This window comes from Euleptes europaea, chromosome 4 (assembly GCF_029931775.1).
Source record: "Euleptes europaea isolate rEulEur1 chromosome 4, rEulEur1.hap1, whole genome shotgun sequence".
NCBI classification, from domain to species: Eukaryota; Metazoa; Chordata; class Lepidosauria; order Squamata; family Sphaerodactylidae; genus Euleptes; species Euleptes europaea.
Genome location: NC_079315.1, coordinates 23099377 through 23387734, shown reverse-complemented (window position 1 = coordinate 23387734; position 288358 = coordinate 23099377). Strand labels below are relative to the sequence as shown.

Sequence of the window (288358 nt, the reverse complement as noted above, 5' to 3'; positions counted from 1 at the left end):
AGGATAAAAATGGAGAAAGGGAGAATGATATTAGCTGTTCAGGTGCATAGTGGAGAGAAGTACCAATATCAAAATAAACAAAGATGGGCATTTTAGTGTCCATGAGTGGTCACAAATCACAAGTACTGTTATTGGGGGGGGATAGTCCCAAAGTGGGCTAGATCAGAGTTCTAGGCAAGCTGATGCATCCATGGGCTCCATCCTGGCAAAAGCAGGTCTTGAAAACCTGTATATGCCAATAAAGGTCGATTGATTGATTGATTGATTGAAGTGACCACCTGAATTTTGCTAGGCAAGGTCAGAGCATGTGGATCATGACCCACATGGCTGAGAACTCAGATCAGCAAATAATGTTTCCTTGTGCCAATAGACCCATGTGTTATGTTTCATGATTATTCTTCTTCTGGTCTGCCAGTCTTCTGGTCACTAGGGGTGCGGAGGGAGGAGGCAGTTGTGAATTTCCTGAATTGTGCAGGGGGTTGGACTTGATGGCCCTGGTGGTCCCTTCCAACTCTATGATCAGAGTAAGGAGACTACCAGCCCATTCCTGAAGGGGGGGGCAAAGCTCCTTTGGAGCCTGCGTGTCCCTGCGCAGGCGTAGGTGACACCTTATCACAGAATAAGGTGGCACCTACGCCATCATGGGGGGGGGGCTTTCCTGGGGTTGGAGCTGCCTTTGGGTAGCTTCCATAGCCCTTTCGTTTTGGGAACACCCCCTTGAGTGGCGGCGGGGCTGCGCCACCTTTTTTGATGGTGCTGCCTTACAGTTTTCAAAGGGGCATTGCCCCCCTTTTTTCGTTATTTTATTTTTAAATACTGTTTAAGGCTCCGCAGCAGCCATCCAGGTCAGGAGAAAAGGATGTTAGAACACAGAAAGGGTGTACATGTTCCTGCTGCTCCTGTTTTCCTATCTTAATTCCTAGTGTGACAATTAGCTGTGAATTTAGGCTAAGGTTGTGAAGCATTCCATGCTACCCTCCAATAAATAGATTTGTCAGCAAACTTTCACCCTGTTGTCCATCGTACCGTACCTTATTGACCGCCACACGCACTGGCCTATGAAATCCTTCTATCGCATGTGTCTTCAGGACAGCATTCATTCTCCAGTCCACTCCGATAATGTTGACTTTCCCTCCACTGTTCCAGTCTGACACCGCAATGTTGTCGCACTTCATCACCGCTATCCCGTACGAATGAGGCCAGTTTATTTTGGGAGACTTCAGTTCATGGATCAGCTCGCCTTCTTTCGAAAAGAGCTGGATGATTTTTGTCCCATTGGTCACGAGCAACACCCCGTTTTTCATGCAAGTGATGTCTCCCAAACCTTTTATTGGTTCAAATCCGTAGGGAAAACATTGCTTTGGCCGGCCGTCAGGGTTGAAGACCTGGATTTGTCCGGTTCCGCTGTCTTTCACCACCAAGTCACCGTCAGGGGTTGTCGTCAAACTCGTAGGCCAAATCAGCTTACCAGGCAATGATCCATAGCCTCCCACTTCTTTTTCTAGAGTGTTGTAATAGATCTTCTGGATGCCGGAAAGTCGCCATTTCTTATTAAATTCATGCGACTGTGGCTAAGAAACAAAAATAAAGTGGAGGAAAGCTGGTTAAGCTGCTGACTTATGGAGACCTCATAGGGTTTTCAAGGCAAGGGATGGAAGAAGAAGAAGGAGAAGAAGAAGAAAAAGGAGGAGGAGGAGGAGATGCAAACCAGCTTACAATCCCCTTCCCCTCAGCACAACAGACACCCTGTGAGGTAGGTGTGGCTGAGTGAGCTCTAACAGAGCCATGACTAGCCCAGGTCACCCAGCTGGCTTCATGTGTAGGAATGGGGAAACAAATCCAGTTCACCAGATTAACCTTCGCCGCTCATGTGGAGGAGTGGGGAATCAAACCCGTTTCTCCAGATCAGAGTCCACCGCTCCAAACCACTACATCATGCTGGCTCTCCAGAGGCGGTTTGACATCACCTGCCTCTGTACAGCAACCCTGGACTTCCTTGGTGGTCTCCCATCCAAATACTAACCAGGACCAACGCTGCTTAGTAGCCAATATCTGACGAGATGGGGCTAGTCTGGGCCCATCCAGGTCAGGGCAGCACATTAAATACGAATATTTTATTGTGACATAAACTTTCTTTGACTGGAAAGAGACCGCTTTGTTAGATGTATGATGGCCCCCTAAATTAAGTTAACCATATATGTGTATATTACTTTTTAAAGACCCTTCAATGATTCTTTGGTATGGTTTAAATTGTATGCACTCAGGGGCTCTTCACAATTTTGCTATAACTACTGTTAGTCTGATCCTGAGTGTTATTTCATTTATTGAACAAAATCTCAACTCTTAGTCTAACAAGGACTCTCTATGTGGCTTCTGATAGCTAAAACTACATTAAAACAAACAACAATTAATAACTAACAGCCAAAACAGTAAGTAATAAAAACAATAACGTAAAACTTAAAAACACAATGAAACTAAGTCAAGTAAGGAAACAAAATCCAGGAGTTGGATGGAGAAGACCAGGCTAAGGGCCAAACTACACGACTCACATTCCCCACAGGCATGCTGCTAGCTGCACATACTGGGAGCATGCTCAACCCACAATTCTGCCAGTATGCATGGTTGCCCACACATCTGAATAGGGCACCACATGCATGCTTCACAAATACCTGCAGTGCCCTCTTCAAATGAAATGAAGATTGTGTGCACATGCCCCCAGTACACACAGTTGGAAACCATTAAACGTAATGACTGAAAAGGGCTATGGATTTCCTGTAATGTGAGAGCCATTCTGAAAGTACTTGAAGGGCTGTCATGTGGAGGAGGGTGCCGAGTTGTTTGCTGTTGCCCCAGAAGGTCGGACCAGAACCAACGGGTTGAAATTAAATCAAAAGAGTTTCCGTCTAGACATTAGGAAGAACTTTCTGACAGTTAGAGCGGTTCCTCAGTGGGACAGACTTCCTCGGGAGGTGGTAAGCTCTCCTTCCCTGGAGGTTTTTAAGCAGAGGCTAGATGGCCATCTGTCAGCAATGCTGATTCTATGACCTTGGTCAATTCATGGGAGGGAGGGCATCTTGGCCATCTTCTGGGCATGGAGTAGGGGTCACTGGGTGTGTGTGGGGAAGGTAGTTGTGAGTTTCCTGCATTGTGCAAGGGGTTGGACTAGATGACCCTAGTGGTCTCTTCCAACTCTATGATTCTATGATTCTATGATTGTGAAGCCCAGCTAAGCAGGACCAACTCAGGTAATGCATTCAAAATTAGCAGGTTCATGCTGCTGAAGTGTGACGTTTAAGCACACACACACATAATCCTGAGGAACTGAAATTGTTCCCCACCAGTTCCTGAATGTTATCATTTTTATTGGAATGCATTTTCCCCTCTGTGCAGCAATTGTTGGGTTCGGGTACACAGAGGGAGAGCATTGTTGGCAAGTGACGGCATCATCTTTGAAATTCCAAGTTGAGATTCTGCCCAGTAATCTTCAGTGTTTCTTGTAGGTTATCCGGGCTGTGTAACCGTGGTCTTGGTATTTTCTTTCCTGACGTTTCGCCAGCAGCTGTGGCAGGCATCTTCAGAGGAGTAACAGTCCTCTGAAGATGCCTGCCACAGCTGCTGGCAAAATGTCAGGAAAGAAAATACCAAGACCACGGTTACACAGCCCGGATAACCTACAAGAACCAATGAACTCTGACCGTGAAAGCCTTCGACAATATTTAGTCTTCAGTGTATTTAGAAACCTGTTTTGTTTTTTTTAAATCAGCCAGTGCCATCTAATCCAATTACAGCCCAATCCTAATGGTGGTGGTGGTGGTGGTGGTTAAGGAGTGCCTAGGCAGCCATGCCGCCTAAAGAGCAGCTTGCTGCTGAGCGCAGCAAGCCAAACAAGCAATTTTGAAGAAACTAGGCGCCTGCAAAAAGGGGTGTCCCCAGGCCGAAAGGGCTTAGGGAGCTGGCTAAAGTCAGCCCCACCCCGGGAACCCTCCCTTTGATGCTGGTGCAAGCCCCTGTGCTGGAGAAATGCTGCCGGTGAGGCTGTGCCTATATACAAAAAAGAAGCAATCCAGGCTCCTAGATATATCAATATGAAGAATTATATTCACACTAAAGAATCCAAAAATTTCATTTGTACATCAATGCCAAGACTTATGACCACATGAACAATATATCAACATAATATACAAACATATTGTAGTTGGAAATCCAATTGCAATGCAAATAAGTTCATAAAGTAAAGTGAGGCTGTGCCAGCACCTGTGGGTTGTGCTGCCACGTGGCTCCCCAGAGCCGCCATGATTGCCCCTGTGCCAGTGTTAGTGCCATTTTAGCGGGCACAAATGGTACTAACGCCCACACTGAGGTCACGCCAGCTCCTACCCCCTTTCCCCCCCACATTCGGATTGCGCAGTTAATCTTGCAACAAATTCTATATTCCATTTTAAGACTCTACAAATTGTAGACTGGGGGCTGTTGCATCATGACCTAAAAACCCCTTTTCTCTGCCTCTCCTTATTTTCATTCTGAATATCTATTCTAATGAAAAGTTCTCGGGAACTCAAAAGGTTGCCCATTATTTTGTGATATTTCAGTTGGTTCTAATTCAAAGGCATTATGCTACTGCTGTTTTTTAGAAGTTCTCTTTGAATGGTCGCAGCTACCTGTTCTGGAGGACGTGCAGCTTTTGATAGTTTTGCAGAAAGGGAGCTGAGGCTTGACTATCCACTCTTGCTGGACAAAGCTCAGAAATATTGGATCCAAAGAAAACCTTACTGAATCAAACCAAAGGTCTATTTAGAATAGCTGCCAAGACCCTTCACAGCCCCACCCGGACAAAGATTCCCTTTGCTACTCCTCACACCACCAAGACCCAACCCTCAAACCCATGAAAGTAGCATGACTTGCTGCCCTTCATGGGGCTGCCAAGGGGACCTAGGCCCCTGGAGATTTGTCCCCCTAACCTCCTCTACAATCCTGTTTCCACCCGTGTCTGGATAGATGTTCACATGAAAGGAACAGCTGGAAGTTCACAAAATTCTGGGACTTCTCAAAAGTCACTGGTTTTCCTTAGGGCATTTTGAATCAGGGCCAAGAGTTATGGGAGCTGGGTGGTGCTACGGGATTGAAGACTGTCTGGTTACATGCCAATAGGGTCACATTACCTCTCTGTACATAGTAATTGTAGATCAAGGTGGCCACCCTTGGGCTTCCAGGAATCTTGATTCATCAATAGGCTGTCTGAGTGTCTATTGCCCCAGCACCATCCCTTCCTCTCCCGTGAGCTCTCCATCACTACCCCATCCTGCTTCCCTGGCTCTCTGTCTCCTCCTGAATCCCTGCCTCAATCCCTATTGTTACATCAGTGCTACCCAATGCTATGAGCTATGGGTAGGTAGATGGGGCCAGGGTAAAGTCAGCAGCAAGAAAGATACCTTACCTTCTCATCTTCCAGCTCCTTCAAAAAATAAGAGCCTAACATTGCTCCTTGGATGGGGTTTCACCTTAAAATGTAAAGGGATGAAACAGCATGTTAATTTCAAGGCTATACAGAATTCTTTTTTAAAAATAAAGCAAGAAATATAGCACAGAAAGCGAAACAGTGAATCTAGCAAATCCCATGGTTTAGTCAAGACTTAATATTTCTTTCTTTCTACTTACACATTTTTAAAATCTTCCCCTTTCTCCAAGAAGGACAAGCTAACAGATATATCCATGGTCCAGATAAAATACTAAACCATAATTTGACGCTAAAAGAATGAGCTTGGAAGGAACATCAGGGTGATGCGCGTGAACCTCCACTTGAGCACCACAAGCACATTAGTGACTTCCACTTTGGTGGCAAACCCTAATCTGCCATTTCCAGAGCAGGCAAAGATGCCTTGCTTTACAAACCAGAATTGTTAAGCACGGTTTTCCCCTAGTTCGCAATCTTGGTTTATGGGGTAAGCCAAAAACCATAGTTGGTTTGGATGTAATGGCAACTTATGGCAACCAAATAGTAACTCATTCTCAGTATGGAAGGGAAAGAGAGACTGTGTGGTGTAGTGGTTAAGAGTGGTGGTTTGGAGCAGTGGAGTCTGATCTGGAGAACCGGGTTTGATTCCCCACTCCTCCACATGAGCGGCGGAGGCTAATCTGGTGAACTGGATTTGTTTCCCCACTCCTACACATGAAGCCAGCTGGGGGACCTTGGGCTAGTCACGGTTCTCTCTGAACTCTCTCAGCCCCACCTACCTCCCAGGGTGTCTGTTATGGGGAGGGGAAGGGAAGGGGATTGTAAGCCGGTTGGATTCTTCCTTAAGTGATAAAGTCGGCATATAAAAACCAACTCTTCTTCTTCTCCTCTCCCCATATGCCCCCCACTTCCCGTGCAACAATTATGTTCCTCTAGCTGCTGTCTTCTGGCTCACCCACCCACCCCCGGCATCTACTCGGTCCTGTTTCGTTTCAGTAGTGGCTGCTCACCTTCTGGAACGGGCTCCCTCAGAGGTGACAAGGGCACCATCCTTACAAGTTTAGGCGGCTCTGTATGGCTGGTCGATATCTTTGCTTGGGCTTTTAATTGGGTTTGAGCTGCAGACGTCTTGGGGTAGGTTGTTAATGGGTTGTAACGGTCTTAGGCAAATATTGGATAAAAATATATATAAAATGCTTGCAAGTTATGGCAATTAACAATATTAAAGTTATACTCCCAGCTGAACCTGGCATGTATAAGCCGTGAACTGAATGTAAAGCAGATACCTTGAACTCTAAGCAGAACCAGGCAGCCAGCCAAAGCCAGCCAACTCTTAGCAAAACAAAGAGATAAAGACAGGAACGCTTCTTGTCTGTGAGGGTAATAGAAATGCATGCAAGCATCTTTCTCACATCCTTGATGTGAACTAAAAAGTATTTCTCACCATATTATATTTAACCATTTATCGCTATCTAACTCGACATTGAGAATCTGAATATGGTCCTTTATCAGCTAACTATATAACCTTGCAGATATAAACTTGCAAATATAACCTTCCAATATAATGAATGGGAAATTTTGTCTGACATCTGAGACTGTTTTAAATCCTTGAGATTTAGTATGAAGATTGTAATAGACAAACACAGATTAGGGTTCCCATGGTGAAAGAGTATATAAAAGGCTAGAAATTGTTCAGTAGTTGGGAGTGCTTTAGCAGACTATGCTGCAATGCGGTCTGTCTGTCTAAAGAATTTCCCCCCGGCATGGCCCATCCAGAGGTATGTGAACTTTGTATTTTCTACAGTAATTTTTACTGAACAGATCTGCTTAGACATTGTAATATTCTGATTATATTCTGAATGTATTCTGTAATATTTTGTTGAATGTTTCATACAATGTAACTTTTATATATTCTGGAATGGGCAATAAAAAGAATCTGATTCAATTAGATTGCCTCATTGCTTTGGGTAACTAATTCTAACAAGGAAACATACCTTTTAAAAAGGTAAAGGTCCCCTGTGCAAGCACCGGTTCATTCCTGACCCATGGGGTGATGTCACATCCCGACGTTTTCTAGGCAGACTTTGTTTTATGGGGTGGTTTGCCAGTGCCTTCCCCAGTCATCTTCCCTTTACCCCCAGCAAGCTGGGTACTCATTTTACCAACCTCGGAAGGATGGAAGGCTGAGTCAACCTTGAGCCGGCTACCTGAAACCGACTTCCGTCGGGATCGAACTCAGGTCGTGAGCAGAGCTTGGACTGCAGTACTGCAGCTTACCACTCTGTGCCACGGGGCTGAGGTATAAATCCTATAGATTTAGTCACTGATAACACTAATTGAGCATCTTCAAGGTTTTTATTTTATTATGGATGGCTTCATTTTAGAACTTTAAGCAGCCCTGAGCTACCAGGGAAAAGCAGGATATGACTGTTAAAACAATGAATAAATAATCTGAGCAAGCCCAAAACTTCTTCCAGGCTGATTAGCACAGCACCAAACTGTGGTTTGGCATTAGGTCTGAATCAAGCCAAGGTCTCTCCCTGTCTTTCATTCTCACTACAACCCTGTTAGGTGGTTCAGTAGTGACTTGCCTAAGGTCATCCGATGAGCAGGCAGCAGAACTCACCAGGGATCTGAACCCAAGTCTTGGGGTAGAGCTACACAGTATGGTAGTTCTGAAATTATTATTCTTGATTTTTAAAAAATAAAACAAACAATGCACCCACAAAGGCTCTGACTTAAATCGGGAGACTGGTGTGTTCAGAAGAAGAATCGAGAATTAAGTCTTAGTTTTCCCCACCTAAACTCGCATCCCTCCCTCCAGATGGTTTTATTGATGCTGTGGGGAAGGGAATATGGTGCCTGTAAATTTTCCCCAGTCCCGTAAAGACAGCTTTTTGGCAGGACAATGGTATCAAGTGTCCAGTTTCTCCTTTGAAATTGCAGCCCCCCCCCCAAGTGGTATTATGTTCAAGAAAAATCATTGCTGAAAAATAATGATGGAACTGAACAGATTGGCTTGGATCCCACCTAACATTTCCATGGACAGAAGGGATTTCCATCTGTGGAGGGCTTCTTTCCAAATCCCTGAATCCTCCATGCTGAAGACTGCTCTCGGATCCCTCTCTTTCTTGCCCAACCAGATTGCAAGGAAATCTTAACCTATTCACGGCGCCTCGCCTCCGTTCCACAGCTAGCCCCATGCCCTGGCACTGTGTTTGGAGAAGGCAATAGTAGCAGAACCTCATAAAAAAAGAAGGGAATGGTCATAAAAAAGAAGATAATGGTCATAAACTTACTCAGCATCTGAATGCGATGTAGATGCTGAGCTCCAGCAGCAGTTACCGTTCCCATAGCATTATACCCGAGAGAGAACGATCTCCGGTGTCATGGAGCAACAGGATACTTCGACAGCTCAGACAGCCCTTTGTCCTGGTTTTCTGAAGTTCAGCTTCTGTCCTCTAGAAGGAAACTGCATCCTGCTACTTAGCAAAAGGGTGGAGTAAATCATTCCACGATGGCTGATGGTTAAGCAGAGTATTTAAAAAATAACTGGCTCATAATACAGATTCTCCTAGCTCTCAATACTCATATTTTTTTTACAAGTCGATGCACCCTTCCCAGAAATTTGCCCTCCGCTTGCAATTAAAAAGGAGATCTATTTTGAGCTTGCGCGCAGACTAGCAGTGCAATTCTGAACAGAGCTACGCCTTTCTAAGTCAATTGATTTCAGTGGGCTTGTCGTGGTGGTGGAAAGTGTTGTCAAGTCACAGCTGACTGATGGTGACCCCCATAGGGTTTTCATGGCAACAGCTGTTTGGAGGTGGTTTGCCATCGCCTGCCTCTGCATGGGCTGAGAGAGTTCGGAGAGAACTGTGACTGGCCAGAGGTCACCCAGCAGGCTTCGTGTGGTGGAGTGGGGAGTCCAACCCGGTTCTCCAGATTAGAGTCCGCTACTCTTAACCACTACACCACGCTGGCTTTCTCAATGGGCTTAGAAGGGTGCAATTCTGCTTAGGGTACCACTATAAGTAGATGAAGCCATTAGCCGTTCTTGGCGCATAATCAGAAGATGATCACTTTACAGTGCAATCATATGCAGGGTTACTTGGGTTTAGACATGGGCTGACCTGGACAGCCAAGGCTAGCCCGATCTTGTCAGGTCTTGGAAGTAAAGCAGGGTTGGCCCTGGTAAGTACTCAGATGGGAGACCACCAAGGATGTCCAGGGTTGCTGCGCACAGGCAGGCAATGGCAAACCACCTCTGTTTGCGTTTCTTGCCTTGAAAACCCTCCTGGGTCACCATAAGTCAGTTGTGACTTCATAGCACTTTATATACACACAACTCTGCATAGAGGGCCACTGTTAACCCCTTCAAAGCCACTGTAGTGTCATTCATATTCATATTGTCCTCTATTGGCATAAAATCACTGTACATATGGTAGCGTGTAGAAATATAAATATTTGAGATATAACCTTACAAAATGGTTAAAAGACACTTGCATAAGATAGTGTTGTGAGCTAACACATCCGTCTATTTAAATAATTTGCGGCGTTCTATAGCAATCTTTAAAAATTGGGCTACCTTCTCCAGAACATAGGGCGAACAATTATTCAATAGAAAGGAAGAATTACTGGAATCGGAGGCATTCCGTCTACATGTCTGCAAAGGGCTTAGTAGTTAATTATGAATTTCTGAATAGAATCTACAATAAAATAAAACTTGGACAACTGTTTCAACACATTTTCTGCCACAGGGACAAAGTCTGTCTGACTGAGGGATTTTGCTAAATCTTCCACCAAGTAACGCAGATGGCAAAACATTAAACCCAGCTAAACAGTGTATCTGTTAGAATGTTAGGCTGGGATCTGGGAGACTGGAGACTGTTTTCACACATGCCAAATAGTGCACTTTCAATCCACTTTCAATGTGTCAGGATCAGGCATCTGTCCCTAGCATCCCATAAGCAAACTCATCCAGGCAGGCAGTCCTGAAGCAGTAATACTTTATTAGGAGCAAAAAGGCAGATTAAAGAACTGACTGTCATCAAACAGAAGAAGGCTGCTAATGGCGATACAGAGGCAGGTTACATGTTTAAAAGCACTCTAGCCTGTGAAAGTAAAACAAAGCTAAGCAAACTTGAGATAAGGGATTCCCAGGAAGTGTAGACTAAATATCGTCACAGCTACGGAAAACAGGATGGACGAAACTGTACACCGAGTTTACAGGCATGAGAACCAAGGCCTTGACACGAAGCCAGAGACTGGCCTACACATGGCAAGAGCCTTTACTACAGCAACCAGCAAAGGCCTGACACAATGCACTTTGCAGCTGGATTTTATTATGTGAAATGGGAAAATCCACTTGCAAACAATCGTTAAAGTGCATGGATTGAAAGTGCATTATTCGGGCTGTGTGAAAGCGCCGTCAGGTTCAAAACCCCACTTTGCCACGGAAGCTCGCTGGGTGACGTTGGGCCAGTCACACTCTCAGCCTAACCTACCTCACAGGGCTGTTGTGAGGATTAAATGGAATGTGAGGGGAATGATGTAAGCTTTGGGTCCTCCTTGGGGGTAAATATGAAGTAAATAAGTAAACAAAATTCCTTGGTCTTGATGAAACGGCTAGCTGGAATGGGCCATCTGTTTCTAGATGCCACTGCTGTTGTTTCCCCCTTCTCTGCAAAAGGGTTCACACTGGCTTGGGGAAGCCAGTCATGAGCATGGCATCATGATACAAAACGGCACGTGGAGCATGGCACAGTTGCCTAGGCAATGTGGCGCCTCCCCCTGCATCTGCACTGCAATTCCCAGCAGGCATGCACCAAAGCATACAAGCCAAGCAATTTAGACGTCTCCGTCTATTTTTGAGCATTCGCAGATGCTGTTTGTAATTGGTGACCCAATTATGATTTAAGCCACAGGGAGACCGGTGAGCATTAGTTAAGGCTGCAATCCTCAGACACACTTTCCTGAGTAGTCCCCACTGAATAAAATGGGGGTGGGACTTACTTTTGAGCAGACCTGCTTAGGATTGCTCCTGAAGGGTGTGAACAGGGATGTCTCTGTTTCAATAATTATTTCAAAAATGGGATACCTTGATGGCCACAGGCAAGCCACTAATTCTCAGCCTCTGCTTCAATTCTACAATATGGAGATAAGTAACATACTCCCTGGCCTACCTTTAAGGGATGTTGTAATGATTAATAACATAATATGAATGTGAGCCCTTAGGAAATGTATTACATGTAAACCCTGATTTCCTTTGCCTTTGTCTGCCTTTTTACGGTTTTGTACATAGTCAGCTTTTCAAACAGACGGCTGCAGAGGATATTGTTCACTGGCATGACAGATTACTCTGGGTGTGCTGGATCATTGCTACATGGGCAGCTCCCTCTGCTGTTCATTGCCTGAAAATGGCTTAGCCTTTGGTACCACAGGGAGAAGTATAGGTATATGAAATCACGCTTATGGGCTTTTGCACCATTAACCTTATAACTGAGGAATTGTACAGTCAGGCTGACCCTGTAAAGGGCACACCAGATCTCTGTGGGACTTGCGGACAGAGCTTCGAACAGGGCTTCTGTCAGGGGAGTTGAGCTTGGGATTGGTGCGAGAGGTGAAGAGGGGTAAGCATATGTCTGTTTGCTCGAGGCAGTGGGGTTTCTGAGCTGTTTGGAGTCTGTCTGTGTGAAAATCTCCTAGATTTTAGTGAGCGCACTAGAAGCACATGGTTCTGCTGGGAGAGGCTTTGGCTTGAGTGAGGTGAGTCAGCTACCTCCTATTGTCTGACTCGAGGGGGGAGAGAGAGCCACAACTCTCAGCTGTAAAGCAGAGCTCAGTAGAAGGCTGACCCTTTAAAACAGGGGTGGGGAACCTTTTCTCTACCAAGGGATATTTGCATATTTATAACATTGTTCTGGGGCCATACCGGGAGTAGATCTCCTGGTGGGGTGGCGGGGGGGGGGAGAGAAGCTAGGGTTGCCAGGTCCTCTTCACCACTGGTGGGAGGTTTTGGGGGTGGAGCCTGAGGAGGGCGGGGTTTGGGGAGGAAGACTGCATAGCCATAGAGCCCAATGGCTCCAGGGGAACTGATTTCTATTGGCTGGAGATCAGTTGTAATAGCAGGAGATCTCCAGTCACCACCTGGAGGTTGGCAACCCTAGGGGAGGCAAAGCAGAGAAGGCTTGGAGGGTGGGACTTTTTTTTGTTTAGAAAAGAGACAACTGAGGGGGGGGGACATGACAGAGGTCTATAAAATGATGCACACGGTGGAGAGAGTGGATAAAGAGAACTTTTTCTTCCTCTCCCAAAATACTGGAACTCGAGAGTATCCAAAGAAGCTAACGGGCAATAGATTCAGGCTGGACAAAAGGAAATGCTTCTTTACACAGTGAGTGATTAAAATGTGGAGTTTGCTGCCAGATGATGTAGTGATGGCCATGGGCATAGACAGCTGTAAAAAGGGGATTATATAGATTCATTGAGGAGAGGTCTATCAGTGGCTACTAGCCATGGTGACTAAAGGGAACCTCCATGTTCAGAGGCAGTCAACCTCTGAATCCCAGTGCCAGGAGGCAACATCAGGGAAGGCCTTGGCCTGTATGCCCTGTTGTTGGCCTACCAGAGGAACTGGTTGGCCACTGTGTGAGCCAGGATGCTGGACTAGATAGGCCACTGGTCTGATCCAGCAGGGCTCTTCTTTTGTTCTTACACTCTTACAGCCCATTCCTGAGCCTAAAGGACGAAAGTCCTTAGGAAGCCAGGAAGGGGCTGCGTCGGCGTTTGGGCCCCCTGCGCTGGCACCCGTGCCACTTACGCCACCCAGGGTGGCCCGGCATGCCGGCGGGGGTGGACACCATCCTCCTGGTGCTGCCATGGCAGCGCTGCCCAGGAGCACCGGCACAGCCTCATTCTGGTGCCTGGACAGCGCACTTCTGTGCACCGTCCTCCCGAGGGCATTCCCAGTGCATTCACTCGCTGGGCCAGGGGAGGAGCCGCCTTTAGGCGGCCTCCTAAGCCCTTTTGGCCTGGGAACGCCCCCTTTCCCTTACCTGGAGATATGCCACCTTTTCCAGGTTTTCCAGGTAAGGGCAAGGTTTTGGCCTCAGTGGGGGGTGGGGGACCTCCTTTGGAGGCAGGACAGCTGTGCTGCCTCCAGTCACCGGTGCAGCCTTCCCCTCAGGAATGGGCTGCCCCAGTCCCATCTGGCTCTTTCATTCTCTTTTTGTGAAGTGATTAGTAATAATGACTGCAAATTTTAGTTATGCCCAATGACCAGAAAAAACCCTCCACTTGAGACAAGTGAAAAATCCAGTGTTGGACATTTGGAGGTATTGCCGGTCCCTTTTACTTGAAATACACCAATATATTTGGTATATTTACTAAATATTTACTAAGTATTCACTACATTTAGAAGCTGGGTGGACCCAGGGGCTCTGATGTGCATGTGAAACCCTGCCTCACTGTTTTTTTCCTCAGCGGGAGAATGCCACAGGCGTGCCCCTGGGAATCCTCAAGTACCCACAGAGTGAAAATAACAGGAAGTCCCTACAGGTGTAGAGCTTGACGCCTTTAAAATACAATGGTATATGCCTGCTTTTAAAGGTATTTCCTTACTATGATCCTTAGGCAAGCTAGAAATTTAAATTGAAAACCACCTGACCTATAATAAGCAAGCAAATGGTTCTCTGTGCCATCATGTAACGTTGATCTCCCTGTTCACAGAGCAAGTCTTTTCACCAGCTCCTTCTTTGCTGCTTGGGGGATTCTGGATCACCTTGGTGTACTTTCCAGGCTCATAGAAACAGTGGACCTTCAAACAGGGATGCCCGGCCTCCAGGTTGGGACCCTAGTATCCCTCCAGAATTACAACTCATCTCCGGACTACAGAGATCAGTTCTCCTGGAGAAAATGGATGCTTTGGAGCAGGGGTCCTCAAACTTTTTAAACAGGGGGCCAGTTCACTGTCCCTCAAACACTGTTGGGGGCCGGACTGTTTCGGGGGAGGAGGCGGCGGCGCGAGGGGGCTCTCCGGAAAAGCATCCTCCTTACAAGCCCGGTCATTCCCCCTGTAGTGGTTAAGAGTGGTGGTTGGGAGCGGGGACTCTAGAGAACCGGGTTTGATTCCCCACTCCTCCACGTGAGAAGCGGAGGCTAATCTGGTGAACCTGGATGGTTTCCCCACCCCTACTCACGAAGCCAGCTGGCTGACCTTGGGCAAGTTACAGCTCTGTTAGCGCTCTCTCAGCCCCACCTGCCTCACAGGGAGTCTGTTGTGGGAGGGTATGGGAAGGGGATTGTAAGGCAATTTGAGTCTCCCTTTAGTGGTAGAGAAAGTTGGCATGTAAAAACCAAGGCCATTTATTCATGGAAGGGTTTGCCTTGGATTTGCCGCTCTCCAGATGCACATTTTCCCCATCCGAATTCTCCAAACTCTCCCCTGGGGTGGGGGGGGGGAATTTACTTTTGAGTTCTGAGAATTCGGATGGGGAAAATGTGCATCTGGAGAGCGGCAAATCCAAGGCGAAACCTCCTGTGCATAAATGGCCACAAGTCTTTTTCTTCTCCCTGGAGATATGCCCAGCCCCCCCCCCCAAGGGGCCCCTACAATTACCTCTAGGCCACAAGGATACCCCCAGGAGGAGAGAGAGCCCCGAGCCGTGAGAACGCTGCCAACTGTGGCCAAAACAGGAACGCCAGGACAGGAAGGGGGCGACTGGGCGGTGTGCGAAGCAGCAAGACGCCTAGCGCACCCAGGAAAGGAGGTTTTGGGCCTGGGAGGGAGAGGGGGAAGGGGGCGACCGGGCGGCACGCGAAGCAGCAAGATGCCTTGTGTGCCCAGGAAAGGGGTTTTGGGCTGGAGAGGGAGCAGGGAAGGGGGCGACTGGGGCGGGAGGGAGGCTTCCAGTTGTGCGTACACAGCCAGGAAGCCCAGAAAAGCTATGGGGAGGGGGGCAAGGGGGGACTGGCTTCCTTGGTCCCCGGGCCGGACAAAAGCCCTCCGGGGGCCGGATCCGGCCCTCGGGCCTTAGTTTGAGGACCCCTGCTTTGGAGGGTGGATTCTCTGGCATAGTACCGCACGGAGGTCCCTATCCTCCCCAGGCTCCATCCCCAAATCACCAGGAGTGTCCCAGCTGGTATTAGCAACCCTACCCCTCCCATCCCCTGCCGGTGGTCGTCAACCCTACCTTCAAACCAGATGTTTTTGCTGGCCTTCCTTACATAGATGGGCCTGCCACATGACCAGGTGGGGCTTCATAGAAATGAAGCAGAAACCAGAGATTTCCTATACCATGCTCTTGCCAAGACCACATGTCTTCGTGTGGTTTACAATGCAATCCTAAAGAGTTACACCCCTCTAGGTCCACTGACCTGGATGGCCCAGGCTAGCCTGATCTCATCAGATCTCAGAGGCTAAGCAGGGTCAGCCCTGGTTAGTATTTGGATGGGAGACCACCGAGGAAGTCCAGGGTTGCTGTGCAGAGGAAGGCACTGGCAAACTACCTCTGTTAGTCTCTTGCCATGAAAACCCCAAAAAGGGGTCGCCATAAGTCGGCTGTGACTTGACGGCACTTTACACACACACACAGGTCCACTGAAGTCGATGGGCTTAGAAGGATGTAACTCTGCTCAGGACGGCACTGGTAATATCTGTCAGGTCATTCAAATTACAAAGATTGTTTTTCAGGGGACATTCTTATGTGTGCTGTATCAGTAATCCAGGTGGGTTAAGGATCCTACTGGACTTTTACTCTCCATACCAGCTCTCAGTTAGCAGTACCTTTTGCAGTAAAGTATTTATTTAATAATTTATTAAAATGTTTATATCCCATCTTTCCTTGTGGCTCAGGGTGGATCGCATATCACAGTTAAATCATTACAACGTAAAACCAGTAGAATGAATCCTTGCTTATGTAGGGTTCCCATTTGCCCACTTATGGCAGGAAACCTCCAGGTCACTGTGACTCTTGCCCGCCGATGCTCACCTGGTTGGTGGGTGGAAACTGGGGCCAAAGGGTGTGTGTGATTAGGGCGGCCAGGCTTCTCTTCACTACTGGTAGGAGGTTTTTGGGGTGGAGCCTGAGGAGGGCGGGCTTTGGGGAGGGGAGGGACTTCAATGTCATAGAGTCCAATTGCCAAAGAGGCCATTTTCTCCAGGTGAACTGATCTCTGTTGGATGGAGATCAATTGTAATAGCAGGACATCTCCAGCTAGTACCTGGAGGTTAGCAGCCCTAGGCGAAATCATCCTAGAGAGCAAAATTTAAAAAGAAAAATAAGGCCTCATTGACTTACAGGAAGCTCTGACTACAGAGTTCCTGGAGATGTCCAGAACTACCTGAGAGTGATAAGGCCTGCTTTTTCTTTTTAATTTTACTCCTGGGATGCTGCCTCCCACCCTGATGCCTGGCACTGCATGACATCCCTACAGGTATGCCCATTCCTGCAAAAGAGGCCTACAGTCCATACCTCATTAAAAGCTCTGGTGAATAAAATGGCTTTGCAGAGCTCTCTGAAATTTTGTTATGATTTCACTCCCCTCACCTCCACAGGCAGCCCGTTCCACAAAATGTGAGCTGGAACGGAAAAGTCTCCAGCTCTGGTTGATCCCAGGTGGACCAACTTAAGTGATGGAACAGTAGGGTTGGGAGACCTCCTGCTCTTAGGGTTGCCAACCTCCAGTTACGAGCTTTGGCAATCAGACTCTATGGCATTGAAGTCCCTCCCCTCCAAACCCTGACCTCATCAGGCTTCACCCCAAAAACCTCTCACCGGTGGCGAAGAGGGACCTGGCAACCCTACTGTTGGAGTAAATTACTGCTCTTTGGAAGAGTAGATCCAAATGCATGTATGCTTTATCTCCTTACAGGGACTTTTGGTGACCTACTCATCCTGGATTGATATTAGCATGGCTCCGGGTAGCCCTTTGTGCGATTCAATGTCACTGTGAGGTGTGGACTGCTGGAAAGTTCATGGTGGGCCTTTGGCTTGAAGGGCAGCTGGCAGCCAGGAGCAAGCCGAGTGACCCCCACCCCCCACCCTGAGCACCGCCAGGGCTGCTCAGCTTGGTTTGCGGCTGGACTGTTTTAACGTCCCAAACCTCCCCTGGTCTGAGCATGCCCAGATGTTCCTTCTCTCCTCAGTGGGGCCTCTTTTGCCTCGGCCTCAGAATCATGAAATACTGACCATTACACAGCGCATCAACTCCTGGAGTGTTATGTTGCTAGAAACATGTACCATGGGGCTCACAATAAAACCCTAGCAGTCAGATTCCTGAAGGATGCGCTAACATTAAGCTTAAGTGATTACAATGGTCGGAAAGTTCCATAGGCTCCATGTGGGGGAACATTGCTCTCTTTGCAATTTTAAAATGTTTTGTTCCCCCCAAACAGCAGTAGAAAGTTGCCAGGATATCTTCTTTTTAAAGTAACCACTTCTGTTTGGTGTATTTCCTACTCACAGGGAGTTGTGTATGTAAGGGAGCATTCAATGTACAAGATAGGAAGAGGATGGTGGGAACCAGTTGGTGGTGGTTTTAGAGCTGTTTGTGCAGGCCAGTGCATCCACAGAAGTGTTATGAAGAGTTGGGTTGCCAACCTCCAGGCGGTGGCTGGAGATCTCCTGCTATTACAAGTGATCTCCAGCCGATAGAAATCAATTCCCCTAGAGAAAATGGCCGCTTTGGCAATTGGACTCTATGGTATTGTAGTCCCTTCCCTCCCCAAACCCCGCCCTCCTCAGGCTCTGCCCCCTAAATCTCCAGGTATTTCCCAACCCGGACCTGGCAACCCTAAAGATGAGGGATGCTGTGAACTTTGCAGAGGACATTTTGGGCAGGCAAACATACCATGTTCAACAGCTGCGATTAATGGTGAGTTGAGCCTCAGATGTCCTCTCCTGTTCACTGTCCGAGTCAAACAGCTGCCCAATAGCTTAGCATTGGGGGCTGTTTTGTTTCCTTGCGGTGGCGTTTCATTTCCTAATGCCTTGTGGACACTGTTGCATCTGAGCAGTAAGTGAAATCCATTCTACACCAGGGTCACCATTGGTTGGGGTAATCAAATGACATGGAGGGGGAAGGGATCTATGACTCCGATAAAATTGTCTGAAAATGCATATGCGTGAAATGACCTCAAGATCGTTGTCTTAAAGGGACATCAAATGGTAAGACGGTTAAAAAAACAACAGCCCTGTATATTTATAGCCATTGAGTGATTGGCTGATTTGCTCACTCTTTATTTTCACAATTGGCTGCTGATTGATACCTGGCAAGGGCCAGTCTGCGGGAGAGGGAAGGAAACAGGACTCCCATTGGACTTTGTGAGAATATCTGTGTGTGAAATAATGCTGACTGCAGTGTATTAGGGTTGCCAGCTCCGGGTTGGGAAATGCCTGGAGATTTTGAGGGCGGAGTCTGAGGAGGGCGGGGTTTGGAGAGGGGAGAGGGACTTCAGTGCCATAGAGTCCAATTACCAAAGTGGCCATTTTCTCCAGGAGAACTGATCTCTATCGGCTGGAGATCAGTTGTAATAGCAGGAGATCTCCAGCCACCCTCTGGAGGTTGGAGCAACCCAAGACAGCACTATAAACGAATTTCTTATGCAAAAAGTGAATTTTATAGTGAAAAAGTGCAAAATATATACAATTATATACAAATAAAGATACAACAAGATACAAATGTACAATAAGCAATCCAAAAAAGACTATAGCAAGGATATCACAGATCCTAATTGAACAGGTAAGTCACAATATACGACCCCCTGGAGGTTGGCAATCCTATGTATTGTACTGTTTCAATAAGCAAAAAGTAACTGGATGAACAGGACTGAGCTGCGTGTGAAGAGACAAACGCCTCTCCAAAAAAATATCTTTCTCTCACAATGGGTGAATGGAACATGAGCCAAACTGGTGGGTGTTTGAGCATCCCTAGTGAAGACACACATGGGTTCAAAGCTGGATAATATTTGCGAGTACTGTTCATGTGAAATTGTATCTCCAGTTGGGTGGTGTAAACATAGGGTTGCCAGCCTCCAGGTACTAGCTGGAGACCTCCTGCTATTACAACTGGTCTATCGGACAGAGATTAGTTCACCTGGAGAAAACGGCCGCTTTGGCCATTGGACTCTATGGCATTGAAGTCCCTCCCCAAACCCCGCCTTCCTCAGGCTCCATCCTGAAAACCTCCCGCCGGTAGTGAAGAGGGACCAGGCAACCCTATGTGAACAAGACTGCCACAGCTAGGGTGGCCAATGGTTTATCAGGACTGACGGCCAGGAAAGAAGTCAGGGAACAAATAAGCAGCCAATTCAGCCTGAGCACGACTGAGGAACCAACCCAGAGTCCCAGCTCGGGACAGCGTATACAAGTCTCGCTTCTTTGTTTTATCCTTAGGACAACCCTGCGAGGCAGGAGAGAGAGTGACTGGCCCAAAGTCACCCAGTGAGCCGTGCTTTATGGATTTGAACCCAGGTCTCTCCTGCCTACCCACTCCCTCTGGGTCTCAATAATTCTATCCGCTCACAAGCTATGTAACATCTGCTCTCTGGTGCCAAAGTCCTTGATTTGACATTCCCCAGAACAACATTTTGATATTTAGGAGGGGCCAGGTAGAGCCTTCTGGGTCCAGGAGCAGAGCTCAGCGGGTCCGGGCAAGTCCAGCAAAGTGCCCCACATAAAAGCTACCGGTATCTATTTACTGAAGGCGTGAAGCTTTAAAAAAACAAAACAAAAACCCAACCAGCTTTCTTGGCAACTGAAAGCAAATAAAGCCAGGTATTTCCTATATGGCAGCAGAACTTTTGTTGTTGTTGCTGCATTGTAAAGTTTATTTATTTCCTTCATTTACCTTTCTCCCCAACGCGGACCCAAATTTGGCTTATGGCATTCTCCTCTCCACCGTTTTATCCTCACGACAGCCCCGGGAGGTAGGTTAGGCTGAAAGGGTGGCTGGCTGGCCCACGGTCACCTAGCAAACTTCCATGGGAGAGCAGGGAACTGAACCTGAGTTTCCCATATCCTGGTCTGACACTCTGATGAACCGCTACACAACACCAGTTCAAAGGATAAAGTTACATCTTTATTGTTCACATAAACAAAGCATTGTTCACATAAACAAGAGAGACGGCATAGTGGTTAAGAGCGGCGGACTCTAATCTGGAGAACCAGGTTTGATTCCCCACTCCTACACATGAAGCCTGCTGGGTGACCTTGAGCTAGTCAAAGTTCTCTCAGAACTCTCTCAGCCCCACCTACCTCACAAGGTGACTGTTGTGGGGAGGGGAAGAGAAGGCGATTGTAAGCTGCTTTGAGACTCCTTTCGGTAGAGAAAAAGCAGGGTGTAAAAACCAATTTTTCTTCTTCTAAATGACATCACTAGATGAGTGTAACTAGAATGTAAGACTGAGGGTGCTTCCATATTCTTCAAGGCCTGTGCAAATCACCATCATGTGTGAACCAACCCTACCTGGAGAGGCAAGCCCACCTGCAACCTCTGACTATATAGTAAACCCAAGACTCCCATAAACTTGGAATATTGTGGAATTTATCTACTTTTTTCCAGGGCACAGATACACCGCCTTTTCAGAGACCTGCTCTAGCCCACAGAACCATAAAAGCAGCAAGATAAATTATTGATATTAAAAACAAGCCAAGGAATTAAAAGCCCTGACCTGGATGGCCCAGGCTAGCATCAGATCTCAGAAGCTAAGCAGGGTCAGCCCTGTTTAGTATTTGGATGGGAGACCACCAAGGAATACCAGGGTTGCTGTGCAGAGGAAGGCACTGGCAAACCACCTCTGTTAGTCTCTTGCCATGAAAACCACAAAAGGGGTCGCCATAAGTCGGCTGCGACTTAAAGGCACTTTACACACACAAGGCATTAAAAACAGCCTAAAACAACATTGATGGATCTTACTAAAATGCATATAACAGTCCTCTGGCTAAAAGCAGACTGTAAAACAAAACAAAACAAAAAATAGAGAACCCCTGTCTATAAAGAAATATTTTGGCCTGCTACCTAAAGGATGCTAAGGTGGATGTCAGGTGAACCTCAAGGGGAAGGGGCACTCCAAAGGTGAGATGCCACTGCTGAAAAAGCCCCATTTCTGGTCACCACCTGCCTCACCTCTGCAGGCAGGGCACAGAGAGCTGGGCTTGGAAACGAGCTCTTACCTAGCGGGGCTGATAGATCACAGTGGGTAGCTGTGTTAGTCTGTCACTAGCAGTAGAAAAGAGCAAGAGTCCAGTAGCGCCTTAAAAGACTAACAACATTTCTGGCAGGGTATGGCTCATGAAAGCTCATAAAGGTAAAGGTCCCCTGTGCAAGCACAGGGTCATTCCTGACCCATGGGGTGACGTCACATCTTGACGTTTCCTAGGAAGACTGTGTTTATGGGGTGGTTTGCCATTGCCTTCCCCAGTCGTCTACACTTTACTCCCAGCAAGCTGGGTACTCATTTTACCGACCTTGGAAGGATGCAAGGCTGAGTCAACCTTCCGTCGGGATCAAACTCGAGTTGTGAACAGAACTTGGACTGCAGTACTGCAGCTTGCCACTCTGCACCACGGGGCTCCTTCACGAAAGCTCATACCCTGCCAGAAATTTTGTTAGTCTTTAAGGTACTACTGGACTCTTGCTGTTTTCTACTGCTGGGGGTGGGGGGTGGGCTGAACGGGTGGTCCTTTAAATAGGCATATTAACCCTAAAGATAGGAGTCTAACTATTGGGTCTTATGCATCCTGCGGTAGGAGCTCTTTTGAGCTGGAAAGGTCCCCCCCCCCCAGGGGTCGTGTTCTTTCTCCCTCCAGGCTCCTGCATTGATCCTGGGGAAGTTCATGTTTTGCTTGTCACCAGCAACATTTATTTCAGATCAGTCTTTTTATTTCCAATGGAAGAAACATGAAATTGCCTACCGCTTCCTCACTATGCAGTCGCATTTAACTGGATACAGGAAGAAGGTGGCAAATCAAGAGGATAAGGGGAGGAGTGGTGGGATCTGGGTTAGAACGCCAAGGAAGAGAACCAAAATTTTCCCTTTAAAAGGTTCTGGTGCCTTAAGAACTGCACAGAACGGATACTTTTCCATAATCAAGGGATAATTTTCCATAAAGCATTTCCATAATCAATGCAACACTGTACCCTTTACTGTAGGCCTGTTCACACTTTACAGTGAATGCATGTACAATCCACTTACAGTGAATGCTTTAATGTTCTTTATATGCTCATTGAGTACTTCTCATGTTACAGTCAACACATGTACAGCTGAATATGTGATACAAATCTCTCATTTATCCAGGTGCTGGTCCCTGGTTTCATTTGTAAAGTGAACATGCATTGGTTCTTTCTTGGATTCCCTTTAATATATATGAGCCTATGCCATATTTGCTCCATCTTTATGACCCTCAGCAACACAGAGCTTTTTCCCTGGCCAGATTTAATGTCATGCCATCTGCGATTTTGGAAGGAAGATTTCGGAAAATCCCCCTTTCAGAGAGGCTTTGCCCCTGTGGTAATAATTGTATTGAATCAATTGAACATTTCTTATTCCACTGTAGATTTTATGCAGAAATTCGCAGCAAATTTCTAGGCCCTATTTTGACAAAAAAAGTTAAATTCCCCTGATTTTCTTAATGTTCGTTTTTTACTGAATAATCACTCTCCTGTTATACTGGAGAAAGTGGCACAATTTCTGAGACTTGCTGTGAATGTTTGCCAGCAAGTTAATTTTACTAATTCTAGCATCTTTTTCATCTATTTATGTTCTAACCTTGTCAGAAATGCTCGCCTGCAACAGTTCTATGTTACTATGTAGACACCCCATGTTTCGATTTTATGCCAATAAAGGAGATTGTATTGTATTGTTTTTGGTTTTCTTACCACCAGATGTGCAGGCAGGATGTATGTGCATTCATTATAACATGTGAACAGGGCTTATCATACTCAGCAATGCTAAACAGGCAGTGACTCTCCCTTGGCTCGCACGAAGCTGCCTTATACTGAGTCAGTCTATTGGTCTTTCAGGGTCAGCACTGTGTCTACTCTGATCGGCAGTGGCTCTCCAGGGAGCCAGCGTGGTGTAGTGGTTAAGAGCGGCGGGACTCTAATCTAGAGAACCAGGTTCGATTCCCCACTCCTCTGCATGAAGCCTGCTGGGTGACCTTGGGCCAGTCTCAGTTCTCTCCGAACTCTCTCAGCCCACGCAGAGGCAGGCCCTGGCAAACCATCTCCCAGTGTCTCTTGCCTTGAAAACCCTACGGGGTCATCATAAGTTGGTTGTGTCTTGACGGCACAGGTGTGCACGTTCTCTCCAGGGTCTTAGGTGGAGGTCTTTCACGACACCTACTGCCTGGTCCTTCTAAATCGGAGAGGCCGGGGAACTGACCCGCCACCTTCTGTGTGCAAAACGGATGCTGTGCCGCTGAGCTGCAGGCCCCTCCCATCTGCTTTCCTCATCTTTCAGTGCCGCTCATTCATCTGCGAAGCTAGCTGTTCAAGGGGTGTCACGTGACAACATATTCTACAACCTCCCTGCCATTAGCCCGATTAAAACCATATGCCTTGGCACAGAGCAAGGTTTCCAGAGCGCCTTGTCACGCTGCTGTGCGCAGCTGGCGAACTCATGGCTGGAGGCGAAGCACGAGGTCTGGAAATGAGACTCCAGCTTGGCTTGAAAGCTGTGCCCCGGAGGCACAGGGCCTGGCTGGGATGTGTCTCGTCTGCATTGGTGTATCTCCTTGTACTCCACCCAGAGAGATCTGACTACTGCAAAAGACGCAAGATACAAGAAAATCCGCCAGCTCTGTAGACTGAGGGCACCAGGTTCCCTGAGCTGATTTTAGGGTGCTCCTAGTGATTGCAACCCTACTGTTGGCAGAGTTTGAGAAATAATCCCATCCCACGCTTTGGAGTTTGCTTTCACTAACTTTACTTCACTGCAAGAGGATTTGCAAAAAGACAATAACTGATTGAAGGCTACTAATACAACAAGAAAGCACTCAACAAACCCTGAACACTAGAGAACACACCACAGCTCTCACTAGGGCAAAAGTGGACTAAAAAACTCTTTCAGCTGTATTTCCATTTCTATTTATTTATATCCACAAGACTTAGCAGGCTGTCCCTTCTCCAACAGGGCCCACATCCGGGGTTCCCAGTCTCCAACTGATCTCCAGACGACAGAGATTGGTTCACCTGCTCTGGAAGGTGGACTCAGTGGCATTATACCCCAATGAAGTCCCTCCCCAGACCCCACCCTCTTTAGGCTCCACCCTCAAATCTCCAGGTATTTCCCAGTCCAGAGCAGGCAAGCCTACCCACATCCCTGCAACACGGTTGCTCAATGCTCATCTGAGCAAAGCTTCCTGAAGGTGCCACCCTACAAACAGATAAGATTGGTAGTTGGCTGTGAACATGCATTCTCTGTTGCAGCCGTCACCTTGGGAACAGCCAGCCTGAGGAGGTCAAGAAGTTTCCCACTAGAGTTGCCAGCTCTGGATTGGGAAATACCTGGAGATTTTTGGGACGGAGCCTGGTGAGGGTGGGGTTTGGGAAGGGGAGGGACTTCAATGCCATAGAGTCCAATTGCCAAAGCAGCCATTTTCTCCAGGTGAACTGTTCTCTATCGGCTGGAGATCAGTTGTAGTAGCAGGGGATCTCCAGCTACTACCTGGAGGTTGACAGTCCTATTTTCCACACTTCTATCATTGTGCAGAATGTGCAAAATAGAAATATTCAAGAGGGAATTCTTATAAAGGGATTAGAACTTGAGTATAGTGCAACTGATCAAGAGATTGCTTTTATAAGGGAATAGGATTGGAGTCTGTTGCAATGTTTGCTGTATGTATCCTCTTGTTTTTACTACATTGACTTCAGCTTTTGAAATCCACCTTCTGCATTGTTTATTGTATGCCATGTGTTTGCATTTTTTCCAGATTCTGTCATCCTAGTTGTAATGCATTGTTTATGAGATATGTTAATTGCACACGCGCACACACACACATTCTCAGTGAGAAATGCATGCTATAAGTAAGTAAATAAACAAATAATACTGAAATCATCAGTAAATGATGCTTTCTTAGATTGCCTTGCTTGGTGTTCAACAAGACCCAATATGATAATGACTCCAAATAGCTTTTAAGGGTGGCCTTTGGGGATTTAGGAAGCCTGGAGAGCTTACGTCACTTCTGAAGAAGTGAGCTGTGGCTCGCGAAAGCTCATATCCTACCAGAAAATATTTTTGTTAGTCTTTAAGGTGCTACTGGACTCTTGCCCTTTTCTACTACTGCAGACAGACTAGCACGGCTACCCACTGTGGAGAGCTTACAATGGCATTCCCTCTGCCTCCATGTTGTCCTCACAACAACAACCTGGTGAGGTGGGTTAGGCTGAGAGCAACTGAGTGGCCCAAGATCATCCAGTGATAGGGTTGCCAGGTCCCTCTTCGTCACCGGCAAGAGGTTTTTGGGGCTGAGCCTGATGAGGGCAGGGTTTAGGGAGGGGATGGACTTCAATGCCTAGAGTCCAATTGCCAGAGCGGCCATTTTCTCCAGGTGAACTGATCTCTATTGGCTAGAGATCAGTTGTAATAGCAGGAGATCTCCAGCTACTACCTGGAGGTTGGCAGCCCTATCCAGTGAGCATTAATGGGAGAGTGGGGATTCGAAACTGGGTCTACCTGATCGTAGTCCAACTGTCTAACCACTATCACCACGTTTGCGCTCAGAACTACGGCCTACTTGGCTAGCTTAATTTTTCAGTCCCCATTCCTCACTTCTCCTCTGCAAAGCAGTGTGGGGCCAGGACAATTTGCACATGAGAATCAGTTATTGAGAGAAAACAGGCATGAAAAACAATCTATATGTATGGATTTAAAACATCAAGTATAATTACTACAGTACTGACGGATCAGCTTTTAAGTTTTAAAACCAGTGAAAAGCTTTGCCATCTAAAAAATCTATAGACCAAAGGGCTTGCTAAGAAATGTGTTAGAACATGTTGCATTATATATGCAAGTCTCTGCTCAGGTTTAGGTGATAAAATCAGACATGCAGATACACATGTTTTCCTCCAGGGTTTCTACATTTTAACTGATCCAATGCATCTGTTAGTCTTTAAGGTGCCACAACCCCTTTTCATTTGCACTTTTAAAATTACAAACTGTTGAGGCTCCTTCTATTGGAATCCATTTGTTTTGAAATCCAGACGAACCCAGGAAGAATCTTCTTGCCAAAGGAGCACCCATTCAGAAATAGCAACTTCCATCGTAAAAGGAGGCTTGGCTTAAGGCTATACTGATGTTCTGTAGTTGATCTCATGGCAGCCGTTGTGTGGTGGCTCACAGCATACCTTCTGCACATGCACCTGGCCATAGGGTTGCCAACCTCTAGGTGGGGCCTGGAGATCTTCCAAAATTACAATTTATCCCTCAACGACAGAAGCGAGCTCCCCTAGAGAAAATGGCTGCTTTGGAGGATGAAACCTTGGTTTGGATTCCTGGTTTGGAGGAAAGATTGCAAACTGAAGATATAGCAAAAAACTGCGATTGGTTGTAGGTCCAGAAATGTTTTGTTATTAAGCCAACAAGAGGAGGAAGGGGTGAAGGAACAGGTTGCCATCTCTGGCTTGGAAATTCTTGGTGATTTGGGGATAGTACCTGGGGAGTATGGGGTTAATGCAGAGACAAGAGATGTGATATCACTCTAGGGCAGGGGTGGGGAACCTTCTTCCTGCCAAGGGCCATTTGCACATTTATGACATAATTCAGGGGCCATACCAGGTGTAGATCTCCCAATGGGGGGGAGAGGCTAGGGTTGCCAGGTCTCCAGCCACCACCTGGAGGTTGGAATTCAAAATATAGCACTTAGACAAGAAATATCCAAGTCAGGAAAATTACAATGCAAAACTTGCAGTTAGAATAATGTATTAGAACATTGGAAACAAAGCCACTTCTAACGCAACAATTATACCATTAGAACAAAATTCCAAAACAAATACAAATTGTAAAGACTATGCCGGCAGTGCTCAGCTAGATTCAGTTCGTAGTCTGTGGTGTGCTTCACAGTTACATCATAAAGCAACAGGAACCAAGAGTAGAGTAGCAATGGAAATCCGGTAAAGTTCAATTTCGTATAGACTTTCTCAAGCCTTCTGATTGTTCCGTGCAATATTCATTCAAAGTTTGAAGGAGTGTGCCTTTCCTTTTTCCGAGGTAACCTCGGTCGTCCAAAGAAAAAGGAAAGGCACACTCCTTCAAACTTTGAATGAATATTGCACAGAACAATCAGAAGGCTTGAGAAAGTCTATACGAAATGGAACTTTACCGGATTTCCATTGCTACTCTACTCTTGTTTCCTGTTGCTTTATGATGTAACTGTGAAGCACACCACAGACTACGAACTGAATCTAGCTGAGCACTGCCGTCATAGTCTTACAATCTGTATTTGTTTTGGAATTTTGTTCTAATGGTATAATTGTTGCGTTAGAAGTGGCTTTGTTTCCAATGTTCTAATACATTATTCTAACTGCAAGTTTTGCATTGTAATTTTCCTGACTTGGATATTTCTTGTCTAAGTGCTATATTTTGAATTCCACACTCCTGCAAGCACTTATTAGCTGTTATTTTGAATACTACCACCTGGAGGTTGGCAACCCCAGGGGAGGCCACACAGCGAAGACCTGCAGGGCCCCCCCTCCCCCCTCCTAGGCGGGAGGGCAGCCAGCGGTGGGCCCGAGCAAACGAGGCGCCAGGGGGGCGCAGACCACAGTCGATTGGCAAGGGAGGAAGGAAAACAGAAAAAAAGGAAAAGGGAGGGAGGGAGAAAGAGAGAGAAAGGGAGAAAGAAATGGAGGGAGGGGGAGAAAGAAAGAAAATGATGGAGGGAAAGAAAGGGACGGAGGGAGACAAAGAAAGGGACAGAAAAAGGAGAGAGAAAGGAGAAAGAGTGACAGAAAAAGAGGAAGAAAAGAGAGAAAAGCCTTCCCCCCCACACACACACGCCGGCCCCGCGTGACCAGGCCCCAGCCTCCCCGCCCCCCCCCCCCACACATGGCGGCGACCCAGTCTCCATACTTTCTCCCCCCAGAGTCTACAAAAGCCCCCCCGCCCCGAAGCCTGATCGGCTCCCGCATGCATGCTCTGCCACCGGGAGCCGCCGGCCTCTTCCCCCCCTCGCAGCTCAACAGCCGACAGGCAGCGAGAGGGGCTTACAATGTGCCGCGGCATTCCTGCATGCCGCGGCTGTAGAGGGCAGTCTTGGGGGAAGCATCCTTCCCCCTCCCCTCTCCTCTTGCCAACCAACAGCCGACAGTCGGCGAGAAGAGGTCCAAAGGGCGCCACAGTGCCCCTGTAAGCCGCAGCCCCAGGAACACCCTCGGGGAGGGCTGCCCTGCGCCCCGCCTCCGCGGCAGGGCCCCGGAGCAAAAAAATGGCCTTGGGGGCCGCATATGGCCCCCGGGTCTGAGGTTCCCCATCCCTGCTCTAGGGCCATTTATGCTTGGTAATTAGCAGCTGTTCCAGGCTGAAGTGCCCTGCTTATTTTTTAAAATTTCTTCACCTGGTTCGCATTTCTTAAGAACCCCTTTAACACAACCTTTTGTATTTGCTCCACCCGCACCAAGTATTCACTGAAGGAAGCATACATAATCCCAGCCTCTGCGTAGATATGCAAATGACTATGCAAATGAAGGAACAAAGGAGCAGGCGAGTGTGGGGGGCGTGGAATTTGTTTGACTTTCTCCTCTTGCATCGGGACCGTGAACAGTCATTTTAAAGGTCGGATTTTTAAAAATCAGCATTGAGCGAGGAGCAGAATTGACCCTGCATAAATGGCCTAGGACTTCCATTTCTCCTAAACTCTGTGGCGTGCTATACAGTCTGCTCTCCAAAGTTGTCATTTCTTCAAGGGGGATTCACCTCTTTAGTATGGAAACCATTTGTAATTCAGGGAGAACTCCAGGCCCCACATGGTTACCCTAGGTGGGAAGGAGCATGCAAGCCCACGACTCATTCCATAACGGTCAACCCATGGTCATGTCTGAATTATGTCATAGTCCTATGCTGAATGGAGGCATGGGTGTACAAAGAGTGCAAGTGCAGGAAGGGGAACTGGGGCATAAAATTCATCATGGAAAATATAACAAATGGCTAAGCCCTAAACTGGCATAATTCAGTACCATGAAAGGGCAAGCCTAGTGTAACCCTGGCACCACCATGGAAGTGGGTAGCACCAGGGGCCGGTTGGAGAAGGAACGAGCCTTAGTCGGTATGCTGAGCCTCTCCATCCTGTTCCACACTCCTTGGCACTGGTGTAATATTGTGCCAGCAACCCCCCAGGTGCAAAGGGAAAAGTTCCCATAGCTTTAGTGTCCAACATGTGGCCCACATGCCAAGTGCGTCCCACCTGACCCCAGGGGGCTGCCCTCCTGAGATTTTTTGGCAAAAACAAAACAAAACAAGAACTGTTCAAGATGAATTCCTCCATGCAACTGGGGCATTATGAAGAATTACAGATGAAAGGAAATTTGTAATTGAAATTGTAAAAAGGTAAAGGTCCCCTGTGCAAGCACCGGGTCATTCCTGACCCATGGGGTGACGTCACATCCCGACGTTTGTTTACGGTGGTTTGCTAGTCGTCTTCCCTTTACCCCCTGCAAGCTGGGTACTCATTTGACCGACCTCGGAAGGATGGAAGGCTGAGTCAACCTTGAGCCGGCAACATGAAACCGACTTCTGTTGGGATCGAACTCAGGTAGTGAGCAGAGCTTGGACCGCAGTGCTGCAGCTTACCACTCTGCGCCACGGGGGCTCATAATTGAAATTGCCCTTAAATAATGTAACATAATGCTATACATTATTGTTATCAATAAAACATTCAGGAGGCCAACACACATATGGATTTTTGATCATGTGGCCCACTATTGAAAAACTTGGACATGATTATGGTTGGAAATATATTTATCTTCCCAGCATCTTGCCACACCCTCACGCCATGGTGCATTTTTCTTGTTGCCATCAAATTGCAGCTGAATTATGGCAACCAGTAGGGTTTTCAAGACAAGAGACCAACAGAAGAGGTTTGCCATTGCCTGCCTTTGGGTAGCAACCTTATATTTCTTTGGTGGTCTCCCATTTAAGTACTAACCAGGGCTGACCCTGCTTAGCTTTTGTGATCTGATGAGATTAGGCTAGCCTGGGCCATCCAGGTCAGGGCATGGTGCATGTGAGGCTATGACTAAGCCTGCAGTTGATCCCAGCTCTCTAATAAACCCCAGCCAGGACAACCATAGTTCAGATCCATAGCATGAAACTATGTCTCCCGGGCATCGTGCCAGATGCACTTTGAATGTACGCATGGGTGGGGGGACTTTGGCAACACTCAATAAAGAGCACTTGGCATAAAAAGGGAGCACTTTGCGCAACCCTCCAAGAAAAGAGGACAAAGCTTGTTGCTGCACATTTCTAACAGTGCTGTGCTCAGAACATGTACAGGTTCTCCACCCCTGGACACCAAATACCAAACGGGAGCTTCCACTCCACCAGCTGGGAATGCAAGGGGCATATGCCTTACTCAGGTAAGCAAGGGAGGGGATCCCCTGCCCCTAGTGTGGACTGATGTAAATGGTTCTCCATCACCCCCATGCTCTATGTATTGTCGCAACAACCTTCGCTCCCTCAACAGCTGCTGGCACTCAGGATGCAGAAATGGTCCCTCTCCCTTGCAGATCTAACACCGGGGTGATATCAAGCTGGTATCACCCCTTCCCCCTCACCACAAGTAGGAATGAAATCAGTGGAATGGTACAACAGCCACTCCACTCTAAGGTTTGCTTCTGCTGGCCAATCTAGGCTTGCCAACTCCAACTTGAGAAATTCCTGGAGATTTGAGGGTGGTGCTGAGGAGGGTGGTGTTTGGGGAGGAGAGGGAGCTCAGTAAGCATATTATGGCATAGAAGAAGAAGAAGAGTTGGTTTTTATACCCCTCTTTTCTCTACCTTAAGGAATCTCCAAGCAGCTTACAATTAATTGCCTTGCCTTCCTCTCCCCACAACAGACACCTTGTGAGGTAGGTGGGGCTGAGAGAGTTCAGAGAGAACTGTGACTGGCCCAAGGTTACCCAGCAGGCTGCATGTGGAGGAGTGGGGAGTCGAACCCTGTTCTCCAGATTAGAGTCCGCCGCTCTTATCCACCATGCTGGCTTTCTAGAGTCTACCAAGCTGCCATTTCTTCCAGGAGAGCTGGTCTCTGTAGTTTGGAGATCAGTTGTAATTACAATTGCCAGCTCCAGGTTGGGAAATTCCTGGAGACTTGAGGATGGAGCCTGGGAAGAGCGGGGTTTGGGGAGGGACCTCAGCAGGGTAGTGCCATGCAGTCCGTGCTCCAAAGCAGCCATTTTCTCTGGTTTCTCATCAGATCATATAAATCTTTCGCCTTTTACAAAGCAGCCATTTTCTCAATGGGAAATGATCTTGGTAGTCTGGAGATCAGTTGTAATTCTGGAAGATATAGTTAAATTGTGGCACTCCCTGCCCCAGGATGTGGTGATGGCTGCCAACTTGGAAGGCTTTAAGAGGGGAGTGGACATGTTCATGGAGGACAGGGCTATCCATGGCTCATAATCAAAATGGATACTAGTCATGATGCATACCTATTCTCTCCAGGATCAGAGAAGCATGCCTATTATATTAGTGCTGTGGTACACATGCAGGATAATGCTGTTGCGGTCGTCTTGCTTGTGGGCTTCCTAGAGGCACCTGGTTGGCCACTGTGTGAACAGACTGCTGGACTTGATGGGCCTTGGTCTGATCCACCATGGCCTTTCTTATGTTCTTAAGATCTCAAGGCCCTACCTGGAGGCTAGTAACTGTAGGGTGCCTTGTGGCATCAAAGCCCCAGAATGTGCAGACACCACTCCAATGCTACACCTTACAAGGGATAATCTCCCCCACCCCCCAATGTGGGAACCATCAAGGGAAAAAGACGGAACCGTGGGGACAGAAAGAGCACCAAGCACATAGTTTGGGAACCCATTTGCTCTTTGCTGCTATTGGAGATCATTACTCCTTCCTCTCCATACGGCTTTTTTGGTTGAAGGTGCAAAGCCTATGTTTATTTATTTAGCATTTTATTTATTTATTTCCTTCACTTAATACTCCAGCTTTCTCCCCCATGGGGACCCAGAATGGCTTACACCATTTCCCTCTCCTCTGTTTTATCCTCACAACGACCCTGTGAGATAGGTTAGGCTGAGAGGGTGTGACTGGCCCAAGGTCACCCAGCAAGCTTCCCTGGCAGAGTGGGGGTTCGAATCTAGGCCTTCCTAGTCCAACCACTATCCCACATGTTAATATTATTGTGTTCTGTGTGTGGGTGGAGGTGGGTTGAGACCAGGGAAGTTGCTGATGTAGGTGTGCGCAGGTTGGCCGCTTCCACCTCAGGCACGAAAGCATCATTGGGCTGCCACTCCATGATTGGTGGGTTGCGATGGGATTGCTACGGACTCCAGCGCAATTGCTATGGTCCTCACATCTTGGAAGTGGGCCTTTTTTGTTCTTATTTTTCCTTTTGCTGAGCAAACACAGGATGCCAACTAGCGGCACCAGCTGTGCATTAGTGTTTGCCAGCACTCAGGCCTTGGGACTGGGCTGTCCACAAGGTTGCTAACTCCACCTTGGAGAATTCCTTTTTAAAAACAATATTTTATTGGTTTTTAGGGTACAAAATTGAAAAAGGAGAAGGGAAGGGGCAAGGGAAAACAAAAAGGAGTAATCTTACAATATATGTGTACCTTGTAACCCATCTCTGTAATCTTACTAAATAAAACTTAGAATTTAAACATTTTCTTTCTTATAGACCATTTCTTTCTTCTGAGACTCATTTAACTATTACTACATTATATCCGTTGTTATTTTTCTACACTTAACTGTAATTTAACTTCAATACTAATCATGGTAATTTTATAAATAAAAGATTTACACATTATCATCCATACTTGTCATAAAACAATTGCCATTTCTGTTGATGCTCTTCATTCTGATTTCCCTGCAATTGGTTAGTAAGTCTTGCCATGGCGGCAAATTCCACCATTTTTGTAATCCATTGCGTTAGTCCAAGTATCTCTTTATTTTTCCAGTTTCTTGCATATAGAACCCTCGCTGTTGGGACCGCATATTGAAAAAAGTTCTTGGGGAATTCCTGAAGATCTGGGGAGTGGTGCCTAAAGCAGGGATTTGATGCCATGCAGTCTACCCTCTGAAGCTCTCATTTCCTCCTGGGGAACCAACCTCTGTAGTCTGGTGATCAGTTGTAATTCCAGGAGAACACTAGGTTCCACATGAAAGTTGGTAATCCTATGTGTCAGCAGCCTGGTTTTGCTTGCTAAGCGCCTCCCCCCCACCCCACTTTGCCTCAGCTCTTTGGAGTAGCTCATAATGAGTTCATTGATTTCATTTGGAAACTGTCTTCCATCCTGGAGAAGAGGAGGTTGACAGGGAACATGATTATTCTCTTTAAGTATTTGAAGGGCTGTCATTTAGAGGAGGTCAGGGAGCTGTTCCTGTTGGCAGCAGAGGATAGGACTTGCAATAATGGGTTTAAATTGCAGGCGGAGAGGTACTGGCCGGTTATTATGAATTTTTTTTTTTTACAGTAAGAGTTGGTCAACAGTGGAATCAGCTACCTAGGGAGCTGATGAGCTCAACCTTACTGGCAGTCTTTAAGCAGAGGCTGGACAAACACTTGTCAGGGATGCTCTAGCCGTGTTGGCGAACCTACGGCACGCGTGCCAAGTCCGGCACATGCAGCTCTCTCTGCGGGCACGTGCCCGCCACCCAGCTGGGCGGTGGGGGCTTTGAACCGTGCCACGCTGCTTGCAGGCGGCGCGGCGCGGTTCAAAGCCTGCCCCTTCCCTGGACTGCCCGCCGCCCAGCTGGGCAGTCCAGGGAAGGGGCGGGCTTTGAACCGTGTGGCGCTGCTTGCAGGCGGCGCGGTTCAAACCCCAAGGGACTGCCCAGCTGGGCGGCGGGGCTTTGAACCGTGCGGCACTGCCTGCCCCCTGCCCCCCAGAGCGATCCTGGACCCAGAGAGGGCCAGGCTCGCTTTCTCCGCCACTGCCCCTCTCCTGTGCGATCCTGGCCCCGGAGAGGGCCAGGTTCGCTTTCCCCGCCGCTGCCCTCTCCCGTGGGATCCTGGCCCAGGAGAGGGCCAGGTTCGCATTCCCCACCGCCCCCCTCTCCCGGGCACAGTCAGGCTGCCACTTTCTTCTCCACCGCCCCCCACCCCCCATGCAGGCCAGGTCTACTCATTGGTTTCTATGCGCATAGAAACCAATGGGTAGACCTGGTCTCCTGGGGGGGGAGGTCTCAGTCAGGAGGCCAGGTCTACTACCATGCAAACCAATGGGTAGACCTGGCCTCCGTGCGGGGGAAAACCCATCTCCATCCAGAGACCATGTCTACCCATTGGTTTGCATGACAGTAGACCTGGCCTCCTGACTGAGACCCATGGAGGCCAAGTCTACCCATTGGTTTCTATAGAAACCAATGGGTAAACCTGGCCTCCGTGACAGGGAAAGCTTCCCAATGGGGACTCCCCCCACCCCCACGGAGGCCACCCATCTTCAAAGCCCCCCCCCTTCCCTGGACTGCCCGCTGCCCAGCTGTTGGCACTTTGCGATAAATAAGTGGGTTTTGGGTTGCAGTTTGGGCACTCGGTCTCTAAAAGGTTCGCCATCACTGCTCTAGGCTGATCCTGCATTGAGCAGGGGGTTGGACTAGATGGCCTGTATGGCCCCTTCCAACTCTATGGCTGTTTATGCTTGGTAATTAGCAGGGTACTCCAGGCTGAAGTGCCCCGCATATTTTTTTTATTTCTTCATGCTGAACCTCATTCCAGACTTCTGTGAAGTGGGGCATACCTCCTTCGCATTTCTTAAGAGCCCCTTTAATGCAACTTTTTGTATTTGCTCTGCCCTGCCTGGAAGCATTCAGTGAAGGAAGCATGAATAATCACAGCCTCTGCTTAGCTATGCAAACGAGGATTGCTAATGGCTATGCAAACGAAGGAGAAGAAGAGTGGGGGTGGAATTTGTTTGACTTTCTCCTCTTGCATTGGGACCATGAATAGTCATTTTAAAGGTTGGATTAAAAAAAGCAGCTTTGAGCAAGCATCAAAATCGACCCTGCATAAATAGCCTATGATTCTATTATTCTATGGTTCTATACACAGTGTAACCGAAGGAAAAGAACCATCTGTCTACAGAGGGCACCCCCCCCCATAATGCTCTGCGCAACTTGCACGCATGTGGCATCAATTAATTTCTGGCTCTTTGTGAGAGTGACTCACTGCTGTGTCAACAAATTTATGAGACTCTGTATGTGGCGTACAGCAAGACCCTGACATCCACACCCAAGCGAGTGCTGTAAATCTGTTCTTTAAAAACCCCCACAAAAAACCAGAAGGCCCAAAACATGATTAGAAGGGGGGAAGGGAGGAGGGAAGGCCTAACCCCCAAGTAATAGGCGGCCATTCCTCCTAACAAAGCCCCGGACGTTTAGATGCCCTAGGTGGAGAGTCCAGATGGTGCTTCCCTTGAGGGTGGCAAATAATAACGGACCATTTGCTGCTCTTTAATGGGACTCCTCTGAATAGGAAGCCGGTCCACTTCATCTTGCCGAATGGTATGGCTGGCCCTGCACATTTATGGGGCTAAAACTCCACTGAGTCCCACGAGACCACCACAGATTTAGGATAATGTTTTGGTGTGGGAGAAACCACTTTCAAGCAACCTTTTGGATATAAGGTGGGATCGGAGCAGGCGGCATACACCGAGTGTGGGTGTTAATTTGAGAACAGGTATTACTACCTGCAAGTGTACACCCGAGCACGTTCTCACTGAGATTGGCTGGTTTGGACAAAGCTCAGCTCCCAGGGGAGAAATGCCCCCCTTCAGATTTAAAACCCACTTACGTACAGTGGGTGGTGCAGGTGTGGACTGGGAAAACCGCAAAAGTGAGCGCAGCCTCCCCCATCTCCCCAGCAGAGCCACTCTTTCTCCAGTGCAAAGCAGCTGCCGCCGCACCATTTAGCCTCCAGGAGGAAATACCCCCATTCAGACGTTACGGAAGTACAGCTGGTGGTGCAGAAGATGGGGCCAGTACTCTGTGCGGGCGGGAAACTAAAGGAGTGTTTAGCGCACCATAAACGGTGCTGAGTATCATCTGAACACTGCTCTGCTCTCCATCGTGCAAAGAGAGCGAGTGCAAAGGCTCAGCCCTATATCTTCACATGAACGCTTACAAATCGGGGGTCGGCGCTTGCCATGGGAAACTTGGGTTCCCGCTACACACGTGTTAAAAGCGCGAAAAAGAGGACGAAGATTACTCCCTAGTAATTTATAGAATCATAGAGTTGGAAGGGACCTCCAGGGTCATCTAGTCCAATCCCCTGCACAATGCAGGCAACTCACAACTACCTCCCCACCCCCTACCCCCTAGTGACCCCTACTCCATGCCCAGAAGATGGTCAAGATGCCCTCCCTTCTCATGATCTGCCTAAGGTCACAGAATCAGCATTGCTGACAGATGGCCGCTTAAAAATTTAAGATTGCTGCTTAAAAACCTCCAGGGAAGGAGAGCTTACCGCCTCTTTAGGAAGCCTATTAAACTGAGGAACCGCTGTTAGAAAATTCTTCCTAATGTCAAGATAATTCACAGTGGGTAGCCGTGTTAGTCTGTCTGCAGTAGCAGAAAAGGGCAAGAGTCCAGTAGCACCTTAAAGACTAACAAAAATATTTTCTGGTAGGGTGTGAGCTTTCTTCGAAGTGAGCTGTGGCTCACGAAAGCTCATACCCTACCAGAAAATATTTTTGTTAGTCTTTCAGGTGCTACTGGACTCTTGCCCTCTTCTACTTCCTAATGTCAAGATGGACATAATTTGTATGTGAAAGCGACACATTTTCCAGAGTCCCAGAAAGAGTTTACTTTGGGCCAGCCTGCTCCCCCCCCCCCGTTTGTATTAGTCATAACAAGGCTAGATTTTGAAGAGGCGTGTGGGCCGCGCCATCGCCAGCTTGATTATGAGTATTTTCTGGCGCAGTTGCTGCGCCTTCAACAGCGGGAATGAATGAACAGCCAGGAATTCTGAATGGGTGACCGTGTGAGTCTGCAGCAGCGCGAGAAAACGGGACTCCGGCGGCACCTTCAAGGCGGCCACTATTTATTATTCCGGCATAAACTCCCCGGAGTAAGAGCGCCCTTCATCACGTACAGGCCATTTATGCACGGGAAGTTTTGCCTTGGATTTGCCGCGCTCTCGATGCACTTTTTTTTTTCTGATCCGAGTTCTCAAAACTCTGCCTGGGGAGAATTCGGAAGGGGAAAATGTGCACCGAGAGAGCGGCAAATCCAAGGCAAAACCTCCCGTGCATAAATGGCCATAATATATATATATATTTTTAATAAACTTTATTGATTTTTTAAAATATAGACTCAACAACATTTTTACAACAATTAAAAGGTAATGTCATAGTTACAATGATATCAATTGTTGTCTTAATGATAAGTAAACATAATAAAAAAATAATAAAAAAAATAATTTGACTTCCCCTTCACCTCCGTCTACCTCATAATAAAGTGGTATAATCTTACGTTAATAAGTTCTGATCCTCATATTAACCTTATTCTAAATTTTCATTTTATATAAAGATCTCACATCATGGATCAGAGTAAAGAATAACCTTCCATCTTTCCAAAATGTAATTCTTGCTCACAATAGTTCCTCCGAGCCTCCCATTCTCCCATAAATGGTTCATTATTTCTTTGATTTAATGTAGCCGTTAATTTCGCCATCTCCGCCTATAAATGGCCACAATATTGAAGCCGAGCATTCATTAAGCAGACGCACCTGGACGTCACAAACGAGAGAAAGACCGGAGATATTATTGATATGGCAAACGGGGGTTCGTGGGGGGAGAGAGAGACCGGAGATCGTTTTTCCAAGAAAACAGTTTATTTGCAGCTGCTGACTCAGAGGCCCTAATGGGCAGAAATCTCTGAGCCCCGATCATACTGAGGAAGGGATATTTATCCAAATTCAAGATATGACAACCCATCGACATTCAGGGTAGCGCTGATAACACTCCAGACGTCCAGGCGGCAGTAGAGTAACAGTTTCACCCAGTTCTTGTTATGGTTTACTGTAACCCTCCATGACTCTTGCCCCAATTCCTTAGCACACAGGCATGCACACACAGAGATATCCTGCCCAGCAACAAGCTATCCCCTTGCTGCCCTAATACATTTCAATACATTTCCAGAAAGGAAAAGAGATTATTACCAATTGTTAAATCAGTGGATCTTCCATAGTCAGGGGAAGTCTACCTTGCTGTCACATTATCAAGAAAACAGACCCTCGGAACTTTCTCCTGGCACGTGTTGGAGAAAGTTTGCGCGGTCCAGCCAACATGCCACCTCCGCCTCTCAGAAGGCGAGGGAAAGAAACACGGGCCGGAGACCTAAAAGACACCTTTTCCCACGTGCGAGCCTCCCCCGCCCCCCCCCGTCTGCGCAGCGCCTTCTCCAGCAGAGGGACGGGCAAGCGCGAGCCTCCCTCCGCGGCGTCAGGCCCCCGCACTGCGCACGCGCGGACCCTTCCAGGGAAAGCCGCCGGACTCGAAGGGTCCGCGCACGCGCAGGAGGCGCCGCGTTACCTTTCGCAGGCGGCTCCGAGCCCCGTCGGCAGCAGCGCGAACTTCGCCGCCCGCCGCCGCCGCCCCTTTTCCCCGGGGGCTCCGCCGCCATGCCGCCTCCGCGCCGCCCCGCGTGAGCCCCGCCGGCGGAGGAGGAGGAGGAGGAGGAGGAGGGGAGGGCCCCATGCCGGCGCTTGCCAGCTCGCACCCCACCCTCGGCTCGGGCTGCTGCCCCCAACAAAGGGATCCTCCTCGGCGGCGGCCAGGTGGGAGGAGGAGAGGCGGGAGGGGCCGGCGGGACTCCTCGGGCTTCCCTTGCAGCTGACGGCGGGGCAGGAGGAGGAGGAGGAGGAGGAGGAAGAAGAGGGCCGGGAGATGGAAGATGGACGGAGGCGACGGTGGGGTAAGCCCAAGCGCCCCGGCCGCCTTCGCGCCTTGCCCGGGAACGCGAGACGCCTCGGCCGGCTCGCCTCGACGCCGGCGGGGCTGGGGACCCGGCTCCCTGCAGGCGCTCCGGGGGGCTCTTTCGCCCCCGACGAGGGGCAGGATCGCCGCGGGGCGCGTGCTTTCCCGATGGGGAGCGGGGCTGCTAGTCTGGCCATTTATTCATGGAAGGGTTTGCATTGGGTTGGCCGCTCTTTCGATGCACTTTTTCCCCCATCCATAGTCTCAAAACTCAACAATAAGCCGCCGTGCAGAACTTGATGGGGAAAATGGGCATCTATAGAGTGGCAAATCCAAGGCAAAACCTTCCATGAATAAATGGGCACTAGTGTGAAGTGCCGTCAAGCCGCTTCCGACTCATGGCTGCTAGTCTGGAGCAGTGGGTAAAGCCGGACTCCGGCGGCACCTGGAAGGCCAGCGGTTGCCAGGTCGCTTGGGGAGGGGCTGGGACCCTGGAGAGCCGCTGCCGGTCTGGGCAGAAGGGTACTGACTTTGATGGACCTTGATGGTCGGATTCAGTAGAAGGCAGCTTCATGTGTTTTGAACCTTTGCGGAGGGACTGTGGTGCAGTCGTAGAGTCTCTGCTTGGCATGCAGAAGGTCGCAGGTTCAATCTCCAGCATCTCCAGTTAAAGGGACTAGGCAAGGAGGTGATGTGAAAGACCCCTGCCTGAGACCCTAGAGAGTGGCTGTGGCTCAGTGGTAGAGCATCTGCTTGGCATGCGGAATGTCCCAGGTTCAATCCCCAGCATCTCCAGTTAAAGGGACTAGGCAAGAGCCACTGCTGGTCTGAGTAGACCATACTGACTTTGATGGACCAAGGTCTGGTTCAGTATAAGGCAGCTTCATGTGTTTTTAACCTTTGGGGAGGGACTGTGGCTCAGTGGTAGAGCCTCTGCTTGGCATGCAGACGGTCCCAGGTTCAATCCCCGGCATCTTGCCTTAAGCAGATGATGAGAGGGAGGGCATCTTGGCCATCTTCTGGGCATGGAGTAGGGGTTACTGGGGAGGTGGGGCGGGTAGTTGTGAATTTCTTGCATTGTGCAGGGGATTGGAGTAGATGACCCTGGTGGTCCCTTCCAACTATGATTCTATCTCCAGTTAAAGGGACTAGGCCAGCAGACCCCTGCCTGAGAAGACCCTGGAGAGCCACTGCCAGTCTGAGTAGACAATACTGACTTTGATGGACTAAGGGTCCGATTCAGTACAAAGCAGCTTCATGTGTTCACTTAATCAGCTGCAACAAAGTGCTCAACCATTAGGCAGATGCAGGCAGCAGAAGGGTTGTGTGTGTGTTTAGGGGGGAGGGAATGGTACAAAGAGAGGCTGGTGTGAAAGCCCAACCAAAGAGGAACTGATCCATTAAAAGGATGTGAGCAAATGATCCAGAGACACCATTATGCCCTGGCTTTATAATAAATATGGTAGCTGCAATGTATTGGTTGTTAAGTTCTACCATGTTACAATGCACAGAGTTTGCCGTGAAGTGTGAAGTTCCGGGTTGGATGGATTAGAGTTCAAGTCCTTGGGAAGTCTCAGGTTCAAAATCCCCTCTTGCCAGGTAATTTAGCAGGTGTTCTTGGCTCAGTCACTTTCCCTCCACCTAACCTAACCTACCTCACAGAGTTGTAGGGGGGATGAAATGGAGGAGTGAACACAAGTTCCTCAGAGGAAGGAAGAAAATGCACTAAATGAAATAATCCCCCTCATTTGCAGCACGGAGTAATACTGCCCTACCCTACTGGGTGGCTGTACAGAATATGTAGTAATGTAGGTAATCACTGTTAGCATGCATGTATTTAGTCGATTCTGTTGGGTGTGTTTAACAGCCTCTGTTGTGTTAAAGCTGTGATTCCCTGCTCTGTGGCAGTACCTTCTAAAATTTCCCAGCTAGTGAAGTAAAAAGTGCATATGTTTCTAAACTTCAGCGCAAATATTCCAGCAGCCATAGGGAAGTTGCTCTTCAGCATACTTTGCATCTTGTTTGCTTTGGTTGCAGTTCTGGCTTTCTCTTCTTTGAGTCCTCCCCCCCGTCCTTTTCGAACTTCTGTCCAGTTCAACAAAATTGCGGTGCCCGAGAGCCGGCCTGTTCAACTCCCTAGGCACTCCACCACCATCTAGAATGGATTGCAACTTTTCTCATTAAAATTGTAAACCAGTTTGGACTGGCCTTGCCTTTATATGTGTTGTAGAGTGCTTTTTTTTAAAAAAGTACAACAACAAATAATTAATGAACATAGTTAATGGAAGCATAAACTGGCATCCCTAAAGTTTGTGTGTGCTTGGACAACCAATTACTTAGTAAATGCCCATATTTGCTTGGAGGTCACTGTCCATACGGTCTCTCCCCCCCCCCCCCCGCCATCAGTTGAGAGGATCCATCTGTCCCAGTCCTGCCCTGTTATATGCAAAAGGCGGCAGGGTATATGAGAGCTCTCCTGTTCCATCTGATTGCCTGGATCCTATTTTTAGTCCCCAAAATCAGACTCGATTTACCACATCACTGTGATGAACTTGGTGAGTTCTTGGAACAGCTTTTGAAAGGTTCGGAATTACGGACAATGTATTTCTGTAATGGCTACTGAACAAAAGGCCTTTCTTGGGGGAATCGTTGAATGGAGATAATGTGTGGTAAAATCGATGCACAGTTTCCTTGGATAGTGTTTGGGAGGCTGAAAGGCATATTAAGGTGTTGGGAGAGCGGGTTTTAGACAGGATTTTTGGCTGTTGCATTAGTCGATGGGAGGCATAGATCCCTGTGAGCAATGCAGGGCTGTGACCAAAGCAGTGATCTTTAACTGGGATCATACCCCTGCCCCCTGGTGGGGTGATCTACAGATTTAGAAGGCATTTAGAATGTTGTTTTGGAGTGAAATTCAGGATTTTAAGCAGCTGCTACTCCCACTTGCAAAGTTGTCTTATACTGCTTATTCCACCCTTAGGGTAAAATCCTAGATTTCTAACCCGTCTTAAAGTGGCAAATAGGAAGCAAACCTATTAACAAGTTGGTTGATAGCCATCAGGCACAAGAATCTCATTAACTGTATGCCTGAGATCTGTTCACTGAATACGTATATCATAAGTATACCCGTATAAAGAAAGTGGCCTCATCTCAAGTGCTGCTTTTTAATGTCCTAATTCAGGGGTGGGGAACGTCAGGCCCTGGGGCCGTATAAGGCCCGCGAAATCATTTGATCTGGCCCTTCATGGGTCCTGGCAGATCTCTAGCTCAGAAGGATGCTGCCCTGCCTGAATCTCTTGGGCCCAGCTAGGGACAGCAGAGCTCAAAAGTGAGTCGCTCTGTGTGGCAGACACTTGGAGCCATCTCTGGCCGTGCCTCTTGGCTAAATGTTTGACCAAATATAGTAGGCTAATTTTTAAGCTGATAATTTTGTATGGCCCGCGAATGATGTTATAAATGTCCAAATGGCCCTTGGCAGAAAAATGGTTCCCCACCCCTGTCCTAATTGGAGGGGGAGGCATCAATAAGTAGTGGATTAAAGGCCAGTTACCACTATTGTAGAAGCTTTGGCCTACCCACAAAGTTATTCTGGTCCCTTTTCCTCCATTAACGAAGAGAACAAAAACAAAACTGAAAATTGACATTATTAATCCTTTTTCCTTACAGGGATAAAAGGGGAAAGCTGCAGGCAGCACCCCCCCCCCCCGGATTTCTCAGTAATTTTGATAGAGGCAGATTTAAAATACACATGTTTACAAGGCTCAATGTGGCTTACATATTTAAAATAATAAAGAAAAAAAATCTAAAAGCACAACACAGCAATACATAACATGTCAACCCCTCCACAGTTACCAGCTGCAGCTTTGACTCTGGAAAGCTTATACTCTGAAAATCTTGTTGGCTTCTAAAAGGTGCTACTGGACGCGAATCTAGGTGTTCTACTGCAGACCAACATGGCTGCCCTCTGAAACTAGCTTTACGGGAGGCTCTACAATTACCAGTATATCTCCCAAAACAGTGATTCTTCAGAGCAAAGAGGCAGTCCTGGCTTTCTCCCATCTCCCTGAAGCAGGAGGCGAAGAACCCAGGAGATAATCACCTTTGTGCCTGCAGGCAGCACCCTAACTTTGGAGAGCTTCTTTTCTAGGATCTGTTTAATGAACTCTTCCAGGCCCATGGCTTAAAGCAAAGAGTCCTGCTGTGTTTCCAGTTCTCTGGTGGTCTTCTTGGGTGGCATCTTGGAACGGCTGTGACTGCACGGGTGTTATGCAGTTATTTCTTGCGGCAATACTTTGGTGGGCTCTTGCAGGGATTTTGTGGCTCAGAGCTTCTTGTTATACGTCCTGGAAGGGCTGCCTTTTAATGTGTGGCGGGGAATTCCGACCTGGGTAGCCATAACAAACAGAAATGGTTGTTTGTAGGCACTTAAATTCCTCCCTCTCCACCTTGTGGCCAATGAAATGTTTGGTCCCGCTGAAGGCAGGTGTCCATTAGATGTGCTTACAGCAAAATGAAACTCTTAAGAAGGTTTTGGGGAGGGGCTGTGGCTCAGTGTTAGAGCATCTGCTTGGCATGCAGAAGGTCTCAGGTTCAACCACCAGCATCTCCAGTTAAAGGGACTAGGCAAGTAGGTGATGTGAAAGACCCCTGCCTGAGTAGACAATACTAACTTTGATGGACCAAGGGTCTGATTCAGTAGAAGGCAGCTTCATGTGTTCATGTGTCTAATGCATTTATATCTCACTTCAGATGGGCACTTAAATTAATCCTGGTAAATGTTGTAACAGCACTCTTTGACAGCCAGCTTGGTGTAGCTGTCAGAGTGTCAGGCATGGACCTGGGAGAGCCAGGCTCAGATCCCCGCTGTGTTAGGAAGCCTGCTGGGTGACCTCGGCCAGTTGCCTTCTCTCAGCACAGTCCACCTCACAGGGTTGTTGTGATGGTAAAAATGGAAGTGGGGAGATTGCTGTGTGCTGCCTTGACCTCTTTAGAGCAAGAGCGAGATAAAAATGTACTAAATTGTTAGGTCCATATTAGGACTTTCATATTGCTGATGGGGCCTGACCCAACCTAGGGGTTAGTGAACGGCTTAGGAAGTTGATGGCAGCCAGAGTTTTAACTGGTCATTTCCTGGTTCACAGCTCAGGCACTTAATCACTTAGGATGGTATACTCTGTGCAGGAAACCACCAAGTAAAACAGGACCGCAGTAGACTGAAGCATGTTTAACAACTGAGGGCAGAATTGTAGCCTGGCCACCCAGCTCTGGTGGGGGGAAAAGGTCTAGGAAGCTGTTCCCATGTAAAAAAAATAAAGGAATGATTTATTGTGTCTATAGATAACCATCTTATCCAACACTTCCTGAGAGATGATTTGCGCTGGGTTGCAGTGTGGATGGGGCATAGGTCGGTGTACACTTGGGATTCAGATTAGGGTGTGTGACTTGCCCCAGAGGTTTACAGCAGATCAGTGGCAAAACCAAAATTAGTAGCCATGCCCCCTGCCATCTTTTCGATACTTCTTGAGACCCTCACACCCTTTGGACCAGAAAGATAAGCACAGGATGTAATAAAGCCAGCACACCAGGACACATTTGCATTCGGTTTTGCAATGACTGCAGAGATCCACCAAGTTTTTAAGGGATTGGGGGAGAGATGGATTCTGATAATGTCCAGCTGATTTGTTGCATTAGTTAAATGCCGTTGCTGAACAGCTGTTGTGCTTCTCACAGTTGTACACCGTCAGACTGGGGGAGGCTCTTCTAAAACTGTGGCATAGTAGTAAAACAGTGGCACCTTAAAGACTCGTAACATTTAGTCTAGCAGGAGCTTTCATGAACCGTAACTCACTTCTTCAGATGCAATGGGAAGAAAGAAAATAATTTGCCTCATATTTGTTCAGACAGTTGCAGCAAGGAGGTGGGGAAAGGGGAGCAGTTGAGCAAAGAGGCTTGATGTCATAAATCAGGTGTGATTTTCTGTCAGGGACTTGAATGGTTGGGTTGTTATGCATAATGGAAGACAACATAGGTCAGAGGTTCTAGCCTCTCTCTCCCAATGTGTTTGCCCAAAAGTGCAATAAATATTGCACAAAAATGCAATAAAGTAGGGTAAATAACAGACTAAGGAAAAAGCAGTCTGAAGCATGAGAAATTGTCTGTCTGTCTGTCTTTTTTTTTTTTTTTGCCGTCAAGTTGCAGCCGACTTATGGTGACCTCGTAGGGCAGGGATGTCGAACTCATTTGTTAGGAGGGCCGGATACGACATAAATGTCACTTGGTTGGCCCGGTCCATGCCTTGCCAGCCCAGATTGGGACCGGGGGTAGCTGCCTTGGCTGGCTGGCGGGCCGGATAAGAGCTCTCAAGGGGCCGGATCCGGCCCCTGGGCCATATACTTGACACCCATGTTGTAGGGTTTTCAAGGCAGGAGCCATTCTGAGGTGATCTGGCACTGTCTGCCTCTGCGTTGCAATCCTGGGAGCCCTTGGTGGTTTCCCATCCAAATACTGACCAGGACCAACTCTGCTTAATAAAGGGTTATGATACGATACAACATGCTATGAATGGCTTGTTAAAGCTTCTAAAAAACGGGTGAGTGAGGAAACCAGGAGATCAGAAAGGGTTTAATTTCTTGATGAGTTCTGATTGAGCACTTTCATGTTTAGTATCGTCTTTGAAGTTTTTTTGTAGAACGGTGCCTTTTAGATGTGCAGTCAGGAAGTTGAAAATGTTCGCCCACTGAGTAGTGTGATTTCTTATGTCAGATTGTGTCCAAGGTTCTGTCACAAAGGGACCGACATGCAGTATTAGAATACAAGGATTTCTGAGTAGCAACGTGTAAACTGTCGTTGGCTTGATTGGAATTGGCAAAGCATTGACAAGCTCTATTAGTTAGGAGAACAGTTTGTCTTTTTCGGAGGGAAAAATAAAACAGACAGCCAGTGGCACTTGAAAGACCAACAAAAGTTATTCCAGCAGAAGCTTTTGTGAGTCAGAGCTCACTTTGTCAAATGCGCAGGAATGCATATCCATTAGGACGATGTTCTGATGCACTGTCCAGTTCATCTGATGAAGTGAACTGAGAGCCATGAAGCTTTTGCTGGAATAAATGTGGTTAACTTTTATGGTGCCAGCAGACTCTTGTTTTATTTTGGTGCTGCAGACTAAGATGGCCAGCCATCTGGAATTTTTTGGGACAGTGTTTTTATTAATTTTTAATTTTATTAACAAGAAAAAGATGGGAAAATACAACCAAAATACAATACAAAAAGTAACACTCGTTGCAAAGTTTCAAAAAATACAAAAGGAAAAAGGCCATTGTTAACATTATTGATCCATGATGTTACAAAGCCCATCTTTCTTATCTTTATTTATACTTTGATTTGTCACTTTTAGACATGAGATTGATTTTCCATATTCTCATAATCCATCATTAATATTAGGGGCTGCGGACAAAATGTGACACATTGTCTTGCACCAGTTACCAAGCTCATTATAAGCGCTCTATTGAACATACTAAAGAAGTTGCAGGATCAAATGGTAAATCACGGGCCTTCAATTGGTAAATCATAGCCCATAAGATTGTCACATGACCTGATGGTGCTGGACACGTCCATCTTAGTATATGTTCCCTATGGTGTGGAAATCCATCCTCTTTCCTACTCATACCATCTTGCAAAAAAAGAAAGAAAGAAAAAAAGAACAACATCAAAACACACACACACACCTAGAGACTTGTAAGGAATTTAGATTGGATTGAGGGAATGGATGGACAGACAGTAACCCAATAGTATGTTTGGAAAAGTGCCTTCTTTATTTGGATCAAATGTTCTGGTTGCAGTTCATAACAATTGTCAAGACTTTTCATGAAGAGAGTATGGGGTTAATAGTGGAGCTGCTACGCATGTGAGTGAACGCTGACTACGCATGCGCAGAATCTTGTTTTACATTCTGAGCTGGAGAACTTCTGGAGGGAATGAGGCTTGATTTGTAATACATCTGAGCATTGTGAACAGGATAATTAACGAACTTTGGCGACATCTCTGTTCCCAGATGGGTTCGGCTTTAGTACCTTTTCTTCTAATGCCCTGAAAGCAATGGATTCAGACCATGTTGTGTTTTCATGGGACTGCCCTTACAGAACTTCACAATCCCCAACCCCATTTTCTCTACAGCCAATTGCAAACTGAGTAAATGATGCTTGCTGTACTGGTTTGTCTAATGTGTTTCTGGAAAACCACTTCCAATGCAACACTCATTGAAGGTGCAAGCAATCTGAGTTCTTGACAGGGTATGGGGAAGGTGTCAATTATCTGGAGGATGTATAATATTTACTTAAATGTGGAGCATTCAGGTGGATGATCATCCCCAATAATTGCTCCTCAAAAACCTAAGCCTTTAAAAATATTTATTATGTATGTAGCCTAATGGAAAAGCTTGTTACCGTGTGGGTAAACATTTATATCCTAGGTAAAAGCCTGAATTGCCTTGGTTATGCTGAGCTTGGCAAACAAATGGATGGGCTACTGGGATGGCGAGACAGAGCTTTGATATGACAAAGTGCTTCCGCATACCACTGTACCAAACTGGCTCTCACCTGTGTAACGTATACACAAACCAGAAATCACCACTGATAAGGCGAGTTTCTTCCAAGCCACAACAAAGTGTGTGTTTGTGGGGAAAGGTGCCTTGAGGAAGTACCTGGGGGCTGTGGCCAAAATGCTGGTTGTACTCTGCTGCACCTGTCTTGGCCCTGCCAGAACAACCTATTACAGTCCACTTTGTATTCTTTAAAAAAAAATCTTTGTCTCGGTGGTAGATGAGGGGCATATAAAAAGTTGCACATAATGCGATAAATACTTATGGCACTGAACTTTTGTGTCTTTGCCCATAACTGTGAAAGTTCGCCACTGCTGGTTGATCAACTGAAGCATTAGCTGATGGCTCTACATTTTCAAACAAAAACTGCACCAGTATTTGAGACATTAATTACAGATCCTATGGATCCATGTTTTCTAACTCTGATGAATTTTATTCATAGCAGTAGGCTCTAAACATTTAGACACTTGAAAATTATGTAGTCCTTCACTGGAGAAAGTGTGGTATTGTATTTATTGACTTTTTCTCCAGTGGGAACCCAGAGCGGCTTTCAGCATTCTCTGCTTCTCAGTTTTTATCCTCACAACCACTGCCCTGTGAGGTAGGTTCAACTGAGAGTATGTGACTGGTGCCCAAGGTCACCCAGCAACCTTCCATAGCAGAGTGGGGATTCGAACCTGGCTCTCTGAGATCCTAGTTTGATACCTTAACCCAGGGGTCCTCAAACTACGGCCCGCGGGCCGGATCCGGCCCGTCAGGGTCCTGAACCCGGCCCCTTTAAAAGAGTGCAGCCGCAAGGTACTTCCTCCCAGCTCCCTACACACGGGAGGGAAGAGGGAAGAGAGACAAGCTGCGAGGATGCAGGTCCAGCCGCCCCCCTGCTCTGTGCCGCCCCGGGGCTGCTGGGCCGCCACTCCCGGTGGGCGGGATGCAGGCGGGCGCTTGCCAGGTGCTGCGGCGCCAGGTTGGGGCATGCCGGCAGCGGCGGCTGCTGCTGGGTGTGGGCGAGCACGGCGGCAGAGGGCCGGGCGGGCTGGGGTGCGCTGCACAAGAGCTTCAGCTTCCACCTGCGGCAGGGCCAGGAGCTGCCACGCTTGGGCTCGGGGCTCCTGCGCATGGCCGCACCTGCAGCGAGGGAGCCGCTGCTGCCGCCGCCTGCCTGCACGCCTTCCCCAGCAAGCGCGACCTGCTCTGCCCGATGGCCCGGACGCCGGGCCCCAGCGGCAGGGTGGCCTCTAGTGACTGCTGGCCGGCCGGCTCCGGCGCCAGGAGCGCACCTCGCCCAAGGCCTTCGTCCTTGCCGAACCCCGCGAAGCCCGTCGAGCGCCCCCCCCAGGGGGGAAAACACTTTTCAGGTCAGGAAAGGCCTCGCCCTGCGGAGCTTTCCCCCTCTCGGCCTGTTGGGGGGGGGGAAACACTTTTCAGACTCCCGTTTCCAGCCCTCAACGTGCCTGGGGAGCGGTTTTGCGAGGGGGTGGGGTGGGCTGGAGCATTCAGATCTTTGAGGAGAGGGAGGGAGAGTTGTGTTCGTGCGCATGCATGCGGACTGTGTTTTGACGATGCTTCCTGGAGTGCCTTCACAACTGCCTTGCAGGGTTGGTTATATGGTTTCTGAAAAGGGAGCTGAAGTTGCAGGGGGAGACCGACTTGACCAGAATCCTGAGGTGGAATTCACCCCCTCCCCTTGGTCTGAGTTCACACCCATCTTCAGATGCGAACCTCAGAGGGCAGCCTGTGTGCCCGCTTCCTGCTTGTCCCATGCCATGCCATGCCATGGGAGGCATCTGAAGGAACTCCTTTCTGTGCCAGTCCTGCCCCAGGCCCCTTGTGCCAGAAAGAGCGACCTCGCCCCCTCCTCCTACTCCAGGATCGGTGCCAGGGCAAAGGGGCCGCCATGAGCAGCTTGTTGTTAACTGACTTCTCGAGGTCCTCAGGAACTCCCTGCCTTCTTTCTGGGAAAGCAGGATGGGGGGGGGCAGCTGGTGTCTTGGACTGACCCCTTGGATAACCGCTCTGACCGCCATGCTGGGCCTGGGGGTTGCCCTCCTGGGGCAGGGGTAGAGCAAGCCGGAGGGTCGCGTTACGCCGCCTTCTCTGGGATGGTCCGTCAGAGTCAGCCTCGTCCACTCAGACTGGCAGCTTCTCTCTGGGGTCTCAGGCCTCAGAGGTCTTTCTTGTCACCTCCTCCCTGCCCTTTTAGCCAAAGATGCTGCCAGGGGTTAGCCCTAAGACCCTCAGCACGCCCAGCCGAAACTCCTCCGCTAAGCCTCTGCGGAGATTTCAGAGATTGGTATCTGAAGAAGGGAGCTGTGACTCACGAAAGCTCATTCCCTGCCAGAAATTCTGTTTGTCTCTCAGGTACTGCTGGATTTTTGCTCTTTTATAGGGCTACAGAGATTTCAGGGTGGCGCCCCTGGTCCCCCTCAGTACTGCCTACTCAGGCTGGCGGTGGCTCTCCAGGGTCTTGGGCAGAGGTCTTCCACATCAAAGATTCAAAACACATTCAAAGATTCCACATTCAAAGATTCAAAACAGATAAAAGGAAGTATTTTTTCGCACAACACATAGTTAAATGGTGGAACTCCCTGCCCCAGGATGTGATGATGGCTGCCAGCTTGGAGGGCTTTAAGAGGGGAGTGGACATATGGAGGAGAGGGGTATTCAAGGCTATTAGTTAGAATGGACTTGTATCACTTGCTATGACTAGCAGTGACAAATATGGAACCGGATATTGACCATCTCATTATCCAAAAGCAGGCCCATACTTCCCATTGAAATATTATAAGTTTATGTTGATTAAAATGGTTCTTCATTTTAAATATTACATTGTTTCTCTTATTTTTTGTGCACTACAAATAAAATATGTGCAGTGTGAATAGGAATTTGTTCATATTTTTTTCAAACTATAGTCCGGCCCCCAACAGTGTTTGAGGGACAGTGAACTGGCCCCCTGCTTAAAAAGTTTGAGGACCCCTGCCTTAACCTGTATACCATGCTAGCTGTCTAGTATTCATGATCCCCCCCCCCCATTTTATCCCCACATGCCTGTGAAGTAGCCTAGCATGAGAGAGAATGACTGGCCCAAGGCCACCTAGTGAGTTGCATGACAAAGGGGATTGCAGCCAGCTCTGCTGCCACTATAATACACTGGCTCTCTGACGTTACGTTGAGTCATACTCCATGCTGCACATATCTCTTCAGCATCTTCATAAGAGGTGCATTTGTACCTAACCTCTTACAGAGAGATGTTTCTCTTATTGCAGAGTCTTCTAAATATCCCCAGCTCTTGAGTAGGCTGTCATGGAGATACCCATCTCCAAATGAAATGAAAGTATGTGTAATCGCTACCTAGCGAAGTTCATAATTACTTGGTTTAGTGTATGAATTTTCTGTCTTCTGATAGTCAGCTGTATTATGGATCAAGTGCTGTCCTCCTCTCCCTCCATTCTTTTCTGGCTCAAAATGTTAAATGAGTTTCTTTGCATTCATGGTCAACATTCATCAGACCAAGCACCTAAAGCTGCCTGCTTTGACGCATTTGCAGGGAACCCTTTAATATTAATCCATTACTGTTGATGAAATGTTTGTTGATTGCTATGAAACGACATGAACTGCAAAGCCTGCTGGTTTGTAGGCGCATGCAGAAAAGTCCTTTAATGTGATGTAGTGTTTAGAGTAGGATCTGGAAGACCCAGGTTTGAATCTTCAGTCAGCTATGGGAGCTTGCTGGGTGACCTTGGGCTACCCCTAACTTGCCTCACAGGGTTGTTGCGAGGATAAAACGGAGGAGCGGAGGGCCATGTAAGCCGCCTTGAGTCCCCACTGAGGAGAAAGGCAGGGTATCAATGAACTAAATGAATAAATGATTGATTGCTGTGAACTTCACAACTGCTTGACCAAGCGGCCTTGTGTTTGAGGCAAATTGCATGATTAATTCCCATGGGTAAAAAAATCCAACGAGTGGCGCCACCCGGGCTTTTTCTGCAAACCTGGAGAAACCCTTAGGTTTACAGGAAAATATTGAAAACTTTAAAGTTCAAAACTACTGAGATCTCACGAAACTAACTTATGAGATCTCCGCAGCCATTTTGCATCCCTTGGGCAACCACAGGCAGCATCGCTGAATCCTCCTCCCCAATAGCATTTTTGTTTTTCAAAAGAAAGAGAGTGTACAGAATTCTCCTCATGGGTCTCTTGGATCATGTGTAGATTGGCCCTTTACTCCACAGGACAGGAAACACAAGCCAAACCCCAGGAAGTGTGCCATTCTGAGGAAAAAGCCCAGGGTCGGAGTAGGGTTGCCAGCTCTGGGTTGGGAAAGACCTGGAGATTTTGGGGGCGGAGCCTGAGGAGGGTGGGGTTTGGGGAGGGACTTCAGTGCCATAGAGTCCTATTGCCAGAGCGGCCATTCTCTCCAGGGGAACGGATCTCTATTGGCTGGAGATCAGTTGTAATAGCAGGAGATCTCCAGCTACTACCTGGAGGCTGAGGAACCAAAACAGCGCAAACAATATAAGAAATGCTAGATTTTATAAGTGAATAAAGTGCAAAAAGTGATAATAAATATATACAATATAATACAACAAGATACAAGTAAGTAATACATATCTCAGTCCAGCATATCAGGGACCTGGAAACTCCTCAAGTCCACTTATAGGTAAGTCCATTAATTCCAGTAGTTACATAGGAATAATATTTTCTTTATAGGAATCAATCGTATGTTTCTTCAGACTACACAGATACATGTAGCTGACGAAGCCATATGCGAAACGTGAATGATTATGATCTCGACAAAACGTCCTGTCATCTGTCATCCCTTATTGTGGCTTGTACTTATTGTTTGATTTCCAGCGTGTTGAAATATAGTCTGAAGAAACATACGATTGATTCCTATAAAGAAAATATTATTCCTATATAACTACTGGAATTAATGGACTTACCTATAAGTGGACTTGAGGAGTTTCCAGGTCCCTGATATGCTGGACTGAGATATATATTACTTACTTGTATCTTGTTGTATTATATTGTATATATTTATTATCACTTTTTGCACTTTATTCACTTATAAAATCTAGCATTTCTTATATTGTTTGTGCTGTTTTGGTTCCTCAATACTTCTTACAGCACTGAGCCTTTTTGTTCCACGACTACCTGGAGGTTGGCAACCCTAGGTTGGAGCCATGGAGAAATCCTCTGAGAGGCCTTGCCTCACCTGCCCTCCTCAGCATGTGTCCAGAAAGAGGCAGGAGCTGTGGCATCACCCTCTACATGTACATGTTGGCATAGCTGGCCCTTTTAAAAAGCAGCACCAAAAAAAAAATTAAAATGGTGGCTGTGTTGTGGCTTTCTCGACCTCTGTGCCCTTTGGGTCATATGGATGCTATAATAATGTCAGCCTCCTTTACAAAGATGTAATACTGAGAAGAAAGGCCCTAGCCTTGAGGGGCTGAGCGTATGCTGTTCATCCAGGAGGCCGAGTTCAATCCCCTGGCTCCCTATTAAAAAATGGATTTCTGGTACCAAGGCTGGGGAAAATCTCTTGGAATGCCCATTGGAGACCTAGGGTAGGTAATTCAGTGGTCTAGTTAGGTAGAAGGCAGCTTCATCCTTTTGATAAAGTCTGTGCAATGCTTTGAACTGTTGAAACGCACTGTGTGAGTGCTAATTATTAATTTTATTATTTGACCCTAGGCTGTAACAACAGATTTTCAGTGCTTCTGCTGTGTTCTAACAGAACTAATTACGTTTCCCAACAAAACACAGATGATTAAAATCGGCAGAAACCTTTGAAACGATCAGTCATGTGCTCTCGCCATGAGGATTATTAGAAGGCCTCTGAACCAGATTGCATAAGCTAATTTTGGGAAGCCATCTTTGGTAACCATACAAGCACGGCTGGAAGGACTTTACAACGAGGGTGGCTTTGTAGTGCAAAACCTGTGGATTACTTCGGGTTGCACAAATCTTTAAATCTCTAATAGCAACTGTTTTATAGGCCTCCCACCCACAAAGTCTGTTGTCCTGGTTAGGCTTAGCAGCTTTTGTCTGGATAGTCTGTTGCTGATGCATGAGCTTGTCTTTGGTTGTTTATAACGTTTTTATAAAGCGAACTAAAGTGACGGGACGGATGGATGCGTTTTTGTTGTTCTCCATTCTAATGAGCAGCCCTATCCTTTTGGACTAGATTGCTGCACTTTAGAAGGTCAGGATCGTCCCTTTTCCTGTGTTGCAGACAGGGTGTGAGGTTTCTAGATGTGGCTTGTGGTGACACACGGTGCAGTCCTAAGCAGAATTGGTCCCTTCTGAGCCCACTGACTTCAGTGGATTTAGAATGAAGTAACTTTGCGTTGACCGTATATGCCTTGCAGGTAAGTTGGTACACTATGGAATTGTGTACAGAAGGATGGGAGGGGCTGTGGCTCAGTGGTAGAGCATCTGTTTGGCATGCAGAAGGTCCCAGGTTCAATCCCTGGCATCTCCCGTTTAAAGGGACTAGGCAGGTAGATGATATGAAAGACCCCTGCCTGAGACCCTGGAGAAGCCGCTGCCGGTTTGAGTAGATAATACTGACTTTGATGGACCAAGGGTCTGATTTAGTATAAGGCAGCTTCATGTGTTCATGTGATGGTCCAGAGTGCAAGGATTTGCAGGTTCATCTGATATGTGCTTACTCAGAAGTCTTGCTAAGCTCCTTGGGAACCTGTTCCCTGGAAAGTATGCACAGGAGTGCTCTTGGAGTCATCTAACCAATAATTGCAGTGATTCAGTTTGCTGAGCAAGCTTTTTGCTGCTGGGACAAACATTCTTTCCTCCCCATTCTGTGTGTTTGTGTGTGTGCCTGAAGACCAAGTAACTTTCCCTTTGCTCAGTGTTCAGGGCCAGCATGCCTTGAAAAAAATCCCACTGCTGCTGCTTTGAAACAAGAATTGTCAGTGGAATGTGTCCTTGAACTATGTGGTTTCTGTCTCTTTTGTTTGCAGGGAGAAGCATTTGTTTGGGTTAACGGTGAGTCGGCTCATTCCCAGAGTGTCGCCAAGGCCAAATACGAGTTTTTATTTGGTGGACCAGAAAATGACAAAACTTCAGAATCTGGTAAGGACTGGTCTCCACACATCCTTTCCAGTACATTTTTTTTGTAATGGTGGCGAAGGTTGCACCCCTCCAAACTGTGTGCACTGGCCGGCTCTCTCATAACACTTTTTATTACACGTGGCAGGACACGTAATAAGCATGGCAGGATGTGGGAAGAGATGGTCTGCTGGGAGTCTGCAGATTGTTTCACCTGTGGCCAGCTAGTGTTCTCCCAGAAAACGTTCATAGATATGTTGCATAGTAGTATGGTGAGCCGCAGTCTGGGTGTGAGAGACTCTAGTTATATCTCCAGTTCTGGCCTATTAACCCACATCCTCTTTTGGAGCAAAAGTTGTTGCATTGCATCTGTGCAAGGTTAAGAAATCTGCAATTCTGACATGAATTAGCAATGTACGAGTGGAGAGAAACTCTGTATTACGACTTCCACGAGTGTTTATTGCCATAAAGTAAAATATGAAAGGGAGATGCACATGGGCAAATTATTTCATCGAAAAGGATTAAAACACACAAGTTGAGGGAAAGGGTCTCTCCAAACCCCTTTGATCAACTTTATCTCTTTGCTGTGTTTACTGTAATGAACATGTAGACTGAACTGTGATAAGAGCTCTAGCTCAGTGGCTACAGCAGATTCCTTTTTTCTTTCTTTCCCCCCTGTTCTTAGACCGAGGTCTTGAACAATAAAACCATAAAACTTAAATAAGACCCATCTCTAAAAACACCTCCCTTTGTCTCTTCTCTGCAGCCTCCAAAAAATGAGCGACAAAATTAGTACACTGAGGGTCAGAGTCCTCTAAGAGGAACTGAACCTTTTGCTCCAAAGTTGCTGGAGAAGATGTGGATCATTTGTTAAAACATGGTATAATCCATTTTAGCCTAAGTTGGTATACGTAAGGACAATACAAAAGGATATGTACCAAGGAGTCCACTGACTGAAGAGGTCAGGGACACAGCCAGTCTGAAAAATGATCTTTAGCATAAGGCCCAGCAAAACCATTGAAAAAAGGGATCCCTTTTTTCTAAAATTCTTCCTGTTTAAATTGACTGAAAGAGAGCATAAGTAAAGAACTACAAAAAGGCAAAAAGGATTGGATCCAGGCCATGATCCAAGTAGGTCAGGAAGGGAGTAGTTTGGGGATCTGGTAACTGGGGTCTTTTCTAACTGCAGAAGCTAAAAGTGGAACTTTTGACCTCTTCAGATCAACAGGGTCTGAGCTACAAGTTTCTGTGATTATGATTGCCTTGAAGAATATTGGGAAACATCTATGATACTAGTTCCAGAGGGTGGCCGTGTTGGTCTGCAGTAGAATAGCTACGTTTGAGTCCAGTAGTGCCTTAGAGCCCAACAAGATTATGGAGGCATAAGCTTTTGAGAGTCAAAGCTCTGATGAAGACAGCTTTGCCTCTCGAAAGCTTATGCTCCCCAAATCTTGTTGATCTCTAAGGCTGGACTCGAATCCAGATGCATGATACTGTCTTTCTGTATTCATTGTGTGTATATGGAGATTGTTGGTGTGGAAGTAGTGACCCTTCAGTGGAAGGCACTGGCTGTCACCAATTTTTCCACCTTTCCTCTACCCCAGCAGCCATTTTTGATCCTGAGGAAGTATTCCTGGGGTTGTATTACCCATGTGGAGTAATAGTGAAGTGGATGTGGAGGTGCCTTGCTGCCTTTCTTCCATCAGTGCAATTGCTCTGATGAAAGAACGGAGAGGCTGATTTTGCCCCCTCTCCATTGCAGCCTCCTGATCTGCGTGGCTATTGAACCATGTGACCCAAGGATTTAACCTTCCCGGGGTCAGAAAGGATGGCTGGAGGGAAAGTAACATGAGAAAGGTGTGTGACAGCCAGCTGCTTACACTGATGGGTAGTGTGATCCAACCCATTCTCTATCAAAATACCTCACACAGCAGACACAATTACTGCAGGTACACCAGAGGTTGTCTACAGCAAATGTGGACAGTGCATACAATGCAAAACTCATGCGTGCATTTATTTGGGGAGCCCTGGCTCAGTAAGAGTTAAACTAAGTGCATCTACTTGGTTTTAAAGATGCTGCTGTGTCATCTGCACATCATGCTTGTGCCATGAATGCCATATGTGATAAATAACCCATAGAAGGGATGTGTTCTGCATGATGTGTAGCATCATTCCGAGCTTCTCTTTTCAAGCTCTTTGTTGAACTAATGGGGGAGGTGGGGAGGCGGCATTAAGAGTCTTGGAGAAATAGACCTGATGTAATTCAGTGTTCTGTCTGTTTTTCCTGATATCTAGGGATCAAACCAGAACTGCATTTCTTTCTTTTTCTTTCTTTCATTCTCTGCTCTTATGACAACAGTCTTGCGCACAAACAGTTCCAACACAAGAACAACAAAAAATTGTAACAATAATAATAACAACAGTAAATATGCCTGTGACAACTAGGGCATCAGGTTGCTTAGATCTAACTAACTGCTAGATTTGATTAAATAGGTAAAAAACTTGACAACTGCCAAAGTAGTATTATGATCGCTTCCAGCCAGAAGGGTCTGGCGCTTACAATGAACTGGAAAGCTAACCAGATTCTCTAAAATGGGAGAGAGAAACTTGGTTCTATACCTATGAATTTTTTGACAATCCATTAGACAATGAGCAAAGTGTCAAGGTTCCCTATGTCACAACTACAAAGTCTATCTATCTGCCTCTAGGAACTGCTCGCCTAGTTCAGCTCTCAATACAGTTCCTGCCACACAATGTGGAGCTCCTGTGATTCTTCGAAAAAAACTAACAGAAAAGGTATTGAGCTGATTGTGGCAACCAGATATCTAGATCGAGGCACTGTATAACAGTTAGGCTCCATCCTTAGAATTAAACACTGAGAGTGCCTCAGGTATATACTAACCTCCTTTAGAGAAGAAATAACAAGTTAGTGCACTGGTTGATCGAGCAGTTAACTGTTGGGCCTCCTTTATATGTTGTTTCCATGACAAGTTTAAACGAAAAGGTATTCCCAGATATCAAAACTGTTTAACTTGCTCTAACTTTTGCCCATTGATTTCCCAGTTATAAATTGGAGGTCTAGAATCTCAGATTCTAGGGGCGGTAAGATCCAGCTTTGGCATTCCTCGTTTCTGTGGGTTGAGAATGCTCCAATATTTGAAGCAGGGTAGAAAAAACTTCAGCATGAATATTCGAGTTGTCTCTACTGAGCTTCTATTTTAATATCTCCAAATTTTCCTGCAAATAGCGGAACCTTTTAATCATTTTATCCTGCTCAGAAGGAGTGAGAGAACTAAAGGAGGAAAAAAGGTTGGTTTCAGTCGCATTCAATGCCACTTCACCTGAACCCTCATGGGCCTCCAGCTTGGGATCAGAGGCACCAGGGTTGGTTAAATGCCCTCTGTCCAATGACCCTGCGATATGTTCCTGGGTTCTCTGTTCAATTGTCTAGTTTGGCCCTAGTTGAATAAATGAGATGTGATGTTGTACTGCTATGTGTTACCCTCCACCTCTTGTGATAAATTTTCAGTGGTATGGCAGAAACAATGGATAGGATGTGGACATCATCCACTGTGTTCAGGTATACCTTCCCAGGAAGTGTTGGGAAGGCATGGATTGATGGAAGCCCAGTCCCCTTGTAATTTAATTAGGCCATAAAACTGAGCCAACAGTAGAAATGGCAGTGTGCTAGGAATGTGGATTCTTAGGATGTACTCACTTTTTTTTTGTCATCAGCCCTGATCAAAAACGTTTTGTATACAGTTTTTAAAGAGAGAAGCTGAAATCTATATCTAATCCAATGAACAAATGAGCAAAAGAGGGTGAGAGACAATTTTAAAAATATATAATACAGTTTAAAATAAAACAACTGGCTTGAAACTGACACACTAAATAAGTACAGTTTATTGTTTGTACAAAAATAAAACCAAAAATAAAGCCAGTTGCCACATGCATATTAAAAAGGAGACATGACATGTTTTGCTTAGTGGTTAAGTGAAAATTAGTACTGTCAAAATTAAAACTTCCATGTAATCTATTTGTACACCAGATATAGTGATCTTTAAAAATGCTTCAGCATAGATTAACATCCATGGGGTAATTCAGAGATTAGAATGAGTCATCTATGGTTAGCAAAGCATGCAGCCTTCCTCTGCCCTAAGCATCCTTTCTCCTACTTAAGCAGCTCTTCCGCCGGTGGAAGAGCCACTTAAAATGCAAGTGACATAGTCTGTATAGTTTACAAAGTGCTGACTCTGGTTGGTATATCAAAATAATTTTAAAATATTGTTATTAACCATTGTACACAAATTTATTTTAGATGTTGTTCTCACTTTAAGGGTTGTCAAAGCCAGCTTGGACATTCTCATATTCTAAGCCTGTACATTGGTTGGTGTTATTGTCCTGACCCTGTTGTCTCACAATAAAAGTTGTGGATTTCTGCTTTATCCATGTATTATTTACAGGGATTTTGAATGGGCAACATCCTTTTGGAGTGGTTGTGTCCGTGTTATCCACTGAGAGGGCAGAACTGCCCAATTCCTACTTTTCCTCGGTCTTTTCTTGCGAGGGAAATGATTCTCAACGTGGCATAAACAGAATTCATGATGAGGGAAGGGAGTTGCAGCCTAGGATTGGCATTGGGGTAGTGCACAAATTCCTAGTTTCTTTAAATGAAACAAAGTCCTCAGGGCCAGATGAATTGCATCCAAGGGTACTTAAAGAGCTTGCAGGTGTAATTTCTGAGCCTCTGTCCATTATTTTTGAGAATTCTTGGAGAACAGGTGAGGTGCCAGAAGACTGGAGGCGGGCAAATGTTGTCCCCATCTTCAAGGGGAAAAATGAGGATCTGGGTAACTACCGACCCATCAGCGTGATGTCTATATCGGGAAAAGCTTTCGAACAAATCATCAGTCCTTGAGCATTTAGAAAGGATGGATCTGATTACTAAGAGCCAGCACGGGTTTCTCAAGAGCAAGTTACGTATGTCAGACTAATCTTATCTCCTTTTTTGAGAAAGTCACTACCTTGCTGGATCAGGGGAATGCTGTAGACATAGTTTACCTTGATTTCAGTAAGGCTTTTGGGGAGACTTGTCTTAGTGTGTGCTGACCCCGGCTTAGTTTCTAAGATTTGACAAGATCAGGCTAGTCTGGGCAATCCAGGCGAGGACAGTAACGCTTGGGAGTATCTAATTTTATTAAATTTGATTCATTTTTTAGGTGTACTATACATGTTATTTTTGGTTTTATTTCTGCACATACATTGCATTCATTTTGTTAAGATTGTTTATGGTGCATCATTTTCAAGCCACTTGTGTTTATTTTGTACCTTGTATATCTTATGTATTTAAGATATTTATATTCCTCTTTTCTCCCTACTGGGGACCCCAAGCAGTTTACAGCACCATTCTCCCCTCTTCCATTTTATTCTTATAATGACAGCTCTGTGAGGAATGTTAGGTTGAGATCACCTAGTGATCTTCCATTGCAGAATGGAGATTTGAACCTGGGTCTCTCAGCTTCCAGTTTCTGTGCTAGCTCATTTTTAAAGGTTTTTCCTCAAATAATTTTTTGTGTGTGGGCTCTTTGGCTTTTGAAGTGTTACAAAAACCTGTAGACGGAGAGGAGGAAGAACATCATGGGCAACAATAACATTGAGGGAGCTGAAAGTGGTATTATCCATTTCCAGTCTTAAAATGGATCATGTAAGCAAAGAGGCGATTGGTGTGCATTTCACTTGTGTGAAAAGAGGGGTCTTGGATCACAAATACTGCCTAGGTTGATATTGCCTTGCTCCATCAACAGCCCTCACCTCTCCTGCCTACTGCGCTGTTATTTCTGGCCAAGTTGTGGAAAAAGTCCCTGCTGTGTCCAAGCTGTGGAAATAGTCCCCTCTCCCCCGCCGCATCCCTCCTTTTCTTGGACATGGAAGAAAGAAGTCTAGGCGAATAAAACCAAGGGCACATTTATTCAGAGGAAAGGGAGAAGAAAGAGGCTATTGATTCATTAGTGCAAATTTTATAACTTTGGCATTCAGACTGAGGAAAACTCTGAAGTGCCTCATAAGAAATATTTATGGACTCGCACAGCTTGGCTCGTGCTGTGCGGGGTTTCCAAAATTATACTTGTTTGTGGAACTTTTTTTAAAACAAATATTATTCAGCCTCTGCACATAGTAGAACATAACCCTCGTGGTCCTTGGAACACACGTAGAAAGACAGTGACTAGACTGCTTAATGGGAGAGCTGTCAATCAGTTCAAGTATTTTTCATCTTCTAGATAGCTGCTATTTGAACTTGTTGATTAGGTTAAATAAATAAGCACATAACCCTTGTGGCCTTTCAGCACTATTGGTTAGTGTGAGACACATTAGTAAACCAAAGATACTTCATTGTGAAAAGGAAAGACCTCCCCCTCCCCTTCTTTTTCCATGCTGTATTAGGGCAACACACCACTTTCAAAACAATAATAAATATAAATTGGTTTTTCCTTCACTTTTGGCTCCAGTGGGTAGAACTGTCCCCCAATCAATCAATGAAAGCTTTAGCAGAGGAAGGCAATGGCAAACCACCTCTGTTCATCTCGTCTTGAAAACCCAACTGAGTTGCCGTAAGTCAACCGTGAGTTGATGGCACTTTACACACACATTAGATCAAAATAAACTGGAATTTGGTGACCTCTGGAAGGTCTACCAGGCCTTTGTACGGACAGAGGAACGAGCCCATCTGCCTAACATGGAAACTCATCCCTGTTTTTTTTTTTAGGAATGGGGGGGCAGAAGATGAAATTGGCTTCCCTCTCTTTTGATGGGTAGAATCTGGCTTAGTGACACCAAGGAGCAGTATAACCCTGATATCATCATTGTAGTTAATTCCAATATAAAACTGAACTACTTTGCACCCAGTTTTCCAAGGCAAATGATTTCATCTTGGCAATAGGGAAATATTCTCCAGCAGTACACAATGATAGTAGGGTTGCCGGGCCTTCTATTGTGGTGGGAGGGCTCCCTCTGGCAACCCGTGTTGCCCACCACTGCTCTGAGCATTGGCAGAAAAATGTAACAAAAGTTGGCATTGTATGCATGGGAAAAAACAGAAATGACAGTTAGCTCTAGGAATTGCCGCATAGAATTCCTGACGATTCTTAGTTACCTGACATTGCCTGACATTGAAGTCATGGCGCATGCAAGTGGCAATCCCTCATGTCCTCCCCCTAAACTCCCACTGGGTTGCCAAACTATAGTTAATAGCCACTGGTGTTTTAAAACTAAATACTCCAATCAGGCTGTGTGTGATGTTGGTCTTTTTACATTTCTATGAGCAGCAGTGAATGTTATCTCCAGGTCCTTCCCAACCCCTGTTCAAGTCAGCCCCTGGCAAGCTAGAAGTTTTTACCCAATAAAGTTGTTTCAAGTGCAAAATCTCTTTCAACCCAGTGGGGAGATTGTAGAACTTGGATCAGGGGGCCTTTTGAGCTGGGGCCCTACAGAATCAGCTAGCCTCTTGAGTCCATATTTTATAGGCCATGTAGAGACACTAATTTTTTTTAAAAAAAAAACACTTTGCTTTAAAAGCAAGCTGATGTGGCTCTTGCTGTATTGGTCTGAAGACATTCTAGGATGGCTGTCAGAGCTGGCTACATTATTATTGGAAATTCTAACATGCCTTTTGAAATTTCCTTTTTCTGAATTCCTTTTTTGATATCTTCAGGGTTGGTACAAACATTTTACAAGTGTGCTGCATAAATATTGATATTTGCTGCAGTAAGAACGGTGAAGGGCGATGGGGCGATGCATCTTTTCAGATGGGCAGTTATATTGCAAGGAAATTTTGTTTAGCCAAGTTGCTCTCAGGATTTTTAAAAGGTAACTTTAAATATCTGTTGTAAAATTTCAATGAAGGTTCCATTTTGAGGCTTCTGAAGAAAAAAAGGCCATGTCTCCGAAAGGCAAGTTATTAGGTTAACAAAGACTATCACTCAGTGCAAAAGGAAGGATCATCTTTAATATTTTTCTGCTTCATTCGAACTGGGTAAAATATCCTGTTATAGCAGTACAACAAAAGACTTAGAAGTAAAACAAGTTCAGTATTTTTTGAAAAATCTTAACGTTGACTGAATTAAGTTGAGAATGTAACATGCCAGTTCTGATACCAAGGGTATACTGCCTTCCCTCCTGCTCCCTACTCTAATCTAGTGCTGTACGCCACATTCATTAACCCCATTGGGGCCATCTTTCACTGATTTTGAAATATGTTTCAGTCTTTGAAATGGTGATCCATGTACTCCATAGTATCCCTGGGCATACATTTATCTGGATAGAAGTTAAATATAACATTCATCAGTTTCTCAGTCAGAGACAACGTCTGTAGGCCCTGAAGCTTAGGGTTGCCAACTCTGAGTTGGGAAATTCCTGGAGATTTGGAGGTGGTGCCTGGAAGGATGGAGTCTGGGGACAGGGCTCAGTGGGGATGTGATAGAGTCCACAGGGTCCACCCTCCGAAGCTGCCATGTTCTCCAGGAGTACTGATCTCTATGGTTTGGAGATCAGTTGTAATTCTGAGAGAACTTACTTTGAGAAGAAGTTAAACTTTAAAGACTGACAGGTATAGCAACATTTGAATAAGTCATCCCTCAAAAGTAGAGAGAGGGATAACATAATGATAGGCACTTGCTAGGGACAGGTGCTCCAAAATAGGGACACTTGGCAAATATGTGTCAGATACCAGCAGTTGGCAAGAAAGCTATAATAGTTTGCCCTGCAGTACCTTTGATTAACACCAACCAAGTAACAAAACACAATCCAATTTTCAAGTTCTCCAGAACTCTTTGTCAGACTGGCTCAGAACCCTCCCCAAATATTTTTTTTTTTTGGGGGGGAGGAGAGAGATCTTTCAGACCATTATCTTAACACTTCTGTCATTCATCTTCAAGTTCATGGCCAGTTCAAGTTCTCCTCTCCCTGCTTTGGGCTTTTGTTTTTAACGGCCAGACTGATGAACAGTTCTGGAGGACTCGAAAGCTCGCAGGTTGTGTTGTTTTAGGGTTGCCAGCCTCCAGTTGGAGGCTGCATATATCCCAGAATTACAACTGATCTCCAGACAAAAGAGATCAGTTGCCCTAGAGAAAATGGCTGCTTTGGAGGATGGACTCTATGGCATTTATACCCCACAGAGGTCTCTCCCCAGGTTCCATCCCCAAATCACCAGAAATTTCCCAACCCATAGTTGGCGGCCTTATGTTGTTTTGATTGGGTCTTTATTAACAGGTAACACATGACTTTTATTTTTGGATGTTGCTATCAAAGCTGCATGTGCTATTTGTATGAGCCCAGGTGAGGTACAAAGCCATTTTAAAGTTTCATTTGAAATTAATGCTGCATCTGCGAGGCCTGCATGCCGGTAGATCTTGAGAGAGCGCTAAGGCCCAGAATCTTTTGTTTGTTGTGTGCCTGAATGATTGATTCTGGGATGGATTTTAATCTGCAATTAAATCTTTAAGGTGATTAGTCACTGATTACTTGATTAAAGCTTGGAGCCCTACTTACTAAGGTTTAGCAACCAAAAGATTTGCTCATATACTGCCAAGGAGGTTAAATGTGATTAAGGGCATGGCGCACTAAATATGGATTTTTGGGGGTGTTTTTTTCCAAGGATCATACATTGAGCTAGCTTCACAAAAATATAAGCTTATTGACAGGGGGAAGCCTACCAGAGTAGAGGTGTTTCCTTTTTGTTGTTGTTTATAAAACACTGGTTTGAAAGGCCTTTCAGTATCCTATATATTTTGGATTATTGATAATCTTTAAATAGTGTATTTGTCAACCAAAGAGAGGATCAGTTTAATAGCTTTAGAGAGTCTATTTTTAATTTGTGGGGCAGAATATTAAGGGCATGCCTGGTTTTTATTTTGTTTTATGAGGCTATTTTAGTTCTTGCATGTGATTGCAATAAGGAATGAGACAAAAAGGTTAACTACAAATTTTCTGTCTAAAAACGAATGGCAATTTATGCGGTCTCTCTCTTCAGTATCTCAACAAAAAAGCACCTACTTTGAGGTTTTGGTACTATTTATTCACACTTGCAGCCCTGACCTGGATGGCCCAGGCTAGTCTGATCTCGTCAGATCTCAGAAGCTAAGCAGGGTCAGCCCTGGTTAGTATTTAGATGGGAGACCACCAAGGAATAGCAGGGTTGTTGTGCAGAGGAAGGCACTGGCAAACCACCTCTGTTACTCTCTTGCCATGAAAACCCCCAAAAGGGGTCACCATAAGTCGGCTGCGACTCGACGGCACTTTACACACACACATTCATACTTGCAGCTGCTGCTTCATTAGTCTGGGCATCTTCAGCTGCAAAGTCTTGGATAGGAAGTGTTAGTCTTTTCCCTGCCTGAAACGTTGGAGAACCACTGCCAGTCAGAGCAGCAGCCTGACTAGCCCATACCAGGCTCATCAGAGCTTGGGAGCTAAGCAGGATCAGCAATGGTCAGTACTTGGATAGGAAGGAAGTTGGGGGTTGCTGGGCAGAGGAAGGCACTGGCAAACCACCGCTGCTCATCTGTTGCCTGGAGTGCCCCATAGATGGGGTTGCCATGAGTCAGCTACAACACGGTGGCATCTTCTTGAAGGACTGAAGATCTGTTTGCTCCTTGAAAGCCCTAATTGGGTACAAAGATGGCTGAGTGTATTTTTCCCTTTGTGTTCTCACCATGATCAAGAAGTATACCATGAGAAAGCTCCTCTAAGGCATTATCTAGTTGTAGCGACAGCAGCAAAACAGATTGGACAACATCTAGGTGAACCCTCCAACGTGTCTGCACTTTCTTAAATAATGCATAACCATGAAGTAATAAAGCTAGTGTTCTCCCTTTTACTGGTGTGAAGTTTGAAATGTGAGAAAAGAAACTCCATTATTACACTGCATGGATGGGGTCTGGCATCTGCCTCACCTCCCCTGCTGCTGATGTTGGCACTGAACACAGAAATGATTGTAGGGGCACCTAGAGCAGTTGCTTTCAGTGTGACAGGAAAAGGAGGAGCCAGAATTATGACCTCAGCAATGAGAAGGAAGTTCCCTGCTGGACCAACAGCCAGGCTACAAAGAGCTTTTCCACTTAACCAAATAGAGAGAGTGGGCCAGGCTGTGCTGGGGAGGGGGATGTGGAAGAAAGGAGAACTTTCATGAGGGGTGTGTGCATACAAGCAAAGGAAGGGGGCATGGCATCCTTGCTGTCTGTGTATGCATGCTAGCAGCAAGTTCTTCCAAAAACTGGGAACAATGTGAGACTGTAGAGGCTCTGAGTCTTGAAGTTGGTATCATGACCTACCCCTATCCAAGCTCGTCGTTAATTCCCCCCCTCCAAATCCCTCAAACTGAACCAGGATGTCCTACTTCACCCCCCTTCCATTATAATTTCCAGAGTTGTGGCAAAGTTACATTCATTGGACAAACTAATCCACACAGAGACAGATATTTTATTTGTCAGGACAGCTTTCCCTATGTTTGTGTGATCCCTTGGCAGGTTATAATATTGGAGGTAACAGACGCTGGAATCAGAAAAAACACACAAAGTACAAGTCTATTTAACTGGGGGTAGTGGAAAGTACCGTTAGCTGACTCATGGCGACCCTGTTGGGTTTTCAAGACAAGTGATGTTAAGAGGTGGTTTGCCATTGTCGGTCTCCGTGTCATGATCCTGGTATTCTTTCATAGAATCAGAGTTGGAAGGGACCACCAGGGTCATCGAGTCCAACCCCCTGCACAATGCAGGAAACTTACAACTACCTCCCCCACACACCCCCAGTGCCCAAAAAATGGCCAAGATGCCCCCCCTCCCATGAACTGCCCATAGAATCAGCATTGCTGACAGATGGCCATCTAGCCTCTGCTTAGAAACCTCCAGGGAAGGAGGTCTCCCATCCAAATTCTATCCAGGTCTGACCCTGCTCAGCTTCTGAGATCCGATTGAGGTCGGGCTAGCCTGGCTATGTCAGACCTGGCTAGTATTAGGATGGGAGACCTCCAAGAAATACCAGGGTCATGATGCAGAGACAGGTAATGGCAAACCACCTCTTAACATCTCTTGCCTTGAAAGAGTCAGCTGTGACTTGATGGCACTTTCCACCACCACCATTTAACAGATAAGAGTAACTGGTTTCCCCCCACCCTCATCAGCGCTTAATGTAAAAAAGTAACTGAGAGGTGAGTCTTGGGAGAGGACACATTTACAGTTCCATATCTTTGAGTGGTACAAACTTGAATACTGAATGAACAGCCTTTTTTGGGGGGTGTGTGTGTCTTTTAACTGTTTTTGGAAAGAACAGCACCCAACCCCTGACTATCAAACACCTGAAGTCCCTACTGGACTATGCTGAACCAGGATACCTCCTTACACCTCTCTGACCCAAACTCCCTTTTGTCTCCCCCGCCCCAGTTGAACAGCTGCTAAACGGTTTCCCCCTTCCTCTTCTAACATTCCTGTCTTCCCCGCTCCCCTTTTAAAGGTGACTGGCTGCAGCTGGGGAAGGCAAAGTCTCCTTCAACCACCACAGTCCATATGAGCATGTCTATTCATGGATCAAAGACCACTGTCCTAGAATTCTCTACAGATGGGTGCAGCCCCAACCTCATTGCTTCCTTCCCCCCAGCTATCTAGATAAGCAGCTATTTGTCTACAAATATTTTCTCTATTTCCCAGTATGTTCCTGAGAACATACTCTTTGTGTGTCTGTGCTTCTGCTTAGAACAGAAGAGCAGTTGTGCAGGAACAGTCTAAATGGTCGATTTGCTTTAGAATTCTGTTTCATACAGTGGCCATATGACCGGGCACAGAGGCCAAGACCCCCACTAATTGTTCCCCCCCACAAAGTGCTGGTGTGTGGACAACTGCTGCTTCTAGAGGTTTCATTTAGACATCCCTGATTTAGTGCTTTTTAAACTGATTTGACCAATTTGGGTTCAAATTCTACTGTTATGAAGCCAACGTGGTGTAGTGGTTAAGAGCGGTGGTTTGGAGTGGTGGACTCTAATCTGGGGAACAGGGCTTGATTCCCCACTCGTCCACATGAGCGGCGGACTCTAATGGGGTGAACTGAGCTGGTTTCCCCAATCCTATGTATGAAGCCAGCTGGGTGACCTTGGGCTAGTCTCACTCTCTCAGCCTCACCTACCTCACAGGGTGTCTGTTGTGGGGAGGGGAAGGGAAGGTGATTGTAAGCCGGTTTGATTCTTAAGTGGTAGAGAAAGCTGGCAACTCTTCTTACACATTTTTTAAACTCTGGGTATCATTTGATTGGGGGGAGAATGCAGCTGAAATCACTGTTGTCCTAATAAACCAGCAGCTGTAAGTCTATATTGACTTAGTATAATAGGAATCATATTGTAGACTGCATTAAGTCGATAGTCCACCAGTGAACTTCCACCAAAACCGTTTTCCATTTACAATGGCATCTCTGTCCCAATGGACCTTTGTTATTTCTAGGACAACTGCCTTTGGGGCTCAACCCCCTCCTTTCTATCATCATGATAGTTTGGGAAAAAAATCTTTTATGTATTATTTTATCCATACACTCAGATATTAATAGATTTTCTCTGACTGGAAGCATCAGTTCACAATTCTATACTTGGGGCTAATATTGTAAAAGAACACTCTCTCTCTTACAAATGAAGCAGCCCCCAAATCATCCACTATTGGGGATTTTGAGATTATCTGTCTGCCTGTGCAGGCTTCAAAATTTTGTTGATAGTGCACCCTGACTTAGGCATTGACTCTGAAAAGGGTTTCCAGCATCCATTTTTTTCTGGTATAGTTTGATTATCCCCAAAACTACAATTAACTTCCAATGAATGGGCTGCTTTCCTCCTTAATGTCAACTGCAGAATCTCTGGTTCTTTGCATCCATAGACATTATTGCCAGAAATGGAGTTACAGCTTCTTTGTAACTAACAAATGGCTTGGAACAAATCCTGAGAGCGTTTTACAAGCTGCAGAATTATTGTAGCCAGTCGGCATAGAGATTTAGTTATATGCAGCATGGCAGTAGTAAAATAGTTGCACAGTGATAATGCAAATCCTTTGGTTCTGACTGGTCCTAAATGGCCAATAGCTTTAATTAGCTGCAGTATGTATTGCCTATGTAGTGTATGGCAACACTTGGGTTAAGCTTTGAGAATCCAATTATAGACATGGCAGTAAAGGCGGTGGAAACTGGAGAAACTGCTTCAGGAAGCAGGGTCCTCTCCAAATCGGTGGGAGTTGTGGCTCAGAGGAAGAGCCTCTGTTTTCCATGCTGAAGGTCCATAGGTTAAGTCCATGGCATCACCAGTTAAAAGGACCAGGCAGTAGGTGAAATGAGACCTCTGCCTGAGACACTGGGGAGCTGCTGTCAGTCTGGGTAGATAATACTGACATTGACAGACCAATGGTCTGACTTGGCTAAAGGCAGCTTCATTGAGCTTGCTTGGTGAATTTGGGCCAGCCACACTGTAAGGACATAAAAAGAGCCTTGCTGGATCAGACCAATGGTCCATCTAGTCCAGCATCCTGTTTCACAGTGTCCAACTGGTTGCCTTGGAGGGCCAATAGACAGGTAACAGAGGCCAAGGCCTTTCCCTGATATTGTCTCCTAGCATTGGTATTCAGAGGTTTACTACCACTGGATGTGGAGGTTCCCTTTAGTCATCATGGTAGGTAGTCACTGATAGACCTGTCCTCCATGGATCTGTCTAATCTCCTTTCAGCCTAGCCTATCTCACAGGAGTGTTGTAAAGATATAATGGATAGGAGAAGAAATATGCACACTGCCCTGAGCTCCTTGGAGGAAGGGAGGTATAAAGTATATAGAAAGCATTCCTCTCCACCCTACCTGTTCTGATACATCTGACCGTTGAGATTCTTTTGCTCTGCTTAAATGATCTGCCTCATACATTCTGTTGCAGAAAACTAGTTGCATGCAATTTTTTGCTGTTCAGTAAACTCTTGTTTTTATCCTATATTCTCCTTTTAATAACAGTACTATTTTCAAGACTGTGTGTTCTGCATTAAACGAGTCTAAAATGCTTTGCCAAGTAAATTTTGCATCCTGTACAAATAATGCAAATCAGGCAGACTTGCATAATATCTCTTACTTTGCATAATTTATCTGTAAGTTCTACTGCTCTGCATTATTTAGACTGGTCTGACTAGTTGTGTGAAGGGGCAAGAAGCCTTTTGTGACACTGATGCCCCCCTCCAGCTGTTAGTCATAATCTAGCCACCTCTTTGGCTCCTAAGATTTCAGCAAGTATGGCTCGCACTTTCAAAAATATTTTTGCAGCCATGAGGACTAGAATCTTTAAATTGCTTTGAAAAATGAAAACTGGCCTTCTGTGACTAGTACTCCCCCCATATTTCCATCCGTCTACCTTGAATCCTTTTGCACATGTATGCCTGAAATCCCAAAAATATAATTTTTATAGTTGTTTTTTTTTAAAAGATGCATCTTAGAAAAAAGCAGAGAAGTAGTGCTAATTAAGAGGCAAGGAACCTGTTTTCATTTGCAAGTTTATGAAAAAAAAGTTCCCTTATGGTAAAATTCCATCCTGCGTGCTTCGGTTGCCATGCCTCTGGCATCCAAAACGCACACGGAACTGCTGCTGTTTTGCTTTTATTCCGTTCCTCTGACTATGATGTTCACACGGAATACAATTAAATCCCAGCCATCAGAACCGTCTGAAATTAAAAAAAAAAAATCTGAAATAAAAAAAAAACACACAAACAGCTTACTGTAGCTATTCCACTGGAAGCCGTGGAGGTGGGTTCCTTCTATCCAGTCGCTGCCCGGGATGAGACTGCAGTTCTTCACTCCCGTTTGAGAATGCCTCCATTCGCATCGCTTTGTGCGGTGCAGAGGGGGCTCCCGGCCGCCCGGAGGTTCGATTCCGAGCCCCCGTCGACCGGGACGCGCAGCAAATCGAATCGAGCCCGCATCCCTGCGATGCGGCTGAGCGGTTCCCTTCCAAAATGGGGAACTGCTGGAGCACCTGTTCTCTCTGTGAGTAAGCCAGCCTCTGCTGGAGGAAGATGGGTACCTATGGCTCTGTTTGCTGGGGAGGGTGTCGCCGGCACACGGGGGCACGCGCGCGTCGAGGAGCCCTAAGGGCTTAGTAACGTGTTTTGTGGCCTTAGGCCGTTTATGCACGGGGAGGTGTTGCCTTGGATTTGCCGCCCTCTGGACCCGCATCCCCCCCATCCGATTTCTCCAAACTCTGCAAGGGGGCTTATTGCAGAGTTTGGAGAATTCGGATGGGGGAAATGTGCATCTAGAGAGCGGCAAATCCAAGGCGACACCTCCCCGTGCATAAACGGCCTTAGGCTCGCCTGGACGGGTTTATTTTGCAGGGCCCCGGCTGCCTGCCGCGAGTTCCTGGGAAACGTTGTCACCGGTTCGGCTGCTGACCTGGAAGGTGGATTAGATTTCTTCCCGGTTTAAGCGGGGGAGCCTCGGAAGCGCCAACCCCCCCCTCCCGTTGCCTCTGGGCGATATTTTGCTCGGTTGGCTCAGCTCCTTTCCAGACATCAGAAGCCTCGTCCAACAGGAACCAAACTTAGGCGCGGGGGGGGGGGTTACCTGAAGGGGAGGGGGGCGTGCCCGGCTCCTTCCCAGCTTGTTTGATCCCCCGCCCCCCTCCCCAAATCTTCGCGCCCCCTTCCCCGGAGCGGCGTGGGTCGGGGCGGGTGGGAGGCGGCTGGCGCGATCCCGCCGTCGCTGCAACGAGCCATGGTGCCGGCTGGCCCGATGGGGAGCGGAGGCGGGGTTTCCCCGGCGGTCCTAAAGCTCGGCCCGTCGTTGGCTGGAGCCGGGTTCGAGGAAAGAGGGAGCCTCTCTCCCTTGAGCGGTCGGCCATGGTGGCCCTATGGTTGCCATGCCTTGGAAGCAAAGCAGGGGCTGTGGCTCAGCGGTGGAGCATCTGCTTGGCATGCAGAAGGTCCCAGGTTCAATCCCTGGCATCTCCAGTTAAAGCACTGGTTCCCAACCAGGGGTCCGTGGACCCCCAGGGGTCCGCGAGAACTAAATTAAGGTCAGCGAAACAAAGTTATAAACCCATAATAAATTAATATTTTCAATTAAAAGTTCTCCATTATAAAAATATATATTCAAATATTATTCTAAGTTTAATGTTTAACAGTTATGATTAAAATGTTGTCGAAGGCTTTCACGGTCAGAGTTCATTGGTTCTTGTAGGTTATCCGGGCTGTGTAACCGTGGTCTTGGAATTTTCTTTCCTATGATTAAAGTTATGATTAAAGTTTATTTTCAAATTCTCAGAATTTTTATTTTGAACCTTGGGGTCCCTGCACCGAACAAAAAAGTCCTAGTGGTCCCTGGTCAAAAAAAGGTTGGGAACCATTGAAAAGGGACTAGGCAAGTAGGTGATGGGAAAGACCTCAGCCTGAGACCCTGGAGAGCCGCTGCCGGTCTGAGTAGACAATACTGACTTTGATGGCCCAAGGGTCTGATTCGGTATAAGGAAGAAGAGTGCGAGAGCGGAGGGTCTCTGCTAAATAAATGCATATCGGAGGGAGTGCGCGCGTGCGCAGGACTGCGCTTGCTCTTCGTTGTCTTGTTGACGTTGCATTGTTTGTAACTTAAGTGAAGCCCTTAGATAATCACTGGAATGTTTGATGGGTTTTGCTTACATGCTCAAAGGGCGTCGTGCTGGGCTTTGTACAACAGCCCTGTTAGGTAGGTTAGCTCCTTGTTGCAGATGGTGTGTGTGTGTGTGTTTGGGAGCTAAAGGCTGGGTGGGGGGGCGGCTTGCTTAGGGACAGCGTGCTTAAATTTCATGGGACTCCTTGGATGCATAGATTTAAATCTGCATTAACCTTTAATAGGCATAGTTCAAAAGACATCTCGTACAGATTCTCACCATCAAAATCAAATCGCACCAACCCAAGATGAACAAACCAGGGCCCCTATCAGGCTCAGAAATATACAGAATATATAAAAAACAAATAAATATTAAATATATAAAATATGCCACATTATTGAAATTAGGCAAAAGGTTAAAATAATCTGCCCATCCAGCCGGACTGTGTTATAATATAATAAACAATAATAGTCATAATCATTGACCATTCATTAGATAAACCACAATCTCTCTCTCTCTTTACGCACATACACATACACACATGTATGTGTGATTAGGAAACTACCTACCTTAGATTAGATTTTATATGTATACACACACACACATATATGGAGAGCTTAGCTCGTGTGTATGTTTCTTTCACTGAGACAGGCTGCAGGGTTAAACAATCAAGGAATTAACTTTTGTATGTGGTTTTTACACAGGGCTGCCAACCTCCAGGTGAGGCCTGGAGATCACTCAGAATTACAGCTGACTTCCAGACAACTTCAGTCAGTTCCCCCGAAGGGACATGGCAGCTTCAGACAGCAGACTCTATGGCATTATACCCCACTGAACTCCTTCCCCAATCCATGCCTTCTCCAGCCTCCACCCCCAAATTTCCCAACCAGAAGTTGGCAACCCTGTTTGTACATAACACTGAAGAAAGGTAGCAGTTACAACGTTTATTTTAAATGGAAGTTTTGAATTGTTTCCCTGTTCCATTATTTTGGATCCTTGGTTAAAACTGGACCATTTCTCGTCTGCTGTAAACTGCTGCCTTCCACAGCTGCACCCAGCCATACTCGTTCCCAATTCCCTTAACTGCCATTTCCAACTGTCCCTCTCACTAACATTCTGTCAGCTGCCATTAGTCGCTCTTAGGGAAAGACAGGACCTAATCTGTCCATCACGGCAAGTATTCCACATAACCTCTATTAGCTTTCTTCCATATTTCAGTAAAAGCATACTCCGGTTCCAGAAATATCTCTTATTAGAAGGCCTTTAACTAGTCTTGAAAACAAGGCTCTTCTTCAGGGAGATCACTGTTTTGAAGAAGCAACCTGGATTGGTGTAAGAGGTGGTGGTAAAAGAGAACACTCTTACTAGAATCTACAATCTGGAGAAAAATGCTTCCTAGTACACTTTTAGTGTGTGTGTGTGTGTGTGAGTGAGAGAGAGAGAGAGAGATCTAAGCTCCTTCGTTTGTGAGTAGTGGTAAAAGAGAACACTCTTACTAGAATCTACAATCTGGAGAAAAATGCTTCCTAGTATGCTTTTAGAGCAGTGGTTCCCAACCTTTTTTTGACCAGGGACCACTAGGACTTTTTTGTTCGGTGCAGGGACCCCAAGGTCCAAAATAAAAATTCCGAGAATTTGAAAAAAAACTTTAATCATAACTGTTTGTTAAACATTAAACTTAGAATAATATTTGAATATATATTTTTATAATGGAGAACTTTTAATTGAAAATATTAATTTATTATGGGTTTATAACTTTGTTTCGCGGACCTTAATTTAGTTCTCGCGGTCCCCTGGGGGTCCACGGACCCCTGGTTGGGAACCAGTGTTTTAGAGTGTGTGTGTGTGTGTGTGTGTGAGAGAGAGAGATCTATGCTCCTTCGTTTGTGAGTAGTGGTAAAAGAGAACACTCTTACTAGAATCTACAATCTGGAGAAAAATGCTTCCTAGTACACTTTTAGAGTGTGTGTGTGTGTGTGTGTGTGAGAGAGAGATCTATGCTCCTTCGTTTGTGAGTAGTGGTAAAAGAGAACACTCTTACTAGAATCCACAATCTGGAGAAAAAATGCTTCCTGGTGTACTTTTAGAGCTTGAGTGTGTGAAAGAGAGATCTATGCTGCTTCATTTGTGAGTTTGCTCATTCTCGCTCTGAGGGAGGAGGGCGTCTTCAGCTCGGGTTATTTCCTTTCTCTTAGTCAGGGAAGGCAGGAACAAAACTCTATGGTTTTCCTGTCGCCCGGGGGAAATGACCCCCCTCCTTCCTCACAGCTCCAGTTTTGTTTCCTGCCTTGTTAGGGAAGCAGTGTTTTAGGCAGCTTCTGCTGCCCTTAACTATTAAGATTAGGAAACTACCTACCTTAGATTAGATTTTAGTTAGTGTTTTTGTAAGAATCTTGTCTTCCCTTGTTTTTCCCCCCTTGTCTGTTTCAATTGCTCCCAAGCCTCCGGCTTTTGCCTGGCAGAGAGAGAGAGAGAATATATTTTTCCCGCCTAAAAAAGATGGCGGCCTCTGACAAGGACGAGTACCTCTCGTCATTAGATATGGACCCAGGGCTCCTTAAGGCTGCGGATCAGAGTCGGCAAGACTCTTTACCCGGCCATTTAACAAATAATCCTGGTCCTTCCAGCAAGGATTTGAAGTGCAGGAGAGCGCCTTCAAACAAAGACAAGGGGGTGAAAAAGGTAAAGATGGGGAAGGGATCCTCCACCGGAGAACGAAAGACCAGTGCGGCTCCTAGCCGGCCACCAACCTCCAGCATCGCCACATCCGTGGCAGAGAGAGTTAAAGTGGTCGCGGCTGCTAGCCGGATGCCAGGAGGACAAGCCATGGCACACTCCAGCGATTCTGCCCATGCTGCTGGGAGCGGAGAAGCTGCGGCTCCTTCAAAGATTTTGCCAGCAACATCCGACGGCAGGCAAACCGGTGCAGCTCCTAGCCGGTCACCAGGGCACAGCGGTGCGGCTCCTAGCCTTCTTATTTCGGCGCCCTCAGACGATGCCTCCCGTGTGGGAGGGAACGAAGCCCAACAGCCAATGCAGCAACAGATCGCGGCCACAGTTACGGAGTTCCCGGTCGGTAACGTGCAGCCGTGCACGTCGCCAGCTGCCGAAGGGGGGCTTGCAGCCTTAAAACTGGAGCTCACTGAGCTCGTTAGAAGTGTTTTTATCAAAGGTTTACAAGCGGCTCAGCCTTCACCCTCCCCTTCCATGCGAGGTTCAGTGCAGGACTTAGCCCTGGGGCAGGATCCCCTAGAAGGCTCCAGCCACGACCATGGGGATTCCCATACGGGGGGGGGGGGGGAGGGAAGCACAGGCATCCCAGTGTATCTAAAAGGACCCCTCCAAGACTATCCGGGGCCAGCTCTTCCCCAGAGACCACTGATGACGAAGCAAGGGAGGAGGGTGAGTTTTCCTCTGAGGAGGATTCCCCACCTGCAGAAGAAAAACAACTACGATTGTTTTCACAGTAGGATTTCTCCCCCCTTCTCACCAAGGCCCTGGCAGCCCTGGATCTCAATGACAAGGAGACTCAGATCCCAGATAATTTAAAGGGATCTAAGGAATTTTTCCATAGGCATCATATTCCCTCAAGAGCTATCCCAGTTCCTGAATATTTTACATCTATTATTTTGTCTGAATGGGAGAAACACCTAGCGGTTAAACAAATGCCAGCGGTCACCTCCCTCATTCTCCCATAGGAGAAGAACAGAATACAGATCATATCACCCACGCTACGCCTGGCTCTGCAGTGGTGGACCAATCCTCACAACTTATCCAAAGGCCTCACCTTTTTACACGAACCACCCAGTCAGCTATACACCGATGCCAGTCTATCGAGAGCCACCCTCCACAATCAGCCGGCTCAAGGGACGCAGTAGAAAGGAAGAAAAGCATCAACTTCCTGGAAATAACGGCCATTCTAAGGGCCCTACTACACTTCAGCCCTCAGTTGATCGGGAAACATCTACTCGTTCGGACGGACAACGTGGCGGCGAAAGCCCACGTCAACAAACAGGGCGGATCCCGATCCTCAAGCCTCCACAAACAGTCTTCACTGATCCTCACTTGGGCGGAGAAACATCTGGCATCATTGATAGCCGAGCACATCCAGGGCGTCTTGAATATTCAGGCGGACTGGTTAAGTCGCCAGCATCTCGACGAGGGAGAGTGGTCTCTCAGTCCAGAGATCTTCAACCAGATCTGCATCAAGTTCAGCTCTCCCCTGATCGACCTCTTCGCGTCCTCGTCCAATGCCCAACTCCCCAGGTTCTTCTCGAGGTACCGGCAGCCAGCGGCAGAGGACACAGATGCCCTCATAGCACCATGGCCCCCGGGACTCCTATACGCATTCCCTCCAGTGCCTCTAATCCCACGAGTCCTCAGACGCATTCGCATGCTCAGGGCCACAGTTCTTCTCCTGGCCCCAGACTGGCCGAGGCAGCTGTGGTATCCAGCGCTCAGTTAAAAATAACGCTTTCATCCGGAGCCACTTTCATTCGATCTTCGTAAGAGGCTCCAGCGCTCAGAGAGATGTCCATCAACCCTCCATGGAACATCCCACACAGACACGACCTCCTCCTCCAGGGTCCAATTTGTCACCCGGTAACATCAGCAAGAAGAGTCTCAGAACTCGGCGCACTATCCATCAGACTGGAATTGTGCATATTCCGAAAAGACAGAGTAGTACTACGCACGGATCCCACCTTCATCTCGAAGGTTAATACCCGCTTCCATCGCGAACAGGAACTAGTCCTACCCACTTAAATCCTTAATCCATCTACCCAGAAGGAAAAGGACTGGCACTCCCTGGACGTCAAAAGAGCGTTAAGAATCTACAACAGACGTATGCAACATCTTCGATCATCAGACTACCTTTTCATCACTTTGACAGTCCCTAACAAGGGGAAGCTGATGTCCAGGGCGGCCATCAGCGGAACCATAAAAAGATGCATCTCGCAGGTATATAAAGCCACAGGCCTTCAGCCTCCTCAGAACGTCACAGCACATTCTATCCGGAGCGCTGCTACCTCAGCGGCATTCAACCACAGAGCATCAGTGGAGCAGATTTGCAACACGGCAACTTGGTCATTGGCCTCTACCTTTGCTAGACATTACAGGGTCGACCTAATGGCTGAGGGAGCCACCAACTTCGGAAGAAGAGTGTTGCAAGTGGTCCAGGATACCTAATTGCTCCCACCCGGTATTAGAGTAGCTCTGGTACGTCCCGAGCTGAAGACGCCCTCCTCCCTCAGAGCGAGAAAGAGCCTTAAATTACTTACTGTGAAGGCTCCTTGCTCTGAGGTATGGAGGGCGTCTTCCCCTCCCGATGGTACCTGCACACACACACACACACACACACACACAAAACCCAACCTCACGTAGAACAGTTTTTGACCATAGTTACCTTTTATAGGGGAGCTCGTGTCTACCGTATTTTTCGCTCCATAAGACGCACTTTTTTCCTGTGAGGGGAAATGTCTGTGCGTCTTATGGAGCAAATGTGTGCGAATCCGGTCCTGGGGAGAAGGGCAAAGCTGCCTAGGCAGAGCAGAGCAGTTTAACCTCCCCCCTCCCCCTGTGCTTCCCGGTCCCGAGGCTCAGCTGTTGGGCAGGGACCCACCCAACAGCTGAGCCTTGGGACCGGGAAGCGTGGGGTGTGTGTGCGGAGGGTCTTTAAACTGCTCTGTGGTGGGTCTTTAAACTGCAGGCAGCGCAGAGCAGTTTAACCTCCCCCCGCGCTTCCCGGTCCCGAGGCGACCCACCCAACAGCTGAGCCTTGGGACCGGGAAGCGTGGGGTGTGTGTGCGGAGGGTCTTTAAACTGCTCTGTGGTGGGTCTTTAAACTGCAGGCAGCGCAGAGCAGTTTAACCTCCCCCCGCGCTTCCCGGTCCCGAGGCGACCCACCGAACAGCTGAGCCTCGGACCGGGAAGCGCGGGGGGAGGGGGGAGGTTAAACTGCTCTGCGCTGCCTAGGCAGGCAGCGCAGAGCAGTTTAAATACCCCCCCACCCGGCTTCCAGGGAGTCCCTGGAAGCCGGGCGGGGGGGTATTTAAACTGCTCTGTGCTGCCTGGGATGGCAGCGCGGAAGATTTTAAAGAACCCCCCGCCAGGCTTCCAGGGAGTCCCTAGAAGTCGGGCGGGGGGGGGTCTTGAAAGTGCTCTGTGCTGCCTGGGATGACAGCGCGGAGGAGTTTAAAGACCCCCCCGCCAGGCTTCCAGGGAGTCCCTAGAAGCCGGGCGGGGGAGGTCTTGAAAGTTCTCTGCGCTGCCTGGAATGGTAGCGTGGAGAACTTTTAAGACCCCCCGCCCGGCTTCCAAGGACTCTGCTTTAAAGCCTCCTCTAAAAACTTGTTTTCCTCCTCTAAAAACTAGGTGCGTCTTATGGTCAGGTGCGTCTTATGGAGCGAAAAATACGGTACCCTCTGTTGTCTGTTACACTCGATTTAAGTTATACATTAGATAGGCTCTATTCCTACGAGTGAGTTGGTTAATGTTGCCACTTTTACATGTTTTCTACACCGGTGGCATTCCTGTCTACCTTCTCTATTAGCTCTGAAATCAACTGGAGCTGTGAGGAAGGAGGGGGGTCATTTCCCCCGGGCGACAGGAAAACCATAGAGTTTTTGTTCCTGCCTTCCCTAAGAGAAAGGAAATAACCCGAGCTGAAGATGCCCTCCGTACCTCAGAGCAGAAGGAGCCTTCACGGTAAGTAATTCAAGGCTCTTTCCCATGAGGTAGGGTCATCTACCCAGTCATCATGAGAGATAGAACACCCGTTAACAAAAATACACTCAACCTGTCAAAGAAGGTTAGACCGGTAGGTATGTCAAGGTCAATCAGTCATGCCGAGGCCTTTATATTGTAAGAGGAATGGTCCAGGGACTGGCCACCTCTCCTCTCCCTTTGCTTGGCTGCTACCTCTTAGCCTGCTGTTGGGGGTAGAAGGGCTTGTCCTGCCGCTGTTGAGGGTAGTTGTATGGCTGGTAACTATAGTTTGGCTTATTCTGATAGCTCTGTTGTCTATAGGGGTATCTCTGTTTGTAGGAAGTGGATGGTGTGGCCTGGGAAATGCCAATGGCCTTGGCAGTGATCCGGTCCTTACAGATATTATCAGGGCACTCATCTGTCTTCTACAGATGCTTTGGTATCCCCAGAAAGGATGGAAGAGCACAACCATGAGTGTCTGCGCAACACAACACTGGCAGCTACTGTTCTGCTAGCTGCATCTGCAAAATTGCGGGCTGTGGAAGTCTGGTACTTGCCCAGTTTTGACCCTTCTGCCATGAGGACCTTCCCCACAGGGATCTTATCTTATAAGGAGGAACTCAAAAAGGTGGGCAACCCTATCCCACAAAAACATTTCATAGAGGCCCATTAAGTGCCACAGAATTGGCCACTGTCAGCCCCAGGGTCTCAGCAGAGTATATTTTTCTGCCCATGATATCCAGTTTCCTGTCCTCCTTATTGAAGGGGGCTGAATGATTTGTCTCCTGAGCTTTGGAAGTGAGGACCCTGGTTCCGATAGAGTTTGGGGCGGGATAATATATTGGGCCTCCTTCTGTTTTATTTTATAAAGGTTTTCAATCTTTTTGACCAATGGTACATTGGAGGCAGGCTTGGACTGTATTGGCAATTTGATGGATGCCTTTGACCCAAAGAAACTGCACTGGGCCTGAGTTGGTGGAGAAGAGGACACCCATGACGGGGGTGTCTGGTAATGGGTCCGAGGGGGTAACCTCGAGCCCAAGAGCCTTAGCTAGGCAATTAAGCATTTCAGAGTATAGTTTAGTGTCCTCAGTGGGGGATATTGGAGATGGATCCCTCCCGATGTCGTCTGGGGATGGGATGGAAGTGAATCCAGATTTGGAATACCTCTCCTCCGACTCTGACTGTGAGTCGAGGGTCGCTCCAGGCGCTTCGGCTCCATAGTTTAAGGTAAGTCCTTCTGCCATTGTTGCAGTGGACAGTTGTGAGGGTAGAAGCAACATGGGTCCTCTTGACCACAGTGGTGGTGATCCACTTGGCAGCAGCCCCATGGAGGATGTGGTCCCCATTGGGGATTGCCGTGATCAGCATTGTAATCACACGGGTCTGGGGACAGCTCCTGTCACAAGTCCTTGCATCGAGCCTCGTCGGCGTCTTCGCTGTTGAAACGGACCAGAGGGACTTCCACGACATCCTCCTCCGATGAGAACATTCTCGATGATGAGGGAGTCTTAGGTTTGTCCATGATTGGCATCTCTCAGCCTTAGTGCCAAGGTCAAGACGACGAGGAAGTGTTCCTGGGCTCGAACCTCCAGGTGAGGTGATTGAAGTCGTGACCTGGATTTATGTTCTCCCTGCATAGACGTCGATGGGAGGTTGTAGGTAGGAGACCCTGCTGTCGACATCAGAGGTCGTTCAGTTTGCACGGCCAGAATGGATCCGATGCTAGGAGCTGACTGATAGTTAGGGCTCAGGCAAGTATCCAACCTGCTAGGCGTTGTATGTATACCATCGCCCTGGGTCGCAGGCTCCACTCCTTCAGAAGAAGAACACTTCCAACCCTGAGGGGTTGAAGTCAAAGAGGCCTTCAGAGGCGAGGGTGCCTTTGTCAATGGGGCCAACAACCCACTTTTTGCAGGTTTAGAGCCTGATTTTTCTGAGTGCTTTGAAGAGGAGGAAACCTTCTTGAAAGATTCCACAGGTGGTTCAGAACCTGCTCTCTTTGAACCCGCAGGAACTATCTTCACCTTGTGAGATTGTGGTGGTGGCATCGACATGGTGCACAGGGATTTTATTTTTTTGGGTCCTGATTATACTGGAAACTTCATAGCCTGTTCCCATAACGCAGCTTTCAGCTTCAGATCACGTTCTTAGCAGGCTTTGGGGGTAAACAGGGCACATGCTCAGCAAGTCGAAGGGACAAAAGACAGAGAAGACAATCCTCATGGTTATCAATCTTAGCCATATTAGTCCTGCAACTCTTACATTTTTTGGAGAGTGCCATCCTTTGAAAGTCAAAGAAACACAGCAAAGCTAACCAACATGTCCTCTAACCGTGGCGGCAGACAGAGAACTGAGAGAAGGATGCTCCCCTGCCCCTCCGTTATGTGTCCAAAAGAGTGGGAAGGACTGTTGGCAGAGGGCAGGGGGGAGCAATCCTTGTTGCTGGGCTAATTTTTCAAGAAACTTTCCAATCAGAAGTCCACAACTGGCCTGCGCATGCGCAGTTCCCATGCCACAGAGGCCACAAAAATGAACACTCTTACTAGAATCTACAGTCTAGAGAAAAATGCTTTCTAGTGTACTTTTAGAGAGTGTGTGTATATGTGTGTGTGTGTGTGTGTGTGTGTGAGAGAGAGAGAAAAATCTATGCTCCTTCATTTGTGAGTGGTGGTAAAAGATATTCTTACTAGAATCTACAATCTGGAGAAAAAATGCTTCCTAGTGTACTTTTAGAACTAGTGGTATGAATGAGAGATCTATGGTGCTTCATTTGTGAGTTTCCTCATTTCCATGAGATAGAGTTCAAATGACAGTGTGTGATGCAAAATCCTAGGGATAAACGGCTTCCTCTGGAGAAGGTTGTCTCATATACCCTTCAGAAGCCGGATCTGCTGAAAGGGTTCCCAAAGCAACAGTTGTTCCTTTGTCCAGTAGCAGCTATTTAGCAAGTGGCTCTTGGATACACTGAAGCAACTGACATGTTGACAGGCTGCTAATTAACAAAGTACCACATAGCTTAGTGAAGGGGCTAAAAGATTGAAACACAAATCAGGAAGCCCCCACTACTCAATTTAAATCTTGCTTTGTGGTGACCTCACAAGATCCTCGGGTGACTGTACCACTTCAGACTGGCCACTTTTTCCTGATAGTTTATCTAGGGCTTCTCTGTGCATATAGTGAGCAAATAATTTAAAAAATGCCATTTGAATCTGTTGCTTTAAACTTGGGATAGTTTTGAGGGTGGGATTTTTCTGAGACAGAGCTCTGAAAAATGAGGGCTGACACTGTTGAAATGGTGTGCGAGTGTCGTAATCAAACTTCTCAGCTACACAAAGAAAAATCCTGTGTATAGATTCAGTGTGAGGTTCTAATCCCGCCACTGTGATATCTAGCTTCTGATAGACTTGCGTTCAGATCCTGACTCTGCCATGGAAGCTCCCTGGTTGACATTAGGCTGAGAGAGAGTGACTGGCCCAACATACTTCACAGAGTTGGTGTGAGTCCAAAAGGAGGAGGGAAAACAATGTTGTGAGCTGCTTTGGGTCCCCATTGGGGAGAAAAGTGGTGTATAAATATATCTAGTTTTCCTTCTGTCTGGCTTTTATTAGTTTTGTTGGTAAATAACCTCATACACAGTCTGAAATGGTACAATCTAGATCCAGTTTTACCATCTGAACGAGTAAGAAGCGTTATTGTCAAGCTAAATTATATACCACAGCCATGCTCAGGGTCACAGCCTGGGATTGAGGGACCCAAAAGTATGGAAGGAGACCTGGTCACTTTGTTCTATTCCACTGAACTAATGTGTTTTAATCCACTTTTTATTTTTAAATTCTTTATTCACTTAATTCACCCCATCTTTCTCCCCAGTGGGAACCCAAAGCAGCTTACATCATTCTCCTGTCCTCCATTTTATCTTCACAACAGCCACCCTGTGAGGTAGCTTAGGCTGAGAAAGAATGACTGACCCAAGCTCACCCAGTGAGCTTCCATGGCAAAGTGGGGATTCAAACCTGCATCTCTCAAATCCTAGTCCAGTATTTTAGTCGCTGTCCCACACTAGCTGCCTGAACTTTTGCTGGGTGTCAGAAGTGGTCACCTCAGCTAAGCACGGAGCTAGGGTGTTGAAGTCATGCTGGGCCCCAGAGGTGTGTGGAGTACCTTAAATCGCAGTGTGATTTCACAGACAACATCTTGTCTCACATTTGTAGAAGGATCATAGTTGATAGTAAGGACAAGATTCTGGCTGTATACCGAGGACAACCAAAATTTTGTGGCCCTTTGCTTGTGGAGTGGTGGCTACAGATAGTTGAGGTCTTGTCTTTTACATAACTCTTAAGGGATTAGATAGCATTTTAGGGTCCTGCCGAGAGAGCATCTCTCCATCTTGGCATTCACATAAATTGCTCTGTGGCTTTCATTTACAAACAATTGACACCAGTGTTGTATGAGAACAATGGGTGCTACTGGGCGCTGGTCTCCTTTTCGGGTAAGCTATCCTGTCGGCTTCCTAAACAGCTCATTTTTCAACAAAGCACATTGTAGAATATAGCTCCTGTCCCAAGTAGAACTGGGTGCACTTTTGTCCTTCAACATTTGTGAAATGGTATTTTTAAAAAAGTTCTGTTATAGAATTTGTATTCAGCTTTAGTGCGATAGGAGTTAATGGCATATTATTTGTGTCTGTGGAAGGAATGAGTATACGTATATAACCTGTAGCTGTTGTGCATTATCCTCAGTAGTGCTCAAAGGAAATAGAAGGGTAACTGTGGCCAGGTCTGCCTGCAGATTTTTGGTAAGATCTTTGGGCAGACGGTGTTTGAGGGGTTCCTATTGTGGGTTCTTTCTCCCCTGCCCTCCACTTTCAGAGGGAGTGGAATCTGACACTCCCGTATCCCTTTAAGCTCTACTGGTGCCTGTGGGTCTAAAAGGAGTGGGAAAGAATCGGGGTAGAACCTTTTTTATTGCATCTCCTACTGGGAAAGGAGGAATTGCTTCTGAGGCCCTCACAGTGTCATGGAGTAGGGCATTACATTGGCCTGAGGTTTGTTTATTCATTTATCCCCCATCTTTCTCCTCAATGGGAACCCTAAAGTAGCTTACATTATTTCTTCATTTTATGCTCACAACAACCCTGTGAGGTAGGGTCCTGCCGAGAGAGCATCTCTCCATCTTGGCATTCACATAAGTTGCTCTGTGGCTTCCATTTACAAACAATTGACACCAGTGTTGTATGAGAACGATGGGTGCTACTGGATGCTGGCCAGTATGTAATGGCCTGAGGTCACCCAGCAAAGGATTCAAACCTGGCTCTGCCAGTTCCTAGTCAGACACTCTAACCTCTATATTATGAGGTGGGAGATGATGGGGGAAAGTTTGATTTCGGCACTGTTTGGATGCTGCAAAATATAGGACATCTTCAGGTATTTGGTCCATGATCTGTCAAGCATATTTTTTCCTGCAACATGATGACAAGACCTTAGTACAACACAGCGCTGGACTCCCCTTCCTTCTCACATGCCTCATATTCTTCCGTTTTTTCTATCAAACGAGAGAAACAAATGAATATTTGAAAATGGGCCACTAATACTCAAAACACAAGCCAGTGTGAAAATTGAGCGCCCTTATAGCATGGGCAGAGAACTTGGAGGTAGGAAGGGAAGCGTGCCCTCGTGCTGGAGTTTTGCAGAAGACCCAGAAGTGACTTTCAGCTGCCACTGCTTGCTGCCGAAGCCCAGCTGTAAGGGAAAGTGTGGTTTCCCCTACTACTGGCTTCTTCGCTGCTGTTGGCATCTCCATCAAGAGCCTACTGGAAAGAGAGAAACTACACACCCCTTGGCTATAGATGTCATAAAAATTGAACATTGAAAATGCATTTCAGTCTGGTGTAGATATGCTTGTAGGCTGTTTTGGCAGCCACCTCTTCCCAAAACACACCACTGTCCCAAAACTCAGAGCAGCAGTTAAAACAAGCCTGATTTAAAAAAAGACTTAAGAAATGACCTCATGTGAGGAGAGACCAAAATGGAAAACTGTTTCCATGCAGCATGAATGCAGTCAAAATACTGGTAATGGAGTGAAGGGCTCACGTTTTTTGTTTGTTTTTACAGGTGGCCATGGAGGCAGTGTGCTCTCACACATTACCAACGAATTCCCTGAATACGGGACCATGGAAGCAGGTGCCAAAGCTTTGGAAAAGTCATCTGTGATTCATGGAGAGGTTCTAGTGTGTACTCAAGGTGGCCAGCCAAGTGATCAGCTGTCGCAGGGGCCTCTTGAGAATGGTAAATCTGGAGGAGATACGGCATCGTTTTTTCAGGGTTTACATACTCTCCCAGTTGAAGAAGAAACTGTGCAGTTGGTTGACAGACTAGGAGGTGTTCTGACATTTTCTCAGGACTCAGAATATGAAGAGCCACGGGGCAGAGAGAATAATGCATCTGGTTCAGAGATGCAGATGGAAAAAGAGAGGCGTGTTGGCGGAGCAGTTGAGGAGGCGGCCGGAGAGAACATTCTTGCAGGCCAAGAAAAACCCTCAGAAATGCCTGTTCTGTCTCAGGTGACAGTTGAGAGAAAATTGTCCTGCGTCACAGAAGAGGTTTCGACCATGGCCTTAACAGTGGAAATACAGCCTGAGGCCTCCCAAGCCACTGAGGGGGCCTGCACTGCGGAGGCCCACAAAGGGTGTGAAACACATGGCCTTAGACCACCAGAAGACCCAGAGGACAGATTTACGCATACTGCTGGTGTTGTTGGTGGTACCTGGACAGACTTTGAGCGGGAATTCTCTATGCATGACAAAATGGACAAGACCCCTGAGAGGAGGCTATCGAAAGAGACAGCTGTTAACAAACACGTGGAATTCCAAGGGGTGGAAGTCCTTTGGATAGAAAAAGCCGAGGAAGAGAGGAACGCAGGAGACTGTGAGGTCAATATCCTAGAAAGGAGACGTTTCTCCAGTACATCAAGCGATGGCACTTCATCCACAGCCTCATCCTCATTCGTTCATTGGCACAAGAGCTCTTGCAGTGTGCTAGGCAAGGACAGGTAAAAAGATTCTGGTGTGGGAGGGAACCCATAGCCGGCTTCAGCTTTTGGAAGATTTGGGGGCAGTTTGGCTTATTTGACTTGCCACTGCAGTGGGAAGGCAGAGAAGACAGCTATTTATTTTTAGAACTAACTTGTTTCCCTCACAAGATATTCAGAACCTGGCATTAAAAAATGGTAAAAATCACAAAGCAGAATATCACCCAATAGAAGACAAAATTCATGTAATAAAACTCCCTCCTCCCATACCAAGTACACACCAGCAACACATTTAAATGTGAACCATGCAGAAAATGTAAGCTGCTTTGAAGACTATGGGTCAAAAGTTTGACAGTATAAATATGTTCTGTCAAGCTCCCTAAAGGAGAATGGATACAGCTTGTCAAACCCTTCTGGCCTTTGATGCCACAGCTGAAAAGGCTGAGTTTCCGGTATGTTCCAAACACACTTTCAATGGGCAACAACCTTCAACCTTTCCATGTTATGCAGTCCTTGAGTCATGCCTGGGTTGTCCATGAGGAATGTAGATTGGATGTTGTTGTAAAAGTTCCCCGCTGGGAACTGAACTCTGAGGTGGACTTTGGCTCACAGGGAGGTCATTTTATGCTTATGGGCTTACACATGCAGCTTCCAATGGGGCAAATAGTGCCCTCCGGGGCAGTTTAGGAATAGGAAAGCAAAATTGAAGGGGAAGGCTTAAACAGGGGGTCTCCATGTACTGTGGTCCCGATCTGTACTGGGGCCCAAGTATCTTGGACTTATGTTACCAGTTGGGTTCTCTCAAAACAGTGTCTGGCTGAGAATATGTGTGGCTAACCTGGAGATGACTGGTCTATCAAGGTTAATATTGTCTACTCAGACTGGCAGTGGCTCTCCGAGGTCTCAAGTGGAGGTCTTTCGTATCACCTACTACATGATCCTTTCTAACTGGAGATCCCAGGGATTGAACTTGGGATCTTCTGCATGCCAAGCAGATGCCATGGCCCCTCCCCTAAAGAACTGTTTATTTCCTCACACATTGTATTATCCAAAGCCCTGGTATTTAAGCATGGTGTGTTAAAAAAAAAAAAGGCAGAGATTGTACTAGAAGGGCTTGTGCCTTAAAAAAGCAAAAACAACTTACCGGCCTCCACAGAGGTGTTTTGAAATTCAGTGGGGTTAAAACTGCCTCTTACTCCCCTCCCCCCATTTCTCTGTCAAGCAGTAGCAAAGCTCTACCACCACACAATGCATTCTAGTGCAAGGCCAGTCAAAGGCTACTTTTTGAAATGCTAAATGCATCCAGGCATTGCTGCTTTGATTAATCAGGTTATTCCAAAGCTGGGCAGAATGTTCAGCTGGGCTTCCTGACTGCAGGCAAAAATGCAAATGGAAACAAGAATCTTTAAAACCTCTTCCTCCCCCTTGGTTAGGCAGCTAGCAGATGGGTGGGGTGGGGAAACTGCCAACATGGGGGGGTTAGAGAGCAATCCTAAGCAGGTTTATTCAGGGTCCTACTCAGGTCTATTCAGTGGGGCTTATTCCTACAAAAGGATTGCAGTATTAGAGAATCAGAATGGTGTGTCTTGCATTGCTAGACAACGACCAGGTAAAAGACTTGTGGAGAAATGAGTTGGGCACAGTTCAGTATCTGTGTGCCGAGAGATTTCTGAGTTTGGTAGAGAAATTGTGATTCTCATTTAGGATTTCATGTGGTTTGGTGGACTTGGTTTTGTCTGGATTCTGGGCGTGCCCATCCAGTGTGGCGTGGGCCATTGGATGACCTAAATTCCAAGCTTTCATTTTTTAAAAAGAGAGTAATTCTCTTGTCCCTTTGGATCCAGAGATATGAGGCAAAAATGCACAGGCAGTATTTCTGTCCAACTGTTGAGTGAGAAATAAGCCTACTCCCAGCTTCCATTTTTCTGGCCAATGAGGGAAATCGCAGCTTCTGACATGCTTGCTATATCTCTCTGTGACTGATGTTGCCCTGTATCATGATTCCTCTTTGTGGGTACTGAGAGAGATTGATTGCCAGAATGTTTGATTGGAGTTTTTAAATTTTCTTCTTCTTAGTCCCCTTTACTTATTTTACCTAAGAAATGATACACCAGAGGCTTATTTCAAGTTAACAAACAAGAAACAGAGATTTATTAAACCCTGTACAAGGGATGGTTTTGGAGGGAAAACGGTAGTCAGGAAGAGCATAGAACCAGAGCTACTTTTATAAGTTTCACTCCAGAGAAGATCTTAGATGGTTCAGAATTACAGTTCTTACATTCAGTTCACGAATTCCTTTCAGTTCCCCAAACTTCTTATAGATGTTTCTATTCAGACTCTGCTGCCTCGCTAACAGGGAAGGTAGAGACCATACAATCTCTTTTCCCCAGAGAAACACAGAAGTATGGAGATTTCTCCTCAGATCACTCTTCCAGTTCTCACTAAAGATATACCCCTCTTTTGTGGCAGTAATCCCTTAACATCACCCTGTATTTGGAATATCTCCTTCCCAGAGCCTGTTCCCTCTTACAGACCTGAGAAAGGGTTCCTTTCCTCCCAATCCCTGCCTGTCACTCCACAGGATTTGTTTTACACCAGCTTAGGCAAAACGGAGCCCTCAGATTCCCAGAGTCAAACACAGCTACTGAACACACAGGTTACCAGAATCAGAACACAATTCCTTTCTTCAGAACAGAGAGAGTTCATTAGCTCTGCCCACTCCCTTTCTCTTTCCCCCAAGGATTAATTCATGTCCTGTGAAGAGTCAGATTTAAAAAACTGAGATGCTTGAGCCCAAAGAGCCTACCCCACTCTGTCATGGGAGCATGCTGGGTGACCTTGGGCCAGCCACTCTCTTGCTCTCTCAACCTAACCTGTAGTTTGCAAGGTTGTTTTTTTTCCAGCCAGCTCTGAAAAATCATGCTGTTTTCTGCTGTGCTCTTGAGCCCCGTGAAGCAGAGGGGTAAGCTCCAGCACTGCAGTCAAAGCTCTGCTCACAACCTCAATTCGATCTCGACAGAAATCGAATTCAGGTAGCTGGCTTGCTGGGGGTAAAGTGTAGACGACTGGGGGAGGCAATGGTCAACATAGTCTGCCTACTGGGACATCACCCCATGGGTTAGTAATGACCCGGTGCTTGCACAGGGGACTACCTTTGCTTTTTTACTTTCTTTCTTAGCAGACTGCCCCCCCACAAACTGAATACTGTAGTTCACCCTTCCTCACAGCTCTTTGCTCATCTGCTGCTCCTTCACCACTGCCCCATGGTGATTGCTACAGGCTGCAGTTTGTGGCCTACTAGGCCAAGACTCAGTAAGGCAGCCAAACAGGCTCAGTAGGGCTTGTTTTTTGCTGTCCGCTTGAGAAGGCAAAAACAGAGTTCTCTGCCATCTGAGAAGTATAGGGTTGTCAATTCCAGGCTGGGAAATTCCTGGAGATTTGAGGGTAATTCTTAGGGAGGGCAAAGTTTGGGGAGGTGTATACCTCAGTGGGGTATACCGTAGAGTTCGCTTCCAAAGCAGCTATTCCCCCCCCCCCCCGGGAACTGATTTTGTGGTCTGGAGATCAGCTGTAATTCCAGATCTGCAGGCCCCATCTGGATGTTGGCATGCCTAGCCAAATTACTGTATAGGGGCTGCTCTGTGCTGTTTAGCTTTGTGGATGATATTTTTTTAAATATAAAGACTGATGTTTTCCGGAGTTCCAAGTGGTTTGGCAATGTTTTCAAAATAAGTTAAATTGCAATAAAGCACCCAAACAGCTACATAGCTGGCATATTCATTTACCAACTATCTGGCAAACTTAAAAGAAGAAATCTTACAAGCCTTTTCGGAAGTCAGAAGTGTCTTTCCTAAACCTGTTGTTATGGGGGAGGATTGCAGGCCTGTGCTAGCTAAACTACCCGCTTGTGCATGGAAGTCCCACAGATTGGGTTGCTGCAGAGCTCCTTGTCTCCCTCAGCCCTGGTGTGTGTCTGGGTTTAGTGATGTGGAAGAAATCTCTGTCGCGCTCTTGTCAGGGTTTCAGGGTAGGTTTGCGTAGTTAGGTCTTAGGTACTTGTTCCCAAGTAAAAAAGAGCTCTTTCCTAATTTTCTGAGGCTTTTCCGCCAGCATTCACATGGGGAGGGGGATCTCCTCTTCCCAGCACTTCAGGGTAGCAGCTCCCTTCATGGACTTGACTTTAAGACTGGCTGTAGTCAGGCTGCTGGGGTTTAGCTATCTCCACAGGTATTCTGCCCTCCCTGGTCTACAGCTTTCTCAGCCCTTTGGCTCCTTCCACCTCCTGAGGGATTTCTCTGCCACAGGTATCAAGCTTCCAGCTCTGTCCGTCTTTGGAAGTATTCCAGAATTCTTCCTCTGTGTCTACTGAGTCTTTATTCTGGGTCTTTAGCTGGCTGAGCCAGTTCTATTTATACATTGAAGTGGGGTGGGGTATTGAAAAGTATAACTTTTGATTGGCTCTTATTGCAGTTTCCTAAAAGGGCCAATAGGATTGCTACGTTGTCCCTGCTATCTGATTGGTTCTTCTGTAACCAGGCTGAGGGACCAGTGCAACAGCTCTATTTTCCCTCCTTCTTCTCTAATAGGTTAACTTTACAAACCTTTAATTTGCACGATTATTCAAGCTTTCTAACACTCATACAGACCTTAAATTCATTCTAATACACATACGTTTCTATGTACAATTATAAATATACATATATTTACATGAGTTTTTTTATTTCCTCACACACTCTTAGTGTACATGCACGCTAAGCGGTTCTCCTCTGTCTAATTCCCTTTTTAAACAGCCCAAATGAGTGACTCTTGGTTCAGAGTTGAAATGATTTTGTGGTTCTGGTCGGCACACCTCTTAGTTTCCTCTTAGTGTGACATGCATAACAAGCCAGCCTTTCCTTTAATTGCAGTTTTTCATTAAGTTTCTTTGTATGTGGCATGTGAGCACTTAATGACTTGGGCATTCTGCAGGCATGAGTAATATGCTTTACAATCTATTATAAACACAACAGTCAGAATATCGACTATAATGAGCCATATCTTAACTGCTTTAATAACTTACCTCCCAGATGCTGTGACAACTCCTTTATCATTGAATATGAAGTTGAAAAAGACCAATCAGGGCCAGCTTGCTAGATTATATAGAATTATCGTAAAATGAATGTCTTTTGATTTTGGTGAATTTATTTGTGGAAGGGCAGTATCTGGTGTTCAAAAAGAGATCACATGGCTCAATAATGACCTGGTGCAGACCGAATGCTCCAACTCTGTTTAAGAGTTTGGGGGGAAAGATCATGATCTCCCTTGGCTATATTACCTCCTAAAAGTCTCCTCACCTACGGGGAAAGGGCATTGGCAAAGGGCCTGATTGTTAATGATACTACCAAAACTTGCATTCCTTGGACTTGGAAGCCAGAGCTTCAGCAGTGAACGATGATGCTCGCTTTCAACTTTGGGATGAACGTTGGGTTGCCAAGCTCCAGGTAGTAGCTGGCGACCTCCTGCTATTATAACTGATCTCCAGCTGATAGAGATCAGTTCACCTGGAGAAAATGGCCGCTTTGGCAATTGGACTCTATGTTATTGTAGTCCCTCCCCAAACCCTGCCCTCCTCAGGGCCCGCCCCAAAAATCTCCAGGTATTTCCCCACCTGGAGCTGGCAACCGTAGATGAACGTTAAAGCTTTGAGCTCTTCTTCCTTCTCTTCCTGCTTTTTCCCTGTTCATCTTTAGTCAGTGTGGTGCTGGGGTCTGCTGTCTGATGACCAGCCAGCCAATAAATGGGAGGTGGGTGGTCTTTCTGTCTTTCCCAGCTTTCTTCTCCTTTCTCAATGTTTAGGCAGCTTCCAAGGCATATTCAGAGCATTTGGGGAAATGTAGCCCTTGGGAGGCATTCGATGAGGACTATCTTCACAGGGTGCCTCAAGTGCTGCTTGAAACAACTTTTGGGGAGGGAGAGACAGACTTTATGTTTCCACAGCAGCCGGCTGCCCCATTATATGGTAACTGGGAAGAGAGGAGAGAAAACAAAGGTCAGTGGAAGTCATTTTGCACTTGGTATTAGACAGGGGAAATAGCCACTCTATTGGCCTCTTTCCCAAGCCCCATTTCAACTAAAGCCCCCCTGGGGGGGGGAGTCTCAATTGTAATGTTGACAATGGCCCATAATGGCCAAAATGGCCCATAATGCAAGGAAGAAAACATATTCATACCATCAAACCCATTTGGTTAACCAATGAATTGTTTATGGTTTTCATTGAACAGCCTATTGTTCATCTCTGCAGATGTTACTGGAGCAGCACGGGGAGCGGACCAGAGGGGAGCTGCTGCCTTGCCACTCTAATAACTTATCAAGTATATCCAAGCCCTTAGAACATCTAAAATTTAACTGTGAATGAGGGGAGAACAGGAAGAATGCAGTTGTCGAGTTTCTTCTGGGTGCGTTTACCCATTTCATTTTGATCAAGGTATGGGTGAACATCCTAAGAATAGATGTAGAGCCCTGCTGAATTCAACCAGTGGTCCATTTAGTCCAGTATCCAGTCTCGTGTGGTGGCCAAGCAGTTACTCTGGAGGGCCAACAGCAGGACATAGAGGCTGAGGCCTTCCCCTGATGTTGCCTCTTGGCACTGGGATTCAGAGCTTTACTTCCTGGGGTGGGCACACTCATCCTGTTATTACCAATGTTCACAGGTTGTTTTTTGGTTTTGTTTTGGTGTGCTTTTAAAACCTTGCAAAACCTCTTGATGCTATGGGTAGAGGAAAAGAGTGTGGGAAAAGGAACCTTTATCGTATCGCCTTCAACTCCCTGAAAAAACTATTTCTCTCATTCCCTAATCTCTCCCTGCATTTCGTACATTGGCTGTGATGTTGGGAGAGAGGACCCAGAAGCTTCTGAAATCTCTGAAGGCTAATCTAGGACAGAAAGGCACACAGTGTGTCTTTTCACTGAACACAATGAGCTGATGTTGTTTCTTCATACACATCATAACATCCATACCACTTTTGTTTCTGCTCTGTTCTGGGGGGCGCGGAGGGGAGGACAAGGGTGTCTCTTCTCCGTCGCAACAAACAAAATTGCAGCCCAGCCGTGTAAACACTGCTAGACCTGGTGGATCGAAAGGGAAGCCCGTTCTTGTGCATGCATGTGAACCACTCTGCAAACCCACATGCAAGCCTTAAAACAAAAACTGAAGCGGCTTTCTCTGGTTTTTATTCCTAGGGTAATGGAGGAGGAGGAAGGCGTCTGTGGAAAAATGGAAGATGTCCTTGGGCAACAGCACGACGAAGCCTCAACAGATGTGTACAGCTCGCAGTTTGAAAGCGTTGTAGACAATGCCTCTTTATATTATAGCTTCGAGTCGCTGGAGACTGTGTATTTGGAGCCTGATAACTCCTTCGGCTTCGAAACACCAATTAGTCCGACGATCCTGCAATGCCTAAAGTCGGATGCTCCGCTTTTAGAATGGTATCCAGACGAGGAAGGCGAGGGGGACCACTGTGATGGGATCTCCAACGGCCCAGGAGATATGAAGGAGTCAGACATCAAGGAGGCCTGTCCCTTAAAAAGGTACGTGTTTTTCCCCCTGCCCCATGAGTTCATATATTTGTGCTGATGGAACTTTTAAATATCCTCACTTAACCAGTGTGCTTGGCTTTCCAGTAAAACAACTGAGTTGGGGGAATGTGGCAAAACACCGCAAGTGATTTTTCCTAGGTCCTCGCAATGATTATGGGCTGGTGGGGGGTTAGGATGGTCTCTAGGAACTGCAAGTGACACTATGCTGTGCTCCCCTAAATACCACGTGTGCCCCATGTGTTAGAGCAAAGGTGTCAAACGTATGGCCTGTGGGCTGAGTCTGGCCCACCAAGGACACTTGTGCGGTATGTGAGGCAGCCCCTGTCAAGTAGGTGGCAAGCTAAAGTCAGCAGCAGCCAGGGACTGGCAAAGCGAGGCACACTTGCCTGGGATGAAAGAGAGCTCTCCGGTTGTTGCATCTTAAACAAGCATGCCAGTCCCGCATTAGAGGCTGGGCCAGGCAGTGACAGAGGCAAGTTTTGCTAACTCTATGAGGTTTTCTCCAAGCACTTGTTTCCCCCCATAGCGCTGAATGGCAGCAAAATCGATGTCTGGTCCAGGTGACCTCCCTTTGTTTCCTCCAACTTAACACAAGGAGCCACTGAAAATTTATGCTCTAACTCAGACTTATGATCCTCTACCGTAGCCTGAAAAACATAGTTTCAGGAACTATGGTCTGTTCAAAGCTGTGCTGAGGTCCTCAGTGTCTGAACCTGGGAACTGAGTTGTGCATATTCAGTTACTGCTTGCCTGCTGCTTTCTCAGACACACTCGGGAGACAGTCTGGTTCCTGCAGAGGTCATAGTTGCACTGTCAGCATGGATATCGATGTTTTCCTAGTGGAACTCTTTGCAGAGGTAGAAGAAATTGCTAGCTCTGCAGTAGCATGACATCTATAGAAGATGGTCCTTGGTGTGAAATAGCATTGCATTGCATTATTTTTGTGACAGTGTGACAATTCCCAGCAAGCCTGGACCTATAGGTGGAGCAGGCTGAAAGCCATGTCTCAGGCAATGGATTAGGTTGGAACTTTAAATTGGGAAGTTTGTGGATGCTTTATCCAGAATATACCACCTCTGGGATGCAAACTCTCAGAACCAAGTGGTAGCTGGGAAAGAGCCTCCAAAATGTTACCCAGCTGCCTGGGAAGGGATTTTGCAGGTTTACCACCCAGCCTGGTGCTGCATAACCAACCGTTGCCATGGACAGGGTGTTTATCTTACTCATTTTGTGACTAACCCCTAGACTCATCGAAATACATCCCAATATCTGCTTTGAACTGCCAGGGCTGGAATTGCCAGTAAATGAGGAACGGGCTTTAAAAAGAATCTGAATTCTGTTTATTCTAACCCGTGTCTTATACCACTGCTTATATCAGCCAAGACTTTTGAATTAATTTTCTCACTCTTTCTCTTTCATTTTTTAAGCATACGGCAGAGGGAAATAGTTTACTAATAAGTAGGCCATTACTGTGCTATGATGTACAGCTTCAAGGCACGGAAGCACTCTGACAAATGCTTCATTTAGGAGATGGGACTTGGACGGGCTGAAAAAGCAATGCTTTTTAGCTTCAGTACTTTGAGTGCTGGCTGTGCAGCTTCCCAATACTGCTTGTAATAATGAAATGAGTCTTCTCCCCGGGGATGTTTGGGAACCAGATTGGGTTGGAAATTGGAATGTCAGCTAAATATACATCTCATTTCCATGTTTGTCTTTAAGTTGAGCTGATTTCCCCCCCTTTTGAAATTGACAAATCCGTTACTAATGTCTGCCCTGCTGTGAAAGTTTTGCATTCTCTAGAATTGTACAAACGGTGTCACTTTTCAGTATGCATCATTTCCATGTACTGAGTGTGCTATAAATAAATGCTAGTTTGAGGCCTGCCATTATGACAAATAGGATGTATGTGGAAGGATGTACTGTAGGACCATGCAATGCATTGACTCTTTGCACTCCCTCCAGGATCCTTGTTAGTAAGGATGAGGCCATTTGGTGACGGGCTTGTGGGCTGGCTTTGCCCTGCTGCAGTGGTGCCACCAAGCAGTGGGGCTTTCATTTCCCTGTAGGAGTGAATGGAAGCAGATAGGCCCATGTATTGTAACTGCTGTAGACAAGTGGCTTTCTATACGAGCAAGCCAGCGGAAGGTCCATGGTGTGTTTTCAGGAGGCCCTTGAGACCAAGACAGAAAAAATTAAGAAAATACGGCAGACTCTTTGAACACACAGAACTGCCTTATACTGAGTCAGACCACAGGTCTCTCAAGGTCAGTATTGCCTACTGTGACTGGTAGCGGCTGTTCAGGGTCTCAGGCAGGTGTCTTTTACATCGTCTACTTCTTGGTCTTTTTAACTGGAGATGCTGGGGATTGAACCTGGGACCTTCTGCCTGCAAATCAGATGACCTACCACTGAGCCATAGCCTCACCCCTGCAGACCAACAGTGACTGCTGAATTAAAATCACTTATGAATGTCAGCATTTTGACTGATCGAACATTTCAATGACTGTGCCATGTGCACAAACCTAGCAGAGTTCCTCCATGTCCGTGTGCATATAGTACAGCTGCATTGGAGTTCTAAATTCAGGTGCCTTTCATATAGTGGCTGTAAAAATAAAATAAAATTTTATGTGTGTGTGTGTGTGTGTGTGTGTGTGTGTGTAAAAATCTATGCAGGGTCCAATATAAGTAAGTAACACAGTGGAAGTTGACCAGTGCTGGTGTGTGTGTGTGTGTGTGTGTGTAAAGTGCTGTCAAGTCACAGCTGACTTTCGGCGACCCCATAAGGTTTTCAAGGCAAGAGACTTACAGAGGTGGTTTGTCACTGCCTTCCTCTGCATAGCAACCTTGGCTAATAGGTCAAGCTGTGAAATGAAATACCAGAAATAAGCTCTAGCAATGTACCTAGTGGCCACTAGGTGTCCTCTGTCAGCTGTGCAGCGTTCAGCATGGAATTCACTGCGGAGTGTGTGAATTCTGAGTGAAAGACACTGCATGTCTTCTTGCAGGGGACAGTCTCTGGAGTGCGGGGATGTGTGATGTGGGGATGTCCAAATATTGTTTTGGGGTGCAGCTGGGCCCCAGTGTCTGTATGTGCATTTGTCCTTGGGGCACCCCACTTTGAAGCAGCTGGCACAAGAACTGGACTTTGGACCAGGAAACAGCATGCGTCCCCTTGTAGGGCAGAGTGCCCTGAATCTGAGAGTGTAGGATGTTTGGGGTACAAGCCTTACTTTGGGCTGCAGAGCTTTTTAATTGCTTCAGTATCACTCAGGAACTAGGAAATGCGAATAAGGAACTGGGAACCAACTTCAGTGTCCTGAAGTCTGCATGGGTGCAAGATGGCTTGGGACCATGGTGTGTGTGGGGGGAGGGGCTCCTGCCTTCTCCCCTTTACCATTTTCCCAAGCCAAAATGACCATAGAGAGGGGAGTTATTTGTCTCATGCACATGCAGCTCCAAAATGGGTGAAATAACTCCCTCCCCCTGGGCTGTTTTGGTTCAGGAAAATGGCATGGGGTGGGGGGAGAGGCAGTACTGGCAATGCTAAGGCATTGTGTATAATGACCAAAAATCAGACTGAGTGCTTGTAATATAGCTCTATCTGCAAATAAGGTACAAACACATGCAAATTGGTAAAACCCTTGTCTTTACAATGAGCTGAGTTGTGGTGAGGGAGGGGTTCATGTCACAAGGACTTTTGGCAGTCATATCAGGTCCCTTTGTTTCTACATAGAGGTGCTAGCTCAGTTCAGACAGAATGCAAACCAATTAAAGGTCCCGATTGCTTAGTAGGATCATCTGAATGCAGGCCATTTTACAAATTATGGTTAGTTAAGGTATGTTCAACCAGGTTTGGAAACCATGGCTTAAAAGTGACTTATTATTATGGTGGCTGATTAGTATCTTAACTGTGGTATGAACGCAGACATCCTAGCTTAATCCAGCATGGTATAGTGGTTAGAGTGTCGGAGTAGAACCTGGGAGACTCAGGTTGGAATCCCCACTCTGCCCCGGAAGCTTGCTGGGTGATCTTGGGTCAGTCACACGCTCTCAGCCTAATCTACTTCACAGGATAGTTGTTGCGAGTCCAAAATGGAAAAGGTGCAAATGGTTTTGCAAGCTACTTTGTGTTCCTATTGGGGAGAAAAGTGTGATGTAAATATCTAAATAAATACATTTGTTCCCCGGTGCTGCCCTTGCATACCTCCTTGCATACAGAGCAAAGGTGATAGATTCAGCATTTGCAGCAGCAAACCAGGATGTGGTTGGTTGAGCTGAATCTTAGTTTCACAAAAGTACCATAGTTACAAAAGAGCATGGTTTTGTGTTATGTCTAAACCGAACCATACTGTCGCTTTCCACCCTTCTAGTGTTCTTGTCAGCAGGGATATGGCCACACAGCACTGAAGAAGCAAGGCAGTTTTTATCTTCTCTGTGGTAGGTTCCTCAAATAGAGTCTTACTTTTCCCACAGGAGTGAGCCATGCCCTTTACATGGCAAAAAGTAAAGGGATGTGCTTGGGGAGTGGGGCTAAATTTATGCCCTAATCACCCTAGCCACTGATTATCAACCCTCTTCTGATCTGCAGGGTCCCTCCTCTTCCTCCGCAAAGCCCCCCACCTTAGAGTATCTTTCTTGGACTTGCTAGAGTGTGAAAGAACTGAGGGAATTGTATGATGCCGATGCATATTACTCATTTCTGGCAATCTGTGGAGGCAGGCAGCTAGCTCCAACCTGGGAGTCCACACCCTCTACAGGTTATAACAGTACTTTTAAAAGTTCCCCATAACTTTCCTACCACTCTTGTCCATTGTTCCCCTCCAGCCTTTTACAGATAATTCCCTGGATGACTTCTTTTTTTAAACATGTGTGGTGTGGGTTCCAAAATGGGGTTTGGGAGTAGAATTTGGTGCCTGCCCTGGATGTGTAGACATTAATGCTGTAACCTCCAGACTTGCCTAGAGTGTCCCCTTTTTAGATTCCAAAGTTTAAGGGTTCTGTTGTTAGAAAATGGTGTCTTACTGAGCCTGGACTTTTTTGTATTAGGAAAAGTTGGGCAGTTTGGTGGCAAGGGAAACATTCTGTGCTGACATACAAAGGCCCAGATTGTGGGAGCCAGCTGGTCCTCCCAAATCCAAAGCATGGCAGGGGAGCGTTTACCAGTTCCCAGTCTCAACGCAGAACAATCTTATCGGCAACGAGAGACCAGTTGCTTTGCATCCTTTTTGCCACGGGGGTAGACCGTAACTGAGGAACGAAACAAAGCAGGTAGATCGTGGTTCAGAGGCCAAGCGTCAGCTTTTCACGAGAGGACCTTCTCCGAAGCCCCAGCTGCTTTGGTGCACAGGAGAGCCAAGCTGTAAATGTTGACTGCGGATCAGCTGATCGACAAAGGACTGGTGCGCGACAGCAGTGTTATCCAATCCTTTTAATGAAGGCGCGGAAGGGGGGGACCAACCTTTCTCCATGCGGTACAGCTGTCGGGCTGAGTTTCGGGGAGGGGGCTCGGGCCGAGCTGCTCTGTTTTCTGAAAGTGAGACAGTCACATGGCCTCGAAATTAAAAAGCATTTTTAGTAGCTTGTGGGCCAGGAAGAGTTCCCATGGGCTCCTTTGTCTCCTGGTGTTTCTTTTCAGCCGGTCTATCAGCTGCTGACCTTTGCTGCATTCAGTAAGTCCAAACCCCAACTATGCATGGCTTTTGTGTACTTGCTGTGACATTGGAATTTAATGCTTTTCTAATGGGGGTGGAGCCCAAGCTAAGAGAGGCCCTGCCTGCTTGGAAATCAGCCAGCATGCAGGTTTTTGTGCGTTTTGTACTTGGTGTTAATTTCCCCCTAAAAGGACAGGGTTGATTTTAAAAATTTTATGTTTGGCTGTTGATAAAGGGAACGGTCCCAAGTGTAATACTTTTGTTGTGTGATCTAACTTCCAAATAAGGGGTAGCATCCATCAAAAGAGTTGTGGGAGGGGAGAGAGAGGGGCTGTTATTTCTGGCAATAGCCTTCTGCTCTTGTTTTACCATAAAGTTTACTGGCTAGTACCTTGAGACAGAAGTGCCTTAGCATGCAGGTGCCTTAGCCATCGGCAGCCATGGCTGATGGTTACAGCAACTTAAAACAACTCTCACAAACGAATGCGGATGCAGCCCACCAAGCATTTCTGATTGGAGTGTTCTGAAGTTAGTGCTGCAAATTTGTATGTTGTATGCACCTTGCTGCAATGAGCGTGCTGGAGTAAGCTTATCCCATGTACTTCCAAATCCCGGCTCAGCTTCAAAGCAATAACAATGACCCATTGGGTTGCCAACCTCCAGGTGGTGGCTGGAGATCTCCTACTATTACAACTGATCTCCAGGCAACAGAGATCAGTTCCCCTGGGCAAAATGGCTGCTTTGGCAATTGGACTCTATGGCATTAAAGTCCCTCCCCTCTCCAAACCTGCCCCCCTCAGACTCTGCCCCCAAAATCTCCAGATATTTCCCAACTTGGAGCTGGCAACCCTGATGGTCCACCCAACAGAGACACAGTCTGCAACACCCTTGATCTCTGTATACACTCAGGCAATATTGTTACAGGACTTAATGACAGCAGCTATGTCATCTCTGGCTCTTCCACTTGCTCATCCTCCAGTGTAATATATGCCATCCTGCATCAACAGTACCTTTCTGCTCTCTGAATGTGGCAAATGGTACAGTCCTTCTGCAAAAGAACAAATGGACACAAACCTGACATTAAAAAGCATATTATTTAAAAACAAGTAGAGGATTGTTTTAATCTTCCAGGACATAGTGCTGCTGATCTAAAGGTTATTGTCCTGAATTAGAATTTATCATGAGGTTTACTACTGTCTCTCCCCCCCACCTCGGTCTGAATAAGGATTTGGATTTCCTCAGTCACCTTGGGTGCTAATAGTTTGGCATAACCACTCCTCCTTTTAATTCTGCTTACCACGTTCTGACTGCAACTTCCTTGGTTTGCTCTGATTTTATGTTTACCCTACTCTGCCCATCTATGAATGGATTGCATTCTCTTTCACTGGTTATTGTTTCTAACTGGACTCTCTTTGGAACATCTCCCGTTGCTTATAACTTAAAAGTATAAATATATTTCTTATGGATGTGCGTCTGATGAAGAGAGCTTATGCTTCAATAAATGTTGTTGGTCTTTTAAGGTGCCGCTGGATTTATCTTTGACATAAGTAAATAAGCCCTCTCCAGCTCTAAAAAAGAAGTATCCAAAAATGTCAATGGGGTGCCTGCTGAAGCGGAGCTGCTTTACATCTCCTTCTGAGGACTGGCAGAGATGGCGCTCTCTCAGCCTCTGTGGACAGGCCATCCGTGTCCCATGCACGATCTGAAGAAGCCCATGCATGATCTGAAGAGAATCAAACGTCCATAAGGGGGCAAAACAGTGAACAGAAGCTGATAAGAGTAGGACAATTGGCACATGGGGGCTCAGTGACCAAATAGTAAAAATACATGGAAACACATTTTAAAATTTTTGCCATGGAGTCATCCTGCGTTCTGTTGGCAATAGATAAAACAACATATGCCGATATGCAAAGGCAACTGTGTTTCTCCTGGGAGAAGTGGCTCACTTGGTCCAGGCTGAGGATGGCCTGTGTTGTGTGGGGTGGAAAGCCAGCTATCAGAATCTATCTTGCATGGAGACAGAAGTTCTGTCCATTTAATTTGTTCTGCCTGGCAACCTTTTCTGCATCACGGAAAAGGTGGTGTGTGTTCCAGGGCAAGATAGGTGTGTTTGGTACTCTGAGCAATCTCCAGCATGCTTGTAACTACCTAGAAATCTGGTGGGCCTCTGCCTCAAGGTGCTTACATTCATAACATTTCATGGAGAAGGATTAGAGGGAAGATGAGAGAGGCAAGACCAACAAAGAAGGAATGTGAAGCCCTTGTTGAATTTTGCTTCATTTTTTGGAGATATATATTGTGCGGGATGGGGGTGGGGAGGAAGGTCTTCATAGAAGAACTGGGTTTTGAAAGACAGAAAGAGGTGATCTGGGCAGAAGTTTTGGCCTTAGGGTGGCAAACAGGAAGAGAGTCACTTAAGCCGGTATAATTTACTGGGTAGAGTATTGTGTAGGACCAGGGAGACCCTGGTGTGAATCCATGCTCAGCTGTGAAGCTTGACTATATAACCATGGGCCATGCGTGCACTAGGGATGCCAAGCTCCAGGTAAGGCCTGGAGATTTCCCAGAATTACAATAGAACCCCATAATACAGAGATCAGTTCCCTTGGAGTATATGGCTCCTTTGAAGGGTGGATTCTATGGCATTATACCCCACTGAGGCCCAACTCTTCCCCAAGCTCCACCCTCAAATCTCCAGGAATTTCCCATCTTGGAGCTGGCCACCCTATAAAGTGCAAGCTTAGACTCAACTACCTGACAGGAAGGTTATAAAAGTAAAATAGAGGAGAGGAGATCCAGGTGTGCTTCCCTGAGTAGGAGAAGGGGAAAATAATTCCAAAGTACCAATAGCCAAAACAGAGAGAAGAATATTACAAACAATAACCAGTTGTGTATTACAAAAAACTCTGCTAGGAAAACTGGCACGTCTTTGTGAAATCCAACACCTTTTAGGTTGTGTGGCATTAGTATTCCCCCCCCCCTCCATCTGCTTTTGTATAAGGCACTAGTTAGGCTGATGCATTCTGGCAGAGAACATAACAGCCTGGAGTCTCTTATCCATTAGTCATGTCTGTCTGCAAAAACCCCGCCCCCCCAGTTAACTCTGCTTTTCTCAGCTTTCTGTCTCGAGAAAGGCAGGAGCAAACAATTGCAGTGATATGCAGGTTTATTTTAATCCTCCCCCTTCCAATCGGTGCACTCTAGCAATCTGCAACAATGCAAAAGCCATTGAAGCTGTTCAGTAACACAGCTGATAAAAGAACCTTGTTTGTAAAATGTAGATATTAATTTGCTTTTGCTGGTGGATTCCCCACCCCCTAAAAAACAAGTTGTGAAATCTACAAAAAAAGGAGACATATGGTAGAAATGCTATGGAAAAGAATCCTAAACACTGTGCTTGGGAGCAGCTGTTTTTACACCCCCCCCCCCCGCCCATGGCCAAATTAATCCAGAAGCAGCTGCAGAAATAGCTGGCGCTACCCTCGGAGCCAGTCTTCAAATAGTTAAAGGGAATGTTATCGGAGGGGGTCAGGGGTGACTTCATTGTATATTGCGCCTGTTTGAAGCAGGTCTGTTGGAGGGATGTCATGGTAGGGAACTAGGCAGATCAAGAAGAAGTCCTTAATCCCGCCCCCCCCAGTTTAGATTCCTAACCCCAAGGGGATGCATAAAAGCAGAAACCCATTCATGCTTCTGGTGCCCTCCATTGCTTCAGGAAGAAATGCTGATGAGATAGAATGCCCTGATAGCGTGATATAGTTATGGGCTGGCTATTTTCCAAACCAGGTAATTAGATATTTACCTTTCTTTCTCCTTATTTTACTATTATTGTGTTCTAATGGACATGTGAAGTCTATTTGCAGTCTGCAGGAAGTTTTATGCTAGAATGAATGTTTGCTAGCCTGTCAGGTCCTCCCACCCAGCAATAGACTAGTGCAGCTGCTACCCCCTTTGAACGAAAATGATTACGTTATTCCTTCAAATCAGATTTGTGACTTTTAAGGCAAGGGCTTCTTTTCCGGCCTGTCTGTACATTAGCAGGGCGTTGTAAGCGAAGTAGGTTTGACTGAGTCGTGCACGTGCTTGTGTCCATTCAGGCTCTTTGAGGGAACATACTTTTTGGTTGGTGCCGTTAAAAAGATCGATAATGTAGCTATCTGCAAGGCCCACAAATCTTTTCTGCTGGAAATGTGACCTGGGCTTATTATGAAGTGAATTTTAGTCCTATTTCACTGCAACGCCTATAATCTGGTCACAATGGTGTCACTTTGACCCCACGATATAGTACGAGTGTGCTTTACCCTATCATGCGAACCAGTTTCTTCTTAGAATTGCTTGGTGTTCACTCTTTACTGTGAAAAGGTAGCTGTACCTGTTGACCATAGCTGCAAGTGTTGCAGTTGTTGTGTTTTTTGTGTATACAGGTGTGACTCTTCCTTGGGAACGTTTATAAAGAGGACTTTGATGTAATGAAATACAGCTAGATCCCCACATGTTCACCAAGCCTTTTTTCCCCCAGTTGGGCTGTAGGCTTCAACAAACTGAAGTATTGGTAAAGCGTCAGGCGTACTCCCTGTCCCGTTGGTCTAATCCTGCTTTTGTGCAGAGGATAGCTTTGATGGTAATAAAATCAATCCTATAAAGATTGGTTTTCTACCCTTTCTAATCTTCGCTAAGAATGGGGATTTGCTTGCTGTTAAATACTTCTTAGAACAACAGCCTTTCCTTTAAAAAAATTAATTGGAGAGGGGCATTGTTGATGGTATCGGGATTGCATAATACTTTTGGCTTACAGTAAAGTAATCGTCTTTAGACTGTTTGCCAGGGCACATTAGTGTGACTTTCCACGATTGTGTTGTGAGAAATAAATACATTAAATAATTAAAGGCTTCCATGAGCAGTTTGGGTGTCTCTCCTTTTAGGCAGCAGTTGCCAAGAGTTTGTCCTTCTTCTGTGTTTCAGATCTGATGAAACCCAATGCAGATGTTCTCCAGAATCATGTACAATTACTGTTTTAAATATGTGGCCAATTAAAATTGACTGCATACATACACCCTGAAAGCACATTCTTTTGTATACAAGTGCAGGGCATGTCCACTTTTAACTATGAAAAATATCTAGCATCAGAAGTGCTTAGAGATTAGGAACGTTTTCAAGCACTCAAAAGAGAGCTTCTCTCCCCTATCCCCTTACTAATTTTTGTATTGCTTTTCCTCTAGTGCAGGGGTCGGCAAACTCATTAGTCAAAAGAGCCAAATATCAACAGTACAACGATTGAGATTTCTTTTGAGAGCCAAATTTCTTAAACTTAAACTATATAGGTAGGTACACTGTTTATTCACTTAATAAACTTTAATTAAAGTTTTAAATCTTAATTAAACTATAGGTACACTGAATAAAACGATATCATACTTAATAATGATCTTATTTATTGATAAAAATTAAATTGTAAGTCCCTGCCATTTCCCCCTCCCCATCCGGAGTCCTCGTCTGGAGGCCTGGTCTACCGCCATAAAAGCCTATTGGTAGACCTGGCCTCCGGCTGAGTCCCATTGGGAGGCCAGGTCTACCCATTGGCTTTCTTGGCAATAGACCTGGCCTCCGGAGGCCCATAGAAGCCAATTGGTGGACCTGGCCTCTGAAGGGGGACTTTTTCCCCTCCTCGGAGTGCAGGTTTACTGCTAAGAAAGCCAGTGGTTAGACATGGCCTCTGAGGAGGGAAAAAAGTAAGTAAGGTATCCATAAAATTAAATCATGACAATGACTGACAAACACTTAATGTGAACAATGTGTGCAAACTTCTAGATTCACAGACGCAGTAAACACATGAGAACATAAGAAAGGCCATGCTGGATCAAGGCCCTTCAAGTCCAGCAGTCTGTTCCCACAGTGGCCAACCAGATGCCTCCAGGAAGCCCACCAGCAAGACCAGTGCAGCATCATTGTCCTGCCTACGTTCCATAGCACCTGATATAATAGGCCTGCTCCTCTGATCCTGGAGAGAATAGGCATGCATCATGACTAGTATCCATTTTGATTAGTAGCCATGGATAGCCCTCTCCTCCATGAACAGGTCCACTCCCCTCTTAAAGTCCTCCATGTTGGCAGCCATCACCACCTCCTGGGGCAGGGAGTCCCACCATTTAACCACTCGTTGTGTGAAGAAATACTTCCTTTTATCATTTTTGAATCTCCCACCCTCCAGCTTCAGCAGACGACCCCAAGTTGTAGCATTACGTGTGTCCCGGGTCGGGGGGCCCACCCAGTGCCCCGGGGCTTTCCCGCCACCCCCCACTTACCAAACAAGCCCCTGGGCTGGCTCCAAAGTGTGCCTCTTCCCGGCTTACAGCGACCCGCAGGCCCAGAAGACGACGGGGGAACTGAGTCTGCGCCGCAGAAGACGGGGCGCCGCGGCCCAGCGCCGCTGCTGGGGACGCGCCGCCAAAGGAAGCCCGCCCCGCCCAACAGCTGATAGGCGGGCGGGCCGGGGCCAGGAACCGCCCAGCCGCCCGCCCAGCAATTGTGCGGCTAGAGGGGAGGGGAGGCTTTAGCCTCCCAACCATTGAGGGCAAGGGCAAGGGGGACCAGGTCATTCTTCACGGCGGGGGGGGGGGGGGAGATAGCGCGCCCACTCACCTGCTCTCTCGCGCTCTCTCTCTCTCTCTCTGAGGTGCGCCGGCTCTGCAGCCTGGCTGCCGGCGCGAACGAGCGCAAGAGCAGGGGCTCTGAACCAAGTTCGGAGAGCCGCACGCAAGGGGCCAAAGAGCCGCACGCAAGGGGCCACAGTTTGGTGACTCCTGCTCTAGTGAGTGTGTATAGGGACCACTTAATCCTTACAAACAGCCCTGTAGGCAGGTTAATTAGCTTGAGGGGACAGTGACTTTGTTCAGACAATAGGCAGGAATGTGGTTTAATTAAACCCTCACTGGTTAGGCTTGTGGTCTGTCTGATCACAGGCCGCTGTGTTAACTTTTGTTATTTAGGGCCCATCAGATCAGCATCTGTTTATTAAGTACAGTTAGTCTTAAGTATGATTTTTGTGTGATGTGCAGGGTAGAAGGCCTGGTTTAATCCTGGCTTGCTCCCTGGCGCTACCTTCCCTGGCTGCCGAGTGAAGGCAATGAAACCAGCATTTGTGGAGGTAAACCAGGGGTTGACCTGTGGATTGAATCCTGGGTTCACAAACTAACCACAGTTAAAGCAAACTTTGGTTCCCTGTGGATTGAACATACCGGAAGTCAGCTGATTTGACTCCCAGCTACCTCAAGGATAGCTCTCTGAATCTCGGCTCAAAGCCCGTCCAGTGCTCTGCAATGGTTTTGGAAGCCGCGGTGAATAAGAATATTTTGCCAGCTGGGAGAAATCTAAGATGCTTGAATTGAAACCCACTATTTTGTTCTTTTGCTGACTAATGAGTCGGGGTGGAGCATTCCCCCTCCCTCATGGCTGCTTCACAGGTTTCCTCTGAGTTAGTTATTGGGAGGCAGAGAAGTCCTGCTCCTACCACTCAGGGACTCGAAAAGCGTTTGTAGAACAGCAGTCTGGCGTTGTGTAGGAGCCACTGGGCCATTCACATCACAGATGAGTGAGCTTCTTCAAAGGCAGGCTTTGTAGGCCTGTCTTGTGTAGGACTTCAAAGTGCAATAAATATTATAAGCGAGGGTAATGCCATCCATCAAATACCGGTGGAGATTTTTTCCACCTGATTTTTTTGTAAGGAGCAAGAAAGACCATAAAAGTTAATTAATAAGATAAATCATTGATTTTGAAATGAATGATGTACAAGTCTGTGCTGTGCAGCGATTAACATGAATTCAGTAGGTCCATCATCGTATGCTATCCTCTTGTGTGTGTAATAAAGATAGTAATAAAGAGCCAGTGTGGTGTCATGGTTCGGGGTGGTGGTCTAGATCTGGGAGACCTGGTTTCAAATCCTCACTCTGCTGTGGAAGCTTGCTGGGTGATCTTGGGCCAGTCACACACTCCCAACCTAACCTAGGGACACCAGAGATACGAAGGGGCCAAACAGTTGTTGTTAGTTAACACCTATTTAGTTGGGCTGCAATCAGTCATACCACATGTACATTTTAACCCCATCTTTCATCCTAGCAGTTTGGGGTGGTGCACATTGTTCTCTGGTCCTTCGTTATCAAGTAATCCCAGTACCCCTATGAAGTAGGGTAGGCTGAGACCCACTGACGCAAGATCCAGCATGGTGCAGTGGCTAGAGCGCTGAACTAGGATTTGGGCACACAAGTTCGGATCTCCACTTTTCCATGGAAGCTTGCTAGTTGACCTTGGTCCAGTCCCTTTCTCTCAGTCTGACCTACCTGACAAGATTGTTGCTGGATAAAATCGAAACGGGGAATAATGTCATGAGTTTCTTTGGATCCCTGTTGGAGAGAGAGGGTATGTATGAATAAATAAATTGGCACTCTAGGGATTTGAACCTGGGTCTCCCAGGACCTAATCTGATTCTATAAATGCTACTCTATGATAGCTGTAATTCAGCATATCTAGGTGGCACACTTGTTTACTCCCTGGCAGTTTGTGCCACAAGATGGCTAGAGATTTAATGCTGGCCCCTAGGAATGTGGGGTTTGTTTGGTCTAGTCTTGTGCATGGCTTGCCCCTTGGAATTTGAAATTTTTTTTTAGCTCTGGATTATAGAAATGAAAACAGAGGTCCCTGGTACTTAACTAGACTCCCCAGCATTCACATGCTCTGCCTTAATGCCCTATGAGCTTTCCTGAGAGAGCTGTCTAGCTGCTGTTTGGAAACAGGATGTTGTACTAGATGGACCTTGGTTTGATTCAGCAAGGCGATTCTTACCTTCAGAAATACACACCAGTGGAAACCACTCTGGTTTCTTTTCCATGGGATTTTTTTTTACCCCAGAATTATCTCATGTATATACTGTACTTTGTCTGACATCTGCAAAGTATACCTGGGGGTACCCTCTTTTTTTACCATTACCACAACTTGGAGGAGAAGGTGTAGTCAGAGAATGGGTTGGCCCAGTGTGGGAGAAACTTGAACCCAGATTTTTATGGTCAACTACTATATTGGAGCACAGTTCACAGGTAACAACAAACCATGGGTCCGCATTACAGGAGTGAGCTTTGGAAATCCTTGGGCTTCCACGCTTCTTTTATAATATATACAGCAGGGGTGGGGAACCTTTTTCCTGCCAAGGGCCATTTGCACATTTATGACATCATTCAGGGGCCATACCAGGTGTAGAGCTCCCAGTGGGGGGGGGAGGCTAGGGTTGCCAGGTCTCCAGCCACCACCTGGAGGTTGGCAACCCCAGGGGAGGCCACACAGAGAAGACCTGCAGGGGGCCCCGCTCCCCCCTCCCAGGCGGGAGGGCAGCCAGCGGTGGGCCCGAGTAAACCAGGTGCCAGGGAGGTGCAGACCACAGTCGATCAGCAAGGGAGGAAGGAAAACAGAGAAAGAGGAAAAGGGAGGGAGGGAGAAAGAGAGAGAAAGGGAGAAAGAAATGGAGAGGGGGAGAAAGAAAGAAAATGACGGAGGGAAAGAAAGAAAAGGACTGAGGGAGACAAAGAAAGAGACAGCAAAAGAGGGAGAGAAAGGAGAAAGAGTGACAGAAAAAGAGGAAGAAAAGAGAGAGAAGCCTTCCCCCCACACACACACACCGGCCCCCCTGACCAGGCCCCAGCCTCCCCACCCCCACACGCGGCGGTGCACAGAGCCCTGCGCAACCGGGCCCCAGTCGCCATACCCTCTCCCCCCAGAGTCCACAAAAGCCCCCCCCCCCGAAGCCCGATCGGCTCCCACATGCATGCTCTGCTGCCGGGAGCCGCCGGGCTCTCCCTCTCCCTGCTGCTCAACAGCCGACAGGCAGCGAGAGGGGCTTACAATGTGCCGCAGCGTTCCTGCATGCCGCGGCTGTAGGGGGCAGCCTTGGGGGAAGCATCCCTCCCTCTCCTCTCGCCGACCAACAGCCGACAGTCAGTGAGAAGAGGTCCAAAGGGCGCCACAGCTCCCCTGTAAGCCACAGCCCCAGGAACACCCTTGGGGAGGGCCGCCCTTCGCTCCACCTCCGCGGCAGGGTCCCGGAGCTCCCGAGGGCCACAAAAAATGTCCTCGGGGGCCGCATACGGCCCCCGGGCCTGAGGTTCCCCATCCCTGATATACAGGCTTAGAAAATCCTACTTTAATGTTTCCCAATCACATTAATTGTTAATATCCTCTCCCATCATCTTTTAATATTGTTTCCTTCAAGCAGGGTCTCTCAGTATTTAAAAAACAGCAATTGATATTTTGATGGTAAACCTTTTTGCTCTCAAGAAGTTAAAATACAAAGTCCTCAGATTTTGATAATGGTCTTCTTTAAAAGTTGTCGGCTAATATTTATGCTTATATAGTCTCAAAGTGGAAAGTATTGTATTTTTTAGTTCTTCTAAAAGTTATACAACATCCATTTTCAGAGCATCTAGGAATCTTGTTGATTTGTATTTTGTTTGCAATTTTTAACTTTCAAGTTACTAACGGGCAGTGTCAAAGGGGAAAGAGAGAGATTGTGTTGTTTCTTTAATTTCAGACTTGGAGTGTGGAGTCAACAAATAGATAAGAATATTTCCTGATTACTTGTTTCTGTATAACTTTATTCGTAACATGCTATATGGCTAAGCAAGATAGTAGAACATACCCTGTTCAAATACATACCATGGTTAGTGTGTAGACATCTGTGTAGATCCAACCGGAGGGCATCTTTGGTCTCATTGCTTGAGAAGCATGACTAAGGTTGCAATCCTAAAAACACATTCCTAGAAGTAAACTCTCTTGAATAAAATGGGACTAACGTGGTGTAGTGGTCAAGGTGTCAGTTCAAATCCCCACTCGCACCATGGAAGCTTGCTGGGTGACCTTGGGTCAGTCCCACACTCTCAGCCTTGTCTCTGGCTAGTATTTGGATGGGAGACCTCCAAGGAATTCCAGGGTCGTGAAGGCGGAGACAGGAAATGGAAAACCACCTCTCTTGCCTTGAAACCCCTATGAGGTCACCATAAGTCAGCTATGACTTGACAGCAAAAAACACAGCAAAACAAAAACTTCTGGGTAGGCTTAGGATTTCTCCCTGAATTAGTGGCATACCATCCCTTTTGGGGTCCTTGTAGAATTGATCAAGCTTCTGTGGGTTTCACAATTCTCCATATGAAGTAACACATCAGGGTTGGTGTTTTATTTTGCCAGCTTTTAAGGATTTGTAACACAAAAATTATGACAACATTTTCTAGTACAGATGAGATTTTTAGTAGTCCCACCCAGCAATTCTGCTGAACCAAGAGTTTTCTTTTTAGACTTAACTGTTTCTGTCAGTCTTTCTTAATGTTAGCCTACAAGATAATTGTATTCCAATAGATTTTCTGCCTCTGAAGTTATAAAAATTACAAGATAACAAAGATTGGTTTTTCTATCCGTGACAAACTATAAAGCATCTTTATCTCCTATTTAAATCAGAATTGAAATTAATGTTTAGGAGTTCAGTTCTAGTTCTATTTAATTTATTCTCCGAGATGCTACTGTATAAATCAAAACATCTTAAAATACAATTTAATGAAATTGTGGGATCTCTTGGAGAGAGTATCTCATCATCTGTGTAAAGATTAATTTTAATTCATCTTCCTTCTCTCAAATACACTTAATTTCCTGCCTAGCTCTTACTAAGGCATCTAATGGTTCAGTACTTGTGGCAAATATTAAGGCTAGTTAGAGGCAACTATGATGGGTTTTCCTATGTAGGGAATTTTTTTTGATGAGTTATTATCATTAAGTTGTATGTTGCAACACTTGGGGATGCTATTCCGGGGACCCCTGATTTTTGGGGCTAGGGAAGAGCATACCCATAGGATTCCCCCTCCTTAAATCTCTGGTATTTGCAGTTTCTATAGTTAATGGGAGGGGGGTTGGGCAACCCCCCCCCCCCGGTGAGAACTTCTCTTGGGTTGCTCATTGGTACTCCTGTAGATTTGGTTTTGATTAGGGGGTGGACACCAAAATTCAGTCACAAAATCTACCCAAATGGGATTTTGTGATCATTTTTATTTTAAGGTTTTAGCATATTATTTATTTTAATTTACTTGTTGGAACTCTCATCGATCTCGTGCAGTTAATTTGGCCAAACATTCAGCTGTTCAGATATCACAGGTTTTCTTTGCTAAAGGTAATCAATATGTTCTGGCGGCAATTAAAATTTTTAATGCCAAGGTGCTGCCGCAACTCTTATACGGTTGTCCCTTTTGGATCACAGCTCTCAATCAAACCATTGAGAGCATTCAAGCCTCTTTTCTAAGACGAATTCTAGGAGCCCCTAAATGCATTTCCTACCTAGCTACTTGTGCAGAGTTAGGCCAAATCTGTATTAATACCAAGGCTTGGATTGCCACTTTTAAATATTGGATTAAAATCCATTTTAGATCTGTACCTGAAAAGTGATCCTTATAGCTCACAATGGTCCCAAGCTATTCTTCAGAAGTTGGCTTGTATTGGAATTGATTTTGACTCTTTATTACTTTCTGATGAAAGATCCGCTTTTCGAGTAATCAAGGAAAGGCTTCTGGATCATGAGCTGCAAACCCTTTTCCCTACTAAGGCGTATATTTGTTCACCTGCTTTTTTTGGCATTTCTAACCAGCTAAACTCAATGGCTCATTATTTTCATAATTGAGTTGATCCAGACCAAAGAAGAGCTTTTTTCTTAGCTCGTATGAATGCCTTTCCATCGAAGGTCCTATTAGGTAGATTTAGTCACATTTCGTATCAGGAGAGACTCTGCCCCTACGGTTCAGGATCTCCAGATTCGCTTATGCATATTATATTGGAATGTCGCCTGGGTGAGGACCTTCGTAATGACTGTCTATTACTGTAGATCTGCTTGATATCGCAATAGTCAGTAATAAAAGTCGAATGTTATTTGCTCTATTGTCTGATGCTAAGCCTGAAACAATTGCTTCGGTTGCAAATATTTTGGCAACGTTATTGAGATGGGGATCCATTAAACCCGTCTAATATTTTAAGTTGCTGTTGTGATTGCGGTTTATCTAGTGAATGGTCAGTGATTATGACTATTATTTTTTATTGTACCTTATCACAGTCCGGCTGGATGGGCAGATTATTTTAACCTTTTGCTTAATTTCAATAGTATATTTTATATTTATTTGTATTTTATATATTCTGTATATTTCTGAGCCTGATAGGGGCCCTGGTTTGTTCATCTTGGGTTGGCGTGATTTGATTTTGATCCTGAGAATCTGTACGAGATGTCTTTGCCTATTAAAAGTTAATGATATGATATATTTTAATTTATTTGTCTATTGCCCCCCTTCCTCACCAAGATGGGGTGGATTAGATGGTTTGGATCCAACAGACTGTTTCAGTGACTTTCTTGTAACTCCAAATACCCCTGAAAATGTGCAGCATCTTTGGTGGGTGGGTGTTGGGCTGCTGTGAGACGGGGAGGCGAAAGTCATGCATACCTGAGTGCAGAAATACTCCGATGGATCTAAGCCAATGTATTTATGTTGTTTGCTTTACTCATGGATACTAATCTTTTGTCAAGATTGCTTTAGAAGATGATTGTAGCTACTTGGAGAATTTTTGGGATAAATGCCAGGATAAAATAAATAAGAAATGTTTATCAGTGCATGAATCTTTAACCTTCCTTAGCTCTCCAGACCCCACAACCTCCATTCTTGTAATATAACATTCTTGTAATTTATATATAAATATATAAATAAATATATAATGTGTGTGTGTGTGTTTGTGCGTGCACACTGTAGATAGGTTTGCCAACTTCTCCCACTACAATCTGATCTCCAGAGGTCAGTTTCCCATGAAGAAAATGGCATCTTCAAGAGGTCAAACTCTATGGTATACTTAAGATTTTAGGTGAAGTTCCTCCCCATATTCTCTTTTCTACAGGCACTAGGAATTTCCCAGGCTGGAGTTGGCAACCCTAGCCATGGATAGTTAATTCCTAAAAACACTTTTTTTGTCGTCAAGTCACAGGTAATTTATGGCAACCCTGTAGGGTTTTCAAGGCAAGAGACGTTCAGAGGTGGTTTGCCATTGCCTGCCTCTACCTCATGTCCCTGGTATTCCTTGGAGGTCTCTCACCCAAATACTAGCCAGGGCTGATCCTGCTTAGCTTCCGAGATCTGATGAAATCAGGCTAGCTTGGACTATCCAGATCAGGGCTAAAGATATATGGAAAAAATTTTTTGAGAGAACCTTTTGCCACTGTTGTGTCTATCCTAAGCAGAGGATGGTTTTGAGAGCACACCTGATCTTTCCCTATTGGTAGATCTAATCTATAACACAAGGCAACAAATAGCTCTTGGCTTGAGCTCTAGATCTCATTTACACAGGTGAGTCCAAAGAGGCCACACCTCTAAGGAACAGAATTCGCTTGTGATCACCTCTAAGGAACAGAATTCCCTTGTGATGCAATTTCTGCATCATGCCATAGAAGAATCTAGATTGTCTGGCAGGTAGTTCTTTGGGTTGTATGGGGGTGTGAATGATAGGCCATCTTTGTGTGGTGAAGACGGAGGAGGGCTTTTCCGCTCCTTAGAGACCCCGGGTGTACAAAAAGACAGGGAACACCAGCTTGGGGTTTCCTGGAAACTTAAACACCAGGGGTGTTGCCAGCTTAGCCACCTTGCCAGTTTGAAAGGAAAACCGGAAAAGGACAGACATATTAGTCTTTGTCGGTTGTTTGAGGGGGATGCAAAAGCATGGACGAGTTGGGTTGAACTGCTGGCACGTAGGTTCAAACAGGTATGTATCCTCATCCTTGACAATTCATGAGAATAGTGATGGATGGATGTAACTCATCCTCCGCTGTCAGGTGCGAAACAAATATGGCCTTTGAGAGACTTACCTGTTTACATTGATGGCAAATATACCAGGTGTTTAGAGGGCAAGGGGAGCTGACCGGAAGAAACTGCAACTCATGCTGTGTGGGAGATGGTATATGACAGTGATCTCCCAAACTTGCTGAGCCTGTGAGCAATTTTGGAATTTTGCGAGCAGGTAGTGGGCACCACCACTAAATGGCTATCATGGGAGGCTGGGGCCAAATCAGAAAGCTGGAAGTTTTCACAAAAGTGTTGGGAGGACTCCAAGCCAAGCAGTTTGGAGCAGTTGACTCTGATCTGGAGAACAGGGTTTGATTCCCCACTCCTCCACAGGAGCGGTGGAGGCTAATCTGGTGAACTGGATTTGTTTCCCCACTCCTACACACAAAGCCAGCTGGGTGACCTTGGGCTAGTCACAGCTCTGTTAGCGCTCTCTAAGCCTCACCTACCTCACAGGGTGTCCATTGTGGAGGGGGGAAGGGAAGGTGATTGTAAGCTGGTTTGAGTCTCCCTTAAGAGGTAGAGAAAGTCGGCATATAAAAACCAACTCTTCTTCGTCTATGGTGAAAACAGCTGTTTCCAACAGGGTGCTTCCTGCCATTGCAGAGGTGCCGCCTCTTGGCCTCTTCTGAAATGCCCCCACCTCACTCCAGTGCAATGGAGAAAAGCCAGTATTGGCTCTTTCCTTGAGGGTAGAGGTGCTTTGTGGAAGAAGTTAGTGAACCTTGTCACTTTTGGCATATGAAGCTATGAATTTGCCTTTTGATCACGGGTACATCTAATCTGTCCTGACCTGGATGGCCCAGGCTAGCCTGATCTCGTCAGAACTCAGAAGCTAAGAAGGGTCAGCCCTGGTTAGTATTTGGATGGGAGACCACCAAGGAAGTCTAGGGTTGCTATACAGAGGAAGGCACTGGCAAACCACCTCTGTTACTCTCTTGCCATGAAACCCCCCCAAAAGGGGTCGCCATAAGTCGGCTGTGACTTGACGGCACTTTACACACACACATCTAACCTAGTTTCATCTATGTCGTTTCCCATGTGGGCACTGATCAACACTGGCTTTACTTCAGCTATACTGGGTGGTGCATCAGGTGCTCCATATCCATTCATTGTTGCAATAAATGTTAAGTAAATAAATCAGAAGGGAGCATTTAAAAAATGATCCCTTCTTTGTAGTTCAAAATAGTGAAGTCCATTCTACATTGTTCTCATGCATGTATGTACCAGGCTTGTAACACTTCAGACGCAGGCAGAAAATACCATTTTTTAATGCCACCACATGTAAAAACGTCTGTGCAGATAATAACAGCAACAAAAACTGGGAAGACAGTTTAGGCCACCCTACTCTTTGCAGAGCTAATGTTCTACAAGCAGGGAGCATGTACATTTAGATGAGCATTAAAAAGTATGACTCTGCCCCATCCGAATTGGGACTCCGTTCCACATTTCAAAACTTGGTTGCCTCATTTGGCTGCATATGTGTACCAGGACTTTAAAAGAACTGATTAACTGATCGGCAGAAGGCTGCAAAGGAGAGGTGCCAGAGCTATTTGTGAATAGCAGGAGGTGGCTGAGGACAGAGTGAAGCACATAATAAAAATATAAACTGTATATTTATAACAACTGTAATCTCTCAGGAATGTCACTGATGGCTTGCTCTTCATAAACAAGGAGCCTGGAGACTACTTCACACTTATGTTTCAATAAATCTGTTGGTCTTTAAGATGCCACAAGATCCCTATATTCTTTTTGCCGCAACAGTCTTAGCAGGGCTCCCCTATCTGAATATGCAACATGGGCAGCGCTTATAGGAAGTATTACGACTGCTACTTACAAGGATGCTCACCACTGTCATGTCCCAGTGGCGAGTTTCCATAACCACCTGGCTGATCTCTGTTGAAGACAGACTCCTGGAATGCATTTATTACTGTGTCCTGGATTGCCAAGTGGCCACCTGATCAGTTGCCAAAGCAGGAAGATCTACAGCCAGAAAATATCCCTCCCCTTACAGCTGCATTTTTCTTTGCAGCTGAAGGTCTGTTAATTAAATGTGATTTCCCCAGTTTCTAACCACTTCAGGTCAGTGATATGGGTTTTCTGGGGAAATTTCAAATTTAAATTTAAATACATTGTTATCAAAATTTAAATAATGTTAGCAAAAGAAGGCAAATACACTATTGCAGTCATGTCCACAGTCCGGCCTGGGGGCCAATTGCGGCCCCTGGGCTGGTTTAATAAGGCCCCCCAGCCTCTTTTGCAGAGAGAGAAAAGGGGGTGCATGGGGGCTGCGCCTGTGCTTTGCATCCCCAACCGAGGGGGCGATGCTTGGGCGGGGGTTCGCCTCGATGGGCTGTCTCAGCCCCACCCCCCGGAATGAAGGCCAGTGAGTCTGAAACCCTAAAGAGGCCACTTCCTTCTTACCCAGAGCCCGTGCGTGGGACGCAGCCTTTGTCATTCTGACGCATGGAAAAGCAGCAGCAGCTCCTCCCGAGTGGGTCAAGGGGGATCCTGAGGATGGGTTGGGGGGGGGGGACTCGAGGGTGGGAAAGGTGGCGGGGGGGAAGGGAAATGCAAGGGAGGTCAGAGGCTGCCCCCAATCCGGGAGCGGAAAGACCCCCCCCACACACACACACAAACACCAAATAGCCTGGGAGTGGGGGGGGCAGCTCCGTCTGGTTCTCCTTTTTCCTCCTTCCTCTCTACAGAAGGCTGGGGTGGGGGGGGGGAGATGCAACCCCTTCCCTGCATTGCGGAGGCCTCGCCGCAAGGGATCCAGATTTGCAGGGTGGGAGGGAGGGAGGAGAGAAAAGACTGGATGGGTCTTGAGTGGGGGGATTGTGAGTCAAGGAAAGGCAGGGGGGAGAGGGGGCTGGATTTGGGGGCGGGAAGTGTTTGGAGTCAGACCCCCCCAGCAGGTTCTCTCCAAGGCAAGTGGCTGCTTCGAAAGAAGGGATAGGGTGGGGGAATAAATGACTCCTGGCATGTATCGTGTTTGGAAACGAGGCGCGTTCAGATGGGGCCGAGTCTGCAGAGGACACCCGTGTTCATTCTGGAGGACAAAGCCCCGAGCAGAGAGCAAAGAGGTCAGAAGGAAAGAAGAAGAGAAGGGTTGGTTTTTATATGCCCACTTTCTCTACCACTTAAGGGTGGCTTACAGTCGCCCTCCCCTTCCCCTCCCCACAACAGATACCCTGTGAGGTAGGTAAGGCTAAGAGAGCTGTGACTAGCCCAAGGTCACCCAGCTGGCTTCGTGTGTAGGAGCGGGAGAAACAAATCCAGCTCACCAGATTAGCCTCCGCCGCTCATGTGGAGGAGTGGGGGAATCAGACCCGGTTCTCCAGATCAGACTCCACCGCTCTTAACCACTACACCACGCTGGCTCTCATGGATAGAAAAACTCCACATTCCTCCCTGCATGGGAGATGTCAGAGTGTTTGAATCTTGGACTCCATGAGAATGAAAACCAGTTTATTTCCTGGCTCAGATGAGGGGAGGACAGAATACCCCCTGCATGGTTGAAGGGAGAGAGTCGACAGTCCCAGAGAGGCACATGAGCGGGGGGCGGGGGGAGGAAGAGTTCCTGCTCCCTCCCTATAGAAGGCAGGTTGGAGATTTAGAAGCTGGGGGGCGTTCGGTGAGCTTAAAGAGGTTTTGGGGAAAGGAAGGAATGTAGCCATGGTTTTTGTGGTGCAGTCTGTGGTTATGGGCATAATAAGTATGCCGTTTGCAATAAACTTTGCATAAAATAGTTAATTTGCATTTAATTAATTTAATTAAGAATGTCAGGCAAAATGGTCGGCCCTCATGTATGTTCACTTCATCAAATCTGGCTCTCTTTGAAAAAAGTTTGGACACCCCTGCACTATGCCATGCTGTGACTCTTGTATGCTGGAGTCCAGGGCAAGTGCGCTCTCCATCATCCCTTTCTTCAGTGGGCCCGAGGGGTGGCACTCAGTTTAGGGAGAGTAGGGGGTTCAGCCTCACCCTGAGCAATCTTCCTCTGGCTTTATGGCTAGGGTTGCCATAAAGCTTTATGGCTAGGACCTGACAACCCTACTTATGGCAGTCCTTTGGCCTGGCCATTCCTCCCTGGCCCTCTCTAAATTGGCCTAAACTGGTGGTGGGCCAATCCTGGGCCCTGCAATGTCCTTTCTCCTGGGGTGGGCCCAAGGAAAGCAAGGGGAATCTGGGCAAATAGCCTCCCTGGCTGGCCCCACCCTTGCCTGTCCGACCTTCCCTGAAGGTTTTAAAAAGCCCTTCTGGTGGCCCATGCAGTCCCCAGGAGGCTCGAGCTGCTGCCCAAGTGTGGCCCACTGTCTGAGCTGTGCCTCCCTTCTGTCGCTGTATCCTGTATTGCCATAAAGGAAAACATACATAAAGCTGCCAGAGCATTAGCTCCTCTTGCTCGGTATGGTCTCTTCTAACCGGCAGTGATTTTCTGGGGTCCCAGGCAAGGTCTTTCCCGATGCTTTCTGCCTGAGATTCTTTCACAGGAGATGGCAAGGCTGAACCTGGGGACTTACAAATGCAAAGCATGTCTTTTACCCTTGTGCCATGCCCTCCCCATGAACTGATCCCTTTTTTTAAAATTCTGAAATATACTGTTTTGTTATTAGCCAAACTAAGGTTGTTGAGCCAAAATCTTGAGTAGATTAAAAAAAAAAATCTACCCATGGGTTTCCTTTTTTCTTTTCTCTTGCCATGCCCAAGCGATCTTCCAAAGCATTTCCAAGCTGAAAAGGGAGGTCTGACGTGCAATCTAACCTGGATAACACGTTTTTTTAAACGTAGTATATACTGAGTGCGTTAGGCCCCCTGGAAGAAGAAATGGAGATTGGAGCACATAGTGGAGAACTGCAGGAGTGGGGTGGGGTTCACATGCTTTGAAATAACCAGCAAGATTTTTGGCCTCTGGAGTATGATGTGATATTCTTTTAGTTACTATTCTCATTCTGGGTGGGGATAAGAGGATGTTCGTATAGAAACTAGTCATTTTTCTTCATGCTTAAGGTTATCATGCATACAGAAAGTGGGATCTGAGCAGGCTGTCACCACAAACATCAAAGATACAATTGGATGTCTTTGGATAGGTACATTTTTTATGCGATATCTCATGAGCGGGTTATGTGGTTGCTGGCTAGATTCGTTTCTATCACGGTAGCTTCTGCAAAGAGCTTCCTTTCATTTCTTGCAGGTTTAGGTTTAAAATTGGTGGGTCTTTAACTTCTCAATTCAAGAAGGAGTAATTTTTTGGGAGACTGTTTTGGTCTTTCACTTCAGAATCCGTTAAGCATGTTGCATGCGCCTTTCAAAATTATTGATTTATTTTGTATGTTTGTATCTCACCCTTCTTCTAAGGCAGGGGTCGGCAAACTCATTAGTTAAAAAGAGCCAAATATCAACAGTACAACGATTGAGATTTCTTTTGAAAGCCAAATTTCTTAAACTTAAACTATATAGGTAGGTACACTGTTTATTAACTTAATAAACTTTAATTAAAGTTTTAATTCTTAATTAAACTATAGGTACACTGAATAAAACTTGATATCATACTTAATAATGATCTTATTTATTGATAAAAATTAAATTGTAAGTCCCTGCCATTTCGCTCTCCCCGTCCGGAGTCCTCGTCTGGAGGCCTGGTCTACCGCCATAAAAGCCTATTGGCCTCCGGCTGAGTCCCATTGGGAGGCCAGGTCTACCCATTGGCTTTCTTGGCAGTAGACCTGGCCTCCAGAGGCCCATAGAAGCCAATTGGTGGACCTGGCCTCTGAAGGGGGACTTTTTCCCCTCCTCGGAGTCCAGGTCTACTACTAAGAAAGCCAGTGGGTAGACATGGCCTCTGAGAAGGGAAAAAAGTAAGTAAGGTATCCATAAAATTAAATCATGACAATGACTGACAAGCACTTAATGTGAACAATGTGAGCAAATTTTTCTCTAGATTCACAGACGCAGTAAACACATGAGAACATAAGAAAGGCCGTGCTGGATCAGACCAAGGCCCTTCAAGTCCAGCAGTCTGTTCCCACAGTGGCCAACCAGATGCCTCCAGGAAGCCCACCAGCAAGACCAGTGCAGCATCATTGTCCTGCCTGCATTCCATAGCACCTGATATAATAGGCCTGCTCCTCTGATCCTGGAGAGAATAGGCATGCATCATGACTAGTATCCATTTTGATTAGTAGCCATGGATAGCCCTCTCCTCCATGAACAGGTCCACTCCCCTCTTAAAGTCCTCCATGTTGGCAGCCATCACCACCTCCTGGGGCAGGGAGTCCCACCATTTAACCACTTGTTGTGTGAAGAAATACTTCCTTTTATCATTTTTGAATCTCCCACCCTCCAGCTTCAGCAGACGACCCCGAGTTGTAGCATTACGTGTGTCCCGGGTCGGGGGCCCCACCCCACGCCCCGGAGCTTTCCCACCACCCTCCACTTACCAAACAAGCCCCTGCGTTGGCTCCAAAGTGTGCCTCTTCCCGGCTTACAGGGACCCGCAGGCCCAGAAGACGACTGGGGAACAGAGTCGGCGCCGCAGAAGACGGGGCGCCGCTGCTGGGGATGCGCCACCAAAGGAAGCCTGCCCCACCCAACAGCTGATAGGCGGGTGGGCCGGGGCCAGGAACCGCCCAGCCGCCCGCCCAGCAATTGCGCGGCTACAGGGGAGGGGAGGCTTTAGCCTCCCAACCATTGAGGGCAAGGGGGACCCGGTCATTCTCCACGGCGGGGGGTGGGGGGGAAGACAGCGTGCCTGCTCGCCTGCTCTCGCGCGCTCGCTCCCTCTCTCTCTCTCTCAGGAGTGCCAGCTCTGCAGCCTGGCTGCCGGCACGAGCGAGCGCGAGAGCAGGGGCTCCGAACCAAGTTTGGAGAGCCGCACTCAAGGGGCCAAAGAGCCGCAGTTTGCTGACCCCTGTTCTAAGGGGCTTAGGGCAGCATACATGGTTCTCCCTCTTCCTCCTTTTTGTCCTCAGAATATCCTGTAAGGTAGACCAGGATGAGTGATTGGCCCACCCAGTGAGCTTCATGGTGAGTGGGGATTTTTGAACCTGGGTCTCCCATATCCTTGTCCATCACTCTGACCAAGTGTGTCATGCTGGCTCTCAGTAGGATTGCTTCCCTGAATTCTGACTTTATGAACCTTAAGAGGTGTACAAAAAGGGGATCTTTATTCTCCCGTTCCCTCAACCCCTCATCCTCAACATAATCAAGGATTGACTCATTGGGGGTTTTTTTGTTCTGCAAGCCGCTCCAGATGGCAATCTTGCACTGAAATGACATCTTGTTATACATTCTTTGTAGGGTGGGTTTCTTGCCAAAATGGTATTATTTTTAAGGTGTTGTTTAGGTGCCAGTCTGCAGAAATATTGTCTCCGAAAGAGGAGTATATGGGCGTACTGATGCTCTCCTAAGCATTCCCATTGAAATGATGAAGGTGTTCATTCACTTCACTGAAGCTTCAGGAGAAATTTCCCTATGATACAGTCTTCATAACCAACTTCTTTCTTTGCTGTTAGAAACTGAGTCTTCTCAGATAAAGGTTAATCCTTTTTTCTTCCCCCCATCCCTGCTTCCCTTACTGTTTCGTAGCAAAACAAGACTGGATGGCCCAGCACCATTAGAAGCCACAGGGGACATGAGTAGCAATGATCTATTGGAAAAAGAGGGACACGAACACTTGAGTCACAATCTCAACAACGGCACCAGCAGCAGCAATGTGGAAGCAGCCCAGAGGCTGGCGAGACGCCTCTACAAGCTGGACAAATTCAAGCGGTCTGACGTAGCAAAGCACTTGGGCAAAAAGTAGGTTCTGGCATGGGTTTTTTTTGCCTAAATGATGTGTCTGCAAAATGATGAGATTAAATGAAGGTTCATTTTTAATAACATGGTTCATTGATCTTCCCCCCACCCCTCTCTCTCTGTAGTAATGAATTCAGCAGACTCGTAGCTGAGGAATACCTTAAGTTCTTTAATTTCACGGGCATGTCTTTGGATCTCTCCCTCAGGTATGCAATCATCTTGCAAAACATGTGTCTTTTTTTTGGGGGGGGGGTCATGCGAACAAAAAATGACCCCGAGAAGTCATCTGCCGAGAACGCCATTCATACCTATCCTAGAGCTGTCTCACACTACCCAGTAGGTTAGGCCAGCAGGAGGGAAATGGTGGTGGGGCTGTGGCAATCATCAACCTTAAAAGTCCCACCTCTCCTCCAGGACTCTGAACCAATCCTTCATACAAGTCCAAGTGATTATCAGTCAATCAGAGCCCATGGAACTCCACTGGAAGGGATGGGGTGGGCCAGCCTCAGCTTAAGAAGGGTGAATAAAACTTTCCCCCCTTTGGATAGGAATTTAATGGCTCTGGAAAGGAACGTCAGCTTAGTCTGGCTTTTATTCATTTTGGCGGGTTGGCTTAGGGAAGAAAGCTCATTTTAGTGTAACAAATAAGCATCTTGCTAAGGGCCGGTCATTCATAACTAGCGTGTGTAGCTTCTGTGGGAAGGTGCTTTGTGAGGGAAGAATAGCCTTGAACCTGCCGAGGTAACCGGACTGGGGAAAGGGGAATCAAATCTCCCTTCAGGGTTTATTTACTTTACTTGAGAGAAATAGCCTGCCTTAAGATGGCCGTGAATTACATTGGCCATGACTTGCTTTTCGAGGTGTGATTTCTCCTTGTCATGGATGGAGGGGAAAAACGAAGTTCCTTTCCCTTGTCTCACCAGAGGTTGTTTTTTTAATGAATTGTAAAATGCTGGCTGTGTAAGTTGTCTGATCTGGAGATTGAAAAGCCAAAGAAATGAAAGCCCTGCTCTGAAAAATATATAAGGAAAATGAGAGGGGAGTGCTGAGAGCTGAAAGAATGAGCGAACCTGACAGCTGCATCTTTAAAAAAACCTACAAAACGCACAGCTGTTTTGATTAACTGGATTTAGAAATGTGAGTTTTCAGGTTGGGCTCCGTGTGCTAGAAGGCAGGTTTAAAGCAAGTTTGGCATCTGGCAAAGCATGTATCAGAACAGGAATGACATGGCCATATTTAGCAAAAGTAGCAATTGCTGCTGGTCCCATCCCTCCCAAGTGCTTAAAATTAGAACAGGAGGATAGGCAACATTTGTCTTGCAATGTTATTTCTGGGACTATCTATAGACTATCTATAGAATTAGCAACCAAAATGATCAGGGGGCTAGAGCAACTGCCCTATGAGGAGCGGTTAAAACTCTTAGGGCTGTTTAGCTTGGAAAGAAGGCGGCTGAAGGAAGACAAGATATGCATGGTTTGGAGAGAGTGGACAGGGAGAAAACCTCTCCCATAATACTAGAACGCGGGGTCATCTGCTGAAGCTGGAGGGTGAGAGATTCCAAATAGATAAAAGGAAGTATTTTTTCAAACAACGCATAGTTAAATTGTGGAACTCCCTGCCCCAAAATGTGGTGATGGCTGCCAACTTGGAAGGCTTTAAGAGGGGAGTGGACATGTTCATGGAGGAAAGGGGTATTCATGGCTACTAGTCAAAATGAATACTAGTCATGATGCATACCTATTCTCTCCAGGATCAGAGGAGCATGGCTGTTATCTTAGGTGCTTTGGAACATAGGCAGGATGGTGCTGCTGCAGTCGTCCTGTTTGGGGGCTTCCTAGAGGTACCTGGTTGGCCACTGTGTGAACAGACTGCTGGACTTGATGGGCCTTGGTCTGATCCAGCAGGGCTTTTCTTATGTTCTTAATCTTGGGCTGGAGACGGACAGTATAATCTACTGAGGCAGTCGAAAACAGTTTGAGAAATGTATCATTTTGGTGGGCCTTTGGTCCCATTTCAGCTTTTGGCTGTAATAGGTTGTGCAGGCTTTGGAAACCACACAGAAACTTGCAGAAGCTGTTTAACCAAAGGTGAATACGGGAAGACAATATACCTTGTTGGTAGTGAGTCTTCTTACAAATGGCCCTCAAACATCTGGGGGGAAAATATTTCCAGCCGTAGTACAAATACCTTCAAAGATTTAACAACTTTTCTTTGACTATCTTTCTAGGAAATTCTTCAAAGCCTTTTCCCTTCTTGGAGAAACTCAGGAAAGAGAGAGAGTTCTAGTTCATTTCTCGAATAGATACTACCATTGCAACCCGAATGCCATTTCCACACAAGGTAATTTTACTCCACAGTTAATTAAAGCTTGGCATTATCTATTCATCTTCAGTCCTCCACATGAAGCCTCTGGGTGACCTTGGGCCAGTCACAGTTCTCTCCGAACTGTCTCAGCCCCACCTACCTCACAAGGTGTCTGTTGTGTGTGTGTGGGGGAGGTGATTGTTTGAGACTCCTTTCAGTAGAGAAAGGTGGGGTATAAAAACCATCTCTTCTTCTTCTGGTCTGCGTGGGATTCAATTTAAAGAGCCAAAAAGGTGTGTGGAGTGTTGAATATACCTCCAAACTGACATACTTTTCTTCCAGTTGGGCTCATTTCTTCCTGGAAGGAAGAAAGAAAGGGAATGTGGGGGTAAGAGCAGTGGGTGAAGGATGAGTTTAGCATTGCTTGCCAATATGACCCATTGGCCTATGAAATTATACCCCACCCATGTTTTACGTGTGAAGGTGGCAGGGCTGTTTTTAAAGCCCCCTCCCCACCCTAGTTGTAGCTTGAGCCTAGGAGACTGAGCAGAGAACCAGGAAATTCCTGGTTTAAATCTTGCCTCCCTTATGACCTTGCAGCTACTCTGCCTCAGCCCCCCCCCCTCCATAATATGGGAATAATATAGTCCCACCCCACATGAATGACTGAGATGAAAATGAACAATTCAAAGCATTGTATAAACTCCCAGGGCTTAGTTAGAAGACGTGCATTTAATAAAGAACAGCCAATACATTTCCCACCCCAATAGCTTTCTTGGGTGAGGGAGGGAGGGGGCTGTAATCCACCTTGAGTGTTAGAAAGGCGGGCTATAAATGAAATTAATAAAAAAAAATCATTTTTGTTTGGGAAATGGCGTTGAAGAAAGGATTAACTTTCCCACTGATGTTACCATAAAAGGTGCTCCCAGACCATTTGCTGGTAAATCATTGCAATTCTCTCTGAGAGGAATGAGGAGAAGATCATGAATAATCTGAATATATACGAATAAAGGCAAGTCTAGAAGAAGAGTTGGTTTTTATATGCCAACTTTCTCTACCACTTAAGGAAGAATCAAACTAGCTTACACTCGCCTTCCCTTCCCCTCCCCACAACAGACACCCTGTGAGGTAGGTGGGGCTGAGAGAGTTCTAAGAGAACTGTGACCGCTCTTAACCACTATACCACGCTGGCTCTCTAGCGATACCTTAACGACTAACAAGATTTTATTCCAGCGCAAGCTTTTATGGACTAGAAGAACCTACTTTGTCAGATGTAATGTGATGAGTTCTCACTAGGCAGACATTTGTATTGGGTGGGGGGGATAAACAGCAGGGTCAAGGGTTGTGAAATTATTCCTGAGTTGGTTTGAATTGTACATCATTAACTTGTCATCCTGCATGTTTCTGTTTCATGGCCCTTTTGAGCCTGCTGTTTACTCCCCCCATCTCCTATATAACTGGCTGCCCACTGAGGACCCCTCTACACTGCATCTGAAGAATGGGCTCTATTCCATGAAAACTTGTGTTGGAATAAAACTTTGTTAGTATTTAAGGTGCCGTTGGATTCTTTTCCTGCAACAGTCTAAAGGGACTACCGGTCTGGTATTATTACTAGTCTAAATGTGGAACTTCCATGTTGAGGGGCAGTATATCTCAAATTAGCAGATGCTGTGGACAAATGGCGGGAGTTGGCTTTTACCATCATGCAGTGCTTCTGAACTTCCTAAAACATTTATGATTTAAAATATGGATAATTTTTGTAAATCTTTCTTTGGTCACTGTCAGAGACCATGTGTTAAACTGATCCAATATGGCCATTATTAAAGGGGCAGAATTTATATTCTTCCTCTCCAGAGACCTGTTCAAGGTGGCTTATAAGCAAAAATGACAACATAAATAATCAATAATAAAATTAGCAACAAGCCATGGGTATAAAAACAGTGAAAAACGACCACTGATCATCCTAGAAAAAAAAAATCCACCAAACAGTTCTTAGGCTAGAAGCAGACCATGAAACAGTTTTAAAACAAAACAATCATTAAGTAAAAAGACATGTTTTAGATTGATGCCTAAAGGACAGGTCTCAGGTGAACCTCAAGAAGGACATTCCAAAGGTGAGGTGCCACCACCAAAAAGGCCCCATCTCAAGTCACTGCTGGCCTCCCCACTGCAGGTGAGGGTACAGAGAGCAGGGCTTGGGAGGCAGATCTTAACTGGTGGGCTGGTCAGTTTTCAATGGCCACTGCCACAATAATGTAAATAATACCAACCCCTTAGTGTGTATGGTGAGCAAAAGACAGTCTCTGCCCCGAGCATCTTATGTTGAATGTTATGCAAGTATGTGAACCCGTGTGATTAGTACATACTTAAATGTAGTTTCAATTAGGGGAAGTTAGAATTCAGGGGCTAACAAAGGGGCTTGAGGGACCAAGCCAGCATTGAACAAGGATTTGAAGGAAAAAACAGACAGGGCACTGTGCCGGTGTTTTGTGAAGGTGTTACTGGCCTAGGTGGGAGAGGTGGAATTCCAGTAATTCTCGTCTTACAGACAAGTGAGACTGAAATTGCTTACATCATTGGCTTAACTGGGCTGCGGAGCAGGCTGTGAAAAGGAGGGTCTGCTTCTGCAACTGAGGTGATGCGAGCCCTTGACCTCTGAGAAGTGGCTCTTCAGAGCATGATTTAGGAGTGTATTTCCTGTTCGAGGGGCAAAATCAGTTACCTCCCTTTCATATGCCTTGATTCCATGAGTCTTCTTTCTCAGTTAATGTCATGCGTTTCTTAAGAAGCAAATTGCTTTTGAAAGGAAAGTGTGTTAATTAGGCTGCGGGGGGTCCTGACTCAGCTTGAATCATGCTTTTCATGAGCAGATGTGAGTAGTGGGAAGTGTGATTTGTTGTGGTTCCCCCCCTCCCGTGTCACTTTTTGTATTTCATGCTTGGGGTGTTTTTTCTCTCCTCTTCACCGCAGATGGAGTCCACTGCCTCACGTGTGCAATTATGCTGCTCAACACGGACCTCCATGGCCACGTGAGTATTCTACAAAATGGGGGGATCGTGAATCTTGTTTTGTTAGAAATTTCACGAGGCACGCTCAGTGGTGTGTGTGTTGCTGCTAGGTGCTCGCTGCCAGCATTCTTACAGGAAGGCCATAAGGCCTTCCAGGTGATCTGAGCAGAGTTGGAAAGCAAGGGGAAAGTTTGTGAGACAGCCACGGGTCCAGAGCCTGTGTGAACCAACGCTAGGCAAGACAAATCTGAACTGGACAAACTCAGTATCAGGTATAACAACTGAGAGCCAGCATGGTGTAGTGTTTAGAGCAGAGGTGTCGAACTCAATTGTTACGAGGGCTGGAGATGACATAAATGTCACTTGGTCGGGCTGGGCCATGCCAGATTAGAGCGAAGTGGGGTGGCTGCCTTTGCTGGCTTGCGGGCCGGATAAGAGCTCTCAAGGGGCCGTATCCGGCCTGCAGGCCTTATGTTTGACGCCCCTGGGTTAGAGTGTTGGACTAGGATCTGGGAGACCTAGCTTTGAATCCCCACTCTGGTCCACTCTGGTATGGAAGCTTGCTGGTTGACCCGGGACTAGCCGGTCTCTCTCAGCTTAACCCATATTGCAAGTGGTGATCTGAGGATAAAATTGAGAGACCAGTATTGTAAGCCACTTTGAGTCTCCGTTGTGTGGGTGTGTGGGGGAAAGCAGGGTATAAATAATAGATGGAAGAGTAGCCTTGAATGCGCAGAACATTAGCCTAAGGATTTCCTGTAGCAGTAAGCTGCCCAGACTCAGGAAATGCAGTGGAAAGGGGACTGGGACTGAGCACCCTGGCTTCTTTGCTCAGGATGGTGTTGACCCAGTAGTGTTTGCCTAATATGGCTGCACTTCTGCCTTCCAACTGGTAGCACCATGGAGTTTGGGATTTGGGCCACAGGGCTCCAGGTGCAAGCAGAACGCTTATTTCTATTCAGGATATATATATCCTGTCTTCCAGTCAGCTGGTCTTCCAGGTGGCTTAGAATATATGATAACAATTGAAGCCGTTTGACTTCCAATCATAGAATCATAGAGTTGGAAGGGACCACCAGGGTCATCTAGTCCAAACCCCTGCGCAATGCAGGAAATTCACAACTATCTCCTCCCCCACACCCCCAGTGATCCCTACTCCATGTTTAGAAGATGCCCAAGATGCCCTCCCTTCTCATGATCTGCCTGAGGTCATAGAATCAGCATTGCTGACAGATGGCCATCTAGCCTCTGCTTAAAAACCTCCAGGGAAGGAGAGTTCACTACCTCCCGAGGAAGCCTGATCCACTGAGGAACCGCTGTAACTGTTAGAAAGTTTTTCCTAATGTTTAGACTGAAACTCTTTTGACCTAATTTCAACCCGTTGGTTCTGGAATGTAGCTCTTCTAAAGAAGATGCACAGGCATGGGATCTTAGAGCTCCTCCCCAGCTCTCTGGTGTCCCTTACCAGTGCGGCTGTGGTTCTTACAGGGGCCCCAATGAGCCCAGGGGAAACCACCCTCCAAGCAGCCTCAGTAGTAATAGTCTCAAGTGGGCTCATGGTCCAGCACTCTTTGGAACTAGGGTACTTGGCAACTTGGAGCACAAAGCGAAGTTGTGTACAGAGGATGACTTCTCAAAGACTTAGTAGTGACTGTGCTGGAAAGTCATTCATGTCTGACGCTCAAATGGTTATCTTTAGTCCCTGACTTGTTAAATTTCTGTTAAATTTTTGTAGTCCTTCCAGCTGTGCTCTGGAAAACCTTCAGTGCGCTTCCAGAAGTGTGACCAGCAGTAGTGCAATAGAGTGTCCTGGTGGCTGTTGTTGGTACGGACAGTGCCTGTGATTACTAAGGCACTTCCCCTCTCCATGAATAGAGTAATTTTGAAAGAACGACATCCAATTTTTTGCTTTCAAAATAATATAAAGAAAGAATGAGTTATCCACATATTGCACATATTGCACATTCAAAGGAGCCAAAAAAAAACAGAAGACTACCTTTCCCTTTCAGAAATGTCTGTCCTATCATGGGGTGGAATTGAAATTGATTGAACCAGAAATAGAATATGTTTTGATGTGCCTTGCTTAAAGACTAGTCTTTGCCTGTTGGGTTTGTACAGTTATTGATCTGACAGCGCTGGATAAGGACTTGGGCCACAGTGATCAGGGGACAGACGCTCTTCTTTTTCCTTCACAGAAATAACTGTATACAGCCTGAATATCTACCATTAATATTACCAGTTGCTGCTTTGCAGGATTGTCAGACTGATTGATGAACGCTAGGTGGCAGGGTATGCATAGCTTTCCCTTAGATGCTCTTGGTCCATCAGAACAGGTTGCCCAGCTCTATCTGGCTCTTGCATCCGAAGTTCGAAGGTCACGCAGGGTGGTGTGTTTTAATCTGTTGTGGGACAGTGTGGTCGGTGAGGACTTGAGGGACCAGTTTCAAAGGCCCATTTAGGCAGTACACTTCTTTGCAAGTTTTTGGCAAGTGGCTGCCTCTTAATCTAGCCTAGTGGTTCCCAAAGGGCGTGCTGCTGTAGGCCTTGAAGGATTGTCGTGGTTGGATGGAGCCAGTACAAGAAATTCATCAGAGAGTGGATTCCCTATACAATTCTGATTTTTGCCTCCCTTTGCACTGACAGGGTCCTAAGGGGTAAAAGTGAAGGTGCACCAAGATTCCTTGTCCTAGCCTGTGCTACAGCTGACAGCTCTGGAGGAATCCCAGAGGCATCACCATTATTTAGAAACTGCAGTGCCAGCCTGGAGATCTGAGTTACTTGGGAAAGGAGGATAGTGGGAGGCATATGATGTGGGCTTTCCCTTCAAGTCACAGCTGAATACAAATGATTGCCTAAAAAATAGAGGTAGGGAACCTCCCTATGGGTTAATTGGAAGGGGCCTGGCAGGTTACAAACAGAAGTCGAGGCTCTGGGGGGGGAAATTCACACACACCCTTAGAGTTCTAAACTCGCTCACAATTCTCGAGTGCTTTCCGTGAGCCTAGCCCCACTTGTCTGCTGTCTGTTTTGCTGTGGCAGGCAGAGAGTCTCTGTCTCTCCTTGCTCTTATTCTCCTTCTCCTGGAGAGGCAGCATGGTGTAGTGGTTAAGAGTAGTGGTTAGGAGCGGTGGACTCTAATCTGGAGAACCGGCTTTGATCCTCCACTCCTCCACATGAGCGACGGACTCTAATCTGGTGAACTGGGTTGGTTTCCCCACTCCTACACATGCAGCCAGCTGGCTGACCTTGGGCTAGTCACAGTTCTCTCTGAACTCTCTCAGCCTCACCTACCTCACAGGGTGTCTGTTGTGGGGAGGGGAAGGGAAAGTGATTACCGGTTTGATTCTTCCTAAAGTTGTAGAGAAAGTTGGCATATAAAAACCAGCACTTCTTCCTCTTCTCCCTTTCACCTCCTGTGGTGCCTTGGAAGCTGTTTCAGCAGCATCTAAGGTGTGCTGTCAAGGTGCATCCTGGGAAATATAGATTCCACAGATTGCGAACCCTCATTCAGTGAAAAACCTAGGGTGAAAATTCTCATCTTCATATTGGGGATGAGCCACTCAAGCTCATATTGTGAGCACAGAGATGACAAGTTGTGGCAGCCCCTCTGAGCATCTCCCATTCTCAATGAGTTTCTGTACTCTTTTGCAAATGCCTTCACCTTATTTCATTGCAGCTCTTCTTTCCACTCACTGTCTGTGACCTCATTTGCTCACACTTCCATTGGATTCTGTTGACTTTGGAGAGATGTGCCCCAGTAGCTTCCCGAGGTTACATCTCATTTGGAGATATGGCAGGTGCTGGTAAACAAAATTGTCTGGGGTTGCCAGGGCCAATGGAAATGAACAGCACTGTGAGCAACTGATGACAGGGAGAGTAAGGGCGAAGAAGAAGGGAAACAGTGTTGAGAAGCAATAGCAATAGTAGTAGTAGTAGGGGAAGGGCTGTAGCTCAGTGGTAGAGCATCTCCTTGGCATGCAGAAGTTCCCAGGTTCAATCCCCGGCATCTCCAGTTAAAGGGACTAGGCAAGTAGGCGATGTGAAACACCTCTACCTGAGACCCTGGATAGCCACTGCCGGTCTGAGTAGACAATACTGACTTTGATGGACCAAGGGTCTGATTCAGTATAAGGCAGCTTCATGTGTTCATGTGCTCATGTCAACATACCGCCCTGAGCCTGGCTTTTTGCTGGGGAGGGTGGGATACAAATTTAATAAAATAAAAAAAAGAAATAAGCAATAGTGTGCCAGACAGCATTGGGACAGCACAGACAGGAAGGGAGCTTTTATTATGGAGAGTAACCTTCGATCATTTGTGTCTCTGTGGCAAATGAGCTATTTTTGAAACTAAAGATTGAAATCAGTGAATACCGTATATACTCGCGTATAAGCCGAGTTTTTCAGCCCAAAAAAAGGGCTGAAAAAGCTGAACTCGGCTTATACGTGGGTCAATACGGTAGGGGAGGGGAGGGGGGAGGAGGGAGAGGAGGGAGGGGAGAACTTACCATTCTCACCGCCGCCGCCGGGCCCGCGAGGGTTCCTCCGGCCGGCAGGGGCCTCTGCAGGGCCGGCAAGGCCGCCCCGCCGCCGGCACCGCGAGGGTTCCTCCGGCCGGCAGCGGCCAGCAGGGGCCTTCTGCAGGGCCGGCAAGGCCGCCCCGCCCCCGCCGCCGGCCCCGCGAGGGTTCCTCCGGCCGGCAGGGGCCTTCTGCAGGGCTGGCAAGGCCGCCCCGCCCCCGCCGCCGGCCCCGCGAGGGTTCCTCCGGCCGGCAGCGGCCGGCAGGGGCCTTCTGCAGGGCCGGCAAGGCCGCCCCCGCCGCCGGCCCCTCGAGGGTTCCTCCGGCCGGCAGCGCCGGCAGGGGCCTTCTGCAGGGCCGGCAAGGCCGCCCCGCCCACGCCGCCGGCCTTGCGAGGGTTCCTCCGGCCGGCAGGGGCCTCCTGCAGGGCCGGGAAGGCTGCGCCGCTGCTGCCGCCGCCGACTCTCCTGGTGAGTAGGGGGTTCAGGGGCTCTTCCCCCTCCCCCCCTTGAATGGCACTGGGGTCGGGGTGGGTTGGGGTGGGAGGCCGGCGGGAGGGCGACCTGGGGCAGGGGCAAGATCTTCCCTGCGCTCCGCCATTTTAGAGCGCAGCTTTACCAGAAAAGGGAATTTCTTATTGACCCTCGGCTTATACGCGGGTCAATAAGAAATTCCCTTTTCTGGCCTCAAGTTTGGGGGGGTCGGCTTATACTCGGGTCGGCTTATACCCGAGTATATACGGTAGTTGGTAGCAGCAGGAATTCAGATGGTCAGAACTCTCCCGGCATCTTGCTTAGTTAGGTTTTGACCATAGTACTGATGTAATTCAGAACTGAGATTTTGGCTTTTAACGTTTTGAGATGGCTTCTGAAGATGAAATGTAATTGCTTCTCTTTTACGTATTTATTTATTGCCACCCTTTTTATTAAGTGTGAAAAATTCATAACACCAGCCATAACAACTGCAACAGATTATTTCCTGCCTCTTTCTCTCTCTCTCGATCTTGAAGCACTTCTTTTAACAAGTGTATATATATTTCTTTGTTTTGTGTCCCGCTGTTGTATTATTTTTCTAGGTGGTAAGTTGAAATGCAGCCATAGCTTGGAATGCAATTTAGCCATCACTGTCTGTTTCCTAACTATAATTCAGTGCTTCCGTCTGTACGCATGTAGCAAGACTTTACTAAATAAACCATTTCTTTCTTTCTTTAGAACATTTGCATACCTCTTACCTTTTAGTGCTTAAAACAAAAGACCAAAGTGCTACATATAATATGCATGTCAACTGCATGGGATGTCATGTAGATTCTTCCAGATTGAGTAGGGTATTTACTTCAGCAGTATTGAAAAACTAGCTGCAGTTTCCTGCTCTGCTATGACTTGCAAGTCCCTTGAAGCCTTGAAATCTTACTATGATCCCCAATTTGCTGGATACTGGTTCCTTTTATATTTGTCAAGCATTGGTAAACTGAGCCTTTCTCTCACATGCTGATACATGGTAAATCATTCAGATATCACTAAAGGTCAACACGGTGGTACCTTTAACAGGGTTGGGAGCTTGGAAATGGGACATTGGCTTGCGTGGTCCCTCTCTAACCCTTGTTTTCTTGGAAATGATATGAATTCCCCAATCCTACCTAGGGGAGGGGCTGTGGCTCAGTGGTAGAACATCTGCTTGGCATGCAGAAGGTCCCAGGTTCAATCCCCGGCATCTCCAGTTAAAGGGACAAGGCAAGTAGGTGATGTGAAAGACCTCAGTCTGAGACCTTGGAGAGCCGCTGCCAGGCTGAGTAGACAATACTGACCGATGGACCAGAGGTCTGATTCAGTATAAGGCAGCTTCATGTGTTCATATGTGTTGTACCTTAACCATGTTGAACCTTTTTGCTGGCAGCAACATTAAGTGCGGTTGAGGCTAACCAGGGCCCTTTCTCTGTCTTAGACACAGCGTTGGGGGAGCTTCTCTCATGTGCTCTGATCCTGCATCACTGGGTAGAGTACATGACAGCTGCGTTCATATGAGCAGGGGCACCTGCATGGATCTTTCCCACCCAGGCGTTGCAGGTCCAAGCAGGTGGGCCTGGTTCCATAAGAGCAATCTGCTTTCTTTCCCTCTATCTTCGGTAGCAACGGATCACTCCGGGTGAAGGGGGCCCTGTACCCCCAAATGTGTGAGTGAAGAGGGTCCGAAGTTCCAACTATACATCCAGGTGTGAAATCTAATTTGAAATCCTTGTTTAGTGGGCACCCTGGTTCTCCTGTTACTAATATTAGTTTATAAACACCTTAGAAGGCAGTACTGAGGAATTCGTTCTGGCAGAGGAAGAACGTGACTCCATGATCTGGTGTCTTACTGCAGTGAAGAGTATTTCTGCACTAGTTTGAAGATAAGAAACCCCATAAAATCAACTTTAAAGGCTTATTCCTTCCCCCCTTCCATTTTGGCAATTTTCTTTTTGCAAAGATGAGTTCTTTCTTTAAATAAAAAAATAACATGAATTTCTGTTCAGTTGAATGGTTTGAGGCTGTTGCTCTGGCAGAAACGATTCCAGCTTTTGTTTGTTAGGCAAGCCCTTAACGTTCTTGGAACGCAACCCACTCCCCTAAAGTGCTTTGAGAGCTGCTGCTGAAAAGCCTGTGCAATTGCTTAAGATTCATCCTCACCCATTATCTTTGTAGGAGTTGCAGGCCCACTGTTTGTTCTACCCTTCCCCTGTTGGGTGGCTTGTTCCTGCCATTTTCTGTTTTATAGTTGCATCAAACAGACACACTTAACATAAGAATGTCTCTAACCCTGGGATTGCTGCTCATTAGTTTGCTTTTTAACCTGGGGGGGGGGGAACACATTAGAGTTTTTAGTATGAAAAAACCCCTAGCATCTCACTCTTTTCTGTTAATTTGCATTAATATTTCTGTGTCCTGTATCTTTCAGAACATTGGCAGAAAGATGTCCTGCCAAGAATTCATTGCCAACCTTCAGGGAATGAACGAAGGCCAAGATTTCCCAAGGGAACTTTTGAAGGTAAGGCACTAAATTATTTTCTCCAGTTGGAATGCAATGTTAACTCCTGCGCTGCCAGTCAGCAATGAGAACAATGCTTTAAAACTGACCAAGCAGCACATCATTTCCCTCCCTGTTTATGATGGTGAATAATCATTTCTTGACTGGGGTGGATTTCTCGGACCATTCCTGCACGCTAAAGGGGAGGAGTTTTTCACTGATTCTCCCCTTCCTCCTGGCAGTCCTCCAACTCCCCATTCATGCTGATGTGGGAAGGGTCCCTTGTTTCCTTGGAGTAGCATTTTCTGGGGCATTTTGGACAGGAGGGGAGAGGCAGAGAAGCTGCACCCCACGGATGGAAATCTTTCTGTCTGCAGAGGTTTTTGGCAGGATCCAGTCCTGCATGTGCTGTGAATGGTGAGCACATTTTACTTTTTAGAATTGTGGAAGGTATTTATTTATTTATTATTTACTTCATTTATGCCCACCTTTCTCCCCATTGGGGACCCAAAGTGGCTTACTTCGATCTCCTCTCCTCCATTGTATCCTCACAAGCACAGATCTGCGAAGTAGGTCAGGCCGAGAGCATATGACTGGGGCAAGGTCACCCAGTGAGTTTCCAAGGTGGTGTGGGGATTCGAACCTGAGTCTCCTGGATCCTAGTTCGACACTCTGCCCATTGGTCTGGGGACTCTCAGACCACATGCCAGGCGGGCCAGTGTGCTGGGAGGAGGGCTGAAGCGAGCCTTGAACAATAAGGCTGCTGCATTGTGTGCCTGGGCCGCTCTGTCCTCCTGGGAGCTGGGAAGTCCCATGAAGCATTGATGCCACTTGCCAATTCTTGGGTGGCGGCAGCAGCAGCACACTGAATGGGATGCACAAGTACACACCAGCACACACATGAAGCTGCCTTATCCTGAATTAGACCCATGGTCCATCAAAGTCAGTATTGTCTACTCAGACTGGCAGTGGCCCTCCAGGGTCTCAGGCAGAGGTCTTTCACATCTCCTACTTGCCTGGTCCCTTTAACTGGAGATGCTGGGGATTGAACCTGGGCCCTTCTGCATGCCAAGCAGATGCTCTGCCACTGAGCCACAGCCCCTCCTCGTCATTTCCTTGATGTTACCCATATTGCTGCAGTCATAGGAATTTCAAAAAGTGTTGCCACTGCCCAAGAAGCACAGTCCCCACTGCAGTGACGAGAACCGTGTGTGTAGCATCGGAAGCTGGATGCCGTCATTGGTGGGCATGGCTCCTCATCTAATGGGGAGTGGGCATGCCTTCAGCACACGGTTTGCACTAGATTGGAGCCAGTGCTTTCTTGCTCAATACGCGAAGGCACAAAGCCAGCTAGACTTTTTACCCGACACACATTGCTGGCTGCGGAGCTGAGCATTTATGGTAACAGGTTTTCCAGAGAGCTCGCGAAGGAAGGTGACTCTGGGCTTTCATGTTTGAATGGAAGATATAATTTGAGATCAGGACATACTGCTATGATACATTACAGCTTTTCTCCTCTCGCATGCCCCGTGTATGCCTGTTCGCTTAATTTGTGCTAGCAGCCAAATCGGAATAGAATGCTGAAGTCTAGGATTTGCATTGCTGAGCCTTTTCCTATTGTCAGCAGTTACAGGAATGTGCCTCGTTTCTTTTGTCTGGTTTCCTGTGCAGAGAGTACTAGTTGTTAGCCAGGTTGTTGGGCAGTAGATGAAATATAAAAACGTGGCATCTTGTTGCATGTGGATCCAAAGCCCTGTAACCTCAGCAAAAGGAAGATTTGCATTTGATTTTTCTGCCTGTTTGGGTATTTGTCCTTAATAAAATGCAAGCCACAAGTCGAATCAAAAGAAGGCCCTGTGCTGTGTCTTCTGAAGTGGGTCCTGAAAATGGATTGAACATCCAGTACAATTCTGTGAAGCTCCTGTATACGGGTTGACCAGTAACAAGCTGCAAGAATACTGGAGAGTACAGCTTGGAGCTTGCTGGAAGATGGGTAGGACACAGACGTAACTAATAAAGAAGAAGAAGAAGAGTTGGTTTTTATATGCCGACTTTCTCTACCACTTAAGGGAGACTAAAACTGGCTTACAATCACCTTCCCTTCCCCTCCCCACAACAGACACCCTATGAGGTAGGTGGGGCTGAGAGAGCTCTAACATAGCTGTGACTAGCCCAAGGTCACCCAGATGGCTTCATGTGTAGGAGTGGGGAAACAAATCCAGTTCACCAGATTAGCCTCTGCCACTCATGTGGAGGAGTGGGGAATCAAACCCGGCTCTCCATATCAGAGTCCACCGCTCTTAACCACTACACCACGCTAGTCTTACCCTGTTTGGTGCCTATATTCCCTAGAGCAGTGGTTTCTCAGATTTCACTTTGAAGGAATCCTTCCCACCTTGGCTTAACCACCAAGGAATATCCATGAGTCACTGAAGATTCTGGGGCATGTTGTACAGCAGAGATTTCAATGTTTTTAGGCTGACCTTAAGATAACCTTTTCCTCATTGACTTGTCTGTTGCAGAAACCCCACCTGCTCACCTGTTGAGCTTTGGGAATAATTTGATGACATGTTCTCAGGCGTGCACCCAAGTGTATGTAGGTCGTTTGCCTGACCCGTTATAACTCACAGTAGGGCTGTATGAACTAAGGTGAATGTGCCCTTGGTAACCAGGACATTCCTAACATTCCCTGGCTGAGTTCAGACGCCATGCAAAACCATGGTTTTGTTGGATCGATGTCAAGATTGGAAACCCAGGACTCAGCTCACAGATGATCAGTCAAATCCTGGTTTGCCTCGACAAATGGGGTCATTGTCGCCTTTGCTCTAGCCGGGCTTCTCTGTAGCTGGAAGCACAAATGGGCACGATTGGTATGCATGCATAAATCACACAAGACTATAATTCAGACTCAGATTTAGTAAGCCAGGAAAGTTTTATTCCCAGGGACATGGGACCTGCGTGGACTAGAAGTCGCATGGGTCAAAGGGCAGCAATGTGAGAGGGGGCAAAATCACCCCCCTCTTCCTGCTTCTGTCAGTAGAGTTGCACTGATGGAAGAGGCAGATGGGTAAATTTCACCGCTTCCCCCTCCTCCAGTTTTTTAAGTCCATGCTTATTCCACAATAAACTTCTCTGAGATTGTAAAAGACTGCTTGGGGACAGATCCTTGCATCCATGGATCTCTGAGTCCAACCTATTACTTACTGCTTCAAAAGTGTCTGCTTCTGTGACTGTAGGACTTGCTGTGATGTAGTTATACATGAACACATGAAGCTGCCTTCTACTGAATCAGACGCTCGGTCCATCAAAGTCAGTATTGTCTACTCAGAGTGGCAGCGGCTCTCCAGGGTCTCAGGCAGAGGTCTTTCACATCACCTAGTTGCCTAGTCCCTTTAACTGGAGATGCCGGGGATTGAACCTGGGACCTTCTGCATCTCAAGCAGATGCTCTACCACTGAGCCACGGCCCCTCTGTTCAGCTCTGTTGTCATCAGGGGTTTTGCCTTTGATTTTCACAGGAAGCCATTGCTAACCACGATCGGTTCCTGGTATGGCTTCAGCTGAAAGTTCTTCGGAACATTATAAAAACAATTTACACTCATAAGAATTGCATTGTTGGGTCAGAGAAAAATCTGCATTTACTCCAGCATATTTTCTTTCTGAATGCTGCCAGCCAGATGCTTACAAGGAAGGCACGAAGGAGACCACCCTCCCTTGATTTTTGTCCCTGGCACATACTATTCAGAGGTATACTGCCACTGTACAGGGAGGCACTGCTTTAGCCGTAGTGGCTCATAACTATTGATAGACTCTGTGTCTAGTCTTTTTATAGAGCCATTTAAAACTCAGTGGCTGTGACCATAATTGTGTTCCAGTGAATTCCATAAGTTTAGCATTAGGTGGAAAAATACATCCTTCTGTACACATTACCGCTCAGCTTTTTGGTGGTTCCGGATGCCTAGTATGCCAGGGAGAGGGAAACATCATTGGGGGTTCTGAGTTCTAGATTTCTCTTTCTACTCATCCTGCCTAAATGTGCAGACCTCCACCATGTCACCCATTTAATCCTCCCCTCCCCCCCAAATATCAGTGGTCAAGACACTTTGCCTTTGATCCTGCCATTTCTCTCCATTTGTGCTCCTCCTTGCTGGTTGCGGAGGTGGTCACCCATTGCGGAGCACGCCTTCCTTTCCTGCTAGGTGCATCTGACTACACAAGGCTGAAGTCTTCCAAGGAGCCAGAAAGTGCCTAGCGCAGGAGAGCGTGCTCTGCAGCAGAGGGCCCCCTCCACATCTGGTTAAGGAAGCGCACAGTCAGAAAAAAGGTATAAGACCCACGCTGTTACCTTCGAATACGAAAAATGCCGATGTCTGCCCTGAAGATAAGTGCAAATGCAGTCTTCCTTAAGGCATAAATTTTCCTTTCTCCATCCAATGTCGTAAAAGTTTAAATCGGTGTTTTGTTTTTTTAGTTTGGTTCCCTTGGCAAGGAAGGAGGGGGGGAAATACGCTGAGAGGTGCCTGCAGGGTCCAGAATAACATCCAGCCAAGAACAGTAAGGCAGAAGATTCAGTATCTTGATAAAGGCTGCTCACGTCTCTCCACCCCACCCCACCCCCGCTTCTGAACTTGGAGCTGCTTCTTGCTTGGCTTCAGGCCTGGATGAGGATGTAGGAACCTCTTCAGGAGTATGTTTTAAAAAAAGAAAAAGATATTGGCTCCGGTTGCTTGTAACAGAACGTGCTTCAGTCGACGTTGACAAATCGGCTTGTTTCTAAGGCCGCCTTGGAGAGGTGCAGTGGAATGGCCTCAGACTCTCTAATTACAGACTCTTATTGACCGGATTGATCTCTCCGCAGTGTGTTTAAGCAGCCCACTTAGTGTAATAAAGGGAGCTTCCTCTCCGTTTCTCTCTCCCAGATGTATATCATTCTGGGAGCGGATTGTGCCTTTTTGCTTTTCTTTCTTTCTTTTTTCTTTTTTTTAACAAGCAGGTCTCAGACAGGCCAGCTGCTCCTAAATGAATTGGCTAATATTACCCAGCTGGAGCGAAGATTAAATGCCCTTCTAGGCTAGCCTCTTCTGTGTCCCCTCAGATTTTGGGCCTGGTTTTTTTTTTTTTTTTTACTGTACCCTGACTGCTGGGACATGGGGCAGGGAAAGGAGAAGAAGAGTTGGTTTTTATATGCCGACTTTCTCTACCAGTTAAGGAAGAACAAACCAGCTTACAATCAACTTCCCTTCCCCTCCACACAACAGACACCCTGTGAGGTACAGTGAGGGAAAAAAGTATTTGATCTCCTGCTGAATTTGCCCGCTTGCCCTCTGATGAAGAAATGACCAGTCCATAATTTTAATGGTAGGTTTATTGTAGCTGTGAGAGACAGAATAACAACAGGAAAACCCCCAGAAACCCAGAAGACAAAAGTCAGAGATTGATGTGCATTATAATGAGTGAAATAAGTATTTGATCCCTTTGCAAAAGATGACTTAGTACTTGGTGGTAGGGCTGTTGAATTAAAAAAAAATTAGGTATAGTTCGGATTCGGCTGAATTCGACCTGTTTAGATTCGGGATATGCCGAAGTCCGAACACCCCCACTTCGGGTCCGTGCAATTCGGCGGGAATTCAAAGTTCGGGAAAAAAATTCGGCCGAATAAAGCCATTAAAAACACAACCGCGCCTTTCCGCGGCTCTGGGGGGGCATTTTTGGGGGTAGAGGTCCCAAACTTTCAGCGGAGCTTCAAAGGACGTTTCTTGAAAGACCCCCCAAGTTTTGCAAAGATTGGGTCGGGGGGGGGGCTGAGATATGGGCCCCGAAAGGGGTCCTCCCACCCTTAATGTGCATGTCTGAGCAGAGCTTGCCGCCCACGCACAAAGCTCCCAGCCCCGACAAACAGCTGAGAAGTTTGCAAAGCATTGCAACACAACTGCAAAGCAACACGACTGCAGAGCAACACAACCTTGTAAGCAACACCTTTGCAACTGTGCAAAGCAACACCTGACACCTGGGAGTTTGCAAACCATGGAAAGGGACAGAGGCAGCTAGCTATGCATAATGAGCAGGAGGGGTGGAATTTCCCCTTTTGCATGGGACTCCAAATGCATTCTTTAAGTCACCATTTGAAAACCAGTTTTGAGCAAGCATCCAAATAGACCTAACCGCTCTTATGAATGAGGGAAAACCTGAAGACACACAACTGAAACCCCCCCTCAAACCAGGGAGAGAGAGACTCCAGGGGGAACACACCCCCAGGCAGAACCGGCAAAAGCCCCCTTTGGCTCCCCCCCCCCCACCCACAGAAACTGCTTCCTCCCCACACACACACAGACTCTGCTTTCCCCCCCCCCACACACACACACACAGGAGAAAAATTATAGATTAAAGCCCCCAAAGGGGTCTTACTGTGGCTGTCTTCTGTTCCGTCAGGAGGGGCTGGGGAGGACTTGTAATCCAAGATGATTCCAATTAGGCACGGGACGTTTTGCTCTGGAGATGCATACACGAACAGCTGATCCATTCATCCCAATAGGGGTAAGGGGAAAGCCCATATCTCGGGACCCCCTGACCCAATGTTTACAAAACTTGGGTGGTCTCTTAAGAAGGCTTGTCTGAAGTTCCTCTCAAAGTTTGGGATCTGCACCCCCAAAAATGCGCCCCCTGCAGCCACGGAAAGGGGGGGAGCCAATATTTCTGCCCCCACTGAACCCATCTTTACAAAACTTGGATGGTATCTTAAGAAGGATTGTCTGAAGCTATGCTGAATGTTTGGGGCTTTATCCCCAAAAAAGCGCCCCCTGCAGCCACGTAAATGGAAAAGGGGGGAGGGAAAAGGGGTGGAGCCCATATCTCGAGACCCCCTGACTCAATGTTTACAAAGCTTGGGGGGTATCTTAAGAAGGCTCATCTGAAGCTCCACAGAAAGTTTGGGGTCTGTACCCCCAAAAATGCGCCCCCTGCAGCCATGGAAAGAAAAAAGGGGGGAGCCCATATCTCGGGACCCCCTGACCCAATGTTTACAAAACTTGGGTGGTCTCTTAAGAAGGCTTGTCTGAATCTCTGCTGAAAGTTTTGTGTCTGTACCCCAAAAAATACGCCCCCTGCAGCCGCAGAAAGGAGCGAATGTGCACAAGCACCCCCCACACACAGGAGGATTTCCCTCTCTCTCTCTCTCCCGGGCCGGGCCGCACATCAGCTGATTCCTCCAGTACTCAATCCTGACTGATTGGCCAGAAGAAGACCCAGCTTGGCCACCAATTGGCCGGGGGAGGAGAATGCTGCTTACTGACGGTTATGCTGCTTACTGACGCCCCGAATTGGCCGGATTTATTTGTGAACTCCCGAACTCGCTGAATTCGGCTCCCTGGTTGCCCTCAATTTTTGAGTTCGGTTCGTCCCGAACTAAAAACCACCGAATCAGGGGAAATTCGGCTGTTTTTCAGTTCGGGCCAAACCGAATCAACAGCCCTACTTGGTGGCAAAACCCTTGTTGGCAATTACAGAGGTCAGACGTTTCTTGTAGGTGGCCACCAGGTTTGCACACATCTCAGGAGGTATTTTGTCTCACTCCTCTTTGCAGATCCTCTCCAAGTCAGTAAGATTTCGAGGCTGATGTGTAGCTACTCGAACCTTCAGCTCCCTCCACAGATTTTCGATGGGATTAAGGTCTGGAGACTGGCTAGGCCACTCCAGGACCTTAATGTGCTTCTTCTTGAGCCACTCCTTTGTTGCCTTGGCCGTGTGTTTTGGGTCATTGTCATGCTGGAATACCCATCCTCGACCCATTTTCAATGCCCTGGCTGAGGGAAGGAGGTGCTCACCCAAGATTTGACGATACATGGTCCCATCCATCGTCCCTTCGATGCGGTGAAGGTGTCCTGTCCCCTTAGCAGAAAAACACCCCCAAAGCATAATATGTCCCCCTCCATGTTTGACGGTGGGGATGGTGTTCTTGGGGTCGTAGGCAGCATTCCTCCTCCTCCAAACACGGCGAGTTGAGTTGATGCCAAAGAGCTCGATTTTGGTCTCATCTGAACACAACATTTTCACCCAGTTCTCCTTTGAGTCATTCAGATGTGCATTGGCAAACTGCAGACGGGCCTGTACATGTGCTGTCTTGAGCAAGGGGACCTTGTGGGGTCTGCAAGATCTCAGTCCTTCACGGCGTAGTGTGTTACCAACTGTTTTCATGGTGACTATGGTCCCAGCTGCCCTGAGATCATTGACAAGTTCCCCCCGTGTAGTTCTGGGCTGCTTCATCACCATTCTCATGATCATTGCAACTCCACGAGATGAGATCTTGCATGGAGCCCCAGACCGAGGGAGGTTGACAGTTAGGGTTAGGGTTAGGGTTGTCACCTTCTCACCAAGCTGCTTGGCAATAGTCTTGTAGCCCAGTCCAGCCTTGTGCAGGTCTACAATCTTGTCCCTGACATCCTTGGACCGCTCTTTGGTCTTGGTCATGGTGGCTTGTTTGGAATCTGATGGATTGATTGCTTCTGTCGACAGCAGAACTCTAACCCTAACCCTAATCTGGCTGGTTGATAGGGGATCAAATACTTATTTCACTCATTATAATGCACATCAATCTCTGACTTTTGTCTTCTGGGATTCTGGGGTTTTTCCTGTTGTTATTCTGTCTCTCACAGCTACAATAAACCTATCATTAAAATTATGGACTGGTCATTTGTCCATCAGAGGGCAAACGGGCAAATTTAGCAGGGGATCAAATACTTTTTCCCTTCACTGTAGGTGGGGCTGAGAGAGTATGACTAGCCCAAGGTCACCCAGCTGGCTTCATGTATAGGGGTGGGGAGAAAAATCCACCAGATTAGCCTCCGCCGCTCATGTGGAGGAGTGGAGAATCAAACCCGGTTCTCCAGATCAGAGTCCACCTCTCTTAACCACTACACCACACTGGCTGTTGTACAGAAGATGGTACAGTGGGCTTTACCATGCTGGCTGGTGTACAAAAGTTGCTACGGTTTTCTACATCTGTGCTCCATCTTCTTCCTCTTTTCACCTGGGTTGACTTGAATCTCCTGCATGAAAGAGAGCAGCCTGATCTGGTGTTACTCACAAGGGAGGAATCTCAACTGTGCCCCTCCCCATAGGAAGGAAGACTCCCTCTTTTCTCAGCTAAATGGCATGGGAGCAGCTGCAGTGTGGTGTTTTCCTACATCATGCACATGAGGGTCTCATGTGGACGAAGCCTTCCCCCCCACAACCACGACTGCATCTCTAGGAAACTGGGACAACACTGGCACGGGCAGGGGCCTGCAGTATAGACCAGTATGGATTAGGGGTTAGGGTGTCAGACTGGGACCTGGGAGACTGAGGCTCAAATCCCCACGCTGCCATGGAATCTCACAGAGTTACCTTGGACCTGTCACTCTCTCTCAGCCTAATCTACCTCACAGGGTGGTTGCTGTGAGTATAAAATGGAGGAGAATAATGCAGGATAAAATGGAGGATGTGTACCATCCTGAGCTCCCTGAAGGAAGGGTGAGATAATGATATGCTAAGTAAATGGGTTCCTCACACATAGCCTGGTAGTTTCATGTCACTTTCTCAGCAGGGAAAGGAACCATGGCTCAGTGGTAGAGCATCTGCTTGGCATGCAGAAAGTCCCAGGTTCAATCCCCGGCATCTCCAGTTAAAGGGACTAGGCAGGTAGGTGATGGGAAAGTCCTCTGCCTGAGACCCTGGAGAGCTGCTGCCAGTCTAGTAGTCAATACTGACTTTGATGGACCAAAGGTCTGATTCAGTATAAGGCAGTTTCATGTGTGCATGCTGCAAAGGTAATTTGGAAAGATGGGCGGAACAAGGCCTCTAAGCTAGTACCACATTTATGTGGACACAGGATCTCTCAGAGGCTGCAATAGGAAAGCCCCAGTTCTTTTTTCCTCCCTTTTTCTGCGGGATGAATCAGATGCATAAACGTCAGAACCAAAACACATCTGCTTTCTCAAACCCTGATGTGTGAATGTCAAACCTCTTGAAGTGTTTCTGGCAATTTGTTGTCACTGGAAAATAGATGTGTGTGTGTTGTGTTGCCTTTCCTAATGGGCATTCTTCATGCTGTTTAGGAGACGCAGGTGTGTGCACCCATGCTTTCCAAAAAAGATCTGGGAAGAGCTCCTCTTAAAGATGTGCTCTGGTTTCCTCCTCAAGCTTCTCTTTCCCCCAAGCATTGCTTTCCATTTTGGAGTCATTCAGTATCGCATGGGTCCACCAGATGGCACTCTGCCACTGTGGAAGCAGTAGATAATTGTTTTTGCACTATCTTATCTCCTATAAGGCCAGATACACCCACCTGTAATTAATAATAAAACAGGAAGCGTGGAATGGATTTTATATCTGAGTCACAGTTCTTTCCCTAGTCTCATCCTCCCCCACCCCCATTACACGAGGCTACATCTGAAGGAAGAATCTAGCCTAGTATCTTGCATAAAGTTTATAACTGCAGAGGAAGGCAATGGCAAACCACTTCTGTTAGTCTCTTGCCTTGAAAACCCTACTGGGTTGCCATAAATCAGCTGCAGCTTGACGGCAATTTACACACACACACACACACACACACACACACACACACAGGTCATTGTCGTACCTGAGGAGCGCTAAGAACCAAGGAATCAGACTGACAATGGCTGAGCACCCTTCTGCCCTACAATCGGTTGGTTAAGAAGAAGTAGAGTTGGTTTTTATATGCCGACTTTCTCTACCACTTAAGGGAGACTCAAACCGGCTTACAATCACCTTCCCTTCCCCTCCCCACAACAGAAACCCTGTGAGGCAGGTGAGGCTGAGAGAGTGTGACTAGCCCAAGGTCCCCCAGCTGGTTTCATGTGTAGGAGTGGGGGAACAAATCCTGTTCAACAGATTAGCCTCCGCCGCTCATGTGGAGGAGTGGGGAATCAAACCCGGTTCTCCAGATCAGAATCCACCGCTCCAAACCACCTCTCTTAACCACTACACCACACTGGCTCTCAAGGAGTTATGTGTAAAGCCGCCTTGAAAGGTTTCAAGCCAGGACTCTGGAAGGAATTGTGTAGGGCTGTCTTGGTCCCCTCCAAAAAGATTTCATGAAATGAGGGAACGAATCAATTCCGTCATTCATACTCCAGGTGAGAGGATCTGCAGTGGTTTCTGTCCACTGCAGCCATGTGCAGAGAGGGTTAATGCTGTCCTCCCTATGCTCAATGGAAAAGTTTGGGCAGAAATTGTGGAAGGGAGGGTCAAACCCTGGACTGTCAAGTTTGCTTTTAAAAAGGAGTTGTGATATCTGATTCTTTTAGACTTGCTGCTGAGGCCCGATGTTTGTCTCTTCCTCATTGCCTTTCCATTTATGCACAATCTAGTTGGTGTATCTTCTTCCCATGTACTTTGTTATACTATACCTAGTGTATTCAAACAGTGACACTGAGATCTCCTTTTTGGATTGCATTTCTTCTGATGCTCCGTCTGGTTTTTGTCTCATTTTTGTACTCCTGGGAAAGCATTATCTGGCTACAGTTATCTGTGCTTTGCTGCTCTCCATGTTAGATTGCTGCAGTATGCTGTATGTATGGCTGCCCTTGAAGACTGTTCTGAAACTTCAATTGGTTCAGAAGGCATTTGCTGATGTCCACCCTAAAAGTGGAGCGATCCTTAAAAACATAGCTTGCTATTTTTGAAAGGACTTAATTGGCTGCCAGTTTGTTCCTAAGCACAGTTTAAAAAGTGCTTGTTCTGACCTCTAAATGCTCTGGAACCCCCCTCGAGGAGCACCTGCTTCCATATGAACCAAGCCATTGCAATCTTTGTTAGAGGTCCTGCTTGGTGTGCCCCCATGATCTAAGATGAGGTGGGGGGGGCTGCCACAGATTGAGATTTTCCAGTTATGTACCTCATACACGGAATCCACATATGAATCTTTTCAGCAGGCGCCTACTCAGGTGTTTTATTGTCCTAAGCTTTTGATGATTGCTTAAGGTGGGTTATGCACATTGGCGTTTTTGGCTATGTCTGCTGGTATTGCTGTTTGATTGGGTCCTTCCATTATTTTCAGCTGACTTTGTATTATTGTTGGTTGTATTGGTTTTATTGTATTTTAATGGAAATGTTTTGAGCTCATATCTTTTTCTGATTAAAAAAAGTGTGTGTGTCTGAGAGAGAAACTGTATTACAATAGCTGTACTTATTATGAGGTATAAACCAGTAGGCACATTAACTGCTCTTTAAAAAACACTTTTTGGGGTTACAATTTAATCTTAATTGCATCTGAGCTTGGTCCCGCTACTCAAATCTTGGTATGGTGCCTCTGCTTTTCTATCTCCCTCCATTCTGCACATCGAAACCATCTTTAAGCTTCTTTGTCCTGATTTCTGTGCGCTCAAAATTAGCTCATATTAGAACACAGAAGAATCTTCAATGGTTTCAAGATGAGTACAGCTAGTTCTTCAGGAAATCATCCCAAACCATATGCCACCAGTGGCATATGCCTAGCAAGTTTATTGCACATACGGTAGTGGCAAAAAATCCCCACAATTTAGAATACGTGTAGGTAGATCTAAATGGCATTAAAAAAAAAAAGAAATCTAAAACCCGTACAGATAAGTAAATGCTGCATTTATTTGTCTGAAGTCTCTACTGACTTAATTGTTATTACTTGGGTTTACTGGTGGCATGCATGTTAAGCCATCGTTAAGATGATACAATTCAGAATATCTGAATATTGTCACCTTCATTGGCATGTAATGAAAGTTGGTGTACACAGATTTGGATGTGAGATGCTTGCATGCTTGTACAAATTGCTGTTTCTTGGAAAAACATTCATGTGTTTTCAATCACAGTTCATTAAGTCATGGAAACGTATGGAAATGTGGTCTCAAAGTCTATACATATGCTCTGTCCAGATGAGCTGTTTTGCTTTTCAGAACACAAAAGGACAAGGTTCAGAATCCAAAGATGAGAATTTACTGCAGCTAGTAAAGTGCAAGATTTTAGTGTATTTTGAACAATAAATTGAGTGGAAAAGATGTCTTCTATTGGAAACACAAGGCAAGATGTGTGGCATGGTTCAGATGCTATTGCCAAACCTTGGTTATACTGTTATGGGTACCAGTCCCTGGGAACCTTGGTTTTGTACACAATGCAGGAATTCTAAAATGTGTTTTAGTCCTGATTTGTAAAGGAAAGCACAAAGCCCTTTAAAGGGCTTTTTCCATTTCCATGCCCAGCCAAAATGTAGTGTTACTCAGCAGGGAAAGGGGGGGGGGTCTGAGTTGCAGGCGGTCCTGGTTAAGACTGCTGTTGTATCTGTGTTTTTTTACAGGCATGATGTGGGGAGAAGGGGAGTGGAGGACAGCAGTAGCAGTGCAAGAAGAGAGTTTGTGGTTGCCATCCTCATCTGCTCCCCTGCTGCTTGCTATTGCTGTTTTTTGGGGGGGGGGGCAATTCATAACTCTGTCTGGAAGCAGACACTGTTATTGGTCATTCAGTGACTAGGTTAGTTATGCAACTTTGTGTTCAGTAGACATGCCTGCTTCCTTTCCCAAGACCCCTCACTGCTGATTTTCCCCTGCCATCTTCACAGTAAGGTTTCGGCATAGGTATGACTTGCAACAAAGGCTGATCCAGTTTCCCTGTTAAACCGGGGTTTTAAGGAAGCAATTTGAAGGTGGACAGCCAACCCTGGTTGAGCAAGGAACTTGATTAGCTTTAATGTTAGTGCTAATGTATCACTTAACTATGTTGCTGCTAGGAATGAGAAATTCTTTCCCGGAGGAGAAAGGGAATTCGTGACCTCACTGCCTGTTCCCAATTTATTACTCCTACTTCAGAAAAGACCTGTGTTACGTCTGTAGTGGCCCCTATGTGTGTACGAAGAAAGCTGCACAATTGTTTGAGAGACTGCCTGGGAGATGGTAGGCAGAAGGCTTTCAGAGGGCCATATATGCTTTTGTATGCGCATGTGCATAGATGGATTGTGCTGAGTGTGCATCTGCAAACACCCATACAAGAATTGTGATTATTATTATTATTATTACAATGTTATCAACAGACGATCTCTACATCAAAGCTGCTTGCAATCTAAATGTTGACAGTGGAAAGGGGAGGGGAACAATAAGTTCTTCTTGACGTACATCACTTTGGGGTTCTGGAGAACATTCCGGGAATAAAAGGCACCAGGGGATCGTGGGCAGACTTGCCCAATCAGAAGGAGACTCGACAACAGCTGAAGACTTAAGTAATTCAGGAGAGCTTTCACTGCTTTTTAGAAGTGGATGAAGAGAAAGGACAAAAATGGAAATAGGCAAAGGAGCAACCAGGCTGTCTGTCGCTGCTCCTGCCCTTGACAGCGACCTCTTGAGTGTTTGGCTGCTTTTGTGAGGCTGCTTAGTGGGTTTGGCAGTTAAGGGAAAACTCTGTCCAGATACTGTGGACCAGGAATTAAAAGCAGCCAGCTGAGAACGTGCTGTTGTGGTCAGGATTTATGCTCAAGTCTCCTCTGAATGGAGGACACTTAGAGCCAATTTGTACACTCCTTTTGATACTTGGGGCATGAAAGCACTTGAGTTTCAATGGCAGAATGCCACTGATTATGAATGGTATGAATGCCTATGTTTAAATGGATCAGCTTCCCTGTAATACTGATATGAGGACCTGATCCCTTCCCAGTTGTCACTTCTGTGCAGATAATCCCCATAAACTATTTAGGTCTCTCCTTACCATCACTTTAATGCTCCTGTTCCCCCCAAATGTACCAAGGGTAAAACTATCTTGGCTGATACAGTTTTACTGATCTGTATTTTGATCTGAGCTAGATAGCCCAGGCTAGCCTAATCTCATCAGCTCTCGGAAGCTAAGCAGGGTCGGCCCTGGTCAGTATTTGTAAGGGAGACCACCAAGCAATAAGAGGGTCACTACGCAGAGGCAGACAATGTCAAACCACCTCTGAATGTCTCTTGCCTTGAAAACCCTATGGAGTCGCCATAGGTTAGCTGATACTTGACGGCAAAAAAAGGTCAAACTTTTTAATTATTTTTATTGTTGTCTTATTTTAATTTGTAACCCCCCCTCCATTTACACTACAATTTTGGTATAAGTTCCCTCCTCCCCTTTTACAATGCTGATGCTTTAATAAATCAGGGTAGTAGACAGTTGAGTTTGAGCTACATACTGAATTCTTCCGTATTCTGATTTACAATGAAATAAAGCCCTTATATCACATGAAAGGGAAGTATATATTTCCTTAAACATGTACCATTTTGGGGAGAAATTATAAAGAATGATTCCTAATGTGTTGCGTACTTAATATATAATGTATAATTTGCTTATAACTTATTTCAAACTGTAAGATTAGGAGTCAGTAACACAGAGAACAACTCATGAAATGTATTTTATTTCAGTATATGGATTTATGTTTATCTCTTGTCTTTGGATCATACTGAAGAATACCAGACATAATAAATATATACATAATCTGTTGTGCCGTATTTATAATGCGTAGTCTCCAAAGGTAGATATATTATCCATAGTTCATCTTCTATTTAGGAAAGCGTTCCTTAACTCAGTGGGTCATTGGTACAGATTTAAGAGCTTACGTATGTAGGCTTTACTTTTAACACATGTGTTTTTAGATCAGATAGTGATTTTAAAGTAGGCTATTTTAAAAAAGAGAATTGTACTATAGTTATATTTATTGTTGTCATATATTCTAATAGCAAAGTCGGCCAAATCTGAGGATACTTAAATCTGGTGATTGGAGCTGTAAACAGACAGGACAGATCTTTCTACAAACCTGAAAAGCGCCCTAGGCTCGCAGAAAAATTGGAAACCTAAAATATATATATATAGATTGGGGATTAAAAGTAAAATAAAAGGAACATCTGTAGATTTAAAAAAACAGAAGCCCTCAGTGGCAGTTGCTAGGCAACCACAGCATTCTAGCCTTGGCTTGTGTCTGTAAAAGGCAGGGACAGGGGGCAGGACCCTTTCCAGGCCTCTTTTGGCGTTTGATGGCGAACTCATCAGAGCAACCAATGGGTAACTTGATCCCACTCAACTTGCATGACTCGCCTAGGCCTGGCTGTTTGCTATTTTTCAGCAGCAGCATAGTTAGATAATCAAAATCGGGCCTGGGAGACCCAGGTTCAAATAATCAGTCTGCCATAGAAGTTCATTAGGTGAGGTAGGGCCAGTCATATACTTTCAGCCCAACCTACCTCATAGGGTTGTTGTGAGGATAAAAGGAGCAGAGGAGAATAATGTAACCTGCTTTAGTCCCTACTATTGAGAAAGGCAGGGTATAAATGAATTAAATAATTAATAAACGTAGTTGAAATTTAAATGATCTCATTTAAGTTAAAGAAATCTGATTACAATTTATGGATCCCATGCAAAAATTTTGTGTACAGAAGGGGGAGGATATTTTCACTGATGCCTCCCCCCACATACTGCAGACCTTAGACTCTCCCACCCCATGCTATATCAGGAGGCTCTTTTCCGCCCCGCCCCCCCTGAACAACATTTTGGAGAACATTGTGGTCTGCAGAAGGAGGGAAGAGGTGAGGAAGATCCGCTCTGCTTACAGAAATTCCTTCCATCGGTGAAATGTTCTATTGGATCCAAACCTGTATTTTAGATCAATTCTTCTGTGCTCTGCAGTAAACATCACAGAGCTGAATCTCAAACAAACTGAATCTTTCATGATGTACCAGTAGCTTCAGTTCCCCTCCCTCCTTGCTACCATGCTTGTCTGGGCTTCGTAATTATTGATTTGGACTCGAAGGTATATTTTGGAGGTCCCTACACAATTACTTCCCGGAACTTTATGTCTAAGATATTTCACCATCTATCATTAGTTGGCTTACTTACCTATACTGGTCTGTATTGCAGTGCAAACAATGATTAAATTTCCCCATGTGAATGGGATTGGAACTGTCTCAGATGTGCAGTGAGACTGTTACCAAACTTTTATTGCCCAAACAAGAATCACAGTTCACTGCTGAACTTGAACCAGAGTCAAACAAGGAAGTTTAATGATTCAGCTCCCTATTCCTGTGGAACAGTGCATGTCACAACTCTTCCTCCAAATCCCTGCCGTCTTGGAGTCTGCAGATGTGAATTCTGGCTCTGAGATTTTGCTCTCAACTAGACGAATGGATATACCGCACTGGGATCCTGATAGTTTTAGCCTAAGCCACAGACAGTGTTGCATCATTTTAAAAATCAACTTGCTATTTGTAAAAAAGCCCTTTCTCTAGTTCGTTTTTAGTCTAGAGAGGTATTGAGATAATAGGAAATGTCAGTTAACAAATGCTTCTTGGACTCTGAATTGTCTAAGGGGAGATGTATGTACCTTTCATTGACCGTTTCTGTATGGATGCTTTTGGGAAGTGGGTGTCCCCCCCCCCCCGCTTCCCTATAATACCATGATGTATTCATGCACCTTTGTGGTTTTCCCTGGCTGTTTTCCAATCTTTTTCAAACCAGCTTTGCTCCAAAGTTTTGGGAAAGATCACAGTAAAGCCTGGATTTCCTGTGTGGGAAAATTTGGATTTTCCGGCCTACCTGGCAACCATTTTCTCTGCCCTCGCAGAAGCCATTCTTCCTCCCACTAGGGTTCCAACCTCCAGGTACTAGCTGGAGATCTCCTGCTGTTACAACTGATCTCCACTGCTAAAACCTGTTATCTGCTAATGCTGCGAACCAACCTATTCAGGTTGGCAATAATGAATCTCTTCTCCCTACCCCCAGACAACTCTTGAACCAAGCTAATGATAGACAGGTACATGGATAAATAAAAGGTGGTGTGTATTAGAATATATATAGGGGAAAGGTGGCTGACAAGCAAGCCGGTTGTGTTAGAAAAAGGGGGAAATACAGTTTACACGAATAAAACAGCATAATTTTGAAACAGTGTTCAAAATGTTGGTTGCTTCCACACAGAAGTTTGATGTGTTAGTGGGGTTTCACCATCCTTGTGGCATTGCTCTCTAATAGGATTGCCAACCTCCAGGTAGTAGCTGGAGATCTCCTGCTATTACAACTGATCTCCAGCCGATAGAGATCAGTTCACCTGGAGAAAAATGGCCGCTATTGCAATTGGACTCTATGGCATTGAAGTCCCTCCCTTCCTCAAATCCCACCCTTTCAGGCTCCGCCCCAAAAACCTCCCGTAGTGGTGAAGAGGGACCTGGCAACCCTACTCTCTAATCATCCATTTCCCATGTTTCCTACTGCTCTGCTCCAATTTTTTCCAAAATCCAGTCTGAAACCAGCATTCTGGAAAACTTGCAGTCCGAATGCGTTTGTGTGCCATGTGGACAGACAGGTCACAAGTTTAAAGGTCCCCACGCACATCAGCACCATTTTTCTTGCTTCAGCCCTGTGTAGTTTCCATTTGCCCTCTAATGGCACAAGGGGGGGCAGTGGTGGCAGCTCTGGGGGTCGAAGCGAGGACGGTGCACGGAGAACTGCCCTGTGGGTTCTGTATTACTGCTGTGAATGCCTCTTTGTTGGTAGCAGCAATGAAAGCTACATGGAGAATTGTCACCACGCTGACACACCCATTGTGAGGGCAGTGTCAATAATGCATTTTACAAGCTGAACGTTTTCAGGCCAGGTCTCCCAGTTTAGGAGCAGATTTTGTCAAGTAGAAGGTGTTTGCCCCCGAGTTCTTAAATTGCCCTAACTGATCTGAGCTCTTGCATCATCTTCCTGTTGTCTACCCTCCCCAGCAATTTCCTTTTGGAAGCTGCAGTGGGATATTTATCTCATTTTGCTGTCAGTCTCTTGCACTTTTAATTAAAGATTTGTTTATTATGCTCTTGTTTTCTGCCTGTCATGGTTGCTTTCGCCCCTCACATTCAAATCCTGCAAACAAACCTTTGATTAAAGTGAATTAGAGACATTGTGTTTGATCCAGTCCATTTATTTCAGATGGCTGAAAGCGAGAGTGGCATTCTTTTTTTTAAATTTTACATAATGCAAGTCATACCGGGAAGATTGCTGTGTATATAACTGCTCTAGGAAGCTGCAGCCTTGCTGTTCAGAAGATCCAGCTGTAGGGATCACATTACACCTGTCCTTAAGGACCTGCATTGAGTACAGATTTGTTTCTGGGTCCAATTTCCAGTGCCAGCCTTGACCTGATTAAAGCCCTAAACAGCCCAGCTGTCTGAAGAAATGCTTCTTTTTGTATGTTCCTTCACATGCCATATAATTTGAGGGATTCCTTCTCTAGGTGCCCCCTCCATCTGAAGCATGGCAAATGAGCACAACCTTGAAGGTTTTCTCATGGAATTTCTTACCTGGAAATTTATTATGTAGAGAGACAGCATTATGTATTGGGTAGAGTCTCATCCTGAGATCTGAGAGACCCACACTCTGCTGTGGAAGCTTGCCAGGTGATCTTCACTTGACCCACCTCACTAAGCTGTTGTTAAGATAAAATGGAGTAGGGGAAAATGTTATGAGCCACCTCAGGTCCCCATTGGGGAGAACAGTGGGGCATATATGAGCTAACTAAATAAAAGGCCACTTTTAGCCTTATTTAGACAGGCCATTGCTGTGCCCTGGTTGCACTCTTTTAATGTTTTAGCAGAATGCATAGAGAAATGGCTCTACACCTGTCTTAAACCTTTTGGGACATTGTCAGCTACATATCAAGTCATAACTGACTTATAGCGACCCCTAGTGGGGTTTTCAAGGCAAGTGATTAAGCAGAGGTGGTTTGCGATTGCCTTCCTCTGAAGGGTCTTCCTTGGTGGTTGCCCATGCAAGCATGGACCCTGATTAGCTTCTGAGATCTGATGGGATCAGGCTAAACCATGCCACCTTCCTTCCTCCATAGTCAGATACACATTAGTTAAACAGTGCACTAAGAACATAAGAGGTGCTCTGCTGGCTCAGACCAGTGGTCCATCTAGTCCAGCATCTTGTTTTACACAGTGGCCAACCAGTTGCTCAGAAAACTGGGCATAAGGGCCAAGGTTTGATGTTACCTCCTAGCACTGGAATTAAACATGGCTAGTAGCCATTGATGGGCCTATCCTCCATGAATCTGTCCAATCCTCTTTTAAAGCCATCTATGGTCATGGCTATCACTACATCTGTGCTTATGGCTATCACTATGAAATATAGCTACCTTTCTTTCTGCAAGCCTGAGGCATAAAACAAGCCCCCAAATCTATTGATTTCACCATTATAATGCTTTTTTACTAGGGTGAGTTTTTACTAATCCAGCAAAACATCTGTGACAGTATGTTAGAGCAAACAATATTCTTTCGTTGTTGTGTGGTAAATTTTCTCCAGAAAGATACATTCTTTTAGTGGAAAAGTAACTTCAAATATCAACATTATCAGTGTTTAATAGCAATAGATATTGCCCTTTACAGTTTCAGAGTTGGTTGGCTTATTAATAGCTTCTGTTCAAAGTTGTGATATTGTGAAACACTCAGTTCCGTTGCCAGAAACTTGGATTTATCTGGAATTTGACTTGGGATACTGAATGTACCCAAAATACAATTTGTGTCCTTTTTTTTCACATGATGAAGGTACAGAATAATAAGCTCTATAAACATATACAATGTAATACACACAAGAATTTAATATAAAAATAGAACATGAAATAGAAAAATATATAAACATTTTCCTCTGTGTAGAAAGCCGGTATGTAAGGAAGAAGGGTTTTACGTGCTAGTTTCTCTGTAGAGGTTTTTTAGGATGGGGAAGAGAGACCTTTGCCTGAGACTGCTACCAGTCTGAGTAGACTATCCTGCCCTTGATGGACCAGTGGTCTGATTCAGTATAAGGAAGCTCCATGGGTGTTCATGTGCAGCCCGCCTTATAATCAGAAGCCCAGCTTTTCCTCATCTTATCCTTATGAGAACATGGGCTCTGTCTTATCTTTGCCCTTACATCTTTGTGTAAGGACATAGGAAACTTGGCAACCAACATTGCTGTCTGTAAGTGGAGCAGTAGCGTTTTTGTCATGAAAAATAAAGTTAATATAAGGTGCAAGGGGCCAGGTCTTAATACTCAACTCAGCAGTCAGTTTTTTGGGAAGGCCATTTTGGGGTAGGTATGGAGGATGATTAGGACCCCCCCTACCCCAAAATACATTCTAACCCTTCCCATGTTTTTTTCTTTAAACTGTTCAGAGAGACAGAGGACAGGTGCTTTTTACCTGATAAAATGAAGGAGTTGAATCAACTGTCAATTAATCTGCCTGCTTTTATTGTTCAGTTTCAGTGAGTGACAAAACTTGCAGGCTGTTTTCTGTTGCCTGTTCCTATCTGAATTATATATTCAGGCATTTAAATAAAAGCCACTTACTGGAGCCCACTTAAAGTTGCTAAGAGATGGTAAATGCCAAATTCCAAATGAGGAAAATGCATAATAGAAACCAAGGATTTGCATGACTTGCTCATCATTCCTTCCCCAACTCAGACCATCCATTTCAAGAAAATCAGCCTTACTCAAGTACAGCAACTGAAGCTCTAAAAAGAGTATTTTACCTTTAGCCTCTCTTTGATTCCTATAACTTAGTGAAGTAAAATGCTCACAGGTTTTTTTTTGTTTCTCCCCTGCACAATGAATGCCTAATGCACAGGGGCTCCCAGTACCTATTAGCTGTGTGTGTGTGTGGGAAGGGATTGGTCTCTGAGGCATATTTGGTGTCATCATATTTAATTCTATGAATATTTTATTCTGCTTAATTCCCAACTTGTTTCCAGACTCATTGCAAGGTGCTGGTTTTGGCCTTCAAAGCTATAAATGGCTAATCCCCAGAGGATCTGAAGGACTACCTCCACATGAATCAACCTGCCATGTTTGGCTAGACCCAGCAGAAGCCTTTTCAGACCCCACCCCTCCTAGTGCAACTACCTCCCTTTGCAAGTCAGAGTTTTTTTTACCCTACTTTTCTCCCCCATGGGATCCTAGAGTGGCTTACAACATCCTTCTCCCCTCTTTCATTTTATCTTCTGACAACAGCCCTGTAAAGTAGGTTAGATTGAGAGAGTGACTGGCCTGAGGTTACCCAGTGAGCTTCCATGGCAGAGTAGGGAGAATATGAACCCTAGTCTCCCAGATCCTGGTTGGACTCTTTCACCACTAAACCATGCTGGCTTTCCATCATCCCTGGAGGTCTTCTAGAATAGGGTGAAGACCATTCTTTCCCAAAGTGTCCTTGAATTAGATTGAGGTGGGTGGTACCTGTTAACATTGTGCTTTAAAGAAGGTTCAGGATTTTATTTTTTGCTTTGTTTGATTTTGTATATGCCATCTTTCAATACATTATAAGCTTCTTCATGGACCTCCTTGGTTGCCATGCAGTCTTTAAAAGTTTGCTAAATAAATTCTTAAAATCTGATTGTATGAAAATTGACTGTATGAAATTGACTGCTAATGAAAAACAGCAGAATTTGTTTGCTGGATCAAACCAAAGTTTAGCTAGTCTAACATCCTATTCACTATAATGGCTGGGTAGCCAGAAGTTTATAGGGCACAAAGGACATGAAGATAATGATCCTCCCCTAATTGTTTGTCTGAACATCTAGTATTTAGTCCTGAATGTGGCGTGCTACTGTAGGCTAGTGGGTGTACATTCTGTGTATAAATAAGTATTGCATGTGAGGAGGAAGGAAAATCTAAGGTCTGCTGGGACTACTGAATATTTTGTTGGCCACAGTAAAGAGAGAACAAGCATCCCAACACTGACCTGGGGTGACAGAAATACAGGACCTTCCACCCACTTGGTTGGCTACAATCACATTTGCTGCATGAAATACTGAGTCACAACAGAGGATGAAGGGATGAATTCTGAGCTGCATTCGATTTTCTTTGAAGCATTTGGGGTTTTTTTTTAGAAAAGAAGGGAAATGCATATGGGCATATTCAGAAATAGAATGCTCTGAAAGATATCAAAACCCCTCTTTGGGAACTGGGAAATCTCTAAGACAATGTCACGTGTGTTCCGGTCCCTGTGACAAATTACTCCCACTTCTATGGGGGAACAAAACAAATTTCCAAACGCATCCTCTGATGGTCCTCCCACTGATCATGCTAGAAAATTTAAGTTCCATACTGCAACTAGACAAAAGGAGGAATAGAAATACAATTTATACCATAGCTTTAACTCTCCCCCCTCTTGAACGTACATTTTTGAAATCGTTATTTCGTTAATCTGTGTTTTTGTTAGTCATCATACTTTTTAAATGACAAGAGGTGATGCTATGTGACCAGATTTAAACATTTCTCTTCCCTGGCTTGGTTGTTCCGCGACGCTGAACAGCGTAGCTTTGTTTTCAGTCAGAACGATATTTGTCACTGTCTAATTAAGCCCAAATTGATACAGCGTGGGGGACCTGGGTCCATATATTTTTTATGATATGCTAAATCCATGGGAACATTTCTTGGGGCTATGTTAAAAACAACAACAAGATTCCAAGGCTAAAATGAGTGGGGTAGTGGTCTTCTGGTTCAGAAAAAAAAACAGTCCAGGGCAGGGAAACCTCCTGGGTTAGGGCAGCGTTCATCCTGGTGTTACAATGTCATGCTTGCCGGTTTTCCCCTCTTCTCACCTGTTAGCTCTCCAGTTTTGGTTTTGTAGGAAATTGGAGAGAAGAGTGTTTGCTGGGTGAGGCACATTAGGGGAAGGCCTTGGCGTCTGTGCCGTGTTGTTGGCCCTCCATAGTAACGGTTAGGTTTAGATGTAAAATATTGCGCTCTTTGTTGTGGTTTTAATCGTTTTTATAGTTGGCATTACATATGTTGTTGAGAGCCACTCTGAGCCCTGCTAGACAGGGGGAGGCCAGTGTGGTGTAGTGGTTAAGAGCGGTGGTTTGGAGTGGTGGACTCTGATCTGGAGAACCGGTTTGATTCCCCACTCCTCTACATGAGCGGTGGAGGCTAATCTGGTGAACTGGATTTGTTTCCCCATTCCTCCTCCACATGAAGCCAGCTGGGTGACCTTGAGCCAGTCACACTCTCTCAGCCCCAGCTACCTCACAGGGTATCTGTTGTGGGGAGGGAAAGGGAAGGAGATTGTAAGCCGGTTTGATTCTCCCTTAAGTGTAGAGAAAATCAGCTTGTAAAAACCAACTCCTCCTCCTCTTCCTCCTCCTCCTCCTCCTCCTTCTCCTCCTTCTTCTTCATCTTCATCATCATCAAAAATAAATGGCAATCTGTGTGTGGCAACATAGGACTTCACCTTTCCTTTCCCTTCAGTTGTATCTAAAGGAATACCTTCTTATAATGCAATCTCCATCACCTTCTGAAAAGGCCTATCTCCAGTTGGAGATGTTAGATTTTCAGAGAGCTGTGGAAGACCTTTTTGGTTTATGACACCACAGTTAGGGATTGTTCTCCCAAAGCAGGACTTGTACCACCATGGCCAGCCCTTTGGTAGTCTTGTGTGTGTGTAAAGTGCCGTCAAGTCGCAGCCAACTTATGGCGACCCCTTATGGGGTTTTCAAGGCAAGAGACTAACAGAGGTGGTTTGCCAGTGCCTTCCTCTGTATAGCAACCCTGGACTTCCTTGTTGGTCTCCCATCCAAATACTAACCAGGGCTGACCCTGCTTAGCTTCTGAGATCGGACGAGATAGGTGGCAGATAAAAATAGAAAGGTGTAGGGAGTGCAGTGGATAAAAAGTATATGCTATGAACTATGATGTACATGGTTCAAATTTATCCTGTGTCTAAATCTAGTGGGAGGCCATAGACCCCACCATCTGAACACCTGCAAAAAAAGGAAGCTGACATACACGTGCATAGCGGCTCTCCAAGGTCTTGGTTGGAGGTCTGCTACTGGGGATCTTTAATTTGAGATGCAGGCATTGACTCTGGGAGTGAAAAGTACGTACCAATGAGCTGTGGCCCCTTAAATCAAGTTAAATCTATCAGTGAGCTGTGGCCAATTAAGTCTAACTTAATTGACTTAAGTTTGCATGACTGGTATAAGGATACTTGAGATAATATATGTGACATGCTTTAAACACTTATACCTTACATAGTTTCAAAGGGTAGCCATGTTGATCTGCAGTAGAAGAGTCCAGTAGCACCTTAGAGACCAGCAAGATTTTCGGAGTATAAGCCTTTGAGAGTCAAAGCTCCTTTTGTCAGCTATAAGAACATAAGAAAGGCTATGCTGGATCAGACCAAGACCCATCAAGTCCAGCAGTCTGTTCACACAGTGGCCAACCAGGTGCCTCTGGGAAGTCCACAAACAAGACAACTGCAGCAGCATTGTCCTGCCTGTCTTCCACAGCACCTAATATAATAGGCATGCTCGTCTGATCCTGGACAGAATAGGTATGCATCATGACTAGTATCCATTTTTACTAGTAGCCATGAATAGCCTTCTCCTCCATGAACATGTCCACTCCCCTCTTAAAGCCATGAATACCCCTCTCATCCATGAACATGTCCACTCCCTTCTTAAAGCCTTCCAAGTTGGCAGCCATCACCACATCCCTGGGCAGGGAGTTCCACAATTTAACTATGCATTGTGTGAATAAATACTTCCTTTCATTTGTTTTGAATCTCTCACCCTCCATCTTCAGCAGATGACCCTGCATTCTAATATTATGAGAGAGGGATTGTTCTCCCAAAGCTCTCACTATCTTTGACTCTTGAAAGCGTATAACCTGAAAACCTTGTTGGTCTCTAAGGTGCTACTGGATTCGAATCTAGCTTTCATACCTAGCATATGTTTGTTGTTATTACTGCTACTTCTGCAGCTCTTGATGCATGAACCCCAACTACATTTTTAAGTTGTTCGTCATGGGCTAGAAATGTTCCAAATTAAAAAAAAAAACTCACACTGAGCGATTACAGTTGATGGGAGGTCCTCTTCTTATCAAAACTTCCAAGAGTGTTTGCCTCCCAGAGAAGACTAAGCTGCAATCTGTTAAATAAAGGTTTCCAGGATATGTTCTTACTAGGGCTGTTGATTCGGTAAAAACCGAAGCGGAAAAATACCGAATAAATGCAAATTCTGTAAATTTCTGGTTTGGGTTTACTGAGTCCACAGAATCCGGGGGGCTGTCAAAGCTGAATTTGCCATTCCTGAATATCTGGCTTTCCGCAGCTCCTGCGGGGGCATTTTTACTGGTAGATGTCCCAAATTGTCAGGGTAGCTTGAAGGGACTCTCCTTGCAAGAACTTCCAAGTTTGGTAAAGATTGGGTCAGAGGGTCCGGAGTTATGGGGTCTGGAAGGGGTTGCCCCATCCTCCATTCAAATGCATTGGCAGACTCTTTAATATGATCTTATCAATGTTGGAGGAGAGTGTTACGGATTCCGTGGACTACCAAAAAAAACAAATCAGTGGGTTCTAGATCAAATCAAGCCTGAACTGACCCTAGAAGCTAAAATGACTAAACTGAGGCTGTCGTATTTTGGTCACGTCATGAGATGACAAGAGTCACTGGAAAAGACAGTCATGCTAGGAAAAGTTGAGGGCAGCAGGAAAAGAGGAAGACCCAACAAGAGATGGATTGACTCAATAAAGGAAGCCACGGCCTTCAATTGCAGGATCTGAGCAGGGCTGTCAAAGATAGGACATTTTGGAGGACTTTCATTCATAGGGTCGCCATGAGTTGGAAGCGACTTGATGGCACCTAACACACACACACTCACCAATGTATCTGAATGGAGAAACAGGGCTTTAAACGGTGGGTGGGAAAATTCACTGGGTGCCTTCATAGAGATACAGTGCGATACACTTTGTCTCTATGGAGGTGTGGGGTGAACTTACCCACCGTTTAAAGACCAGCTTCTCCATTCAGATACATTGCAAACATCACATTAAAGAGTCTGAACACAGCGACTTTGCCAATGCATTTGAATGGAGGAGGATGGGGCAACCCCTTCCAGACCCCATAACTCTGGACCCCCTGACCCAATCTTTACCAAATCTGGAGGTTCTTGCAAGGAGAGTCCCTTCTAGCTACCCTGAAAATTTGGGACCTCTACCTGCAAAAATGCCCCCGCAGGAGCCGCGAAATATATTTAATGTGTTTAAATGGCCAAATTATTCGGGAATCCCAAATTTAAAGCTGAATTCCCACCTATACTGGTATAGGGGAATTCGGCATTCGGGTTTTCCCGAATAAAAAAAAACCCAAAACCTAATTAAACTGATTTTTTTTGTTTTCAACAACCCTAGTTCTTACCCCAGTCAGAAACATGCTAAGCTGTTGTTGCTGTGGAAGGGTCCCTTTTTCTATGATGCCGGCAGGATGTGACCCACAGTAGCTTCTTCTCCTTTCTCTGCCTAATGTGAGACTCTGGGGATAAGCTGCTAGTAATCGTGGAGCCTGAACCATCCCATGTACTATACAGAAGGTAGTGGCAGGCTGCAGTGGCAAAATTCTGGACCAGACTACCGCAGATGGGAAAAGATCCAGTTTTTGAATGCTCCCTCCAGATAGAAACTCCATGCATTCAGAAAACAAGCACATCGCAAAGAAACTTGTATTCCAAATTATCCAGGAGAAATCAATATAAGCTTCTCCCTGAAGTCTGTATTTGCAAGAGAGTGAAACATTTAAAAAGATGTCCTCCCTACCCATGTGAAGTCTGAAATGGTTTAGCCCTAGGGTTGCCAACCTCCAGGTACTAGCTGGAGATCTCCTGCTATTACAACTGATCTCCAGCCGATAGAGATCAGTTCACCTGGAGAAAATGGTCCCTTTGGCAATTAGACTCTATGGCATTGAAGTTCCTCCCCTCCCCAAACCCCGCCCTCCTCAGGCTCCACCCCAAAACCTCCCGCCGATGGCAAAGAGGGACCTAGCAACCCTATTTAGCCCAGAATTCTACCATCTCATTCAGCGTGGTGTTAATTAGAATATTTATTTGCCACTTTTCTCTCCAAAGGGATACAAAGCAACATATAAAGGAAATCACAGTACAATACAAAAAAAGCCAAAGTTAAATATGAAAACAAACAGAATATCCAACTCTGCCTTGGGTTGTGTCCAAATCCAGTGGTCCAGCTTGTCCACGGCCACAAGCTAAGGGCCACGAGCCTTTTGGCTCTTGCCGTTTGGCTTGCACTTCTGGCTGCTTGCAGTCTTTATACCTGCAGACAGGAAACAGGAAGCGCAAGCAGAAGCATAGCTGAGATGGTGCAGCTGACAGCAGTGTCCTTCTCAATCTGCTATCGCTGTAAATTGGCCACAAATGGAAGATTGCTTTTGGTGCTTCCTTCTTTACTCTGTACTCGATGCTGCACTTTTAGAGCAGACCGTTCCTGAGAATGGAATTCTGATAAGACCCCTGAGTCCCCAGGAAGTTCAGCCTGGTTTGATTTTGCAGCACAGATATTAGTACTTGAATCAGCATGATGAATTGAAGATGGTATGCCACGTTCAAAGGGCAATCAATTAATGGATGGAGCTGCCTTTTGATAGTGCTGGTACCTACTTTTCTGGCATACCAAAAGCGATTTTTCAGTTCACGATGTTTGTATAGGAAAAAGAAACAAGGTGTGGATTTTGATTTGGGGATTGTGTCTTTTATTGTGTTTTATTATTTGGGATTAATGCATTCCGAGCAACACAGTTTTTAATGGACTGTAGGTCTTCATTCCAACCAACCGTGGATCTCTCTGTCTCTTACAGAGAAGCAGCACTTGATTGCAAATATAGCTGGTTTAAGATTTATGAGGAAAGAAGACATAATAGCCAATTTGACTTACACACAGGAAAATGGTGCATATTAGCTCAGTTCATTATTGATTATTAATACTTCTTTTTAAAGGCAAACACATTTACTTGGATAATTGAATAGGCTATGTATAGTCAAGTAACTGTCCAATCATTTCCCCCCAACTTTTCTCTTATTATAGTTCATTTCCCAATTACAGTTGATTCTCTGTTTCTAACACAGGGGGATTGGTAAAAGCCAGTTGAGTTCAAAATACAACAGTATATTACCTTGGTTCCTTAGATACTTGACCTCAGGAAATGTACTATTCATCTCTGGAGAAAGAAGACAGTATCTAGAGAGTTAGTAATTTCTAGTGAACTTTCATGATCGTCTAGAAAATATTTTACATTTATTCAAAGGATTGGCCCATTTTATCATCACTGTTACCCTGTGAGGGGTTAGGCTGAGAGGGGATAATAGGCCCCACAGCTGTCCAGAAGCTAAATTGGGATTGGAACTAATTTCCCAGTCCAAGTTCACCCCCTATAGCACATTTGCTTTTGTTGAGCCAGCGTGGTGTAGTAGTTAAGGTGTCAGACTAGGACCTGGTAAAACCATCTTCAAATCCCACTCGTGCCATGGAAGCTTGCTGGAAGACCTTGGGCTCGTCACACATCTCAGCCCTGACCCTGGCTAGTGTTTGGATGGGAGACCTCCAAGGAATACCAGGATCGTGAAGTGGAGGCAGGCAATGGCAAATCTCTTGCCTTGAAAAACCTACTGGGTCGCCAGACGTCAGCTGTGACTTGATGGCAAAAAAAAAAAAAAGTGGTACGACCTCATGGCTGGACAGCCTTTCTATTGTTCAGGTAACTATTTTATTGAGTCTTTACATTTGGAGAGCCAGCATGGTGTAGTGGTTAAGAGTGGTGGTTTGGAGCGATGGACTCTAATCTGGAGAACCAGCTTTGATCCCCCACTCCTACACATGAAGCTGGCTGGGTGACTTTGGGGTAGTCACAGCTCTCTTGGAGCTCTCTCAGCCCCACCTACCTCACAGGGCGTCTGTTGTGGGGAGAGGAAGAGAAGGTGATAGTAAATTGGTTTGATTTTTCCTTAAATGATAGAGAAAGTCGGCATATAAAAACCAACTCTTCTTCTTCTATCTAGTTGGGATTTCATACTCTCCCAGCATAAAGGTTTGAAGACCAATAATAGTACTAGGGGAAAAAAGAGTTTGCATGGTAACAATGACAACCACCCCCATGGAGACCCTGATGAATTTGTCACTGTGTACCTATCAAAATGTTACTCTGTGATGACACCCCCCCACACACTAGGCACACACGTCAGCCACCAGTCAACATGTGGCAGTGGCAGGAACACCGAGATGATATAATGGTGTAATCCATTCTATACTGTCTCCCACACAAGGAGGCTGCCAGGAAGAGTCCACAAGCTCCCTCCTCCATGCGTGCAGGGGACTTGATGCAAAGCTTCCCAGTTAAACTCTGATTCACCAAGGCCCATGCATTTGAATGCCTTTTGATCAAACTGGGAAGTTCTGCATTGAACTGGGAGGAGCAGTCTCTGGTATGTGATTGGTAAAGGCTATAAAGAGCTGCACTCACCCATCCCAGAAAAGGCAGTAATATAGTCAATGAGTGATTAGTACCTAGACCAATAGAGTCATTCTACCTGATTTCTATGTTCCCTAGGATATCTTTCATATTGCCCAGTCTTCATTGGCTCATGCAGTCATGTTTATCTGCCTGTTAGACTGTGGAATTCTTTGAGCCAAGAGGATTATCCAACTTAATCTTCTGAAGACTTGTCAGGGGTGCTGTAGTGAGGAAGAGTAACTAGGTGAAATTGTTCTCCTTTTCCATCAGTGGTGCTTCGATTGAGGCCTGAAATTCCATTGGTTGAGGAATGGTGCTACCCTAGTTCCTTTGCCTCACTGCAGGTCACGTGACTTTTTATCCACATACGTTTTGCAACCTTTAATGTCATCTGCATTTTCGAGGCCATGGGGGCTACTGGTGGAAGGGAAAGGGTGGGAAAGAGCTTGGTTTGCATATGTCCCTGTGTCTACACAGATCTAGCGCCATATGCTTTAATCTGAGATGTTTGCTTTTACTTCACTGCTCAGATTGCTGTTTGAATTTATTGTTTTTATTGGCAAACTACTGCTTTTAATTTTTACGGCTGGTTATTGCTGTAGTAGTTAGGCTTGCCAGTCCCCGTTTGGGGCAAGACATCCCACATCTCCAGGTCTCAATGCCTGCTGCTGCTTGGAATGGCAACAGGACACACACACACAAAGTGGCATCACGTGTGCCATTATGTCACTTCCAAGTAAAACCCGGAAGCAACAGAAGTGATGTAATGGTGTACATGACAGAAGGGATTTAATGGTGTACATGAAATGATACCCTCCCATGTCCCCACCTCCAAGCATCCTGCTGGTTGCCAACTCTGGCAGCCCTCGTCAATTTGCATTATTTGCATTATTTGCAGTATTTGCATTACTGCTGCATGCTTAGGATTCTTTTTAAGATCAGTGCTTTTACATCTATCCAGTTAGACAACTAGATAAGTATTGTTTGAATCTCAAACCTCTTAAATGTTTCCCTATTATTCACTGAAGGGAGCCACCTTGTCTGCACTTACCTGGGGTCATGCCCATTGAACTCAGTGGAACCTGCTGGTGAATAAAAATGCACTGCAGTGTGCTGTTAAAAAGGTAAAGGTCCCCTGTGCAAGCACCAGGTCATTTCTGACCCATGGAGGTGATGTCACATCCCAACGTTTACTAGGCAGACTTTGTTTGCGGGGTGGTTTGCCAGTGCCTTCCCCAACCATCTTCCCTTTATCCCCAGCAAGCTGGGTCCTCATTTTACCGACCTCGGAAGGATGGAAGGCTGAGTCAACCTTGAGCCGGCTACCTGAAACCGACTTCTGTTGGGATCGACTTAGACTTGATAACACATTAATTTTCAAGTCCCATCCTTCACCAGGAAACTAAACAGAGAGTTTGCTGAATCAGCAATCTGTCCTCCATTCTTTGAAACCGGGATGATTGTTTCATACTGATCAATATTATACACCTTCAAGTTCTTTGGGTGGTACAATAGAATGTAACGGCAAGGCAGAGTTAAATAGTAGAATTGTGAATTCACCAAAACAAGATGCCCACTTGGCTGTCAGATATGATGCTGCGCATGCTCAAGGAAAGCCAAAAGAGAGAACAGCTGAAGGCTGTAATGTTATCAGCTATTTCCATATCATGCATGAAACATGTTCTGATCCTATTACAGGACACCATTTTAGTGTTTGGCTTCTTGGGCAAGCAAAGAAGATAAAGAAGTTGCTACTGGGTATCACTGACCTCTTTTTATGCTGCCGGTGGTTGGAAGTAGTGCGAGACATCAAAATTTAGCATCGTTGATCAACTTCAGACTACTAAAATACCTCAGAAATTGTTGCCACGCTCTTGTACTATTATAAAGCCAGGCAACAATCCAGTAGCTGCTACTGCTGAAGTGTTTGTATTTACATTTCTTCTGGCATCATCCTTTGTTGAACTAAAAATTACTAGATTTTTTCTTTTCTTTTCTTGCTTTTAAATGTAATTTTCCTTTCGGAAGTATATAAACTTATCCGCTATCATTAAGGTTTTCTCTATTGTAATAAAACTGTTCAAACATGTTACTTAGTGTGGGCTTTTTAAAAATTAATGTTTATTTTTGTTTTGTCACTTGACTCGAGCTGAAAAAAATGTTAACAATGGGTTCCATTCCTTTTGTTTGTAGAAAATAGAGCCATTATAAAAGCTAAGAAGGTAGAGTTTCTTCCACTCTGCATCACAAAAGCCATATAGGATTTCTCTTCACAATGCAGGGCAGGTCTTTACAGCCAGTGTCATGATTTAACATCTCTGGGTATAAAGTTCCATTCATCTGAGCTAATTTAGATATCCAGTTCATCCTAATTTATACAAATGGCTTGGGAAACATCCAAGACATTTGGAAGACCAGACTTTAAGAGTAGTGCTTTCCCTAAGGCATTTTCTCTATGCATAGCCTTATGTGGGCCAGGACTTGCATGTCTTGTGGAAGGCTTTTCTCCCAAAGAAGCTTCCCTGTGCTTAAGGATCATTGGATAAGGTATGGACAGGGTTATGAAGGAGCAGGGCCTTTAGGTAGTTATCTCCAAGGTACCAGTATGATCTATGTGCAGATGTGTGTACCTGGATATACATCTGAAGAAGTGAAGGCTTGACTTGTGAAAATGTATGCTGGTCAGTCTTAAAGGTGCCACTTGATTTCTGTTTTACTAAGCATTTTAATAGAGAGCCAGCGTGGCCTAGTGGTTAAGAGCAGAAGACTCTAATCTGGAGAACCAGGTTCGATTCGCCACTCCTCCATGTGAAGCCTGCTGGTTGACTTTGGGCCAGTCACAGTTCTCTCAGGACTTTCTCAGCCCACGCAGAGGCAGGCAATGGCAAACCACCTCTGAACGTTTTCTTGCCTAGAAAACCCTGTGGGGTTGCCGTAAGTCAGTTGTGACTTGATGGCACATACACAGAAAAGCATTTTAACGATATGGAAGTATAGTTTTAAGGCTTTAGAATTGTGTTTTGTAGCTGGCCGTTGGTGATGTTAGAATGATGTTGCTGTTTTATGAAAAAATTCAATGTCATGTATCAAACCACACATTTTTTCTAACAGAATGGCATTTCCGTAAGTGAAAAAGGAGGCAGTGGTTTCTGCTGATTCCCCCTCTCACCACAGACCTCCGATGCTATTCTTGAGGGTACCCCCAGAAACTGACTCTCAGGAGACTCAGTGACTTGCAGCAGAAGGGTGGAGCTGGAAAGCCCCACTTCTCAAAGTTTGCACATGGTTGGATATACATCAGTGCATGCCAGTACATTTTCTTTGTCCATCTGCTGTTCTTACACACACTTCACAATCGTACTACTCAGACTCTGAGTCACACGTCCCATCCCACATGCCTTTCACAAACTTTGTATGGTTGTGATGGTGTTGCCTTTTTTCTCTGCCCCCCTTTCCATCAACAGCCCCATCTGTCCCAAGGTCTTGTGTGCTGCCAGATTCTTATAACACCTCAGCAGCTGAGCTAAGGTGTAGGGAAAGCTCAGTTGAATACACTGAAGCTAGAGCTATCATATCTAACAATGAGGGAGAGAGTTAATTAACCTCAGAATCTTGTTTTTTACCTCGAGTTGTTTTATTACGTTTGCCTAGTTTGGGGGGCAGATTGACAACTCACCATTTTCTTGGTATCATTCATATCACAATATAGGGTTGTCAGCTCTGGCTTGGGAAATTCCTGGAGATTTGGGAGTAGTTACTGGAGAGGGCAGAGTTTGAGGAGGGGAAGGAGCACATTAGGGTTGCCAGTTCCAGATTGTGAAATACCTGGAGATTTTGGAGGTGGAGCATGAGAAGGTCAGGGTTTGGGGAGGGACTTCAATGGGATATAATGCCATAGCGTCCACTTTCCAAAGTGGCCATTTTCTCCAGGTGAACTGATCTCTGTTACCTGGAAATTAAGTTGTAATCCTAGGAGATCTCCAACCACCCTCTGGAGATTGGCAGCCCTGGAGCACATCCAGGATGCCATGTCACTAGGACTTCTGTTTCTCTTAAACTCTGTGATATACTACAGAGTTTGCCCTCTGAGGCTGCCATTTCTTCCAGGGGCATTGATTTCTGTAGTCTGGGGATGTGTAATTCTGGGAGAACACGCCCCATCTTAAAGTTGGTAATCATATTGCAACTCTATATTTGTCCCTTCAGAAAAAAAATTATACTGAATTTAATTGGCCTCACTCCAGGATAAGTGTCATAATCTGAAATCTCATTAGTCTCTCTTTACCATTGTAAGAATGCTAAAACATGTAACTGGTTTGCTTAAAAACTGATTGTTGAGTTATGTTGATTGTAATTCTCTTTCAACCAAATTGGGGATGATGAAATATAAATTTGTCAGTTAAAAATTCTTTGCCTATCTGGATGGGCCATGAAAGAAGACTTGAGTCTGTATTGGGAGTATGGTGGGATAAATATTCTTTAAAAAATAATTTTAAAGAAGAAATTTAAGACTTAATATTGCAACGCACATATATATTAGCCATTCAGTGAAATTTATCAAAGAGTTATATCAGGGGTCCAAACCTTTTTCAGCTTGCAGACACCTTCAGAATTCTGATATAGGGTGGCGAGCGCAGCCACAAAACGGCCACCACAGTCTAGAGGAGGCAATGAACCAGTTTTTGCAAAGCTTTCCTGCCTGGTCAGCAACTGTGATATGCTGTCGAGAAATAAGTGCACATTGCGGGAAAAAAAACACCTACAATTCAGTGCAGCGTCCTATAAATTCTTTAAAGCATGGTTTTAGTAGTTCTCTGGATTAAACCCTGCACAGACAACTGGTCTGTGGCTATGCCTCAAAGAAATATCACAGCATTATTTTTAAAGGTCACAATTTGTATCAAGCATTGAGAGACCAAACTGTGTTTGCTGTCTGGCTTCGAGAATCATGCACAGAGCCTTCTAAAACAGCAGTTGTTTTTAGGGCGGCACAAGACGTTACCCTGTCTGCACAGCTGGTGCCAAAAAGAGTGACTCTGGGTGATCCTTCTCCTTCTAATGCATAGCAATGGAATAAATTGTGTATCCCCCCCCCCCAGTAGCCAGTGAAATGGAGTGAGTTGGGAGAAGTGTTACACCATACATTTCATTACTAAATGTGATGGGGAAGGAGAGGTTTTGACAGGAAGCTGTTTTTGGTAATACCTGGAATCTCCCTCAGGTCCGATGTCTCTTCTGTTTTGCATTCTGATGGTCCATGATGAGCAGAAATGTGATGCGCCCCTCTCTGCCTCTCACTTGGAATGCAACTAAAAATACTTGGCTTGGAAACAGACTCCACTTCCCCATAATGTACAAATGCAGGCCCTTGGGTGAATCGGAGTTTGTTTACCCCCCACAAGATGGGGATCCTTCCCTAGCTTGTGAGGTGTACATAAACTCCAATTCACCAAGGTGCCTACATTTGTATGTCACTGTGAACCAGTATTTATTTTAAACCTGGAATCCTAATCACTCTCTGTACCAGGAGGATGGAGAGAGGGGGGCGCTCAGGCATGAGAAACAAGCAGCATTTGTGCCTGGCATGGCAAGCTGTGTCTTAGTGTGATGGCTGAAGAAAGCCTAAAGGTTTTGGGTCTGTATCACTGATTGAGTAGGCGCAGGTAGAATAACTAAATCCAGAATTTAAATTGGATTTTTAATTTTAATAATATAAAATACGAATACATCCAGAAGATGTTGTTCTGTAACTTCCTAGGAAATCTAAGCTGATAATTAGAGAGTTCTCTGTTCTTTTGATAGCAAAGATATATTTAAAAGCCTTCCGGTGTTACTAAGAAGCAGTATGGCTTTGAATAACAATTTTGTTTACAATCCTGACTGTGCAAGCAAAACACTTGTACGTGTTCAATAGTATCAGACAATAGTTTTTTTTTTAAAGATAGGTACGATTGGTTAGAGTACCCCAAGGTGTGGTGATGTACACTAGCTTAGAGTGCCCTTATAAAGAGAATAGATTATTATTCGTAAAATTATCTATCAATGGAACGGAAGGCGGCAAGGAAGACCGTGGACCACTGATGTGATGTGCTTTCATCCATCAGTACCTTTAGCAGGCAGGATGGCACATTCTGCATTAACTTCCATCTCCACATAATCTTCAGTGAGGTATGGGAGAAGGTGCCGCCTCAGTCCTAAGTGCTTCAGCACCTTTAAGCGCAACAGCAGCTCCCCAAAGTGCTCCCATGTGGGTTAAACAGGAAACTTCTCCTACTGAGGCTCCAGCGTCTTGATTTGTGGGTTATTTCCTTCCATCATCGGGTAGGCAGGACCAATTCTTTTGACTTCCTGTCTCCCCCTGGTGGGAAATAGCCTGCAAAACCTCAGTTACAGTCTTGCCTAACTATCAACAGGAATGAAGCTCCTTGATAAAAAACATGTAAACATAATTGACGACAACAACCACAGTAATAAGACCAAGGAGGACTGAACTGGTTGAAAACGGTCATCTCAGGAACCTAACTCGAAAATTTTTCCAGAACCTTGACCTTAACGTTTCCGCCTTAACTAAGAATTCTAACCTATGCCTTCGCCTCAGGAGAGAAGGAGCATTCACGGTGAGTAAACAATGCTCCATTCTCCTACTGAGGCTCCAGCGTCTTGATTTGTGGGACCTCCAAGAGCTCCCAACTGGTGGGTAGAGCACCCTATTCCACCACGTGCTGAAGAACTCTACGGCCAAAGGCCGCTTGAGCCGATGCCCACGTGTTAACCCTATAATGTTTAACGAAGGTAGAAATAGATGCCCCGGTAGCGGCTTTGCAAATTTCTTCAACCCGGGCCTGTCTATCGAAGGCCGCTGATGAGGCCGCGCTACGCAGGGAGTGAGCAGTTATTCCCTGTGGTGCTATAACTCCCTAGGCCTTATATGCCTGTATGATGCAGAGTCTAAGGGTATGACTAATAGATGCTGCCGACATCCTTTTGCCCTTACTGGGATTGCTGATACCAATAAACATATAATCAGTCTGACAGATGTCAGCGGTTCTGTCTATGTATATATGTAGAGCCCTACGTAAATCAAGGTAAGCCAGGCCTGTTCCTTTGATCCTGATGGCTTAGGACAAAAGGAAGGTAGGTTGATTTCCTGCGACCTGTGAAAGGGAGAACTTATCTTTCGAGTAAAGGTAGGGTCTGGTATCAGAACCACTTTGTCCTTATAGAAGGTACATAAACCTTCACGAATGGACAGAGCTCTGATTTCGGAAACCCGTCACACAGACGTGATTGCAATCTGGAAAAGGACCGTCATCTGAAGGAACTTCATGTCTATGGTACATATGGGCTCAAAGGAAGCCTTTGTGAGGGCTCTAAGGACCAAATTGAGGTTCCATGAGGGAAAACGGTGTATAACCGGTGGTTGAGTCTGAGAGACACCCTTTAAAAGATGACGTGCTGGTGCCTGGAAATAGGTACCCTATCCAGTTCTGGAATAACTGTGGCCGTCGCTGCTATCTGTCTCCTTAAGGTTGAGGCTAAGAGTTTAAGCTGTAGGCCTTCCTGTAAAGAAAAAATCAGTACCCTCTGAATGCCCGGATGGAGTGGGTCTACCTTCTTCCATCTGGCCCATCGGACAAATGCTTTCCACGACGCATTGTATATGAGTCAAGCGGAGGGTCTGCAAGCCACTAAGATGGTGATCACTATCTCCAGATCAGACTTCACCGCTCCAAACCACCGCTCTTAACCACTGCACCACACTGGCTCTCCTTGCATGAGACGTGCCTGGCAACTTCTGCAGTAGCTTATAGCACCCAAAAAAGACTACGTTTGCTGAATTATTACTCTTCCACATTACTGTTACTGCTGCTGTTCTTGCCTTTACTGCTGTCATTTTTTTTACTGTTTTTACTGTTTTTATTGTTTTGTTATTGTTGCTGGCTTCCCCCCCTTACTTTGGTGGTTCTGTTAAATAATTTTGACACCATGGAGGGTTTTTTTTTTTTTTAACCAAAAAGCAGAATATGTTTTACGTTGAAAAAGTCGAAATGGCTGACAGTTGGACATGCTGTGGACAAGGCAGAACGCCTGTGTCCATGAAATGCATCTTTAGAGAAGAAATAACACTTATACCCACCAAAAATATTTAGAAGAACTTGACAGCATGGTTGGTAATTAACCACTTTAAAGGGCCAGCAGCACTGCTGCTGAACATCATTCTGCAGAGGAAATGTCTAGTATTGACCAGCCAACTCCAATTAAGCCAAACAACTAGACCAAACAGGTAGATAATTATTGTCCAAAAATACTTCACTAACACCCCTTGTTTGAAGTAATCCAGTTTTGCCAATTACAACCACTAAGGCAATAGTTGAAACTGCTGGAAAAAAGCCACAGGTAATCAAATTTCTTTATCAAAGAACCAGAACAATATGTGTGGAAGAGCCTTAGTGTAAAATATATCACACCAACAAAATGACCTGTTGGGTCATGGACAAGGTTCAAGGAATGCTATGTTTGTTTCCAACAACAGACAGGCAGATACTTCTGTAAGTGCCACAAGCAGAACATGAAGGAAATATCCCTTCCAGTGTCCATTCACTGCATACTTATTACTTATTGTAAGAGTTTCTGGGTACCACTTACTAATAAAGAACTCACAACAACCATTATTTGGGCCACAGAAATGTTGTGAATTATCAATCAATGTGTCCTTTAAGAGAGTCCAGAAACTATAGCTGGTACAGAGTGCTACTGCAAAAATGCTATCTGGAGTGGGTCATAGAGACTATGTCACTCCCGTCTTGTTTCATCGGCACTGCTTGTGGGCCAAATTCAAGGTGCTGGTGTATTGTCCTTTTAAATCCTATTCGGCCTGGGACCTGCATACCTTGAGGACCACCTACTCCTCTGTGAACCTACCTGACCATTATGATAATCTTCAAGGGCCCTGCTTTGGGTGTCTCCGTGATCCGAGGCTAGACAAGTGGTAACCTGAGAATGGGCCTTTTCAGTTATGACATCAAAATTATGGAATTCTTTCCCCTGGGAAATTCCTCTATCCCCTCCTGCCCATCGTTGTCTTTAGCCAGTGGGTGAAGACTATTCTGTTTCATCCAGCATTCCTTTTACTTACCCCCCTTCTTGTTTATTTCTAATTCCTGGTCTAATATATGTGTATGTTTTAAAGTTTCTTTTTAATGTCCTTTTAATTGTTGTATGCAGCGTTGAGGGCCCTAATTGGGTAGAAAGATGGGATACAAATGTGTTAAATAAATTAAATAAGTGTCAATTATTAGTCAAAATAAGTTGTATAACTTCAGTTATGCACATGGGCTTTCCTATACTGGCTGTTCATTGATCTCTCACTCCAAGTTTGACATAGTTTGGCTCTTGAATTTAAAAAGGTGGCTGACAATGAGATAAGGTGGCCTACTGAGATACTTTCTATTCCTTGGCTCCATCATCAACCAAAAGGGAGAGTGCAGCTAAGAAATTGAGATTGAGACTGGGAAGGGCAGCCATGAAGGAGCCAGAAAAGATTATGAAGTGTAAGGATGTGTCACTGGCCACCAAGATTAAGTTAATTCATGCCATCACATTCCCTATTACTATGTATGGGTGTGAAAGCTGGACATTGAAGAAAGCTGATAGGAAGAAAGTAGATTCCTTTGAAATGTGGTGTTGGAGGAGAGTGTTACGGATACCATGGACTGCCAAAAAAAACAAATCAGTGGGTTATAGATCAAATCAAGCCTGAACTGACCCTAAAAGCCAAAAGGACTAAACTGAGGCTTTCACTTTTGGGGCAAGTTGCTAGAAATGAGTGTTTCGAACCCATTGGGGAGAGTGAAAAGAGAAGTGTGTTTCTTTATTTTCGGTCCCTGATGGGGACCAAAAGTAGCTTATGACATCATTCTCCTCTCCTCTCCTCCACTTTGTCTTTATAACAGCCTTGTGAGGTAGGTTAGATTGAGAGAAAGTGACTGGGTCAAGGTCACTCACCAAGCTTCCACGGTGGAATGGGGATTTGAACCTGGGCCTTCCAAATCCTCATTGGTCTCTCTGATCATTGCATTGCATTGGGGGAATGTATATGGAAGAGAGAATTGGGAAACGTGGAAAAACAGAAAATGATGCAGTGAGCTGGGCTTTGGGGAGAGATATTGAAGTAAGGAAATCCGAAAGATCCTTTAGCTCTATGCAAGAAAAGATCCTTTCCTTTACATCTTAGCCCCCTTAATTTTGTGCTTACCGTTCCTGTGCCCTAGCAAGGAAGTCTGGAAAGGGGAGGAATAAAAATCCCTCTTGCCTCTATATAAACAGTCTTTAGAACTGGCCCTGAAAAGAAAAGAAAGTGCCTCTCTTGGCTAACCTTCCATTAACAGTAGTCAGTTAAGTAACCTCTATACAAACTCTAATTTTATGACAGGTGGTGTAGCTTAATGAGGTTGCCTGTTCAAATCTCATTCTTGCCACAAACCCTTAGTGGGGCTGAGATAAGCCACTTTAAACCTTGAAAGCGCTACATAAATGCTAAAGGTTACTATAAACAGGAAGATTGTGGTATTCCTTTAGTAAGGAAAGGGAGAGAAACTGATTCAGCTAGAAAGAGAGGCTGCTGGGAGCATTACAATGTCTACCATAAGAGTTTAAGAAGAGGTCCATCTAATGGTCCATCTAGTCTAGCATCCTGTCTCAACAGTTACTCTGAAAGGCCAACAATATGACATGGAGGCCAAGGCCATCCCCTGATGTTGCCTTCTGGCAATGATATTCAGAGGTTTACTGCCCTTTAGTCACCATGGCTAGTAGCCACTGATAGACCTCTCTTCCATGAATCTGCATAATCTCCCTTTAAAGGCATCTGTATCTGTGACCATCACTGCATTCTTTTTTAAATATTATTTAGAAAATGCATGTGCCAACTCTCCAGAGACCTTCTTGAGGCAGCTCACAAGTAGAAATAATACCCTAAAATAATAGAAACGACAACATAAATGTTAATATTAAAAACAAGTCATTAAAAACAGCATAAAATGACATTGGTCAACATTAATAATAGAGTCCTTGGCCTAGAAGCAAACCATAAAAATGGCTAAAAAAAGACAGAACCCCAAAAGTATCCCAACTTCATTTTTCTCAGTGCTGATTGTGCAGATTACTCTCTGAGCGTGTGCCAGCTTCTGTCAATCACAGGAGTGACCATTCCCTTCCTGCGAGCCTGCCTGTCTTAATTCAGGGCAAAGTTGCTTTAAGAACGTAAGAAGAGCTTGCTGGATCCCACCAGCGGTTCATCTAGTCCAGCATCCTGTTCTACACAGAGGCCAACCAGTTGCCCTGGAAGGCCAGACAAACCACAGCACAGAAGCCAAGGCCCTCCCCTGCTGCTGCCTTCCAGCATCGATATTCAGAGGTTGGCTGCCTGTGTAGATGGAGGCTTTGCTCATGTGTATTATGAAGAAGGCTGCTTGGAGTCAGACGAAGGGAGCAATCCTAAGTAGGCCAACTCAGAAGTCTCATTTTATTCATTGGGGTTTTCTCCCAAGGAAGTGTTCTTAAGATTGCTCCAGAATGGAAAGAGAGGAATGTTGTGAGCTGTATTTCCTAATACTTTGTCAGAGTGTCCTCCAGCAAATACAGTTCTCTTCATGAGACTGTGAAGGAAAGCTGGGTTCATTGAAAGTCTGGAATCTCTACAAACACCCTGGGCAATTGTTTTCCAAATGGATGCAGCTTTTCTGTGAGCCCTTCAGGTGTTCTACAAATGCCCCTTCTCTAAATACAGTGACTGGGGGAAACGTACATCATTGTAAAGGATGAACTGCTGGATCCTTTCTGGAAAATAAGTACCCTGTAAGTAAGTGAATATTTATTACGGTCCTAGACTAGAATGCTGTTATATACAGAAGTACCCTGTCCTGTTTCTTTTCTGTTAGCATAAGCAATTCAGTTAGCTACATCACCCCTCTGTGCTGGAGAGTCATTGATGATGGCAGTATTGGTGAAATCGTTTTTACAGTCCTATCAGACCTCATCTACTTCCCCCACCCCTGTGTACCTATGTTTAAAATTTACAAACATGCTTATCCTTGCATACCTTTCCAACGCTGCAGGAATGAAAAGCGAGATGTTGTTGTGTATATAAGTCTCCTCTGCTCATTGGATGAATGACCAAGGCCTGAACTCTGTACCCTACCACCTTCATATATTCCTTACGGTTTTGCTTTACCTACCATATTTCTGTCAGTTGTGTAGGGGATAATGATAAAGGGGCCTTTGGCAGGCAGCACTTTCTGAAGGTATTTTTGGTATGTCTCTTGAGCATCCACAAAATTGCTCAAGGAACAAACCAGTCCTGGGAACAGATGCTGGTGGTATTCAACAGCCTCGTCTACAGTGGCTTCTGAAGCAAAGTGTTTTAATAACCTGACTGTACAGTTGCCTAAAATTTTTTTTGCAGTGGATCTCGTATTTCTTAAACAATAGCAGCAGTGGAAACAAAGTCAGCAGCATTTACAATTGGGAGAGTCCAGTTATGGGAGTGGTATGTGTGGAAGGGCAGTGGTGTGCCCCAAGACTAATGCAGGTATATACAAGATTACAACCTTTCTTTAAAAGTACCCTGATCACCTGCTCGAAAGACCAAACCAGGATAACGATTGATCAGGGACGGTGACTCTCTGATAGGGGCTCTCTACCATAAATAGGTCAGTGGGAGCCCAAGCCCTTCCTGGCTTTTGGGACCACTTTTCTAGCCATCTGCTGCTCAACTTTTCCTGCCTTTTACCCACCTCAACCATTGCAACCGGCTGCCACTCCCTCTGTGTGCTAGGCGTAGTAGAGATCATTCTCATCTGAGTTTGGTTGCTATGGTAACATGCAATCTGCTATGTTCTGGGTCTCCAGGAGCTAGCAGTGAATATGGTGTGTGTGTGTGGGGGGGCTTTGTAGCATTTAGGTAAACATCACCTTTACCTTATATGGAACTTCCCGTTCTGCCTTTGGAAGCTGTGATTGGGTGAAGCCCGTTCCTCCCAAGCCAAGGGGCTTACGGGTTGCGTTGGTTGGCGAAACGGCTTGGATTGGACTGACAGCCTATGCGGGCCCTCTACGTTTTTGCTTTTCGTTCACTTTCTGCTGCTTTGAAGGCAGAATTGGCTGCAACGTGGAGTCTTGCTTAGAGTTAGTTTGGAAATAACGGTAGTAGTAACATGCATACCTTTTGCATTTCTGTTCCCAGTGGGAACACAGGTAAATTGCAGGGCCATATGCCTGCCTGAATGCATCTGAGATATCAAAAGGAACATATCTAATCAGGTGATCTATGTAGCCTACAAACTGGTCCCTCCACACTGTATGAGCTGTATAGCTAGAGGTGGGCTGTGTGTGCTTACCAAGAAGTAACAGCATAGCACTCAGTGGCACTTTATAATTTTTTTTTCTTTTAAAAAAATTAAATTTATGTAATGATTTATGTTCCTTCTGTAATCAACCCTGTAAAAGAAATCATTACCAGCATTTTGCAGCTTTGATGCGGGGAGATGGTAGCTTGTCCCAAAAACATCTTGCAGAAGTGAGATCTGAACTGGGGGTTTCCTAGCTCTGTTTCCTATGCTACCCTAGCTCTTTTTTGCAAATATGCATAAGATTGGGCTGTAACCCTTCGTTTTAGTGAAGGATGCAGCATATTGCTGTCTGTGCAGCGGATTTTTTTTTTTAACAGGCTGCCGTTCCCTATGATGTTTTGGAATCTGCTAGCATTGTCGCTACCTGGCAGTCTCCTCCTCGAGGCTTTAATTCCTGGCGTCTTTATTTTATTACAGCTGGTGAAATCGTTTTGACGTGCCTCTTACCAGAGTACAAGTGTTGCCTGTCTGCAGTCGAAAATGAATTGCTTTTCATTTGGCCTTTTGCCATCAGTTCCGGTATTTGAAACTGACACTCTGGAGTCTTGCTAATGTTGTGTGTGTGTGTGTGTGTGAGTGTACTGGGAAAGGATGGTGATATGTGCTAAGCAGCAGGCTAGTGAGTAGGGGTGGGGTTTCCACCCTTTTATATTTTGCAGCCAGTGACGTGAGCAGTGCCTGGAACAATCAGGCTGCCTCAAAACAGTGTAGTTGAAGATGCCCTACGTGTGTGCGGTGGTGGCGGGGGACCAGCTTTGGTGCATTTTTTAAGCACAACACTGATTGCTGCGATCTAAGCTCCTCGGAGATTCCTCTCCTCCTAAACTATTCTGAAGACGATTTGTGCGCCAGGGTTTATTCCTGCTCTCCTTTTCCCTCCCCCCACCCCCGCTCCATTTCTTCCCATATTGTATTGTATTATATTTATTTATTTGCTCTACTTGGTGGAAATGATTGGAGTTAATAGCGTTCAGAGTACCAGCAAGGTCCGAGTGAGAGCCACAGGTTCAGTGAAATACCCGCGAGAGGATACTGTCTGGCGGCAAACCCACCGCTCAAAGTCTATGAAAATTTCCAACTCCACGGAGTTTTCTGCTAAAGACGCTAAGGTAAATGTATAGAAGATGTCTACATCTCCATCATATTTCTGTTATGCCGGGGGTGGTGGGGAGGGTGGTGGTGGTTAATGATAGGAGCCCTTTGGCAGAATAGTACCTTTTGAAAATTTGAAAGCATTTTGTATGCCTCAGGGCATTTGCAAAATTGCTGGGGGGAGAAATCAGCCCAGGGAAACGAAACCCCAGACTTGAAGGAAGGCTCTGGGTCTAGTACATCAGTTTCCATAGACTCTCACAGCACAGAGCAGAGACTGAGAGCAAACATCTGCTAACTTCCTAGCTTGAGCCAAGCTACAAGCTAGCCTGTGTTCTGATCTAAGGAAGATTTACCTGCATTGCATAGGATGGGATAGAATTTATATGCAGAAACCTTCTGCGTGCCGGATTCAGATGCATCCCCCCTTCCTTGTCGCGTGTCTGTGTGGGTGGGTTGTATGATTCAGGTGATGTTTTTACAATGCACAGCTAAATATTGTCATGCAATATTCATTATGCACATTTGGCATGTGTTTGTTTATGTAGATGGCATTGTGTGTGGTTTTTTTATTTGTCATCTGTGTACTGTGTTTGGCACTGTAGACGGCATGAAGCTGGCTTTAACCACCTGCTTTGGGGAGCTGTTTGGAGTGCCTTTAAACGGTTGTATTGCATTCCATTCTGCTACTCTCTTGAAAACAAAAATTGCACAGGCAAGCACGTTTGCATGGTGCGAAGCAAAGTCTCCTGGCTCTTTGGAGAATGGCTGGATAAGTCTAGACGGGGCATTTGGAATCTGTCTTAAAGGGGCCAAGCACGTAGGCAGGATGGACCCCAGATTTGCCCATCACTCTCTCTCTCTCTTCCCTTCCACTGCAACAGAACAAATATGCCAATTCCTCAAGCATGGAAAGCCAGGGGGTGCAGTAGCCTTTTGAGAAGGAGAATTCGGAAAAACTGCCTCCAGAGACTCTGTACCATTGGTAATTAAGATGCAAGCATCTCGTCTCTGCGTGTGCCATGATTCTTATGTATGCCTTCTCTGTTATGTCTCTCTTGCCTGACCCCTTGCACCATGCCTCCTTTGGGGATGTCACCACATGAGAACCACATGAATGTTGGCTGGGAAAGGATGGTCAAGCGTGCCAACTCTCCTTTGGCTTTGCACGCAAGTTTATTTTTGTGGTTGCTGTTATCTTTTTAAACCCTGTGTCTCGTCAAGAAATGCACTGGAAGCCCCCTTTGACAGGGTGGAGAAAACGCTGGAATTTTCAAGTTTGCATGCATGTTCATAAAGGATCCATTTCATTAAGGTGCCCCCCCCCAAGAAAGACTGTTGTAACAAAACATCCTGTAGGCTCACATAGTTAGTATTTCTGCTTCCTGTGGCTGAGATCTGACTAGCTGACATCAGCTGAAAGGTATGATCAAATTAAACCCCTTTTGAATTGTTGAACAGCATGGTGAAATTCTGACATTTCCAGCTAATAATCGTAACACACCAATTTGAGTGATGTCAGATTAGCAGCAGCTCATGTTACGCTCGTGCTTGTTTTGACACGCCATCCCATACTTTGGTATCATGGACACAAGTTCCCCTGCCCCTTTCTCTGCCAACCCTCTGAGCAACATCAAGACCTTGCCGCTTCTCTGGGCTCTCGGTCTTGGTGTCTGTCTCCAAGGGCCAGTTCAGACATGCATGCTTGTCCTCCATTCCCTGTAGCCTTCAAGGGGTGACTTGCCTGTGTGAATGAGCCATTGCAGACTAATCACCCCAGGTTGAATGTTTGCCCTGCCCCAATTTTGGCATTTTTTTTCCATGGGCAGTTCTCACGTTTGGCTGAGGCTCATGAAATGTGGAGCATTGAGAGTTCACATGCTGTCTATGTAGATGTGAACCATCCCAGTCTTTATGCATCAAAATCATTTTATGGGACCATTCATGTGTATAAAGTTCCTTCTTGTGTAATTGCTTGGAAGATTGCCTCTCTCGGACGTGGGATTCATGATATTAAGCTTTGTAATGTCTTTTCTATGCAGATATTCTCAGAGTGTCTTAAAATAAAAATGTAACAGAGAATACGCAGGTTATTTGACCGCCGTGCTTAAAAAACGATCAAAGCAATTAAACCGTGCAAGGCAATCAAAACAATATTGTCTGGCCGAAGGAGGGACTGGAAGGGAAATCATGCAATGACCTTCAGCATAGCCTTTCACAGATTCCTGAAACACTTGAGTGCCTCAGTTTCTCTCTTTCCCAGTGCAGTTTCTCTCTTTTCCCAGTCCATCAGCATCTCTCCCTTTTTTAGCAAAGTATATAGCTCACAAGGGCCAGAATGGATGGAGAAAGAGACATCCCAGAAGGTGGGGGAGGACAGATGTGAAAATCGTGTTTGTTTGTTTAAACCACCTCCACCCTGTGTTCCCCCAACCAGGGACCGAAGGCTTCACGTGTGCCCTACCCTTGTTCTGGCGGCAGATGTTTGCAGCAGAGAGTGGCACAGAGGTGTGAGTCCTTCTCTGTGCCAGAGCTGGGAGTTATGCTGAAGGTTAACCCCGCCAAAGCTGCCCCTGCACCCCTTTACTTTCTTCCTTATTGACGAATGGGTGCTAAACACTTCAGTGAGCAGAGGAAAGGGCTGGGTTTGGGGATGTAGCTGCTGAGAGGGCGAAACCTGACCTTCAACCCCAATTCTGGGGTCCAGCCTCTCCCGCCTTTCCTACAGGAGGGCACATCGCTGTCACACGCTTTCCTGCCGTGTACAATGACGGGCGTTTTGCTAGTTTTGCAGTGAATGCTTAGCAAGGGTTGAGTGGGCAGGTGCTTATCTCAAGTGGGGAGGAGATGGTTACGGTGCCGCACAGCCTTGCCTCCCTCTCCAAGAGGCTCCCGGTTGCGACTTAATCATCTGGTGAAATTAACGTTGAGGTTAAAACGGACTAAGCCTGTATGCTCCGTTTGATGGAGTGTATTGGAAAACATTCCATTTTAAACAAAAGTTAAAAGTGGGATTATGAAACAGGACATGGGATTATCCAATTTTAATTTCAAACTCTCTTGTTCGTTCATTTCATCCTCTTTTTTTCCCTCCTGCCAGGGTCCCAGCTGTTTGTTTGCTTTTCAGTTTGAGGAAAGCAGCAATTTAGGGAGAAAAAAACCCATTTCCAGGAGGTTTTAGTACAAAATGGTACACAAAATGCATTTCATTTATTCTCTCTGTTGAACTGGTCAATTAGTGCCCTACTGTTCATATGTTACTGAAGTGTGGAGCGTGGGAGAGAGGAATTTGTCCAAGGCTAACCAGTGAGTTTATGGTTGTACCCAGGATCTGTGCCCAAGTACTCTAGAGTTCAAATCTCTCATGCTGTATCCATTGGAGCATGCTGATGTAGCAGAATTTTAAAGAGAATAATATGAATAAAATGCATTTAAAAGTGCACCCTGTTCCCTTTTGGCCTACCTACAGCGCTGCTACATTTTGCTTTCAGAAATTATGGGCTCTTCAGTTTGAGCATCATGTACAAACTGCTTTTCCTGAATGTAGTAACAGTGTGTGCGTCCGTGGTTCTTTTTGTAAAAGCATGCAAGGGCCAGCTGGTTTTTGAGAATGTGCAAAGTTCCATTTCTTATCTTGGAAGCAGCCCTTCAAAAGCTTTTGAATTTAAGCAAACTAATCTTACAGTAGGGAAATAACAACTTCCCCCTCCAATCTTGGAATTTCCCCCTTAGCTTGTATATCCTTTTTCTAGCCAGGAGGATAAAACTGCAATTGGGCTAGTAAAATTCTGGCCTGGTGATTTCACTAGAGCTTCACCCCGATCAGTATAATCCAGAGCAATTTAACTGTGTTCAGTTTAGATGCAAGGTTGACTTTACCCCAGGATTCATCACAAAGGTAGATCATACAGCTGTTGCCGTTTCTGGTGGCTCGAATGCAGGATGCAGAAATAACAAGCCCATTATCATACAATGAGTCAGTAGCAGACTAGAAACAGATGCCAGCTGTCCTCCTGACTCCCCCTCATCCCATTTAAAAATACCACACAATCGCACACACACTCAACAATATTTGTGCTTCAGTTTAGCCATTCCTATGATGGATAGTTGTTTACAGCTAGTGCTGTCAGTTTGCCTAGTCAGTTGGAGGGGTACATGTGCGTGTGAGAGAGAGACATGGTAAATCCATGGGTTTTTCCCCCTCCCACTTAAAGCTCACCAAGCTAGCGTTATTTCGGATTTTGAGCTGTAAGAATCCCCAGACTGCGTGTCAGTAATAAAACACTTCACATCTATGCTATGCAGTCTAAAGTCCAGCTCTGTTTCCACCGGCTGTTGCTTTGTAAAAGTCACCAACTGGTGGTGTCGAGTGTGCAGTGCTTGCCTCCCCGCCCCCTTTTTGGTGCAGTCCTTTATACAAGTCCGTTCTTCCGGGCGAGTGTTTCCTACCTTTCGTCCTGGTGAGACTTTTAACAGTTCCGATTTATGAGCGCAGATAGCGAAGGACTAGTTTTATTTATTTTTATTTATGTACGTTATTTATAGTTCACCTTTCTTACAGGGGCTAAAGGTGGCTTACGCAAAGTGAGTCAGTACAGTCAACAAAATGGGACATTCAATAAGCAGTGCACTAGGATTATAGAAGTCTGGAACCAATCAGAAATCTAAAAGATAGAACTGTAGCATAGCATATTAACATGACACATTAAGCGGTGCAAAAATTACATGATTGAATCCCATTTACAGTAAGCTATACACAGCAGTATAGACCACAGTCCCTAATCATTTAACCAAGTAAGTTTAGAAACCCATTTTGTACAGTGCAGCCCTATTACCTGTGCAGAAAAGCCCTCTTGAATAGTTCAGTTTTCCATAGTTTGCAGAAAGCCAGGAGAGTGGGAGCCTTCCTGACCTCTTTGAGCAGGCCATTCCATAAGGTGGGAGCCACAACCGAGGAAGCAAGTGTATGGGCTGTTGTTGATTTTGCCCATTTGCAAGTTGGCTGCAAATGGGCAAAATTTGCACAACCTGCTGTTGTGGTAGAGCCTTGGGGAGAGGCGGTCCCACAGGTAAGAGGGACCAAAGCCATTAAGGTCTTTGTATGTGATGGGCAATACCTGAAATTGAGCTGGGTAACAAATGGGCAGCCAATGGAGCATCTGCAGAATGGGAGTAATATACACGCTCCATCTAGCTCCCAATAATAGCGCAACTGCGGCATTCTGCACCAGTTGCAGTTTCCAAGTTGATTTTGAGGGGAGAGCAACGTACAGTGCATTATAGTAGTCCAGTCTCGATGTTACTGTGGCATGGGTCAGATGGCCATATCAGCCATATCAAGGTAAAGGGCCATCTTACAGGCTAGGCTGAGTTGGTAGAATACGTTTTTTCCCAGCTGTACTAACTTGCTTTTCCAATAAAAAAGTTGGATCCAGTACAAGCAAGGCTTTTAACTTAGTCAGCAAAGGTCAGGTGAACTCCATCAAAAGTAGGGAGAACAATGTCCTTCAAGACCTCCACCTTCCCAACCAGCATTACCTCTGTCTTTTCAGGGTTTATTTTCAATTTGTTCACTTTTAGCCAATTAGCCATAGCAGCCAGGCAGCAATATAGGACCTCTACCGCATCACCAGGAGATGTGGATGATATATTGAGCTGGGTATTGTCAGTATATTGATGACAACCAACCCCATAACTTCGAATGATTTGATCTAATGGCTTTACATAGAAATTGAAAAGCATGGGGGAAAGAACTGTGCCCTGTGTAACACCACCAGATAGGTCCTGCACTGATGACAACTGGTTTCCAATAGCAATCCTTTGAGTCCGATCTGTGGATCACTCTTAAGGGGGTAATGAACAACGCCAATCTTTAGTTCGTGAACTGTTGTTATTGCTGTAGGGGTGGTGGTGGAATTCTGAACCTTCTCAGCTCAGAATGTGGATTCTGTAAGGACTTCCTCCCCCTTTGACCATAAAAAATATTAGCCTGACAAGCAGTGTTCTTCTCTCATATACTATCCTATTGATTCAGTCCGTTGCCTTCCTTCACCTCCTTCCCTTTAATCAAGGCTCTGTCAACACTGCCGTTTTAGGAAACTGAAAAATGCAGTGTTGGTTGCAGAATTCCATTTCCTACAAATCTCAGATTTCAGTTTTTTTGGTGCGCAATTTGTATTCTGAAAAGAAGGGGGGGTACTCCAAAATTTATTTATTTACTTCATTTATAGCCTTCCTTTCTCTCTGTGACTCAAGGAGGATTATGAAGTTATAACATGAAACAATTCAGTCAGACAGCGTAAGGCATCCAATAAGCACTGCAGTAGGACGAAGATTACACAAACCTGTACAATTACAAAAAGAAAGAAACCTGTCTAAGGCGTAAGATACCATAATGCAGAAAGTGGGTTAGAAATGTAGTGAAAACGTAGTGAAATCAAGGTGATACATACGGTAAATTGTATACATACCGTATGTATACATACAATTTACATGCAATAAATTGCAATGGACTTCAATCTTCCTCCTTTACATAAGTGACCCCTGTTGACCTGTTTCATTATACTACTGTTCTAATCCCCTTTATAAGAATGCCCTTGTGTACATTTCTGTTTTGCCCTTACTGTGAAATTATAAAAGTTGAGGGGGTCTTCCTGATCTTCTCAGAGCAAATTATGAAGAATCCACAGGAAATCCATCCTGAATGGTCTGAGCCACTCACAAATCTTATGCTAGAATAAATTTTTGTTAGTGTTTAAGTTGCCACTGGGTTTTTGTTTCATTTTAAAAGAAAGGTAACCGAACATATGTAGCGCTTCAGACTGTTCGTAGTGCTTTAGCCCATTGTTATCTAACAATCCTTGTAACAACTGTGTAAGAAAGGTCGGCATTATTACCCCCACATGCAGATGCAGGGCAAAGGCTCGTGGCAGAGAAAAGATTTGAACAAGAGGCTTCCTAATTCATAGCCCAGGCCCTCAGCCACTGCGTTACATTGGCCAAAGATTAACAACGTCACATTTCCTTTCTGAAAATGATGAAATCCAATAATAATGAAGAAGAGTAGATTTACTTCCAGCCAGAATGCAGCCTTGGTCCCATGTTTAAATCTTACCCACTGAAATCCATGGAGCGTAAAATGCTTAATTTTTTGGCTGGATTGTGCTATGCTGTGTCTCCAAGGCAATGTAATTATTTTCAGGTATAATGTGCTCCAGATGTGTTCCAATAAAGACTAGATACATAGGCACACTTTGGATTGATCCTGACCTTTTTTTTGCACAAAGGACAAAATCTCTGCTCTTGTTTCCCATCTCTTCTTCCTAGCTGTTTTCTTTCTTTCTGGTTTTGTACCTAAAGAAGCACTGGCTGAATTCAGATACCACAACCAGAAGTTTGTTAATTAAACGGTGGTTTAGACACCTGGTTTCTTAAACAGATAAACTCCAGCTTTTCTTAGATATCTGTGTTCAAAAATCATTAAAAATAGGAGTTTGATGACTCCTGAAATTGAGAAGTCTTCAGTTGCACTCCATGCTCAATAGGGGAAGGGAGAACACATGAGCACGAGAATGGCCATACTTGTACCTGTCATAAACATGCCTCAGTGTGTTCGTGGTGTCTGAACAACACACACACACACACTGCAGCCTAAAGTGACAGAATGCAATAAAAGCTTTGCTGTTAGTTTTAGCAGATCATATGGACTGGGACAGTAAAGAGAGAGCTAGAGAATATTAGAATGATGTGGCAGGGAATAGGATGGAAGATGTGACATATGTAGAGTTGCCAACTCTGTGTTGGGAATTACCTGGAGACTTTGGGGGTGGAGCTTGAGTAAGGCAGGGTTTGGAGAGGGGAGGGACTTCAATGTCATAGAGTCCAATGGCCAAAGCAGCCATTTTCTTCAGGGGAACTGATCTCTATCACCTGGAGATCAGTTGTAATAGTGGGAGATCTCTAGCTACCACCTGGAGGTTGGCAACCCTAGACACTGTATGCCCCACTGTAGTGTAGAGGCTAGAGTGTCAGACTAGCACCTGGGAAATCCAGGTTTGAATGCCCCATCTACCATGGAAGCTTGCTGGTGACCCTGGGCAAGTAACATACACACACAATCTCTTGCCGGGAGCCAGAGTGGTGTAGTGGTTAAGAGCGGTGGTTTAGAGTGGTGGACTCTGAACTGGAGAACCGGGTTTGATTCCCCACTCCTCCACATGAGCGGCGGAGGCTAATCTGGTGAACTGAATTGTTTCTCCACTCCTACACATGAAGCCAGCCGGGTGACCTAGGGCTAGTCACGGCTCTCTCAGTCCCACCTACCTCACAAGGTGTCTGTTGTGGGGAGGGTAAGGGAAGGTGATTGTAAGCTGGTTTGATTCTTCCTTAAATGGTAGAGAAAGTCAACATATAAAAACCCAGTCTTCTTCCTCTTCTTCCTCCTCCTGCTCTCTCTCACTTTCTGTCTTACTGTTGTCAGGAGAAAAGGGGGATGGTAGGATGATGTTGTAAGCCTCTTTGGGTCCCCATTGGGGAGAAAAGCAGGGTGTGTGTGTGTTAAGTGCCGTCAAGTCACTTCCGACTCATGGCGACCCTATGAATGAAAGTCCTCCAAAATGTCCTATCTTTGACAGCCTTGCTCAGATCTTGCAAACTGAAGGCTGTGGCTTCCTTTATTGAGTCAATCCATTTCTTGTTGGGTCTTCCTCTTTTCCTGCTGCCCTCAACTTTTCCTAGCATGACTGTCTTTTCCAGTGACTCTTGTCGTCTCATGACGTGACCAAAATACGATAGCCTCAGTTTAGTCATTTTAGCTTCTAGGGTCAGTTCAGGCTTGATTTGATCTAGAACCCACTGATTTGTTTTTTTGGCAGTCCACGGAATCCGTAACACTCTCCTCCAACACCACATTTCAAAGGAATCTATTTTCTTCCTATCAGCTTTCTTCACTGTCCAGCTTTCACACCCATACATAGTAATAGGGAATACGATGGCATGAATTAATCTAGTCTTGGTGGCCAGTGACACATCCTTACACTTCAAAATATTTTCTAGCTCCTTCATGGCTGCCCTTCCCAGTCTCAATCTCCTGATTTCTTGGCTGCAGTCTCCCTTTTGGTTGATGGTGGAGCCAAGGAATAGAAAGTCTTGAACAATTTCAATTTCCTCATTGTCAACCTTAAAGTTGTGTAATTCTCCTGTAGTCATTACTTTTGTTTTCTTGATGTTCAGTTGTAGTCCTGCTTTGGCACTTTCTCTTTTAATTTTCAGCAGTAGTCGTTTCAAATCTTCACTATTTCCTGCCAATAATGTAGTGTCAGCAGCATATCTCAAATTATTAATGTTCCTCCCTCCAATTTTCACTCCACCTTCATCTAAATCTAATCCAGCTTTCCTAATTATATGTTCTGCATGTAGATTGAAGAGATAGGGAAATAAAAGCAGGGTATAAATACGTAAATAAAAAAGCCTGCACTAGCCTAGAGAATAGAACAAGAATGTGAGCATCTTCCATGGACAACTCTTTCTACACGCGTGGTAGATATCTTTTAGGAATAGCCCATTTTCCTCTGTCCTTTTGAGTCGAACGTGCTTGGAAGGATGAGGCCCGAGTAACTGTCTCTAGAAAGTGTTATGAGCAAACATAAAGTTAGTACCTGTTTGCCAGGCTCTCTTCTTTAGTGAATGCATTTAAGCCCTCCAGTCTGACCTGCAGGTTTAAAAGCCTCCTGCAATGCCGGCCGTCTGTTAAGTAAGGGCTTCATGCTGAGCAGCTCCTTGGTGGTTAAGGACTGAGAATGGACATGCGTTTTGTTGAGTGAAATTATTTTACCTTTCAGCAGTTAACCAATGGAGATAATAAGTTAACCAATGGAGATAATTAGTTAAATCATCATCTTTCCATTCACACCTTGGTTGCTCTTTTTTCGTTCCCTCCCGACGTTTTCACCTTGCAGCATGAAGCGCTCATTCTGTTAGCTTTCTCAGGTGTTTACAGAGGCGGCTGTTGAGCCCTTTTGTTTGGAGAAAGCGAGTTTGAAACCATAGAGACAGAAAATGACTAATGTGACACAGCCTGTAGTGGGGAAAACTGAAATCTGCCATTGGACCTCAGTCTGAGTTAAGTGTAAAGCAATGTTTGTTTATTTATTTAGCAAATTTTTATGCCACCTCTCCAGGGAACCTGCCCAGTGTTGCTCTATCACTGGGTATTTTAATGTTGAAAACTTGCTCACTTTGCATGAGAAATCAGAGCAGAAAAGCAGTGAAGTGTAACTTTGGGTTTTCTCTCTGTGCGCATTTGAAGTGGCTTTAGGGATCCATGTGCATGGTCACACAAACATAGAGAGGAGTACCCAAGTAGCCTTGGTTGAGTGTTGACTAGTAAGCCCTTTACACGTTACGTCTCTTAGGGGTAAACCTCAGCATGTAAATTCTGGGTGGGTAGTCGTGTTAATCTGTAGTAGCAGAACAAAGTAGAAGTCCACCGTCACTTCCAAGACTAATCAAATTTATTCCAGCATAAGCTTTCATGAGTTAGAGTTCGCTTCATCAGATGCATTGGAGTATAAATCTATCAGGCTGATTTATATATACATCAAAACTGTGGGGGGTGGGGGTGATGTGGCTGGTTCAATAGAAGATCAGATTTAAAAAGTGATCAGTTTACTCTGAGGTGGTATGAGACAATCCCTGCTGTTGTTAGATAGGCAAAATGTTAAACTTACTGCAGGACGCCGCTGGCCTCCTTTTGTATTCTCAAAGTGTAGTGTGTGAATGTAAGAACCAGTATGACGTAGTGATTAAAGTGGTCGACTGGGCCTGGAAAGACCCAGGTTCCAGTCCTTGCTGATTATGAAAGTCACAGGGCCAAGCCAGTTGGACTCTTTTCAGCCTAACTCTACTTCATATCATGATTGTGAGGGAAAAATGGATTAGAAAATAACCATGTTCGAATGGCCAACTTTGCCCTGGAAATGTGCTGGGTGTCCTTGGGCCATTCACACATGCTCAGCCTAAGCTACCTCACAGGGTTGTTGTGAGGATTAAATGGAGGAGAGGAGAACAATGTAAGCCGCTTTTGAGTCCCCATTAAGGAGAAAGGTGGAGTATAAATCAAGTAAAATGTATAAAGATTAAAATGTATGCTGCCCTGAGCTCCTTCGAAGGAGGGCAGGATAAAAACATAATAAACAACAAAAAAGAAATGCAGATCCATAAAATCGGTATATCATGTCCCACATTGGCTGCAGCTCATTAGATGTGCATCACTGGCAAACTGGCCCTTAAGTGAACAGTGCTGCGTTTAGCTTTTGGGAGAGCTGCATTCGAATCATTGCTCAACTCCAAAATCACTGTTATGTGCGTTTAGAGAACCAGCATGGGGTAGACTGAGATAGGGGAAACTCAGGTTTGAATTCCGCTCTGCCATGAAAGCTCGAACCAGTCATTCTCTCTGTCTTACCTACCTCAGAGGGCTGCCTGTTCTGAGGATAAAATGAAGCATGTGGAGAACGATGTGGTGAGCGGCTTTGGGCCCCCACTGGAAAGTAGGGCATAAATATCTAAATAAATAAAGTGAGCCGGCGCTCAAGAGGAATCTCCAGAATGTGTTCCCATTGCTGGGAGGGGAGACTAGATCAATAAGAAAGGTGAATGTTTCTGAATTTATGGGACGTTCCCCCTTCCCACACATTCTGGTCATCTGATGGAAAGCCATCTTATTATCTATATGTTTAAGCATCTTATCATGGCAATTAGTTTTCACCAGAGACGCTGGTGGAGAGGTTTGCTCATTAACTTGAAAAGAGGGAAGGGTTTTTGACTTGAATAGAGAGAATGATTAGTGCAGTGCTGAACACCATTCTGTCTTTACCAGCATATCTTGTTTTGCTTTCCCTCCAGGGGAGCTGAAAAGCCAAACATAAAAACATAAATTGGTAACAATCCCCCACCCCATCCCCACACTTCCCCAGGTCTTGAGACATCCACCCACCTGCCGACAGGAACAGTTTTCTAAAGCTTTCAGTAGCAATTCTCAGGTGTTTAGGGTTCCAATTAAAAATAATTAATTTTCTTGTCCAATTACAGCTAGTTCTTTCCCCTTCAAGACTCCAACGCCCACTATCAGTTTCTATTACCACATCAAGACACATCCATTAAAACAAAGAGATAAGTTTTTGGTTCTTTTAAAAATATATATTTTTCAGCAGTCCCATTTATTTGTATTCCAGAGAGGTTGCAGGCAAAACAACAGAGTGTCTTGTGATATTTTAAAAGCCCAGCGAACGCATCCAACGAAGCAGGCTGTGGTTTAAGAAAGTTTATGCCGCGATTAATTAATCTGACTTCAAAGCGCCAGAAGAGAAATCTTTATGAGGGTTCAGATCCCATAAGGAAAAGAAGATAATCCCAAGTAGGCTAGCTGTGCTAGTCTGCAGCCGGAAAATTAAAACAGCAGTGGTGTTTTAAAGAACGTTTATTCCTGCATCTGCTTTTGTGAGGCAGAGCTCACTTCATCGGATGTACTGAGGTGTATACCCATTAAGTCGATGCTTTAATATTCCCAACAGAAAGGTGGTGATGGGGCAGGATGGGGGGGAGAGATGTTACGAAGAAAGGGTGGTTTACCACAAGATCCAATTAAAAAAAGGAATAAATTCTACTCCAAATGAGTGAGAGCCATTCTCAACCATTGCTCAAAAGGAATAACAAATGGTAGTGCAGGATAAGCGGGTTCAGTAGGAAGTTATTGAAGGATGGGGAGGGGCTATGGCTCAATGGTAGAGCATCTGCTTGGCATGCAGAAGGTCCCAGGTTCAATCCCCGGCATCTCCAGTTAAAGGGACTAGGCAAGTAGATGATGTGAAAGACCTCTGCCTGAGACCCTGGAGAGCTGCGGCCGGTCTGAGTAGACAATACTGACTTTGATGGACTGATTCAGTATAAGTCAGCTTCATGTGTTCATGTATATAGTGAGGGAGGAATCCAAGGCCCCTGTTAACACTTTGCAGGGTGGTAGGGGTAAATAGTCATGCTCTTTCTGTTGTGACTATCAAAGCATCTATCTAAAGTGCTGCTGATGAAGTGAGCCCTCACTCACAAAATCTTATACTGGGAGAATTTCTCCTTACGATAATGCTGAATTCCAGTTTTGTTTTAGTAAAGGAAGCTAAACGCTTCTGAAAATCCTGGTCCATCCTCAACCACATCACTTTCCGGTCTGGGCTTGTGGATGGGCACGCTGGACTTGGTGAGCCAGGCTCCTCTCAGCAGTTATTTTAGTTATTGCAAAAATAACCACCCACCCATTGCTGCTGCTACTGACAAATCCCAAGGCAAAGGTCTCAGGCCCAGCCAGCAGCAGAGCAGGCAGAGGAGACGGGCCTGCCTGTGTCTATCACAGTCACCACCTGGGGCCACTTGCCCTAGTTTGCTCCTGGCCCAGTTGAATGGCCTAATACACAGCTGTCTTTTTCTGAAGGGCTCCAGAGGCAGCGACTGGCAGTAGACTAACCGGCAGCTGCAAACGTGGTCTTTGTACTGACAAAGGAAAGATTCAGTGTGCAGTTCTCATTTCATGACCTATTGGCAATTGTAATCATAGAACCGGGGTGGGGTGGGGGCAGTGGCACACATCCCTGAACTTTTGGTACCAACTTGAAAAGCCACATTTGGATGGGCAGGGTCTTACTACTAATAGGGGGTACTGTTCTAATCCTTCCCATCTCCATGGTACAGGCCCCTTTTGCCTGCCATTGGACTCCATCTAAGAGGCAGTGTTTAGTTTGAGACCAGAAGTACATGGGCATGAGACCCCCTTGATTTTACTGTGACCTTTAACAGGAAGTATGAGTGGTATTTGCTTGTTTGTTTGTTTGGATATTTTTACCCTGCTCTTCCCAGTGGGACCCTAAATGGCTTACGTTGTCCTTTCCTCATCACTACAGTAAATGCCTTCAGGAGTAAAGATTCAACTGCAGTCTAAAAAGTCAGAACCTAAACTGTCTTAGAGTACTTATGCCTAAATTAGCTAGTCTTAGTAAACTTGGAAGAATAAATGTGTGGCCTGGGGGAGCAGAAAATTAAGAGGCTGGTAACCAGACAGAGCTAGGTATTGCTGCAGAAAAGCCTGTTTCCCTTATCCTGATGGTAGGGCCGGGGGGGGGGGTTCATGAAGTAAGCCCTTTGACGATAACAACGCTTAGACAGGCTCTTATGGGAGCAGTTACCCTTTGGATTTCCTAGTCTCAATCCATTTATGGCTTGGAAAGTAAGAACCAGTACCTTGAATTGAAATTGGAAACCAGTGAAGATCCATCCTGGTCTATTCTCAACCACATAACTTTTGGGCCAAGGTTGGTGAGCCAGGCTTCTCTCAGCAGTTATTTTATTTATTTTTATTATTTATTGCAAAAATGTTGTAGAACTGGCCTGGGCAAGGAGTTCTTAAATTGGCTGGATTGGCTGCTTAATTTGCTGGGAAAGCTCCTGGTGGGCTGCTACTCTGGAAGGTTGCTGGCAGCCAGGAGCAAACCAGACTCAGTGCCACAGGGTCCTTTCCTCATCCCTTTGATGATGACAACACTCAGACAGGCTTGTATGGGAGCAGCTGCCCTTTGGATTTCCTAGTCTCAATCCATTTATGGCTTTGAAAGTAAGAACCAGAGCCTTGAATTGGGAGTGGAAACCAACGAAGAGCTTTAAGCAATGGTGCCTGTGCCTTCCGGGCTACTTTTCCATCTATCTCCAAAGGCAGGCTCATGTAGACTGAATTGCAGTATCTGACCTGGAGGTGACTAGGCCATGAAAATAGCTGGGGCCAGATCTCACTTTTGAAGGAAGGGCACAGTTGACAAAATGATAAAAGGCGCTATGTCCTACAGACGTAATCTGAGTACCCATCTGTAGAAGCTGATCTAGAAGCTGCAAACTGGCTCTTTAAGGTACAGTGCAACCCCATCCTGAGTAGGGTGAATCTGAGCTCCATGATCAGCTCTGCCATTGACTAACTTCACCTCCGTCATATCTGGATTGAGTTTCAGTTTATTGTTCCTCAATTTACTGCCTACATATCCATTATTGCCTCCAGGCACCTGTTTAGAACATTCAGTGCCCTTCATCTGACTCAGATGAAAAAGAAAGGTAGAGTTGTGTGTCTTCTTCAACTTCTTGAGTTTTGATACCTGACCTCTGGATGACCTCTCCCAGAGGTTACAGGTGGAGGTTGAACAGCAGGGGCGATTACAAGGATTCTCAAGAGATGTAACATAAATGCCACGGAGTTGAAAAGTAGTCCTCCAGCACCACATTCTGAAATGGTTAGTAAAACAAGACTGAAAGATGATGTTCCTGCTACCCAAGTTTGTCTACCTGTGCAAGAGGATATCACAGTTGATGGTATATGAATCTATTAAGAGATTTAGGAGAATCAACATGGTTGCACTCTCCATTTTTCACCTAGTGAAAGTCGGAGCAACCAGGGCAGTTTCTGCCCCCAAGCTGGGCCTACAATCATATTCAGGTTGGACCAGCTAAAACTGCTTGGAGATGAACTGCCACCAACCTGCTCCAACACTTTGCCCAAGAAAGGGATGTTCGGAACTCATCTAAAGTTATTTAAACCTCTAAGATCCAGGAAAGGCTTTTAAAAAATGAAGAAGTCCTCCTACCAGCTCCTTCAAGGCAGATCAAACCTTCCCCTCTCTCAAGGCGTTGTTAACCTCTTTCTGGTCAATCAGTCCTCTCCAGGCCACTGTTAAAAGCCTGGATGGGCATGGGTTGAGAATCAAGGTGGGAGGTTACAAACCTCCAAGCAGCTGTCCATTCTTAGGCCAGAAAGCCCTCCAAGCATCTGCAGTAGCCTCCTGAGACAGAATGTCTCTAACTGGGTAGTCACAACTGGCATGCACCGTAAGCAATTATATCCACAAAACACCTTGCAGATACGTCATAGAAAGGTGCCCTGTTTTCCAAGCTTACTTCCCTGGAAATCAGATGGAGGAGCTCCCTCACACATTGGAAGAGTTCAGCTGAACGACTGTTGACAAAGATGCTGGTGGTGGAGAAGTAGGAACGAGTTGGAGTTGTTAGTCTGTGAGCTGCTTGTTTTTGAAACTGTTGTTAGTTCTAGGGCAGTAATTTCCAAACTTTTATCTGCAAGGGAACAGTTTGTGTGTCATGAGTTGAAGTATGTAATTAATTTAAGGTTTCTTTAAGTCCAAAGCACCCACACCACATAGGAGGATGGGTCCACCCACAACTTCCTGGTTCTCATGGGAGGGTGGAGAGCTCTTGAGGGTTGGAGAGCCAGCTGATTGGTAGATCCAGCCTCATACTCCCCTACTTTAACCTCTGTGTCTCTGCATGATCTACATCTCTGTCTTTGCCACCTTCTGATCAGTTTTTACTTGGAGAAATAATTCTGCTATTTTTTCGCACTGGGCTTGATATGGTAATTCAGCCAAGGCAAAGACAGGATAGAATTACCCACCCTCAGGGGAAATGTATGCAGAACAGTGGTTCATGCACAGACTCTTAGGGGAGTGACAGTATGGTGTAGAATTTAAATTTTGCTTGGACTGGAGAAACCTGGGTTTGAACCCTTGGTCAGGCCATGATGCTGTCTGGAGATCTCTGGTCAGTAACACTCTGTCAGCCTAACCTACCTCACAGGATTGTCATGAGGAAAAATGGAGAGCCCCATCTATATTCAAGTCTGAGTTTATTGGAGTAAGTGGGATCTGGACATGAGGAAAGACTGAATAAAGGAAGTGCCTCCCAGGTTCCACACTTGGGCTGCCTTCTACCAGTACAACACCCTGTCTTGCAGACTGCTCCTTTTAAGACTTCAGCTCCATCAGGTTCGCCCCATCCTCCGCAACCCCCCCTGGCTGGCTGTTCCACTGCCTAGAGCCAAGACCAATCTGTCCTCATCGTGTCTCTGTGACTTTTAAAGGCCAGCCTAAAGATGAGGAGGGTCCGCCAACCACTTCCTGGTTCTCATGGGAGGGTGGAGGACTCTTGAGAGCTGGAGAACCAATTTGGTTGGTTGATCCAGCTCATATTCCCCTACTTTAACCCTTTCCTTCCCTGTTTTAACCCTACAATTTCACTTCTGATCCTTGTTATTCTGCTGGGCCATGCCTGTGTTGTTGGCCCTCTGCTGAGTGGCCAACAGGGTTCCCTCCCTGATCAGAACACTGCCACCAATTGGGGGAAGCTTCTGGCCTCCCAGTGGGTCATCTCTGCCCCTAGTGGGAATGGGGGGGTACCTCTAACTCCTGACAAGTGATTTCCTCTTAGGAGGATAATTTTTACACTTTCACACTGTAAAAGCAAACCTTTTGGGTGTAAGAGTAAGATATGCCTCCATTTTTAATTCGAAAATTAATGTGTCTTTCATTAAATGTCTGAGAAATACTGTTCTTGAATGTTACTTCAATAGAATATGAAAAAGGTATTGGTATTGAAAACTTTTGTTCTGTTGCCAGTTTTCCTGCCTGATTGAGAAGAGAAAGTAGGAGATTTCTCATTTTTATGTCTGCCAATTGCCCAGGTTTCCATGTACAGGTGAAGGTCAGCAGTGTTGACTAAATCAATTTAAAGTTATGTTTAGATATGTATACCCTGCTTTTCTCCCCAGTGGGACCCAAAACAGCATGCAAGATTGTTCTCCCTTGTTCCATCTTATCCTCTCAACAACTACTCTGTGAGGTAGGTTAGGATGAGAGAATGACTGGCCCAAGGTCACTTAGCAAGTTTCCACAGCATGGGGTTTGAACCTGGGTCTCCCAGATCCTACTCCAACCCTCTAACTACTATATTGAACTTAATTTAAAATGTATTTATAATAATATTTAACTGTAGCCATTTTGTGAAGTCATTTGATTAAAATTGCATTAGTATATGAGAGCAGAGAATAAAGTGAAGCCAAAATTGTATATTATCTCAGGGCCAGAAACTGTTGGGCGAGAGCCAGGAAATAAAGTGAGCTTAAGCCCCACTACTTTCTATTTGAGCAGTAGTCTTCAGGCTTTCTGGCTAGGACCCAACTTTGAAACCCAAGTGGCATCATTGGGCCCACTCAGCTGCCACCATGTGACAGGTCATGTGACAAGGAGCCAGAGATACGAGCTTACTGGTGGGGAGAGACTGCACTGCAAGGACAGGTGGTGTTTTGGAGGACTGACTAATGGGGGTCTGGGTGACTTGGCCTGGGGGAAGAGACAGAAGGCAGCATCTCTGAACATTCCTGTGCTAATGGGCACTTTCACACGTCCAGAATAATGCACTTTCGATCCACTTTCCATGCACTTTGCAGCTGGATTTTACTGTGTGAAACAGCAAAAACCACTTGGAAACGATCATTAAAGTGCATTGAAAGTGGATTGGAAGTGCATTATTCAGGATGTGTAAAACCAGACTTATATTTAATCGTTTCCCTAATTTATATAGAATGATCACTATATTTTATTGTCTTATCTTTCAAATTTATCTGTGCTTTAATCTATCTCCTCATTTCCCTTACTAATCTATTTATTATAATTGTTTAGTGTATTACATTCAACTACTATTCTAGTCAAAAATATATAATTTATCCTACTTTACTAAATTATGATTTCAATTTGGCATAATCATAATAAGATTTCCATATCTTCTGAAATTCATCCATTGATTTTCTTTTCAAGAGATTTGATAGTTTTTACCATCACTGCATATTCGGCCATTTTTTCTTGCCATCTTTCCAAATCTGGGATATCTTCTTGTTTCCACATGGAAGCCAAGGCCACTCTTGCTGCTGTTGTCATATAGCTAAACAATGTGATTTTTATCTAACTTTTTGAGTACCAATCCCAATAACATAGTTTCTGGTTCTAGAGGAAAGTTGAGTTATTATTAACTTTTGCATTTCTTGGTGGATTTGTATCCAGAATTTCTTAACTTTTTTGCATGTCCACCACGTATGAAAATAAGTCCCATCTATTTCTTTACATTTCCAGCAACGACTATCAGATACCTTAGTCATTTTCTTTATATCCATTGGAGTTATATACATTTGAGATCTTATGTGGTGTTATCATAGCATGGTTTGATGCTGAGGATTATTTCTACCTTACAAATAGTATGATATATCTGCTGGAAGAGGCTAACAGTAATATACAGTCATTGGTTCAGCAGCATAGTATTGCATTATTAACTGCATCAGAAATATGATGAGAAATATAGTAGGCAGTCCCCTAGGAAGAAATGTGAATTTTGTTTTAAGTATTAACATATTTCCTGTAAACGCTTACTGTACTTAGCACTTACATAACTCTTTAAAGCATTTCATACACACTACTTAATCTCAGTAATCCTTTTGGCAGCCCTGTGACATAGGTCAGAAGTAAAGCTGAAAAGAGGAGTCTCATGACACCTTAACAACTAATAAGTTTTTATTCCAGCTAAGCTTCCTTGGACTAAAACTGAATTGGTGTGACGCAGAGGCAGGCAGACACACACATACACGTATTCATGAAGTTATGATTGAAAAAATTCTAAATGGCAAGTTTAAAGAGCCATGAAATGCAGGAAATACAGGATATAATTCTGTGAAATTCAAATGTAATCAAGAAAAATGCAGAGACGGTTCACAATCGCAGTAATTTTGCTAAACTAGTTAATACTTGTAGGTCGGCAGTATTATCATCGTATTGGGGGCGGGGGGAAGGGGGCTGCTTAAGCGAGTTTGTTTCAGAGAAGAAATTTGAGCCAAGGACTTCCTTACAGTACAATCCCAGGCGTGTTTACTCAGAAGTCTGTGTCCCCTCGGGAGGCAGCAGGAAATCATAGCTGACTTCCATGAGCAGCAGAGACTCACAAGTGGTTAAGAGCGGTGGTTTGGAGCGGTGGACTCTGGAGAACCAGGTTTGATTCTCCACTCCTCCATATGAGTGGCGGAGGCTAATCTGGTGAACTGGATTTGTTTCTCCACTCCTACACATGGGCAAGTCACCTCACCTGTACCTTCTGACATCTGACATCTTTCCTTTCATCCCAAGCCTAGCACCGTCCCTCTCTTCCTTGCCTTCCCCATCTCAGCTGGGTTTGCGTAGGGCTAGCCAGAGGCCCTTGCTGCCCCTCATGTCCCAAGCTAGTACCCTGGGCTGGCAAACCGTCTGCCCCTGCTGGTACGCTTAGCTGTTGCCTGGCGGGAGGAAGACTGTCCTGCAGGTGGTGCACTCCCACTCCTGCTGGTAGGGTTGCCAGGTCCCCCCCTCCACCAGCGGGAGGTTTTTGGGGCGGAGCTTGAGGAGGACGGGAGTTGGGGAGGGCATAGAGTCCAATTGCCAAAGTGGCCATTTTCTCCACGTGAACTGACCCTTTCTATGGAAATATGCTTTGGTGCCCTTTGGCCAGACCTATGGTTTAGGTTCTTCTACTGTCTCAGCCTCCTCTGTTAGATCTAGAGCTATCAGCGCCTTGGACAACAGAGACTGGAAATCATCAGCAAGAAAAAGCCTGGGTTGGCTTTCCGCCTCTAGGTGGCCCTCTTCGGCATCAGAATAGTATTCCCCCTCTAGGACTTCCGGTGGTGCCGCTGGAGAGAGCACTCCATTTCCCCAGGCTGTCCTGGGAGAAATCCAAGTTTGCGTTATTTCTGGGGTACATAGATACCCCAATCCGACCCTTGCAAGTGGGTTGGAAAGCAGGAACTCCCTGCAGCCCGCAAACGCGGTTTGACCTCCTAGGTACTCTGAGGGGGCTTTTTTAAGCCCCTCGGAGTCCTGGATGCCGGTCCTGCGAGGGCACTAGGGAAGGACATCGCCAAAACGCAACTCTGGCCTCAAGCTCTACCCTCCACCACCTTATTACCAGCATAAGGACTACATAAAGAAAAGAACCTCACCTCTTGACACCCAAGTGAGTACAAAGAACTCTGCGTCTACTTACTGGAATATTTGAACAGACGGGGGGCTGATAAGAACATTTCTGAGACCCCCATTCCTCCTTAATTCGAACTGAAAAAGTTTGATCTGAGTTAGTCATCGGGATTAGCGACAGGACCTTTATCAAATTGATCAGCCTAAACCATAACAAAGAGTCGGAAGGATACCTTTTAGATTGACAAGAACTATCACCAATGAGAAGGTCCGAGGGAAGGGGAGGGTGATCTTTCTTCCTGATTTTCCGGCGAAAAGAATTTCCTGCCACGTTTGTAGTAAGGGAGCGCCTGGAACGGAAGACTTTCTATAACACCCTCTCTATCATCGGAACTAAAACAACAGGAAGTAGCTGTGGGACTGAATATGCGTCGCACTCGAGTTACTTTGAAATCATTCCTGAAGGAATAACCATCGAGAAGAGGCGGTAGAAGGTCCACGGCACTTGCAACTTCCGGTATACTTCCTGATTAACCCGATCTAGAGCGACCGAAAAAACTCACTGGTATTTTAAAACTTTAAAATGCAATTTTAAAGCCAATTTCGACTCTTTTCAACCCGAAAAAATTATTAGGCTGATGTTTGAATTATCATCTTTTAATCAGCACCTTAAAGGCCCTGTCTGTGGACATGTATTTTACCAGCTTTTTTTGAATGTAAATGTCTCGACCCCGCTCTGGCTCACTACACAGCCCTGCCTATACTAAACTAAGGGACTCTTTACAAACCTCGACCATGGAAAAAAAGTTACAGGATATGCTAACTAAACAAACTGAGGCAACAAATAAACAGTTTGAACAGATGTCTACACAGATGGCACAGTTGACTTCTATGATGACAAATCTTGGTCAAGCATCCCAAGCTATTAATCAGAAGTTGGATGTGGTCACTGGAGACTTGAAAGAAGTAAAAACTCAAATGACTGTTATGAAGACAGATATGCAAGCGATGGATGTATCAATTAAGAAAGTGATGGATGAGCACAAGGACACAAAGAAAAAATTAACAAGCCAAGAAAAACAGATTGAAACAATACAAACTGATCAGATGGCAGCAAAAAATCAAATGGCAATGATGGAGATGAGAGTGAGAGAGACCAATCTTCGTATACGCAACTTTCCAGATATGATGGGAGACAATAAAGAAACTGCAATACCAAACTTGGCCTACTTATTTCAGATAGATGAACAAGAATTAAAACAAGCCATTAATAGAATATATAGGATACCATTACCTGCCAGAATGAGAAGATCTAAGCCAAGAGATTTGATGATAGTGTTTTATGACACCAGAGTTAAAGATAAGATTATGAAGATCCATTATGAAAATCCAGTGTCAGCAGGAGATTCCTCTCTTATACTACTGAAGGATATTCCAAGGCATCTACTCTCACAGAGGAATAACTACAAAGACTTTGTGTCTACACTGAAAGCTAATGGTATCAAATACCGTTGGATTATGCCACAAGGTTTGGCTTTCACCTACAAGGAAGTGAAAACGACAATTCTATCTCAAGCAGATGTGGGGAAATTTCTGAGAAAATATAAGATGGACCTTAAAGAATTACCTGGAGAGAAGGAGGAAGAAGAAGAGGAAGAAGAAGAGGTACAGGGTGCAGAAGGAGGTACCAAATTATAGACTTTTTATTCTGCTAAAAAATACTACATTATGGCAAAAGCAATTTCTTGGAATGTAAATGGACTGAATGAGAAAACTAAAAGGGCTAGAATCTTCAAATATCTACAGAAATATAAATACTCCCTAATTTGTCTACAAGAGACCCATATAGCTTCAAAACATAAAAAATACTTGGAGAAACAGGTGCTTGGACAAGCATTTATTGCTTCAGCCAAAACTAAAACAAAGGGAGTGGTAATCTATGCCCACCCCAATCTTTGTCCAGAATTAGTATATAAAGACAATGAAGGAAGAATTGTAATTATCAGAACTAAAATACTGGGACAAAGGACAATAGTGGTTGGAATTTATGCACCCAATGAAGGGAAAAAACCCTTCTACGAAAAATTACACGATTTGATAGCCCAGCACGCAAAAGACCAAATTTTATTGATGGGCGACTTCAATGGAATTATTCTCCCATCTCTGGACAAAAAATCAAAAGCAAAAGACATCAATGATGGATGCTTGCCTAAAACTTTCTTTACCATGGCTTCAGAATTAGAATTACAAGACATTTGGAGAACAATGAATACAACAGCTAAAGAATACACCTTTTATTCAGCAAGACATGATTCACACTCCAGAATCGATATGATATGGGCCAGTAAATCAATCTTCACGCAACTACGTAAAATTCATATCTTACCTAGAACTTTTTCTGATCATAATCCTGTTACTTTTGATTGGAACAATAAACAAGCATTTAGATGGCGAATGAATGATAAACTTTTAAAAGACAATAAGATACAAAAGGAATTACAGGTTTTAATGAAAGACTTTTTTGAAATTAACCTTAATGGGGAAACTTCTTTGAATACAGTTTGGGATGCATTCAAAGCTGTTCTGAGAGGTTTTATGATACAGAAACATTCGGCCTGGAAGAAGACTCAATTGCAATTTACAAACAATATACTTTGGAATTTACAAAATTTGGAGCAGAAATTGGTAACGGTAACACAGGAAGAGGAGAAAAGAGAAATTCAAACAAAGATTTCTGCATCTAAACACCAATTAAATTTGGTAATAATGGAGGAAATGAATAAAAATCTGAAACTTGCTAAACAAAAGTATTTTGAATATGCAAATAAACCAGGAAAATTTTTAGCAACACAACTGAAGGACTCATTTCAAAAGAAGATTATAACAAAAATCCAAACTGTTAAAGGACCAGTTTATTCAACTTCAGAAATTCAGAAAGAATTTGTTTCATTCTACTCTAAGTTATATCAGAAAGAAAATACTCCAGAACAGAAAATAGATAAATTTCTAAACTCAATACAGATGAAAGCTTTGTCAATGACCCAGAGAGAATGTATTGAAGCTCCAGTAACAAGGGAAGAAATACAAGAAGCAATACTGAGACAGAAGACGGATAAAACACCTGGACCAGATGGAATTACTGCACTATTTTATAGAACATTTAGTGACAATTTAGTTGGATTTTTTGGCTCACTTTACAATGCAATTTTGGACGAGGGAACATCCCCGGAGACTTGGTCACATGCATTTATATCATTGATACCTAAAGAAGGAAGAGATCCAGAAAAAACATCCAATTATAGACCTATATCGCTGCTAAATGTGGACTACAAAATTTTTGCTTCGGTTTTGGCATGTAGGATAAAACAATTTATTAAGGATCTTATACACGAGGACCAAGCAGGTTTTATACCAGGAAGGCAAATAAAAGACAATGTAAGAATTTTACTAGACTCACTGGAATACTATGACCAGAACATTCAACAAACTGCGGCTTTTGTATTTTTGGATGCAGAAAAAGCCTTTGATATGGTCTCTTGGAACTTTTTGAAACGGATTTTGGATAAATTGAATTTTGGAGATCGTTTTCAGAAAGGTATATCGGCTATTTATACCTCCCAACAAGCTAAAATTTTGGTTAATGAATCAATGTCAGATAATTGCCAAATCACGAAAGGGACTAGACAGGGATGTCCCTTGTCTCCACTTTTATTTTTGTTGGTGTTGGAACCGCTATGTGTGAAACTAAGAAGTATGGAGGACATCCGCGGGTTAAGAATTAAAAAACATGAATTTAAGTTGAGAGCATTCGCGGATGACCTACTGCTAATTTTGGAAAATCCAACACAGTCAATGAATATACTTCAGGAGACTTTGGACGATTTTGGAAAAGTATCAGGCTTTAAAGTGAATCAAGAAAAAACAAAGATAATATTTAAAAATTTATCGGAAACACAGCAACAGGAATTTATATCTTATACTGGCTGGGAGAAAGCTAACAAAGTTAAATACCTGGGAATTTGGATTACTGCAAAGAATAAAGATCTGATAACCAACAATTACCTCAAGTTATGGGGTAAGATTAAAACTGATATGATTATATGGTCAAACAAAAAATTGTCACTAATGGGACGTATTTCAACGATCCAAATGAATGTCTTACCGAGGATGCTCTTCTTATTCCAAAATTTACCAATTATATCACAAACTAAATATTTTGAAACTTGGACGAAAGACATTTCAAACTTCATCTGGCAAGGGAAAAAACCAAGGACTGCCTATAAATACTTGGTGGATCTAAAAACTAGAGGAGGTTTAGCACTGCCTAATTTTCAACTCTATGCTGAAGCGGCAGCTTTAGTATGGCTAAAAGACTGGATGAACTTGTCAAATATACGTTTGTTAGACTTGGAAGGTTATAATAACTTAAGTGGATGGCATGGTTATTTGTGGTATGATAAAATTAAATTACAAGCAACATTTCGTAATCATATAATCAGGTCCTCTTTACTTCGAATCTGGATGAGATATAAACATGTTTTGGAACCAGAAACACCGATGTGGATATCGCCTCAAGAAATGCTAACTTTGCGCCCACTTAGACCAGACAAATTTATCACTTATCAAGATCTAATTAACTGGGAAGGAAAGAAATGCTCACTAAAAGACTTTCAACTTCTTAAGGATGATTTACAATGGCTCCAATACTACCAAATCAAATCAGTTTTTATACAAGATGCAAAAAAAGGTTTCTCTAAAGAAAAATCTCCTTTTCAAAGGATTTTACTAGATAATAATACAAAACTGATTTCTAAAATGTATAATCTCCTTTTAACAATATATTGTGAGCAGGATACGATTAAACCAACTATGATCGATTGGGCTCAAAATCTGGGACATGATATTGTTTTAAATAAATGGGAAAGATTATGGTCCAAAGATCTAAAAGGAATAAAAGCACAGTCAGTGCGAGAAAACATTTATAAAATGATGTATAGAAGAAAATTGCAAAGATTTATAAAACGATGTCCCCTACTTGTTGGAAATGTAACAAAGAAATTGGTTCCTTTTATCACATGTGGTGGACCTGTGACAAAGCCAAAGACTTCTGGGACATGATCTATAATGAATTGAGATTAATACTACAAAAGAATATACCCAAAACACCAGAAATGATGCTATTGAGTATGATTCCAGACGACTTAGCAATACAAAGAACTTTTTTGATTTATGCCACAACAGCTGCGAGACTGCTTTATGCAGCGAAATGGAAAGGGCTAGAAACTCCTGAGAAAAAAGACTGGATTGTTAAAATGTTTGAAGTTGCAGAAATGGCAAAACTCACAGCTATTCTAAATGAAGAAAATGACGTTCGGTTTTTGGGGGAATGGGGGGCGTGGATGCATTATTGTGAATATGAGTTAAAAATGGGAAGAATGGAAGAATATTTTCTAATCTGATCCAGAGGATTATTTCTGATCTTTTTTATAATGACTAAGTATAAGTATATTTACTAACAGACTATGATTTTTTTTTCTATATATGGTATTGATAGTTTATTAAGATTAGATTACCTACGACGGGATGAACTTTTTATTAAGAGGCAGATAGAGGTGAAGGGGAAGTCAAAAATTTTTTTCCATTTTTCTTTTTTCTTTTTTCATATTATAAGATATGGAACTATAACAACTCTAAGTTAGAATTGAAATTTGATATTGTTATAGATGTTGTTCAATGTAATGGAAAACTTCTAGTATAAAACCTAATAAAATTTATATAAAAAAAAGAATAGTATTCCCCCTCTTCTCTGACACTGCCTTCTGATGAATAAAGCGAACCCTGCTTGAATAAGGTTGCTTGGGCCACTGATTTCATGGCAGCCTTGGTGGGCCAGGGAACAGAGGTATCGGTATGGGAACAACACACAACTGGAGAAATATTGGGCATGGACACCGAGTCAGCATTAGGGGGGCTCGGAAAAGGTTGCCTTTGGAATGCTAGGGCTTGCCTGATCATGACTGCGACATCCTCAATAGTCGCTGGTCTCCCTCCCCCTGCTCCGCCCGTGGGGGGGGGCTACATTACCCTCCGACGTCATCATGGGTGGGGGGCAATCTGCGCGCGTAGCCGGCTCTCCCTCCGGTGGAGTTTTGGAGGAAAGTCTGCGTTTTCCTGCGGCACCGGAGTCAGACACCAGGGGGCGCAGCCGTTTCCCGCTCTTTTTAGCGCAGCCGCCATGATGTTTCTTAGAATTGGCTTTCTTTGAGGTGAGGCAACCTTCGGCTTGTTCTCCGGGCGGCTCCCGCCGTTCCGAGGAACCGCCTGTGCAGCGATCTGAAGGCCCCTGTGTTTCTGAGGCCATCTGCTCGTCAGCTCGGTTTTATGTGGCTGAGCGCTGCTGTGCGCACAGGGTGCGATTGTTATCAGTTTCAGACAAATAGTCATCCTCCTCCCGCCCTCTGGAAGCAGCGGCAGTAGCCATGGCTTCTGAGGGGATAACAGAGTGAACGGAAAAAAACCTGCAGGAGGAAGGGACAGAAGAGGTTTTTTTTGTGTGTGTTTTTTGAGAAGAGGTTTTTTTGGTTTGGTTTTTTATTAGATTTAGGATAAATAGAGAACTTTAAAGGTTAGACGAATAAAGGTAACATACATAGGAAATTTCCCTATCCTAGCTATGAGTTTACAGCAGCTCTGCTGTACACAGCTGCTCCCCGGCAAAGCAGGAGGGAAACTGGAAGCTGGGGCTATTCCCGCCCTAGGAGACAGGAAGTTGAAAATTTAGTCCTGCCTCCCCGTGCAGTGGGCGTGAATAACCCGAGCTGCAAGATGCCCTTGTCCCTCAGAGCGGAAGGAACCTTTTCGGTGAGTAAACAAGGGTCCGTTCTGGAGCAGCCGCTGCCTTGAGCCCAGTCAGTGAAGCCTCCTCTGCTGCAAAGTCCCACTGGTTTTAGTGGGGCTTATTCCCCAGGTAAACATTGCTGCTTTAACAGTACCATCCTAAGCAGAGTTACACCCTTCTAAGTACACTAAAGTCAATGGCCTTAGAAAGGTGTAACTCTGTTTAGGATGGCACTGCCGGCTTTTCAACTGCTGTAGCTATGACCTCCAGCAACAAATCCAACTACTTTACCTCCACATACCAATCCAAAGTAAGCTGTTAAATCTTGAAGTTACTTGTTGAACTGATTATATGAGATTACAGTATTGTTGAACTGATTATATGAGATTACAGTAACAGTGCAATCCTAAACAGAGTTCCACACCTTTCTAAAGCCATTGGCTTCAACAGACTTTAAAAAAAAGTGTGAATAGCCCAGACTAGACTGAGCTTAAGTGTGAATAGCCCAGACTAGACTGAGCTTGTCAGACCTTGGAAGCTAAGACAGGGTCAGCCATGTTTAGTATTTGGATGGGAGACCACCAAAAAAGACCAGGGTTGCTACACAGAGGCAGGTAATGGCAAACCACCTTTGCTCATTTCTTGCCTTGAAAACCCTAGGTCATCATTAGTTGCAACTTGACAGCACATTGTTAATGTTATTGTAACCAATTAACTAACTAACTCTCCTTAGAATTCCATTGTAAATTTGGCATCAGTTGCCTCCCTCCTTCACAAACAAGGTTGACTGTTAGAAGATAGGTGATACTGTTTCTACTGCTGAAGCTAAGCTATTCAGGAACCAAGCCAAAGCCACTCAGAGATATGTGGAAGAAGAGCAGGGTGATCAGCACAATAAATTAAATTAACTTGATTGACTCATGCTTTTGTAAAATAGGGTCACACTGAGAACAGTGTTGTCTCAGACCTTTTGCTTTCTCACAGCTTGTACTTGAGGGTTTTTTGGGGGGGCGGGGGGCTTCCAAGGGACTGCAGTACCCTGCAGTTAGCAGCTGTTAATGAACAGACCTTTTGCTCGCCTATTAAGATTCTGAACAGGCTTGGTCTCCTGTGTTTGTTTCCCAGAGAGCAGTCTTGCAGGGAAGAGAGGTTGAGTGGCAGTAGAACCCCCGAGTGATTTATAGAACAGAATTGTCTATGGGCATCTCTGCTAACAGGGAACTGTTGCTGTCAGAAGATTTGCCCGTAAAATCGTTTGGAGTCTCTAGTCAGCGTGAACTCCCGTCTTAATAAGTCCGATGTCTCAGAGAGGGGCTTTTCCACTTCTCCCTCCTGCTGCAGACCACCCTACCCTCCCAGATTTTGTTCCTGTGGGGTTTGCAGACTCTCAGGAATAGCATGGGAGGGACGGGACGAAGTGGAAGTGTCTGCAGTGGGTGGAGACAACCGATGGAAATCACTGCCCTCTCTTCTGCAAATGGAAATGCTGTTCTATAGATGAAACCGCATGGCTTGAATACCTGCCAGAACCTGCCCTAGCTTCGAGTTAGAATAAATACAGATTCGTTTTTTGTTGTGGTGTGTCTTGTTTACAAAGATCTTATCCACAAAAACGAGTACCAAGTAAAACACGTATCCTCAAGATCTTCTCCACAAAAAATGAGTACCAAGTAAAATATGTTCGATCTTCAGTTAAGTTCCCATTGAAACGATCCTTTCTAGAATCAACTGTAACGCTGTAAACAGTAATTAGAAGAGCTGAAGGTGGTATAACAGTGGCAGCGTTTCAGGTTGTCAAACAGGTGAACGGCAAGTAGAGTGCATGAATCCGTGCATCATTAGCAATGATATCTCTATAGTACCGGCTCTGTATATACATATATATGGGGGAAGCCTCTTTAAATTTCACTTTGAAGTTACTTCATCTTATTGCTTGGTTGTAGAGAGACCCTCAGCACTCAGAAGAAAATGAAACCTGTTCCCCCCTCCCAATTCTGAGCTCCTTTTACGAAGATCTTTAGCATGCAACTCAGACTGGTTCAGTAAAATTCAGTCACATTTTATGAGAGAAATTATAAAAGGCTCATATGACCTTCAGCTATATTTTATATTAGAGCAAAGCCATAGCCTCGGCTATATATTTGGTAGCTCTAGTTCACTGAGCTCTTACAGCCAAATTACTATGGTCTAGGCCTGGCTCATATTTGGAAGGGAGGCTACCTCGGAAGGGGACACTTAAATCTGAGGTCCATTGAAGAAAATGTTGGAGCAAATAAATATTAGCAACTTTTTTCAATTATGAATGCTACAAATGCAAGCATTTTTGCAAATCATGGAGCATATGTTGCTGAGCACTCAGTACTGAGAGCATCAAAAGTGGGGGAAGAAGAAGGAGAGTTGGTTTTTATATGCCTACTTTCTCTACCATGCTTGGCATGCAGAAGGTCCCAGGTTCAATCCTCGGCATCTCCAGTTAAAGGGCTAGGCGAGTAGGTGATGTGAAAGACCTCTGCCTGAGACCCTGGAGAGCTCCTTAAGGTATCATTAAGCCCAAGGTACGATCGGATATCACGTGATGGAGCAAGCTGTGTGAAGTGAGTCAGTGGCTGGGACCCCATTTATGCTGCCTTGTTTTCCATGATAGAAAAAAAAGACTGGATGTAAATGGAATAGGAAAATACCGTATATACTCGCTTATAAGCCGACCTGCGTATAAGCCGAGGTGCCTAATTTCACCCCAAAATGGGGAAAATTAGGCACCTGTGTATAAGCCGAGGGTCGGCTTAATACAACCCCCGGGTCGCCCTCCCGTCCGGCCTCCCGGGCCCTCCAGACCCACCCTGACCCCAGCGCCACCATAGGGGGGGAGGGGGAAGAGCCCCTGAACCCCCTACTTACCGGGAGAGGCGGCGATCAGCTGGTGGCGGCGCCCCCCCCCCGCCGGTGCACAGGAGGCCCAGCAGGCCGCTCCTGGCCCGGGGGAAGGTGTGCTGGAGGCGGCGGCCCCCCTCGGCACGCAGGAGGCCCAGCAGGCCGCTCCTGGCCCGGGGGAAGGCACGCTGGTGGCGGCGGCGGCGCCTCCCCCGGTGGGCAGGAGGCTGCGCAGGCCACTCCTGGCCCGAGGGAAGGTGCGCTGGAGGAGGTGGTGGCGCCCCCCCTCGGCACGCAGGAGGCCCAGCAGGCTGCTCCTGGCCCGGGGGAAGGCACGCTGGAGGCGGCGGCCCCCCTCAGCACGCAGGAGGCCCAGCAGGCCGCTCCTGGCCCGGGGGAAGGCACGCTGGTGGCGGCGGCGGCGCCTCCCCTGGTGGGCAGGAGGCTGCGCAGGCCACTCCTGGCCCGAGGGAAGGTGCGCTGGAGGAGGCGGTGGCGCCCCACCTCGGCACGCAGGAGGCTGCGCAGGCCACTCCTGGCCCGAGGGAAGGTGCGCTGGAGGAGGCAGTGGCGCCCCCCCTCGGCACGCAGGAGGCCCAGCAGGCCGCTCCTGGCCCGGGGGAAGGCACGCTGGAGGCGGCAGCGGCGGCGCCCCCCCCCCCCCGTCATGCAGGAGGCTGTGCAGGCTGCTCCTGGCCCGGGGGAAGGCAAGCTGGAGGCGGCGGCAGCGGCGCCCCCCCCTGGCGCGCAGGAGGCCCATCAGGCCGCTCCTGGCCCGGGGGAAGGCGCGTTGGAGGCGGTGCCCCCCCTCGGTGCACAGGAGGCCCAGCAGGCCGCTCCTGGCCCAGGGGAAGGCGCGCTGGAGGCGGCAGCGGTGCCCCCCCGGCGCGCAGGAGGCCCAGCAGGAGGTGCAGGAGGGCCCCCCTCCCTCCACCTACTGTATTGACCCGTGTATAGGCCTAGTTGGGATTTTTCAGCCCTTTTTTTGGGCTGAAAAACTCGGCCTATACGCGAGTATATACGGTAGTCGTATTTTGTACTTTTATGCTACTAGGTCAGGGGTGGGGAACCTTTTTCCTGCCAAGGGCCATTTGCACATTTATGACATCATTCAGGGGCCATACCAGGTGTAGATCTCCTGGTGGGGGGGGAAAGAGGCGAGGGTTGCCAGGTCTCCAGCCACCACCTGGAGGTTGGCAACCCCAGGGGAGGCCACACAGAGAAGGCCTGCGGGGTGCCCACACTCCCCCCTCCCAGGCGGAAGGGCAGCCAACAGTGGGCCCGAGCAAACGAGGTGCCAGGGAGGCGCAGCCCACAGTTGATTGGTAAGGGAGGAAGGAAAACAGAAAGAAGAAAAGGGAGGGAGGGAGAAAGAAATGGAGAGAGAGGGAGAAAGAAAGAAAAGGACGGAGGGAGACAAAGACAGAGACAGAAAAAGAGGGAGAAAGAGGGAGAGAAAGGAGAAAGAGTGACAGAAAAAGAGGAACAAAAGAGAGAAAAGCCCCCACACACACACACCCGCTGGCCCCACGCGACCGGGCCCTAGCCTCCCCTGCCCACACACACCCGGCGGCGCAAAGAGCCCCGCGCGACCGGGCCCCAGTCTCCATGCCCTCTCCTCCCCAGAGTCCACAAAAGCCCCCCCCCCAAGCCCAATCGGCTCCTGCATTCATGCTCTGTCGCCGGGAGCCGCCAGCCTCTTTCCCCCTCCCTCTCGCTGCTCAACAGCCAACAGTTGGCGAGAGGAGTCCAAAGGGCGCCGCAGCGCCGCTGTAAGCCGTGGTGCCAGGAACACCCTCTGGGAGGGCCGGCCTGCGCCCCGCCTCTGCAGCAGGGTTCCAGAGCTCCCGAGGGCCACAAAAAATGTCCTCGGGGGCCGCATATGGCCCCCGGGCCTGAGGTTCCCCACCCCTGTACTAGGTTATATGAAGTCGGACAAACGGCTGAACAAGATACATCAAATGATTATTGTTTGATGTGAGGTTCTTTAAATATGAAGGCCCTAGGTTTTGATTTGCTCTCAACCATTGTGATCATTCATGCAGACCAAGCTTCAAACTAAAAGCAGCCCACGGCCACATAAAATGACTTGTCAGATCCTGACAACAAGCATATCTGGTTTCCTCATTTTTGAAGTCCCAGGTGGACCATCGTCCATGGCTGGTATGTTGCATTCATGTTGGTGGATCATAAGCTGTTACAGACCTGCAGTAAAAAGATGTTCTGATTTTTTACTGGGCTGTGAAAGACGCATGGGAATGCAAGACTAAGACACACTTAAATCTCTTTGAAATCAAAGTTGCTTGAGCGTTCTGTGATGTGATGAAGTCCAATGGGACTTAAGCATTGAGAAAACAGCTAAACATAATTCTGTTTGGGTGTGTGTGTTGGGGAGGGGGGAGAGTCCAAATTCTTTTCATTATGTGGTTGTCTTAATAGTTGCAACCTTATCTTGTTGTTTTCTGATTTGTTATTAAAAATGATGGTCTGTTTTTAAGACTCTTGTCACCAGGCTGTTTTGCATTATGCTCTTGAATATAATTTTAACTAGAAAGATTCAGGGCTGACCAAGTGTAATACTCATGATGCCCTTGCAGGGCTCTGGGACTCCTCTTAGTATACCGTTCTCTTCAAAACCCCAGAATCACTAGGAAGGTAATTGATTCTCAGTGGTTCTTCAAGCCACCCAATCTTGCTTGCACATGTTCACAGGCTTGAGTACAGATTTCTTTGGTTTGGAATGTGCACTACAGATGTTAAAAACCTGGTGATGATTGTGTTACAGTGATCCTATTCAGTGAAAGATAACTAAACTGAAGAACAAAACAACAAAATAAAGATCTCTAGGGACAGTCCAGGAGGGGCTGAGTATTGCAGTGAGATTAGGATTGATAAAGCTGGGCATGGGATGTGCATGCAAGTGTGTATATTAGAGAGACTTGCCATTTTAGATCAGGGAAAAGTTATCATCACCTCTGCAGATGTTGATGTGCCAGAAGGCAGAGTGCCTCTGATGGGCAAGGTGGTATAGTGGTTGGAATGTCAGACAAGGATCTGGGAGACCCAGGTCTGAATCTCCACTCTGCTGTGACAGCTTGCTGCGTGACCTTGGGCCGATCACTCTCAGCCTAATGGAGGTAGGAAGAACAATATTGTAAAATGCTTTGGATCCCCATTGAGAAAATTAGAGTACGCATATCTAAATAAATTTTAAACATTTCTCTTCCCCCAAAATGTACCCCACTTACCTGTACCTGTTTTGCATCAATCTCAGCAAACCACCCTGTAAAAAACAGAGTCTGCCTAGTAAACGTCGGGATGTGACGTCACCCCATGGGTCAGGAATGACCCGCTGCTTGCACAGGGGACCTTTACCTTTTAGGACTATGACTGCAGAATCAGAAAACAGTGCAAACAAAACACTTTCAAGCCATGACATACCACAATGCAGAAAGTGGGTTACAAAGGTAAAAGACAGTGTAGTAAAAACAAAGTGATACATACAATAAACATTGCAGCAGACTACAATCCTATTACTTTATAAAAGTGTCCTCCTGAGCTGTTCCATTATACTGCAGTTCTAGTCCCCTTATAATAATGCCCTCTTGAACATTTCTGCTGTGCACCTTCTGTGAAATGATAGATGTTTGGGAGCCTTCCTGTTCTCAAGCAGACCATTCTACAAGGTGGGAGCCACAACACAGAATCCACCTGTACAGGCTTTTGTTGGTATTACCTATTTGGGGGGTGGCACCCTCAAAATGTTTTGCTCAGGTGGAATATGGCTGTGAGACTGGCTACTTCTGGATATCCTCTTTCGTTTAGTCCTTTTGGTTACTGACCCTCAAAATTAAATATGCAATATGGACTCCAGGCTTAGGGTTGCCAACCCCCAGGTACTAGCTAGAGATCTGCTATTGCAACTGATCTCCAGCCACTTTGGCAATTAGACTTTATGGCATTGAAGTCCCTCCCTAAACCCCGCCCTCCTCAGGCTCCGCCCCAAAAACCTCCCGCCAGTGGTGAAGAGGGACCTGACAACCCTATCCAGACTGGATGCAGGCGATGGGCTCTTCAGCCCCTCCAAAGGCTTTGTTAGAATAGCTGCCTTTCTAGATGCTGTTTACTCCTGGAGATTTATTATGATGGGAGACCTTATCCAAAGGCCTCCGTTTCTGTTTGCACTGCAGAAGGAGAAGAGACTAAAGGGCCCTTCACCTGAAGCTGAGGCCAACAGAAAGCTGTTGGAGAAGCACAGTAAAGGAAGTGACTTGGATTCAGGAGCTACACTGATGGGTAGTATCAAGAGCAAGAGCCAACTCTGGAACTGCCAGTTACCTATTGATGTGATAAAGCCTTTATATTAATAAATCTTTGTTTTGGTTTAGAACAGCACCTCAAAGGAAATTCTACTTTGTCCTTTGTTAATTCCAGGTAGAATGCCCAAAACAATGACTATTTCTTCTCTTTGGATTAACAATTTTATCCTCGCTAGTGTTGCCATGTATGGATGACTTTGTGATCAAAGGCAGCTTGCCTGTGACATTTAGATTAAAAAAAAAAAAAGCTATGGTCAAGCTACAAACAGTAATTTCTTCTTGCTTTCCCTTTACAGGCTCTCTACAATTCAATCAAAAATGAGAAGCTTGAATGGGCAGTGTAAGTATATTATGTGGAATTAATGAGATTTTTGTTAAATTATTCCTTTTCTGGTATCCCATTTGGTATGCAGGCAACACACAGAACAGATTCCTGAATTTATAGAAGTCCAACTCAGCAATCCACCAAGCACTGCTATTGGGCAACTATTTATTAGGCAGCCTTCATTAAGTCAGGAGGCCTACAGTACAATCCTAAGAAGAGCCATGTCCTTCTAAGCCCATTGACTGCAGTGGATTTAGAAGAGTATAACTTTACTTAGGATTTATTTACTGTATAGTCTGCCTTCCTCGCTGAGACTCAGAGCGGATTACACAGTATAACTCAATAGCACTCCATACAAAGAAACATCTAATAAGCACAGTTAGTGTAGCATGGCAGCTAAGGCGCCAATCCTAACAACAGTTTTCCTGGGAGGAAACCCCATTGTCCAGAAGCAGGACTTACTTCTGAGTAGACCTGCTAAGCTAGTTTCCCTAAGAGATGTCTTACATCTGCCATGGCTTCACCAGATAGGCAAGCCATCGTCTGCTCAATCTCTGCCCTCTCTTCCCATTTGCTTTATCAGACTACCTCATAGTAGCCTGATTTTTGTTAAATTTTTCCTTTCATGGTATCCCATTTGGTATGCTGGCAGCACACCCTGGAGAGCCACTGCCGGTCTGAGTAGACAATACTGACTTTGATGGACCAAGGGTCTAGTTCAGTATAAGGCAGCTTCATGTGTTCACGTGAGATGGATTGACTCAATAGGGTTGTAAGGATCACTGAAATAATACATACAAAATTCTTTGAACACTGCAAACTGAGTTCCCCAAATTTTTGATAGCTGGCCTAAAGGTTTATTGTCTGTTTAGCACTGGAGATACAATACCTTCTTATGCTTAAAAAACAGATATTCCTGAGCAGCTCTTGAGAACAAGGGGCAGGTCCTCTCCTTGCAATTGTGGATTAATCTGACAAATATTGTCCCCTGTCATCCTGCCTTCCCCCTTCCCATTCACCCGGGGTGAGAATACGTTCCAAGAAATAGTGATGCTTTTTAGATTTCACCACACCTGTTAACTGTAGCTCAGACTGTATTTTGGAACCTTGATGTAGCCCAACTCCTTTCCTTATGGATGATGTAATTGCCCTTTCCTTGGGGGGGCGGGTGGTGGGAATGATGCTGCGTGGAAACTCTCTGCTCCACTGGGCAGAAATGCCTCCTTACTTTCTGGTCTTCCTTTTGATACTCCAGTGTGTGTTCTTGCAGCCTATTGGGAATTACTGCTCTACAAAAGTATTCATGTCTTGGTGGACTAGGTGAATGGAACTTAAAACCCCTCTGACTTTGCACAGTGGGAGAGGGTGATGACTTGTGGGCCTCTGGTCACTGTAGCCTGCCCATGAAGTGGTGGATAAACCCTTTTGTAACAGGAGGCCATGTTGGCAAATTCTGTTTTATCCCACAAGCCACATGCCTGCTCCAGGAAGCCAGCTGAGTTGTTAGAAATGAAAAGCAATGAAGGAGCCCCGTGGTGCAGAGAGGTAAGCTGCAGTACTGCAGTTCAAAGCTCTGCTCACGACTTGAGTTCGATCCCGACGGAAGTTGGTTTCAGGTAGCCGGCTCAAGCTTGACAAAGCCTTCCATCCTTCCGAGGTCGGTAAAATGAGTACCCAGCTTGCTGGGGGTAAAGGGAAGATGACTGGGGAAGGCACTGGCAAACCACCCCGTAAACAAAGTCTGCCTAGAAAATGGGATGTGACATCACCCCATGGGTCAAGAATGACCCGGTGCTTGCACAGGGGACCTTTACCTTTTTAACAGGAGGCCATGTTGGCAAATTCTGTTTTATCCCACAAGCCACATGCCTGCTTCTACTCCAAGAAGCCAGCTGAGTTGTTAGCAATGAAAAGCTGCTTGTAAGGGTGGAAGACATTTTTATTCGGCTAGGAAACTTAATCTCTGAGAGAGAAATTAAATCCTCAGTTAATCTATGGTGGCATGAATAAAACACATGCTTAGATTTCTGCCTTTTATCCATGAGGATATTGTATTGGAACTGCGAAGCAGAAACTTGTCTCGGGTTGGGTTTCCTCCTGTTGGCTGGTTGTCTACCATTTGTCCCTTGATTAAGTACGGATTGCTTGGCAACGAGCTGATATTAAAGATAATTAGTTGCGAAAGGCCTAGCGTACCCCCTCTTCGGCTGTTCTGGGGAAGTGAACAACTGGAATTCAAAGGCAAATATGAGGAGGCAAGTCTGTGCCAAGGCACTTTAATCATTCCTTTTGTCATCCTGCCTGTTTGATTTCCTTGCAATGCTGATGCTCCTTGTAACCACAGAGAACTCTGCCTGTTGTTTGGAGGCGCTTGCAGGATAGCCAGTGTCACTTTAAGTGATGCTGTGTCCATTTTTATACCAATGTATGGGTATGGCAGTGCTTTGATTATGGTGGCTTTCACAATATAAAAGCACCCACGTCTGCACCAATAGACAGTGGTTGGCTCAAAGGTGCCACTTAACTTGATGTGGAATCCTGAGAGGTTTGAGGTCACATGACAGTGGTGGGCACTATCCTAATACTGTTGATGGTAACAGATGAATTATTGGAATATTTGATATCATATTCGTGTGTGTTCCTGCGTTTGGTATCATGTGGTTTCAGCATGCACTCTAGAGGATCGTAAAGGGCAGACTTGCCGTGCCCAAGGCAAAGCTCCCTTCATGGTCTTCTCAGGTTTCTGAGCCCCCAGCCTCAGTTGCATAAAAGACTACTTAGCAGCAGCCGCAATCATGCAGAATCATCTTGTTCCTCCAGGGGCTGAGCTGGGTAGACTGCAGTGCTTTCCCTTTTTAGGAAGTACCAGGTAATATAATCAGCAACTGAGAAAGGGGTGCACTGAGGACTTGCCTCATTTGCTTGGAACTGATGGCAGCCATGACACTGCTTTAAGGTAATCTGACGGACATTCTCGCTCTGAGGAGGAGGACATCTTCAGCAGTGGGTGATTCCCTTCCCATGCTCAGGGAGGCAGGATCTAATTTCCTCTTCCTGTCCCTTGTGCTGGGACCGCCCCCTAAGATCCAGTTTTCCTTCTGCCTCAGAGAGAAGCAACTAGAGTGTTAGCTCTGCAATGTTTTTTGAGTATTAGGGAAGCAAAACCTTACCTATTCCTTTACTTTTCCTTATTCGTATCCTATTTAAGCCACAGCTTAGTTCTTTCCACTGTCCTTCACCTCCCACCCTCTATTTAGCCTTTTCAAGCTTTTCTCCCCCACCCCCACCTTATTCGATTGCCGTCTCTCTCACCATGGAGAAAATGGCATCCCACAAAGAGCAGGTTGTGGATGAGCTCCTTTTGGGAGACAAAGATCACATGGCCGTGCTCCTGTCTCTCAGGCATCAAAATTTACCCTCTGGCGACCACTGTCATGGGTTCACAGAGGAGTAGAGCGAGCAAGAGGCTATCGCCTCTAACAGAAAACTATCATCCCCGTCGGGAAAAAGAAAACGGCCTCCCCACCTTATCCATTCAGGCATCAACCACCGTGGCTCTGTTCGTGAGAGCATACATAGTGTGGACCAGAAAGTTAATCCAACTGGTTCCCCAGGAAAATAGGAGGGTTGCAGAAGGTCTTAACCATGTGTTAAAAGCTGTCATGTTTATGGCAGATGCCACCCTGGATTCAATGACCTTTTCAGATAGATCAGTGGCTGCCTCTTCCGGCTTGAGGCGAGCTCTATGGATAAGGACTTGGGCAGCACACTATCTATCCAAGTCGATGTTGATAGCTTACCCTTCCAGGGCAGCCATCTTTTTGGGGAAAAGCTTGACGGGATCATCATGGAAATGAAAGACAAAAAGAAGGTGATGCCCAAGTAACCAAGAAAGGAGAACAGGGGTTTCTCCTCCCTCCTCCATTTTTCCACCTCCCTCTCCCAGCCTTCACCTCTAATCACAAGCTGTGCCTGGTCTTTTTTCTGGAAAATGCTATGAAATCTGAACTGGCTTTCAGTGTTTGTGGTTGAACCAGAAGTGGGTTATTTTTGTTCTACTACACAGCGTTATATATTTTTTTAAATTCAGAAATAGCTTCTTCCATCACAGGAGGACACATGCCTTGCATCCCCTCAACATTTTGTAATTGACTCCATAGCTGATGTTTTGTGGTCAGCCGTACACCACATGACCACCATTTTGTGACAGCACCCACTACCTGAACTCACAGTCCAATAGTGCCCACAGGCTCAACAAGGTTAGCATCCCCTGATTTATCTGAAGGTGCACGAGATTAAACCAAAGACCTTTTGCAAGCAAACCATGTCCCCTACCTATTACTCCTACTTGATTATTCTTCACAGTGAAGAGGTTGTGTGGAGTCAGAGCTACCTTTGGGTGGTCAGTGGTGCAGTATCCAGTTTTCATGAGAAATATCTTTCTTGTTTTGGAAGGGCTCATAAACTCAGTGGTAGAGCTCGTGCATGCTGATCATTGGACGTTCTATCCCCAGAATATCTAGTGAAAACATCTTAGATTGGTGAACAGTGTTTGTATGAGATCTTGGAGAGCAGCTATCAGTCAGAACAGACAATACTGGGCTTAAATATAGCAGTGATCATACTCAGATTCAGACATGCAGTTGTTTATATAGCGAGATCCTGTTCAGCGTATTCCACTTGAGCGTCTGGCATCATGCTGATACTGTACATTCAAGGACACTTCTGGAATGACTATGTAAACATCTTAACATTTTGAAAGTAGAACAGCTTCCTTCATTGGGAGTGGGGAGGGAGCCTTGAGAAAAAGAGTGTAAGCAGATAGAACTTGACATAAGTGACTACTTTTATCCTTAAAAACCCAGTTTGGAATCAAGGACAGTTTGCATAAGGCTGATTACTATTCATCTATCACAGCATCCCTAAGCTGACGGAATTGCCACCACGAAAGCTGTCCCTAGAAGGTACATTCTGAAAATAGCTCTCCCCGAGCAAGTTCCATTAATTTTGAGCTGGACTGTAACTGATTTCAGCACAGTGTAAAAAAGAGGACACATCCACTGCTTTTATTTGGCTGTGTCAAAAGCTACCTGCAGTGGTAGCTCGTGCACTTGGCAGCATAGGACATACGGGGATGGTGCATGGGACAGTACTAGAGGACATTCAGAAGCTCATGGTTTTCAGTCCCTAGCAACTCTAGCTAAGAAAGAGCTGAGGTGGCAGAGCTGGGAAAGATGGCCAAGACCTTGGTTAAGCCCAATGGAGTAGACTCTACTAGGCTGATATAACAGTAGTTTTGTGTGTTCATACGACTGTGGCCTCTTTCCCCTTATGCCCTAGATTGGGCCTTATGGGAAACATTATGCTCTGCTGCCATGGGTGAAACAGATGGCTCTTACATTTTGATTTAAAAAAAAAAAAGCCCTTTGCGCTCCCTGGTTGATGTGCTTCCAGTGATATTGGAACGAACTGAACTGGTGCATTGCCAACAAATCCAGGATAAAAAAGGACTATCAATCTGATGAGAGGCTCTCTGGAACTCTTGCTTTTCTTTTCTCTGCGCTCTAAACAAGAGTTCTAAAATTGCCTGCTGTGATTACAGCAGGATTAAACCTTGCTGATACGTCCTTGGTCAAATGGCACGCAAAAAGCTGCTGCGTGATTTTTGGCCGTTTCACAATTTATGCTTTTGGACCTCTAGCCGCTCTAATCGTTCATGCAAGAGGTTGGGGTGATACGCCTGTTTACGGACTGTGCCTCCAAGACTGCAGGATTGACCTGGTCTCCTGTACACAGAAAGCTGCCGTGCTGGGGAGAAGGTTATGCTAGAATCCTTCTTCACAGCTTCTAGTTGGGGAACTTCTGAAAGGCTGGTCATTCAGTATTGTGATCTCCCCACCAGCAGTCTGTAGCACAACACCGGTTTACTGGCACATTTGTATGTTTGTATGAACTATGCCTCAGTTTCCCCATCTGTAATGAGATTTCACTATGTAATACAAAGCCTGATTCCCCAGGCAGCACCTTCAGTTTTAAGCATAATTGAATTAGTATTCTCAACACACACAAGGAAAACCAGAAATATGACTCTTTGTGTATTAATCACAGCTGGTTTAAATTGTCTCCCATGTTCAGAGTAAGTGGCATGGTCTACAAAGATCGCAAAACACACTTGGTGTTCCTTTTTAAGAATCTCCTTATCTTGCTGCTTTTCTGGTTGCAGTACCAACCATGGGGAATGTTGCCAATCTCTGCTTTTATTTGCTAGGTTTTTCTTCTCTGATTGAATTCTAAGCTGCTGCTCACAGAATGCTGTCATCATGAGACAGTTTAGTTTGTGTCTCTCCCCCTCTTCCCCCAGGTTCTTTAACATGATCAGTGTTAAGAGAGTCTCATCAACAAAATACAGGTCTCTGCCCCTGAGGAATTTACGGTTTATCTTTTTCTCACGGGGTGGGAAAGAAGACAATAGAGGCAGAAGGTAACAAGTGAGGAATAGAGAAGGTACCAAGTGGGGGGATACAGTTAGGGTGGCAGGTTAAGCCAAAACCTTCATGGAAGAAATAGGTTTTGAGCTGGAAGGAAGCAAGCAAGAAAGAAAGAATGCAAGCAAGTGAGAAAGAAAGCATTCCATTAAGTATTATGTGCAGGGGTGTGTGTGTAGGAATGCAGGGGAGCATGGGTAGAGACTTCCACGCCTTCAAATTGGAGGAGCACATGCCATAAGGAGAGAAGGTAAATTTCTTGGTTCAAGGTAAGGAGAATTATGTGGAATGGAGACAGGACTGGTGTGATGTAGTAACATAGAACAGAGAACTGCTCTTGGGACCCTCCTGCTTCAAGGTCTGCCTCTTCTGTATAGACCTCCTCACAAATGTCACTCAGCTCAACAACTTTTGTTGGGAACTCACTTTTATCTTGAGAGTCAGTTGTCCTTGGTTAGATCTCTGATGTTCATGCTGATGGTGCACAAGCTGTGGAATGATCTACCCAAAGACGACTGCAGGTTACCCCAGGTTACGCACAACTGTTTTGATTCAGTGAGCTTTTTCTAGTCGAACTGCAAATGACGTTTTCGTGAGGATAAATGTGCTTGGTGGAAAGAATATTTAGATTGATATCGACTGTTTTGTTTAACTGTATTTATTTTAATGTGGTTTTTAGTGGTTCACTGTAATTTTTTTTTGTACTGATCTGTAAGCGGCTTTTATTGTTTAGAGAAGGGGGGCAAGTTTGTTTAAAAATAAAGAAAACCATCCCTGTTGAACATGGATGGGGGCAGTACATAGTCTGGAATCTGTGAACCTTTACCCAAAATGTCCACATGATACCAAGAAGGCAGCTGTTCTCAACCTTTGGATGCTTACATTTATCTCTTCTCTCTTTTTATTTTAAACTGAAGGATTAAATCCTTAACGTGCCCCTGATATTGGATTCCATGTTTATGCATATTTTGAAGATGCAGAATACACACAGCCTAGATCTAAACCTCCCAATTACATGGTTAAGCCCCCTGTCATTCTCTTGGGAGTGTGAAATGTGGCAGTTGAAGTTGACAGATACAAAATTTCATTCCCAGGGCACAAAGGTTTCAATTTTGATTCATATGCCTAAGTATAAATATCTTCCCACCAAAACAAATATGATTTCTTTGCAGTTTAAAATTAGGCATACTTTAATAACTTTGTTCATTTTGGACCACAGGATGGAATGTAAAATCGCTGAAATAACTGGGGGATAATTCACACTTTACAAAGTCTGTATTCTTCCACGTGGACTTTGGACAGACCTCTTCCTGAGACCCTGGAGAGCCACTGCAGGTCTGAGTAGACAATACTGACTTTGATGGACCAAGGGTCTGATTCAGTATAAGGCAGCTTCATGTGTTCATGTTTTGGAAGTTCTGTGCTGGGAGCTTAAATTCCCAGGCATGTGGGGGCTGAAGTCTCCCCCCCACCCCATGTACCATTTTTCTTACCTAAAATGGCCCTGGGTAGCTACTGTTTGCCCCACTGGAAAAACTTACAACTACTATTGGCCACGCATAAGTTGCCCTTGGGGCAAATAGCAGCTAACTCAGGAAGATGATGCGGGAAGGGGGGAGTTTAAGCCTCTTCTCCTCAAATCCATGGTCCAGAACCTAATCAGGCCCTGCGTGGATGAGAATTGAGTCCTCATTATGGAATTCCAAGCACATGATGATCTGAACCGAAGTCCTTGTGGTTGCTATGTGCATTTTGTTGCATGTGAACCAGCCCCAAGTGTCACTCCACTTATTTGGTGTAGGGACATAAGAAGAAAACCTTGCTCCTTTCATTATTTCTTGTAAGCCTAAAAGCTTGTAAGCCTAAACGTACACCTGGTAAATCCAGGTGTACGTTTAGGCTTACGTTTAGGCCGTTTTCTCTCCCCCCCCCCCAATTTTCTCTAGAGATGATGAAGAAAAGAAAAAATCCCCCTCTGATGGTACTGATGAGAAGGACAACACAAACCAGTCAAAGGCCGGCAATCGCATTGGCAATTCCAATAATCCGTTCCTCGACATTCCTCACGACCCCAATGCTGCTGTTTACAAATCTGGATTCCTGACACGTAAAATCCATGCCGACATGGACGGAAAGAAGAGTGAGTGCCTTTCGACAGAAGGGAACTGGTGTGGGTCTCTGCATGCCGCTGTGAGGGAGGGGCTTCCAGAGGCAAGGAGGGAGTGATGGGCCTTCTGTTCAGCTTTCCCATAGACTGGAGGGAGGGGATGGAGGGCACATTCACCCGGTGAGGGTTGCCAAGGAGGAACTTCCCCAGATCCAGATCAATCTAACAGGAAAACTCTCCCTTCGGATGCTTTTGCTCTCTCACCACCAGTCTTTGCCATTTCTCTCCTGGCCCATTTATCTTGCCCAGGTTTTTCCCCCCATTCCCACTAGAGTTATCTGAAAATTGGTTAGGAGATAGGTTTTCCTGTCCTAGACCAGACTCTTTACTATTAGGATTTTATTACTGGCATACTCTTACACCCCCTGTTTGGAGTGTGCTTAAGATTGCCATGTCCCTCTTCACTACCGGCGGGAGGTTTTGGGGGCGAAGCCTGAGGAGGGCGGGGTTTGGGGAGGGGAGGGACTTCAATGCCATAGAGTCCAATTGCCAAAGCTGCCATTTTCGCCAGGTGAACTAATCTCTATCAGCTGGAGGTCAACTGTAATAGCAGGAGATCTCTGGCTAGTACCTGGAGGCTGGCAACCCTAAATGTGCTTGAGTGTGTCTTTATTCAGTTATGTATTAATTTTGTTTATTTCTCACTGAGACTCAAGGCGGGATTACCCAATATGTCTTTCTTGTCTTGCTACACTAGTCCTTTGGGATAGGCCAGATGGCTTTTCCCACATTCAATTACTGTATGCCCCACCCACCTCCAAATACCTTTACTTGGCTCTGGTTGGAGCAGAGGTGGTTTTGGTGAAGAATAACACTGGCTAACTGAGGAGCAGCTGGGCGGGAAGGAAAAATATTACAAGCCTGCCGTTCAAGAAGGGCAAAGCACTTGCTCTCTGCAGTAAGCAAACAAGGTTTATGTACTGCTGCTTGCTTGCCTCCCTGCACTCTTTTAGGTTTAAACTATCCATTATTCAGGAGAGATGCTTCTGATGGGCCCAGGCCGAGCACAGCCTTTAGTTCTTTAGTTACACAGCTTTTTGTGTTTTGTTTCCTTAGCTCCACGTGGAAAGAGAGGCTGGAAGACCTTTTATGCTGTGCTGAAGGGAAGTGTGCTTTATTTGCAAAAGGTAAGAGCTTTTGTGGGCCTCCCCAAATAACTCCCCTAATCTCTTATTAGAGGAAGGAGAAAGCCGTGGTTTTCAGCCGTTTCTTATTGGCACATCATTGACTAAGGGGCCACACCATATTAGTTGAACTTGAAGCCACCTCTCTGAGTTGCTTTGGGTGTTTCAGGAGGAGATGGGAAGCATGAGTGATTTGGTACTTCCTCTCTCCAGGTCGTGTCTGTAGGAGGCAGATGTAAAGGCACCTGTCTTGGGAGAATGTTTAGCGTGGAGAGAGGAAGTGCAAATCAAGCTATCCATGCCTGTTGGAACGGGCACAGCAACCTCAAGGACTAATCTGATGAAAAGCGCCATGCAGCATTAATACTCCCGTCTCCTGTTGCTTTTGCCAGACTAATCATTGTGTAGCCGCTTATCCAACCTTTATGTGTGCCAACTTATGGCAACCTCAGCAAGGGGCTTTCAAGGCAGGTGAGAAGCAGAGGTGGTTTGCCATTGCCTTTCTCTGCAGTTTTCCATGGAGGTTTCTCTTCCAAGTACTGGCCCTGTTTGGCTTCCAAGATTTGATGAGATTAGGTTATATCATGCTGCCTTCCCTCCCATCCAGCCTTTATACTCCCATGCTGTCCATTTAGTGTGAATGATTGCAAAAGTCCATTTTCGTTTTCATTAGAGGAATAGAGATAGTTGCTTATAGGTCTTGATGTGCTCTGAATGAAGTGGTCAATCAGAATCAGAATAAATCTGGAAGCCCCCTTATATTGGATCAGTCTGCTCTGACTGGTAGCAGCTGTTCACAGTCTCAGGTAAAGATCTTTTGTATTTCCTACTGCTGGATCCTTTCTTTTAAACTGGAGATGGCAGGGATTGAACCTACAGACTTCTGTATGGCCAAGCAGATGCTCTGCCACTAAGCTATGTCCCTTCTATAAGTGTTAGGTAAATAAATGCTTAGTAATTTTGCTGTGACCACTGCAGAATTAAACTTGTTTAACAGAATTTCCCTTCCCCTGAAAATGCTGTGAATTGTAGCTGTAAATTGAGGCTCTCAAGCAGAGAATTTTATGTACCTCAACAAAATGTAATTCTTCAAGAGACATCTACGCTGAGACTTGTGGGCTACATATTTTTTTTAAAAAAAATAAAATGCTCCAGGGATTCTTGGAAGGAAGCCATGACAGTTGATCTGGTATAAAAGAGATATATGTTTGCACAATGTCTCCAGCCTGATTCTAGGTACCATTGTAATATTGTAAGATGATAATTACAGTTTTTCTTCTAGCCATTGAAATAGATATTGAATGTTAATAACAGGTGCCAAATGTTTCACTACTGAAGAAAATGTACGGCGGTTGATGAAGGAAGCTGGAAACTTTTTGTTTTCCATTCTAGATGATAATCCCAGTCCTGTTTAGAGTTGATAATGAGCAGATTGCATTCAGGTTTCTTTGTTTCACTTTTATCCCAATTGTTGCAGCAACAACATCCTCTTTTGAGAGAGAAAGCTCTGATGTGTATGCTAGTTAATCCCAAATTCATCCATTCAAAAAAAAACCCACTGTTTTTCAAATACTGAATTGAAAAATGGAGGCTTTCAACTGCCGTGGCAATGGGGGGATTAATTTTTAATAGAGGTCTTTAAGGACATGAGCATAAAGACATACTTTGAATGGCATTGAAAAACCATCCAAGGTGTCAGATTTTGCCACACTTTCGTCATGGTCACTCATCCGTTCTTTGGCCTTTTCCTTTTAATAAAGGGCACATTAAGCGGATGAGGAAATTGCTTTTATTTATTTATAGATAGATATTACCTAAATGGTACTGGGGTTAGAGGAGAAGAACCTGCCAGGCCTGAGAGCCACAAAGAACTCATAGCAAGGAGAAAGTGGCGCCACTTGAGACTCCAGGTGCCTGAAACCCAACAAGAGGTACACGAACCAAGAAAACAAGATTTTTGCTCACTGTGTTCAGAGGCCATCCACTGTTAGAGTAACCCACCATCTTGTGGTTGGGTGACTGGGCATTCGTGGGGTGGGGGGGACGCACAGTATAGAGAGTTGTACTCTCTAGAATGGAAGGTTTGCAGATGAAGTTGATAGGTAGGTTCTTAGGGAAGTTCTGAGGGTAGGTTCTTAGGTTATGTTTCAATGACATAGGTGTCACCCCACCTCCACACAATGTGATATAATGGTACTGCAAGTAACTGCTACTGAGATCTGTCTTTTCTTTTGTTGGTTGTCTTACCCTGCACCATGCTCTCTTCTTGCAAGTAACGGTATGTGTGGTTTTCATGTTACAATGATACCTTCTCTCAGACACTAGAACAAGAGGTGTGCACCCATAGATATGATATCAGAAACAGCCTAGCGAATAGACAATCTGTCTGCTTGCCTACAGATCCATCTACCACATGGGTTATCCCATGTTTATACCAACACTATACTAATGTGGGGTAGGTTAGGATGAGATTTGGCGGATGCCCAACCAGTGATAACTTGGAGAGGTTTTCATATCAGATCTCCGTGACCCGAGCCTAACAGCCATCCTGTATGCTTAAGGGTATCTGGGTACCCAAAGGTTGGGTGGAAAAGAACTCAATTACACTATGAAATATGTTTATTATAAAACGCTTATGCAGATATTGCCCTGACCTGGATGGCCCAGGCTAGCCTGATCTCGTCAGATCTCAGAAGCTAAGCAGGGTCAACCCTGGTTAGTATTTGGATGGGAGACCACCAAGGAATACCAGGGTTGCTGTGCAGAGGAAGGCACTGGCAAACCACCTCTGTTAGTGTCTTGCCATAAACCCCAAAAGGGGTCGCCATAAGTAAGCTGCGACTTGAAGGCACGTTACACACACACACACATGCAGATATTAAGAACAAGCCTATTTGGCAACAAATACAAGGTTGAGAGAGAGACACTGTCCTTCAGTGTTACTCCTCTGAAGATGCCGGCCACAGCTGCTGGCGAAACGTCAGGAAAGAAAATACCAAGACCACGGTTACATAGCCCGGATAAGCTACGAGAACCAATGAACTCTGACCGTGAAAGCCTTCGACAATATTTTATAACAAGGTTGATAGTCTAAAACCATTTTTCCCGGGTGGGAGGGGCCTTGGGCAGCCTCCTGCAGCCGCAGGAAGGCTGCCCCGGCCCCCGCCGCCCCCGCCGCCATTTTTCCCGGGCGGGAGGGGCCATGGGAAGCCTCCTGCAGCCTCAGGATGGCTGCCCAAGGCCCCCCCCGCCCCCCGCCGCCATTTTTTTCAGGCGGGAGGGGCCTTGGGCAGCCTCCTGCAGCCGCAGGATGGCTACCCAAGGCCCCCCCCGCCCCCCGCCGCCATTTTTTTCGGGCGGGAGGGGCCATGGGAAGCCTCCTGCAGCCGCAGGAAGGCTGCCCCGGCCCCCGCCGCCATTTTTCCCGGGTGGGAGGGGCCTTGGGCAGCCTCCTGCAGCCGCAGGATGGCTGCCCAAGGCCCCCCTGCCCCCCGCCGCCATTTTTTTCAGGCGGGAGTGGCCTTGGGCAGCCTCCTGCAGCCGCAGGATGGCTACCCAAGGCCCCCCCCGCCCCCCGCCGCCATTTTTTTCGGGCGGGAGGGGCCATGGGAAGCCTCCTGCAGCCGCAGGAAGGCTGCCCCGGCCCCCGCCGCCATTTTTCCCGGGTGGGAGGGGCCTTGGGCAGCCTCCTGCAGCCGCAGGATGGCTGCCCAAGGCCCCCCTGCCCCCCGCCGCCATTTTTCCCGGGCGGGAGGGGCCATGGGAAGCCTCCTGCAGCCGCAGGAAGGCTGCCCCGGCCCCCGCCGCCATTTTTCCCGGGCGGGAGGGGCCTTGGGCAGCCTCCTGCAGCCGCAGGAAGGCTGCTCCGGGTCCCCCTGGGCCTCGCCGCCGCTTCCTCCCGCCAGGAGTGGCCTGGGGCAGACTCCCGCAGCCGCAGGAAGGCTGCCCAGGCCCCCCCGGGCCGTGCCGCCGCCGGACCCTCGCCGCTGGAGAGCCCTGTCAGGTAAGCCTGCGGGGGGGAGGGGTTATAAGCCGACCCTCGGCTTATACGCGGGTGCCTAATTTTTCCCCATTTTTGGGGAGAAATTAGGCACCTCGGCTTATACGCGGGTCGGCTTATACATGGGTATATACGGTATAAGGTGTGCATAACATTATCAACCAAATAGACAGCTGTTACAAAATTGTTTTATCTGTTGATTAATGTGTATGTGTGCATAAGATGTTTCATTAGACCACTGATGAAGGCTGAGGGCTGAAATGTGTTTGGCGTGTGGTTTTAGACTATCAACCTTGTCTTTTTTGCCATATAGGCTTGTTTTTAACATCTGCATGAGCGCTTTATAATAAATATATTTCATAGTATAATTGAGTTGTTTTTCACCCAGCCTTTGGGTACCCAGCTTTGTCTTTAGGTTGGGTCTCCCCCTCCCTTTTTTTTCTTGCCTAAGGTTATCTTGTCATATTATTTTGACCAGATAATAAAAATAAACCTTTTTATTTATTTTTTTGGCCTGGATGCATCTACCTATGAAAATGTTGATGTGCCAGCAAATGTAAAGGGAAAAGAGAGATACAGATTAATATTTGGCCAGACCCACTGGGAGCCAACTGAGCCCCAATAGTGCTATCAGTGCCTTGGGGCTTGCCTCGTTCCATAAGAACATAAGAATATAAGAAAAGCCCTGCTAGATCAGACCAAGGCCCATCAAGTCCAGCAGTCTGTTCACACAGTGGCCAATCAGGTGCCTCTAGGAAGCCCACAAACAAGACCACTGCAGCAGCACCATCCTGCCTGTGTTCCACAGCACCTAATATAAAAGGCATGCTTCTCTGATCCTGGAGAGAATAGGTATGCATCATGACTAGTATTTGACAAGCAGCCATGAATACCCCTCTCCTCCATGAACATGTCCACTCCCCTCTTAAGGCCTTCCAAGTTGGCAGCCATCACTACATTCTGGGGCAGGGAGTTCCACAATTTAACTATGCGTTGTGTGAAGAAATACTCCCTTTTATCTGTTTTGAATCTCTCACCCTCCAGCTTCAGCAGATGACCCCGCGTTCTGGTATTATGAGAGAGGTAGAAAAGCTTCTCACTCCATACCATGCTTAATTTTGTAGACCTCTATCACGTCTCCCCTTAACAGCCCTCTTTCCAAGCTAAACAGCCCTAAGCATTTAAGGCATTAAGTTCCATTGGGTGGAGAACTGGCTCCAAGTGCCACGTCTGCTATGCTGCTGTTGAGTGACTGCGCTGGGTGTTGTCTGCCTTGACCGATACAGCACAGAAGCCTCTGCAGTGAGCTCCTTCCCACTGTGCAAAGGCGATAGGAGAAGCCCCAGGCATACGTAGCATGGCACATGCCGTGGCTTCTTCCTATGCCAGCATCTCCTTGCCTAGCAACTAAGGGAAATGCTGGGGTGGCCAGAAATCAAAGCAACCCCCCCACACACACACACATGTCTACCGATACAATCTGTGCTACGTTGCTTTTCATGCAGTAATGGTGGTAATGTGAGAAAGGGGCTTTAATAGAGAAAGAATGTGATAGATAACAAAGGCTTCTTCAAGTGTGGTTTTTGTTTGTAATAACCATAAAAGCCACCGCCCCCCAACAACCCTGTCTAGGTGTAAGTCTGTTTTCATCACAATATGCCCTAAGAAATGTATCACTTTGCCGTTGATGAGCTATACAACTTTGGCAAAGCTGGTTTCCTCCTGTGTACTGGCACTTTTCCTCTCCAGACTTTTAATAAGTGTTTTGAGTCAGATCTGTGACCAAACCCCTAGAGATCAAGATCCCATTAATTGTATTAGCTGTGAGCACAGGCATTGCATTTGTTACACTCCCTGTTCTGAAAAATTTAATTATTTGTTTGAAAAAAGGCAAAGGGTAAGAGGAGAGGATACAGCACCCAGAACAAATGAGCTGTGTCGCAGCCTGCAAATTCCACGCTTAATGTCACAAGGGTTGTTTTTAAATGCGTCTTGTAGGTGGGAGATAATTGAATAGAGTTGGTAAGTGAGGAAGAGGGACAGGGAGCGTCTGGAGGCACAGAAGCTGAAGGGTAGCTGAAATGAAACTATAGGTTTGGAAGGGCCATGCACTAAAGCCAACAGTTAACACCCGCACATGGAACTAACAATTGGATGAACCAGTCAAGGGGCATGCTCCAACTTGGGGGGAAGAGACTTGAGGGAAACTTGGCCTGGAAAAATTTTTTGGAGGAAAAATCAAGGTTATAAAGGGGGGGAATAAAACCTAACTTCTTATTCAGTATGGCTGGGATAAAACAGGAATTTTTTTTTTTAATTGTACCCTTCCCAATGTAATCCCAAGGTGGCTTATGACATTGTTCACCCCTCTTCCGCTGAGAGCCAGCATGGTGTAGTGGTTAAGAGCAGTGGTTTGGAGCGGTGCAGTTTGATCTGGAGAACCGGGCTTGATTCCCCTCTCCTCCACATGAGCGGTGGAGGCTAATCTGGTGAACTGGGTTTGTTTCCCCACTCCTAAACACGAAGCCATCTGTGTGACCTTGGGCAAGTTTCAGCTCTGTTAGAGCTCTCTCAGCCTCACCTACCTCACAGGGTGTCTGTTGTGGGGAGGGGAAGGGACGGTGATTGTAAGCTGGTTTGTGTCTCCCTTAACTGGTAGAAAAAAGTCGGCATATAAAAACCAACTCTTCTTCTTCTCCTTCTCCTTCTCCTCCTTCTCTTTCTCCCCTACAGCAGCAACCCTGTGAGGTAAGTTAGGCTGAGAGAGAGTGACTGGCCCAAGGGATTTGAAGTGGGGATTTGAACCTGGGTCTCCCAGATCCTAGTCCAACATTTTAACTGTTACATTATCTGTGTCTCCCGCAAAAAGGGGATGTGTATGTATGAGACTGGGCAGAGGACAGGATACTGTACCATTAGTGTGGGGAAGGGGAGAGACTCCATTTAGCCTTGGTCCCTCACTTACTGGAACAACCAAGGTCTGGATTTTTCTTCTAGACACGTCTCCTGACATGGAAGGAGTGGGAGGGGAGTATTTGTTTGCAGTTCTTAAAAAAGTGTCTTGTGACCTCAAAATAATGTTCAGAAACTGAAGATCGTATATCGAATTCTGAACTGGACCATAGTGTGTGGATCAGAATATCCACACAGTGGAGCCAGGGACAGATGGGGGGATCTTTCTACAAACCAAAGGAAAACCTCTGTGAGTCCCTGATTATGTATGTTGACTAGATACAAAAAGGACAGAGTTCCTGTGCTATTGATGGTTTCATAGAAGAGGGGATTTCAGCAGGAGCAACTTGTCCTGGAGAGTAGAGAAAAGCTGAATCTCACAGGGTGACCTTGAGTCAGTTATGCACTCTCAGCCTAACCTACCTCACAGGGTTGTTGTGGGTATAAAATGGAGGAGAGGAGAACAATGCAAGTCCCTTTGGGTCTCCAGGGGAGAGAAAAGCAGGGTATAAATGAAGTCAATAAATAAATAATCTGCTGAATTTACCTAGTCTGGACAGGGACAGAAGCCCTCTTCCCCATTGGCTTAGCTGTTCATTTGGCTTGCTATATCATCATTTGTGAGTCACTCAGGGTCTCTCTCACTCACATGTGTGTACATACACAAGCATTATTTTCCAGCCTATCAAAAGTATTTCTGCTATATGTCATGATTTTTGATTTAATATTTGACTTGGCAGTCAAAGCCCTTTCCCCAAGCATGAAGCTGTCTTCGATTTATCTCACTCTTGGCCATAAGCTTTCTTGCCCTTGCTTTGCCCTGGGTCCGCATGGTTTTGGAATTGATTTAATGCACACGTGACCTGCAATGTCTGTTTTGAAAAAATCAGGTAAACTGCAAGGCAGTCAGTTTTGGGACAGGCCAAGGGGTGGTTCACACCAATTCCGGAATTCTCTATGATTTTTTGAGAGGAGGGAATAATTTTAAAGCAAAAACCCAAAAACCTGACAACTTACCTTGAAGAGGCCAATTAAGTAAAACATCCACCACTGGAGCTCGAAGGGGGGAATCAAAAGCCTGGGTGTGCCAGGGGAGAGCTGGGTACAAATCAAATCAATCAATCCATCAATAAAAATAGTGGAACTGGGAATACTAGCCCTTCTGCTGCCTGCCAAGCTATTACCATGTAAAGGCAGGGTCTTCAAATTCATCAGCATTTTTACAAGGAGACCATCAGATCTAAGGATAATTCAGTCTTTGAGAACCAATACAGTGCATGTTTTTATGACAGTAGGCTGCTATTTGAACATCCTTTATTTATCTTTTTTACTGAAACTCCTTCCTGAAAATCACAAGTCAGTATGGTAGCTGGTGGGGATCCGTGTTCTGTACCTTACTTTGCATTAAAACTTTAATTGGGTAAGGCTGAAAGTGTAGTAGCAGAGCTTATGCTTTGCAGGTAGAAGGACCTGGATTCAAACTCTGCAGCCCCAGTGAAAGATTCTCAAGTGAAAGATTTTCAAGCAGCACTGTGATGGATCTCTGCATGTTCTTCCCCAAAGTTTTGATGTTAAATGTAAATAAGGCGATTTTACTACTGGCTAGTTCCTTTTCTCCTTCTACTGAGGGCCAAAGTACATGTTATACTGTTTATGAGTCTCTCCTGTGTCCCAGCAGACAGACATGTTCTGAAACTTCGATTCTCAGGCATGTGAGGACCCAATTCGGATTGGGACTGTGGCACATGGGGAGAGGGGGCTTAAGTTTGCCCCCTATTTTCCCTTCCTGAAAAAATCCCAGGGACCTGATATTTGCCATATTGGGGAAATGTACGTGCAGCCCTTCAATACACACTGAGTTTCCCCAGTGGGACAAACAGTGGCTTGCCAGGGCCATATCTGGTTGTGAAAACTGTATGCACTGGGGGGAAGGGGGCTTAAGCCTCCTGTCGCCCATGCTGGGATCCTAGTGCAAACTGGGATTTGAGAATCTAAGTCTCAACAGGGAACTCCGCACACACCTGCTTGACAAGATGGGGCATACTCATGAGCAGTGTAATGCTCAGTTAGGCCCTGAAAAGCCAGTCAGAAGTAAAATCAAACTTTATTTCAACAAGAGGTGGAGGGCAGGAAGGAAATGCTTTCTTTAGCCTCCCTCACATACACCCCCTTAAATTTACTGATACATTATCAACACAAACACTTCAAAACTGTAAAGTGCTTTCTCTTCCACTGTGCTGCTAAGGTGTCTTTCAAAAAAGATATTTTTGGTACAGGTAGGAGGGACCAGGGGAGAAGAAACAATGAGGGGATTTTTCTTTTGTGCACGAGGAAGGGATTGTGAGGTAAGCTCTTATGTTCAAAATCCTACCTAAGCCTGTGTTCAGAGGCACCTGCTTGGATTTATAAGAGGGTAAGGGAGGCAAGAGACTGCAGCTATAGTCACAAGGGAAAGGTACACTGTGCATTCTCAGAGGTACTTTTCCCCCCATATTTCAAGCCTCAGCCCTGCTGTTAAAAAGCAGACTCCCAGCCTAAACCATGGTGAAATCTTGGCACCAAACAAAATTAGGAAGAAGGAAGAGAACAGGTAAGACAGGTGGCCTCCCATGCTAGTCAGTGGAAGCAAAATAAAACGAGAGCCCAGTGGCTCCTTAGAGGCTAACAAAACTTGTTTCAACGTAAGCTTTGTGAGTTTGAATTCACTTAATTAGATGCACTAAAGGGTACATTCATTAGGTCGATGGCCATTACATTAACAGAAAGGGGAGGGGACAACATTACAAGGAGAAGCCATCCTAGTCTAGTCCTTTCTACTCCAATGGGCAGTGGCTCTCCAAGATCTCGGGGGGGGGGGGGATCAGCAAGTGCTTTTGACCAGTACATTTAATGCTCAAGACATTGTTTCAGTGAAAACTCATACAATTATGGAACAAGCAGTTGTAGTTTTCAGGTATCACCATAACTAAAGGATTAAAAAAACCTACAGCGGAACATATGTAGCTTTGGGGGTCAACTTGTTTATGATGCTAACCCTAGGCTTCAGCTTTAGAAATTCAGCTGTTGCTTTAATTGGGACAACAATTTGGGAATGTGCTTTTTCCTCTCAAAAAATGGAATTGTCTGGGCTGAAAAGGGATAGTTGGAGTTGTACTATTTATATGTAAGGCTTCTGACAGCCTAAAATATGCTTCTGTTTGTGCTATAAATGTTAGCAAACTAAAATATAGATATTTGTTTTAAGCTTCATTGCACCTTTTAGATGTTGGTAAGTCCTTCATAAGTACAGATCATCTTGGAGTATGTATGGCACTTTGGAGCAAGTATGGAGCATCCAGACTTACTGGGTACCTCTGAGTAAAGATGCTTTTTCTTACCCTAACCTAAGCCTGGTTTCTGCTCTTTGGAACAGAAAGAAAACAAATTATTCTCTGGAAAAATAAAAACTATGTCTGTACCAGGACTATTGTTCTTCAGTGTTACTGTTGTAGAAAAGCTTAAAAAGCTTTTTCATAGCAAGGGACGACTGTTTCACAAAGCACTTATTATTATCTCCTTTGGAATGTAATTAGGAGGGGCGGGAAGGACACGAAGGAATCATTTCTTTTTACAAAAAAATTAATTTCTGCAGGATGAATACAAACCAGATATGGCTCTTTCAGAGGATGATCTTAAAAATGCCGTCAGTGTGCACCATGCCTTAGCATCCAAGGCAACCGATTATGAGAAGAAGCCAAATGTCTTGAAGCTCAAGACGGCCGATTGGAGAGTCCTGCTTTTTCAAGCCCCGTAAGTTGCATTTGCTTCCTTTTATGATTCGTGTAAAATATGCATCAGCCAACACATTGTGCGCATTTTATTTTTGAAATCGTGCCCCTTCTTGCGTGCCTTCTATTGGTGTGCTTTTTGAAATCTGTTTTTATTCTGCTGTGCAATGTGGGTAGGGCCATGAGGAGGTGGAAACAGGTAACATCCTCCTGCATGCAAACCTCTTCCACCAGTACCATTGCTGCTGCTGCAAGAGACTCTGCTGGCATAACAGGCAGATTGACTGCAGCCACTGGTATTGTGAAGCTTTTTATCCCTGTGGTTCCCCCACCCCCAGCAGTCTCTGGAATGGGGAGTTCTTGGACTGTTGATGCAGTAACCCCTGAGCATCTTCTCTTGCTAGCTAGACTTCTGGTCTGCTCCTTAGTTCATTCGAGGAAACACTGACAAATGCCAAAGATCTGAACATCTGAACACATGAAGCTGCCTTATACTGAATCAGACCCTTGGTCCATTGAAGTCAGTATTGTCTACTCAGACCAGCCTTATACTGAATCAGACCCTTGGTCCATCGAAGTCAGTATTGTCTACTCAGACCAGCAGCTGCTAGAGATGCCGGGGACTGAACCTGGGACTTTCTGCATATCAAGCAGATGCTGTACCACTGAGCCACAGCCCCTCCCCAAGGCTACTGTATAAGTGGCAGAATTCTTGCAGCCAGTCGCATATGGATGAGAGTCCATTTGATAGTCTCTGCTGTACCAGTGAAAAAGTAATCATACTTTGCCACTAGCCCATCAGCTAAGTGCTATCCAGCTGAGATGTTTTGGGGACTTTCTGCAACCTAGCTCATCATGTTGTGATAGAAGGACTTTCCATAGTTTGCTGTAACCTGTTTGTGAAACATTTTGTGGATAAAGATCACCTCTGTCCTCTTCAATTCATAATTCCCCACTGGATGCTGAATTTGTATTATTAAGTATCTTGGGCTTCCTCTGATTGCAGTTGCAGGTATTGTTGACGCTTAAGGAAAGTGGCATGGTTCCTGACCAATTGCAACCGGCCCTTTGCATGATTGATCCCTGGATCTGATAGCTTGTTAAAATCAGCAATGGAAAGCTGATCAGCAGGAGATTTGCTCCTTGAAAGGGGGAGCAGGGGGGCCTGTTTTGGGTGCCATCTGTGGTTGAGGTGAGGCTAGCAGTTCAGAGGAGCAGGGCCTTTTCAGTAGTGGCACTCTATTTGTGATTTTAAAAAAAAAATATTTAAGATTATTTAGAAAATTTATATGCTGCCTCTCCAGAGACCCTATTTTTATTTGTGGAATATACTCTCCCTTAAGACTTCTGGCTCCTTTCTGGCTTCTAGAAAATGGGTGAACATTTTTGGGTTTTTTAAACAGGCCTTTAGGGGGTATGAGTTTTCTTTTAAAAATATTTTTGTTTTTTAAAGTATTTCATTGGTTTTCAGATCACTTTTTCTTATTTGTATGTGATTTGTCTTCTGTTTAGTGGCTGTTAACCTGCCTTGTTGTTCCCAAAAGGGGTAGGAAGTTGGGTCGTAAATGTGTTACATAAATAGTGGAAAGGGTTTATTTTATTTATATATTTATATCCCACCTCATCAAGATGGCTTACGGAGAAGAGAATAAGGGGGTGGGGAACTTTCTGGGTGGTGCTGCCACCGTCCGAGGTGGAGTGCTGGAGTGGAGCATGTGGCTGTTCCTATCACACCAGAGCAGACATTGAGGATAAAGCCAAGGAGACGAGCCCAGTTTGGAGTCCAGACATCCTGGTTGATCTCTGTTTTCTTTCTTTCTCTCCCGTTCACAGCAGCCCAGAAGAAATGGAGTCGTGGATCAATAAGATCAACTGTGTGGCGGCTGTTTTTTCTGCCCCGCCGTTTCCAGCTGCTATTGGTTCCCAGAAGAAATTTAGCCGCCCACTCTTGCCTGCCACCACAACCAAATTATCTCAGGTGATTAATACACAGAGTGAGCCATGTGGCAAATGCGCCACTAACCCACTGCACAGAATACAGCTGTGGAAAGGTTTAGAAGAGAAGAAGAAGAGTTGGTTTTTATGTGCTGACTTTCTCTACCACTTAAGGGAGACTCAAACTGGCTTACAATCTCCTTCCCTTCCCCTCCCAACAACAGACACCCCGTTGAGGTAGGGGGGGCTGAGAGAGTGTCACCCAGCTGGCTTCATGTATAGGAGTGGGGAAACAAATCCAGTTCACCCGATTAGCCTCCGCTGCTCATGTGGAGGAGTGGGGAATCAAACCAAGTTCTCCAGATCAGAGTCCACCACTCTAAACCACCGCTCTTAACCACTACACCACGCTGGCTTTAACAATTGAAAAGCAATGGTATCGTTTTAAAAGCATTTTTTTTTGTTTCCCTAAGTGATGTATATGCCTGCACATTACTTGGTGTCCCATAATTGGATTCCATAATTGGATTCCTTGCAGTGCCAAACCCAGCTGTGAGTCCTTATGTGTGACTTCAGGCTGCTGCCAAAACCCGGTCAGGTTCCTCTATCCCATCTCTCTATTCCCCAGGCATGCAGGAACTCTTAGCTTCTAATCTGTCCTCATCCTAGTGCGTTTCCCCACCCCTGACAGTGAATAGCGCAGAGCAAGGGCAAGGGGACATGCGGCATGAGGTTGCCTCAGCACAGGATAAGTGATCATGCACGATATGATGGAAAGAGGGTACAGAAATAAAGATGCTGTTCAGCAGCCCTATTGGCATATCACACCACTCTAGCCTGTCTGAACTGACTGAAAAAACATTGTGCCTGTGCTGACAACAGTTGACACAAAAGGTCTACCTGGGGTAGCTCATTCACGCAATCAGGTCATCAGGAGAAGAACACGCGTATGTGTGAACTGGCTCCTTACTTGTATTTATTTCACAGTGCAATCCTATGTGGAGTTACCCCAGTCTTAGCCCCCACATAGGGTTGCTGGGGTAAATACTGCAATGGTTCTTATGCTAATGACTACATAGCTTCCTAATACATATAACCCCACCTTTCTTCCGAGAAGCTCAGGGTGGTGGATGTGGTTCTCCCTTCCCTATTTTATCCTCACAGCAGCCCTGTGAGGTAGGGTAGGCTGAGAGAGAGACTGGCCCAAGGTCACCCAGGTGAGTGTTTAAACCCGGGTCTCATAGATCCTACTTGGACACTACAATGGTAGGCAGTGTCCTGGCTTCTGTTCCTTGGTCATGTTGAAGAATGTGATGGAGTGCTGAGAATGGCTTTTATACAGATTGGTAGACCCACCATTGTGATCTGGGGTCTCCTTCTCTTCTTGCTACTGTGAATTGAGCCAACCCTCTTTGTATCTTTACCCTGCAATAATCTCTCCTGGTCATCCCCCTCATTGGAATTTCCCCCCCTCTTAACCCCCACAGAGCAGAAATTGATATCCAGGGGGCATAGTTTTGTTTTCAGTTGCCCGTTGAGGAAACTACGGTTTACATACAGGCGGAAAACAGAGTCAAGGAATGAAAGGATGTAAGCTGTTTTTAGCCGAAGGCGGGGAGGGGGGAAGTGTTGCGTTTTCAAAGGAGATAAATTCAGGGACAAGCTGAGAACTGTCAGCTTTTATCTGTCAGTGAAAAAACTTGCCAGTAGGTTTCGGCTCCTTCTGCAAAGGATGAAATGTGAACTGTCAACTCTGTCAGGTTGCTGTTTTAGATGATGTGGCCTGAATCATGATTTGCTTTTTCAGTCCCTGGTCCTGTTTCCAAATAAGTATATATTGCAGTAGCTCAATTCAGAGGTTGCATTCCTCGAGCTCCAAACTGAAGTTTGAAGATTGGGGGGTGGGGGACATGTGTTCATGGCCTTCCATGTTCCTTAATGTATTTCTCACAAAACCGCAGCAGTTCTCTCAGCATCCCAACCTTTCACAGATGAAAAAGAGGACATTCTTATAACATGCATATTCTCATAGCAAGGATCACCGTGCCAGCCCTCCAGTTCCAGTGTGACACATTGCTTGAAAGCTCTTCTGTACCTGCCAAACTGATTTATTGTCGTAGTGTGCCCTGCACACATTTAAAAACAGTGGAAGTGTTTGTTCTCTTACTTGAAGGAAAACAGAATTGTCATGCAGAATGCTGTTTATCCAAAGTTCAAAATAGACCAACGCCTGCAGTACTACATGGTGCTGTGGTGTTCATGTGTTTACATGTGCACCAGAAACATGATGCAGCCACACTTTAAAATTTAACACCTAATTACTTGGGAAAGGAAGCCAAACCCTGCAGCATGACAGTTTTGGCAACTCACACTAGTGGGTCACTAGAGACAGTGATTTTCCCAGAACGGTTACTCAAAAATCAGGACTACCTGTCTATCTAGTATATTGTATCCTTCCCTTCCTTCAAAGATCTGAAGGCTCTCCCTTCATTTTTCTTTTTTACAATAATCCAGTTGTGACTTGCTCGAGGTCACCCACTGCCCTTGCCAGGCCCCAGAAGGGGGTTGCGCCACCTTGTTCCTTCTTGTCCCGGCTGAACAGACCCATGCCCCCTTTTAGTCTGCTGGCCACCTCCTCGCTGGCCTGGTCAACGGCCCTTTATACCTCCTCCCCCTCTAGTCCCACTCCTTTCCTGCCTACCCTCCATCCTGGTGCCCGTCCCCGTAACTCACCCCTCTGGGCTGCCTGGTTGGGCTGCCTTCCTCCTCCCGGGGCTGGATTGGCTCGCCTCCTGGGCCCGTCCCCACCAACCTCCCTGTCCCCAGGAAGATCAGAGGTGGCTGGACACCGCGTGGGTGTCTTCTTTGAGTTGGCCCGGCATGTTGTTGGCTGCCCTGGGTTTTCCCCCTTCGGTAAGCCTTTTGGGATTTTCCCCCCTAGCTGCAGGTCTACAGGCAGCAGCTGCCGAATTGCGGGGAAGTCCAGAGGAGGGGGAGGGCTGCACTGTTTCTCTCCAGCTCTGCTTGCCTCTGACTCTGGGCAGGTGTCAACACTAATGGTTACCTCACACTGTCCCTGGCACAACTCTGCAATGGGAGTTCACTGGATGGCCTTGGGCCAGTCACATACTCAGCCTAGCCTACTTCACAGGGCTGCTGTGAGGATAAAACAGAGAGGAGAACGACGTATCCACTAGGTCCAGCAGGCCACTTTTAATGGGAGAATAACCAGGAGGTGGCAAACTGAAGACTGGCACACAAGGACATGTGGGAGGAGACAGTGTTTTCAGTGGGCTTAGAAGGGTGTAACTCTGCTTAAGGAGGCCTCTTAATTGGTGGCCATCTAGAAAATTCTTTATTGGTAACAGTCCATAACAGTTAACACTCAATGCCTGAAATGTTCACATCAGCAAGCAGAGCTGTTGATTCTTTCCTCAAGTATTCACCTCATGCAGGAAGGAATTTCACATGAGTCTGCTCTTTTGCTTTCTGCAGGATGACCAGCTGAAATCGCATGAAGCCAAACTGAAGCAGATCTCCACTGAGCTGGCTGAGCATCGCTCCTACCCGCCGGACAAGAAGCTGAAAGGCAAGGAAGTCGAGGACTACAAACTGAAAGAGCACTATTTGGACTTTGAGGTATGTTGGAGTCAGCTGCAGCTGGCCCTCCCCCCCCCCCCCGAGAAATTGCAGACATTCTCTTGAAGCCAGGTGGCTTAATAAGAACGTTTTAATAACTGGCCCGGGAAATTTTCCTTGGGCATCATCCAGATTGACACGTAAATAGCTTTGGACAGCTGAGCACGTGCCGGTAGACTTCCATAAGTGGAAAAGTCAAGGGTGAAGGGCGCCACGTGGTCCCAGCCCGTTTCCGGCGCTAAAGCCATAAGGGAAGGCAGGGGCTTTGGAGGGCAGGCACAGTTGCCGTAGTGCAGAGTTCTAGACAGCTGCCCGCCCAGCACAATCTCTTTGCTTTTTTCCCTCTCTTTTAAGGGCAAAATGCAGGAGTAGATCTGTGCTGTGGAAACTTGCACAAGACCTGTGGGAGCTTCCCACGATCATTTCCTTCTTAGGATTTCTTTGTTCCTTTAAACCAAAATTTAACATCTGTTCAAGTTTTTGGCCCTCATGCTTATATTGTAGTTGGAAGGAGCAGGTCTTTAAAAGGTGGGGGTTGGAAAGGAACACTTTCTGCGGCATCTATAGCCTTTTATGCACGGGAGGTTTTGCCTTGGATTTGCCACTCTCTAGATGCACATTTTTTCCATCCAAATTCTCAAAACTCAGCAATAAGCCCCCATGCAGAGTTTTGAGAATTCGTGCATCTAGAGAGCGGCAAATCCAAGGGAAAACCTTCCATGCATAAAACGGCCAAAGAGATTCCTATGGCGGGGAAATGGCATTGTTTCTGATGTGTAAACATGCAGAGTTGGTACGATCCCAGCACTGCTTATGGGAACAGGTGCATATTCTTGTGCAGCATTTTTATGATAGTAAAGTGGAGGGGAAGGAAATAATGTTGTCAGCCATTTTGGGTTCCTGTTGGCAAGAAAAGTGGGGTATAAATGAAGTAAATAAATAATGTTAGGTTTGTATGTGTGCCTCCATATTCAGAGGCAGCCTAGCTCTGAATATCAGATGCTGGGGACAAGTGGTGAGGGGAAAAGGTCTGCTGCCTTTGTGTCCTGTCTGAGAGCACCCAAGAGCATCTTTCTGGCCACTTTTTGAAACAGGATCCTGGACTCAGTGGGCTGTTGGTCTGATCCAATGAGGTTGTTCTGGTCCTTTAAGTAGAAAGCCATGAGAACTCAGGGAAAGGTTTTGTTTTTTGCTGTGTTTTCTGCTACCACCTGCCTCCTTTAACCTTTCCAGGATTTTGAGCCTATGCAGATATAGCAATCCCCAGCAGACCCCTCAGGGGGCTCCAGTGTTTTGCATCTGAGCTGGCTTTTTGGGTTCTTCTACAGCGGTGCTCTTCAACATGGTGCTGTTTGGTGCCACAGCTGAACTTCCTAGTGCCCACTTTCTACTTCCCCAAAGTATCTCATCTCCAAAGCAAAGGGTCACACTCCTGGCTTTCCTGGTGCTTCAGAAGAACCCAGGAGGCATCACCTTTGTGTCTACAGGGAGCAGAAATAATTGCCTCTGTCATAAGAGGGATACAAATGTGGAATGGTATGGTGTAGCCTGATCTCGAAAGCTAAGCAGGGTCACTACTTGGATGGGAGACCACTAAGGAAGACTTTGCAGAGGAAGGGAATGGCAAGCCACCTCTGCTTAATCAGTTGCCTTGAAAACCCTATGGTGTCACCATAAGTTGGATGTGACTTGATGGCACTTTACGCCCACATCATACATGAAGCTGCCTTGTACTGAATCAAAGTCAGTATTGTCTACTCAGACCGGCAGCGGCTCTCCAGGGTCTCAGGCAGAGGTCTTTCACATCATCTACTTGCCTGGTCCCTTTAACTGGAGATGCCGAGGATTGAACCTGGGACTTTCTGCATGCCAAGCAGATGCTCTATCGCTGAGCCATGGCCCCACCCCACCATAAGAGGGTGCTTGTATTGAAACATTCCAAGGCTTTTGTGACTGGCCTCCATCCACATGGCAACCGCTCAGTGGTGTTACCCACTCAATATTCTTAAAATTCCAGAGGTGCCTAGAGGCTCAACAGGACTGAGGATCCTTGTTCCAGAGCACGGGTCCCCAACATAGTGCCCATGAGCCCCACGGTACCTGCTGACATCTTTCCTGGTGCCCACCAAGTGTTTTTAGAAAGTGGACGCGGCCAGCTGGGGGTTTTGCCCCGCAAAGCTCCTTATCGACTACTGGAGATCTGATTGGCTGTGCTGATTTTTTTTTTAAAAAATGGTTTGGCAATAGCTGCCACCACAGCACAAGGAAGTTCACTGTGTGACGGAAAGTCACCTGCATAAAAGCAAGACAATATTGTCTAAACTCTATGTTCCTTTAAAAAGGCATCCGGTTTAGCAGAGCTTCTGCCTAGAATATTGAAGAGTTTTTATTAGCGTTATCCATAACCCTGCTTTCTGACATTTTGTGGTTGGCTCTGCCTCCTGTGTTAGCCGTTTTATGATTATGCGCCCCCCCCCCCGTGTCAGAGGGGCCAAAGGGGCCTGCAGGGTCAAAAAGGTTAGGGACCCCTGCTGTAGAGAATGGTCGGGCAACCCGCTTTATGGATGCTACAGATGGAAGGGACAACAGGAGCTTGTAGCTTACATGATGGGCAGGAATAGGAGAGCCCAAGCTGGGTGGTGTGGCTCTAGCCTGTACTCCCATATTGCACTGACTGAGTAGCCTACAGGCACTGAGTAGTCTATAGGACTACTGACTGAGTAGTCTGCAGGGGTGTGTGTGTATGAGGAGATGTTAACAGCATAATCACAGTAGTGTGCGCAAGAACAGCACTGTCTGCAGCTGCAGATTTAACTGAAGCAGGTCTAGAACTGCTTTCCCGGGCAGAGACGTCCTTGTTTCTATGGAAGTCCAAAATGTTGCACAGGTTTACAGAGTATGTTCTGGAGTAACACCTTCAGTTCACATGGAACACAGACAAGGTTTGCTGGACCTCTGTGTTGCCTCACGTGAACAGAGAACATGCAATGGAAGAGGAGTCTCCAGTGAATGCTGAGAAAGGATGGTGTGCACCACCGCAAAATGGTTGCCACAAGGGTAGCACCTATTTCCCAAGGGCCTTCCACAGAGGCTAGGGACACTCAGAAGATGTTGGGAGGTTCTGAGCCAAGTGTCCTCCTACAGTGGAAAAAGTGACTCCCAAATGGGCTGTCCTGCAGACGCACAGGTGATGTCTCCTCGGTTCTTTTCCCGTACCGAGGAAGTGGAGGAAAGCCGTCATCTGTTCTTTGCTTTGAGGAGGAGGTTCCATTTGGTTTCAGACCAAAGGGAAGGCTTGCTCCCTGGGTGATCATAGTGAAAAGCTGTTAAATCCTGGAAACATAGGAAAGCCAGGGTCTGTAGCCAAGCACCTGCCCAAAATGAGCTCAGCTCTTTGCTAGTCAGTCGACTGGTAGTGAGTGACTCAAAGTTCCCTGTTTGTTTCTCTTCCATTCAAGGCCCTTTTGCCCCCAGAACTCAAGAAGCACATAGGTGCAAGTACGAACTCAAGAAGCAAGTAGGGAGGGGCCATGGCTCAGTGGCAGAGCATCTGCTTGGCATGCAGAAGGTTCCAGGTTCGATCCCCAGCATCTCCAGTTAAAGGGACTAGGCAAGTAGATGATGTGAAAGACCTCAGCCTAAGACCCTGGAGAGCCGCTGTCTGTCTGAGTAGACAATACTGACTTTGATGGACATAGGGTCTGATTCAGTATAAGGCAGCTTCATGTGTTCATGTGCCAAGAAACACATTGGTGGGCATGAGGCTGGAGATTATAAACTGCTATTATAAACTGATCTCCAGGCGATAGAAATCAGTTCGACTGGATAAAATGTCAGTTTTGGAAGGTGGACTCTATGGCATTATACCCCATAAAAGTCTCTCCCATCTCCAAACCCCACCCTCCTCTGGCTCCTCCCCCAAAATCTCCAGGTATTTCCCAACCCGGAGCTGGCAACCCTAGTGAGCACCATGACACACCTGGGGGGGCCATATTGAGGACAGCTGCTGTACAATGGAACCCGTTGCTCGCCCGCTGCTGTGTATTGTATTTGAAGAGGGGTTGGAATGGGCAAACTGTCTCCCAGGGAAGCTTGTTGAGGGAATTTTGTCAGGGAGCTCCAGGGTTCTTCCAAACACAGTTTGCTTGACAAAGGCTCTAGATTCTGTCAGTCTGGAATGCAAACAGAAGCACCGCAGGACTATCACATCCCCGCATGACAATCCAGAATCTGCGGCTCCCTTTCTGTTCTGCTCTCGCGTATTCATTATCTGATGAAGCATTATCCAGTCCGGAGCACTATCAGTATTCATCTCACCAGTTGCCTTGTTTTTGAGTGACACCCTTTAGCGGTTTAATTTATTTGTCTCCTCACTGCTGAACTGCAAGCATAGAGATACCAAGTGCGTGACTGTCTCTCTGCATTTAATTTTACATTTCCTTGAGATTTTTCTGGGCCTTCAAAGGGCTCTTTTGGAATCCCCGTTCCACGGTCATTTCTTTTTCCCTTGAGTTCTTTAGTAGGGGCTGTTGCATTTGAATAATAATGATTTCCTGTTTTGAATTAAGAGAACACACTGGTTTTTTTTCTCCATTGTGGAATACAAATACATTGATAATGGAGTTTTTACCTCCTTTTTGAAGTGTGTGTGGGGAATTGGTAGAATCTCATCAACGTTAGCGCTGCTTCAGTGGGGACGGGTCAGGAGACACATTGTTAAATAAAACATTTGGGAAGGCTAGCAGAGTGTGCATTTTGTATTTCTTGAAGGCCTTTTTTCTGAATTCCAGATAATCACTAGTTATTTGAATTAATCACCGAGGCGTTACGTAAAGCTGTAGATAGAACTGACAGAGGGCTGCGTTCAGTTCTACACTGTGAACAAATTCAGGGGTTCAGTGCCTGGCAAAGTGCATTTTCCGCTGGATCACTTGTTTGGGCTCTTGTTAGGTTTGTACCCAAGATGGTTCTCCTGGCCACCAGTGTTTAAACTGGAGTCTGGGGACTCTGGGGTCCGCCAGGGTACTTCCGGGAGTCTGCAGAATGGGCGGTGAAGGGGGAGACCAGTATCTTTAGGGTGCTGCTGCCCTGCCATGGTAAAGAATTTAAGCTTAGAAGACATGGCATTTTAATCAAGAACAGATCTTCCAGTGTGTCAGGATGGAAGGAGTGTTTCCCCAAGGAAAATTTTCTTCTCTTATTGAAACCCTTTTGGGTTCCCTCAAAATTCCTCACATGTTTTGCCTGAGGAGAAACCCTCTGTTATGGCGCGTTTGTTTTAAATTTCTCTTTGGACCAGTTCATACTCACAAGCTTTCTGAGCTTGCCCCCCTTTTTTTCCTACCTTCGGTGCCCTGTCCCCTCCCACTCCCCAAAAGAACCCAACCCCCTATGTTCCACAGTCAAGGATGAAAAGATCATTCTGTGCAGTCATGTGCATGGTGTGTACAAAAGTCTCTGAAGCGGGCAACAAATCCAACCCTGGGCGTTAGGAAAGAGAGCAGAAGAAGATGCCACAAACCACACGTGGGTAATTTCATTAGAACAAAATGGGCAGCTCTTCACAAATCTGAGTGGCAAGAGGGGGAAAGTGCGAGAGCGGCCACCCCCAGGTCCAAGGTGAAACGTTGAGGATTCTCAGCTTGAGGGCAATCAACCCATCTCACATGCCTCAGGATCTTATCTGCCTCTGGAATCTTTCTACTTCCCATCCAGATGTTTTCCCCAAGAATGAGAACTGCTGCATTATTTATTTATTTACTTACTTATTTCATTTGTACCCTTCTTTCTGTCCAGTGGGGACCCAAAGCAGCTCACATAATTATTCTTTTTTCCATTTTATCTTCACAACAACCCTGTGAGCAAGGCCCAAGGTCACTCATCAAGCTTCCCTGGCAGAGTGGGGATTCAAAACTGGGCATCCCTGATCCCAGTCTGACTCTAACCACTATTAAATCTGATGATAACCTAGTGATGTTAACCCCTCCCCCTACGCATATTGAGACTCTTCTTCGCGTTCATTCAATATACCTCAGATGGTTCCTCTAAGCAGGAAACTCCAAATTCAAATTACCTTTTCGGAAAGAAGAAGAAGAGTTGGTTTTTATATGTCTACTTTACCACTTAAGGCAGAATCAAACCGGCTTGCAAACATCTTCCCTTCCTATCTGCTGTGGCTGTTGTTTTTTCTGCTGGTCAGTGACCGTATTAATAAATTATTATTATTATTATTACACCTTCCCTTCCCCTCTCTATAACAGACACCCTGTGAGGTAGATGGGGCTGAGACAGCTTTAAGAGCTGTGACTAGCCCAAGGTCACCCAGCAGGCTTCGTGTGTAGGAGTGGGGAAACAAGTCCAGTTCACCAGATTAGCCTCTGCTGCTCATGTGGAGGAGTGGGGAATCAAACCCAGATCTCCAGATCAGAGTCCACTGCTCCAATCCACTGCTCTTAACCCCTACACCATACTGGCTTCAGGGGTAACATTTCAGGGGTAACTCTGGCTTGTGGGAAATGAGTACTGAGACCAGTCTCTGCTCTCTGTGCTCCTGCCTGTAGAAGTGAGGCTGGTGGCAACCAGAAATATGGGGCTTTTGTAGTGGCAACGCCTCCTCTGTCAAATGCTTTTCCCCTTGAGGCTCGCCTGGCACCTACCTTATTTTCTTTTAGGCACCAGGCCAGAATGTTTCTTTTTACCTAGAGGTCTTTTGAAAATTTCTCTTACCAGTCTGCTTCTAGCCTGAGGATTGTTTTCTAAGAATCATTTTAGGTTGATAAATGTTTGATGATCTTTCTATGCCCTGATATGGTTTTTAAATGTCTCTTTCTGTTAGTTTGTTAACTTTAATTACTTTAATGATGTTATTATATTTTATTTTGTAAGCTGCCTCAATCTCTGGAGATACGGCAGATACATTTCCTAAGCAAATACATAACGTACAAGGCTGAGAATTCTCTTGGTTTCTTTTCTTCCCCCTGTTCCCCCCCCCCCCCATGCAGAAAACCCGCTACGAAATGTATGTGTCACTTCTCAAAGACGGAAGCGGAAAAGAGTTGCTGAGCACTGCTGAGAACGACGGCCCGGGACTGAAGAAATGCCATTCGAGCCCTTCATTAAATCAGGAGCCTCCAGTTAGTGCCAAGGTGAAGCGTAACATCTCTGAGCGGAAGGACTATAGACCTGAAACACCAAGCGTCAAGCAGAAGGTGACTTAGGCACCTGAGGTGGGCTGAAGGAATAACTTTGATCGCCTTTCCTTTGCGAAAAAACAAACAAATGAAAATTAACCCCCATCTGCCTGAATGGGATGTTAGTTACATTTTTCAATTGTACATTTTGTTGTTTCTGTATAGGTTGTTAAAGATGTTTTTGGCTTCTGACTTGTGTCTGCCTAGTTAATTTATCTATAGAGCAATTGATCCAAGCCTTTAGAAAAAGAAGAAAAAAGGAAGGAGGGGGACAAGGAGTGAGAAGGGAAGAGAGTCCGTGATCGATTTCCCCCCCCCCCAGCACCACCTTTTTATCTTCTTTGTCTGCCTTGTAATTTTCATCTCTCAAGTCGTCCACTGCTTTTCAGTAGCAGAGGGGGCCACTGGACAAAGCGGAAGGGTTTTTTTGGGTTTTGCAAAAAGATTTGCCAAAGTGGCACTGATTTCCTGCAAGAGATTAAGTAAGAGAATGCTGATGCTGGGATTTCCAGGTCTCGCCAATCTGGCGAGCCCAGTAACAGCCCTCGATGGCAGCCATGTAAATAGTTAGACTGTCAAATGAGACTTTTTTTCTGTGAGCCCTTGAGCCCCATGCTCCAGAGGGGACTTTAAATATGAAGTGGCAGAGTTACCAGCTTTGGATGCAGAAGCAAAGGAAGGCCGACACCGCTTTCCCATTTGGAGAGCCCGAGTGGTTGCAGCCAAAGCTGGCCTTTATTTTTTCCGTTTCATTGAATTGTTACGTCTGAGCAATTGACCTTCTTTGTTTTATCGGCAAGTCACCTTGGGTTGGATTCAGAGGTGCACAAACAGCACTTAATGCTAGCAAAATGGCACTTCCGTCGGCAGAGCAGGAGGGATTTTTGTTGATTCCCATCCCATTTTACACCACACACTGTTTATGAGTGCCCTCTGACCCCAGTTAGAACTTCTGGGGCGGGGGGGCTCAGTGGTACAGTGGGGAACTTCTGTTCCAGGAGCATCGCTCTGCTCTTGATCCTTTGGATCCAACTCTTTACCTTTACAGTTCTCAGTAGTGTGTATTCTTGTTTGTTCTGTACAGAGAGCTTTCATGTGTATTTTTCCCATGGGCATTAAAATACAAGTTCATTACAATCTAATTGATTACAACTGGGCATTTTCCTCTCAGTGCCAGAAAACTAACGGCATGGTGTGTTACCCAGTTCCCTTTGCTATCTAGTGTCAAGAATGCCTAAAGAGCTGGTATTTAGAATTGTGGAGTCTTTCTTCCTAGAATCACAGCCGGCTATAAACTTGCCCGTCACAGGTATGTTCCACCTCCTGTCTATTTCCTGCCATCTACAAAGGAAGTGCAGGCCAATCATGAGGAGAACAGCTGTAGGGTTACTGGTGTTCCTATGATTAGCTTCATTTTCCTAGTCCAGGGTAACATTGTCTTTGTAATCCCTGAGGACCCTTCCAAATGCAAAGTGACACCAGCGTATAATTTTCACTCTTAACCTTGCCTTGACCCCCCCCCAATAACTACAACATTGTGGCTTGAGGAACAATTAAAGTCTACCGAGAAAGGAAACTTAGGATATGAAAGTACTTTACAAATAGTACAGGGTAGCTTCTTAGGTCCTCAGAAATGACCGTTCTAGGACAAAGAGACTCATTTTTCCTAGAAGCCACTGATTTTTGGTCCACTAACCCAATCAGGAAAGTCTGGAGAGGGGTTAAGGAACAAGATCCACATTCCCTGCCATAGAGAAAAGACTAGAGTGGAATGTGTCCTGAATTGGTACTAAAGTGAGAGCTGCTGCTGACTGTGAATCTCTTTCAGTTCAAATAATAATTCTGTTCTGTCTGCATACCTCTGTGGTAAAAGCTCTGTATGTATAGCATTGGCAAGCCGAGTGGTACTCAGTTCAGTTTAATGCCGGCATTTGAGAACTGCCTTTTAACTGGAACCCTCTTCTTACGGAGACTGGCGTAATGCTTTTGAGGATCGTTGGTCCTGAATATGCTGTTCTTGGCTTTAGGGTAGATGTGTTGCTAGTTGGTGTGGGAAAGGATGAGCAAAGAGTTGCATAAGCGAGACAGCGGCTTGCTTGTTCTGGCTCTCTTGTGGCGGCTGTTCGTTTATCTTAAATGGTTCAGAAAAGCTGGCAAGCTGTCCGGTTGCAAGAGAGGAATGATGGTAAAGTGACAGGACTGATCATCATCATGTGAAAAGATGGGGTGACCTAGCCTTTGCTGCTGTCTGTGTAGGATCCTGGGTAGCATGCAGCAAAAAGTGAAGATGCCTTTAAAAATGGGGGAGGGACCTAAATATTTTTATGGCGTGGAGGTAGAGAGGTGAGAAATATTAAATCAATTAAATGAAAGCAAGGAAGGGAGGTTTTTAATGACAGTGTGCTGAGATTCTCTATACTGTTTGGATTCTCTATGCTGTTTTCCAGAGCTGAAGCCAGAATAAGTTGAATTATTCAAGAGCCTTTGGGGTCACTTGGCTGTTATCCTCTATGAGTGTTTGCTGGGTGTTGTTTGCAAACGCCAAAGTAGCATTTATTCTCGAAGAGGCTATAGTATAGGTTCTGAAATTGTGTGTATCCTAAAGAGAGTAAATAGGAGTTGTTTATTCAAGGATAGCTGGCATACTCCTTCCTCCCACTGAAAACACAGAATTGCACAACAGTCTATTAAACAATCCTTGAACCATCGCTGTATGTCTTTCCCTTCCCTTCGGTGAGGGGGAAGCATAGAGTTTTGCACTGGCTAAAACATGGGGAGGAAACCATATTTGTTTCCCAGGCAACAGCAGACCCAAATGATTTAATTCCTTGAAGAAGATTTGGCAGCAAGGTGTGTGTAATCTCTAGGGGCCCCCACTAATGGGTCTTTGTTTTACATCTGTAAGCTTTATGGTTCCCAGAGGCAGAAGAGGTCAAAACTGTTGGACTTTTTGGAGAAGGGGGAATTTCACCTGGCATAGTGTGTCCAAGTTTGAGAGAAAAGGCAATAGTGAAGTTCCGGCTTCGATGTAATTGTTATCATCAGAGGAATACAAAGTACCAGAGGTCTAAAAAATAACTGTAGAGGCTTTAAAAAAACAACAAAAGGTGTATATATAATTCAAAAATTGCAAAATATAATGGAAAATGCAAAGGATTATCACCACATTTACAAAAGTACAATATAGCACCACAATATGCCCACAATTCTAAATGGCAACAAATAGGAATACAGTCAAGTTTACAAGCCAAATATAGCAAATGACAATTTCAATGCAGATATCATAAACAACATCAATATGACAATTTTGTTAAAAAAAAGTTTACAAGCTGAAGAAGGGCACACAACAAGACACGATGCTGGCTAAATTCCTTTTTTGATGTATGGATCTTCATCAGCCAGGAATGACCTTACACTGGTTAATTTGGAAGCCAGAAAGTTAAAAAGAAAAAAGAAAAAAAAAGAACCAGGAACTTTTCATTCACTGTACTCATATTTATCATCTGGGGATTTCAGAGAGCTAGGTGCAAAGTGGCATCGGAAGCATTTTTCTAGGGGTTCACTCCAGCAGTGTCCAAGCTGGGTGTTGGCTCATCTTTTTTCTTCTCCTCCAGGTCTGAGCCGAGTAGCCCCTGTAGCAATGGTAGAGCTACTGGGGCTTGGCTCTGCTTGATCCCAGCGGTGGGTGGTCCTCCAGGAACTTTTCCAGTAAATTAAATGGCCAGTCTACCCTTGCAAAGAGAAAGGGTTCTCTGCCCCTTCTCTCTCACATTGTGGATGTCAATTCTCAAGGATGAGGTTGGATCAGATCAAGGAAAATGGGATTCCTCTGATGGTAACAAAAAAGGGGAAGGGAAACCACTTAACAACAAGAACAAGGGGTACAAAGTACCAGAGGTCTAAAAATTAGCTATAGAAGCCTTTAAAAAAACACCAAAAAAGTAAATATATAATTCAAAAATTGCAAAATGTAATGGAAAATACAAAGGATTATCGCCACAATTACAATAGTACAAAATACCACCACATTATGTCCACCATTCAAAATGGCTACAAATAGGACTATAATCAAAGGTTTACAAGCCAAATAAAGCAAATGACAATTTCAATGCAGATATCAGATACAACATCAATATGACAGTTCTGTAAAAAAAAAGTTTACAAGCTGAAGAAGGGCACACAACAAGACAGGATGCCAGCGAAATTCCTGTTTCGATGTATGAATCTTCATCAGTCAGGAACGACTTTACCCTGGTTAATTTGGAAGTCAGAAAGTCAAAAGCAAATTCATAGCATGTAGTGTGGTATAACTTCAAATTCTGTCAGGTAGGAGCCTGGAGCTACCATTTATGGAAGGAAAAGCACCAGAATTCTGCACAACAAGGTTAATTTCTCGCTATGGGAACATAAGAGGCAAAGCACAACCTGCTTCATTCATATTAGTAGCAAAAGGGTCCATGTTGTCACTTTTCCCTTAGAGGTACCTTAGAATTTCCTTAAGATCTGTAGTCTATTTCCTTTTTACAGGTACTAGAAAGGCAATTTCCTACTAAATGAAGGCACTTACGAGGATTCTCTTCTCTATGGAGAAGGGACTCACTTATGAGGATATTGTTTTTATAGCATTGAAATAATATTTTTTTGAAGTTAAGTTTACATTTGCTTTTATTTTGTCTGTATATAAAATCCATGCCCCATTGCTGGAGTCACCCCTCTGCGATAACGCAGACAACAATTTGCCTGATGTTATAAAACTGTGAGATATTGTAGACTTTTATTTCCTCTTTGTGTACATGTTCATTACGATGACAACTCTGTTTTGTTTTTGTTTTTTTATAAGTTGGGAAAATGTTGCTTTGGCGCAACAAAGCTTAAAGCTTTCTGAATGGATTTTTATGTTCATGAAAATGAACAAACCAGTGAAGGATTTCACATATGTATATGATATATGTATATGTAAAAAAACAAGTGAGAAAAGAAATAAACCAAATGTATTTCATCGGCTGGAATTGGAGGTCTTTATTTGTGGTTCAGCAGTCTGAATAGCCCAGACTATCCTGAGCTTGTCAGAACATGTAAGCTAAGCATGGTTGGCCAAGTTTAGTCCTTGTATGAGAGACCACTAAGACAGATCTAGGTTGCTATGCAGAGGAAGGCAACGGCAAACCACCTCTGCTCATCTCTTGCCTTGAAAAATCCCACAGTCCTGGGGTTGCCACAAGTTGGTTGCAACTTGACAACACTTAATTATTATTTATGGTGCCCTACAATGCTGTGCCCAAAGAATGGCAGAGCAATTTATCTGTTTCACTTTCCTGCAAATGCCCTCTGATGTACAAAGTCCTATGTAAAGATAAAGCACAAAATCCATGCCTGACACTGAAAAGAAAGTCATCGTTTGACTTAGGAAATTGATCAGTGGTCAAGACACCAGCCTCCATTTCAGAATTTGCTCCAGCTTTATCACAGAGTGAGAGGCTGCACTGGTGTGCCCTCCAAACCTTCGCTGAAAGTTAACTAAGCATTCATCAAGTGAAGGAGGACATTGGAGAAGATATTGCTGAACATAATGCATTCAGCTGTGCAATGCATGTGTTGAACAGATGTAATCCCACATCTCCTCCTTTGAGCCATGGTGCTGCTAGGTTTTTAAAGATGTCTTCTGCACCCCGAGGCCTAGTTGCTAGGTGAAAGATAAATAATAGCAAAACAGCACAAGGTGACATCGCTGAAGCGGGACTCAGATTCTTTGTCACACAGTACAATGGAAATATTGGTAGCTCCTTGGACAGCTGGCACTTTCCATCACTCACGAGGATGACAGCTATAGCCATAAGGAAATATCAGCCAGAAATCCTCCCACCAGCTCAATGCGGAGCAGCATATCTTCACAGGCAAACAGCATACTTAGAGGTAGTTTTGTGCAGACTGCTAAAGGGACATAGACTCAATCTAAAAACACAGCGGGTAGTCATTTTAGTCTGTCTGCAGTAGTAGAAAAGGGCAAGAGTCCAGTAGCACCTTAAAGACTAACAAAAATATTTTCTGGTAGGTATGAGCTTTCATGAGCCACAGCTCACTTCTTCAGAAACTTCTTCAGAAGATATACCTGAAGAAGTAAGCTGTGGCTCACGATAGCTCATACCCTACCAGAAAATATTTTTGTTAGTCTTTAAGGTGCTACTGGATTCTTGCCCTTTTCTACTTCTAAAAACACAGTGCTGAAACACTAAAAATGATAAGGTTCCACTGAGGCAAGCAGGTGTCTCTGTAAATTAATCCCATGTTATGCAGTGGAGCTTACTCCCAGGAAAGTGTCCTTCGGATTGCCGTCTGTGTCTGATATGATATAGTTTTCTGGTGGTATGTCATGAGGTGTAAGCCCAAGACATCAAACAGATGGGCGTGTTGCACTGGAGCTTGTTCATGTCATAAACCAGGCTTAAAATACTTAATAGCTGATGGACGTGAGAAGACAGAAAACACATTATTGATTAACATATTGCAAACTATGGCATCAGTGACCTCAAAAGAAGATAGTTTCAGAGGGTAGCCATGTTGGTCTACAGTCCAACAGCTAGATTTAAGCCCAGTACCACCTTAGAGACTGACAAGATTTTTGGGGATAAGGTTTCGAGAGTCAAAGCTCCCTTTGTCAGGTCTGACTCTCAAAAGCTTATCTCCAAAAATCTTGTTGCCCTCTAAGGTGCTACTGGACTCGAATACAGCTGCTCAAAAGAAGATTTTGTGGTTCTTTAAGACTAAAGCAGCAGTGGAACACAATCATAAAGAATTGTCATGTTGGTTCTTATTATTGGCTAAACTGATTTCTATATAGATTACTCAGTGTACATCAGATTACACCATTCTTTGGAGTTTAACCAGTGTTGGAATCTGGACATGCTGTACACACGTTTACCTTTGCTTCCATAGTAGTTTTCATTTGCATACACAACCCATTAGCTACTGCACCACTAGATTTGGGGATGTGGCACTTCCAACAGCAACCACAAAATGGATCTATGCATAAAGGTAAAGGTCCCCTGTGCAAGCACCGGGTCATTCCTGACCCATGGGGTGATATCAATACCCAACGTTTCCAAGGCAAACTTTGTTTAAGGAGTGGTTTGACCTTGCCTTCCCCAGTCATCTTCCCTTTACCCCCAGCAAGCTGGGTCCTCATTTTACCGACCTTGGAAGGATGGAAGGCTGAGTCAACCTGGAGCCGGTGACCTGAAACCGACTAGGGTTGGGATCAAACTCAGGTCATGAGCAGAACTTGGACTGCAGTACCGCAGCTTACCACTCTGCGCCACGGGGCTCCCTATGCATAAAGAGTGCAAGCTTATTTCACTAGGATAAACATACACATATATTAGCATAAGGGGAAAATACCACTACATGTTTCAGTCTACATCCATTATCATGTACCTAGACAGACAGAAAGACCGAGTTTTTGATGTCTTATTAAAATGATTTTTCCAACTACAGTGTGGTAAAATGCATTCATTTAAGGTAAGAGGTGCCACTCAAGCAGTGGTACAGACGCAACTGGTTCGGTCTTTCATAAAACATTCCATTCCCACCGGTGTCTGAAATGGCAAGGAAATATACAGCAGAGTTCTAACGTGCTTTAAAAGACTCCTAGGGATTACTTTACCTCCTAAATCACTGCTATCCATTTACCAAACAATATATAACTCTCAACAGTAAGTGGCCAATTGCTTAGTTATCCTTGGGGACAGAGTAAAGAAAAAAGGGGCGGAACCGGTGAGAATGCACAGTGAAGAGCGATGCTGCAAAGGGAGAATGGTCGGTGGTTCTCGTTTATTTCTAAAAATTTGTTCTCTTTGTTGCATATGGGTTTGGCATTTGCAGCTTGAAAGTAGTCGATCAAGTAGTTCAATATCGTTATAAATGATTTGGATGAAGGAACAGAGGGGATGCTTATTACATTTGCAGATGATACTAAATTGGGAGGGGTAGCAAATACAGCAGAAGACAGAGCCAAGATGCAGGATGATCTTGACAAGCTGAAGAATTGGGCTAAAACCAATAAAATGCATTTCAACAGAAATAAATGTAAAGTTCTGCATTTAGGTAGGAAAAATCAAATGCATAATTATAGGATGGGGGAGACTTGTCTTAACAGTAGTGTGTGCGAAAAGGATCTTGGAGTCTTAGACCAAACTCTGAACATGAGTCAGCAGTATGATGCAGTAGCTAAAAAGGCAAATGCGATCTTGGGCTGCATTAACAGAAGTATAGTGTCCAGATCACGTGAAGTGATGGTATCACTTTACTCTGCTCTGGTTAGACCTCACCTAGAGTATTGTGTTCAGTTTTGGGCACCACAATTTAAGAAAGATGTAGATAAGCTGGAACGTGTCCAGAGGAGGGCAACAGACAGTGAGGGGTCTGGAGACCAAGTCCTATGAGGAAAGGTTGAAGGAGCTGGGTATGTTTAGCCTGAAAAGGAGAAGACTGAGAGGGGATATGATAACCATCTTCAAGTACTTGAACGGCTGTCATATAGAGGATGGTGCCAGAAGGTCAGACCAGAACCAACGGGTTAAAATTAAATCAGAAGAGTTTCCATCTAGACATTAGGAAGAATTTTCTAACAGTTAGATTGGTTTCTCAGTGGAACAGGCTTCCTTGGGAGGTGGTAAGCTCTCCTTCCTTGGAGGTTTTTAAGCAGAGACTAGATGGCCATTTGTCAGCAATGCTGATTCTATGACCTTGGGCAGTTCATGAGAGGGAGGGCATCTTGGGCATCTTCTGGGCACTGGGTGTGTGTGGGGGAGGTATTGTGAATTTCCTGCATTGTGCAGGGGGTTGGACTAGATGACTCTGGTGGTTCCTTCTAACTCTATGATTCTATGATCCTGATTGCAATTCAAGCAGATGCCCCCGGTCCAGCTTTATTGATCAGTCACAATTTTATCCCCAGCCATCACCCAAGGAGCAGCATACATGGTACCCGCCCCCAGATTATTATCCTTATAGTGATGGGAGCTAAATTAGGCTAAAGGACAGTGACTGGCCTGCTGTGACTTGTAGTGTTAAGTAGGGAAGATCTAGTCCTACTTACAACACCACATGGGCATGTGCATCTCATCAGAAGATTCATCCAGCCTGTGTAACGGGGCCTGGGTGAGGATCACAATGCAGAACAAGTTATATTCCCAAACATGAATCAGTGGAGCATTTCTAAGCCTGCTTCTGTGCATGGATCACCCTTAGGAGGTTTTATTTTATACAGCCTGTTTATAAGCCTGCTTAACACACTTAAGCCTGTAACACCTGTTCTTGCCCTGACCTGGATAGCCCAGACTAGCTTGATCTCGACAGCTCTCGGAAGCTCAGCAGGGACGGTCCTGGTTAGTATTTGGATAGGCGGCCACCAAGGACGTCCAGGGTTGCTTCGCAGAGCCAGGCAACGGCAAACCACTTCTGAATCTCTCTTGCCCTGAAAACCCTACTGGGTTGCCATACATCAGCTGCAAATTGACAGCACTTTCCACCATTATCACCTGTTCTCACAAGGAAAATGTCCAAGCTCCTCTTTAATACCCCTTTTGGTGACTGATGCTGTTGCACTCCTTCTCGAGGGTCCAGAGGTAAAGGCAGTGGGGCCATGGCTCAGTAGCAGAGCATCCACTTTGCCCAAACCTCCCCACTCCAGTTCAATCCAGTTTAAAAGGGATCAGATAATAAGTGATGTGAAAGGCTTTGGTCAGTGAACCCTGGAGAGCCACTGCCAGTCAGAGCAGACAATATGAAACTGCCTTCTACTGAGTCAGACTGTTGGTCTGTCAAGGTCAGTGTTGTCTACTTTGACTGTCAAAGCAGCTTTTCCAGGGTCTCAGGTAGAGGTTTTTCACATCACCTGCCACCTGACATAAAAGGTACTAGGAACTGGATCTGGGACCATCTACATGCAAAGCAGATGCTCTAACATGAAACTACAGTCCTACCCCCCAAAGTATCCTGGAAACAGTTTGGCTACATGACTCTGAGCACAGAAAGTTTCCTTACGTTGAGTCAGGCAATCCATCGATTAAGGTCAGTATTGTTTGCTCTGACCAGCAGCAGCTCTCTAGGGTCTCAAGTAGAAGTCTTTCACATGACCTACTGCCTGATCCTTTTAACTGGGGGGCTGGGGATTCAACCTGGGACCTCTTGCGTGCAAAGCAGATACTCTACGACTGAGCCACAGCCGCTGCTTGTATTACATTATAGCAAATGTGTGTTTGCCATGGGGTGCACATGCAGGGTGAAACCATGGCCAGACCCAGCACACATTTTCATATTTATGTTTGCCTCATATATCCATTGCTTCAGACAAGGGGAAGGATCCTTTACTTTGACCTCTTTTTTTAAATAGCTCTGTGGCAGAGGGTACAAAATATGGGCTGTACTCTTTGGATATTAGTTTATATGCTTTTTTGGTTCAGACCTATTTCAAGCATGTCCTGTTTGAATGCTGGAAATGTCTCTCATCCACATCCCACCTTTAGCTTATCCTTAAGGCAAAGAGGCCAGGTCCTTGCTCAAAAAAACCCCTGAGAAGAGTGAGTAATAGGGTTGCCAAGTGCCCGGTGGTGGCGGGAAAAAAACCCCAATCCACCGGGCTGCCCGCCGACCAGCTGAGGGCCAGCAGGCAACATGTGCATGTGGCCCACGCGACGCGGATGCTCTAGCAACCTCCGCAGAGGTTGATAGAGTGTCCGCATCGCTTCCGAGTAAAACTGGAAGTGATGTAGGCGGGTCGCACGGGACGCGTGCATGCATCGCGTGGGACGTGCGCGCACCTCACACCGGGCGCGCATGTGTGTGTCCTGTGCTACAGAAAAGCTCCCGCCGGTGGAGCTTCCGACCTGGTAAGCCTAGTGAGTAGCATTCACTCTCCCTTTCCCCCCCTGGCACAGCACTTGTGACATGAGCAGCTGCTTGGCAGATGGAGAGCCAATGAATAAAGCCAGCCTGGAGAGACAGTGTTTGGGGAGGAGGTGTGCACGTTCCTGTCCAGCAACTCTTAAAGGCACAGGGGCCCTGCTCCTGTGAGGCGCGTTACCTGAACTCCCGGAGGAAAACAGCCTCTCTCTTCCCACATATCAAAAGGGCTTCATCTTGCTGCGTCTGAGGAAAATTCGTGCCAGCTGCCAAGAACAAGAGCTCTCCAGTCTCCAATTCTTACTGCTAGGCAGGAGCCCAACTGTACTTCTGATTTAACCAACGAGTGGGAGGCGAGCGAACGCAGCATGAGAGGAGAGCAGCCAAAAGGAAAAATGAGGTAATCTCAGGCCACCACAATGACATCTCCTTTTCCTCGCTGTGACGTTAACCTTGATCCATCTTCGGTAGCCTGATGGCCACAACAAAATACAGCAGAGGTGGGTCCATCTTGCTGGATTTGCCTCCCGCAAGTCCTTTCCTGAGAACCCTTTCCTGAGAACTAGGTTAGTATATCAGCAACTTCACATCTGCGTTCCCTAAGAACTTGCTGGCATATACCTTCAGGACCTGGAGACTCACTGGCTTTAATTTCCCCAGTATGTCTAGAACTTCATCTCCGATCACCTCAGTTCGACTCAGTTGTTCAGATTTCCTTTCTGAAAATAGTGGCTGTGGCGTGGGAAACCGAGAAGTGGCAAGCTGAAGGCCAGGGCTGCTGCAGAGGGACATACAAGGAGAGATGAAAGCTTCCTCTTCCCTTCAAGAGGGAACTCAACTCAGGCGTATTGAGGGATCCCTAAAGGACTGGGGAGAATTATTCTCTAGAGTCCGGAGTGAAACCAGTCCAGTTTAAGGATTAAACTGGTGAAGTAATTTGTGTAGTTCCTTACTCCCGAAAACTGAAGCAATCTTGTGTTTTCAGTAAACTCAAGTGAAATCTGAACAAGTAACTGCTAAACTAAAGCAAGCCTCTCAGTGAAAACAAGGATCCAGCATTTTGAAGGGAATTTAGTATTACCATCTGAAAACAACCAATCCCCTCTTGTACATATAAATGTGAAGTGCCTACTCTTTATTGGTTTATGATCAGCCTATTGCCCTTCTGAAACCAAGTTTGCCTGTTTAAATCCTCATCCTACATTGCTGTTATTAATGACATCTGTTGTTTTGAACTTTTACTTCACCCAGCCTTCGTGTGCCATCAATTTCCGACAGGCATAATTTCACTGAAAGATCATTCTCCTCCTCAATCCATGACAAGGGGATTAAACAAATCCATGGAGGATAAACCCATCAATGGCTATTAGCCACAATAAGCACATGGAACCTCTACCTTCACAGGCAATAACCCTCTGAGTGCCAGCACTATGGGGAGCAACACAGGTGGGGACTTAGTCTTCTATACTTTTCTCATAGGCCTTCCAGGGGTGAATGGTTGGCCACTGTGTGAAACAGGATGCTAGTGGACCAGAGGGACCATTGGTCTGATGCAACATGGCTGCTCTTACATTGTCATGTTCTTGGGTCAGTCAAATTTAATTAAATTCTAAAGCTCTTCTTTTTAAAAAATTGATTTTTAGGGGATACAAGAAAAATAGGGGAAAAGGGGGAAATATAACATTTCGTTTCAGATCCGTGCCCAGTATGACCCGCCTTCTTATTCTTACCCCCGACTAAAGTCTTTTACAGAAATACCAAGTATAATCAATAATCTACATTCGTATTGCTTCTTCTCTATTCTATGTGTCATCATTCATCAGTTAACTTTACTTGAAAACTGTACTTAAAACTGTACTTAAAACTGTCATACATTTAAACTTCCACTAATATCCATTTTCTAAAGCCCATCTTGATAGTAAACATATAATAATCAGATCTATTTTATATAACTTTTCAACTCTTATTTTCGTCTAACATGCTTTCTCGTTTCTTGAACATATTCAAACATATCTGTCAAAAAAAAAAAAAAAAAAACAATCGCCCACCTATGGCTGTAAAGCTCTTCTTGATGGACAGGGGATCCCCATTCCATGCTTTGTTCAAAACAACCTTTCTCAATCTTCTGCCAGAGGTTCTTGGTGGAGCACCGTCATCATTCCTCTAGCAAAATACTATAACTAAAATTGTGCTCCTGTGTGCCTCACCAATTCAGCAGCATAGTGTGCAAAGCTATTAGTGCTATGTCAGGGTCAGACCCCATGTGGTGTGGATGTTCCATGATCAAGTCTTGATGTTCATGATGGGCAAGCAGGCAATGCACTGATGGTCTTGCCGGCCCAAAGACCTGTCCACACAGGGCCAAATGTCTTATGCTCACTGTATGGATCATAAGAAGGTATGTTTATTCAGCTGCACTTGAGGCCAATCTTGACACAGTGGAGGGCTGGCCCAATCTCGTCAGATCTCAAAAGCTAAGCAGGGTTGGCCCAGGTTAGTATTTGGAGGGGAGACCACCAAAGAAATCCAGGGTTGCTACAAAGAGGAAGCCAATAGCAAATCACCTCTGAACATTTCTTGCCTTGAAAGCCCCATGAGATTGCCAAAAGTCAGCAGCCACTTCACAAAATAAATAAATATGCCCCCTTGGCACATAAAGCAGATTGGAGTAGAAGGTCTATTTTTTTTTAACTTGAAATGAGTACAAGGTTAAAACTCTCTCACTCTCACTCTCTCTCTCACACACACACACACGCACACACACACACCGGGAATCACTATATTGGAGAAGAGACACTTAAGAAGTGATATGATTGCCACCTTCCAATACCTAAAGGAATGCCATTTGGAGGATGGGGCAGATATATTTTCAGTCATGTTGGATGACAGGACTCAGACTAATGGATATAACCTACAGCAAAGGAGGTTTTATCTACATTTGAGGAAGAACTTCCTGATGGAGAAGTGTGCTTGATTGGAAACCTACTTGTCAGGGATATTATAGTTGTAGTTCCTTTGGTCACATTATAAGAAGATAAGAGTCACTGGAAAAGACAATCATGCTAGGAAAAGCTGAAGGCAGCAGGAAAAGAGGAAGATCCAACAAGAGATGGATTGACTCTATAAAGGAAGCCACAGCCCTTAATTTGCAAGACCTGAGCAAGGCTGGGGGTTGGACTAGATGACCCTGGCTGTCTCTTCCACCTGTGAGATTAAATAAATAAATAAAAGCACATCCTCCACCAGCCCAGTTCATACCCGTCCTTTAAGACCCCGGGACTGATACCTACCAAATGAAAACTTGTTTTAAACCACAGTATGGAGGATACAGAAGAACAATTGGTTTTTATACCCCGCTTTTCTCTACTTTTAAGGAGTCTCAAAGTGGCTTACAGTCACCTTCCCTTCCCCTCCTCACAACAGGCACCTTGTGAGGTAGGTGGGGCTGAGAGAGTTCTAAGAGAACTGTGACTAGCCCAAGGTCACCCTGCAGGCTTCATGTGGAGGAGTGGAGAATCAGACCTGGTTCCCATTAGTCTGCTGCTCTTGACCACGACACCACTCTGGCTCTCAAAATTTCAAACGCTTGAAAATTTGGGGCGATGTTGACGAACGAAAACTCCCAACAACCTGGACTCCTGCAGTGTCTGTGGGAAATCTCTTTACAGTGACTTATTACAGCTGTGGAGACATCAGTGGCCACTGCCCCTAGTCAATGAGCTTTCGTGCTTCATTTACTGCAGAATGTGGACAGTGATGAGTGACTGAAGTAGGGGATCACTGGAAGGAGGAAATGCAGTCCTTGTTTGTCAGGCAGCTTAATGCTGACAGGAGAGCATGGCTTGGGAAAGAGAGGTGACCTTTCGAAGCACAGCTCCAGTGCTGGCCCCAGATTCCAGTCCCAGATGCAGACATCTATCGCCAAAGTCAGCAACTCTGAGAGTGCCAGATGGGGTGTGAGAAGAACGGGACAGGAGAGACTTTTTACCTCCATAAAAAACAGCCTTCCCCCTCTCCCAACGCAGTGGCCAATGGCGCTACTACCAGGGAATATTCCCCAGCATCCACTGAGGCACAGAAATTATTGCTGTAGTCATAGAGTATAAAATATTGAACTTGTGGAAGGGAGTGTACTCAGAGGATGTTTATCTTCTGGTACATATTTTTGGAGTCCATTTTGGCAGTGAAGCACGCACACACTAAGGTTGTTTATGCATGGGTACTTTCACTCACGTTTGCCTCCGATCTGCCTCTGTTGTTCCCTGGAGTTATACATGAGTTTCCCGTCCATTAGAGATGACCTTGCTGCCAGCCCTCACAAATCCCGAACCTTCCCGTTCCTCTGTTAACCCGATTCTTGTATCTCCCCTGAGCTCAGCCAGGTTGAAATCCCCATGCATAAGGCAAAGTGCGGGAAACAGAAGCGTGCTTTCTCTCACAGCCAGTTACAAAGCAGGGTGTAAAGAGGCAGGGATTCAAATGCTTCCTGCTTCCTCAGAGCTCTTTCTGAGCAGAAGAAAATTAGGCTTGGATTCCCCCCCCCTTTAGATTGCTCCATTTTTTGTTTTTCATTCTTAAAATGCTTTTTTATGCTGCCATTGGGTTTAGGGGGGGAGGACTTTTCTCTCACAGTAAGCAGTACAAAATAAGCCAATTACAAAGCAGCATTTAAAGGGGTGGGGATTTGATTTGACTTACCCACTAAGAAGGATTTATGCCATCATATGCCAGCAATGCCTTTCTAACCTCCACATTGGACAAACAGGCCAGTCCCTGCGACAAAGATTAAATGGACATAAGTCTGACATCAGAAACCACAACATTCAGAAACCAGTGCGGGAACATTTAAACCTTCCAGGACATTCGGTTGCTGATTTAAGAGTAGCAGTTCTCTTATCAAGGGATTTCAAAGAGAGATTAGAAAGAGAGACTGCTGAATTACAACAAATAATGAAGCTCAAGACAATGCATTCTCCTGGACTGAATAGAGATCTGGGATTCCTGTCTCATTACAAATGCTAAGTTTTCGAGGCCTACTACCCCTCTGCATATCACACCTAATCCAATCACACCTGCTAATGTCATTTACTTGCTTTTGACATTTAAATTGCCATTGTGTGTCTAATTCACTCTTCTCTACTTAAGGATAGATGGAATCACACTCTATCTGTATCTGAAGAAGTGAGCTGAGGCTCACGAAAGCTCATAACCCTGCCAGAAATTTTGTTAGTCTTTAAGGTGCTACTGGACTCTTGCTCTTTTCTACTGCTATTGACAGCCTAACATGGCTACCCATCGCGGTCTGTCTCCACTAAGAAGGGTTACTTTTAGCACAGCACTAGACCAATAAAGAAACAATAGGGTATCAATCCTGGAGAATACATTATAGAAAACTATGTAGCATCCGTGCATCCCTTTGGTTCTTGCCCTTTGGTTTACTCCTCTGGCCACACCTAGGCTTAAATACCTGCAAAGGAGAGAAGCCACAGCTCAGCCTGGACCATATTCAGCTGCCATACATGTCCCAAGAATGTCCCTTCTTTGTCTTTACCAAATATTGATTTCTGGGTGAAGGATTTTCATTCTTAGGCCTTGCAAGAAAGCCATTAAGTATAGGACAATTGCTTATGAATGTTTGCCTTGCTTTAGGAAATCTGTTCTTTTGCTCCCCCTTTTGTGGCATGGCCCGATAAACAGAGACCTGAACTCTTGGCTAGGGAGTGGCCCTTTGTTCACATGAGCGCCTCAAGGAGGAAGAATATCAGTGCAACTTCAGTTCAGCTTTGAGAGTCAGAAATAGCCTGTCTTGAATGTGGAAAATGGAATTTTCCTGCTAAGCCTGTAAGTTCACAGATCAGGAGTTACACACTGTGCATAAATATCAGCCTGTGCCTGTTTTTCCTTGTGTCTCCAAGGCCAGCTTCTGCCAGGCAGCCAAGGGACTGCCTGACTTTGCTGCTGAGCTAGCTGGGGTCACAACCTCCTCCAAGAACATCAAGTCTCCCGGCTGCCAAACCTCCCACCTAGCCTTTTCCCCACCCCATCCTCAGTCCTTGGTCGTTTTTAAAAGTGCCATAGTCCTCAAAAAAGAACTGGTAGTACCAGAACCATTTGCAAGTCAATGCTTTTCAAACTGGCTTGGGTTCTCTGGCTGCCTCTGAAAATCTTTGATAATTAAGCCCCTAAGAACATTAACACAGCCCTGCCGGGATCAGAACAAGGGCTCAAAACCAAATCAAGATCACATCTCTCATTCAGTTCGTAAATGCAAATTGCAGGCTTGGACTGCCTCGGCTTGCCTCTGGGCTATGCATGGATGGGAGAGGCAGGGTTAACTCTTCAACCTCCACCTCATTTGCTAATCCAAACTGACTCTCTCTCTCTCTCTATTAGCTCTTGAAAACAGAAAAGATAGGCTGGTTTTGAATAGTTAAAGTGAGTGGAGGCTGAAGGGTTAAACCCCCTCTGCACAGCCCAGTGCGAATTGAGGCTTCACAAGACTGCATTTTATGGAGGGAATGAAGTGTGTGATCTTTATTGGCCTAAGCCCTGAGCATCCATCAAGTCGTGTTCCCAGCAGTGGTGAGCCAGATGCCTCCGGCATCTAAGTGCTGGTGCCAGGTGGAAACGGTTAAACTCTCACATAGTTAAATCGTGGAACTCCATGCCCCAGGATGTGGTGATGGAAGGTTTTAAGAGGAGAGTGGACATGTTCATGGAGGATCGGGCTATCCATGGCTACTAGTCAAAATGAATACTAGCCATGGTGCATACCTATTCTCTCCAGGATCAGAGGAGCATGCCTATTATATTAAAGGTAAAGGTCCCCTGTGCAAGCACCGGGTCATTCCTGACCCATGGGGTGACATCACATCCCGATATTTTCTAGGCAGACTTTGTGTACTTGCCTAGTTCCTTTAACTGGAGTCATCTTCCCTTTACCCAGTCATCTTCCCTTTACCCAGTCATCTTCCCTTTACCCCCAGCAAGCTGGGTACTCATTTTACCGACCTCGGAAGGATGGAAGGCTGAGTCAACCTTGAGCTGGCTACCTGAAACCAACTTCCATTGGGATCGAACTCAGGTTGTGAGCAGAGCTTGGACTGCAGTACTGCAGCTTACCACTCTGCGCCATGGGGCTCTGGGCCTATTATATTAGGTGCCTATTATATTAGGTGCTGCTGCTGTCATCTTGTTTGTGGGCATCCTAGAGGCACCTGGTTGGCCACTGTGTGAACAGCCTGCTGGACACGATGGGCCTTGGTGTGATCCAGCATGGCTTTTCTTATATTCTTATGTTACAACAGAATCCCCTTGGTAAAGGAGGGATTTGTCTTCTCCTGAATGGCCACGGGGGTCACAGCAGCCTTGACAGAAGATAGGAGCAGAGGAGGGATGTCAGAGAGCCCTGTGTTACCTGCTGCCCACCCTGTGTTCAATGAGTGTAGGACTGCACTCATGGTGTTTAGATTGGTAAAAAAGAAACTCAGCATTTGTAACTGAAAAGTGTTAGGCCAATATGCTGGACCTGGTACATAAACTAGAAAAGGCCCCGTTTGGTTGTGGACCACTGAATTAAATGGGGAGGGGATGTGGCTCAGTGGTAGAGCATCTGCTTGGCATGCAGAAGGCCCCAGCTTCAACTCCCGGCATCTCCAGTTAAAGGGACTAGATGATGTGAAAGACCTCAGCCTGAGACTCTGGAGACCCGCTGCCGGTCTGAGTAGACAATACTGACTTTGATGGACCAAGGGTCTGATTCAGTATAAGGCAGTTTCATGTGTTCATGTGTTCATGCTGATCACCTTATCCCCATTTCTGTAAGTTCTTAAAGCCTTTGCTTAAAACTTCGCAGTTCAGTGGAAATCAGGAGAGCTGAATTTCACTCACCAAAGCCTGTGCCCACGTTGTGTTTCTCAGGCAACTGAGGCAATTGAGCAGTGGGCGGCAGTTAGCAATTGCAATTGTTTCTTAGAAACCAAACTCAGGGTTGTGGGGGGAGATCCAAAACTTTTTTTTTTTTAAGCTGAGATTTGTGAGTAGCAAACTGGCAGAATCCAATTTTGGCTAGCAAAATTCTGCAGTGTGCTAAAAAAAATGGTATTGGAATGCAACGTTGGGATGGAGCCTTGAATCCAGGTGCGAGGGGACCTTTTCATTTCTTGGTGCTGTCTTGAGATTGTGACCCTCTGGGTCTTCTCTGGGGACTGAGCCCTACATCGCAGGGTCACTGTGCTCTTCTGGCTTAGGTCCCAATTATGTTTTTGCAGCATTCGCCCGGGGATGCAGCTGATAGCTCTCCACAGTCATGAATTTTCATGCAGGACTTATACTTTGGTCTCATAGAACATAAAGGACTCCATAACTGTGGTGCACTAATGGTCCCTAGTGAGGCTGTTTTCACCAGCTGGTGGGGAAATGGATTTTTTTTCCAGCTTCAAGCTAATTAACAAGAAGTCTGGCAATGATTATTTATCACCCTCATCTTCTCTCCCCCCCCCCCATCCCCGCACCAAGAACTTTGTCTTCACAGAAGGGAAAAGCAACGTATGCTTTGAATTTCAAAAGCACGCTTTACTATTTTGAAGCTGGCTAATGACTAGGGTTGCCAACCTCCAGGTACTAGCTGGAGATCTTCTGCTGTTACAACTGAGATCAGGTCACCTGGGTAAAATGGCCACTTTGGCAATTAGACTCTATGGCATTGAAGTAGGGTTGCCAACCTCCAGGTAATAGCAGAAGATCTCCTGCTATTACAACTGATCTCCAGCCGATAAGAGATCAGTTCACCTGGAGAAAATGGCCACTTTGGCAATTGAACTCTATGGCATTGAAGTCCCTCCCCTCCCCAAACCCCGCCCTCCTCAGGCTCTGCCCCAAAAACCTCCTGCCGGTGGCAAAAAGGGACCTGGCAACCCTACCAATGACTGGTTGTGATTGCTGGGGAGACATGTTCTCAGGCACAGCTGCAATGCTTGTGGTGGGAAATAAACGGGCAAAGGACAGTGACACCATCAGGTCAGAACAGAGAGCAGACAGCTGAAATAAAAATAAATCCAAGATGTATATCAGAATGAACTTTGCATTATTGCTCCCCAGATTCCCTTTTCCATTAAAGCAATAATTCCCAAAGTATGTGTTAGGTCGAGCCAGTGTGTGATCAGAGATATGCTCTTTGGCCATGAGAAACAAACAAATTAAATAATGGACATTGATTCATAGGGTTGCCATGAGTTGGAAGCAACTTGAGGGCACTTAACACACGCACAACCTGCGCTGCGACTCATATAAAGCTCCACTGGCCAGTCCTCTTGTCTGAAGATGAAGAAACTGACCGACTGGAGCCGACTGACGCTCTTGGACCGCATTTTCCAGGGCGCCAGCGCCTTGAAACCGTCAGAAAGGCCTTCCAGCCGGCTTCAACACTTTGGATCTCCAATGGAAGAGCCTGCCGCAGCAGGAAAGACCCCAGGGCCTGCGTAGGATCGCCCTGCCGCCTGTTTCCCCCTCTCTCACACCTATGCTCCTTCTGCCAGTAGATGTTAAGACGCCGGATGGTCGCCCGGTCCCTCATGTTGCCGCCTGCAGCCTCCGCCGGCCGATCTGGGGGAAGGAAGCAAGAAGAAGATGAAGCGGGCCGCCGATGTGCCTTCCACCCCGCGGAAGGGAAGACAAGGCGGCACGGGGCCCCCACTTACCAGGGTTGGTGCTGGCCTGTGACGGGTTGAGGCTGGCGCGGCCCTTGAAGCGCGGCTTCACCATGATGACAGCGGGCAGGCCTGGCTCTGGAGCTCCACAGCCATTAAATAATGCCGAGTCCTTTGTGAACAGGAGGTCACACTACCTGTGGAGGAAGCTGCCTGCTTCCCCAGATCTCAACAAGCACTTAGATTTAGAATAGCAGCACTGAGCTAAAGTTAAGATTGCATGTATTTCTTCTATAATGTTCGCAATGTGGTTCTGCTAACAAATAACTTCTTGAAGATATGGACTTGGGTTCATGGCTTTGTCCATCTATTTCCACCTCTGCTAATGCATTAATATTACCATGAAGGAAAGGCCTAGGTTTTTAAGGAACTGACCTCGGCTGATATGTGTGTGCACGTGTGCTAAGCGCTGTCAAGTCGCTTCTGACTCATGGTGACCCTATGAATCAATGTCCTCCAAAACATCCTATCGTTCACAGTCTGGCAAACTGAGGGACGTGGCTTCCTTTATAGAATCAATCTGTCTCAGGAGAGGATCTGTGGCTCAGTGGTAGAGCATCTGCTTGGCATGCAGATGGTCCCAGGTCCAATCCCCGGCATCTCTAGTTAAAGGGACCAAGCAAGTAGGTGATGTGAAAGACCTCTATCTCAGACCTTGGAGAGCCACTGTCGGTCTGAATAGACAATGTTGACTTTAATGGACTGAGGGTCTGATTCAGTGTAAGGAAGCGTCATGGGTTCATGTTGGGTCTTCCTCTTTTCCTGTTGCCTTCAACTTTTCCTAGCATTATTGTCTTTTCCAGTGAGCTTTGTCTTCTCATAATGTGACCAAAGTATGACAGCCTCAGTTTAGTCATTTTAGCTTCTGATATGAACACCTACTTATAATTAATGGCATTTATGGCATGGTCCAACCTCCATTGTGAATGCATGAGAGAACTTGAGACAGTCCATCTGCTCCCCACAGCAGCATGGGAGCAGCTGCAAGACAGCTGCTCCTAATAATGTTTAAATCACATTTCTTGCTCTCTTCCTTTCCCAGGCCCATTCTTCTCCTCTGCATATGACCAGTGGTACTGTTGTGTTTTTTTACAAAAGGCATTACGCTCCAAAGACAAACACGAATAAGGAGAGTGTTTCATTATTGTTTGTACCAGCATGGTGTAGTGGTTAAGAGCGGTGGTTTGGAGCAGTGGAATCTGATCTGGAGAACCCGGTTTGATTCCCCAACTCCTCCACATGAGCTAATCTGGTTAAGAGCAGATTTGTTTCCCCACTCCTACATATGAAGCCAGCTGGGTGACCTTGGGCTAATCAGACTCTTTCAGCCTCACCTACCTCACAGGGTGTCTGTTGTGGGGAGGGGAAGGGAAGGTGATTGTAAGCTGGTTTGATTCTCCCTTAAGTGGCAGAGAAAGTCGGCATAAAAAACCCAACTCGTCTTCTTCTTTTTGCCTGATCTTCTTCCTGTTAGGTTTTTTTAAAAAACAAAAAGTGTTTTGTTAAGCACAGCATGGGGTTCAGTTGTGTATGTTGTTCCCGCAACACCATAAGTAATATACAAATGGAGACCAGCAAAAACTCATGGGTTGGGTTGCCGACCTCCAGGTATTACAACTGATCTATCAGTTCACCTGGAGAAAATGGCTGCTTTGGCAATTGGACTCTATGGCCTTGAAGTCCCCTCCCCAAATCCCGCCCTCCTCAGGCTCTGCCCCCAAAATCTCCAGGTATTTCCCAACCCAGACCTGGCAACTCTACTCATGGGTGGAGATGCCAGGCTTCCTGCTTCACTGCCTGCCAAGACCTTGGCACCAGTGGGAGGAAGTAAGGGGAGAAGGAATGTGCACCAACGTCATGCCAGCACACTTACACCACGTCCAGTCAAAACCGGAAGTGAGATGGTGGGCACTCTAGCCTTTTGCACCAACTCTGTGGTAACCATCCTTGTAACTTGGCATCCCCACCCACAAGTCAGGAACCCAGAACCAACTCTTAATAAAGCAAATATCTTATTTGGCCTGGAGTCGCCACCCAGTCCCTTTGTGCAGTATCATATAGATTTTTTTTACAGTTGGTGGGCTGAAAGCGGAAGTAATGGATGTATTGAAAGTGTTGGGAAAGTAGCATTAGAGAGACAGCTGCTCTTGAGGCTGTCTGACAGTCAAGTCTTCAAGCAACTGCTCCTTCAAGGAAGACGCCTGCTGTTTTCCTGCCCTGTGACGTCTTTGGACAGTTGCCTCGTTTTCAGAGCATCTGTTTTCCAAGCAAGGTAGGTGGCAACTGCTCTCAAATGAGAAAATGTGGTCTCTCTCTCTCTTTGTGTGTGTGGGAGCTGTGATTTATCAGTGCAGTCAGGCTTGGCAACCATAGGGCTGCTAGCCTGGAGGTGATGAATGGAGATCCCCTGGGATTACAACTCCCTGCAGCAGAGATCAGTTCACTTGGAGAAAAATGGCCGCTTTGGAAGGTAGATTCTATGGCATTACTAGGGTTGGCAAGTCTGAGTTGGGAAATTCCTGGAGATTTATTGTGGGGTGTGTAGAGCCTGTGGATGGTGGGGTTTTGGAAGGGGAGGGTGTAATGCCATATGGAATTCTAGGAGATCTCCCGTCACCACCTGGAAGTATGGCAGCCCTAGGCATTGTACCCCATTGAAGTCTCTCCCCTCTCCAAACCCCTCCCTCCTCAGGCTCCACCCCTAAAATCTCCAGGTACTTCCCAACCCAGAGCAGCAAACCCTACATCCTTTTGACTAACTGCAACGGAGAGGCTATCAGTTTCCCAAACGAGTCTGGTTTAAAGGAGATGAGGGGTTTCTTCAGAGCTGGTCTTTGGAGCTAAGTCCACAATGTGCTGGGAGTCCCATGTCAGAAGTCCCTGGTGTTGTTTTAAAGTCTCTTACTAGAGAGCCCAAATTTTGATTGGGACTATGTTATGAGGGGAGTGGATTTTATGCCTCCTGTCATCTTTCTAAGTTCAATTCAAGCTTGGTAAATAACTTTAAAAACTACTGGGAGCTCCCAAAATGATTACGACCTTTAATGTTCTTCACTCATGGCCTGAGAACAATGTATCTAAAGGATGGTCTGGTCTTTTCCTAGGGTTGCCAACCTCCAGGTACTAGCTGGAGATCTCCTGCTATTACAACTGATCTCCAGCCAATAGAGATCAGTTCACCTGGAGAAAATGGCCCCTTTGGCAATTGGACTCTATGGCATTGAAAACCTTCCCCTTCCCAAACTCCACCCTCCTCAGGCTGTGCCCCAAAAACCTCCCGCCAGTGGCGAAGAGTCACCTGGCAACCCTATCTACTCCCATGTATTTGTCCTAGGGTTGTGTCCTAGGGTGTCATTTAACTAGAGTAAAATATGATTTCACTGTAAATAATGTAAAACAAACATCTGTGGTATCTCTGGAAGACGTTAGAAGAGACCAGTAATAGAACTGAAGTCTTTAAAAATGTCTGTGGATTAGGTTTATGTGACAGGACTGAGATTTCTTTTTTCTGTGACGGAAACTATTTCCTTTTATTCTAGGGTTGCCAGGTCCCTCTTCACCACCGGTAGGAGGTTTTTGGGGTGGAGCCTGAGGAGGGTGAGGTTTGGGGAGGGGAGGGACTTCAATGCCATAGAGTCCAATTGCCAAAGTGGCTATTTTCTTCAGGTGAACTGATCTCTATCAGCTGGAGATCAGTTGTAATACTGGGAGATTTCCAGCTAGTACCTGGAGGTTGGCAACCCTACTTTATACTCACGCTTCACAATAGCATATCAGGATACAAAAACAATTTCCCCCAGATTAGATCAATCAATCAATAACCAGGAGGGAGGGGGGGGGAATTGCCTTGCCCTGTGACAAAAAGGCAGAAGGGGGAAGACAGAAAGACCCTGTTGGCTTACTGGCAGCAAGCAAGGAGCCGCTAAGTCCCATTGAGGCTGACTTTATTTTTCTTCTCTTCCTGCAAGTATGTAGAATGGGCCGGGCCAGCAGAGGCACAAGCCAGCACAAGGGGCTCACGCTGGTGCCAAAGGGGTCGCATTCCTAAGCGCCTTCGCCCTGGGAACACCCATTTTTGTCAGCACGAACTTGCACCTGCAGAAATGGTGCCGTAGCCCTAGGGTTGCCAGGTCCCTCTTCGCCACTGGCGGAAGATTTTTGGGGCGGAGCCTGAGGAGGGTGGGGTTTGGGGAGGGGAGGGGCTTCAATGCCATAGAGTAGAATTGCCAAAGCGGCCATTTTCCTCCAGGTGATCTGATCTCTATCGGCTGGAGATCAGTTGAATTAGCAGGAGATCTCCTGCTACTACCTGGCAGTTGGCAACCCTACGTAGCCCCGTGAAACTGCATTGAGCAGTTTTACTGGACTTGCGGGGGGGGTAGGGCTGTTGATTCGGTTCGGCCCGAACTGAAAATCAGCCGAATTTCACCTGATTCGGTGGTTTTTAGTTCGGGAGGAACCGAACTCAAAACTGGCGGGCAACCGGGGCCCCCGAATTCAGCGAGTTCGGGAGTTCGCGAATAAATTCGGCAAATTCGGGGCCGTCAGTAAGCAGCATAACCGTCAGTAAGCAGCATTCTCCCCCGGCCAATCGGTGGGCAAGCTGGGACTTCTTCTGGCCAATCAGTCAGGATTGAGTACTGGAGGAATCAGCTGATGTGCGGCCCGGCCAGGGAGAGAGAGAGAGAGAGAGCGAAATCCTCGTGTGTGTGTGTGGGGTGCTTGTGCACATTTGCTCCTTTCTGTGGCTGCAGGGGGCGTATTTTTTTGGGTACAGACACAAAACTTTCAATGGAGCTTCAGATTAAGCTTCTTAAGATACCCCCCAAGTTTTGTAAACATTGGGTCAGGGGGTCCCGAGATATGGGCTCCCCCCTTTTTCTTTCCATGGCTGCAGGGGGCGCATTTTTGGGGGTACAGACCCCAAACTTTCAGTGGAGCTTCAGATGAAGCTTCTTAAGATACCCCCCAAGTTTTGTAAACATTGGGTCAGGGGGTCTCGAGATATGGGCTCTCCCCCTTTTCCCTCCCCCCCTTTTCCATTTATGTGGCTGCAGGGGGCGCTTTTTTGGGGATATAGCCCCCAAACTTTTAGCATAGCTTCAGACAATTATTCTTAAGATGCTACCCAAGTTTTGTAAAGATGGGTTCACTGGGGGCAGAAATATCGCCTCCCCCCTTTTCTCTTTCCGTGGCTGCAGGGGGCGCATTTTTTGGGGTGCAGATCCCAAACTTTGAGCGGAGTTTCAGACCAGTGTTCTTAAGAGACCACCCAAGTTTTGTGAACATTGGGTCAGGGGGTCCCGAGATATGGGCTTTCCCCTTTCCCCTTTCCCCTTTTCCCTATTGGGATGAATGGATCAGCCGATCCTGTGTGCATCTTCTCCAGAGCAAAACGTCCCGTGCCTAATTGGAATCATCTTGGATTACAAGTCCTCCCCTCCTGATGGAACAGAAGACAGCCACAGTAAGACCCCTTTGGGGGCTTTAATCTATAATTTTTCTCCTGTGTATGTGTGTGTGTGTGTGTGGGAAAGCAGAGTCTGTGTGTGTGTGGGGAGGGAGCAGTTTCTGTGGGTGGGGGGGAAGCCAAAGGGGGCTTTCGTCGGTTCTGCCTGGGGTGTGTGTTCCCCCTCGAGTCTCTCGCTCCCTGGTTTGAGGGGGGAGGTTTCAGTTGTGTGTCTTCTGGTTTTCCCTGTTGCAAAGGTGTTGTTTTACAAGGTTGTGTTGCTTTGCAAACTGTTGTCGGGGCTGGGAGCTTTGTGCATGGGCGGCAAGCTCTGCTGAGAGATGCACATTAAGGGTGGGGGGGACCCCTTTCAGGGCCCATATCTCAGCCCCCCCTGACCCAATCTTTACAAAACTTGGGGAGTCTTTCAATAAACGTCCTTTGAAGCTCTGCTGAAAGTTTGGGACCTCTAAGCCCAAAAATGCCCCCCCAGAGCTGCGGAAAGGCGCGATTGTGTTTTTAATGGCTTTATTCGGCCGAATTTTTTTCCGAACTTTGAATTCCTGCCGAATTGAACGGATCCGAAGTGGGGGTGTTCGGACTTCGGCATATCCCGAATGTAAACGGGCTGAATTCGGCCGAATCCGAACTATACCGAATTTTTTAAAATTCAACAGCCCTGGGGGGGGGAGGATTTTCATTTTCAGCTTGCTGTGCTCGGCACAGCAAACTGCTCAGGAGGCGGCGTGGATATGTCATTCCTGGCCGCCCCAGAAGTATCCTGTGGATTTTTACAATCTGATTCTGGACAACAGGGGCCATTTTCAGGTGCACGTGAAACACTTGTCAGACTCTGATGGTAGACAGTTGCTACACTTTGTATCCCTTGAGGAACCTGTTACAGCCTTTTGTAAGAAGCTGGGCATCTTGTCTGCTTTAAAATTCTTGAGAGTACTGTACTACAGATTTTTATAAAACTTGAATACGGCAAGACCATGTATCCATATGAGGAACTTGTTAATTTTCATTGAAGTGAATACATACATTTATGGTGAAATATGTGGGACTGAAGAAGACTCCGAAACGATCGTATCCCAGCATTCACACTTGTTCTTCAGTAATATGAACATCCATTGAACATCTACCTGCGTTTAGGATATGAAAAATATATGCCTAGATTGCTGTATATGCTTATGGCAATTTATGTACATAGCACTTCACTGATGTGAATTGTCACTTCTGTATATAGCACTTTGCTGTTCTTGTTTGTTTGGTTCTCCAATACAAGCTGTTTTTGCAGATATCCCAGCATATTCTTGTACTAATTTCCTAACCTGTGGTTACAGAGATGTTTATTTTTGTTGGAGCCTCCAGGTGGTGGCTGAATATCTCCCGCTATTACAACTGATCTCCAGGCAACAGATCAGTTCCCCTTGAGAAAATGGCCAATTTGGCAATTGGACTCTATGGCATTGAAGTCCCTCCCCTCTTCAAACCCCACCCCCCTCAGGCTCCACCCCCAAAATCTCCAAGTACTTCCCAACCTGGAGCTGGCAACCTTATCTGACGGTCAGAGTGCTGCTTTTCATTTCCACCACTCCCCCAAATAAATTCTGGGGAGAAAGAAGGCATTTATTGTGCTTATCATTTTAACAGAAATGCATTTTCTGAGTTGGGTTTTTTTTTTTTTAAATGATTCAATCCCATATTAATTTAAAAGCTGGTGATGAGGGGAAGAATGAATGAAGGCTCTCAATGATTAAATTGCTTTTGTTCTTCGTGACGGACAGGAGAGTGAAGAAAGTGCGTCTGGTTTAAGTAATTGAAAAGCAGCGGACAGTTGTAACAACATATAACTCTTAAATTCCACAAGTCAGCTCTTCCAGAATCTTGGCATGATTTACTATGACATGCACAGAAGAACAAAGAATACCCTACAGATACATTTTGTTTCTGTGAGTATGGGCTCATTTAATAACTGTGTGTGGTGGGCAGTTTTAGGAACGGCAGGTCACAAAGATGAACACGAATGGGGATGGGCACACACATGAAGCAGGGGCTCTTTTTTTGCACATGTTCATTGAAGCAGAGTGGCTAATTTATTTATTTACTCCATTTACTTTAATGATATTGTTCACATGGCCACTTCAGCCCAGAACAATGTCACACTGAGATCAACAAAGAAAAGAAAAAAGTAACTAACTAGCCCATAAAGAAATTAATATTTTTTTTAAATCTTAATTGTCTGGGAAAGAAATTGTATTATTAATGTAATATAATATTAAAATCCACCCCTGCTAAAATAAGCCTCAGATTATCCAATTTGGAGACAGATTCCCAGATAAAAGGCTTTATCCATCTGTGTTAGGCAGGAGGTTTTTGGGGTGGAGGTTGGCAACCCTATCCACCCCTCAAACCTCCAAATATTTCCCCAACCAGAGCTAGTAACCTTAGAGTGTATGGTTAAAGGCATTTCGTGGAGGTGGTATAGGGTTGCCAACCTCCAGGTACTAGCTGGAGATCTCCTGCTATTACAACTGATCTCCAGCAGACAGAGATCAGTTCACCTGGAGAAAATGGCTGCTTTGGCAATTGAACTCTATGGCAGGTCCTTTCCCTTCCCAAAAAACCTCCTGCTGGTGGCGAAGAGGGACCTGGCAACCCTAAGGTGGTATTAGGTTGCAGCTCAGGCCTTTTGGGAAGAAGAATGTGACATCATGGCAAACTTCAACTTTAAATTGAAAAGCCAGTGGCTCATCGTTTGTCTCACTAACTCCAGATGGAACATGTAGGTCCCTTGGAGAACAAAGGATCATGAAAAGGCAGAGAACAGAGAAAGAACACGGTAGACCTGTGATTAGCAATAAGGGAAAGGAGGTCAGCTGGACCTTTCTGAAGTGAATCTCCAGTGATTTCCCAATGTACTTCTCCAGGATTTGGAAGGGTGCCTTTCCCTAATGCTGAAAGTTTCATGGTTGTCATTCTGAATGGTTCCAGTAAACCCTCAGCTGCCCAGTTTGGTTATTGTGATTCCACATAATTCTGCCCCCCCCCCATTAGAGGACTGATATCATTTTTTTGTGTTTTTGCCATGATGCCTTTTATGGGAACAAGGAGGAAAATTGGATTACTGTGTTTACTGCTTTTTTAAAAAACGGCAGTATTCATTTGATCAGAACATAACTGGCCCTGCTTCAACACGATCGTCCTCGTTGCTCTTGGGAATTAAACCTAAGACTTTGAGTCCCCATCCCACCCCCAGCTGCCTTTCTAATATGTGCCTCCCCCCTTTAAAAAGTGACTGCATGTTGAAAAAGCCCAGGCAGCTATTAACATCCCAGTGAGGAGCAATGTTTCACTAGGTTTTGTAAAGGGGTTTCAAGCGGCAGGTCCCTCAGGCTTGATTGCGCTTCACTGTGGCCTGAATTCTCATTTATCGCTCCTTCTGACACAAAGGTCAATCAAAATTTATACCGCTTCTTGGAATCTATGCCTTGCCAAGAGGGGGGAAAGCATGGCTAATATGCAACATGGTCTAGTAGCGTGAACACAGGACACATCAGCTTTGCTTAATTTAAGAAGGGTTTTTTTTATTAAACTCTCTTTCTGGCTTGGCCTTCTCTTAGTCAGCCTCTTAATTAGAGCAGTTCCTCAGTGGAACAGGCTTCCTCGGGAGGTGGTAAGCTCTCCTTCCCTGGAGGTTTTTAAGCAGAGGCTAGATGGCCATCTGTCAGCAATGCTGATTCTGTGACCTTGGGCAGATCATGAGAGGGTGGGCACCTTGGCCTTCTTCTGGACATGAAATAGGGATCAGTGTGTGTGTGTGTGGGGGGGGGAGGAATTCGGAATTTCCTGCATTGTGCAGGGGTTGGGCTAGAGGACCCTGGTGGCTCCTTCCAACTCTATGATTCTATGAATTAGCAACCTCAGCAACTCAACTACACACAGGAGCCCTGCAGGGCCAAACCTAAAAGAGATGCAAAGCAGAAACTCACCCCCCCCAGAGGCTTCTTGTATACATTACAACATTCCCCCCCCATTAAACTAAACTCCCAGAATACAGTAACAATAATATTAATATCAAAAACATGAAGAACTTTATGCTACACAATCTTTTGAATTAGGTGTAAATCTCTGATGTGTAGAATGACGTATTGGCAGATCCACAGGTGGTAGTTTTTTCAGGGCATCTGTAATAGTGGGAGACACAGGATGATCAAAGCCCCCCTCATTTTAACCACAGGAGACACTGTTTCATCCAGCTTCTCACTGTTAGTGACTGTGCTCCCAGGTAGATGTATAGAGACTCTGGACAGTTAGTCGATGGCTTGCTCCCTGATGCAATGCTAGGCGCAGTTGAAGACAAGACAAAACACCTTCTCGATTGAGCCACATGTCTCCATGCTAGGGTTATCAGGTCCCTCCTCGCAACCGGTGGGAGGTTTTTGGGGCAGAGCCTGAGGAGCTGGCAACCCTAGGTATAGTGCAGAGGTAACATGCTGAATGTGATTTTGTTCCATAAACTGTTTGAACTGTTGACTAGTAAAGGAACTTGCATTATCCATCACTGGGATTGCCAACCTCCAAGTGGTTCTGAGGATTTCAAGGAGACATACTTCCATGTAAGTATGCTCAGACTGCAGCAATCGTTTTCTAGCCTACAACAATCAAGACTGAGAAATAATTCATATTATTATCCCAGGCGATTATTATCAAAATGATGTTGTCAACTAGGGCTGTTGATTCGGTTCGGCCCAAACCGAAAAACAGCCGAATTTCCCCTGATTCGGCGGTTTTTAGTTCGGGACGAACCGAACTAAAAAATGGCAGGAAAACGGGGGAGCCGAATTCAGCGAGTTCGGGAGTTCACGAATAATATCGGCAAATTTGGGGCGCAGCAGCATAACCGTCAGTAAGCAGCATTCTCCCCCGGCCAATCGGTGGCCAAGCTGGGTCTTCTTCTGGCCAATCAGTCAGGATTGAGTACTGGAGGAATCAGCTGCTGCGCGGCCCGGCCGGGGAGAGAAAGAGAGAGAAATCCTCGTGGGGGGGTGCGTGTGCCAGGTCCCTCTTCACCACCGTTTCGTTTACTGCCTAGCTTTTCTTTGCATAAAGTAGACCCTTGACTTCTAAGAGGGGCTAAGAGGTGTGATAAAAAGATGACCCCTCCCTCCTGATGGACTCTGAAGAAGGAGTGAAAGACATGGCTGACGAAACGTGAGAGACGGCTGTCGTCCCTGCAGTAGGGGCACCGCACGCTGAAGGCAAGTGAGTTTGCCAGTTCTCCCTATTAATTTGACTTTGTAAGCAGGCATGAAACATTTAGAGTCTGTATGAAATATTCAGGTTCTGCCACAATTATTTCTGAAAGGCTTCGTGCATAATTTAAAGATAAATGTAATAACACCAACGCCATTAAGAGCAGAAGTGCCCAGTTTAGAAAAGGAACAACAGGGCAGTGGGGAATAAAATGTTTCCAACAGGATGACAGAAGCCCTGTCGGCATGAGTATGAGGACTGGGACAAAATCATTCAACAGATTGTAGGGTTTGGGGGCAAGAGAATGAAAAGTATATTAGCTTGATATTATTTCCTAAAGAAATTCAAGTCACTTACTTTGAAGTGATGATTCTTGTTTCACGTGCAAATTTTGAGACTCATCATGGTTGTGAATTCTGGGACAAGGGATTTTAACAGCTTCTAAAGAAACCCAAAGAGGGAAGGTGACATGGTATAGCCCGATCTCATCAGATCTCAGAAGCTAATCAATGTTAACCAACGTTCAATCAATTTATTTGCAGTCATAGACCATCAAATAGAGTGAATTTACATAACTAAATATTATGGGGTACAACAAGTACAAAATACACTTGAAATTAAAATGCTTAAAAATGGCAAAGGTTACAGAGGTATATATAGTTAAAATTGTAATGCTTATTAATAGCAAAAGATTACAAAAGATAATTCTGTCAAAATAAACATACTTAAGTATATAGATACATACAATACATACAGTACCAGAAGCTAATTAGGGTTGATACTTGGAAGGGAGACCACCAAGGAAGGCTCTGCAGAGGAAGGCATCTGCAAACCATCTCTGCTTCTCACTTGCCTTGACAGCCCCTTTACTGGGTCGCCATAAATTGTCTGCAACTTGACGGCACTTTGCACACACAAAGAAACCCAATAACATTTCATGTTAAAGGGAGAAAAAGACAGGTTTCTAGTCCTCAGATGATGCAGTTTCTACATGTCACTTAAATTAATGTGAGTTACTTGTAGCGGTCCTGCAGTGCAAGAGATCCATCCAGTCCTTAGACTGATTTTCTTTGGGGTCCTGGTCCAAAGAGGCATCAGACTATGTTACATCTCTTCTGTATAATTAGGGTTGCCAACCTCCAGGTGGTGGCTGGAGATCTCCCGCTGTTACAACTGATCTCCAGTTGATAGAGATCAGTTCACCTGGAGAAAATGGCCGCTTTGGCAATTGGACTCTATAGTATTGAAATCCCTCCCCTCCACTCTCCAAACCCTGCCCTCCTCAGGCTCCAACCCCCAAATCTCCAGGTATTTCTAAACCCAGAGGTGGCAACCATATGTATAATGAAGACTAGGTTCAAATGTTACAAGAGTGAGCTGAAGGTTGTATGCTCTCTCCTGCCTCTCACCCTCTCTTCAACCCTCATGCGTTCCACCCCACCCTCTCCAGTGGCCAGGTGGGATCTGGCAACTAGGGTTGTGGGGGAAAAAATTTGGTAAATTTTGGGTTCAGGTTTTCTCAGCCCGAATTTTTCAGTAAACCCGAAAAATTACCCATACTGGTAATCAAGGATTTTCAGGAATTGCCTATTTGGCTTCGGCTTTATCCCTAGGTTTTTGCATTCGGTAAACCCAAATCCCAAAATTTACCAAAACGACTAATTTCGGGTTTATTTTCTGTTCAGGTTTATTGATATGCACAACCCTACTGGAAACTCTAGTTCCACTTTCCTTCTCCCCTTTCCTTTTAATTTTTTTTATTATTTACTTTTTTCTAACACAACACAAAACAACACAAAAAATACAATAAAAACACATATCACACAAGCTTAATCAAACATAATAATCCACATCTCAGACAAGACACTTATCTGTAAATATCTGAAGTGGCTCTGCAATCTATCTAAATTCTACTATTCTGAAACCATTGGATATATGGGAACTTAGTAAGCCTGCTATTTCTCTCCACAGGTTGAGAAAGTGACTGACCCAAGTTAGGTTGAGAAAGTGACTGACCCAAGACCAATTAGTGAGCTTCATGGCTAAATGCAAAATTTGAACCTGGATTCTAACCTGCTCCTCGGATCAGTGCATCAGACTGGCTGTTGAACACATGAACACATGAAACTGCCTTATACTGAATCAGATCCTTGGTCCATCAAAGTCAGTATTGTCGACTCAGACCGGCAGCGGCTCTCCAGGGTCTCAGGCAGAGGTCTCTCACATCACCTACTTGCCCAGTCCATTTAACTGGAGATGCTGGGGATTGAACCTTGGACTTTCTGGATACCAAGCAGATGCTCTACCAACTGAGCCCCAGCCCCTCCCTGTTCAAACACTTCTCCTGCCCCTGGTTGAACTGGAGGAGTGGGAACAACCGATGCTCCTCACAAGCTGATTTGGACTCTGCCACACATTTTTCACAGTCATAAACATACTGTAGCAAATACTTGTGTCAACATTTCCCCCTCCTTGGCACTCTAATTTATCCCCTTCTTGTTTTCTTCCCTTCACTTATGAGTCACTGATTGTTCTTTGTGTGTTCAAAGGAACAAAAACACAGAGAAGAGAAAAATACCTGTTCTGAAGTCACAAGCAGCAGGTAATGCTGCCAAAGCTCAGAGCTAAGCATTCTAGTACCTTTGCAGGGCACGGTGAGGAGCCCAGACAGAGCAGGGTTGATGGGGCAGGCAGTGGCTGGACTTAAAGTGAATTCAGTGCCAGAACAATTTACACTACCACCCTACACAGAGATACACCCATCGAAGTCCATTGACTTCAGTGGATTTGGGAAGGTGAAACACTGTTTACACTGTTATTGACTTAAGAAAGAAACAGAAAAAAATAGTCTTGCTGTTCAGTTTTATAGGCTCTGAAGCAAAAGCCCTGGGCACTCTTCCCTCTCACTCATTTTTATGGCACCCTATCAACAGATGTTGATAGGGCTGTGGCTCAGTGGAAGAGCCTCTGCTTGGCATGCAGAAGGTTCCAGGTTCAATCCCTGGCATCTCAAGTTAAAGGGACTAGGCAAGTAGGTGATGTGAGGGACCTCTACCTGAGACCCTGGAGAGACACTGCCAGTCTGAGAAGACAATACTGACTTTGATGGACCAAGGGTCTGATTCAGTATAAGGCAGCTTCATGTATTCATGTGTGATGTCATGACTCTCTAGGAATTTGCTAAGCTCTGTGCTTTGGGAGGGGCTGTGGCTCAGTGGTAGAGCCTCTGCTTGGCATGCAGAAGGTCCTAGGTTCAATCACCAGTACCTCCAGTTAAAGGGACTAGGCAAGTAGGTGATGTGAAAGACCTCTACTTGAGACCCTGGAGAGCCGCTGCCTGTCTGGGTAGACAATACTGACTCTGATGGACCAAGGGTCTGATTCAGTATAAGACAGCTTCATGTGTTCAAGTGACACAGAGATCTTGTCTAAACTTAGCCCTGTTCAGAAGAACTAACAGGGGACAGTCAATGTGGGGAAAGGGGAGGGGGGGCGTGATGGCCCTGCATTTGTCCAGCTTTTCTGCCCTGGTTTCCAGATCGCGTGTACAGATCCGACGTGTAACACTGGGATTCTGTGTAGAAGAATTGGATCATGGAGGGAAGGCTCAGAACTGATGAGAATGACCCTTACTGCCTTCTTCCCAATGCTGATTGTGCTGTGTTTTTGCTTGACTTGAGCTCTTTGTCCACGGACCCAACCGCCAGGCAGTGCCGTGAACTTGATACTGCCCATGAATATTTCATTCCCAGTTCTCAACGTGTGCTCTGGGCTCCCATCCACAGCCCCTGTATCAACACCATCAACGGCTCCTTCTGCTTGTTCCTGTCACAGCAGACAGAAGAGTACAGCGGATTCCCTCCTGAACAAGACCTGCATAGTATATGCTCCAGCAGTTATTAAGCACATTGCTCACTGCTGATGTGACCTTCGCGGGAGATCACACAGTTGAGTCAGCGCTGCACTAATGGATATTCGGGACCTGATCAGAATGATTTCTGATACTGGCGGGTCTGCCACAGTAAATATTCCTCTCACGGCCAGACTCTCCTCTCCAGCCAGTGAGCATCAAGTCTTGTTTTGCTGTTGATCACAAATTGGCACCTATTTTGATGCATCTAATCCAGCACTGGAACCACAGATAAACCTTGTGTGACATTCAGAATGGTAACAAATTGAGGTGATGGCACTGAATCTCAAGAATTTGAGGCAAGAAATCCCCCATTCCAATCTCACTTCAACCACCGACTTACTAGGGCCATTAACGTATGGCTCCTTTCTTGTTTGTTTGCCCCCCTTTAGTCACACACCTTTTGGTCTCGAATCTACAAAATCAAACACATAGTTACGAAGGAGATGGTGGAGGCAAGGGGAATCTGGCGGTGGGTGGAGGCGGCTTGAAGATGCTGCCGCCACTCCGCTGTCCCCCGGGTGGAGGTGAGGGGAAGCTGGTGGCAGGTGGAGGCATAGGAGTGGAGGGAGAGGGGGAGAGTGAGATCCGGGGGGCAGAATGGTGATGACTGGTGGCTTCTTCTGGCGGGGAGTCAAACACTCCGATAAGCTCAAACACTCCGATAAGCTCTTGCAGTTGCTGTGAGGCTTCAGTTACAGTCGCAACAAACCAAGATTTGGAAGACCCGAGGAAGTTCTAGAAGTGGGTGGGCCGATCACGCAGGCTGGAGATGGTCATGCATTTTGACTAGTGAGATTCGCGACATGCCCAGGAGATTCGCTGGACAAAACGGCCATGTGTTTTCGGCCTAGGTGGCATTTTATAAACCTCTCTCTCTCAACCTCAGCATTTTGCCCCCCTGTTACATGGGCCTACTTTGCAGGGCTGTTGTGATAAGGATATATGTGAAAGGGACATGCTCTTTCAGTAGATGGCTTGATGCGTATGTTTTTAAGTTAATTACCAGATAATCTTACATGGGAACATAGAAAAAGTCTTCTGGATTTTTTATTTTTTTTTTGCTTATTGCTGATTTGCTTTCTGGAGATAAACTGCTACACTTGAAAATGGATCACACATAGTTCCTTAACATTTTGAGAAACGAAGAATGATTATCGAAAATGAGAATGTAGTCCTGTGCTTCAGGTAGATGGGTAAACTGATTATTCGGACCTTGTCCTCGTAACCTAAGAATGTGAAATTTAAGGACAAAAGGAAACTTTGGGAACCCCTCGGAATAAAAAAAATATCATATGTGAAATACTTGAACAATCATAAAGTGCAACATAAATGGTATTGTCTAGCCTTTCATTTCAGATCCTCTTCCAGAGCCATGCTCTCTATTCCCTGATCTGCTGAGATAGGGCTTTTTCAGGATTCAGAGGGATTCAATGGATTACTTAAAACTAATCTCCAAATTTGTTAATATGACTATCATGTTTTTCTTCGTCTACCTTAAACAGGATCTACTCATGCCAATATCTTCTCAAAGAGAGGGTGGCCATGTTCTTTGTCCCAGCAGCCTCTGGGGTAGCTTGAAACCTCTTTTTCATCCGGCACCACCATCTAATAACATTAAATTTGCTACGTATATCCTGTATTCCATTTTAAGACTTTGCAAACTTCAGGTTATCAGCTGCTCCATCAAGACCTGTTAAAGCTTTCTTTCTCCCCTTGACTGTCTCATGCTCCTCCCCTTTAATTACCTTTATTTTGTACTGAACACCCAGTCAGAGTAAGCGTTCTGAAGAACTCAAAAGCTTGCTCACAATTCTTTGATTTTTTTGGCTTGATCTTAATAGGAAGGTGTGGCACCATGGTTCTTGTGTTGAGTGACTCAGGTTCAAGCTGCCCACCCATGACCGTTCCCAGTCTCCTCTCCCTCTTTGCCTCATCAGTATTTGTGCTATAATTATGGTAATTGTTTAAGTTCTGTGCTGGGCTGCTGAAGGAAATGTTCTTGGCCCTTCAACTAGCCATAACACCCCTAAAAGGAGGGGGAGAAGAGTAGAACAGGAGACAACATCCTGGTATCTCACTGCCTTTTTGCCAGTGGTAATTTCTTCAAGCACAATGTCCATTCATACTTGGTGGAAAGTGCTACCAAGCTGCAGCCAACGTATGGTGACCCCCTACTGTTTGCAAGGCCTCTGTGTAGCAACTCTGGACTTCCTTGGTGGTCTCCCATCCAAGTCCTAACAAGGCCTACCTGTTTGGCTTCCAAGATCTGAGGAGATCAGGCTGGCCTGGGCCATTCAGGTTGGGGCAACACATACTGACATGATGAAAAATACTGTAGTTACTCGAAAGGAAGATGAACCTGAATGTAAGGCGACCTCCTTAAAAGTGGTTGTCAGGATCTTGGGGTTGGTAGACGTAGCTAGGCCTTAGGTGTTTGCTTCCCAAGTAAAAAAACAACTCTTTTCTTTTTAGAGTCAAACAAAACAGTATTCTTTAATATGTAACAGCAATTTGATAGGAACAACAGAAATGTGAAGAACTGTCCTTGTTAACTCAGCCTCACAATATGCTGAAGCTTTTCTGCCAGCGTTCTCAGGGGTAAGGGAATCTTCTTTTCCCTGCACTCCAATGTAGCATCTGCCTTCATGGACTCCTGTGAGAGTAGTCAGGGTGCTGGGGCCTGAGGAGGGCGGGATTTGTAGAGAGACATCAATGCCATAGAGTCCAACTGCCAAAGCGGCCATTTTCTCCAGGTGAACTGATCTCTATTGGCTGGAGATCAGTTGTAATAGCAGGAGATCACCAGCTTGTACCTGGAGGTTGGCAACCCTACTTCCGCATCCTAAGGGATTTCTCTGCTTGCAGGTATCTGAATTTCTGGTCTGTCCCTGTTTTCTCAGGTCTGTCTCCTTTTCTGAGTCTCCCTTCTGAGTCACTCTGTTTTTTTAATGTCTAAGTACTAAGTCTACTTATAGATTGAAGGGGGATTGAAACCTCTACCTTTTGATTGGCTGTTATCCAAGTCTCCTAAAACGGCCAATAAGCTTGTTACATTGTTCATGCTGCCTGGTTGGTTTTTTTCTTACCCAGCTAAGGACCAATGCCACAGCTCTATTTTTCCCTCCTTCTTCTTTGATATGTTAACTTTACAAGCCCTGATTTGCATGATTGTGCAAGCGTCCCACTATACACACAGATCTTAAATTCATTCTAATACACCTACATGGCTATTTACAACTACAAATATATATTACTGACCCATGGGGTGACGTTACAACCCGTTTACTAGGCACACTGTGTTTACAGGGTGGTTTGCCATTGCCTTCCCCAGGCATCTGAACTTTACCCCCAGCAAGCTGGTTACTCATTTTACTGACCTCGGAAAGATGGAAGGCTGAGTCAACCTTGAGCCGGCTACCCGAAACCGACTTCTGTTGGGATTGAACTCAGGTTGTGAGCAGAGCTTTTGACTGCAGTACTGCAGTTTACCACTCTGCCCCATGGGTATACACACACACAGTTATATATATATACTGGTATATACATGGGTTTTTTATTTCCTCACAATGGTATATGCACACACACAAATTTATTACTGGACATATCTTTAACTTGCTTGCAAATGGGGGAAATTGTTCTCTTTCTTTTAATGGCATACCTGTGGGAAAAAAACAAGCCTTGCATATGAGTAAAATCTGATTGTACACTACTTGGTGACTACGTGTATTGGTAGTGTTTCGGTATACGTCATTGTAATGTCTAAAAATCCTCTTGGTTGTTGCTTCATCTTTCTACAAGAATTTAAGGCAGTCCCCAGGAGAATGGAAGCTCTATTCAGGCGTCGCACAAAAGGATGGCTTTCCTCTCACAATGTTCAGCAATGATTATGTGTGGCCTTAGCAGAAATTTCGTTTTCTTCAGTTTTCTTCAGTAACGCTGAAGGACAGAGACACTGTCCTTCAGTGTTAGTCCTCTGAAGATGCCTGCCACAGCTGCTGGGGAAACGTCAGGAAAGAAAATACCAAGACCATGGTCACACAGCCCGGATAACCTACAAGAACCGATGAACTCTGACCGTGAAAGCCTTCGACAATACTTCGTTTTCTTCGTCGCCACATCATCATCTTGTGAACTTTTCATTTTCCTTCCATATAAGACATGTTTTTGTACAAGTGGATACAATTCAACTGGTTTTTCAGGTTCAAGGTGTGCGTGGGAGAAGATGGGTTTGTAATAGCTACCATGGGGGGGGGGCACAAAGGGACTGACAAACCGATTGGCTCGTGCTTCCTGCTCGCCCTGCCAAATGCATCTCAGTCTGCCCACAGGAGATGGAAAGAAAAAAGAAAGATCTGGAAACAGAAAAACAGTAAGATGATGACAAGAAGGAAGAACACTTCAGCTATTGGGATTAGGCCAATTTTGGGATGAGCAAATTCCAGAGGGCAGAATATGAGTAGTGGGAGGAATTTGTAAAAATGTAATTTTTTACAAGTTGATCCCTGAAGTTGTTTTGTGTAATCTGCAAATGTGGAAACAGAGATTTTGCTTCTACCGGCCACTCCCTCCTGGAGCATTAGGGCTAT

The 288358-nt window shown here is 45.7% G+C and overlaps 2 protein-coding genes and 1 non-coding gene across 4 annotated transcripts in view; 1 reads left to right on the top strand and 2 right to left on the bottom strand.

Moving 5' to 3' along the window:
* The window catches only part of LOC130476941 (tripartite motif-containing protein 3-like), a 6816-nt gene extending 1340 nt beyond the window's left edge, over positions 1-5476 (bottom strand). Inside the window, exons 1-2 of the mRNA XM_056848951.1 lie at positions 5435-5476; positions 1032-1571 (exon numbers count right to left, since the gene is read on the bottom strand). Of these exons, the coding sequence (XP_056704929.1) occupies positions 1032-1571; positions 5435-5476 (582 nt within the window). The remainder of the gene's footprint in view (positions 1-1031; positions 1572-5434) is intronic.
* Positions 5477-122296: 116820 nt separating this feature from the next.
* On the top strand, positions 122297-248572 carry PSD3 (pleckstrin and Sec7 domain containing 3). Of its 2 annotated transcripts, XM_056847975.1 has the most exons (13): positions 122297-122475; positions 122598-122678; positions 124700-124812; positions 127747-127805; positions 133376-133378; positions 135232-135321; positions 215258-215301; positions 223718-223911; positions 224995-225065; positions 235646-235803; positions 237615-237759; positions 241212-241355; positions 248357-248572. In XM_056847975.1, the coding sequence occupies exons 1-13, from the start codon at positions 122309-122311 to the stop codon at positions 248570-248572; spliced, it is 1485 nt and encodes a 494-aa protein (XP_056703953.1). In that variant the 5' UTR covers positions 122297-122308. The 2 variants fall into 2 exon arrangements, with proteins under 2 accessions (XP_056703953.1, XP_056703954.1); XM_056847976.1 differs by lacking the exons at positions 122297-122475; positions 122598-122678; positions 124700-124812; ... (1 more) ...; positions 133376-133378; positions 135232-135321 and adding an exon at positions 179915-180086.
* Positions 138698-138766, bottom strand: TRNAL-GAG (transfer RNA leucine (anticodon GAG)). Its single transcript has one exon. It is a non-coding gene; the product is annotated as a tRNA-Leu (tRNA).
* Positions 248573-288358: the final 39786 nt, after the last annotated feature.

What these genes read in the sequence shown, in the direction of transcription:
- PSD3 (XM_056847975.1), top strand. Translation starts at nt 122,309, where the DNA reads ATGAGTAGCAATGATCTATTGGAAAAAGAGGGACACGAACACTTGAGT. An exon ending in GAGAAGCTTGAATGGGCAGT is followed by an intron (nt 215,302 to 223,717) that starts GTAAGTATATTA and finishes AATTTTCTCTAG; the next exon opens with AGATGATGAAGAAAAGAAAA. An exon ending in CGACATGGACGGAAAGAAGA is followed by an intron (nt 223,912 to 224,994) that starts GTGAGTGCCTTT and finishes TTGTTTCCTTAG; the next exon opens with CTCCACGTGGAAAGAGAGGC.